This window comes from Neolamprologus multifasciatus, chromosome 7 (assembly GCF_963576455.1).
Source record: "Neolamprologus multifasciatus chromosome 7, fNeoMul1.2, whole genome shotgun sequence".
Lineage (NCBI taxonomy): Eukaryota > Metazoa > Chordata > Actinopteri > Cichliformes > Cichlidae > Neolamprologus > Neolamprologus multifasciatus.
This window is the reverse complement of record NC_140445.1, coordinates 46,184,827-46,451,852: the sequence shown is the minus strand read 5'-3', so window position 1 is coordinate 46,451,852 and position 267,026 is coordinate 46,184,827. Positions and strand designations below refer to the sequence as shown.

The window sequence follows — 267,026 nt, the reverse complement described above, 5'->3', positions numbered from 1 at the left end:
GGCACAAAGCAAGCTTTCAAAAGTCAAAGGTGCTCCTGCTAATTTCTGTGAAGCGGGGGGGAGGCTGATGCGTTTCCATCACCAAAGCAATCCACGTTGTGAAATCCTGACATGTCAAGGCTGCTGGTGGCCTAAAATGAAGAGCATATTGCAATATACAGTCAAAATGGTACAAGGACTGGACTGGAAATGAGTGAAAGTGTTCAAAGAAAAACTTCTCTAGATCTCTAGAAAACCTGGAGGACTGTTGGTCAAGAGAACCTTTAAAAAGTTACAGAGAATCTGGTCCATTGGATGCAAAATAAGGGGTGGCTCAAGACTTTTGCACAACACTGTTTTTACGTCAGAATATTTCTCTGCTTATGCAGTCAGTGCAAGCAGTTGTCAGACAAACTGCCATAGACCAGTGACTACGGAGCCTAAAATGGGGAAAAAAACTAACACACATTCATTGTCATGTGTCAGACATACAAAGACATGATTGTGCTCCTGCTCCTCACCTCTAAACACAATTAAAGGACACTTCTAGTTAAAGGAATTTAAAGTTGTCAGCAGCTGGCGGCATTTGTGTGCCACACTTGGCTTTAATCAAAATTGTAATTGTAGTTAATTATTGAGACATTTAATTAATAATTTAATGATGTATTTAATTAGTTGGTTTTGTCTCCTCATCCTCTAGTAAAAAACAGGAATGAGCATAAGAAATCCACCAGCGAGGTTTTAAAAATGTAAGATGACTAAATTTTGCCTAAATAAGTTTTATGACTAATAAATGTTTGATCAGCTGTGTTGAAACATCGTTTGCACGAAGATTTTGCATCATGGGATAGTTTCCAAAAAATAAAATCAAGTACCTCTCACTACCTTCATGAGGTATCATCATCTACCTGAGTTCTGGATTCCAGTGACACTGGCTACTCATAGATCTGGAGTTATATCCAGTAACCACTGTTTTTCTTTTAGAGAAGCAGAGTAATAAAGAGCAGCAGGAGGCTCAGTGGAGAGAATCAAAGCAGGCTGCTGCACTCTGTACACAGAGTAGGGATGTGTTTTAATATCACGCTGCTCCTGTGGCAAAGCCAACGCTCTAAACATGTTTGAACACTTTGTAGACAGGTGTGGTCTGTTGAGTTAAAATTAACAGGAACCGTTCACCTTTTTTGCATTTAGATTAAAGATTGTGTGTTTGCTTTGAATCATCACGAAGGTACCCCGAATATGAAGCACATAAATAGCTCATTAATATACACGAGCAGCATATGAAATGTCCTTGAACGATGCCACATTGCTGCTTTAGTTTGCAATTTTGAGTAGAAAGGAAACAAGGGAAGTAATATTAAGCTTCACAGGTTTCCTGTTGATAAAAGGAGAGGAAAGGAGTGGGAAAATGCTTGTGAACAAAAAACAGCTTCTGCTTCAAGAGCCATGCCCAGCACATCTTTCTTTCGATGTACAGTATTTGATGGTGTGCTTACAGTTTTCTTCTACAAGGAGTCCAAACACCCTGAAACATAGAGTAAAAATCTCTTTATGAAAAAGGGAAAGAAAGAAAGAAAGGATCCTAGAAACAATGTGTCTAACCAAATACTTGTTCTGAAACTCATTACTTTGGCTTCCTGTGAGGAACCTTGGAGTCAATTTTGACCTTCAATGCACATGTTAAACAAATATGCAGGATATCTTTCTTGCTTTCTTGTGTTGCACAATATGTCTAAAATTTTAAAAATCCTGTCAAGTGTGAGAAGTGCAGAAACTCACTCACTCATGTTATTATCAGGTTGTCCTAAAAACTCTGAAAAGCCTTCAGTTGATCTAAAACGCTGCAGCAAGAATAGTGACTAGGCTACAAAGAGAGAGCATATTTTTCCCATACTGCTTCTCTTCATCTGTTTCCTGTTAAACCTGGAAATTTAAAATCCTTCTCCTCGCAAACAAGGTTTGAATAATCAGGCCCTATTTTATTTTAAGGACCTTATAATACCATATCACCCAAAAACAGCTCTTTGTTCTCAGCCTGTGGGCCTACTTGTGGGTCCCAGAGTATGTGAAAGTAAATTGGAGCTCGAGCCTTCAGCTTCTGGGCGTCTCTTCTGTGGAACCAGCTCCCAGTTTAGTGAAAACTTTTATCATTTCAGCTTCAGCCATCTGAACAAAAACAATCTACAGGTACACACCCCGTACCTGCATACTGGAAAGACTAGGAAAGCAAAGCTGATTTTCAGATGTTGTTGATTGTGAAGTTGCATAATTACAGAGTGAGGAAAAGCTTTGATTGGAATATAATTAAGATTAAATCACTGTAATGTGAAGCTATAGTCCTCCAACTTGAGACTCCAAACAGCTTTCAGTGCTAAAATCTAGGCCTCCCTTAAGGGAAATGATTTTTAAATGGTTGTCAACAATCAGGCCAAAAGAAAATATTTTAGGAGACCAAAATAGCAGATCTGGGCCCTTGTTTTGCTCAAATTCACTCAGGCATTGTATGACTCATCAGAATCAAAATATGGAAAGAATCCCCCAGAGTTGGCACAACCGTGGTCTTGGTTAAACCCTCTGTTGTTCAGTTTGGCCTTGTTTGTGACGATTGGGATTTGTTCAGTGAAACTGTGTTATTCTTCACTTACTGGCGTTGCTGGAAAAGCCATGACGGGCCGGACATATCTGGCATAGCTTCCTGCAAGAGGCTTTGTCAAAGAGATTAAATGAACACTGGAGAGAATCACAACAAGAAGCATGGAAGCTTTCGGTCACACAGGAGCGCCGAACGTCCTCCTCCTGCCCTTTTGCCATCAACTCGTGTTTATCTACTCTCTGCCACAGTTTAACAGCAGGAAATACACAACAGGTCTACATGGGGTCATTTTATTTAAAGATGAACCAGATCTGAAAAGAAAGATCCTCTGTGATCCAGGCGTTTCTGAGTGCTGATCTAGGATCTAATGTTGTTCTAACTTTGACCAGTCCATTTATGAAAGAAACAGATAAAACACTGAGGTTACTAGTGCTTATTTATAGGGAGAGAATTGATAAGAATTTAATATTTCCACTTCCATTATCTATATCACATATCAATGAAATTCCTTATTGATTATCTTATTGATTCTCATTGGGTTCTCACTGACTCCACTTTGAGTGTCACCACCATCGCTAAGCAGCATATCAAAAACATTACATTCCTGCAAAATAATTGCCTGCTCTGTGGTTAAATGTTCAGTTTTGTGATCAGGATCATGCAGTAAATCATAAAGTAATTATTACATATAATAACACGTTTCCTAAATGTAATGCAGGGAAAAAATTATGCATTACACAACTTGACTTTCACGTTTCTCTGTAAAATAACCTGAAGCACACTGTCTTATAATTACCATTTAACAGTATAATCCTGAGGCTACAGGGCTGGGCTCGGCACTCACTGGGCTTCAACATCACTCTGGGTTCTTGGCTAGCTTAGCCTTAGCATGCTAGCTAAGTTGTGTTAGCCGCTTAATGCAGTTGTTTCTCTTACATTCGAGCTCCATCTGTTTGGGACTAAAAGTAAATGTCCTTATTCGCTCTGTAGACTGCACCACCCTTTTCCTCCTCTTAACTAAAATCTGCCAATTAGTGCAACTGAAAGTGGAACTGATAAGTGCAATCAATAGGTAACAAGTCCAAGATACTGAGCTACTGGGAACCAGTTTGCCACAGGAATTGGTTCTTGATTCCTATTCCTTCTTGTTTATGTTACATTAAATCGCAGATATTAAATTGCCTCAGTTTTCATATTGAAAGATAGATATATTCCATGATGTCAGGGCTGGCTATAGAAAAAAAAACGTTTTATGAGGCCCATCTGGAAACTCCACAATTTTCTTCTGTTTGGATTAGACCGATAGCTTTGTTTTTGTGGTGCAATCTGTCATATTTGCTCAACTTGGCATGAAAGTTGAACAAGGTTTTTAAAGTCTGCTTTACATAAATTTTATTTTAGTTAAGTAAGTTTTGGTTTGATTTTTTTACGTTGAGTTTTAGTAACCTATAACTTCATCAAGCAAATTTTATTTTCAATATGTCTGGTATCAACATTTTTCTGACAGCATTTCATCACTTCTTTGTTATCAGAAAACATAATCCAGGCAATATCGCCCGAAGTCATGTGTGCTTTATTTGCCTTTTGAAAAATATTCTGTTTATATTCTCAGTAAAAGGTTTGTGGATCAACAGACACAAGTGTGTGTGAATGGGTGGATGACTGGTTGTGTAAAGCGCTTTGGGATCCTTAGGTACTAGTAAAGCGCTATACAAATACAGGCCATTTACCATTTACAAGTCAAAGGTGTGTGTTTTACATTTTGCTGAATACAGATGAGTTTTTGTTGAAATAGGCCTCAGGTTTGTTCACTTTTAAAAAAAAAAAAAACATGTACAAACTGACATATTTTAAGCCCCTAACACTTGAGATGACACGCATCATGTCTTTACACAGGCCATGCCTCCTCAGGACGTAAAGAAAACTAGTACTTTATTTCTTTGTGTTTTGCATTGTTCTTGTCCAGGAATTTAAATTTCCTCTCCAGCCCGAGGTCACATGTCTTGGTTTCTGTGATCTGCTCTCTGTATAAAGCATTGAATAGACTGTAGTCATTACCTTTTGGCCAGGCAGAGCTGTTCTTGTTCAGTTTGGCTGGATATCAAACACAACTCGGTGGTTCTGTATTCATGACAGAGCTCATTGCACTCCTGGGGGCCTTGTCAGTGCTTTAGTATTTCATTATCGATGAACTGGGACATGATGATGGGTTTAATGATTAAAAGTTGGCCAGATGGTTTAAAACACATTAAATTGGTTTGATAGCAGCTTCTTGTTGGCTCAAAATGAGCTTCTAGGGGGTGAATACAGATATAAGAATGATTGGCCCATCTATTACTTTCTGCTTTACGCACACTTTAATATTTCCTTAACAAAAACCAAATGCTATCAGTGCCTTAGTACAATTGTATAGTTACCTCTGCCAAGGAGGTTACGTTTTTGGTATTGTGTGTGTGTGTGTGTCATTCTTCTTGTCTATAAGCACGATAGCTTGGAAAGTTTCAAATGACTTCTGAGAAAATGTGTAGGCAGTAGAGCGGGGTCATGTTAATAATCCATTAAAATTAGTTTTATATCCATCAAGGCCTTCAAGGTCAACTTAATGATTCATTGGTCATAAATTAACAAAAAGCCTTATAACTGAAAAACTATGATTCTTACAAGTGATGTGCATTATTAACATATAGAAAGCCCTAACCTGCACATAATGATTAAAATATGATGTCACATTTGACCTCTGACCTCTCCTTCAAGGTTTTAAAACCATGTTTCTTACAGCTATTGTTTGTGTTGGCAGCATACAGCCTTATAGAAAATAAAATATATATGGAGATGCTAAATATCATGTCATATTGACCATATTTGACCTCTGACCTCACTTTTACATTTCACATCTGCCTTTCTTTCATGTTGAAACCCAAATGCGTTACACCTTCAAAGAAAGTATTGTCAGTTGGAAGAGAATGAACCCAGTTTGAAATATACTGTAGTATCATATTGTACAAGAGCTCAAGTTATTTAACAGGGTGAATAACAAAACCTGCACTTCACACTTGTTTTTCATGCACTGCAAACTTCTTAAAGTATGTTTAAAAAGAACAAATAAAAAAAACGAATACACAGAAAATACAGAACGATTCCCTTAAATGTAAATATGTAAATACTGCCCTGAGACTGAGGGCCCTTGGCAGAGGTTTGCACTCTCAAAGTGTCTTCAACTGAGTTTAGTCCCTGTTAGCTTGTTTCAGTTTAGGCTTTATTGATTAGTTTTAGTTTAGTTTCTATGTTTGTTTGAATGTTTGTTTGCCTGACAAATACATTGATGGTATTTCTCAAACTGTAAGATTTAACAATACCATCTAACATCACTGCTATACAAACATATGATGCTGTCATGAGATGTGTTGTAAAGAGGACGCAAATGCAGAACAGAGAAATAAACAAAATGAAATGTGAGCCTTTAACTTGTTTTCTGCAAATAAAAAAAGTCTAGCTCAAAACTGGCGGTCCAAATTGAGCCGGAGCAGAAACAGACAATCACACAAAAACAAAGTCAAGACTCATCTTCACCGAGAAAACCTGCCACCCCATGTAAACTGGAATACATCCATATAAGGACGGGTGGGAAACATGATGACAAAGAGGGATGGAGGCACTAACGCAGATAAGACGGAGACACCAAGAAATACAAACATACTGAATACTAAAAACATACACGAATGAATCACAAAAGCAAAACAGGATCCAAAGACTCAACAAACACTGAACAAAGAACAAGGACAGACACAGTCACACAGACATCCCATAAACACATGAACCATATGCTCCTCAGACTGGTTGTGCTGACAAATTTGACGACACTGGTAAAATTTAAGATATTTCCTGTATGTTTTTTTTAATCCTAATATACGTAGACTCTGCTGTTTTAGTAACTATGTCAGATTTCCCTCAGTAATAAATAATATTTTGAACCTGTGTGTCTGATATCTACATTTTTCTGACAGAATTTCACCACGTCTTTGTTTCCTCATGTCGCTTGTGATCAGAAAACAGCAGCATTTGCTGTATTTTACTTTATTTTCAATAAATATTTGATTTTAAGGAAGATGGGTTTTTTCTTGCATTAGACCTTGACTGTTTTTAGTTTTTACAGATATTTTGAGCCTCTAAGGCTTTATGTGAAAGGGATCACATCCGAAGACGCTCTAGTGTCGTCTTTCTTTGTGTTTTGCATTGTTCTTGTCCAGGAATTTAAATTTCCTCTCCAGCCCGAGGTCACATGTCTTGGTTCCTGTGATCTGCTCTCTGTATAAAGCATTGAATAGACTGTAGTCATTACCTTTTGGCCAGGCAGAGCTGTTCTTGTTCAGTTTGGCTGGATGTCAAACACAACTCGTGGTTCTGTATTCATGACAGAGCTCATTGCACTCCTGGGGGCCTTGTCAGTGCTTTAGTATTTTTATCATTTTCATCATCATCATTTTTTCTGATTAGCATCAGTAAGAAAATAGGTTCTTGGAAGCGATATTATTCATTGCATTTTTTCATATTTTGTGTTTAAACTCTTCATAATTTTCTGATGCTATAGCTTATCAGTTGCTCAGCTGGCAGTAGGTCGGTCCATGTTTGTGATTGGTTATGTGCCGCCAATGTAACACACTAGTAGCTAGACCGGAAGATCCTGGATTGATGTATCGAGTTTATGAAGACCTTTATGTGACTGCTTAGCCATGTTAACCCTAAGATCAGCAGTCAGGCTAAGTGGTGAAGAAAGGATTCTGGGTATGCTGAACTTGCTTCATAGTTCAGCTCACAGCATTAGGCAAGAAGGTCTGATAAACCTGTTTGTAGCAGAATGCATATTATGAGTTTGCTGTCCAAAGATGGCTGGAAGCTAGTGGGAGTTTCTCTTCCAAGAAGCAGGGTTTACAAGTGAAAATGTTCTTTAAAAGGCCAAACTTTTCCTTGGGCACTGCTTGTTCTCTTCAACTGCGGGCCCAGCCACAAACATCATAGAAACCTCTGCGGCGGAGAGATGTAAATAAAGCTGAGATCAAGTTCAAAATAACAGCCGAAGCACGTTCACATAGATAAGGAAAGCCAAACATGCAGTGTACAACTCAGAGGGGAAGCAGTTTGACAACACAAGTATAAATATACAATACTAGCAGCGGCGTGGGAAAGGTCAGTGTGGGAACTGGGGCTTATTTTTTGTCAATGAGTTTTAGAAATCCTGGCTCTGATTCCGGGACAACAGACTTTTGGGTTCCCACCCAGACCTACATACGAGCAGCAGTGTCACATTAATTTCTTCATTGTTCTCCAGTTTCCCCTCCGGTTTCTCTTCCCCTGCTTTGCAGCCTGCAGAGTTTGTCAGAGTTTTCTTCGGGACGTGGCCCAGCCTGTGGTGACATGCTGGTTCCCACGATCTCCTGCCCTTCCTCCAGAGTCACTACTTGCTCACTGCTCCGGACAGGAAAACAGGGCAACAAGGCCACTGAGAGTGCGTGCTAATTTAAGCAACTCTGCTGGCTCTCCATTGTCTTACATGAGAATTACGTGAAAGACTGTGAGCTGGTGCCTTCTCTGTAACTAAGAGTACATATAAGTTATGAGCGTGTACTAAGCTCGTGTGACACAAATGTCCCTACAAGGACGGAAATATGGAAAAAATAGTGGGAATATTCCCAGAGGAGGTTAACTCAAGGTCTCATTTTTCCATAATCTCTAATATTTACAATGTAGTGACCAGCAGTGCTAATCCAATGGTGGGCTACTGCAACTGAAATATCTCAACAGATTTTCATGCTGCACATCTTTCTCTCTCATAGTTTCAAGGTCTGTAGGACTAAACCAGCTCAGTGTAGACGACACTAACTCAAAAGTCCACAAGACCAAGAGCTTGGTGGGTTTTTGAGCCGAGTGGGTGAGGGAGCATTACAAAACATGATGTGTACATGGATGGCAATTTGATATGTTTCTCAGTGACTGAAGCTGGAGTTGCTTTGTCAGAAGCTGGATATAAATATTTGATTCAAAATACAGAGCTATACTTGTAATTTTCATGTAAAATTGGTCTACCAATCTGTAGACAAATATTTCATATAATGGCACCAGTTCAGAAGTAAACCACTACATCAAGAAGACCACCAGCCTGATTCCTTGCTGATACCCCAACATCATCCCCAGATTTCCTACACATACCATGATACATCCATCCATTTGCCTGACTGCTGGTGACTGGATGCTATTGCAGCTGTCACAGACTGAGACAGGGGTTGAATGTTCTACAGGTCATAAATCTGTTGCAGAGCTACAGCAAATACATCAGAGTAGATATAACACAATTATTCAAAGATGCTTCTCCAACAGGGATCCCAGTAAATGAAATCTAGTTGGGGCAGTACAGTGATAATGTCTTCCATTGGACCCTTACATGGGCGTAATGATTCAACTTATGCTACACTAATGTTAAAATGTAAGAACAGAACAGAGACAAAATAACATAACATTTATCCTCTAAAATTGTTACATAGTTAAGTTAGTAAAATACATTGTATGTACATTCTATAACATGACATCATTGAACAAATTCAGCATAGGCTTTGTGGCAGTTGGCTTCAGCAAACCTAAAACCTCAGTCAGAGATAATGGGCAACATGACAGCGGGGTTTTTCCATCTCAACACAGATCTTCTGGTTGAGCGTCTCTCATTTGCTTAAAAGAGTGAACGTAAGTGTTTGTATACTAATGTAATATTTATTGGCCCACAAAACAGAAATGAGGACTAAAAGTCCTCAATGAGGACTAAAAGTCCTCAGGACTAAAAGTCCTCATTTCACTAAAAGTCTTCTGAGCCCTTTCAGGTTATGCTCTGTGGTGTACATACTTGTCTGTAGCACTGATGGCATTCATATTAGGGTTGGGTTAGCGAGTTAGAGGTTTAGAGTTAGCATCCTGTATGAGACTACCAAACATGCCATATAAACACAACAGCTTGGCCTCACAAGAAGAAGAATTTTATGTTAACAAATATATACTCTATCCCAATGTCCATATCCTCTTTCATTTTAATTACAAGAAAGGGTAGTACGAATTTCAAGCTTATCTTCAATAGCTTCTGAGATATTCATATTCAAACATTGAATTCATTTGGTCTGTCTGAAACCAGGGGCGATTTTAGCCCAGTTTTGGAAGTGCTTCAGCACCCCCAAAATGAATCAAAGCACCCTCAAAGATGTCTTACTTTTTTTGAAAATATTTGCTGTTTGTGGGACACACTACTAAAAGTATAAAAAGCATACAGTACTTAATTGAGATGGAATATTTTAACAACAAAAGTGTAGATAACCCCTTCCCCCTCCCAAAATGGTTTGTTCCAGCTCGGCTCTCTCCTACTCGCTCTAGCGCCGTTGCTCAGTGTTGCCAACTTAGCGACTTTGTCGCTATATTTAGCGAGTTTTCAGACCCCTTAGCGACTTTTTTTCTAAAAAAAAGTCGCTAAAAAAAGACGTGAAAGACATTACAAAAAACAATAATTGCTAAAAGAAATAAATTTGTAGTTCTAAATAAATTCTAAGTGCATTTAGGATGTTTTTTGCTCACTTTATGTCTCGTCCACGATGTTATTTCTCTCTCCAGCAGCGTAGGTTACAATTACATTAGCATGACCAATTATGCAAATTAGGTGATGACGTCATTTAGCGACTTTTAGGACAACCAATAGCGATTTTCCTTACTGAGGAGTTGGCAACACTGGCGTTGCTGCCAGAGCTATGGTGACTGAAACGCAGCGGAGCAGAGGTGGAAGTGCCTGGCTTAAAACAGGACATATTAGCTGCATTTAACTTTCAGTTACTCTTTATATAGTTAGGGAGGAGTCAGACCATGTTTCTTTTTAACTGAAAAACATTACACCAGGTAACCTGCTGTGTTGAAAATAGGGCTGCCACGATTAGTCGACTAGTCACGATTATGTCGACTATCAAAATCATCGACGACTGATTTAATAGTCGATGCGTCGTTTGAAGCTTTGTAAGATCATAAAAGACGCAGGAACAAGTAGTAGAATTTAAGAGTGTAATAACGGACTGAAACAGAAGATGGCAGCACTGCATGTACAAGGATGCCAGCTGCCGTTAAACCCCGAAGAAGAAGAAGGAACTGTGTCCCAGAATTCATAGTGCAGCCCAGCTCAGTTTCCAACAATGGCGGCAGCTAGTTAGTTTTAATATTACTCTTATTATTCTTTCTGGGTCACAAAATAAATGTTTAGCATATTTTCAGGCGAGAATGTAGCTGTGTAAACCTCAAATATCTGCTCAGTTTATCAAGACACCACATATTTTCAAAAGCGCTCCGACGTTTTCGGAGACGTCTGTTACCCACTAGCTTGATAGCTAGCCGGGGGCAAGGCTCACTAGAGCCCGTGAGACTCCTGGCAAATCGTTTTCAAACCCACTGCGGTCTTTTGCTACTCAGGTTAAACATATATAAGTCACTTAGATAACTTAAAAATGTTATTGTTTGGCTTTTTTTTTTAGTATTTTATTTGTTCCTGAGTAAATCGGTTAGGCTGAGATTAAAGTTTTAGTTTTTACACAGCTGAATAAACGTCAAGCAGACAACTGATTATCAGAAGTGTGAGATGCTCGAGAATATACTCCGGTGTCCCGTTATATTTTAGATAACAATGAGTTTATTAAACTTCACCAAAACAATCTGCAAATTTCATTCAAATTTAATAAACTATCATCTTGTCTTTATTTTTAGTTAGCACATACCTTAAACACTTAAAGCTGTAAGCTAATGATAGTTATACGAGAGCAGATGCATGCTGGTGCAATAAGCTGTACGCTGTACATCCAATGGATGCATGATCTGATTAGTCGACTAATTGCAAAAATAATCGGTGACTAGTCGACTATCAAAATAATCGTTTGTGGCAGCCCTAGTTGAAAACATGTTTTCCGACGATGTTTGCTCTGTAGTAAAATTAGCGATATTTGACTGCCCTGTTGATCTCATTGAAATGTATACAGCCTATTTAAAATCTAAAACTTAACATTGTCCGTAGCCTGCCACTGTCCTGTTTGAAATGTAATGAGAGAAACTGGTTATTTTGCCATATGTGCATGTGCCGATATTGAACCCAAGGTACTAACTAGCTAACTGACTGGATGCCCATTAACTTTATAACTCCTGTTGTGTGTGTGTGTGTGTGTGTACAGATTGTCAGTCCAAAGAGGGAGAGAGGAAAGAGGGGAACATGAGGACAAAGTACGAGATCAGGAAGTACCAGGTAAGAAAACAGACAGGGAGTACTAACAGGCAAAACAGTAACTATTAAACTGGCAAAGAAAAAGAAAGACAAACAACTAATACAAACAACTCATACAATCTGGAAGTTGTGTTCTCCCTATATTAAAGCTGCTATACAGAATCTGCAAAACAAACTGGGTTGTCAGCCCTGGCACTGCATTACCATATTGAGCTTCAGTCAGAGGAAGTCACGGTTGCCAAAGACTTTATAAAGCTCAAGAGTGAGGCTGGTGCCATTCCAGATATGTTAACATTGTACAATCTTCTGGATAATCAGATCTTCCCCAAACTGAAAACTGTTATTCAGGTTGCCCTAACAAACCCAGTTAGCAGCTGTAGCTGTGAAAGGTCTTTTAGTGTCTTGAGTCAGCTCCATACCTGGCTGAGAAGGACCATGGGTCAAAGCAGACTCCAGCACCTGGCTGTGATGTCAGTTGAGAAAGAGATGCGTGAGAGACTTGACCACCAAAATGTGATAGAAAGATTTACCAACCTCAAGGTGAGGCGACATAGGTTAAAAGAAAAGAAAAAAATCTGCAGAGCCATAGTAGTATCTGCAGTAAAGATCTTTTCATACATTGTATACATTGTACCGAAGGCCAAGTGTCTCCATTTTCTAATAATATTTTGTATATTTCAAGGACTCTTCTATTTTTGGAGTGTATTTTTTATGTATCTGTATTGTATTATACATACACTTTAGAAGTGAATCTCTGTCCAAAAAATGCACACAGTTTACTTTTTACTCACTATGAGCATCATTTATCATTTTTCCCCAGTAATTAAGGTTAGGATATGTATTTTTTTAAAATTCCAATCCATTCTTCTTTGGCAGCATTTTAATAACCTTGATCAGATTTGATGGTTTTGTTACAGACTTTTCAAAAAAGTGTTTTGCTATTCTTTCAAAAATGTGGGGATTAAATTGTGTTAAAATGTACAAAACAGTGATGTCATGTTTTGTGACGAGGACCCAGGCACAGAGAGACTTGATGAATTTAAGAAACTTATGATTTAATAAAGAAATTTGCAGACTTGCACAGAGAGGGTAAAATTATGATGACTGATAATGGAGATGAAGACAACAGATGATGAGGACAGGGAGGAACAGGGGTTTAAATGCACCAAGGAGGCAGTCAGAGAGAACTCGGGACAACTGGAGGCATTTAGGGATGCAGGGACTGACAGAGACGGGGAAGAAGTCTCATTGTGATGAGTAAAGTTTACCTTGCCTGGATGGGCAGCTCTCTGGGTGCTCAGCACCCCCAAAGCTCTGATCCTAGAATCGCCCCTGTCTGAAACTAGTTGGACAGATCATTTTCCAATATCTCTTGATGTGTTTCATATATGAAGCAAAAAATTTCACAGCAATCATGTGTGCAAACAATAAAATTTATGGCCAAATCAGAGATGGTTGAGCAGAAAATTGGCTGATTTGAGATCCACTGGTTATCACCTTCCCCTTAAGTATAAATGCCATAGATTTATGAAGAAAAGGTTAAAAAAATTATGATGACAAAAGCTAACACTGGTTTGCAGTATTTCAGTTTATCTGTATCTGCACAGATATTCACATCAGCATCAGCTGTGACTAACTTCTGCTTATAGAAGGAACAGGATAAAAACATGTTTTCACTTCCATTTTCTCTTGCCTGTTTGGCTGGAGCATGCCCAAAAGAAGAAGATATAAAATTTTGTTGGCAATCTGGATCACTGTATTTCTTTTCTGAAGTGGGGTGGACCAGTTAAAAAAACAAACAAAAAAACACAACTTCATAATAAACTTGCAGCAGGACCAGGCTCTGAGAGAGGCAAGTAAAACTCAACAGAGGTTATACAGCTACAAAAAGTAAAGTCAAACTTTTATCATTGTGCTGTTTTTAAAATTATTATTATTATTCTTTTAAAGCTCCTGGGGCCGTAAAACACATTTTTATATAATCTTCATCAGCTCCATCTCAGCCTCAGGATTAAAAAGTAAGTACAATCACAAAGGACGAAGTCTCCAACTTTTCTTAAATAGTGTTCTTAATGCTCTATATCCTCAGTCCAGCATGCTCAGCTAATTAAAGTTGCACCCCCACCTCCTGGCCTGAATTCTGACGACACGATAAAATGATAAAGCTGTGACGGGAAGGACGTCATCAAGTGTTCCTCCAGAAACAATAAAAGTTCTGCCGCATTCCTGCTCGTCTAATGGAGTTGGGTAATAGTAGTAGCACCGGGTTCATGGTGACAAGCTAACTGATGGAGTTATGTAAGCCTGTGAAATATTAATCAAACTGTAGTTCCGCAGGCAGTAGCTCTAGTGCCAGATTTTCACATCTGGTTTGAAATAAGAGCAAAACTGAAAGTAAGTGCTTGGATCTTAATGTAATATTTATAGGCTCACAAAACAGAAATAAGGACTAAAACTTGGTATCTTTGCACTAAAAGTCTTCTCAGCCCTTCCAGGTCATGCTCTGTGGTGTGGATACATGGGTGAGTGGAAATGGGGCAGCAGGACTTGCGTAATAAATCTCATAGCTGAGGGGCGAGATGGGCTTCTTTTAGAAAGAGCCGCTTGCTTGGCACTTCAGGCAACGGAATACACAGTCGATATGGAGCCCGCTGAGAGATTACCCACTTACACAGTTCCTGCAGACTGCGTCATCTGTCCCGAGAGGCCCGTGATCCTGTAGTCCAGATACTGCCTACATCATTTGAGGAACAAACAAATTAAAGGAAAAAATGAAGGTTGGTGATGTTCTGCTGGCCATTTTGATATTTAAAATTCATTTTGCGGCCTTATTTTATGTATTTAAAAAAGCATGTCAAACTAAAACTCATTTTAACTTGTTGGCCACATACCACAATTCATCTTCGGTATGCCAGACCACTAAAACTTTTGCCTCCTAATCTATAATAAATCACCTTTGAATAATTTCTGTCTTTTACATTTTAAAATGTTCAAATTTAAAATGCCATCCATTTATAAAATTGATGATTGATTGATGACCTCATATCTCCTTAGGAAGTGCAATTTCAACAATACGTTTCGTATTGTTGAAATGCAAAAATGCATAAAATGAAATTATCTTGTAATTACAAAAAAGTCTTTGTAATGTTTATGTCATTTACCTCCCTTTGGTGTGCCAGTTCTGGCACCCAGGCCTTATGTTTGACAACGCTGTATTAAATACTTTGATGTATTGCTATTGGATTAGCGTCTACATTATTTAGCCATGTGGTCCAATGTAAGGAGATCCGTAATTGGTAAGAGAGAAGAGAAACACCCTGGCAGCCACAGACTTGCACTGCTTAGGAGACCTTTTTAAAAACATCCTTGTGCTGCATAAGGATTCACTTTTTTAAGCTATGTGAAGACTATCAAGGGATACTGTATATTTTTCATATAAACGTGGTATACGTCCCCAGTGCTCTGACTGTGTACCTGTGGACTCATGTATGTAGCCCATGTTAGCTTGTGAAAATATTACATCCCAGCAGCACTAACTAGCTAACTAGCTACCGTGTCTTGCATGCTAATGGAAAACCTAAAGCAGGTCAAGCTGTTCGAACCAGCACCAAGTCCTGTTACCTTTATACGCTTGTATGATCTTCATGTGTTCTCATTACGTTTTGGCTTTTCTGCACCTCAGAAAGTGCTTGCATGTCATTTTAAGAAAGTAAATGTTACAAATGCTTTTTAACAAGGTCTCCTTAGCAGTACAAAGCAAACAGGTGCAAACAGCAAGCTGCCAGCCTGTGTCTCTCTAACCAATAAGAGATCTTCTTATATAGCACAACATGGCTAATTTGCATTGCTTTTTCTCCAAGGACCAAAAGATTCAGGGAAAGGTTAAATAGAGAAGATCTAGTTGCTAATCCAATAGTTAATCCAATAGCTAATCAAGGAAAAGGAAATGGCATTGAATCGGAGGAGTGGAATCATTATTTTAAATGATTGAAAAAAAGTCTGTATTCAGAATTTGATTTTTGAATCAATTTATTTATCTCTCTTTTTAATTCCAAATAAGATGATTTAGGAAATCTGGTTTTTAATTCTGGATTTTTTGAGAATTTAATGTTGTTGTTTTATTTCATGTAAATCCCTTTTCCATTTGAAGTTAAATAATAATAATGAATTACCATATAATACTCAAAGAAATAGAAAAGATTAAAATTAATTCACAGTTAAATTGATTAATCAATCATTTTTGCACGGTTAATTATTACTTTGTGAGATCCTTGGTGTAGCTGACTCTCCTGGTCCTCCATACTCAGTACAACACAGACTCCAACCATAGACTGGATATAGTGTTTTCCCAAGATGTCCTCACCAATTAAACTTCCCTAAAAGCAGCCATTGCTGCCACTGCCCAGGGAACAGAGGTGCATTTGGCAGGAGCTAGAATACTTTGGGAGTTCAAGTGGTAGAGCACGTACCAATCAGAAGGTCGTTAGATTAATTCCCACCTCTTGCAGTCCCACTGTCAAAGTATTCATAGGCAACGTGTTGATGCTGATTTCCTCTGTTTGAAGACACCTACTGTTTAGTTCTGCTGGAAACAATTAGCAAAATTTGTTTGACAAAATAATGCAATTAGTTTGATTCTGTCAGTAAGTTAGAGTCACTTTGAGTAACACAGGAACTTGTCCAATCTGCTTATAACTCTTACTATTAACGTTCAACCTGACTTATATTTTTTCCTTATTTGAAGACAAATAAATTCAAAAATATTATTTTAAATATCCTTTAAACAATTAGCAGAAATTGTTCCGCAAAATAATGGCATCAATTCTATTCTGTCAGTATGTTAGAGAAACAAAGACTAACAAAAGAACCTGTCCCATCTCCTTGTAACCGATTAGCGCTGTGGCGCACTAGCTGTCATTAATTGATGAGGTGAGATTACACGTGTCTGGAGATCAGATCAGCTGCAGGGCACACTGACAGCCCTAGCTGGAAACAGTGACACACTCGTGGAGGTCTGCATTACATGGAGACAATCAGCTTATAAAGGCTCTGAGTATGAATGCAAAGGAGGAAGAGTGAGGCTCTCAGATGTAAACACAAAGCACATAATGATCAGTTCTGTCACATAAAGGTAGCGTCCTGAGCAAAGCTGAGCAGTGGGATCAGTTCCTTTTGGCATTAATTTGATGACAGATTTGTCATAATTTGAAACTAGTAATCCATCCATTGTTTTCATCTTATTCAAAGTAGGGTTAAGGTGTGGGTGGACTGGTAGGAGTATTCTAGATTGGCCTCTGACTAACACTCTATCCCCTCCAGCTGGATCCAAAGGTCCTCCAATGAAGATGGAGAGATATAATCTCTCCATATAATGGGTTGGTTTTCCAGCATGACAATGGCCCCAAACATACCACAAATTCAATAAAGGAGTGACTAAAAAAGAAGCACATTAAGGTCCTGGGTTGGCCTAGCCCGTCTCCAGACCTCTGTCCTATAGAAAAACTGTGAAGGGAGACGAGGCTTGTAGTTGCCAAGTGGCAGCGAAGAAGCCTAAAGGATTCAGAAAGTTTCTGTAAAGAGGAGTCATTCAAAATCCCTCCTGAGATGTGTGCAAACCGGGTGAGCAACTACAAGAAACATCTCACTGCTGTGCTGGCCAAAAAGGATTTCTCCACCAAGTACTGAATCATGTTTTGATATTTTGTCTCTCTCCATTAAAATTAAGCTGTCATAAGATGGATTGATAAATTGAGAGCGCCACCATTTGGCTCACCCTTGCTTGATCACAACAGTATGGCACAACACCCACATTACTGCTAACATCACAAAAATCAACCATCAGATCCTCCTGAGATACTCTTCTTCCCTCACTTGGGGCATCCAATCCACTGGTTTCCTGAGTGGTGCCTTGCTACCTCTTTGGAAGTAATACATAACAACACCATTCATTTATGAGAAGTCATATGTGTTTGTCATAAAATCTCAATTTTCAGGTTGTTTCCTATAGAAAAAGCAATTTATTCATATTAATATTAGTTTAAATAATGCAGTGTTTAAAATGCAATAATTTCCCTTCATTTTGCCTTTATTCTCATGCTATGGTCATGTTTAACCTAAAGAAAATCTAAACAATATCCTGAGCATGAAGGAATCTTAATGACAGAAGTGTACTGCTTCACGTCAGCCAACATATAGCCTTGATTCAATGGCAATACAAGCCTTTAAGTGGATCTGTGTTAGCTAGATTTTTATTGTAATCTGCAACCATCATGTTTGGATTCAAGGCTTTTCACTTACTTTATATAAGCTGTACAGCCCTCCCACCCTTGGTCAAACACCATCAAAAATTTGTATATTTCATAACATGTTCTGGATGGCAGCTTCCAGCCCATGTGACTTTCTGAGAGAACATTCTGGAAACATCTTCTCACAAACAAAAGCGGACAAATACAGCTTCCTGCGGACGCCTACACGCTCCGCTCCATTGTTGACAAGGACCTCGCCCACAACAATCACTGTCATCACGATTTCCACGGAAGATTTGGCAAAGATCGGAGTTCTTATCCAAACTCCAAGAAATGCTGTCCCAAGATCCCAAAAAACACAGACGACGCATTGAGACAAAAGAAAGAAAAAATAGAAAATGAGGAAAGTTACATATTTGAACCTGAACTTCATAGAGTCGTTGTGTTTGTTGTGATACCCTACACAAGTAAATCTTCCGCCCATAAAGATGGGACGCTGCCAATGAGGAACAATGGAAACTTTAATTAGATCAAGACTTTATTCAGGGATTATCCGTGCACGCTTGCATTCCTGTGTGTCCAAGAACACAATCGCGTTAAGACATTAGCTGTATTCTTGTCTGTTTGGTAGGTTGTGATAACAAGTTTAAAGGCACTAACCCTGACAGGTACATAAATTCAATGTTCTGATTTTTTTTGCCTCCAAACAACGTACATATGGAAGTATAATCAGGATATTTTCTGTAATCTGATCTGACTTGGTCATTGATCCTTGTGCAGGCTGCAATGTGAGATCGTGAAATTACAAAGAATTTCAGTACAGTAACTCATGAGCAACTGACAGTAACATTTATAAACAGGTGGATTGTAGACATTCATTTCTGAAGTCTCGTTTTGAAGCCTTGAGATTGGTGCTTTCACTGTCATCATCTTGTTTAAGAAAAACCACAAAAAACCAACAAACAAAAAAAATCCTCTAATCAAACCAAAGATAACGATCCATTTTGAAACATAGTATGACCAATATTTACAAACTAGACTAAATTTTTTATTCCATATGACATAACATGAGTGACATGAGCCCATAACCTCAGTAGAAAAGTGTTTACAGACGTCAGGTCAGAACAGAAACTCGTGTTTTTATTACCATGAAATTTTTTTTATAGCTGATCTACTCCATCTGTGAATGTGTAAGTTCAACTGTTAGCATGCAACCTCTTTGTTTCCCACTTAGAGACACCTACAAAGGAACATGAGAAATTATTGTACAAAATCATGTTTTCTGATGCAGGCTAAGAAGCTGACTTTGATGGTTTCAGCTGTGTTTTGTTGGATTGCGGTCTGGAAATTGATTTAAAGTTATTTCAAGTAACTTTGAACATTTTGGCTGATTACTAAAAAAAGCGTTTACGTACATCTTCTATATACAGTGCTTAATCCCTATGTTGTTGCTTGTAGTGTCTTTTAAAGGGTTATATTAGTTTGTCTTTTGTTTAGTGTATTTCTTCATTTTTTGCAAATTTAGTCAAAATGCAAAATGCTAATAGTCAAGTAAATGTTATGTGAATCATAAACACCCTGAGCTAGTCAAACCACTTGTGATTGGTCCTGTTTTCATTCTGAAAGTTCAACATCTGGCAGCAGGAGGAGTCTCCTGTAGCTGCAGTACTCACTCCCCACTGAGCTGCTGCTGAATATTTCATCCTCAAAGCAGAGATAGAGTGTCCCGAGCTCTTCACAAGATCTCCCCCTTTATCTTTAGTGTGAGGAGTGAAACACCAGGTCAGCAGTGTCAGTCTCAAACAGCATCAGGACGACAGCTTGAAACATGAGACGTGCTTTGTTTTTCAGTCAGACTCTCATATGAAACTCTGTGATACTGCACTGGAGTTCATGAAGGTCAGTGGAGGGACATTTTGTCCTGCAAACTAAGATGTTTAAAGGTCATCTGAGATTGAGTCCAGGCTCAGATTCCTTTTCGCTGCTGTGCGAATGTTTTAGATCAAATAAAAGACAGAAACTTGAAAATTGTTTTTTGTATTTTAATATATTACTTTCTTTGGTTAGGTCATATAAGTCTCTCCTGTATTTCTTAAATCTTCCAGTAAGCTTCAATCTACCCCAAGCATGTCCTGTTTTCTTTCTATATTATGCAATGTAATATTTTTAAACACACGTTAAACAGTCCTAAAGTACCAGTCTGTCTGTCCACTGAATGAGGTTTCTTCATCCCCCAGGAACTGCCTGCATCTTGCCATATGAGGCCAGGCATTGTCGTTCACCAGGAGGAACCCAGGACCCAGTCTGACTGCAAGGTTTCATCCTGATAATGGCAGTCAGGGTGCCATTGCCTAGCCTGTAGAGATCTGTTAATCCCTCCATGGATATACATCCCCAGACCATCACTGACTCACCACCAAGCCTCTGGTTGTTCTTATCCTGTTCCTCCTTTTACAAAGAAGAAGATATCGGTGCTACTGATGAGTTAAGGACCTTCTAGGTCCTTCTCCTCGAGTGCTGCCTATCTCCTGGAATCTTGAAATTTTAGTGGGAGACACAACAAACCTTGTGGCAATGGCACCCCGTCTGCTAATAAACTGGCATGATTATCACTTCAGGACTTAAGAGGTTAGCTGAACTGATGCTACACTCTGATTAAAACCTGTCCCTTTAATTTTTTGAGTAGTGTATCAAATTGAAATTGCATTTAAGACTAACACAATCACGTTCTAGTGTCTTCAACCTGGCACACTAGAAATGCATGCCACAGTTCACAAGGGTGAAAAGAGTGAGTATAAAATAGGAGTCAGAATGAAGGCGGTTAAGCTAGTCAATGAAATTTTTCAACTGTAACATTAGCATCAACTTATTAAGTTATCCTTTAAAATACAAAACTTACTGGAAAAAAACTGTATATGTTCTCAAAACTCTTTATAATCTAATCAGGAATTTGAACATTTGACCAACTGATAAAACGAACTTAATCTGTCATTCTCACTATATTTAGTAAAATCTAGTATATTTGAGGTAATTTTCCAGCTAACATGCTAACATGCTAACATAGAGACTATACTCCGCCACCAGGGGGCGACTAGCATGTCATCGTTCATGCAGTCTGTGGTGAAACAGGAACAGTCCAGTCTAGTATGCTAATATGATCTTATATGTCAACCCTGTTCCCTCTGTCTTCACCTTCCTGTTAGTTATCTGTTTTTACCTGAAAAGACAGAACTTTTGTTTAGTTAAATTGAAGCTGCAAACACACGACGTGCAAGTGAGGCTGAACCACTAATCTGTGTGACTCTAAACTTTATTGTTCTGCCACATTCCCCATAAAGTCACACTGGTTCTTAGCTTGTCATGTGGAAACAGCTGCAGTCTACCAGTGTTTGAGTCAGAAAACAACATAAATAGGTCAGTAGGGGAAAAGTGTCCCAGCGCATTTCTTTGCATTACAAATAACGAGGCCAAGAATTTGAGCTCTGCCTGGGTGTTTGTTTGCCGTCTAAGCGTGAAAGAAATGAAAACGTCCGACTTCTGCCTGATACAAAAAATAGGCCATCAGTCTATGGGTCTCATTACAGTATGGATTTATTTATAAGCCTGATCGATATTGTAAAGCATGTTTGATATATATTATCTATGTTTTTATTACTCAAATGTTTATCTCTTAGGATGTAAGTGTGAATGCCACAGATGTGTGTGGTTTCTTTGCTTTTGCTTAAGATACTTTCATTAATGTTTTAAAAATGTACAGCAAGACCCAAATGCAGGACATAGGAGGCAGACTACGTGAACAAAATAATAGCAGGTTTGGTCGCCTGCTGGCTCACTGAGCTAAACCGGCACCTTATTTGGCTTTATTTTTAAAGTGCCTGATCCCAACAGTCACCTCAAGACCCCTTAAATTGTAAGGCAAAGAAACTACAATAATCACAGAAAAACAGGAACAAACCTCCAGCAGAACCAGGCTCAGGGAGTCAGGGGGTCACTGACTGTTCCCCAGGCCGGTGTGACTTTGGCCTTATGCACTTAGACTTACGTGACCATAGACTGCCACCACCAAAATGGTGGGCATGGTAATGTCACATAGTTAGCAGTCATGTGTATACAAAACCTGAATAAATGAAAGTTAAAAACATCACTTAATCACTGAGGTTGGGATTTTAAAGATAAAGAAACATATAGCCAATAAAAAGAAACAGAGATGATCCCGCATCAGTGCTTTCCTACTCCACTTATTCAAGCAGAACCAAAGGAAAAATTCATTCATGAGCCCACATATAAATGCTCCCAATACAAGAACAGACATTACTAATGAAAAGTGACCTACAGCGAAATGTAAACACACTCTGATCAGTTAATATTATACATGGGAAACAACATCAGCATCCATCCATTTACGCTGTTTGTGGCATCATACCCAGAACTGGTTTGACCAAGGAGACAATGTTATGCTATTTCAGCCATGTTTAGTGGGTTATAATTTTCTTTTTAAATCTCCATCACTCACAGAAGAGGAGCTAAAGACTAAGAGATAAATTTCACACTTGAGATTTTAACTCCACATTTTAAGCTGCCTTCACTTTAATGCCATTACAATTTATATAACATTCAGATTTAGTGTTCCTTGGAATTTTTATTGAGAAAAGCAATGAGCCGTGCCGTAAAATGCTCTGGATACTGTCATTTACACCACAGGGACTCCACAACAGGGTTTCGCACACTGTTACATCACGATAAAGCTGTTTCATGGTGGTTGGCGGGGGGCAATGACCCCCCGTGTCCTCTGCTCGTCCAGGCAGGCCGGACCTCCGACAGTAACGCTGTGATGTGCCAGGATCAAGTAGCCTGGCTGCAACTATCTTGTTACTAATCTGATAATCTGTTTGGCACAGGAGCTGTTTTCCATTCCTCCTTACATAACTGGGTCTATGTTGGGATTCGTACTGAGTCTGGGCCAAGATGACCACTGAGAGGGACAGACTATCACTTTTACAGGAAGAGCAAGGCTTTGCTGTCACTTTAAGGGGGTGTAAGTTAAATTTGTCTCTTTCTTCAGAAGGGGTCAGAGGTCAAAGTCATCTATAATGTACAGCTCCAGGGTGATTTGGAGCATCATGATCTGCACCAATGACAAGTGGATCTCCTTATACCCCACGTTACCACATGGCTTTATTGACTCTAGACCTAAAACTGTTGATGATACTGTATTTTCGGTCTCTGTGTGTGTGTGTGTGTGTGTGTGTGTGTGTGTGTGTGTGTGTGTGTGTGTATGTGTGTGTGTGTGTGTGTGTGTCACAGGCATCAAAGCACGACTACGATTGTAAGAATGAGGGTTCAATTGCCAGAGTGTGAACAGTGTTCACTGTTGTGATCTTATTTTTTCAAATTGATTCATCTTTGTAACTAATCTTAATCATTGTGGTTTTGCAATACACTGCAGTGCAGCAGATCAGGGAGGAGTATCATCCAAGAAGGCATTAGTTTAATTCTGGCAACACTGCACTTTGCCTGTGTGTAAAGTCGGTGACTTTCTTTTCTTAAAAAGAGCTTGTAAGCAGAAACTTTAGTCAGGGCCTGAATAAGGTAATCCTGAAAAGTATTGATTTAAAAAGAAGAAAAAGTAAAAGTTTTGGTCAGTCTCTTTTGGGAAAACAACTCGAGAAATACTAAATGTATATACAGATAATTGAAGGACATTTAAACTACATTTTAAACTATAATATTCCACAATATTATCAGGCAAATGTTTAAAATCTGCACTTAAGTAAATGTAGAGGCATCATAACTAGTTAAAAACAGATATGCTCTAGTCTAGTCTATAAATGTACATTAATTTCTTCAGACAGGATGCGCATTGGATGAGTGAAACCTGACCCTAATAAATTAACCTGAGTAACTCTAACCCCAGACTTTATTATAAGGCCAAATTTAAATCCGATGGAGTTTCAAAGTGTCACCGCACACCAGCTCATACTAGCACATGTTTCCAGAGGGACTTTGATGGTGAGATATGTCCTGATGTCTCAAACTCCCCCTCTGCTTACTGGTTAAGCAAACATATTTAACCTCCTAGGACCTGGCGTCCACATATGTGGACATCACATTTTGGGTTATTTCGACCAAAATACTCAATTTTGCTCTACAAGTGCCTGATATCCACTTACGAGGACATTATACTGCTACTGTTCTATCAAAATTTTAAACGAATATCCTCATATGTGGCTCTGATTTTTCATAAAAACAAAAATAAGGTAAAAAAAAATCTGGTAATTCTTTGTTTTTACATTCATTGGGCCCCAATCAGCACAAATATCAAAGAAAAATTAAAAATGCAGAGTTCGGGTCTTAGGAGGTTAATGCAAATATAGTCATTGGTTGGAAAAAATAGTGGTTACTTGTGTTAAACTGGAGAATTTTTCTTTGTGTGCTTCTTATGTAACTGGCTGGGCAAGGAGAGGAAAGAACATGCTGCAGTGTGCGTGCTTTACCTCTAACGTCAGTGTTATTTACATGTCAGTGTGCACCTTTGTGGTATAACTGGTTTAAGCAAGCTGTCGGAAAACATGAAAATAAGCTTCTTATCTGATGAGCACTTTTGTTTAAATCATTTTTACACGTACACTGGAGGGTGAGACTTCAGAGAAGACATTTTTAAATTTTCGTTTTTTATTCCTTTTGCTGTTTTTTTTTTTTTTTTTTTTTAAAAAAGGATAATTTCTTTCCTCTTGTCTTTCTTGTTTTCTCTTTCCCCTCATCCCCCGAAGAATTTGCAGCAGGTGGCCGCCTCTTCCTGAGCCTGTTGCTGCTGGAGGTGTCTTCCTGTTAAAAGGCAGTTTTTACTTCCCCACTGTTGCCAAGTGATGGCTCATAAGGGGGCTTGGTTGTTAAGAATTTCTCCAGAATACTGTAGGGTGTACCTTACAGTATAAAGCAACGTGAGGTGATTGTTGTTGCGATTTGGCACTGGCAATGTAAACTAATCTGCATTAAAGTGAATTGAATTGAACTGATCTTTGCAAACCTATGCCAGGTTACCTGTTGTTTTTAGAGAGAAGAGCCTTTAGTGGTCAACTTTTCCACGCAAGTCTTGTTCACTCATTGACTTTTTTTTTCCAATGTTACTGTCATGAGGCCTGCACAGGAAATCTGGTTGCATGCTTCGGCATGAGTTTTAAAAAATCCTGCAAAGCAAACACTTAGCTGCTGTTCTACCTATGCAGACCTACCTAACTATATATGACAAAGTGATTGCCCCTTATTAACCTAATAAGTAGCTGTGGCAACCTTGGCAGCTTGAGATAACTCTTTACTGTCATTGCACAGTCATTCGTTGTACTATTGTACTAGGTACGACTGTGCAATGATAATAAAGAGTTATCTCTAGCTGCCAACGTTGCCACAGCTACTTATTAGGTCAATAAGGGGCAATCACTTTGTTATATATAGCTAGGTAGGTCTGCATAGGTAGGTAGAGATTTTTCCTTAATAAATAAAATCATTATTTAGAAACTGCATTTTGTATTTACTCAGGTTATATTTGTTTAGAATTAAACATTTGTTTGATGATCTGAAACACGTAACTGAGCTTAATTTCCAACAGAAAAGAAAGAAGAAAATGGGGCGAATACTTTTTAGACAGATCTACAGGCGTGTAAGTATGGAATCAGAACGATGCCACCTTGAAACGAAACCGAAAAAAATATTGAAACCGAAAAAAAATATTGTCATTGAAATAAATGTACTCAAAAATCTTGTATTGAAACCGAAAAAAAAATTGATAGTGAAAAACAATTAATTGAAACTGTAATTCTTTTGTTTTCGCTTACAATTTTTTTTTTTCGGTTTCAATCCATTTTTCGGTTTCAATCCATTTTTTTTCGGTTTCAAACCATTTTTCAGTTTCAAACCATTTTTCGGTTTCAATCCATTTTTCGGTTTCAAACCATTTTTCAGTTTCAATATGCTGGCACTGTTTTGGCATCCGGGTGCGCGCAGGGAGGGGGGCGGGGATTCCGGCACGCATATATTTGCATACATTATAGAGGCCACTAGTGCTGACCAAGCTGCCATCTTTCTCTCTTCCCGTCTTTCAATGGCTGCTTCAATTTCAGCTGGACCGTCCAAACCGCAAGTAAGTAATCATTTTTTGTCATCTTTCCTTGCTGTCCCACTGGACTGGACATTAGTTTAGTTTTTTTTAGCTACATCTGGTGAAGTTGTGGTAAAGTGCTGGTATTAGCCTATTTGTCGTAGCAAGCTAGCCTGAAGCTAATATTTGCTAAATTTAGGTACACCCGTGTCTCTTTAGGAGTTGGAGGCCGGTGTTTTAGGAACGGCACAAGATCTCATCAACAGGCAGTGTTGGGCAGTAACGTAATACATGCACCGGCGTTACGTATTTAAAATACAAAATATGAGTAAATGTATCCGTTACTGTTCAATAGGTGATATTGAGAACACAGTTAGTTTGTTGAAATAAATGGATTACATGGCGGTATTTTCCTTTTTCATATGTTAGGCTATGGTCTCTCTATTTTTGGTAATTCCACGCGGGTGGAAACCCAAACAAAACACGCAATAAGAGCCTCTAAAAATTATTATACAAAAATGATTTAATATGAAGGCAATAGCAGAGTGTTACAGGCATCGCCCTAAACAATGTAGCCTCATGGGCAGTGTAGTCCGTGCTGCAGGGAGAATGGACTGCCATACCCGTTATGTGTCTGTGAGCGAGGGAGGGAGAAAAGGAAAAGTATGAGCTGTCACTGAGCAGAAACGGGAGCTGGAAGCATGTAAATATAATAATAACCACTGCAGCCAAAAAGAGTGCCTGATGAGCCCAGCTGTAAGAAAGCTGTTAAGACTGGACTGTACACCGTGTTCGTGTTTTCCTCCGAAACAATAAGCAGCCTTTCAACGCCTCTCTCTCTCTCGCTAGCAAAGTTGACCCAGACAACAAAGTAAAGCTAGTTTTCAGCTATGAGCCCGACATGATGTATTAGCCAGAGGTCCCTTTACTACGGTTCGGAGCCGCTGACCTGTTTTATATATGCGCTGAATAGTTTTCTACACGAGATCGCTGAAAAAAGTGCAGCCTTACCTAATGTCCACCTACTGTTACTCATTTATATTAAGATTTTAACATCTAGTTGGTATTGGTATGGCGAATAGCCTTCAGTAAGAGTAATAAATCACACAGCAATAGTACATTCATGTAGTTGTAAAGTATTCAGAATACATTACTTCTATAATCTTTGGTGGAATACATTTTAAAATTAACCTTCCCAACACTGTCAACAGGTTAGCACCTCATACCACAGTGCACCAAAAGCAGTCTCATGAGCGCTGGGAAGGACAAGCCCAGAGCCCAAAACAGACAGTGCAGGAGATGACAAGGTTAGTAATTGTATGGTGAAAATTATACTTCTAGTTATCTTGATTGGCAAAAGAAAAGTAAATACAAAATCTGTTTCTCACATATAGGGCATTTCCAAGATTTTTTTTTTCAAAACGAATTCAATTTCTTTCATTACAGCTGTCCTGTGCCAGATATTCTGTTGCCCCACAGTGAGAGGCATCATTTCACAAACACCAGGAAGACTGAAACTCATCGCCGGGATCAAGCAGGGCTCGTGATCTTCACCAGCAGCTCCCTCACAAGAAGGATAAACCCAGCATTTCATGAACACTGATGGAGACCTTTGCTTTGTGTAATGTTAGAAGTACTCAGATAATCCTCAGAAGGTCTGGACTTTTACATAATATAGCTTTAAGTCCTGTAGAAAGTTAAATATATGTTGTGCTCTCTGGTTACTCTGGTATGAATGACTCTTAACTACTTTATGATAAATAACACACTATTGTCAAAAAACAGTGAAAGAATTCCAGATCAAGTTTTTAGTTCAAATACAAGTAACAACCTTTGACTTTAATCAGGTTTTATTTAATTGTGTCAGAGAAAACATCATGTGCCCTTCATGTAGCTGAGTACATTCAGTGTTTAAAACAGAAGTTGTGCAGGTCTGAGATCAGCAGTTTTCTGAAACACCAAACTGAGGTACTGTTAATGCTGATGTATAGTGACACAGTTACATGAGTGATTAATCCTTTTGACTTTTTGTCTTTAAATTTATCAATAAAACAGCTGCAGCTTTCACTGACAGCACATGTGGTACTTTAACCTTTGTACTGTTTTCTTCAGTTAAATTTGGAGTTACTACAAAGATTGAAGATATAAGATGATCTGTCTGCTGTCACTGGGTGGTGCTGAGGTCTGAATCTGAGGACGGCTCCTGTAATCACAAACAGAACAGAATCATCACAAACTGAAATATAAAGATTATCTCTCAAATCTGAAATAGAGCTGATCCTTCTGTCCTCACACACTCGGGATCTGAAGTTGTCCAGTCCTACAGTTCTGCCGACAGCTGTTTATTTTTTATTTGTTTTAAAGGCCTTATATACTAACACATTTTCTAATATCATGTTTACCTTTGAGTTGTTGATGCTTTATAAATGGACATCTGCAAAGATGAGATGATGGAGCAGGTTTCAGTCAAGGTTCAGTCTGCTGCTGCATCCTGGTCACAACATACAGAGGTGTTATCAGCTCAGTATTGAACAAGAAATATTAATGTTTCAAATTATTTGTCCTAAAGGATGCAAGCTGTACAGAGTACTGCACATGTGACTTTGTGAACATAATTCATTAAAAATAATTAGGACAGTTTTTTAACCTGAATATTTGTAACAAGCTGAGTAAAAAAAAATGCTAAAAAAATAATCAGAGGAAAAATGTAACATTTTAACTTAAGCTGACAAGCGGAAGTAGTTGGTTTCAGTACATAAGTATCGGGCTTTGCTATTTAATTCGTAGCTATTGACTAATGAGGGGTTACTGAAGTTCCAGGTTTTTAAAAGTTGGCGTTAATGTCGTTCCACATGTGGAAAGCGACAGAAAACATGCTGCTGTTTGCACATATTTAATAATCAGCTCTGCACAGGAGCAGAAGCAGAGTCCAGCCTGTTGCTCTTACAGTATAATACTCATATAAAAGTACAGTAACCGTGGTTAGTCACTGAGCAGCCTGGTGCGTTTCTCTTGATTTCTTTAGTCAGGGTAAATTCATTCACCTGCACGGGTTAGCTAAACGAACTTTACAAAACAAGTTTCCCCAACAGCCAAGTGCTCATCTTAGCTAGCTAGGTAGCTAGCTAAGGACCTAAATTACGGATTAGTTTACAAACACATTTAATTTACCAAAAATAGTGCGATGGGGTCTCAGGTCCTCCTGTCTGGTAGTCCAATTTACTGAAGAAGAATTTACCTCAGGCTGTCACTTTGAAATAGTCGGTAATGTAAACGCTGGACCTCTCAGCATCTGCCATTCCCGAACAGACACGTGCAAGTTTGTCCGTGACCGCAGCCGCGTCGTCAGTGTTTTCTCCAGTCATTGGTCAGCATTATAATATATGCAAATATATGCGGGTCGGAATCCCCGCCCCCCCCCAGCGCGCCCCCGGACGCCAAAACAGTGCCAGCAGAGTGAAACTGAAAAATGGATTGAAACCGAAAAGTGGATTGAAACCGAAAAATGGTTTGAAACCGAAAAAAAATGGTTTGAAACCGAAAAATGGTTTGAAACCGAAAAAAAATGGATTGAAACCGAAAAATGGTTTGAAACCGAAAAAAAATGGATTGAAACTGAAAAAAAAAAATTGTAAGCGAAAACAAAAAAATTACAGTTTCAATTAATTGTTTTTCACTATCAAATTTTTTTTTCGGTTTCAATACAAGATTTTTCAGTACATTTATTTCAGTTACAATATTTTTTTTCGGTTTCAATATTTTTTCGGTTTCGTTTCAAGGTGGCATCGTTCTGATCCCATATGTAAGGACATTAAAATTCTTCTTTAAAACATCCATAAGTGAAGAACTTAAAATGTCTTAGGAAAGATAAATAACAACAAGTGAGAAAACTTGAGGAATATTGCTAAAATTGCTCCTCGGGTCTTTGGACTATGTCTTACAGAAAAGGTGAATTAAGGGAAGGAAGCAGAATAAAAACAAAGAAACAGAAATGACACATCACGACTCTCATTTAACTTCATCCGTGATTAGTTTTATTCGGTGCTTTAGTCTGTTTTTGTCGGTTTGTTCACTTTGTTTTTGTTGAACTGGGGGGAAAAAACCCGGCGAAGAATACCCATGATGCCTCGCGCGACTATAAAAGCGCCGTGTTTCGTTTGCGGGCTGTAGCAGTGTAGTTGTAGCGTCGGGTGGTGGTTTCATCTACAGAAAGTGGAACTACAGACTTAACAAACACCAAGTTTGCTCCGAGACCCCGAATGGTGAATACATCTGCGGAGTTTTTGTTGAACAGTGATTGCTTCGGTTGTCATAAAAGAAGTAAATATCCGCGTTTCCTCGAAGCCATCATGTTGAACACCGAGGAAAGGTATGAGGATGTTTGTTTTTCTTTACCGAGATACTGAAAGCAGAAATGTTGCGCTGCTGTCAGCTGCTCATATTAACGCTGTCTCTGTGTTAAAGGTGCTTAGTTTGTGAAAAACAAAAAAACAACCAACTAGTTAGCACGGAGCTCAGTTAGCAAGGCTGGAAACATCTAGAAATTATTCCCCTGACAGATGTCGAGCCACTGTAAACACACGGAGCTGAAGATTTTATGTTTATGATATTTACCGAGCAGGCTAATGGCGAATTTTATTAGTCTTTAAAAAATAAGCAGGACAAGTTCACCCAGACGTTTCTAACAGTGTTAAAGCTGCTTTATGCCACATTTACACGGTATTTTTTCCGCTGTATAAAGTAGGTAAGCATCCACTAACTGTGAGCTATACGTGAACTCAATTGTACGCTGTTTTATTGTTAGAGGTGGAGGTCTTTAAGGCCGTGAAAGCCCCCTTACACCACTTTTTAGCTTTCTTCCGGGAGCAAGCAAGTTGATTCTTGTTATTGAAAATATAGGAACTATAGGCCTGCATCTGCACCTTTTTTTTTTTTTATTTGTGTTTTGTGTTTAGCGTTTCTTCCTTAGTCGCTATAAGTTAATGAGCTCCAACTGTGAAATTTTCTTAAAAAAAACAAACAGCCAGACCCAGACTATTTTAGTTGGTTCACAGATTTCATATAGTTCATATTAATTTTTTAATCCAACTCCTTAAGTGATTACATTTCCGGATGTAATGCACTCCTCACCTTATTTCAGTAGAAAGTTAGTAGCCCTAACAGATTATTGAAGGCATTTTTCTAGCTATTTATTCATTTGGATATTTGCTGTTTCCAATACTGGAATAATTTAGATGACTTACTTTTCCTCCACTTCTAATAATATCACTGTTTTAATTGAATAATGGAAACATCACGTTTTATAAGCTGATATTGTCTTTATTGGGGGGACCTCATGACATTTTTCCCAATGGGGAGTTCACCCACTATTAAATAACTGAGCAGATTTGTAGGACGCAAGATGCCTTTTAGCTGGTAAATAATCAGTGCTCTCTGGTGGACAAACCATGTATTGGAGATACTACTGTTTTTTTTCTTGTTTTTCTTTCGTGAACTCTGATATTTTTCCTTATCAGCCAACACATGCACTGATTTATTCCTGTGTAGACTGCCAGGGTGCCAGCTAAGTCCCACTGAACTGTGGGAAGTCTGGATAGTTATTTTGACTTGATCAAAAATAAAAATAACAATTAGTGGCAGCCTGTGTGGTTTTGTTTGGGCCTGGTTTTCCCCACCTCTGTGTGCATAGTGATATGCAAGCGCTAAGAGCATTATATTATCTTCACTTTATCTGGAGTGTGTAGTACAGTGGCTGTTCAGTGAGTGTTTACACTGGTGGTGTTTTGCACCTTATGTTCCTGCTATTGCATCATCATAGTCCTACAGGGATTTGGTGTCTTGTCTTTTGTTATGCAGCACCCACCTGTTTAACCCTTGTTGGGAGTGATTACAATGTTAGACGTTAAATAACTATTTGACCTTTTGGTTAAATGAGCATTTGCAGCATTTAATTGTAGCTTGTGTGTTTTCTTTGTATGCCTCTGCCCTCAAACAAAAAGAGAGCAAAACAAGGCCTGTTTTTGTCCTGTGTGTTTATCATCTGACACGCAGAGCAGGGAGAAGGCAGAGGTCCATTGATGCTGTGAGCCAGAGCAGTGACTATATTAGCTCTCTGACTGCTATGGCCTTGTCAGCAGAAGGCATGCACTGGCCTACATTAGAGCAGTTGCATAACCCCATTCTCTCCCCTGGTTCACTTCCCAAGAATCAATGGAATCTGCATGTGGAAAGTGTCTAGGAGTGCATTCACTCAGAAATGGCTGGACTTTCTAACCTGTGCTACCTGAGTGCACTAAGTGCCTTTATAATTCAGTGGTTCTGGGCTCTGCGCTGTTTGCTGGTATATCCTGGATCAGTCATGTTAAATATTCTGTAACAGAGCCAAAACTGTGCCAAGCAGCATCAGCTGACATCTGGCTTTAACAGCCGCCGGTTTTATAGTTGTCCGCAGGGAGTTGGTTACATAAACAGGACGAATTCCTAACTGCCAGCATGAAACAGACATTGATAGTTTTGAAGCAGTTGGAGATGAAATGCTTAATCACATAGGTCATTTAGCAGTAATAAGTAGCAGTTATTATTCTTAATTTGTCACGCAAGATTTTTATTTTTTTGCTTTGCTTGTGCTCGCTTCTCAGATTTAAGCATGCAGTATTTTACCACAGTCAAAGTCAGCCTGTTACCCACAGGGTTTGAACTGTTAGCTGGACTAAGCATGAGATTGAAGATGGAGATTGTGATGAGAAAGGTTGCTTAATTTGTTTATTAATTACAGCTTAATTACACCCCCCAGCTAATGCGGGGGTGGGCAACTCCAGGCCTCGAGGGCCGGTGTCCTGCAGGTTTTGGATATTACCCTGGGTCAACACACCTGAATCACATGATTAGTTCGTTACCAAGCATCTGGAGAACTTCAGGACATGTTGAAGAGGTAATTTAGCCATTTGAATCAGCTGTGTTGGATCACACATCTAAAACCATCTAAAACCTGCAGGACACCGGCCCTCGAGGCCTGGAGTTGCCCACCCCTGTGCTAATGTCATTTTTGGGGGGTCACAGAACTGGTTTGTAAAAAAAAAAAAAAAAAAGCTGATTCATTAAATTTTGGGCATTTTAAATGTCAGAAAGTTGGATAATCCACAATATGCTCATCGGCTAGTGGCAGTCACTGGTTAGCTATTGCATTTTCTTGATTTATGGTGTCACTGGATATTATGCTCTTGCAGCTGCGGACACCTTTTTTCGTAGATTCACATTTCAAATATGCAAGTATGTCAGTGAGAGTGGCTCATTGGAAAATGCTCTGCCTTTACCTACACTAATAAATATATTATTATTGCAAGTGTCAATAAAATTATGTGTATGTAGTATTTATTTTTCTGTGTTCTCAGCCCCACCCCAAAGATCCACCCATGTCTCATCAGATATGATGGTGACGGGGGAAAAAACAGTTATTTTGAGGCTTCATATTAGGACCAATGGTTTGTTCAGGTTTGTTACCAGCCCCACTTGCATGGCTGGTATTGATTTCACCTTGTGCAGCTGTATATCGTTGAGAGAACTTGTGGTCCTGTAGATGCCTTTGACTGCTGGGACAATCTCAAATACTTTGGTGGGTGTTTGTGTTGGTCTGTTGGCTTGTAGGTCAACTGATTTTTGTGACTGTGACGGTATCATAAAACTTTACAGGTCTGTAGTTGAAATCAAAAGTAAAAGGTCTGATTATAGATATGGACTGATAAAGTGGCTGCTGGTGTTTTCCGTCATGAAAGGGGTCTCAAAGTCTCTCTGATTCAGCTGCAGTCTGTGCGCTCTCTGTCAGCCACAGAAATACTGTAGTAGCAGAAAGGCAGGCACTTAATGAGATACCCATCCAAAACACAAATGCCCTCACAAGTCTTTTGAAGCAGACACACCCTTTTTGCTGTTGGATAATTGAGTTGATGTTTTATGTCAAACTGCTTGCACAACAGGCATGAGCATGCATACTTTTCTCTTTAGTCATGCTTCAGTTTTGTATGTCATTCTGAACATTTAAGACCATTTGTCATGGATAAAGACAACACTACAAGTATGATAAATCAAGATAGAATTTAATAATGATTTGTATAAAGCATAAATGGGCCCACTGTCATCTTTCTGGTTAAAATAGCTCAGTTGCTTAAGGATTGAAGGTCAAGGAGCCAGGACATCTTCTTTCACACTGAACTGTAGGGCTGCTCCAAGGCCCGGTGTGAGATAAATAAGAATTATTTTTTAAACTCTGAATCATCCAAAGAAAATCATCAAAAATCATCCATCTAATCCAACAATAAAAAATGTGGAGCAGAAAATGAGCATATTGGGTCATCTTTAAGCAACTGCAATGCTTGAATTCAGTGTTGCAGAGCTGCTAGTGCAGATACAGGCTTTTACACTTGTATCTGAATGCATATCTCATCTCAAATGCACATCCTGTCATTTTTATCAGCAGATACATTCATTAATATATCTTTTATCTTGTTAATATAACAAGCTAAAATCTTCTGATTGATCGGATTGTGTCCTTCAGCTCTGTTTTGAACTGTGGTTAAATATTGACCTTATGTGTCGTGTTCCTGAGTAACAAAAACATTACATTTATGTCTCCACTGTACTTCACTGTTTGTCTGATGATTGTACTGTGAAGCATGTTCAACATACCCAGGATTTATTCACTTTTCTAGCTTTCCCACCCTAAAATCAGAACTGAAGGCAGCAGTCAGACAAAGGTGATCGATAAATGAACCCAGGATTTCCCAGTGTAGTTTCTATAAGAGGAGGTGGGACAGCATATGACCAGTCAGAACACAGAAGGGGCTGCTGCTAGCAGAGCAGCTAATTTTTAATTTTATTTTTACAAAGGAACATAACTGTAATGCACAAAGTGCTGTATGATATTCTGAGCTTTAAGCACTTTAGACAGTGAGATGGGAAAAGAGATAGTATACCCGTAACTCCAGCATATCTGAAGCCAGGAAGGAAATCTGGTAAAAATACTGTGCAAGATAAGACTTGTGGGTATCATAGCTCTACCTTTAAGACACAGGACAATCTGATAGATTACAGTAAATGACTGTTTAGATGTTCAGCCCAGATTGTTTTTAACAGTCTGAGAGCCAAAACAAATCAAGGTTCATTTTGTATTCAATAGTAACTTGAACAACAATTTGATGACTGCTAAGTTGCGCACGTAGGGAAGTAACATGTAAAACAAACACAAATAGAGAACTTAAGAACGCATTCTCAGAAAATCATCACAATTCAGGTTTGTTTTTCATGATGTTTGCAGAAAGGGTTATTGAGATTGGTCCAACTGTTACGGAGAAATGGGGTACAGATATCTATATAGATAATACATAATTTAAAATGAATCTTGGGTTAAATCTGAAGTTTCTAGTACCGCTTCAGCACATACAGTTTAGGTGCAGGGGTCAGTTCTATGTTTTGGCAGAGACGCCTCCGTTTACGCTGACGTTTCAGAGCACGTGTGCCTTTCCTGTTTCTCGATATTTCTCCGACATGCTGCTCTGACAGACGTACTGGGGTCGGCAAAAGTCTAAGGATTGTCCTCATTTTCCTACAGTAAATAGTTGTCCATGTGTAAGACCTAAAGCCCTTTCCCAAAGCTTTTCTGGAGCCAGGAAGCTTGTTTACGTTCAGTGTGGATTTGAGTTGAGTCGTTTTCCATGACTAATCTTGTAATTACAGCGTTAAAAGTTGGTTTGGTGTGTCTTGGGCTTCTTGGAGGACCTGTCAGAAAACTTCCTGTTTTGGTTGAGTTGTGTGTTTTTTGGCTTTTGGCCAAACTCTGGATCAGCTGCCTGTCCAACCCGGGGTATTCATCCCCGTGAAACAATTCACCTGAATCAGTTCTCATAACAACTTGCACCTCAGGAAGCGCAAACTGGCAGTGCAAGCGTTCATCCGCTTTAAAAATAAAATAATAAATTCTCTTGAATACAAACATACTCTCACCAGTCCTGCCAAAATGGGATGATGACGCATCTCTCTGCAATGCACAGATGATCCTCACTAGCAACTTAATGCAGCACAAGCTTGTGAACGTGCTCAGTCTTCACATTAATGGTCTACAAAGCATAAAGTCAACCTTCTGGAAAAATGTAAACTAAATGGTGTTTTTGTCACTTGTGATTTGTTGGGAGACGACTAAAGGCCACAGCCCTTCAACTTGAGTGGCATATTGGGACAGGAGGGTGTAGAGGAGGGTGTTTAGAGTGTAGCTGAAATGTCAGAGGACAAGAGCGTTGGCTTTCAAAACAAGCTGGCATTTCCATCAAGGGCAGACTGTCTGAAAGGGAAGATGGAAAAAGAAGCCTGCCTTGGCATCTTGCTCTCTCCCATCTGTGTCCTACCTGTTGACCCAAATACAGTCAGTATCAGTTTTGTTTCTGTGGAATCGACATGCTCTGTTGATGAAGAGTCTATGACCAATTTTTATAGATTACTTAAAGATTATTTAAAGAAACTGAGTAACCTCCAGGTAGAGGGTCCTAAAATGTTACCCACTATAATGCGGTGGCACATTTCCTGTGTGCAGCTAAGCACAAATAATGAGACGAGCAAACAGAGGGTGTGTGCAGCAGACATGAACAGGCATAATAAGCTTTGTTTTCCATTGCTCTGTAGCTCTGTACATCAGGTCGTGGGGGTAACCTGTTTGGTCTGCAGGGAAACTGTGGCACAGCTCCTCCCTCTCATGAAAGGCACATGCTTGTTTGACACATGTGACTGTTCTGTTGCACATGACTTGGATATGTGTGTATACTTGCAAACGGGTTAGTCCATCTGATGCATGTTTAAGAGAGAACGTGTCAGGTTTCACTGGCAATCGGGGACAGAATTGAGTCAGGCGCTGGTGCATAGCTGTCTACCTAAAATTTGACTCCATGAGGACCGGGAGCCCTCCCCGTGTCCCAGCCCGACTCTGGCAGCGCCGGCCGTCTGCCAACGTCTGGTGTGAGATGCACGACTGTAACTCAAAACGCAGACCATGCTTGTTCCCGAAAGCCATGAAGGCTATTTGCAGAGGTGTTTACAGATCATGCGCTTGTTTATGATACATTCCCTCCGCTGCATGTGGTGGCTCTTTGAAGCTGTAATAAATCATCGGCTTTCATTCTGTCAGTGACAGGCTCGCTGTAAACAAACAGCCTGTGGAGGAGAGCCCATGAACTCGAGCTCAATACGAGCAATTTAAGAGTTTGTAGCTGGTTTACATCACATGATTGATATTCAGACATTTGTGATTTTAATTTACTTTGAATTAGGGCTGGGCTTTATCATACCGTTCACGGTAATACCGGTGTAATCATGTTGGGCAATGATAAGAAAATGAAATATCACGATAGAATATGGATAAAACGCGCATGCGCAGTGCCTTTGTTTACATACGGACATGGCGGCGATGCGGAATGAGAAGAGCGTTGAATGAAACGGATGAACCAGAACTGGTTTGTAAAAATGCTGCAACTTCAGTGATGTGGAACTGGTTTAGCTTTCATCCATCAGATACACAACAAAGCACTATTTTTGGTAGCGCATGCCGTCGTTATTAACACATTTTTTGGAAAATACGGCACACTTAAAATCAATCCTTAGATTTTTCTGAAAATCGACAGTGCCCCTTATAATCCCGTGTGCGTTATGTATGAATTCTGGTTGTGTTTACTGACCTCGAAACGATTTTATGTACACGGCGCTCGAAAATCTGTCAAATGTTTTAGTACGACTTTGCTAAGCTACGAAGCCGCACCGCTTGATGGATTGTCGGAGCATTACGGCTATCGCAGGCAGAAGCCTCGCGGAGTGATACATACTGTGCTTCAACATAATATTACGGTATTATGTGTGTATAACCTCTTTTTAAGTTTTGTGAATATTATACATGGTTATGCTGAGGATATGTCGGCCAATTTCCACTGGAAATGCCTTTTGGTTAAACTGTCAGCAAGGAATTTGCATTTGCACTGTTAAATTTTTAAACTTTAAACTTTAATGCACTTAAAACATCTGCTTGTTTAAGTGAAAATACATTGATGGGGGTTTTTTGCACTAATAAAGTTGTGGAGTTGTAAAGTATTTTGTCTAGTGTCAATTATATCGTCAGTTATATCGTTATCGCAAATTTTCAAATGTATATCGTGATAAATATTTTTGGTCATATCGCCCTGCTCTACTTTGAATTGTGGTAACAGGTTTGAAGCAGTGAAGAACTTTCTATATATAACCACGCAGGCCACTGAGTCTCAGGTTAAAGGCCACAGTGTTGCAGTCAGGCTGTTTCTGCTTCTGAGTTTGATGCAAATATACAAAGAGGACTGTAGGAGATTCTCTTAAGCTATGTTTAATTATGTAATTTAAGTTTCTCTTTTTTCCAAACCTCAAAGAAATGTTAAAACTTACTTTATTTGGCCACATGCATGAGAACCTATATGGGGAAAACGGTATAAAGACAAAGTTCAGTTCTGGGTTTCTGGCGAAGCACCATCTTTACAACCAGTTGCACCCAGAAACTGCTAGCAACCTCCAGTAATCACCTGTCAGAATTCATTCTTCCATAGCAACCACTGGTTGCCAGGGTGTTGCAGACCAGACTCTGTGCCTGTGTGACTGAGGCCTTACTGAATGAAGTGAAACTAGCACAGCAAATATCAGATGGCCTTGGAGTAGCTCAGTATAAGAGTGTGAAGTACAGTAGAAGGACACTGGTGACACTTGTTGGGAAATGCTTGTTGTGCTTGCAGTAACATGACCTGTCACAAGCTGATTTAATTTATACCGACTGTGTGAGGAGCCTCAGGAAAAGACAAAAGCGTTGCTAATATTTGGTTGCTGTAAGTGAGACAAATGCAAATATTTTACCACATATCAGGCCTGTTCAACTTATTATTCTCCTATATTTTATTGTTTCTTTAGATTTTAATTTGTAATGTTAGTAAAGCAGTGTTTATGACAGCATCAGGCATAATTCTTCACAGTGAAGATTATAGCTGATGGATTTTTACACTGATATCTGATCAGAAGTTGGAATGAAGCGTCCTCATTTTTAATGAGCCTGACATCTCTGAGGTAGAATACGTTTTTTAAAAAGTTAATAAATGTCAGCAGTGTCAGGTTTTCCACATTCCAGAAATCAATGTAATACTGAAGTGAATGCTTCAGTATTACATTGATTTCTCAGGGAAGAGTTGCTCAGTAGGTTAGCACAGCGTCACCACCAGGAGCATGTGGGCCTTAATCTCTCCCAGTGAACTGGCCGTAAGAGAATGAATCAAACTGTTTGTACCACTGTGTTTCCTGCGTGCAGACTCTCGTGTTTTATTAGTATTATTATAGCAGTGTCAGGTTTTCCACATTCCAGTGTGTCTACTAAGCATGTTGAGTAATTAAATGCTGAATCACACTTCACAAGGCTTTCCAGTAACCACTTCTCGCCCCTGGGCAGCAGGTTTGACATCCCTGGCTTTAAATGGATCCAACAAACGAGCGGGCGGTATCGTGTTAAATCTCGTTCTGTGAGCTTGTTGCTACAGGTGCTTCATAGTTGCTAGTTATATGAACATGCTTAATGAAGTTAAAATAAGGTGTGTGTGAAGTAACAAGCTAAGAGGTTTACATCAGCAGTGGATCAGCCATTAGTCATGAGTGCCCAAGTTTCACTTCTGTCTGTCTGAGTTAGAGATGCCCTGCAGTGTTGTAAGTGCGTGAAAGCATTCCCATAAAACTTCATTTATCTAGCTGTGGTTTTGGTGATTAGTCACTCTGCAGATTTTAATAATGCACTCTGGTTTCTCCTCATTCGCTGATGGTTTCTGTTTTGCTCTGTCAGGTATAAGGGTAGATCGAAGAGCGCCAATCGTTTCCATCCAGTTTAGTTTGGCAGGTTTGCAGCTCTTCATTTAAGTTTCTGTGAAGTACAGTCACAGTAAACAAGAACTTTAAGGCAGGAAACATATGTCTCGAAAACATTTCCATCTCACTATTTTGTGGCAGTTGTATAAATTTATACAAAATTGTTTTTGTTTGGTTTTTTTTGTTTTTTTTAATTTACACGAGTATTGAAAAATGTTTCTCTATGCTTCTCTCTGCAGTTCCTGGTTAGGGGGGTCTCTGATGCCATGCTCCATCCCTCAGGCTCCGGGGCCTCTGTGGTGCTCCTGATGCCCCTCACCCACAGCTGAAGATCCCGGGTGGGCGAGGGACGGTCAGGGATCACTCTCTCGGCGTGCTACTGCACAAGGTGAAGGTCCTCAATATTGACCCTGTGCACAAGAAAATGCTAACTTCCTGGTTTGAGACCGGATGTGGGGTTGTACATTTCCGGTAGCTTTACTTTGCGGTCAATCGCTACTGCGAAGATATCCTCCAAAATCATGTCCAAAACTCGAAAACGGAAAGATCGAGTTAAGTTACAAAGAGCAGGAGGTGGGAACACTCACCACTGTTGTGTCATAAAAAATCTAATGATCAATTTTGACGTTTAAAGAGTTTAGATCGATCAGTAGTTTACATCACTCAACACAAGCAGAACTGCATCACTGCAGCAGAAGACACATCGTCCACATTCAGAAGCACATCTCTGTATAGTGACTGGTCTTATGATTTAAACAGGCAAATGTTCAGCATTCAAACTACAGGTTTGTAAATAGTAAAACCAGATGTTTCCCCGTTATGTCAATATCAGCTAGTCAAGTACACACCTACACAGCATGTTAACAAACTGTGAAAAAAAGCCACACAAAAAAATGAATGATTGCTGGTAAGGGTTTCTATACATTAGTATTCACGAAGGGTATGTTGTGACTTACCTTCAAAATTACAGTGGTCCCTCGCTATAACGCGGTTCACCTTTCACCTCGCTGTTTAGCAGATTTTTTTAGTGCAAGTTTGCATGCTTATTTTCACATTGTGTCCTGCGTCCTGATCGCTGCAGACGATCTCATCCGTGAAGTCTCTCCTGTACAGTACAGAATCGCTGCATCGATTGCTAGCAGTGTGACTCTGAAGTGCAGTGCTGTATGTCCACGATGTCCACGAAACGTTTTGCACCGTCAAAAAATAAAATTGGCTACTTGATTTCACCTATCGCTGATTATTTTTAGAACATAACACCCGCGATAAACGAGGGACAGCTGAGAAATATAACATCTGAATCCCTTTTCTCTTTTGCTCTGAGGCGTGGGGGAAAAATATCGACAAGTCGATGAATATCATTTACAGATATATTGGGTAAATGCCCAAGACATCTATAGAAATGTAAATCGCCGCTTGATTTATTCATTTGCTTAACTTGTTTTGGACCGTAAACAGGGCGCGAATAGGACACCGGAAACAAAGCTCCCCACGGGAGTTTCCGCACCGGAAGTAGCATATGCTAACGTGCACATAGTCAATTTCACACAGAGCTATAGTCCAATTTTGTAAATCATCTTCTCCACGTGTGGCCACTCTAACCAACACACATGCAAAGTGGTGCCATAATGCAGCGGTCCCCAACCCCCGGGCCTCGGACCGGTACCGGTCCGTGAGTCGTTTGGTAGCGGGCCGCGAGAGTTGAGGCTCAGGTGTGAAATGTATGTTTTTCAGGGTTTTTATCGGTTTTCAGCGTTATTTTGTTATCGTTTTTATCGTTAACTCGGTTTTCCTGGGTCTTTTCACGTGTGTTATGAATAAATCTTCTTTTTTTCAGTACCAGTACTAGTTTTATTTTGTTGTATTTATCCGCGACACCTTAAAGGCCGGTCCGTGAAAATATTGTCGGGCATAAACCGGTCCGTGGCGCAAAAAAGGTTGGGGACCGCGGCCATAATGCATGCATATATCAGCCTCTTAATGCTGCTGTGGTGAGAGTCCTACATTAGTCATCAGGGTCTTTATTTCAGATTAAATAGGGTTTAATAAAACTGAATGGGGTTTAGGGGGTAAACACTGGGGGAAAGCGTTGGCACGTGTTGCTCTAATTCACTATAAGCTTTTCTGTCATAACTGTTAAGTGCTTCACCGCTCAAGGTCATTTCTGACTCACTGAGCCACACACAGGAGTGCCTGACTAACGAGTTATACCCTCATTTCCCAAAGTTGTTTCATTTAAAGCTAAAAAAAATCCTTTAATCTGCTCGTCTGCACCTGCAGTGGATGTAACAAAATTCTTGTAGTCCTCTCTCCCCCGGACATGCTCAAATGGTATGTTTGCCATGCAGAACACAAAAAAGCACCCAAGTGAAAACGTATACTTTTATAGCTGTCTCATATTTATGAACTTCTTGGGTGGGGTTGCACACAAACTCACAAACAATAGAGCGGAAACAACAGTGTTTGTGTATGTCAGGTTGCTCCCAGACATGTGACTGACTCTCTCAGGAGGATTAGAGCTTTAGGATCAGGCAGGTCAGTCACAAACTGTCATTAACATCTTCATCTGTGCAGAGTGTGCAGCCCTTTCTAATATTACTGCTTCAGCAACAGCACAGAATGCTGAACGCGTTCACACTTTCACTTCTATTTCGGCACACGAGAGTCATGCATGACTATTTAGAGTGACGCTGCTGATCAAAGCTCCTGAAATGGACAGCATCCTGTGAAGGGCAGCTATTAAAAAACGAACCAAGACTTTACCTTTGCTGTTTGCCATGCTTTGGTTTAGTTTCAGTTTCATGAAGAGCTGTGCGCCACTAACTTGTTGGTAAAGACAAATGGTTTGCTAGTTCACAGAAGATCACACTTGTCTGCTGCTTCTTTAACCACTTCCTCTTTAACTGGTTTCATTTCAGCACAGTTCTCAGACAGAGAGAAGTTTTCTTCAGACTTTTGCCAAGCTTTCAGCCTCCTGGCATGTTTACACTTGCTGCTTCACCCTCACACCAAAAGTGACACGACAGCTGGAGGCGTGTGCTGCAGTTTGATGTTTCAGCTTTCGTTCACCCCTCAAACTTTCTAAGTTGGCGTGCACAGCCAGGATAAAGATGTGTACGCATGGATGTGATATTCCTGCTAGAACTCAGATTCCCAAAAAAACAGAGTAGGAGCTTGAAAATATGCCCCTTTATGGAGGAACCGGGTGGGGGTGGTGTTTGTGTTTATTGTCCTTAGAAAGTGTATCATATAGCATCTCACTCTGGTTTCACAAAGCTGGATTAGGATCTATTCTAAATCTCTTCTTCCTCCCTGTGCCTCCAGGATGAAAAGTTAACTGTGACTCAGGCCTCTTCAGTGAGTGGGAGCTCTACTCTGCTCCGCTTCCACTACCAGCTGAGCGCGCGCCGCTCGGCCTCCTGGGATACAGCTCTATCAGGAGACAGCCTCTTTCTGGAGATTCCTGCTGGGCCGTTGGTGGAGGGCAGCAAGGAGGGGTAAGTTCAAGAGGGATATTGTTAGAGAAGCACAAAATGCCAGACCTGACCAACACTGTTCTTTGACAATAAAATGTGACTTTAATAAAGGAGAACAGGGTTTATAAGACGATCTTTTAAGTTCCAACTTTCCTCATTTTATTGTGGTTTACTAAGAAGCCGCCCTACTTTTTATTTGCTGTTGTTAAAACTAAACGGTCTCATCAGGAAGAAATTTCTGAGTGCTTTTCAGCTTTGTCTCAGATGTGAAGAAGCATTTTAAGCATAATGCAAAACATTGTTTTTGCCTCTTCCTATTCCACTTTTAGTTTCAATGGAAGTTCAGGTTTAAGTTTAGAGGCTGAAGAGAGGAGAGTTTGGGTCCCTCACAGGACACATTTTTCTACATTTGTGATATTTTAACTGTTAATTATTGTTAGAAACTACAAGATTAGGTTCATTAACCTGTCATTGTTTGTGTTAGAGTACATTTTCTGGCATTTTCAAAACAATTTTTCTTGCTTACTGAATACAAAGTCGTGACATGACACTGTTAAGACAGAAATGGCTTCATAAAAGGCTGTGCTAATAAGTTTCTGCTTTTAGAGCCTGGCTTTGTTTGTCTGTAATCAATGCTGGGACAGAGTAACCTTGCCTGGTGCAGGCACCCTGCCAGTCCTAAAAACGGCCAGCTTTGCAGCTGCCACTGCATTATTATGTAAAGTTGCAGTGCTTATATAAAAGAGGGGGAAAAAAATACTCTGTGCGTCATCCCCGCTTGTCTCTTCCCTCGCTTAGCGGCTGACTCTGTATCTCTGTGTTCATGTCATCCACAGGCTCACCGTGCTGCTCGAGTTTGCAGAAGAGAAGCTCAAAGTTAACTACGTCTTCCTGTGGTTCCATAAAAACAGAGAGGATCGATGTAAGAGCTCCTGTTATTTTAAAATGCACTTCCCTTGTTCTTTCTGAAGCACGATTTGCCTTTGCCAACCATTGTATACTGATGCAGAGACCTTATCCAGGTGTACAGCCAATAGTAAGAGTGTATAAATACAGTGCTAGTATTCATACGCTATCAGTGCTACTAGTTTTTTGTGTATTTTTAACAGTTACACGTTTGGACAAAGATAACAAGAGTAAATACAAAATTTTTAAATGGTTTCATTTATTAAGGGGAAAAAAGCCCCCTATGCTTTGGTATGATCTTGAACACGCCACTCAGTGTGGTGGATCTGAAACAATTCTGCAAACATCAGTGGGCCAAAATTCCTCCACAATGCCATAAAAGACTCATTGCCAGTTATCACAAACGCTTGATTACAGTTTTTGTTGCCAAGGGTGGCACAGCCGGTTATTAGGATTAGGGGACAATTACTTTTTCACACAGGGCCAGGTGAGTCTAGATGACTTTTTGGCCTAAATAAATGAAATCATCATTTACTGAGAGGAGCTTATGCACAAAGACTGGACCACTTAGAGTCAAGATTAACACTCCAACTCAGATCATGTAATATTCCTACAAAAAGGAGCAGAATTTGCAGTTCCATTATATTTTCCTATATTAGAAAAGTATTAAAGAAGGAATTGGAGCTAGAATATGAGGCTGGTATGAGTCTCAGTGTAAATAAAAAGGAGACCTTATCATATGTTGGTTTGAGCAGTCTATCCCAGCTCCTTAAAAGATACAAAAACTACTTTTTTGAAGTTTTCTCCAGTGAATTATCAGAAAAATGGATAGAATATCCAGTGTTCCTGTGTCAGATCTTTAAATGGAGCAGTGTTGCTATTGAAATAAGATAGATAGATAAATAGATATAGACATAGAAAAAAAATGAGTTGTTTAGCTTCACATTCTGAGACGTGTAGTTGGCACAAAATTGATTTGGTTGCAGTTTTTAGGGCTTAAATGTTACTTCAACAAATACACTGAGCGCTCTCCCTCATTTCCTCTCCAGTGTCCATCATCAAGACGTTCCACTACATGGGCTTTGAGATGGTGAAGCCGGGTAACCCCATGGTACCTGCCCGGCCTGATTTGGCCTTCATGGTTTACTCTCTGGAGAACAGCAGCAGCTCTGACGAGGAGTGACTGTCACATTATCCCTGACGCCTCCCTTTCCCACCCTCCCACCCTCCCCCCTCCTTTCCACCGTTTTTATTTCCTCTTCAAACAATCGAACCTGCCTCAACTTTCCCTCTGACACACCTCTCCTCCCCCTCCTCTACGAGGTGTCACTTTTTTTTCTTCGTTTTTTTTCTTAGACTTATTTTAAGGAGGTGTTCAGGAGCGGCAGCGTGTCTGTGCGAGAGAGCACAGACACTGCTGCTTCACCCTCCTATCTCCCCTTCTCTGAAGATAACCGTATTGTGAAGAAGCAGCATAGCTTGAACTAAGTTGTCACATGCAACGTGGGGGTTTTTTTCTTTCCTTTTTTTTTTTTCCTGCTTCCTCTCTTGGCCACATTGTTTATGCTGCGGTTGACAGGACAACCAACTGCTGGACATCCAGGAGGATGTTAAAATTCAACATATCTCTCCTGACAGCTTGTAACGTTACAGAAAGGAGACTTTGTTTTTGTGTGCTGTTTATCTTAAAGCTGTGTTGATGGGGGAAGCCTGGGGTGTGGTATGGTTTTACTTTATAATATAGACGATGATCTGTTACATTTAGCATTAAACACATGTAAACGTTTCTTTAATCTTCCTCAAATGTGTCGAGGCATCATTCCAGCACATCACTCACACTTTTTTTTTTTTTCCTGCTCTAAACGATTTAGCTACAAATGTGGAAACGCTCTGTTAGCGTTTGCAGTAAGAAGCAGCGAGCCCGTTCAATGCCATCGCCTTCACCTCTCCCCCGCCCACTAATTATGTCAGTGAGTTGCTAAGAAGCTGGAGAAAGAGACGGCTTCACAGGAACAGAAACAGATCCTCACAATTTGCGATGACATTTAAGTCTGAGCGTCCTGGTTTTCATAGAACGTGACAGGCAGCCATAATTTGTGCGTTTATTTAAGACGTAATTGTCAAACAAGCTGAGCAGACTTGTGTCAGGCATTTCCGATCTGGAGATGTCACATTTTGAGAACAGAACAATCGGCTTTGTGACTCAAATATGATAAAGGTGCAATGAGAGGCCGGAAATGACGCTCGTTCAGTCCCGCAGATTCTTCAGCGCCGCCTAAAGTGTTGATCGAAACTGGGTTTTCAGTGCCTCAAGAGGAGAGTGCGAATGCTTCTTACACTCAAGTCTTATTGAAGGAATGTGTCCATTTTTCACCCCAGTTTCAGACGCATGTTGTGTGAGAGGAACGTTAGCTCGCCACCGGGGTACAAGCACAAACTCTTCAGGTGCTTATCATATATGCAAGAACGGTTAAAACGCAGGCGCTTTTTGTTTTTATTTCTTTTTTCCATTTCAGACTTTGGTTTTATGGTTTTAAGTACTCTGAATAAAACGCCAAAGAATTCAGTTTGTCTGCAGTCAGTTCAAATCCAGCTAATCTGAACCTAGCTTGTGTTTATGTAAAGCAATATTAACCTACATTCCCCACGTCAGCCATACTTCCTGTAACATGACCATCTGTCCAGTGTCTGGGTGAGATGGGGCAGGGCCTTGTTTTTGTTTTGTTTTTTCTTCTGTGTTCACATCATACCAGTCTTTATTGCTACTGATTGAGCCCTGACTATAAGCTGTTAGGAAATGTCTATATGAAGTTTTTCAGAGGTATATTTTTATGTATATTTCTCTATGGTGATAGTTTTAGGGTTTTACTTTTTGTTCTAACTAGTTGGCAACCATCCAATGACAATCCGCACTTGTATTTCAGGCAGGGGGAATCAATAAAGGTTGTTAACTGAAACATGCTTCCTGTTTTCTTTCCTTCAAAGAAACACACATTTTGCTTGCAGAGATGTAAAAATAGGCCATACAAAACATGGATGTTTGCTGAAGATGTGATAGAAATGATAGAAAAATCTATGGGGAAAAACACCAGTCACTAAAGTTATAGAGCGTAAAACCTGAATTTGACTCGATAAATTTAGCTCATTGTTGGTATGAGAAAGGTGGATTTTATCTTGAGGCAACTGTTGTTGTGATTTGGTGCTATATAAATAAAATTGGTTTGAATCTTTTGCACATCTTAGTTGTAACAAGTGGTTATTTGACTTAATGACGCCTTTCTGTCGTCTAGAAGCAGCCATTCTAATCTGAAGAAAAAACAGCCGCTCACTGGATGTTTCTCTGTAAAAACCAGAGATGATTGTGCTGGAAAGTCCCAGCAGAGATTAGCAGTTTCTGAAATATTTAGACCAGAGCCACAGTCGGTCACTTAAATTGCCTTTCTTCCTCATTCTGATGCAGTTTGACCCTCAGCGGGTTCCCTTGACTGTGTCCACATGCCTAAATGCACTGACCTGCTGTAATAGTATAAGCAAAGAAACGCTGCAGAGAGAACAGACAGGAGGCAAGAAGAGCTTTTTAATGTGTGAAACCTTAGTGAACACCGAGACAGTGCAGTGATGAGGCTGATCTGAGGAAGTGAAAGTTTGGTTTTGTTTGTTTTTTTAATCAGCTGTCAGTAGTTTCAGACAGCCACTGTCACATACACTTATATCCTACAGATCACTGTTGACTCCTCACCAAAAATCGCTACCAGCTCTCAGGTCAGTTGATCAAGAGGACTATTTTCAGCCGTGGTGAACCTGAGCTGCAAAATACATTTTCTTTCTTTCTTTTCTGTGATAGATTTTCACCATAAGCACAGTAATCTCTGTGAGCTAAACGCAGGCTGTTTCATACATCCAGTTTCAGTTATGTTTCTCACTTCTGTATCTGTATGATGTCAAAAACAGGAGATATCCCTAGCACAGATCTCAGCCACACGTCTTTAGGGGAAGAGCGGCCCATCACACCCGCCATCCCCACCTTCTGTTTGTGTTGGGCAGCCAATAGAGGGAAGCAAAAGGGCTCAATCAGAGGATGAGCTGATATTATACCCTATAACCAGCTGTAAGACTCCCAAATTAACCTCTACACTCCTGTATAGTCTACAAAGTTTTTTCTGTGTGTTCATGTTTAGCTGCTGCTTGATGCTCCATTTAAGTGCTCGTGCTCTTCCATGGCTGACAGCAGCTCGCATGTTAAAATAAAGCTGTGTCACTAATCCCCTGCACTAAAAGTCAAGAGGCAGGCTGTCCCCTCCTGGCCTTAATCTTATGTTGACTTTACGTAAAGTCACCTCAGATGGAGGCAAGTAAGTGGTTACAGCATCAGCTGCACTCACAGCACAGCACTTCTCAGAAGCTGCCCATGTAGCTGCGTCCTCCCATCTCGGTTTCCAGCACTGGGTAGCGAGTTAAAGTCAGACAGTGGACAGCTAATTCCTTCAGAAGGCATTTAAACTGATGCAGATCGGATGTTCTAAGAAAATGTACTTTTCTGTGCTTCTCTACTCTCACCACTGCAGACAAAAATACACTGTTTATCAGCTGTTCTGGCCCTTTCTGTCACATTAAGTGATCTCCTGGATCTTGTGTGGATTTGCATTAATGCGTGGCATTACTGAAGAACATCAAGATAATGACTTAAATGTCCGTTTTTGTGGTGGCAAAAAATGTCCAAATACTGTAGCTCCAGGATGCCGATGCAAAACTAAAACACTTTCAAGTTCCAAGGCCCCCTTTTCTAAAACTTTCCATGCAAATTCTGATATATCTTTTTTGGTAGGCCTGCAAATAAAATGGGACATACTTAACTTATTTTAGAGCCTGTTCTCCAAAACCGCTCTCTTGCTGCAACCCAAAGGCAGCCACAAGAGTAGCAACAGTGACTAAAAAGCTGTAAAGCTGCAGGATGACAGGTTAAAAGATACAAACATCACTATAAAGCTGACTCAAGCTGCAGACTCTGATAAATGTCTGGAGGTTTAACAATATTATATCTTCATTAGAGTGTGACTGCCACATATCGATCACAACAAGGAATGCCACAACCATCACGTCCTGATCGACCATCTCTTATCCAGACTAAACGTAGCATTTCCCCATTTAGCAAATATGAACATATCATTCATTGTGTAATTGCCATCTCCCATTTCATAACAGTTTAAAGTATCCATTACAACATTCATGCAGAATACATTATGTCCATCTGTGTTGGCCTAAGACAGAATTTGCTTTAATCCCATATTGATTTTAACTGTAAATCCACATAAATCCTAATAAATGAAAAAGCTAAAGAAGCTTTTAATGCATCTGAAAGACTAGCAAAAAGCACTTGGGTCTAAAAGGTGACAAACAATCCAGGCCATCATTATATAAAGTTAAGGACTTTATATAATACTGATAAATATTATTAAAAACAGGGTAAGTAGCGTTCATCACCTGATGTGTATTTTGCTTTGTAATCTGACACGTGCATCATTGACCCTGGGTTTTATGTCTGTACTTAATATTTGGTTCTGACATGTGTTTCGTTGTTCTTAGTTATTCTTTATTCCTGTTGATTCCCGTGTTTATGGCGTTAAACAGTAAATGGACTCGTTCTCCAACGGATGCATCAGAGAGTAACTTGGGGCATGCAGGCAGAGCCAGAGTTCAAACTACCAACCTTCTGATTAATAGCTGACCTGTGCTACCTCATGAGCTACAGCCACCCCTTGTTCCCTTTAAATTTAGTATTCTTTGTATGTAGTACAAAAAAAGCTTTAGTTATGATTGTATTCTAAGTTTCGTTTTAGTTATTGCTGCTTTATGAAATCTAGTTACTTGACTTGAGTTGCAGTTTATACTGAATTCCTCGTGTTTCAGTTTATTCTACTATGTTTACTATGTTTTGTCAAGTCTACTTGGTTGTTTTTTCCTGTTCAGTTACTTCCTATTTTATTTTGGTGAGTCCTCAATCTCTTGTGCTTTGCTATAAGTTTTAGTTTTTTTTGTCAGTGGCATTGGTTAGTTTCCACTGTGCCTTGTTACCCCTACAGTTCCATTTCCCCTGATTACCTCCTGTGTATATAAAGCCCCGGTAAACTTGTGTTGTCTGTTAACTTTAGCTCGTGTTTGTTTTGAGTTCTGTTGGTTGTTTCTTGGGTTCTGCTTTCTGCTGAATTTAATATAAACATACTGATGACAATAGTGGCTCCTAACGCTTGCATTACCACTGGGCTACTTTGGATTTCACCTCCCACATCTTGTCTAGTTGGTCCTTCAGTCCCTGGTACTTCTCAGTCTACTTTCCTTGTGATGCCAATGTCAGCTGGGATTCCTCATCTATCTTCTCCTCCATGTCAATCACCACTCCCATAAGACCTTTGCCCTGTTGTTGGATGTCAGAGGTTTTGCTGATGGGTTAAATCTACGGTCAGTAAAGGTCCACAGGCTTAAACTGCCTTTTACAACAAGGATATCCCATAATATAATCCAAAGGAACTTAATCATATCGATGTATGTTGCTGATGGTTATTTAATTATTTTAACTTTGCCTTGAGAACAAACTATTGCTGGATTTAAAATGTTACTCTATCACCAAGTCAACTATTCTGGAAACACATGTATAGAGAAAGTTGTATCTATAGCTTGTAATCGACTGCGAATCAACTTTCAGTAAATAAGCGAGACCTAACAGTTTTCACTACGCTGACTGGAGTTCAAAGTCGTGAAAACAGTTGTCTGTCCTATCTGCTGCCCATTATAATGGCTTAATCTTGGAAGGTGCACTGATGTAACACTTTAACCTCATCAAAGTTACTCAACCAACTGTTCAATGAACATTTAATCTGACTCTGTGCTACGATGTTTTTTTGGTCAGGGACATTGACCAAAATTAGCCTGACGCCTTATTTTTACCGGTGGCACGGTGGTTAGCACTGTTGCCCCACAGCAAGAAGATCCTGAGTTCAATTCCACCATCAGGCTGGGGTCTTTCTGTGTGGAGTTTGCATGTTCTCCCCGTGTTTGTGTGGGTTCCCTCCGGGTACTCCGGTTTCCTCCCACCATCCAAGGACATGCAGTTTGTGGGGATAGGTTAATTGGATAATCCAAATTGCCCATAGGTGTGAATGCGGGAGTCAATGTGAGCGCGAATGGTTGTCTGTCTCTGTGTGTTAGCCCTGAGACAGACTGGCGACCTGTCCCGGGTGTACCCCGCCTCTCACCCTATGACAGCTGGGATAGGCTCGAGAGCCCCCCGCGACCCTGAAAAGGATAAGCGGAAGCGGATGGATGGCCTTATTTTTGCAGTTTTACCACTAAATTGTTAAAATCTGAATAAAAATGATTTCTTAAACATTGCACCTCCCTACAGACAGCTTGCTGACATCGTGGTTTTATTGAGCACTTTCATGGTGAGAGTGAAGGCCAAGGAAAGGGTAATCTCTCCCTCCCTCTAGTCCTGCTTCAGCATTGACACAGCATCCTTGAATTGAGCAGAGTAGGTGAAGAGAAAGACAGTAAAAGCTCTTACTGTCACTGTTAGTTTAAATCCATCACCCTCCCTGTTATTGAAGCAGACTTCACAGACGTGTAGATGTGTGAAAACTGGACTTCAGTGACATGTAGAACTGAAGGTTTTCTTTGAAACAGTGTTCATCCTCTCATGTACACTTTCACTGTCTGCCGACTATCATACAAGCTGACTGTGTGTCAGGATCAGGTGTCTCTCCTCCTCGGACAAAACCTGCGCGCACTCATGTTACTGTATGGCTTCTTGGACACAATACACAGCAGAGGCTGTTACCCACAATCCTTTGTCTGCAGAGATCAGCAAAGCCAGCCAGAATTTAGAGTTGCACAATTAGCTGCCCCAAGAGTCAGCACTAAGTAGGCCACAGCATGTCTTCTTATTGTGAGCGTCCAGTCTTTGTCATTACCAGACACACTGAGCAGTGGCGCCTTCTAGTGTCACTATTTAGAAACGCATTTTATTTTTATTTCTCCAGGTTTCTGTTTAGCAGGGCTGCTTCTTTACTGCATGATTATTTTGGTTATTTAACAGCATTGCTCACTGACTGTAGCTAATAAATGCCTTTACTGAACTTTTTACAGTCTTAAACTGTGGATTTCATTTAATTTTTATCATAATATAAATACATTAATGCAAAAGAAAAAAGAGAAAAGAAACAGAACCATATTGGGGATATCATCTCTCTTTGACGTCCTGAAGATTTAAGAATAGAAAAGACTTCTATGAGTTCAGAACAGTTTTTGGCTTACAGAGATTGCTTACACTTTCATGGGCCTCATTATTTTTCCTTGGTTAGTGTTAAAATCTTGACCAAAAGTACACCTTCACGGTTTTTCTGTACCCAAAAATGATAAGCACTCGCCTGCACACGCTCAAATCAAATTGGTTGAAGATTAAAATTTCTGCAGTGGATCTAAAATTTTCTAGGAGACAATTAACCATATCATTTAGAGATGTGATTAATTGTCCTTGTGCATACGCTGACCTCACCACACTAAAACACACCACTGCTCATTAAAATGAGGTCTAACTGTGTCGGTATCGCTTTGATTTATTTCCTCTTGCTGTTTTTAATATTATTGTCTATTTTAAACTCTTTTATTGGCCTGTTTTTAATTGCTTGCAGTGCAGCACTCTTGCTAATGTCTATTGTGATTTAGGTCAAGACGACCTGCTGAAGTTCAAACTGAGCATCAGAAACTGACAGAAAGTAGTTTGAAGTGACCTTGAACATGGCACCGTTGTTGGGATCTGCTGGGATTTTCTCACATTTTCTCACATAATCATCTTTCTACGCACGGTGCGTAAAAGTCACCAACATAACCAAAGCTCTGCTGACTTGGTAACAAAGGCACCAGCACAGAAAATGAGAACCAGGAGCTTCATGGGATAGGTTTCCATAGCCAACCAGCTCCTGTAGGTGTAATGTATAGGTGGCCCGGTAAACATGAAGGGGTGTATAATGTTTAATTTGTGGAAGATGGAGAGAATAGTCAACATTATCTGTTAATTCATTGGTTTGAACAGTAGATGGCGGTGCTGCATAAAACAACAACCTGAGATTCACCCTGGCGCAGCTCATGTGCTCAGTAGCTTCTAAATCCTTTATAACACTTGAATAAGCTGAAGAGCAGTGGGTTTAGCTGGTATATGATAAGCACCAGTTTACCTTAAAAGCTGTAGCCCATCAGATTTTATGACTGCTGCATCAAAGCAAATGTGACTAAAACTATTTACAGTACATGCTGGTGCTGGTGGTGGCCAACACATTGTGTTGCTGCTGCTGTGGGATAAACTGAACCAGTGCTTCAACTCACTGTACTATAAGGCACTGAAGTGAAATTAAATCTCTGAAGTATAAACTGGTATTTCAAGGTATTAGTACATCATTCATTTGGTTTACTGTGAGTTTATTTTATTGGGACAGTGTACAAGTACACCAAATCCTTCTGTGATGAAAACCAGATGTTGCTTTGCACCCGATTATAATCATACATATGTTTCCACCTGGGGTCCCTAAGTGGCCTAACGTGTTAGATAATGCAGAAAAGCAGTCATGCCAGGAAACTACAAAAGGAAAGCAGAGTGAGACACAACATCCCTTGAAGTGACGAAGAGAGCAGCCATCGATGTCATCGGTGGAAAACCCATATTAGGTTTGACAGGTCAATCATTCAGATGTATATTAAAAGGAGGCAGGTAAAGGAAGGAAAAGCAGTCGCTTCTAGTGGACAAGGGGAAGCGGAGAAGATTTTCACAGAGAGCATAAAGAGGGAACATGCAGAAAATGGCTTTTTTTTAGCAGGTGTTTACTTTGTGTGAAAGTAAACACAGCAGCGTGTTAGAAAAAATGATGTCCTATTAGGTAAGATTAGCTCAGGAATCTTGTGACGGCATCATCTTTCCTCCTATGTGCTTGAAGCAACTTCAAGAAGCTGTGGCTCTTGAGAGGAGCCATAGCATTTGCTGAAACTAATGTTGTGGAGTGACAAACTAAAGTAATAGACCAGTAACAGAATTGCAGAATCCCCCCCCCCCCCCAACCCAAAAAAACAACAACAACAAAGAAACAAAAAAAACAAAAAACAGGACGTTGTGTAAAATGTAAATAAAAATAGAAATCATTGATTTGCAAATCTTGTGAACCCGGTTTATTCACAGCACACACATCAAATGCTGTTTAAACTGGCATTAATAAGAAATATAAGCTCATTTTAAACAACACATCTCAAAAAATCTGAGACAAAGGGGAGAAAAAGCTAGAAAAGTAAGTGGTATTTAAAAGAAACAGCTGAAGGAACATTTTGAAACCAGTTAGGTTAACTGACAACAGGTCAGGTCAGGTTTTCAGAAGAGGTTCCTCGGTCTTCAAAAAAATGTATCTACGAATTGTGCAACAGTTTCAGAAAAGTGCACCTCAGCATAAAAATGTCTAGACTTTGAATATCTCATCATCTACAGTAGATAATATCACAGTATTCTGAGATTCTGGAGCAATTTCTGTACACAAGGGACAAAAGTGAAAATCAGTGATGGATAGCCGTGCATGCCATCCTTGAAAACAGGCAGGATCCTGTCGTGGAAATCACTGCATGGGTTCAGGAACACGTCCAGAAATCCTTGTCTTTGAACACAGTTCACTGTGCCATCCACAATCCAGGTTAAAGGTCTGTGACGCCTTAAGTGAATGTGCATGTACTGCAGGAACAAGTGCAATCTATTCAAAAACTATTTTTGGCATTTTTCACACAACTGGACAGATAAAAATCAGCTTTAGTCATAAAAAATCCCCCCAAGCCTGCTACATTTATTGTCAGTGCAATGAGTCAGCTCACTGTATGTTATCAGTCAAATTTCCATTTTTAGAAAGTCCATGAAAGCTTGAAAGCCCTAAACAAATACTAAACACAACTAAAGTTTTGTTTTTCCAGGGGGGTGAATTCATTTACTTCTATAGATCTGATCAGTAAAAGCAGAGATTGTAGCTGATCGTGTACACAGCACCGTAGCGTGTTAGGAGAAACCTTTGTTCCTGTTTGAGGTTTTTCTCTCTATTGCACAGCCCAGCTTTGTGAACGTCTGCCAGGTTATCAGATATAATCACATCATCACATTGCACTCAGGGGATTGCCACAGGAAAGTAGAAAGTTACAACCACTCACAACATCTCAATAAACAAACAAATAATGGCACCATGTTTATTCATCTCAAAAGACCTTATTGCAATTGCTCTGTTTTTCAAATTTCTGACATCTGAGCTGAATCCAAAGCAACCACGCTGTGACTTTTTGGGAGGAGTCTCTCCTGACAATCTGTTTTGACATTGTTTTGACAAACCAGCTCTTGGCTGAGTGGCAGCTCTGAGCTATCAAGTTTCCTCTTTTTGCCTTTAATTGTACGGTATCACTAAAGGAGTCTGCTCCAAAGGGATTTTTATTGTCTCTTATAAAAATCAGTGTAGTGGCATTTTAGTTTCAGCACTCAGGTGAAATAGGAGACTGTGAAGAGGATCCACAGACCAGAAACCTCACATTAACACACACACAGCCATGCAGTCAGATTCAGCTAGCAAACGTATAGAACTGCAGCCAATTCCAGGTCATCATCCTTTAAAGCATCAACACCTGCTGTGCTGTGATATACACTACAATGTTGCTCAGATACACACTTTTAAAATTTGCTGTCCTTGTGAAACTACTACAAAATGTAGACAAAATCATAATAAACAGTATTAGTTAAAGGACTGAAAGAAATTCAATATTTGAAGTCTACAGTGTATCTGTGTTAGTTTCCTCAGTTTAAAAGTCTGTTTAAATGAGCCTTTTACGTTGCATTGTAAAAAATCTCAACAGTTTCATGTTAGAATATTTCATTATAATGTTCATTGTAAATTCCAGCATTTTAAAATCATGTTAAAGCGTCCAAACTTACATAACACCATCAGGACAATGAAGAAACAACCACTATGAAAACATCTGTGTACTGTGTTGAAGAAATATCAACCAAAGTTGAATATGGACCTGGCTGTAGTTTTGCGTAATACAGTTGTTGTTGTTGTTGTTGTTGTTGTTGTGGTCACATTTTTATTTACAATCAGCAGCCAAGAAAAGCCAATTGAAGCGATGGGTGTAGGAATGTAAAGGAAGTCTCATAAGTTAAAAGAACAACAGAACCCACTCAAGAAATCCTGACCCCTAGTGGTCGACGTTTTTATTTAACTTTGCAGAAGGTTATTGCAAAAAGTACTTTTAAACCAATTTGGTGTGACTCAAAAGGTATCAACCAAGAGGCAGAGTAAGTCATCTACCAGTCAGGGGGTTGGTGGTTCGGTTCCAGCCTGTGTGTATCCTTGGGTAAGATACTGAACCCCAAGTTGCTCTCCAATTCATCTATCAGAGAGTTAATGTTAGATACAAAGCGCTTAGGTAGAAAAAACATAGAAAAGAGCTTGTATGAATGGGCAAATGAGGCGTGTTATATAAAGTGCTTTGAGTGCTCGACTAGAAAAGTACCATATAAGAACCAGTCCATTTACAGCTCTGCATCTACCCTTAACTCATGCCAAGAGAAAAAAACCCAAACCATATGAATAGATTTTTATGTTCCCATTCTTTGACTTTGATGACATTCTTCTCATTATTATGGCCTACAAACTCATAGTTTTATGAGACACCTTAAAAAGCTAAGAAATACAGTGTGGGTTAATTTCATGGCCTAAAAGAATATCATTGTTCACAATTCAGCTCAGCAGTCCTGTGGTCAATAAACATTGATCAGGTATACTTTTTCTATAGCTTTTTTATGTGTGACACATTGTCAGTGAGTTTGGACATCCAAATAAAATACTTTATCCTGAACTGTGGTAATTAATCTTTTTAGTCTTTGTTGTATATTTAATTTTATGTATTATTTAGTTTATCCAGTAAAATTAAAATCATGCTGTCACAAACAGACAAACAAGCAAAAACATAATTTGCGTAAATAATGTTTTTCCTTTGGTCTTTTGTTATGCTTGTTTATGATCTCTTTTTGTTTTCAGCTCCCATGTTCTGTTTTGATATATATCTTTAATTTTAGCTCTTTTTGCCAACAAAGACTTGTTTTTGTCTGTTATCTCGACTGTCTCTGCATTTTGCAATTAGGTCCACTCCACTACTATCCAGCCCAATTCTACTTTTTCTGCATAATCCATCATACAAAATGTAATCAAATGGAAAAGTCTCTTTTTAAAACTTGTTTTATTAGTTTTAATCTTTTAACTTTATGCATCAAGCAAACATTTAATTATATGCAACATTCTCTGACTGGAAGAAATTTGTTTAACATTTAAACCTATTTTCTGCACATTCCAGCACTAAAAATATTTTTTTGTGTTTACACTCACTCTTTCAAATAGATGCAAGTGAAACACAGCAGAAAATAAATAAAGTCAAAGAGTAGCGGTCCTTTTGCTCTATTTTCACCTGTAAAGCAGGAGTGGGGTAGGCGGAGGTTTACCCTGGTGCAGGTGTGCCGCAGCGGTCAGTGGAAGAATTCGCGAGTTTCTCTGTGAATTTCCCATTATGTCGTAGCTACTCGGTGCTTGCTTGGAAGTTTAGGGGGTTTTTTCCGCTGTAAAAAGAAGTTTTCTTCCCACGCACAACAGATGCTAATGTTTTTGTCACTTTTTATGAAATCAAACTCAAAATAAGGTCAGTACTTCCACGCTTTAAACGCTGCATGCTCATACTCTCTCCGCACTCCATATATTATCCATTGTTGATCTGCACACAGCTGTTGTCACAAATGTAGCACTCGCTTACGTCACTGTCATGAGACATTCTCGCAAAAAAAAATCACAGTTTTAGTAATGCAGTAACGCAGCGTTCTTACGGGAAAGTAACGGTAATCTAATTACCGTTTTTGCAATAGTAATCCCCTACTTTGCTCGTTACTTGAAAAAAGTAATCGGATTACAGTAACGCGTTACAAGTAACCCGTTACAAGTAACGGGGCAGTAACGCGCCCATCTCTGCTACTATCACACCACATCTCTTAGTGTATTTGGTAACAGATTTTCTAGATCTTCCAAAATATCTGCATGTGGGTTATTCCTCACATTTCCCAGACGTCAGGAAACATGGTGGCCCACTGAATCTACCTTTCAGCTCTGTTCTATTTTTGTTCTTAATCTCGTGAGTCATGAAGCACTGATCATCAGACATAATCTGGAAACAGTCACACGGTGCAAAATTCGTAAGGGATTTTGAAATGGTGGGATGCCCAAGGAGTCAGAACTGAGGCAGGTGTGAGACAGGTGTATTTAAGATTGTGGGAATTTTTCATTCATTCCAGAAAAAGTTAAATAACAACAAAAACAAAATTAAAAGCTTATCAGACAAGTCATAAACATAAATCAATATATGTCTAAAAGAATTAGTAAAATAAGTTACAATGTGAGTGTAAAGAACTGGTAACAAAAATGTAAACTTTGTGTAAGTCATTTGGCACAAAGCAATACAGAGAACAGTGCAGCTAGCTTAAATAAAAACACAGGTAGCTAAAAGCTAGCCAGACATTTGTCATAAAACTCCATCAGTCAGTACTTATGAAGATCTTAACATAAGCTTAAAGCGAGTGCACTACAGCAGTAGAAAACAACATCAAGTACCACTCCTGTCAGGAAACAAGAAGAAACTGAGGCTACAATTGACACAGGATCATAAAATGGAACAACAGAAGACCAGAAAAACCTTGTCTGATCTGACAAGTCTCGATTTTGATTTCTGTTGCGACATTTAGATGGTAGAGCCAGAATTCGGATATTTGGATAAGATATGTGCATTACGGAGGTGCAGAGAGCAAACCTTCAGCATAGTTTATGCTATTGTGTGAACATGAACTCAAATCTCAGAGGAATGCTTTTCTACTGAATCTGTGCCGAAAAGAATTACGTCTCTCCTGAAGGTAAAATGTGTCCAACCTGGTACTAGTACAAGGTTTAACTAACAAAGTGGCTGGTGTATATGGTCTGTTGCAACTTAAATGCATTGTCGTATATCACTGTATTAAATCTTGCATCAGTAACTAGCTAAAACATTTTAGTGAGCAGGCTAATACTAACAAAAGTAGCTAGCAAACATTTTCTATATTTAGCACCCTAGTTATTAGAGAAGTCATGTACAGGTATATAAAATAAAATGTTTAAGTATGAATAAATAATATGATTAGTTTAATAAGTTAAAGATTGAAAAAAAAAACTGAAAACAGAAGTTAAAATTGTTTATTTTTATTTTAATAACCCATTTTCTGTTGTCAAAATTTTATCTTCATTTCAAAGATGCAAGAATTACTTTGAGAAGATTTCTGTGGAAACTTAACAGGCTAAGGCTATTGATTATTTTTATGATTGTTTTCGGTGTAGAAAAGTAAAAATTGATCATCTGGGTAAAGCATGGTGAACCATGTTGTTAAAGAAAGCTTGCAGTTTCTTTTTTTCTCTCTCCGTTGTGCTTCAGTACAACCAGGGATTATTTTGTGATTAACTTGATTCATCTCGTGTTTTTCATCCAGTTATGCTTCCATCCACAAATTTCCCAGAAAAGGTATGAGGCAAAGACCGGCAGTGTTTTTCTTTTTAGTTTCATGAGTCATAAAAGTCACATCATGAAATATAGATAACTGTGACACAAAGAAAAAATTAAGAGAAGATTATGAAAAGACGGGATGCCCAACTTATTTGCACGGCCGGGAAATGAGACAGGTATTAGACAGTGTGTCATATCAGGTGGGTGTGAGACTGGAAGATTTCTCCAGAACAAAACAATTGTTCACCAGACAGAATATTTATCAACATTTACATCATTCTTTGTGGCCAGCACAACTCAGCACTTTCAGTCTTATTTCAGTCAGATGTAAAAGTGCAAAAGAAATTAAAAAAAAAAAAAAATCATCAGGTTGGCTGTAAAAGCAGGACTTTAATGGAACCCAAACAGAGTGGATTCCCGTCTTTTATAAATTTTATATAAAAAACATTAGTTTGAACTAAAATATATATGTTATTTGCTTTGTGTGTGTGTTCATGCTGGTATACAGATGTTGCCACAGTGAGACGGGGCCACTTTTCACCCTGTTTTAAATAGAAAAATTTCCAAATGTCAAATAGCAAGAGGTGTCTTTGTTACTGTCTCCTCTGTTCCCAGGGATACCGATTTTTTCTTCATCCTATCTCAGGTTTCTCATGTCAGTAGAGCCCTGTCGGCCTCCTGGCTAAACTCCCCTCCATTTAAACGTTTCTAGTCGACTGTCTCCATCACCCCGGCCTCTTCTCTCAGCTCCTGATCCTCTAATTTAATGTCGAGCTACTGTCATTTTGGACGCTGACGCTAGCCTGAATGTGTGAGCTGAGGGCCCCACGACACGGAGTAGGATTCCAGCTTTCAGGGCCGAGGGGAGGATTTCCTTTTCAACATGTCTGGCTGGTAAATATGTCACCGGGCTGGAAACCGATCCTGTGAAAAACAGGTGGGATGTTTTCAAACCCGCTACAGAAGTACATGTAATCTGTCTTTCTTCCCTCACACACACACACACACACACACACACACACACACACACACACACACACACACACACACTTGAAAAGAGAGTTAGTTCCCTGCCAGCAAAGGTATTATCTGTCAAGGGTAAGCAGCCCTGGAGCAGTTTATCTGATATCGGCTGCTAAATCTTCTCTCATAAGATTCCTCAAAGATTTACTGTGTGTGGTGTGTCCGTACCTCAAAAGGAGTTACCTTTCACCGAACACCCCTGCGGTGGAAACGAAAATGAAACGACAGTGACCTTTCCAGTGACAAATCCATCGTGACACAAAGGTGTGTTGTGTGAAGCCAGTATTGACTCACAGCCAGCCCGCTGTCATCACACGCCTCAAAGAAGAAAAAAACCTGTGATTAATTCTTATAATAACGTAGCAGAAATGTTCCGATATACTCCGAGTTTTTTATAACTCTGACAATAATTTATTGTTTGATTCCAACGGCTGCGACCAGGGACCAATACTTGATCAGTTTGTTGTTATTAAAAGTTTCAACAAATGTACAAATCCTCCAAATTCACTGCAACTTTGGATCCATGTACTGAGGTTACCAGATACAGTTTAGCTTTTCAGCGTGCATTACAGAAGTTTAGTTTGGCAACATATGTAACTGATAACAGACACGTGCATTTCCTTTATCTGATGCCACTATGTTCAGAGTTTTAGGTGTTTTTTGAGTTATGGCTCTGTCCACATGTGCACAGGTGTTTTGGAAAGCACAGGTTTTTCTGTGTCCTGTGCTTTGAGGTTTAGTTTGAAAAGATTTATAAAGGCTTAGAAAATCAAAATGTTTATCAGGGAAAGAAAAGGAGATCAGATGATTATGATAAAGCATGGTGATCTGTGACTTTGATAAAAACCTGTAGTTTCTTTCTCTGTCTTTGCCATTGTGCTTAATTATTGTGACGTTTTTCACACATTAACTAAAAAAAAAAATGGAAATGGAAAAATGCCGTTGTTACCAGTGTCGCAGTTGCATCGCTTCTTTGCCCTTTCATCTATTCCAACCACTAACTTAATTATTTTCTTTATCATTTAGCAGTAAACACATTTTGTTTGTTTTTACATTTAAAAGAAAAGCATTTTACGAAATAATGTAGGTACAACCAAGTAACAGCCTAAAAACACAACAACAAAAACTAAGTCCCAAAAACTGCAGTTCCTCTAGTGGCCACTTGAGGTCAAGGCTGCTATGTTGAAATTTCCAGCTTTAGAGCATTCAAAAGCATGAGCACAACCTGCTACAAAAACAGTCCTGACCCACCATTAGATAACTTTCCCCTCTATACTAACTCAACGGAAGTTTCAGGTGAGTGAAATTCTAGTATTTAATCAGTGTGCTCCTTGGTATTGTGTCTGTGCAGTTTATGGCTGTATCTTGCTAACTAAACTTGCCAGTGAAGACCAGGGACGTCAAACTGATTCTACACTGTAGGCCACATACAGCCCACTTTGATCTTAAGCAGTGAAAATCTGTTTTCTGTCAGTGTAAAGAAATCGAATTACACTTTTACTCCCTGTTACATCTTAATATTTAATTAATTTCAGTTCAGTTTTATTTATATAGCATCAATTCACAACAACAGTCACCTCAAGGAGCTTTATATTAAAGTATATAATATAGCATAATATAAGAAATATGTTCAATTTTAATAAGTGTTGCTGTAGTAAATGAACGAAGCCGCTCATTGGGCTTAAGGAAATAAATGTGTTAAATTACAGTGAAACGTTCTGGTAGCTCATCGCCCAGACTGTCCTATTATAAAGCAAGTTTTTATTAATTCACAGAAAATATCCTCTTTTTGACCCACTGTAAAAAAACACACAAATAAAATAGCGGGGGGAAAGCAACTTTTCTATCAGTTGATTGTTTATCTATTACTTTATCAGTAGGAAAAGTTGTAAAACTTTTACAGTTAAAAGTCCAAAATGTATTGGATTCACTGCTGTGCTGATTCTGGCCCCAGGCCTTATGCTTGACTCCTGTGACTGATATCACTCTACTCTATTTTATGATCAATTTTGCCCCCCCCCCCCCCCGCCCCCCCCCCCAAAAAAAACCAAACAAACAAACAAACAAACAAACAAACAAACAAACAAAACAAAAACAAAAAAACACCCAAAACAATATAACAGCTTCCAGCCAGGGGTGCCTCTGGAATTTTTTCATAGCAGAAGTAGCTTAAGATTCACTTTCCCAGAATGGAGTAACTTAATGTCAGCAAATTTGGAGGGCAGTGCCCCCCCCCCCCCCCCCCCGGTGACGCCCCTGCTTTCAGCTTTCATTGTGAGTTGTAGTTCAAAATCAGTGTTTGATGCCTTGGTGTCCACACCCATATTTTAAACTGTCCCTGAGTACAACATATGTGCAGCCAATAAATATCATCATCAGGGAAAGTTTTTAAGACACTCAAATTTTAACCAAAAAGAAAAGCACACAGGGGTTTCTGCCCAAAAAAGTATTAGGGATCAACAAAGTCATTAGGCTTCATCCTCTGGGGATCATTAATGCGTGCGGCCAGCTATCAAACTGATGCCGAGATGTTTTGGCTTGGCCCAAAGTGGTAGGTTGACAGACATCGGAGACGTCGCTGAGACTCTCTAAACAGCCCAAAGACAACACTGGAAGTGCCTGAGATGTCACAGAACAGGTCGTGAGAGATGTGAATCCATCCTGGCATCACACAAGAATGTCTACACATAATTAGGTCTCTTGTTAACATGTCTCTGACAGCAAGTGGTAATTAAATCAATGATACACTCATGCTACACTATAAAAAGTCCCTGACAGCCATTGGGTTTGTTTGTTTTTTTCCACACTCAACATTTGGTTTATCCCACATAGAAGGATGTAAGATATCCACAACACATTCAGCAGCTAAAACAAATACAGCCTCGTTGTCTAATAGATCTTTGGTGGCATATTTTAATCATGCACAAAATAATAGAAACATGTCAGTAAAGTCAGTTCTACTAAGGACACACTGGGAAGCTGGAAGCACATCAAGGCCCAGACATAGACCTGCGTTCACTTGCTTGTATTGTGAGTCAGTTGTGTTTGCTTCTTTCTTCATTTTAATGGTTAATTCTCTGCTGCCCTTTTGGCCCAGTCAGTCTTGGAAAAACAAAAGATTTTTAATCTGACACGTCGATAAGGATTACATGATTGCATCTATAAAACAATAATAGAAAACAGACAGTAAAATTAAGCTTTCTGTGTCATTTCAGTGATCTGTATTAAATAAATAAGGTAAGCCTTGGCTTGGATTTCATCTTCAAAATAAGAACTTGATTCTGCAAGTAGTACTGATTTGTATATTGGTCATTTTATAACTGGCTTAATGCAAAACACCATACTGTAAAAACCTCCACTAAATTCAGTCGTAAATCTTCCAGAAGTACAAAGATATTTTACTCCAATTTATGCATCTTCCTGTGTGTGTGTTAGTATATTGTACATTGGGTGTGTCAGTATTGGCCACACCCCTCAGCACGTCATGATCTGAGTGACACTCTCAGAGCCAACACGTTAATTCTGCTCAGAAAAAAACAAACTAACAAAAACTACTTTTATTGCTCAGGTCTTGACTTGAAAACAATCGCTGTTGGTTCATAGCAGTCTCCCACCTCCACCCACCAGCATCACTGCTATAAAGCGCCCATCCTACGGTGTACGTGAACGCGCAAGCGCGAGTCCACGCGCGGTAACAGCACCGCGGCTCGAAGAGGAAAAAAAGGGAGAGAGAGCGAGAAGAGAGCACAGAGGAGCTGGAGGAGCTGCTGTGGGAGGAGGGCAGACGTGACGGGAGCACCCAAAACAGAAGCTGCCGGGAGTACGACACGGACAGAGGGACGGGAAAGCAAAGACTGGATCTTATCTGCGGCACATTTTGGAGATTTGAGCAGCCGGATACGCGCTCTGTTAACGACGGCGGCTTTTTCCCTGCGGTAAAAAAAAAGAAAAATCAGCACGGGTGTTTTTGGTGAGGAGGTCTGCTCTTCCTCTTCAGAAAAGACAGTCTGTGGCGGAGGGCTGTGCTCAGACTGAAGGCACGGTGGAGGAGGTAAGCCTTCATATTTCTCCTTTCTTCCAGCTCCGTGTTGTTCAGCTCCCGCTGTCAGTAAGAGCAGACACCGGGGTGAGGAATGCCAAACCTCCGTCCTGCGGAGCTGCTGGCTGCCCCGATCAGTCAGCTCATCGGCTGCAGCCTCCTGTCCACCCTCCACCCCGCCACCCCAGTTCAGATGTTTCACCAGGACACCTTAACCCATACCATCATTCAAAAATACCCTCCACTTTATGATGCCTACACACGCACACACACCTACACCTTTCTCACGTCACTCTCTTCCACCGTCGCCACCGCCTCGGATGAATGTCACCCTGTTTTCTTACATAATGCAGTAAATGTGCGGGTACGGTTACAGATGTTGGCTGGTGGATGCGAGGCTACACATCTGGCGGGGTGCAGCAGATAAACGTGACACACTGGTGTAAACGGACAAGACGGCGCTGACCCGGGCGGGCTCCGTGTCGCAGAGGACGGGCTGCTGGAGCTGCAGCTGCGGGGCTTTGTTTTTGTGTCATCTACCTCCCCGCTAACGCGCTCTGTGAGCTCGTGACGCTCGGTGGTGAAATTTTTTTTTCGTCAAGCGCGAGCCTCTCAGGTTGCTGACATCACGCTGCTGCTGCTGATGGGGCATGGCTGCTTTTTTTCTTTTACAGCAGGGCAGGATGATGTTCAGCTGCTGTGGACGAGGCTCAGTATAGATCCTGTATTATGTCCTGTTGATCAGCTTGCACTTAGAGCAGTGTTCTGCTTTACCTTCAGTCTAAACATACTTTGATTCCGGCCTGATCGTAGATTCCGAATGGTTTGATTTCGAAACGTAGGTAATTCAATTTTTTAATGCAATTTAGTGACTAAAGAATGCACTAATTTGACACACATCCATCAGATCAACAAGTCTGACACAACTCTTGTCGGCAAAAGTAGAGCTGTCAACACCAAAGAGGGATTTTAAGCTGTAAGCCTGTTACAGATTGGAATGAGAGAGCAGGTAGAGGAAATATTGGTGTGATGTAATACCAAAAAGTACAAGCCATTTTGTGATGTTAAGTTGGGCTGAGGATGAAAATAAAATAACGCTTGAGTGAGTGTCTGAGTCAAAATGAGGTGATTTCAAACCAGCTGACAAGTTAAAACATGCCTGCTTGGCCTCAGTCAGACCATCGGTGCCATCAAGGTCTCCATCCACTAGCTCCAAAAGCCCCAGTACTACTTCTACCCTCCTCCTCCCCTCCCTGTGGCAATCTGCATGAAATGCCACAGTGATGGCACTTTCAAGAAAACAGATAACAGCATTTTTGGTGGACGTCTTTGACAGGCAAGGAGAGACAAACACTTCTCACCACCTCCGGGTGCTCTTGAGCTCAACTGTCTGCTTTCACTCTCCCCGTTGCCGGTTCGGGATAAGGAACATGCTGCTTTTTTGCAGTGTCAACTTTGCTGACGTTAACATTTCATGCAAGTCATTATGTAAGTGGTGAGGCCCTTGAGAGCAGAACTGGAAACATTGCTTTGACAGCTCCAGCTGGCTGGCGAATGGGCTCGTGAGCGCGCCGAAGGAGCTCCAAAGCGGCCAAGAGATGTTTCGTTTTTAAATCTGTGGCAGATGAAGACATTTGTGAAAGCGGAAGAGCAGCCATTGTAGCTATTTTTCCTCACAAGTTAATATAAACACCACATAATAGCACTCAATGAACTAAAAGAGCAATACCAGTCATTTCAATAATTCATAAACAGTGGAAGTCTTTAATCTATTTTCTACAGCTGTTTTGAGGCTCTGGACCAATGTGTCTAGATTTGGCTTTTTCTTGGATAAATCATACACTCTTGTGGTTCATTGCTCTCACATCTGCAGTTTGTTTGGTTGATGTGAAACAGGAAAACAAATGGAAATGTGTGAAGGAAGGGTTAGAAAAGAGAGGCTTATACAGTAGTATGAATAGGGAATATTTACCAAGCCAAGTGTCTGAATTTTTAAAGAAGAAACGGGTCAAATCTGTGCAGCTGCAGTGTAAAATTGCTTATTGTTATTGTCATAAATAAGCACGTTAAAAGACAGTTGATCAGACAGTTTGACTGATAGCTTAAGCACAACGAGTTAATTCAGTTCTAATGGATTTAAGTCAGTGAACAACTAAATTCATGAAGAGAAATAGCTTCTGTGTGAACAATCTGGACCCTCTTTGTCTTTGCATGAGGTGCTGACTCATTCTTGAACCTGCTGCAGCAATGCTCAAGGCTTCATGTAAAACAATATCAGGATGAGGTTAAGGCCACATATAGCATGTCAGCAGCTATGTGCATCTCTGAGCATGTGTATTTATAGAGCCATTCACAATGGTGTGAATGGTGTGTGTGCATGCGTGTGTGTGAGGCATCTATCTTTGGATTCACGCTGACAAAAAGATTTTAAAAAGATACTGCAGTTAACTAGTCAGATTTCAGTTGTCACTAGTTTTATTTTATTTACCATGGCCATGGCTCGTTTATGCACTTTTTTTTTTTTTATGCTTTGCCCTCACATTTTCTAACCCTGAGCAGACAAATGTAAATGAAAATATGAAGGCCTTAAATTGATAACTATTCCATGTTTATTTATGTGTTAGTTGTATTTAGACCCCTCTATTGTCTGCTTCAACTATAGTATGAGATTTCTCACAGTTTTATTTTAGGTGTCACCCACATGGACTGTGGTGGTTGTGATGTGAGAGGAAACAAACCTTCACAGACATCGTTCAACAAACAGTCACTGCGATGCATTGTGCAGTACCGAGGCATGTCTGTGCACAGTTTGACGTTTTGCATTTACTCTTAAAATCTGATGAACATAAAAAGTAATGTTTTTTTAATCTGTCAGATATAAATTCATAATGTAAAAGATATAGCGCTATCCCAGAAAGAACCAAAGCTGTCTGTTTAAAGCAAGAAATACATGTTGTGGTTTTGCCCTAAGCCTCAACTGTTGTCCAGAAAATGTTAAAAAAGTTAGCCTGGTTAGATTGAAAGTATGTCAGTCTTCATAGACTCCCACGTTGAACTCTGAGGCATTTGCGTGCACCTGTAAACTCAAGTTATGAAAAATCATATCTATATTTTATCATCGGAGAACCAAAAAAGTAAAAACGCATAGAGAAAATAGACAACTTGACCACCAATTGAATAAAATCTTATCCTCTTCCTCCTCACCTCAAGCCTCATCTCCTGACCTGAAGTCGGGACTCTAACACATGCAAACATGCAGAAACATGCTTGTTTATTCCCCATCACTGTTGCAGTTGCGTATTGTCAGCAGATTGCACATCTGTATCTGAACCTGAAGCATTATCTCATTTTAAGTTCTCCAGTTATGTGCAGCCATCTACAACAAACCTAAGGCAGCAAGGGAAATCCTTGCCAACACTGCACAAATGTAGTAGAGACCAACATATTTGTTAATCTTCTTAAAAGGAGTTTATAAAGCGTCATTTCTTATCTATTTTCTAGAATAAAAGCTTTAGTGGTTGTGTTAACCTCCTCTTAAACTCCTACACTCGATCCATGTTTAGAAGAGACCTCCTCTTGGTGGTGCATCCACTGTTGCCACAATGTGTTGGTGGAACACCACTAGAATAGATCCAGTGCTTTTACGAAATCTGTTTCACTGCCTGATGAAGCTGGAAGACGCTGAAGTTTTCATTTTAGATTCGACATACTCATGCCACGAGATTAAAGGCATTTTAAAATGTTATATAAAAAAGAGTGTCTTGGCTTTCTTTAATGCCTTAGCTAATCTGCCTTATTCCCAAAACGATTTGAAGGAAGATACAATGTAGCACTGAGTATTGATTGTGTAAATCCCGTTATCAGTGGTGGTTTAGCTTGTAGTCTCGTGCATCTGATGTTGCTGTGTCCTTCAATTTGCTCCTAACAAACTCATTTTTACATACACCAGCACACGGGTGCATTAAAATAAACGCACATTTTCTCCTGCCGGCTGGATCACTCAGTCAAACACGATTGCTGTCACACTTCTGCTGTTAGTCGAGGTCGCCTTGTGACCTGCTGACCTCTGTCACACATGTGCACCGTGAAGACAGAAGCTGGCTTGTTAAGAGCGTGGATGCTGTCAGATACAGAGTCTTTAAGTGCTTCATTTCATTGATTGAAGTCCTTCTCACAAACTCCTGAATCCAACAAATAATCCCCACACAGACACGTTTATCCCTTTATTACGTCCGTCATCCACAGCTGGGGTTAATTCATGAGCGCATTTTGCTTGTTAGGTGTTATTTAGAGAAAAACATTCAAAGGAGCTGCGTCCAAACCAAAGAGACAGCCGGTGAGAATTCCTACCTCTCTTTTGTGCAGCTGTCTGATGAGATTAAAATACCTTTCACTTTTGTTTTCTCCAGAAGCTTCTTGAAAGGATTTACTGCAGTATAAGAAGTGTTAGTGGCGCAGATAGTTAGCATGATAGCAGAAGTCCTTTTGATTCCAACATGGCTTGTTTCTTGGTGGGGGCTCCGCTGTTTGTTATTCCTACAGCTGCTCAAAGCCCGGGTCTCCGTGGATTTCTGCATCCATTATCGCTTCTCACATCTCCTTTGTATTATTCATTAACCTCATGCTATGGCTGTCACTGCTTTAGGCACCATTTAACGAGTATTTGCCTTGTGGAAATAAACACGTCTTGGTTTTATTGGTGGGCTTATTTTGACATAGAGAATAGGCACACTTGATTGTGGTTCTTACAGTAGGTAGCAGCCGGTGAGGGCATGGATCAGTCCCCTGGCACTGCCCGGGGGCAAAGAGCAGCCAGCGGCACAGCACCTCTCCCCTCCATCCTGCCTAGCTGGTTACAGATGGAGAGGCAGCAAGAGAGACTTTGACAGGGAACGAGGATCATTAAGCGAGCGAGTTCAGGCGTTGATACATGTTGAAGGATTCCTTTTAAATCAGCCAGCAGTGAGACTCCCTCTGCAGATTAAGACTGTGTCTCTTACCCTTATATGTCTCTACTAGTTTCTGAAGGCAGTATATTTATGGTATTGGATTGGTATATAAAGAGGAATTTTTGGTGGAACTCGGACTTTAAAAGCTGTGTGTGGTCAGCGTGTTGTCAACTACTGCATGAGAGGGTAGACCTGGGGACAGCTAAGGCTGATTAATAGGATGCTAAATATGGCTTGTGTAGAAACAGGTTTAAAACAAAACCTGCGTATCAGAGAAACCAAGCAGCTCAGTGTTTTTATCTACTGTCACCCATCGATCACCAACAGTGGACTGCCCATAATAATTTACAATTTTAAGCTTTACCCAACAGTCACAGTGAGTGAAATTGGCTAAACAGGCCAAAACCATTTTTATACCAGGCTGTAAAAGTGTTTATTTCACCTCTAAAGCTTGGCATTTTAGCCTGGGAGTCAATGGGATTTATTCAGTTTTGGAAACAGCTTCAAGTAGCCATTGGAGAAACTTCAGGTTTTGGCAGTTCTGCCAAAACTAACCACAGAGAATGTGACTTGGCCCAAGAACCTGGAAACAGTGTCACTTACCACAAGAACTCAAGTCGATCCTCGCCAGCTACACGTTACGTTTAGCTAAACTGCTTTGTCCCTGGCTCCAGTAAAGACCTGTCCTAATAATGCAGCTGGCAGCCTCCAATGAATTATATCATGAGTTTTAGTTTACTCCCTGTGGACTGAACCACTACAAAGAACAATTTGGGACAGGAGATAAGATACTGCTGTCTGAGTTTGTGCTAAAGTCCTATATTAAAGACTGCTGCATATTCAAGTATATATGCATACATGTATCATTTTCTCTCTCTTAATTCTCCTAAAATCATTTACCAAGTGCAACAGTTTCAGCTGGCTGTTATTTCTGTGAATAGAACGATCAAAACACTGAATTTGTATGCCAGAAAACCAAAACGCTAACGGGCACTAAAATGTAAAAGTAAAGGACGTCTTTTACGTCACATACAGTTAAGAAAATAATTGTGGTATCTTTAAAGTTGCATTTCTACTGTACTTTATGGCTTTTGCTTAGCAGGGCAAAATACGCAAGTAGTCAAATGAGTCTGTGACATTGGCATTGCTATCCTAAATGGGCATTCGTAAAGTCAGCAAAGAGGCACAGAAAAGAAGATCAGACACCAGCGAGGGAGGATAAGAAGGACAGACGCAACAACATTGTCATCCCCTATGTAGCCGGTGTATCAGAGAAACTCAGGAGGGTTTTCTCCAAGCATGACATCCCGGTGTATTTCAGACCCAGCAACACACTCAGACAAAAACTGGTTCACCCAAAAGACAAAACGCCAAAACACAGACTTAACAATGTGGTGTATGCCGTACAGTGCAGCGAGGAATGCCCAGACCTCTACATTGGAGAGACCAAACAGCCACTTCACAAGCGCATGGCACAACACAGAAGAGCCACCTCCACAGGACAAGACTCAGCTGTCCATCTGCATCTTAAGGATAAAGGACACTCTTTCGAGGATGCCAATGTTCACATTTTGGACAGAGGACAGATGGTTTGAAAGAGGAGTGAAAGAAGCCATCTATGTCCACGGTGAGCGACCATCTTTGAACAGAGGCGGTGGTTTACGACACCAACTCTCTGCCATCTATAATCCAGTTTTGAGATCCCTTCCCAGACGCCTTAACGCCCACTCACATCCTGGGCCATCTGACCTCAGGAATTCGCATGATAAGGTGGGGCCAGGTTTCACAATGAACTCACCCGAAACTCTGGCTGATTGGGACCCACACCCAGTTCCACACCTTGGCTCAGGCGATTAGAGGATCATCAGGGGGTCCTTTTGTCCCTCTGTGGGGACACTCCCACTAGGTTTATATCTGGGACTCTCCACCATTTGACCTTAGAACTGAAGAAGCTTCTCGGATGAGAGGTGAAACGTCTTCAAGTAACTTAAAGAAGTCCAGACACTTTTCTTTGCAAGCTCCTTTGACTACGATGACCTGGATGACTGAGAACCTTCACAGACATATCTCTAAAACTGTTTGCATACTTTGTAAAGGCGCGTTGAGCCATTTAAAGATGAAATGGAAACATGTTCTCTGAAAAGATCCATCACAATTGACAGTTTGGGTACATAAAACCTATAAACAAATACTATAGGACTGTGTTAATATTGGTGCCGTTTACCCTCTTTAATGATTATCAACTGGGAGCGAGCAGAGTTATCACAACTGATATCAACTGATATAAAACCCAAATTGTATGAAAGTGGAATTTCCCTGTGAACGTTTCCAGTTTGTCTCCCTTTCCTTGTCCACTTCTGTGTGGCTTAGTGCTCACATGATCCACATGACCCCAGACCATACATTTAAGTGAACAGTGGTCTGTCAGTCATTAGTTCCATTAATTTCTTAAGATTGCAAGTTCACTGTGTCAGAGTTCAAACGGCTTTTGAGTAAATTAGTAGGGCGACTAAAGGCCATTTCCTTGGAGTCATCCATAAAATATCACATTGATCTTTTTTTGTTTGTTTGTTTTATTGAGTTTATGTGTTAAGTAGCTGAGGGGAGCCAGAATCCAAACCTCAGCTCTTGGAAACAATGGACACACCTCAGAGGAAGTCATCCAGAAATGCTGAAAAATCTCAAATTCCTTCAGTTATTATTATTATTATTCTCATATGAAGTTATAAGCAGCAACTGAAAATGGTTGAACTTGCACTTAAAGCCCTCGAGTGAGTTCAGGTGGCCAGTATTAGGCCCTGCTGTGTGTTTTAGCTCTGCTCATGATGCTGATGCTTGCACTGTTTGTCTCACTGTGTTAACACCAAATTGATGGAGTCGCTGCCCAGATTGACAGATCTAGCTCAGCCAGCCACTCTCCCCTAAAGTCTGCCAGACTCTGCCTGTGAAAATGCCTGTGAGGTTAAATCAGTAGTAAGAAAAACTCTTGCCTCCCTCTGCAATTAGCACCGTGTCATTTTGGGGTTCCGAGGCAGTCGATAATGTCACATCTCACTTGTGTGTCAGTGGTTCGCTTTTTAAACGTTTTTGACATGGTGCCTACAGACTGAAGGGGGGCTGCGTTATTCCACGCTTGTGTCACTTCCCTAAATGCTGAACTACCGTCTATAATAAGTGCTTGTTTCATATTCGTTCTGTCAGTTAGTTTGCAAGCTGCAGAGTCTGGCTTCAGTCACTGCGGCCTCGGCTGCGGGTTGGGAGTCGTAGCCAAATGACGCCCTGCTGAAGGGAGCTGGCAGCCGATACACATGCGAGAGGAATTTGAATACATGCACAGTACGACAAGCAGGCAGGACAAGCATGTGACCTGCTGTCTGCCACTGCTTTGTTGCAGTATGCTGTTGGCAGTGAGTGAGAGAGAGAAAGAGACAGTAGTGGCCAGAGCCAGAACAAAGCAGTCTGTGACCAGAGTTGGGTGTGGCGCTTTCAGTTTGATGAAGTCGGGATCCTTGCTGCTGGATTGCCGCTCTCTCAACACTCAACGCTTCTTCTGGTTACCAAACATTGCATGAATTTCCTACTGATTCCAAAAAACTGCAGCTACATGTAGACTGAATGACTGTGAAAAAACTAAGATAAGAAATCACACTTATTTATCTCAAGACATCTCAGGCTGTCCCTCATCTGTTTTATACATGAGCTATTCATTAAATGAGGAAAAAATAAAGAACGCTTAATGCTGTCATATTTTTCAGGGAGTGGAGCAACGGGTGTATTTCTCTTGGAATTATGGTTTTTGCTTCTTAAAATCTTGATTATGCCCCAGGTAAACATTTTAAGAAGATACTTTACAGAGCATGCTTGTCACAGCACTATAATGTCAAAATCAAAACCTGCACCCAGGGAAATACTTTGTACTCAATGCTATTTTTGATACCACAGAGTTAAAAAAAAAAAAAAAAGAAGAAGCAAAAATTAAGAGAAATCATTTTAAAAAAAGAAAATTACAGCAGTACTGGTTTATGTAAATTTAGCCACAGCCTTGTGACTGTATTTTTGTTGCTGATCAAATACCTGTTAAGGCAGGCTGGCACTGTTTCTGTGTAGTCGCTGGTAGACCTTCCTTAGCTTCAGTCTGGGAGATTTAGAGAAACATAGTACTCTTTAGACACAAATAATTGTGTTATTGTTTTAATTAATATTTTCTATTAACATAACAATTGTTGTCTAAACCCACAAATAATGTTATTATTCTATAATTAGCCATAGCTGCTGGCTGCTACCTTAATGACAAGTTAACATTAATATATTAATATACATATACATAATATATATTCATATTTATGATGCCTGCTTAATACTTCTATGTTGTTAAAACTATGGAAAGATTTAGTGACATCTTGAAATTTCTCATAAAGACCAGGGTATCAGTGTCAAGTTAACTGTTGATGTGTTCAGCTGCTAGTGAAGGGAGGGGCCATGTGACTTTCAGATGACTGCTCAGATGGAAGAGGTTAACACAGAGTTGTTTGTATCGATACCTGCAAATTAGTATCTAATCTGATAGTAAATTTCAAGATCAGTTAGTATCTGAGTGTCATTTTTTCTGAGAACATTAAGAAAAACCCCTACAATAAAAACAAGTAGATAGTAGATAGATTTGTGTTTTGAGCAGTTCAAAAGGTACTGTAAGTACTGGTCCTGGTCACATTCCTACTAGAGAAAAATGTCCTTTTAAAAATGCAAGTTATTGTGCAATGCTTTCACAGAATTGGCCCATTTAAAATTAAATCTGGCTCTGTGAGGCCCATGAACTGAAACGAGTTTAACACCCCTGACATTTTTAGTTTTAGTCAGAAATTCAGGTTTTCTGTGTTTCTGAAAGGAAAAAAAAGTCAAAGGTGTCTTGCTGAGATCAGTGTAAAAAATGTAAACTATTCCTGTCCTAGCAGTCTTTCTTTTTGCCCTCATTTTCTTCTTGGTCACATTTTCTTCCATGCCTCTTTTTTTGCGTCTCACTTTCCTTTGTGTGGCTATAAAAGCGTAGTCATTCTGCCAAGGTTGTCTGAAAGTTGCTCTGTCCTGCAGCCTGTCCTACTTTGGTGCACGACTTTAAACTGGGTCGGCACAATACGAATATAGCAGGTAGGATCCGGTGGTTCGGTGGCCTTAGCCACGGGATCTGTAGATGCAGTTTGTACGGCGTCTCTGTCTCAGTGTTCAGTCATCGTCCTGTACTGGAGTTTGCTGTAAATAGCCCAAAGTTACCAAATCCTGTGTTGCATGTGCAGGAAGTGACATTGTCTCACAGGTCCCATGTACATGTGATTTAGCTTTTTTATTTTACACACAAACAGCTTTAGAAGAATTTGGTCAAAGCTTTCCTAGAAATGTACCCACCATGCCTGCGGAGGTGCATGTCCGGCCATGGTGTAAAGTTTTAAAAGTGTTGGTGGTTATGACGCACCTGCGGTGTAGATTTACCACAGAAGCATAAATCCTACTTGATGTCTAAAAACTAGTCAGTGCATCTTCTTCTGCTACATAATGTACCACAACAACACCTATTCTGTTAGTCCTCTCTCGGGTTTACAGTTATGATAACTATTTAGTACTTCAATGTTGTTGAAACTAGAGCTTTACTGACCTCTGGAAATCCTTCGTAAAAGGACTTTGGGAGAATTTGGGGGTTTGGTCAAACAGAATGGGTTATTTTGAAGACTTTGAACAATTTTGAAGAGAATGTTGTGACATTTACGAGACTAAAATGATCATCTTAATGGTAACTGAACAGATAATTGTTAACACTTAAAAGGTTAACGGTTAAATGTGTATGCTGACCAGGTAATATTTATGATAGAGATTTAATACTTCAATGTTGCTGACATGAGAGCTTTACTGACCCCTTGAAATTCTTAAAGATGTGAAAATCAGTTACGTTAGTTGCGCTACTATTGATGTGTGTTCAGCTGCTAGTGAGGGGAGGGGCTATCTGAAGTTCCGTTTAAGCTGGAGGAGGTGAACACAGAAGTGTTGGTATCAATACTGTTGCAAAAAAGTATCTAATCTGATAGTAATTTGTACTAACAGTATCCAAGTATAATTTTTTCTGATAGATTTACTTGTCAATGTTGTTGAAACTAGAGCTGAACGGTTATTTTGAAGACTTTTGATGAAGATTTTGATGAGAATTTTGGACCTTTTTGTAACATTTGGAAAATAATCAACTGATTCTTTGATGACCACCTATAACTGATAAAGGCATACCAATGAAGCAGCTTAGTCCTCTCTATTAGGCTCTTCATTAGCTCGTGTCTGTCTTGTTTGGGCTTCTAAACACTGGCCGCAACAACAAAAGCCTGCAGCCGCTGTGTTTTCATGGCTGCCCGTGTTTCCCCTTTCCTTTGTCTTATTTTCATCTTTTTTATTTATATGTTAATAAAGCAATTAGTTAGTGTTTGGATGTGCAGGCGGTCAAAGCTCGGTCCTTCTTCTTCTTCTACTTTCTCCTCCTCCTCTCTCTGCTGCACGTTGTTCATTCATTCAGGCTTGTGGTCCTTGTGACAGCGTAACCTCTTCAACCTTCCCTGTCAGGCAGCAGTTGCTAGGAGCCAGACTCGCTCGCTCGCTTTCAAATAAGCAGCTAGTTGGTAACAATAACCCGACACTGCTGATGAGCTTCACAGAGGTGCATCAGGTAAGATGGATTTTCACCTAAATGTCTGTTATTGTGATGAAAAATGTTTTCACTGTGTTCAGGTGCTGCTTTTAGATCCACCTCCACATTGTCCTAAAGAAATCTCCAGTTGTGTCTGGGTTGGTTTTTTTTTCTTTCTCCATTAGTAAATGATGGCATCAGCAGATAGAAAGATATAAGACAGCAGCTTTAGATGTGGGTTATTTTCGTCTCTTTTTTCTGGACAATTAAAAATTGAAAATGGTTTTTATTCGCTCCACAGTGAATCCTTTTTGTTTTGAAAAACTGCCAAAATATTCACAGGTTTCAGCTTCTAAAATGTCAGTGCTTGCTAGTTGTCTTTGTCTTTAAGATACATGTGATTATGTTGAGTTGATAGATGAATCCTTAACAAATATAATGGTGTGCTGCTCTCCTAATGAGCAGTGGACACTTTCATGTAGTGGAACATTGTAAAGCATGATGAACACTGTAAATGATGGAAACCAGTGTAACGTAGCAAGGATGAGTGATAAACAGCTTGCACAGACGATGAAGAAGGAGCGACAGTTAATATTTTTTGTGAAACGTACAGTATGAATTCATCAGGGAGTCTGCCGTGTCTGCAGCTGTGGCGCTAATGAAAAGCTCTCAGTTTCCTCTCAGGCAGCAGATGCTCTTTGGTGCAAAGAGGAGAGCCGAGCAGCAGCAGAGCTACAATCTCATCTGGAACAATGATGAAAGCCGTTGGTATAAAACCATCCGTGGAGGGAGCGCTCTCATTGGGCGGCAAAGAACGAAGGGAGACTAGTGATTGGCTCGAGGGTTCGGAGTAGCTGCGTTGGGGTTGGCTGTTGTCACGGCGCTTAAAAGTCCACCAGAGAAAGAGAGTGTGTACAAATCAAGCTCAGGACAGATGCATGACTGTGTGTGTGTGTGTGTGTCTAGTTAGATCAAGGTGGAAACAGTGGGGTTTAATTTAGTTTGAGGAGGGTGTGAAAGCTGGCCCGCTGTGGCTACATGGGTGTGAATAAAGGGTCTTTGAGTCATAACACGCTCAGCAAACACACACACACACACACACACACACACACACACACACACACACTAATAACATATGTCCACAATCACGTGTCAGATGTCACCTTCCTGCATAGCTGCATTTTGAAAAATGACCATGTGAATCTGCATCTGCTGCAACACCATGTATCTTAACTATACAATATATATTTAATCTGTTGGATTGCATTTATCATTGATTATGTAGATGTAAAGAACAAACAAACAAATATAATGGATTGGATTTATATAGCGCTTTTCAAGGCACCCAAAGCGCTTTACAATGCCACTATTCATTCACTCTCGCATTCACACACTGGTGGAGGCAAGCTACGGTTGTAGCCACAGCTGCCCTGGGGCAGACTGACAGAAGCGAGGCTGCCATATCGCGCCATCGGCCCCTCTGGCCAACACCAGTAGGCAGTAGGGTAAAGTGTCTTGCCCAAGGACACAACAACCAGGACAGAGAGCCCAGGGATCAAACCGGCGACCTTCCGGTTACAGATACGCTTCCCAACCCCCTGAGCCACGGTCGCCCCGTCAAATAAAAGATGTTTGGTCAGTTTTACACAAACTTGATGAGATTTACCGGCTAGCACTGGTTAGCACATAATCACATGACAAAAGTCATGTGATTTGCATGTGCTACGCACTCAAGCTTATACAAACGTTTGACCTTGTTGCGTAAAATTGTGCTTAAGCATGTCTGTGTCAGTTGTGTATTTACTAAAGCAAAAAGTGTGCAAATAGGCGACGCACTTGGCACACTTTAAAGGGATGGGTTGTGTTCAGCTGGGTTTAGTTCAACAGAAAGTAAATAGTTCCTACTTGAAACTGCTCAGAGGTTTGTGGATTTTATTTTGAGAACCTGTTTCATAGTTTCTGGAAAAAGATGGTTGCTGAGTTTGTATTTTTTTTTCTTCATTTTTCCAAAAGAGGAGTGCAGTTTAGTTTCATTATATTAAAGAGATGACATATTTCTGTACACTGATGTCTCCAGAGCTGAACAGCTGATTCCAGAAAGTGGCTGGATGGCTAAAAACAGACCAGAGGAAGTTACCATGTAATATTTTGTCTGTAAATTAAATGTTTTAGATTAGTTTTTACAGTAAATCTTTAATATTTGTTTACTTATATCAGGTCATATTGTTATTGCACATTGCAGGCCTACTTGAGATATGCTTTTTATCAAAATAAGCATATTTATATTTAAGTAGCTTCTTTTTTTAATTATTTTTTTAAACAAATATATAAAATACCCCATGACGTATTGTTTCAGCGCTATAAAAGCAGGATTATAAAATGAACATTTGTGTTTGTGTGTCTGAACTGAATAAAAATGAGCACAGATACAGGTTAGATGTGGTTCATGCTCGTACAATCATCCTCATTAGTACATGCTACATTGGCACCTCCATTCAGGCTTTTTGAGTTTGTTTGTCTCCCTCACCACAAACCCTGGAAATTTCAAAAGCCAAACATCAAGTGCCAGGTTCCTCTGTGCTGTCTGTTTGTTTTTTTTGTTTTTTTTTATTCAAATAAAAAAAAGCTCTTCAGCATCATCGCTAAAGCCACTTTCTACTTCCTGTTTGTAGATTAGGTCTTCCACCTTTGTTACTCTCAGAAAAACACAGGATATCTAAGCAAACCCCAGCCCTAGTGAGCCTTGCTGATTGCTTTCCATGTCTCTGATATAATTTGTATAAATAAAAGACACGAAAATCTGATGGATCCTTGCTTTAAATTCATCTGTAGGCTGGGCTCTGAAGGATTAGAGACCTTGGATGTGTTCATTACTGAAGGAAATTTTAATCTCCGACCTCTTCAGTCGTTCTCCAGCTGACTGACAGTTGATTAGGTGACCGAGGCAGAGGAGGGAGGCAGAGCAGCTGCTGCCACAGAGAAAACAATCAGCGAGTCACACACTGGCCTCTAAGTGGATTTGGTGGCTGGATGGAGAAAGGGAGGAAAAAGGGAGGGGGAGGGGAGACGGCGTCTGCGCTATATGTCTAGATTGCCTTGTGGACTCTGTGTGTGTGTGTGTGTGTGTGTGTGTGTGTGTGTGTGTGATTAGATGTGCCTTTTGTTTTCATGATGTGTGAGTGTTAATCCTGTGCAGTGATTTTGTGTTGCCAGCAATGTGTTGGACATGCGTGTTTGTTCAAGATGAAATTTTCATGTGGGGAAACTGGGTCATTCCACCGACAAATCAATTGGATGCAATGAAATTATTGAGGTTTAACAGGAAGGTTACATTTAATAGCAAATGCATGTGTATTTAATGCAAACAAGCATTGAAATTTGATGTTAATATAACTGATAGAAAATCATAGTAATTTAAGAAAATGTGGTTTATTATCATCGTTTTTAGAAAGCTTTTGAAGTGTAAACCATCTTTGATCAGTAAAGCTTCTACAGACGCTTGCAGAGATGTGTTGTATTTGTGTATCTGGGCTATTACTTATGAAACTGACCTTGTGGGTAAAGCTAAAAGCCATATGTGTGCATGTTTAAGGGTTCAGGCTGTATTTGTATCTGCATCTGATATAACACTGTCTGTTATCTAAGAGATAACTGAGAGTGAGGGCAATTCTGTCAAATCAGTGGGCAGTGTATGTTCCTACCCTTATTTATGGCCACCGTGCCTGATTAGAGACAGAAGGAACATGATTGTTTATATATGTAGGAGAAATCAGCTTCTATTGAAGGTTGTCTGTGTTCAGCTTTAGACAGGTGAGAGGTTCAGTCATTCCCAAGGGACTAAACTTGGGAATGACTGAAGTAGGGAAGTAGAGCTAATTTGAGACAATCTAATCTGAAGTGGTTCAAGCATCTGTGATGTTCTTGGTCCCCTCCTAGGTCAGGTGTCTCTTTGGTAGTATAGGAATGACTCAGTATTCCTAAAGCTGGAGGTGGTTGCTGGGGTGAAATGCTCCACATTTCCTTATTCCAGCTTCTCAAAGTTTGTTTTTTGTCATGAATGATGGGGATATCCCACACTGAAAAAAGCCTAGCCTAGTTGTATCATTCCTTTCTTCATGAGGTTTGTCTGGAACTCAGAGTCCCACTGGAACTTAGCCCTGTTGTTTTCGACCCCCTTTGGTGGTCTCCCATAAGGAGTTGGGGACTTCTAGTCCATATGCACCACATATGTTCCTGTCTGGTTTCCTAACCACTTGGTTATGCTTCTCAGTGTATGTGTCTCACCTTGCATCTTACATTGTGCTGCTATGTTGTGGATGGTCTCTGGAGCACCATTGTACAGTCTGTAACTTGGGTCCTGTTGGTTTTGATAGAGTTCTGCCTCTTTGGATCTGCTGCTTAGGGTCTAATCTTGTGCCGCCACATCAGAGTCTCTGTGCTGTCCTTTAAGCTGTCCTTTATTAGGATTTCTTCATCTCGGGCCCTTCCTCTGTTGATTGTATATCCCACACAGGTGGTTCATCCATGAGAGTTCCTCCTTTTCCTCATCACAGTCTATCTCCAGTTGCTTCATCCTGATGTTATTTGTGGATACTCCAAGTCCCTGTATTTCTTGCTCTCCCTCTTTCAGTTGCTCATAGAGCCTCAGAGTGCTGGACCTCACGTGAAGACCTCTGTGCATTGTCAGTTTTCATATGTTGTCATCAGTGGTATCCATCTACTCCTGTGACCAGCTTATTCCAGTTGGGTATCTGGGTTCCTTTTGGCCTGTGGGATACCCAGGTACTTGTAGCTGCACTGTATCTCTGCTATTATATATTTCCAGTTGCTCCAACGCTGGTGGATGCTGGTGAGGTGGATCAGTGAGTCGATGTCTGGCTGATGGTCACTCCACTCCTGAATATCCATATCTACTCTTAGTGCTGGGCTGGTTTAGGTGATTGAGGCCAACAGATAACAGCAGGAACAGCATATTCACCTTGGTGTATTCTGCACTTGTTGGTAACTTGTGTGATTGGCTTCAAGTTGGTCACTAGTGTTGTCTTCATTGAGCATTGAGTTGTAGGCTTTCTTGTACTCAACCCAGGCAGTGCTCAGGTTGGTCTGTCTGGCCTTAGAGTCCTAGTACTGTTCTGATAACCACCTTTGACTCTCTGGTGATATTTTCGATGTGTTTCTGAGCTGTGTTCATTGGCTGAAATGCCCGAGAGGAGCTTCCATGTTGTGGAGAGGCAGGTAATTGGCCAGTAGTTCAATGGCATCTTACCCATGTAGGGATCCTTCATGATCAGGATTGTTCTGCCCTATGTTATTTCTGCCTTTATGAGTACCTGCTGTTAGGAGCCCCTTGTTTTGAGTCCTGTTTGGCTTTGTCAGCTATTAAGCATAGATCATATCAGGTCCTATTGCTGCACATCCTTCTTATAATAACTTCCATCTATGGGCTAACCCCAGCATAGTGGAGCCTACCCAATACCCGCCTGTAGGATATGTTGTAGTGGCAGCCATAATAGATCTTTATCATGCACTTATACAGCATAATCAGTTCAGGGTATGGTAAGAAATTGTTGTTATTTGTACCCTGATAGGAACACAGCTGCTTTAGGTGCAGGAGGATACTGAGGGTAAACTAAAATCTCAACATGGCTGTCTGTTGATGATTTGCATTTGTTTTCTGCAGCACATCTTGACGTAGTCTGTGGCTTTATTTACCTCGAGTGTGTCTGTGTCTGCTGAATGTGGTGAGAGTTTGGGGTTACACTTTAAGGGAAGTGTAGAGAGCTTTGTCTGTGTCTGTTTTTGTCTCGCTGCTCTTGGCTGGTACAGAAAATGAGTATACTCAGGTCACACTTGCAGACTGCTAAAGGCAGATGTTACTAGTTATTTCTCTTTTTTTTTTCTTGCTTTACGCTGTCTCTCAATTTGGGGGGAGAGAAAAAATAAGAGTCACGATGCAGTGAAACGTAAACTTAAAAAAGAAAATGTTATTATACCTTTAAATTGCACACTTCATCCCCCCTCCTGTGTAAGGAAACAGACTATCTGTTTCACCATCGCATCCATACGTGATTTATTGATGAGGATGTAATAGGTTTCTTTGTTCCCAGAGAGGATTCACACACGTCTTTTGTATTATTTATATTAAAGCGTGAAAATTCACAGAATGTGGCCACATGTTTAGATTTTTCAATGATGTGTTTCAGTCATGCCAATGATATTTTTGTAAGTGTTAAATTGTCTGTAGTCCCACCCTGTTTTCTAAAACGTGCCCTGGGGCCTTGTGGGAGATGCATTTTGGCCTGATGGCTGCATTCTTGGGACTAAATTGAGTGTACATAATCCCACGTCACTGATATTGCCACAAACGCGCACATGCACACACTCTTAACAGTGCTTGTGTCTGCCCTCAGGGGCTCTGCGTAGGAAGCAGACTGGTGGCTGATACTGCAGACGGACCCTCGGCCGTCCCTGCAAACCTCTGCTCTTTAAAATGTCATCATGAATGTGATCTGTCTAAATGCTAATAATCTAAAATAGCTGGCGGACATGAAGCCTTATTACAGTATTAAAAAATGTGTTTGAACATCTCTGACATCATCCTGCAGGATTTGGCAGACGCTGTAGAGTAATTTGATGCTGTTTTTCGTTTTTTTTCTGTTGTCTCCTCTTTGGCCTTAACTGCCTCTTTTCTTTTTTCCCCCTTGTAGCTGACATAAAACACATATGTGGGCTACAGGCAACGTGAGCATTTTCAAAACATCCTCTGAGGAGTTTTGGAGGACAGTCCGGAGTCACAGGAGCGAACAGAAAGCTGCGAGTTTGTCACATAGTTTCTGCTTCTGGGCTCTAATCCTCTGAGGATCCAGTTCCTCCGTTTGATGGTCATATCTAATCTGTACAGGATTGATCTCGGGAGGGCACACAGGGTGACTGAGACACAGCTGCTGCTATGGTAACCTCGTGGCCCAAGGATAGTCACTGGGCATTTGGTTTCAGGAAAAACTGAAGGAGATGTAATTGAAGCATTTCTGTATGTCAGTCAATGAGGACATGATTTTTGGGTTTGGTTGTTGTGATGTGGCGAGACAGTGACATAAGAATGAGTCCTAGAAGCTGGAAATAAGTTATCATTACTGTACTTCTGGTTCTCTCAACTCTTTAGTCATTTTTTCAGTGGGTTTGTGGTTGGATGTATAAAAGAAGGCAGACAGTTCACCCAACATTTGTTTTACGACATGAAATATGTCAATAAAACCTCACTTGTGCCCAAACGAGAAGATAGGGACATGCATTGTCATCATGGCAAGCATATAAGCTTAGTGGTGTTGACCCTGCAGTCATGTGACCTGGCTGTTGTTTGTTTATATCCTAACATTAGAGTTTAACCTCCTGTGATATCATTGAAAAATCATGAAAGTGGTGTTTATCAAGATTATCTTATTGAACAAAATCTGTGTTTTCTTTAATAATAATCCATAGGTTTTAGATTTTGTTGGAAAAATCTGGTTGTCTTTTCCTCAAAGAAACCAAAGAAGCATAAAAATGAGCCTCAAAGCCCTTTTGACATCAGAGGATCTGTTTATAGTTTTGGATATTGCATTTAAAAGATACTAATCGCATTTTTAGTCTTATTGAGAATTTTGTGTGCACCTGTTCTTCAGTATCAATCTGTCTTTGAAGGAGAGTTTAAGACTGTACTTCTCTGCTTGAGGATCTTTAGGATTTGATAACTACAGCATGTGCTGATCTCGTTGAGCTAAGACCTTGATTTATGACCCTATTTAGAGTTATCTTCGCCAAAGACCCTTTTGTGGTCCCACGTTAGCCTCCAGGGTCAGAACATACCGCTGACTCTCTTTTGACACGTCATCCGTTTTTCAATGATAGGACGCAGCGGAGCGTTCAGTGCCAGAGGTCTTCGCTTAATAATACAATTGCTCGGTCCACAAAGAGGAGCTCCACATTCAGTTGATGCTGTCACACCATTACTCTAGTTGTTAACTGTTATACAGTTAATTCTAACACTATTGGCTTCAGTGTGAGTGAAAAGGAGAAGGAAGACAGGTGAGAATGTCAGAAATATTTCTTTCTTTTCTAAAACCCCAAGAACTCTCCCTCTTCAGCATGTTGTTGCATGTCTTAAAAAGTCAAATGTCACTCATCCTGTCAATCCTTAACGCAGTAATTGTCGCTATAAAGGATAAACTATACAGCCATACCTTTTTAAAAATTGTAATTCATTCTCCCTATTGTGCCAAAAGAGAGAGAGTGAAAAAAATCAACATTATAAACATATCAGAATTGTTTTAAACTGTGTTGAAGGCCTGTATAGTACTGTTGGGGCAGAACTAAGCAATGGCCACTGTCATGGGTCGCAACAATGGGACCCAAAAGCTCTGAGACAGGATAACTAAAAGCAAGCCCTTTATTATGGCTGGTACAAAATCCACAGAGTACAAAAGTCCACAGGAAAAGGAAAGCAGGTTCCAAACAAAGTAGACAGGAACACACTGGGAGAAAAACGGACAAAAGGCAGGGTTTAAAATCTCACACGTGAGGTAATCAAGGTAAGTGGACACAGGAGGGTAATGGGACACAGCTGAAACGAATTAAAACAACGAGGCAAGGAAGTACTGCAAAAGTGAATACGAGGCACTTGAGACAGATGACTATCAAAATAAAACAGGAAGAAACTCAACGCTAACCTAAGAGGAAGATTTGACAAGACACAAAAGGATGTCGTGGAAGTTTTGAATAAACTAAAACATCAAGACTTAAATGTAACTGTAAACACCAACCACTGCATGGACTATCCGTCTATGCATTTCCGACAGACTTCCCTCACCCTGGCCACCTTTTCCAGCTCCTTCCCAAGCCGGCTGAGTGACATAATTTCTCCAGTGAGTAGAGATTATATTTATATTATGTGAATCTTAAATGACGAAGCTCCTCACTATCTCTAAGGGAGAGCCCAGCCACCCAAAAAGCTGAACAAACTAAGCAGTACTATTTTGTTGTTTGTCACATGTATCTTTTTTTTTTAATAGAAGTGACCCCAAGTGCTTTAGAGACAAGTCACATTTACCTGCCAGATCCAGAAAAACCCAGCTGAATGGTTCAAAGGGGTGTTTTTGTTTTGTTGTGTTCGTTAATTATTGTGGAAAGTAAAAATGACAGTGATTTAGTTGTCATGAAAATTAGTTCAGAATTGGCAAATTAATAATGAGTCATCTCATAAATCATAACACACTGCTCTCCCATACATAAGGTTAAAAAGAATCGGTATTGGTATGGGCAATACTGGCCCTGTATTTACTTGGTATCGCCAAAACTTGTGGTATCACATGCTGAGATCAGGGCTCCGCTGTAAGATTCCTCTCACTGTTGTGACAGATGAGAATCTAAAGATAGTTTTACTGACTTTTAGAGATTTGGAACCTTTTTATTTTTCGTTTTGTTTTTCACGTTCACATTATTTGTCTTTCCCCCGTCATCTCTGCAGAGTAGCTTTAGTCAACTGAGTTCTTTTAGATTCAGAGCCCTGTGTTGTAATGAAGTAACCCTTCATCCAAGTAACCCTTCGACCAGCCATGGAGCCTATGTTAGAGCCCCGTTATTATCTGTCATTACCCCACAGAAATCTGTCTCTTCTACTTGCTTTTGTCCACTCTCATGTCTGTGTGACCTGCTCCAAGGACCGCGGCATCAGAGATAGCGGTGCTGGTTTTCAAGGAAGCTTGATAAATTAGGCCATCCTGTAGCTCGAGACTTGAGCTTCCAGGGATTTACTATCCAGTGCTCATGCAGGCGAGAAACAGTGAAGTTTAAGAGGAGGATGTCCTAATCTTCTGTACATTTAAACAGATTGTCACAGGAAAATGATTCATGTGGAGGGAGGAGGCAGAGAACTCTGTGGCTGAAAAATCCCTGAAGCGGAAGTGAAAGTGACCACAGTGCAGTGTTTTCCCCTCAGCCTCTTATCGTGTCATGTTTCACCCGAACGAAAAGGGGACCTTGAAACATCTTCCGCTTTCTCTAATTGGATAGTCATTTCCTTTTGGATTTCAGGGTGAGAGGGAGGGGCGCGCTGATGTGGTTGAATGAAAACTGAGAGCCGAAGAGAAACCTCTACTACCGAGAACGAGCGAAAAACAGAGGCCCAGATGATGTGAGCAACCGAACGCGTACAGCAGCAAAGACCTCACACTGTTATTGTGTTGAGCCCTGGTTGAATTTGCTGAAACGCAAGGTCTGGCACACACAATAGAGGTGGGGCTGGAGCAAACAATGCAGGCTTTTCCTCAGAAAACAAATCAAAACGTCAAACAGACAGTTCTCGGAAACTGCAGCAACACTTAGCTGCGCACAGCGCTTGGTTTCCCCTTAATGAAACACCGTATTTTCTTGCAGCTCTGCTTAAAAAGCGGCCATTCAAAACACATTGTCACCTTTGCTTTCAGAGCTCCTGCAGGATGTCAGAGGTCGCTGCTGTGTTTGAGGGCCACCTCATCATTCGGGTGAAGCGTTTACAAGGTCATAAACAGAGTTTGTTCAAATTCAGACATCTGGTCGAGGTGCATTCTTCTTATTTTTGTCCTGTAAACTGGAATTTTTGGATGACCTCCTCTTCCCTTCCCTTTACAAACATGAACTCTGCCTCAGGTTGGATTAAGGCCCAGACAACAATAATGCTAAACATGGGGTTTAGAAATCTCCCATCTCCCTGAGAATGTGTTGCACCTGGTCCACTTTTATCCACTGTTCTTAACCTCAGGATCTTTAAAATATATCCAACTTCTTTCATAAAATGTTCTTTACATTTTAGCTGAAGTCCGAGGTTTTAAGTGGATTGACCTTGTACAGCTGATGCATCAGCCATCGCTCTTCCGCTGTCCCGTCCTTGCTGACTGTAGAGAACATGACCGTTCCTCTTCCCGTCAGAGGAATGACACTCTTCGAAACCCGATTGCCATAGTCAGTCTCCTGACTCATAGTGGCAGACGCCAAGTCCCCTGAAGCCTCCTGTCTTCTTCATCTGTTGCGTCCTATCAAGGTCATCTTTGTGCCTCTACGTGCTTCAGTATGTGTACTCCGTGTCCCTCTTTTTTTTTTTTTTTTTTTTTTTTTTAAAGAAACAAAAGAGGAGTTGATAATCCTTAATAGGGCTGGGCCATATCATACCGTTCACGGTAATACTGGTATAATGTTGGGCAACGATAAGAAAATAAAATATTGTGATAGAATATGGGTAAAACGCGCATGAGCAGTGCCTTTGTTTCCATACGCACATGGCGGAAAAAGCATGACGGCAACGGAGAATGAGAAGGGCGAAAGTGGATTGTTGAATGAAACGGATGAACCAGAATTGGTTTGTAAAAATGCTGCAAGTTCAGTGGTGTGGAACTGGTTTAGCTTTCGTCCGTCAGATACACAACAAAGCACTATTTTTGGTAGAGCATGCTAGCGGGCCGTCGTTATTACCGTGTTTTTTGGAAAATACGGCACACTTAAAATCAATCCTTTGATTTTTCTGAAAATCGACAGTGCCCCTTATAATCCAGTGTGCCTTATGTATGAATTCTGGTTGTGTTTACTGACCTCGAAACGATTTTATGTACACGGCGCTCGAAAATCTGTCAAATGTTTTAGTACGACTTTGCTAAGCTACGAAGCCGCACCACTTGATGGATTGTCGGAGCATTACGGCTATCGTAGGCAGGAGCCTCGCAGAGTGATACGTACTGTGCTTCAACATAATATTACGGTATTGTGTGTGTATAACCTCTTTTTAAGTTTTGTGGATATTATACATGGTTATGCTGAGGATATGTCGGCCAATTTCCACTGGAAACGCCTTTTGGTTAAACTGTCAGCAAGGAATTTGCATTTGCACTGTTAAATTAAATTTTTATATAACTTTAATGCAAAAAACCAGCTGCTTGCTTAAGTGAAAATACATTGGTGTTTTCTTTTGCACTAATAAAGTTGTGGAGTTGTAAAGTATTTTGTCTAGTGTCAATTATATCGTCAGTTATATCGTTATCGCAAATTTTCAAATGTATATCGTGATAAATATTTTTGGTCATATCGCCCTGCTCTAATCCTTAATCAGTCCAGTTCTGAGTGGTGTCTGAGTACTTGTAGGGAAATTGCTAGGTGGGGCTGTTTTGTTGCAATGCTGCCAGATGGGCAGATAGGTTGACTCACTGCAGCTTTATGCAACTCTATGAAATTGTAAATGTTCATAAATAAACATTTTTAACTACCATCACTTTTAGTTTGAATAGCAAAAAAATAGAAATGCTGCGTTCTGGAGTATTCCAGTTTTATAAGTGCCAAGCTGTGAAACTTGTATTCAATGTATTTAAGTGTTTCTAAGTTTTTAATCATTTTCAATCATTAATCCTTTAATTTAATCTTTCTTTTTAGTTTTTCCATCTATTTTCTTCTGCTTATGCAGTTTTGGGCTAACATTAAAAGACAAAACCACAGCCATGGAGAATTTAACCCAACCCTATTGACTGCATGTCTTTGGACTGGAATACCTGGAGAGAACCCACAAAGACATGGAGATAGATGGACATATGGACATAGAGCCAATGCTCCTCTGTACTTCAAGGAGCCCATTGAGGTGGTCCAGCCATTGGGAACATGGTTAGGATGTCTCCTGGGCACCACCCTGTGGAGATTATCCAGATACTACAAACTGGGAGGAGACCCCAGGGGAGTCCCAGAACTCAGTGGAGAGAATATTTATCTAATCTTGCCTGGGAATGCCTCGGAATCCCCAAGGAGGAGCTGGAAACTGTTGCCATGGAGAAGGACGTATGGAATAGCCTGCTGCCACCGCAGCACGACTGTAAAGGGTGGCTGATAATGGATGGATGAATGGATGGGTTCTTAAAGGTATTTGTCTCTCACAGTAAATGTAATCTGGCAGTGAAACCGCCAATCAGGAAGTGAGGCTTTGATCTATCAAAAGGAGACTTGGTGCATGGAATCGGGATTATTTCAAAGACGACTTAAAACATTGTGACATTTGTCCCACTGGTGGTGCTGTAATAAGTAATAAGAAAAAAAAAAGATTTTTCCCTAATTGTGCTTCCAGGCTTGCTTTTAAGACTACTACATTGACATTAACATGGTGACTGCACCCTGCCTGAACCGCTCCGGCCCTTTTCGTCACCGCTCGCAGCAACATTTCAGCGCTGGTTTATTTCCTTCTTGGATAATTAAAAGCTGAAGAATGCCAGCCTTATCCTTTTTTAAGGTTAAACCCCCGATCAAAGAGAACGCAGGCCTCAGAGAGACAGTTAGGGAAAACTAACATGTGTTCTAACAGGCGACATGTCATTTCAGATCGCAGAAGCTTGAGAGCCGCTGTCAGAGGCAACGTCCAAAATGTGGGCGCAAACATGCAATTCAACATCCCCTCTGCTGATTGTCAAATGCCGTCTCTGGTTTGAAAGACATGCCACTGGTAATGTTTGTGGCACCCTTGTTTTGCTGGGCTTTGCCTTTTTTTTCCTCCCTGGCTGTGTGGCGATCGGTGTCGTGTTTCAGCCCACTTTTATTGGAGTGCTGCGGACCTCTTCATCTCAGCGCTACCACATCCATGGCGACTGCATATACACATGCATGCACTCACGCTTGAGAATGCACAAAAAATACATGCATTAGCTGCTGACCTATTTTTGTCTGTCTGCGTTGAAGGTGTGGCGGGCTGTTGCCCTGAAGGCAAAGTGACAGAGCTGCACAGGAAGCAGGTGATTGTTTAGGCTGAACAATCACTTTACCTGTCCGGCTGCGCTGTGAGTTCATTCATCTGTTCAGCAGATCGGAACACAAAAGCTTATGACAGCTTTTGTATCCAAAAGTGTAGTTCCTTGTTCTCTGGCAAACAAACGCACACATCCTGCTGCCTGTGGCATCTTTGGTTCTTCCTGGTCCAGCGCTATAAGAGCCATTATTAGGGCCAGACTTGCTTTGCTTTGATCTCCCCAAAACGCCACGGCCTCACCATTTATTACTGTGCAGAAATTATGCATGAGGAATGGTCTGTCCACGAGCATTACTCAGCCCGAGTCCCCCCCCCCCCCCCCTTTTTTTTTTTTTTTTTTGTATGACTGGAAAGTAGCAGAAGGAGGACGGAAAAAAAGGCGGTTTTAAATTAAGAGTTAAAAGAGGCCAGCATCCTTTGAGGCCATTTAATTGACTGACATTTTACATCCCAGACCTTTTATGGACACTCCTAACCAGGCCAGCTCGAAGTGAGTAATGCAGGATGATGTTAGGCCTGCCGTACACTCTGAATATCTCTGGTCTTAATGCTTGCATTTAATTTAATGGAAACTTCTCACACTGATGTCCTAGCCTAACCCGTTCCATTCGTTTGACATTTAGGGCTCTGCAGCACAGATAAAACAAAACAACCTGAGTTCATCTGAGCATCGACTTTTTTAAAAAGAAAAAATGCGGACAACTAATGCACAAAACAGAGGGAGAGGATGGAGGATGGTATTGATTGTCGTCCTGCGGACACAAATCCCAGTACAGAACAGTAAACAGAGGTGGAAACTGGAGGATCAATGAGGTATGATGGAGCCATTAGTGACACGGTGACCCTGTGAGGGGAGATGGCGTTTTTGTAGCATTGTTTGAAAAGTGGGAATATTGATGATTGGTAATTGCACCATGGGCTGCAGCTGATGGTACCTCTGTGGTCAGCCTGTTGACATCTCAGACGCCCGTTTCCCCGGTTTTGTTGAAGCGAGCCCGTCTGCTGCTCCGGCTCACCTTATTAAGTTCTTCTCTTTCATTTTCCACAGCTCTGCGGCGTCCAGCAGTTACTCAGCATTAGCTCCTCTGAGTGGTGCTTGGCTGACCGCACCCTGAGAGCCAAAACTGTGGGCAGATTGTCTCGCGTTCTGATGAACAAGTCCAGGGCACAAGCAGCTTTAATGCAAATAGACTTGGACGGGGGGTGTTTTCTCTGGCCTCACTCAGGCTGTGGGAGAGAAATACACACCAATCTTACCCCCGTCTTCTCCTCAAAAGTGCTTTTATTCAGCACAGCAAGCTGATATTAAAGCTTGGACCTTGGACTAATTGGTTCAAATCTGTGTTATAACTCTTTTCCCACCCTGTTTATTTGACTTTTTATTTTTCTACATTTTTACAGATGTCTTACATTTGCTAATTTACTCACTTAATCACTTGAAATTTGGACTTAAATGAGCTAAAATGTTTTTGTACAGACATCTGTTATTTTTATTTATTCATTTATTTAGGGTATTCCCTGATTTATTTTGTTTTTGTCTTTTTTGTATACTGTAAAATTCAACATACATGACAGGTCTACACTCAGTTTGGAATAATGAGACTGGATTACTGGAGGAAGGAAAATGAGGGAAGATGTAAAGGAACAAGAAAGACAGGGAAGAAGATGGAAATAGGCAAAAAGAGATGAGGAGGGCAAGGAAAAATGGCAGGAAGGATGAAAGGAGGTGGACTCTGGAAAGGAAGAAAAGAAGGATGAAAACATGGAAAAAGCATGGAGTCAAAAAATAAAGCAAGGAAGAAGGGAGTAGGCAAAGGGAAGTGAATGAACAAAGAGGAGAAAGGAGTGAAGAATGGCGAAGAGAAGGGCTGAAAGGAGGGGACGAGTAAGAGGGTAGGGTGGAAAGCAAAAAGACAGAAGGAAGGGAGAAAGGAATGAAAGAAGGTGAAAGGAGGGGAGGAGTAAGAGGGAAGGAGGAAAGATGAAGATGGGAAGGGGAAAAAAGAAGATGTGGAGTTCAGGAGAAGAGTTAAGGAAGGATGAAAAGAGAGAGAGATGGGAAGGAGAGAGAGGGGAGGAAGGAAGGAGTGAAAACAAAAACATTTGTAAAAAGGATGGAGGCAAAAAGGAGGAGAAAGGAGTAGGCAGAGGGAAAAGGTAGGAAAAGGTGAGATTAGAGGGAATGAAGGAAAGAAGGGTGTGAATGTAGCAGCTATGAAATCACATGAGTTGTGTAACAGTTGTGCCCTGACTGTGGATGTATCGTCATTGGTTTTGACAGGTTTTTTTAAGGTGCTAACCAGTAACGTCCTGTGAACACATTTATCCACCCATGTTGATGTTTCAGGTCCCACATTAAATGACATAACGCACACAGACCCAAACCACTGACATCTGTCTGTCTCAGGCCAGTTCCTGTCAGTCATCTTTAGTGTAAACCTGAGGCAGTCGGCCTCCAGCACACTCCCCGATGGTGGAGGTCGACATTTTGTCTCTGCTCGCTGATCAATAGCGACTCGCTTGCTCATCACTTATGGAGTCATAGGCGTCTCCTGGGGGTTGGTTAGCTAGGAAGAAAGAGCGAAAGATGATACTGGCTCTGTGGCGAGCTTATGTAGCGGGTTGCAGAACACATTAAAATAAAAAATTTCCTCACATAGACTCACATTTATAATTTTGCTGGTGGACGTTTACAGCTCACTCTGCTGCCTTTTGAAATAAAAAAACAAAACAGTACTACTATTGCTGCTCTCACTGCTCTGTGTGCCAACATACACACCACACATGCACAAAAACATCACATTGGGAAAATCGTGACGCTCAGATGCTAATTGATTTCAATTACCATGTTACCATGGCAACAGAGAATCACAGTTAATGTTTGATTGCAGTAAGAAGCGGGGTCTTCAATCAATAGAGCTCCCCATTGCGGCTCCATTAAAGTGTGTGTGTGTGTGTGTCATGTTTTACTAATGTTGTGGGGACCTGCATTTATGCTCACACTATGGGGACATGTGTTCCTTATGGGGACAGAACACAAAAAATTAAAATAACTGAAAGTGAAGACATGTTACAAAGTGAGGGTATGGTTTGGGAAAAGAGCAGTAGCAAGAGTGCTGTGATGGGATTTTCACGATGTTTCAAAGAGGGTGATGTTTCTGTGCTAGTACGTATTGCTTACATTGTAGACAATGAATGTAAGTTAATGGAAGGTCCACTGAAGGCATGGATACATGACTGTGTGTGTGTGTGTGTTGTGTGCCAGGAGAAGGGCGGATGGGCTGAGATGATGTCATCCCCCAGTGGGAAATCTAAGAGTGGAGAGAGAATGGTGAAGTGCTCTTAAACATACATCACACAGTATTGAAGGATCTGGTGCTGTGTAGTGTGTGCTGTGTAAAAATATATTTCTATTTGACAAATGTGCATTTTGTGAAGTCACAAAATGCACATTTGTCAAATAGAAAAGCTAATTCTGCATTTTGAAAACATGCCACTGCTGACTGTGGCACCTTTATGTACAATATATGCAGTATTTCCAATAACTTTAGATCTGTCTCTGACTCTGCTGTCATAGTATTTTGGCACCACTCCTTTTTGCCAGTTTGAAGGGTTTGTAGTCTTTCACCTGCATTCCACTGGGGTTCAGGTCCAGATTTTAACTTGGTCTGCACTGAAGTTTAATTTAATCCCTTTTGAGGTGTTCAGAAGTGGCCAGATCGCCCTGGATAAATAAAGGATGATGACCTATTTGTGCTTGGGCTCATTCTCCTATTGCATTGCACTTGAGCTTTAACTCACAGAGTGTTGACCTGATCTTCTCCTTAACATGAGAAAGTCCTGTTTCTAGCTCAGTGCAGAAGTGGCGTCTTGCACCCCCCCTCCCCCCCCAACACACACACACACACACACACACACATACAGTCCACAAGCCTCAGAGTGCTTCGCTAACTGACTCGGCGCTCTGTGTGCATGGGTTTCTGGCAGATGTTTGTGTCTGTGTGGGCTCAGTTCCTGTGAGCTCTCCTGGCCCACTGGAATTCAGGAATTCACACACACACATAAGGGCGATTATTATTAAGCTTTTTTGCTTTTTTTATTTCAACCTTTAACTTTCTACGGAAAGTTGCCTTTTTTTGTTCTGCAGTAACCCTCTGCGTCACATTTGTGCTTAAAGTAAACACTAAACGGGAGGAACACGACACTCAGTGTGAGATGCCTTGTTAAAAAGTACGACACAGATCTGTGTCTAAAGGTGAAAGTTTTTCTATTTGTTCAGTTCTGCAACAGTTTAAAGTTGGGCAAAAAACCCTGGCGCCTTTCACAGAACGTTTGACGAGTCTTGCACAAATTTCAGCACATTGTAGACTTGATTAAGAAGTCAATTTCAACTGGATTTGGAACAATCTTTACTCAAATTTATCCGATCCTAACATGCATGTCTCCACACAGAAAGGCCCCGGACTGGATTATTGCTAGGAGCCCACAGTACAAAAGTGATTTCTTTTAAGTATAAGATTTTCATGCATGTGGTGTTTAGCAGTTATTTTTTTCCGCCTGCATATATACTGACACTCTTTAGCACCTCTGCGGATGCAGATTTGACGAGTTTCTGTCCAAATAAGCAGCTGTTGATACACACAGAGTGAAAAAGATGATCATCTTCCTCAGATGTTGCAGGAATTCAAAATAGCAGCTTTGCGGTAGCAGATATAAAATCCTGACCTTTAAAATGTCAGGATTTCAGGAACTGAGAACAAGAACTGTTTGAATCTCTGGCTTCAAACAGCAGGGTTTGAAAATGATTCGTGAGCCCCTGATTATTATTTTTTGAAAACTTGTGTAGGTTGAACTTTCGATATATTCTTTTACATTTTGTTGAGGACAATAATAAGGTGTGGTCCTCATCTGAGGTGATGCTTTGGGAGTGTGTGTGTGTGTGGGCTAAGCTTGCTATGATACTGTAGATCAAGAGTGAGCCTGCTGAGAGTAACACTGTGCCTGCAATCCTTAAATGATCTTCAGTGACGAGTGATCCTGGCTTGGAGAGTCTGTGTGTCTGTAAGGGGGCAGAAAAGACTTGATGTGCAGTCACAGTTCAAAGTATAATTAAACCCTGTAGTTCCCATTCTTCCACTTGAGTTTTATTAGCACAGCACTCAGTTTTGGGACGGGTAAGAGTACACCTTTTGTGTTGAAAGATTGTACGTTAAGTGTGTTTATGTGCGTTAACGGCGCAGGGGGACTACTGAGGTCTGATGTTTATTGCTGGTGTATTGGTGAGAACCGACTGTGGGAGAGGAGGGGGTGTTACTGTTTAGACCTGCAAGACTTGAGCTTCTCATCTGCATTTAATATCTTGGATGTGTGCCTGCCGTTCCTGGCAGGTTTCTCAAACTTTTCTGTGATCCTGAAGACTATCCGACTCCTGTAGTGCCTTCCTTGCAGCAGCACAGTAATTTATTTGCTACACTGCTGATGTAAAACAGTTCTTATTCCAGTTCCCACACATTTGGAATTTAGTTGCAGTGTTGGGAGGAGGCTGGGTGCGCACAGGCGCATGGGAGTGCAGATGTGAACAAGCAAATGTAGCTGCAGGTTCACAAACTTATATAAAAATTGTTTTATATTTGGCTGTATACAAGATGGAAGCTGTATCTGCAGGTGTAAAAATATGAAGCTAGTGCAAATGTGCTTTAAAACTGCAATCTCTCTAGCGTCCAGCAGGGGGAAGATCCTTTGGTTGCAAAAAGACATTAGATGTATGTAAATCTATGAGACAACAACTCTACTTATTACTTGAATTATGAACTTGGCAAACATTTTACTCATGATGTCGTGGTCTCAGTCATTTATTTCAACTCTTCCTAAACACAATGTGATGTTTATTTTGTTAAGTAGCATCCCATTTAGACAAGCTAACTGATTATAACACATGTAGCACAGTCATGAACTTTTCCAGACATCACCCGACAGAGGTGTGTGTAAGAACGCAAAGGAGCATTGAACATTAGTTGGTCTTTGGCCTGATGTTTGACTGTGCTGATATGTGAATAGTAGAGCTGGGAAACACCACAATATTTCTCTCAGGTTTGGCTAATATTGCGATTTTGAACATTTTGTTTTCTGTTGTTACTCTGGCTGTTACAGTAACATCTATTGCATCTTTTTTTTTTAACTGCAAATTATGTCCTCAAAGTTAAACTTTAACAGTATCTACTTTATCCAAAAGAAACGTATTTTTACTGAGCCCTGAGCGGAGTTTTTTGTCTCCAAACGTAGTGAATAATTCAGAAATGTGCTGGCTCCAAATGTGCTATTGCTGTGTGCTACACAGAAATTACTTGATGTGTAAAAAATGCTAATGGCAGTATGTAACAGTGTGAGTCAAGGGTGCATCTGCATTGTAAGAACATCTTGGTGTGCAGCGTTCTCTTTTCAGTGAGATCCGTCTCTAATTTGTCACATATTTTTCCAAAATTCAAGTTGGCTACTTTTCTACAGTACACAGTCTGTTTTAGCAACCAGCCAACACATGTCATATTACAGTAAAGTAGCAATCTAAAGTGTCCACTTAGCATCTAATAAGTGTTATTCTACCCTCTATCAGGTCAAATAACATCATATAAACTGTGGTGCACCATAATTGCTCTCAAACAAGGATGCACAGCATGTGTTATGATGGGTAACAATTTGAAAAAGAGATGAAGCTTCCAGCAGTTTTGAAATTTTGTTTTTATTTTGCCATCAGACAGACAAAGAAATATGTAGACTTTGCATTTATCAAATGGATTGCACAGGGTATAATTTAGCACACAACATTTGACTTAAGAAGACTTCTAATAATCTGCCTGAAGTCAATAAAGCCTGAGGCAAACGTTAATGTTGACCATATTTCAACTCAAAAACAAATAAATGGGTTTAATATGATTCTAATGCAACAGCTAATGGATATTTGCAGCCGCACTGCACACTTGTCAACATCATTGAAGAGATGGCGCTATGGTTTTATGGGAAGTCATAGTGGATAATAACTCGGCAAACAATGTTTGAGAGTACCCGAAGTCTTTTTTTAAGGGATGCAAACAACAAACCTAGAGTGTTATTCAGGCTCATGAAGTCAAGTTTATTTATTTATTTATTTAACAAATGCAATTCCATCAATATTTACAGCTAAATATCTTTAGAATTATATTTGCTTGTACACAACAACCCGGCACCATTAGCTTTCTCTTTCCTTTAGAGCTGAAACAAGTAGTCAGTTAGTTCATCTCTATAAACAGAAGCCTGCACAATCAATAAGAAAGGAATTAATTTTTGCTTTGTGAAAGTGCAAATACTGAACAGTCACAAGAAGACCTGAAGAGGAATTGCAGCTATAGTCTGAGCTTTGAGACTTTAGCTCAAATATATCTTTGAGCACTGTATGGAAACGGGGCGTGGAAATCATAGGGATTAAATGCAAGTAGAAAACGGGTTTAGATGTCCGGTGGCTTCACAGGAAGCCGGAAAATCCTGGCTGTTACCTCAGAGGCTGATTCTTCAGATAAGCTGATGGATTCCTATCCGATCCGTTAGTTAATCTGTAGGTATTTTATCAACAGTTATTTTAATAGCTGATTTTTAAATTGATTCAAAAACTGATTTTGAATATTGGATTTTTGGGCAGATTAATCAGTTTAGGAGCTTACAGGAAATCCTTCTCCTTTTTTTTTCACTACTTTCTGTCAGTCTCCTTCTCTTTAATTATCTATTTAGGAGCCCTGTTTTAAAACATCTGCAGTTTTCCTCCACATGCGTATCCGTGACCCTGGGCTGAACCTATCCGGCAAGTCAGATGACTTCCACGCTCTCATTAAGACATCTTCTACTCTTTCAGTTTCTCTACTTTTAAACTACAAGCTCATTTCTCCACCACGTCCTTATCTCAACACGCTGTCAGCACTTCAGATTCAACCATGTCAAAACAAGACGTAACAGATGTTCAGCCCCGTCCTGTGCTTCGCCTTCCTTCCACCACTTTTGCTTTCTATCATCTCATCTCCTCCCTTCTCTTCCACACCCGACTTGTATCAATTTCCAGCTTCATCCATCATCTTCCTTAATTCTGTCAGCAATAGTTGGAGTAGATGTTGAACATACAGTTAAGGTCATGTCCAGCTATATTATAAAGGCTTTTGTTTTCTAAAAGTCATCCAGTTCCTCCCCGAATGATCTCACCGCGTGCAGCTGTTCGAGGAAATGTCAGAAACAATTTTTTTCCATCTCCCCCCCAAAAATGTTGGCAGCGAGGTCGCAGCTCTACCATGTGTGATTTGTGACCTTGACTAGTTACTCTGACCTTTGACCTTTGCACCATCCACCAGTCTCTACCTCCTTCTGGCCAGGAGCGTCCAGTGTAACCTGCATGAACTCTCTGCAAGGCTAAATGCTGAAATGCAGGCGAACAGGTTAATTTTCTGCTCTGGAGACTTGCAGTCCGCTGACTCGGGCAAAGGTTTAAAGGGAAGCCAGTGGTATTAGCTTTCGAGGCAGCAAAGCAACACATATATATTTGTGGGGCGGGGACGTCATTACCCGAAGTAGGGATTTGGATTGCCCTTTAAACTCCTAATCCACAATATCCTTTTATTTTGGTGACATCTGCAGTGTTTTTCAAACTGTATTTCCCAGCGACCACATGTTGGGAGCTGAGTTGTAGTTTTGCTCTGTTTAGGTGGCGACGTTTTCTTCTGCTGATTCCAGACAAACTGATTTTCCTTCAGGAAGCCACCTGCCAGACATCAAAGGAGATCTGCACACTTTGTTGCTCTGAGCTAAGGGTTCACTGAAGATTTGATTTGATTTCAGTGTATTTAATTCCCTCTTCACTCTCTGCTATAGCGTTGTTTGATGTGTAAGAATGTATCGTGCAGTTTGCCAATATGGAGAAATGTGGAAACATTCTTCAGTCTCCCCCAGGCTCCTGCGTCTGCTTGTCATCCGTTCTCATTGGGAAATCTGCATGCTTTTTGCCCTCAGTGGCTCATTTTTGGGCTGTGACAGGAAGACATGCCGACAGCAGTCATAAGTTGCTGCTTTCCAGTTTAATGACTCTCTGAGTTGGACTGGCAGCTGAGCTCAGCAAGCTGCAGAGAGCTGATGAAGACGAAGCAACTGGAGAACTGAATGAAGGCCACAGCAGCTGGGCTCAGCAGCAGCTTTACAGCGATGTGCAAGACTGTGCTTCATCTCATTCTGAATCAAACCTCTTCGTTATGCTTATAGAGTAGGCACACACTCGTCTGCTGAGTGGTTATCCAGTAAATTAAGATTTCAGACTTCTTTTTTTAATGCTGTGAGCTGTGGAGATTAGAGAGAAAAGTGTGAAAGACACAGCTGAAGGTCCCTTGGAGTATATGGTTGCCTGCTTCACCTGGCGAGCTAAACTGGCACATCTGGATATGTTTTTAAATGGCACTTTATATGAAATTAAATCAGTCTGGACTCGGCATCAGTAAGGATGTGCAGCAGTAACGATTCTATAGTCTTTTGGGCCTCATGCTAAAATTCACCATTGAGCCCTTATAAGATATTTCTAAAAATTAAATGCTAATAACATTCAATTAAAAAGCTCTCATTTTACAGAAGTAGAATTCCTCAAAATCCGTTCCCTATTCAGTGTTTACTACTTCCTTTTTCACGTGTCATTACGTCACATTTATGTGTGGCTGCATGTGTCCCGCAGTGTCTGTCCAGAGGGGGGAACTAAGGTGGGATGAACAAGATGTAGCTTCTATTGTGTCTCCACATAAATGGAGGCATGCATCCACTTACTCAAAGGAAAAATAAATGTTACCATTTATGAGGTTATCCTTTGCAGAAACCGTAATAACCAACTAGTTTGTGATGAATAAATAACACATCAGACTAAAACAATCAGCTGCCCCTCCAAGTGAGAGTCTCAATCCACGGCTGTAAACTCAAACTCCAGCTCTTGTTTTATTACAACGCAGTGACACGTGTGCCAGTTCTCCACCTGCTCCAGGTTCATTTAGCTGACAGTGTATGTCCAACCACAGAGGAGGGAATCACTGGAGAGACATTGGAATTAAATTGACCTGAACAGTGAACTTGCTGGTAAGGAAACATGTCATGTGAAGAGCCAGGGCTACCTTCTGAACTGAGACGGAGCCTTTAAAGTGACAGCAAAGGGGTTGGTGTTGCTCTCTTGGAGGAAATAAAAATGCCAAAATGAGGTTCTAAATCTGGGTGGCCCATCCAAGTAAACTGTGTGTGTGTGGGCAGGAGGGGCTATAGTGAGGAACAGTGTAATTGCATCAACATCCATAAATCAAGCCTTTTATGGATGTTGCATTTTTGCCATTATTACTCACATCGTTGTGACCACAGTGTTAGGGAACTGTGGCATTGAAATACAAGCCTTTAGTGTTTGTTTGTATATTTGTGTAAAAACACCAGAAATTCCCAAAAGGAAACCAGCACAGCGTACACGCACCGTGATGAATACTGACTCTATTTGCATTTCTGCATAATAGACTTGAAACTTTGACCTTCTACCTATTTGAGCAGCTCATTAGTGTCCCAGCGAGTGATGGCGTCAGTTATCTTAAGTCCCAGGCTCTCTGTCATCTCTGTCTGTCTCTCAGCTCTGCCTCGTCTGCCTTTGCCCTGTCTTTCATCCCTCACAGCTCACTTCTTTGTGTCTTACAGACACTCGGCTGTCTGTTTCCTCCCTGTTTGTCTGTGGGCTGCTGCAGACTCCTGTAGGTGTTCAGGATTAATCCAGACAAGCAGGAGGAAGAGGAAGGCCTGTCTGGAGCGCTCAAATGGCAACTGGCTGGCTCATCCTCTCCTCTCCTGTCTTTATCTTTCTGTGTTTGTCGGCCACATACTGTACACATAGCTCAAAGGACAAGTAAAGGAAGCCGTGTTGCTAACAGCCGCCCTGACAGACGTTTGACTTTGGCTCTCTGGTGCGTATTTGTTGTATCGTAGAAAAAATGGAGAAGGCATGAGAGAGATGTAGCAGATTAGAAAATTCAACCAAAAACAGAAAGTGAAGAATGACGGAAAACATTGAGGTGAACTGGCTCCAGAAAAGAAAAGAATAGTTAGTTAAATTAACCTTGAAGTATTTCAGTGGCTCCATCAAACGGATGCAGTCTCAACACTGTCGAGATTTCTGGCACAACTTCACCTACTTCTCAAGCGATAAAGTCCAAACTAACGACACATGTAGTGTACAGAACAACTTCAGAGTTTGACAATAAAGCTGTTCTGTATATTATAAGTAATGCTGGAGCTTTAATTGCCCAAGGAAAAAGCAGTTACACGTTGAGGTAGAGAGGTAAATATAATCCGTTACCATCAGTTAAAAATCAGGTAAAAAATGCTGTATATAAAGAGTTATATTAATCTAGTACAGCATAGAAGTGCTATAGTCTGTTTCTGATCGTGTCCCAGACACAATATACAGTATTGTTGTTTGTGCAGTTGAATTTAAAAGTGGTTTGTCTCCCAAAATCATTAATCGATGGAAGAGCACTTTAAATTTTCAAGTGTGACATTTGAAGTTTGTGTGTGTGAAAGATTGAGAGGGAGAATGGAGTCCTGTGTCCACTATCAACAGGGAAGTGGTGAATTACACCATTGTGCTCTCATTACAGCCACTTTTGTGTGGAAGGTGGCAGCTGTTAATCTTGGCACACAGCTACAGTACTTGGATTATCTCTCTCTCTCTCTCACACACACACACACACACACACACACACACACACACACACACACACACACACACACACACACACACACAGAGTGTACGTGCCTCTGATAAGCTGTGGCCAGTAGCCTTTAAATTCATGCAGCAGCTACTGTTCCTCATTGTTTTGAATAACTATCAGCCCACTATCAGTTCTCGACTCTCCCTTAGCATCGGGCTCATGCTCTTCTTTTGCGGCGGCTCTCATAGTGGTTCCCTTTACGATACGGAACAGAAAGCCCATTGAGTCGGACTACTGTGTCGCCCTGACTCTGATGACCCCGTTGTGACTCAATGTACTTGGAAGTGTTTGACGCTGTGAGGGCATGAACTGATGTCTGAAACCAAAAATGTGTCCGTCTTAACCGCCTCCATCTTTCTCTTTCTCCCTCCTCTAGTTGGGATGTCCTGAGTCAGTCCCTTGGTCCCTGAGAGCAGCTTGCTGATGGGACCTGCTGCGCCGCCATGAGCCTACAAGATGGCGGCTGCAGCTACACCAGCAGCGCCAACATGGCCACCATTAGTGGCAGCATGCGGCGGCGCCTGGAGGACCAGGAGTTCAACCTGCGCGTCTATCCGGGCTCCCTGGCTGAGGGCACCATCTACTGCCCCGTCACCGCCCGCAAGAACACCACTGCTGCTGAAGCCATCGAGTGCCTCATCGAACGGTTACACCTGGACCGTACCAAATGCTACGTGTTGGCCGAGGTGAAGGAGTTCGGTGGGGAAGAGTGGATCCTCAATCCCGGCGACTGCCCGGTTCAGCGGATGATGCTGTGGCCAAGAACCGCTCTGGAAAACCGTAGTGGCTTGTGCAGTGGCGAGGATTACCGCTTCCTCCTGCGGGAGAAGAACCTGGATGGATCTATTCATTACGGGGGCAGCCTGCAAATGTGGCTGCGGGTGACTGAGGAACGAAGGCGCATGGTCGAACGGGGTTTCCTCCCCCAGCCTGCAGGGAGCGACCCACCTTGTGACCTGTGCGCTCTCCCGGAGCTAACGGAGCGTGCCCTTTTGGAGAGCCTCCGTGCACGCTTCCGCCAGGAGAAGATCTACACTTATGTTGGGAGTATTCTTATCGTGATTAACCCCTTCCAGTTCCTGCCAATCTATAATCCCAAATATGTCAAAATGTACGACAACCACACGCTGGGGAAGCTGGAGCCCCACATTTATGCTGTGGCAGATGTGGCGTATCATGCCATGTTGCAGCGGCGGAAGAACCAGTGCATAGTGATTTCTGGTGAAAGTGGATCTGGGAAGACCCAAAGCACCAACTTCCTCATCCATCACCTGACAGCTCTCAGCCAGAAGGGCTTTGCCAGCGGGGTGGAGCAGATCATCCTGGGAGCGGGGCCTGTGTTAGAGGTAAGGAACTAAATTAGAAACTAAACTGCGGTTAGCATTTTGCCTTGTGACCAATGGAGGACACATGGGTGTATTTTTAAAATGAACGGTGGCGTATTTGTGATACCTGACTGTTTGATTTCATTTAAAAGGCGCAAAACTTAGTCTAGCAGTCATCTTCCACTGCACTAACTTTACTAAAAAAAGGTAAACAGCATAAAAGATGGATGTAGCTAGCATGATGTCATACATAACTTAGTTAAGTCCTGTTTTGAAGCTTTGAGTTAACCAGTGAAACCACACTAGCTGAGGACTTGTCAATCAAAAGTCATTAGCCAATGAGCATACTATGGATAATTTCTCAAATTGGAACATGCAAACATGCATGCAAAATTAGCAAAATAGACTGTATTTTGAATATAGTATTTTGGGTCATACTGATTCTATTCAGTATGTCTCTAAAATAAGTGACTGATTCCACTCATCAGGTGGACTTTCAGCTGCCTCTGCAGCGAGTCCCTGCTTTTCCGACTTTACTGTTGGAATGCACTAACTGAGTGATGTCACTCTGAGTTCCAATATTGGACTTCTGAAATAACTGGAATGCCCCATAAGTCTAAGATGAGTATCTGACGACATGTAAAGTCTGATTTGAAGAGGATTGCTACTCTTTTTGATGACATTTGGTACCACAGCCCTTTGCAGCTCGGCAAATGTTGTGCTTGCTAATAACGTCTGTCCCATTACATGGTTGACTCTGATTGGTTGGTTTGTAGAGTTGTCTGAATCGTGTCGCAGGGTGTATTTTGGAACCAAGGCTGCAAATCACCCACTGATCCATAGATCTAGACATTCTCTCTGTCTAGATCCCATTTGGGATTAAGCTTTACTGCATTTATTACGTTTTTTGTCACTATTGTCAACTTTGTGTAAAGCTGTGCAGTTCATTTGGGCATCGAGACTAGAAAGGTTTGATAGTTAGAGCAAGACTCAGACCCAAAATGCTTCAGAAAACATAAATGTTCACCCCTGTGTTGGACTTCAGCTGTTGTTTGACTGAGTTTATTGAAGGAAAAAACCATCAAGCTGACTTGTTTTCAAGCTGAATATGGTTCATATGTTGTTCATTAAGACACCCTGTGTGTAGAAAGGAAGTGACCAAAATAAAAAGGCCAACGAAATCTGTAGAGAAGTCAGTGGGAATTTTTTTTCCCTCTGGTGATGGAATGTCAGCTCATGAGACCAGGCATGAAATGGATTATAGAAATGTCCCTCTGAAGCTGGAATCCCTTAACAGGCAGGAAACCTATATTTAGCATCAGCTTTAGCACATATGACTCCTTATACTTAATATTTATTGTGTGACCTAGATATGTTGTTTTTCTGCAGTGTCCAATCTCTGCATTGACAAGAGAACGGGGGGAAAATAATGGAATGCTGCCTAATCTGCTGTGGATTATAAATCAATAATGGATTATGGATTATGGAATTTCATTGGGAATTCCATGTTTGGTCTGTTCAAGGGCAGCATGTTCTCTTCAGCCTAAACATGACTCTGTGTGGGATATGTGCCCACCCGTAGTTTGTTGTTTGCTGGCAGCCATTTTTGTTCCTCAGCTCACAGCTTCCTGTCAGGATGTATGGGGATGTCATGTCAATATGCAGCTGTGCATGTTGACACCACATGCATCCCACGTGCAAGTCTGTACAGTAAAATAAATCTGCTGTACACTCAGTCAGAAATACGGTTTGTCAGCTGGAAATCATGAATCACCTTTAAAGACCCCCACGCTGCCTCTGGGGAAAGAAACCTGTTACTGCAGCTGGTTTGGGGAAAATAACGGTTTCTGGAATGTGTGAGACGCTCATTCTTGTTCCAAATTTCAGAAAAAAATCTTTGGAGAAACACAGTTTTCATGTGATGCCTGTATACAATACCTTACATGGCTAAGAGGTTTTTGTGCACCAACAGAATGAAGGTTATGTTACACGTGTTTTTTTTTTTAGCCACATAGCTGTGGTTCAACACACTACTGCTTTGATCTGCAGGCTGACTGAATACCTGTCAGAGCTCAGTTGCCGGGGGCGACATCACCACAAAAACTGACATGCTCTTTTTGTTTAATAATAACACAGATAGAGGAACATTACAGTACTCTCTGAGGAAGTAGAATCTATTTGGCTGCATATGTGCTTTATTATGGAGGCTGTGACTGTGTCCCATGTAATTACTTCCCTATCAATCACCTGTGTGACTGTGGTGTGTCAAAAAAGGTGCGCACTAGGAATGTTTAAAGATGAAAGATTTTACACTAATACACTTTTTTGGCTTAAATACTTCTAAATACTGTCAGTGCTTCTGTCTGAACAGCAAGGATTCTGCAGACTTGAGTTTTACTGTTGCTACATTATGTTGCTCATAACTCATCTGAGTAAAATATTAGGTTGAAACATGTATGAATAGATGCTAAATGTTCATTTTAAATTGTCCTCAGTCCAATCATTCCAACATTTTAAAGATCACATGATATAAAGTAAAATGCTAGCTACCAGAGCTGTCAGCATTTTCGTGTGAACCTACACCTTTACAGTAAAATGCTGTAACAACTTTTAACATTCATCCAAGTCAGAGGGTCTGAAACCTATCCTAGTTGTGATAGGCTGAGGTGTCAGTTACACCCTGGACACGTCGCCAGTCTTAAACATATTTAAATAAAGGACATTGGTAAAATCCCGGCATCTTTGATCACCAGTAATCAGTCATTTTTTTCTGGTGTCTTTTTCTTGTCGATGGATTTCAAATGGTAGAAAACAAAAACTCATCAACAGAGAGGCCAGCATCTAAAAACTGTTAAATACCAGCAGCTGTAGTTTGTTGTGTTACCAACAAGATGGTATAAAGATCGTTTTTCTGTCACTTTCAGAACACAAATTCATGTGGCTATCTAATTTCTTTAATCTGACAGACTCTTGTAAACTGGCGAAATGTCAGATTAAACCAGCCGGATTATGATTAGTGAGCATTTTAGAGATGCTAGTAGGTGGATTTTGTCAGCTAATTTGATGAGCTGCCACTCGTCATCCTCAATATGAGCTCGCAGCATTTACATTGGTAGAAGGCCAAATGACAAATTACAGTAACAGGAAAAATAAGAAGAAAAATGTTGAATTTCTCGAGGGGTCACTATAGCTAAACGATGAAAGAGAAGCATGCAGTGCCATTACATGTAAAAAAGAAACTATGCGATTCATGTAGTGTAAAAGATGAATCGGTAGCAGTTATGTGTGACATGGTATTAAACCAGCGTGCAAAGAATAGGTTTTAATGTGTTTAAAATGAGAAAGCAGGAAAACATCGAGTGTTTTCTCCTTTTAATGGGAAGATCAGCGCCTCCCCAATATAAGGAGAAGCAGATTTCTGGGGTAAAAAGTTTACCAGCAGGCAGGGCACAAGAGTGCTTTGGTTCCATTCTTTGGTTTCCACAAGTTGTAATGGCAATTACAGAACCATTTGCTTCGGTCAGATGCTGCTGCTGCTGCTGCACTGAGGCTTTGTGGTGGTTTGAATGTGCCCCTGAGGCAGAGTCAGGCTGAAAATATGAGGTCAGAGAAGCTTATTAGATTGATTTCAAATGCATGCCGGTCCAGATGAACTATTAAAATTCTAGCCACTCTGTTTGGTTCTCAGTAGTTTTATCTCCCTTTTGTTGAACGTCTTCCCTCTTCATGCCTGTAAATTGGATACTGTCTAATACAGTGCATAACTTTTCTAATAAATTACTGCCAGAGCTCAGTCAAAGCTGCCTGTTGTATAGACTGAAAAAATGCTTTGGGACCAATCTGTGACTTTAGGCCAAATAAATCAAATTAATGTGTATTTACCACCCAGCTTCCACATCTACGCATCACATGTTCTGACGGATATATTTACTGACCAGTTAAGTGTTATCCCCACATGCTGGCTGCTGAAGTGCTGACCTCACAATCAGAGGTTGACTAATGGGGGATTTTTAAAGGCTGATGTAATGATGATAACAGGAAGGACAAAAAAGTGATTAAGGCATTAAGCCAATCAGGCAATTTTATGATATCATTATGGAGGAAACAGAGCTGCATTCAAACAATTTTCAGCTTTTACAGATTTTTTTTTTTTTTTTTTGTCTAATGTGTTTGTAATATCAGCAATTTACAGATAAAACAAACTAATGTGTAAATCTGTTACTGTTTGTTAAATGTTTTCTTCCTGGATTAAAAGCAAAGCCCATGCAGATAATATGTCCATATTATCCATATTGTTGTCCACTCTTCCTCCGTTATATTTATTGCTCCCTCCATTTCCCATTTTGTTTTATTATATAGGGTTGAGTGTGATTTCATGTTTATTAACCCTTTATACGGGCCTGAGATAATGCCTCTATCTTTATTTGAGCTGTATGCCCTTTTAAATAACTGTAACAGCAGTTTGTTTAATTCAGCCTTAGATTTTATCTTTTTGCTGACAAAATGCCGCATCTGAAGGTATCTTTAAATATCCTGTGTTTCTAATGAATATTTTTCTTTAATCTTTTCAAAACGAAGAAGTCTACATTCCTCCATTAGCATACGTAAAGTCGCCAATCCTTTATTTGTCCAATCTTTGAATCTAGTATCCAATTTATTTGGAACAAAATGTGTATCATATGCAAACCACTTAGGAATTGCTATATCTTCTTCTAGTTTATGCTCTTTTATTATTATTTCCCAAACTAAAAGTCAGCTTGATCCATTTAAATAGTTTTTATTAAATCTTGCAGGCTACTGTCTGCTATAATAGCTTGTAAGGGAATGGAGGTCAGACCCTCCTCAATGCCTTTCCACTGAGCATCATATGAAGGATAACACCAGCATATCATAGGCCTTAATTGTGCTGCCCAATAATAATCCTTGAGAGAAGGAAGGCCCCACCCCCCTTTTCCTTTATCCAATTGTAAGGTTTTAAATCTAATTCAGAGTCTTTTACCTTGCCATGTAACTTGACAACATTTTGTCCCATTCATTAAATTGTTTCTGGCTTATTTCCATTGGCAATGTTTGAAATAAATATAATAATTTGGGTAGTATATTCATTTTAATCGAATCTATTCTCGAATATAAACGTATAAACTGCGAGATCCTCAGGTATTATAACTCCCAAATATTTTTAAAATACTCTGTTTGCCATGCTAAATGATACTTATTTTTAATTTCTTCTGATGGATTATAATTGTATTTAAGCATTTTACTCATCATAACTTTGTATCTCGATAATCGGCCAAAGTATTCAAATGATTGCATTAATTTAGGTAGAGAGTTTGCTGGTTGACACCAAAATATTAAAATTAGTGCTGTCAGCGTTAATCTTGGTAAAATGACGTTAACGCCATAACTGCATTAACCGCTTGTATGTTTGATTTGTTGTTTGTAATTGTAATTTTATTAAATCTCTTTCAATAAAAGACCTTGATTTAAAAAAAATCCAAATGAAGTAGGGTATGTCACATGGTGGGACTACCTTGGGTTGGTAATCTTTACTATCCAAAGAGATGTTTTTGAGGAAATGTACAACTTTTTTCTTTTTTGGAGTTGAAGTACACAGTTAGAGGAACCCAAGCCTAAACATTTAAGTGTATACATCCATGCTTACCACCAACACTAAGGTTCAGCAAAATTAAGAGGTAAAGCAGACAGAAGCTGTGATACTTTTTCAACTTTGTTTTTGTTTTTTTCTACCAAATTTGGTGTCTAGGTTGAGTTTTTAATTTCAATTTCCAAATTGTTGAATGTAGAATCAGTGGAAACATGCAAAAGAGCCATATGAAGCTAGAAGATCCTACCCCAACTGATTTTTTTGGACGGCACAAAAAACGGGACTTTGCTGACCAGAGGCTCACATCACTGTGGCTACATCTGACTTTTATAAGCAGTCTATAAAAGTGTGATGGTATTTGAATATAAACAACACTATTACCTTGACTTTGTGTGTCAAGACTGAATGCAACACCATTTGTTGTATTCCTGTAACACTGTTTAATAAGTCATGCTGACTGTTGGACTATGATGTGATTCTCCCAGACGTTGGGGATTTTCAAATGTATTAACCTCCTAAGACCCGAACTCTTTCATGGCATGCATTTTTAATTTTTCTTTGCTATTTGGGTTGATTGGGACCTAAAGAATGTAAAAACAAAGAATTACCAGATTTTTTTTTTTTTTACCTAATCCACATATGAGGACATTTGTTTCAAATTTTGATAGAACGGTGTATATAATGTCCTTGTGAGTGGATATCAGGCCCTTGTAGAGAAAAATTACGTATGTTGATCTGGACATCCCAAAATGTGATGTCCACATATGTGGACGCCAGGTCCTAGCAGGTTAAGATGAAAATAACAAAAAATGCATCGAATCAGTTTTTTTGGTATTCTTCTGATAAATTCCTTGAAGGCCTTTGATGAAATTTGATGCTTTTGTTTGTTTTAAATCTAAATTGCCCTGGCAAGACTAACAAAACGAGCCCGTTCTCACTCCCGAGGCGTAACATGCCGACATGTCACGTCCCGCGGCGTTCCTGAGGAACGCGAAAGGAGACCTTCGGCGTTCTTATGGTACGTGGCGGGTTATGGCTGAAATCCAGTGCAATGACGCTCCCGCGGTAATAGACGTTCCAGCCCTGTATTCCAGCCCTAAACCTAACCTTATCCCTAGCCCTAACCATAACCTTTTTCCTGACCTTAACCAGGACTTTAATGATGTTAAATAGCGTGTTTCTAAGCGATTTGAAGAAAAAGAGCGAACATGTGTAGATTGAGTCCACACGGTTCTCATATTTCCTCATTTTTCCGAGGTCGTCATTTAGGAACGTGATGGGTAGCCGAAAACGTAATGTGTTGACGATTTGTCACCTAGCGTAAAATGTTACGCTTTGGGAGTGAGAACGTGTTGAACAAAACACAGTTCTTTGGCATTTCTATCTGCCAGTTAGTATACTGTATTGTTGTCACCCATGCTAACTAGATGCATCTACTAAAAATCTCAGACAAGCATGAATCTTTTTCCTCAGATCAAAGTCAGAGGTCAAGTGTTTTTTGAAGATCTGGTGAATGTGATAATTTAGTAAAGCCTGACACAATAGATGTATCTATTAAAAGTCTCAGATGAGTTTGAATTTTGGTAACTGTGGCGGGGCGTGGCTTGCGGTGCCGTGCAGGGAAGGCGGACGCACCTGCACGGCATCCGCAGACCACGCCCCACCACAGTAACATTGGCCCACAAGTATGACCCACCAGGCAGGTGCTCTAGAAATTCTGCTTCTATGGTATTTGCGCTAACTAAGGATTCTGCTGCCAGGAGGCTGAGGGCTAGCACTGGTGCCTGCCAGTATCTTCTAAATTGCTTTCATAGTGTGGTGGTTTACACATTTGTCTAACAAGGAGAAGATCCCTGGTCTAATTCATGGAGGTGACACAAATCTGTCAGCAAGGGTTTAAAAATCCGCCAAATCAAACATGCAGAGCTACCTGCTGTGGCGACTGGAAGTTGGTTAGTTTACATCATAATGATTCATTCGATTTTTCTTATAGTTTGCCTGAGACGGAGCAATAACGAAAGCAGATGTCCAGATTTTTACATTAATGTCAGGAAGAGGTCTGGAAGAAGGAAAACACTCTGCAGGATGAGCTATCTCTCGCTGGCAGGAGATGCTGCGGTTGGGCCTTGATTTGACAACATTTGTATAAAAGCCTGTAGCCTTAGATAAATCATTCTTTTTGGATTGGTGTAAGAGGCTTACTGTCAACTGGATGAATGGAGGGAGAGGGGGGGCAACCTGCAGATGAGTGAAAAATTACTTTTTAAACCTTGTTCCTTATAAATATTTTAAATCAATTATATTAAATCTCAGGCCTTCCCGTGTACGTTTGATTGACAAAATTAAAATGAGATTTAAATGGAAACACCAGGTGGGCCGTGAAGGATCCAAACTGGGATTATTTCCTTCAGTTTTCAAGCTGTAACAGTGAAAGCTTCTTCCTGTGCTCAGGGAAATGAGACAAAGTGGGCTTTTAGTCAGCGTGAAGGTAAAAAAATTAAATAGCCATACTTGGTGCAGCCTGAGCTTGTGGCTTGCTCTTGGTACATGGAGGCTACTGTGAAATGCCAGGTTAACAACAGTGGAGACAAAAGCTATACGCGTGTTAGTCATTTGTTGAGTCAGTGTGGAGGACTGTACATTCGCACACCTCGGCAGATGTGTTCATGCACACAAGAGATTCCTGCAAAACAAGGGCACAGGAAAAATGGTAAGAAAAAAGCACCAAAATACTTGGCTCCCAACATACGAAAAGATTACAGCGGCCTGCTGGGGTAGCTTTGGAGTTTATTTGAACCTCGTTACGGGCTGTCGTGTAGCCGGCCTTTTGCGTAGTCAAATATCACAATATTTGCAGTCCTTACAGGCAGATAACGCCCAAATCTGTCCTCATTTCTTTTGGTTTGAAGTTCATATTCACTGCCGATGACACTGTCTGTCCAAAGACTTTCTATTGTTTCGAGTACTCTGTTTATACTATTCTGTTTACTCGTATTAAATCCGTGGATTAGTATGCCGTCTGCACTTCGTCTGAAAGTTGTCTGCGTCCCTGCATTGACATGCTCGGCTGCTTCTGGCTGCGTGAACACTTTTTTTTTCTCATTAAGCTAAGTAACTGCTGTTGTCGGGACTCAGTGCGACGCTGTGATGATTCCTGTTAGAACCTAAGTGAAGATTTTTATTTTTTGGCTGGAGATCTTTGGAAGTTTGGGCTGATCTAATAGTCAACCCTGTTGCACACATTTGTGCATTTTTCTGCATCACAGTGACCTGATTATTCACCTTTGCTCAAGGTAAAGCACGCTGCAGTGAGTGAAGAGGCTGTGCCTGACTTTACTCCCTTCTCAAGGACACTGTGTGTGTGTGTGTGTGTGTGTGGTTTTAAAGGCTTAAAGACTCACACAGCTTTATTTCTAGTGACTGATGACCACTCAGCTCTTCATCGGCTGCTGCATCAGCCGCTGCAGGGGTTCGGTCTTGTGACCTTTTTCTTTTTTTTTGGCTACAGTGCAGCCTCTGTAGCCTCTGTGTGATGCGTCTCAGAAATACAGCAGTGCAGACACATGACTAACAATGACTGTCTTCCTTGCATCACGCCAGCGGTCAAATCCAAGTATTCATGATATGCTGTCATCGTCCGCTGGAAACGTTTCTCGTCGCGTAAAAGCCTTTAATAATGCGCCGCAGATGTCCAATAACTGCCGTCGTGTGTAATTTGAGCGGCGTTCAGAGGCAGGCGACGGCAGAGATATGAGCGTACAGCGGGAGAGCACTGACGGGAAGACAGCTGGCAGGCTGATGGGAAGGACTTGGCTTCCAGTGTCCGTCTGTGTCTAGCAGTCCAGTTGTAGTTGTGCAGTCAGGTAATATCAGATGAGATGTTCTTTTTTTTGGTCCCCTGCAGCCTATTAAGTTTCAGAGAGCTGATACACAGGAGGTGAAATTTGACTATTATTTGACTGTGTTTGATTGTGAGATCAGATCAAACCCAGAGGCTTGCTGAAAATAAAGAGGCCACTGACATTATGTTGGATTATCAGTCATTTAGAGGCAGGAAGGGAAGCTGAGTGATGACGAAAAAAATCCTTCACTTTCACATAAGCTGCACAGACTTTTGTGCAGAGCCATAAATTTAAGCAAAAAGTAAATAAATAACTAAAAAGATTCAGTTTCCCAAAAGCTTTGTGTATGTGGAGCAGTCGTTATGTGTGGCACATTTGGAAAACATGCACATTCGGTAAATAATCTCGAGTCGTCATCTGACTGAAGGATGGGATTTCTGAAAGGCTGCTGGCTGTGTCCTCCACAACTAAGCAGGTAGAGAAAGTATTAAAATCTTAGTGTTTGAGTTACTGTCATGTGAATAGCGGAGGCAATCCACGAAAGTGAAGCAGTCTCTCGCATGACGAGCAGACGTCTGCATCTTAAATCCGTCCTGAAGGCCAAGTTAGGCTTTGAGACTGACCCCAGCTGTGTGCTGCTCTGTCTGGGGAGGCAGGCAGACAGAGCTCCCCCGCCACGGCCGCGGGGACCACATTACAGCCTGCCTTTGTTCTGGTGGTGTGGCCGGCAGACCTGCCTGCCTGCCTGCTGCAGGAGTAGCAGAACAAACTCCCCCTTCACCAGATGGTTCCCATCCAGATGCCCCCCCGCCCTGCTCTTAACCAGGCCCTCAGGGAAAGGCTCTGTCTCCTGTGGCTGATGGATGGCTCCAGGTAGTACCTCAGCACTCTGATATAAAACAAAACGTGGGTTCAAAGGAGCATGCGTCATTAAGTATGAGTGTGAAATGGCTTGAGGACCTGTCCGGTGCTCCTATCCAGCACCACCAAAACTGGGATTGGAGACAGCTACCTGGGTTAAAACGGCACGTACTCCCCGGGCATATGGACACATTTACAGTACGGCAATGGTGCCACAGCTGCTGGGGGTGAACCCACTGAACCTCACAGACCAGGTGAGAACTGCAAGGCCTGTTATAAGGCTGGCAGCTTGATAGAGGATGCATGGATTATAGCACCATCGCTCAAGATGCGTGCGTATTGCAGGAGGTGCTGTTTTTATTCTGCTTGAATGAGGCCACCGCTGCTCTGTGTGTGTGTGTGTACTATTCTGCATGGCGTGTGCAGCGCTAACCTCTGTGCACCGGAGAGGTGCCTGTCAGAACATGTTCTATTCTCCCAGGAGCTGGGGAATAGGAGATGTTCACTCATGACTGACTGTGTCCTTGGTCTTTAAATCACAATGAGACATCGGAAAGCTCTGTATTGCCAGGGCTGCTCTAGTGCAGAGGACAGGCTGGTTTTACTGCACAGTGCTCTCCTCTGTGCTGCTGTCCCACCCTCACTCACTGGTCACATTACCTCTCCTTCATCTTTAGCACATGCTAGAGTTTTAACTAAATGAGCTATTTCCTCTTGATTAAATGGTGAAGAAGTACAAAGCAAAGCTCCGTCCACTCTCGCATGTCTGGAGTCTTCTCTGTGTGACATCTGGAGTGTTTCTTTCGCCAGCGGCTACTTCTGTGAAATTCTCTCATTACGTGTGCTTTAACAACAGCGGCTACCTTTTACATCACAGGATCGCACTCTGGCTAGCCTTAGCAGGTGTGCGTTGGCTAATCGTGTAGCCCACCTTGGCTCCCAAGCGTTCCTGTTAGCGCTTCCATCCGCTTATAATCGGTATCCTCTGAGCAGCGAGCACTCTTCGATGTGCTCCCAAACATCTGTTCACTGGATTATCCTCATCTCCTTCTCATGTGCACTTTCTCTGGAGCATTCCTGCTTTCCTTTCGCAGGAAGCTCAGTACAGCATTTATCCCCTCAGACAGCTGTACACAGTGTACTCAAATGCTCTGTAGACACATAGTTGACCTGGACAAGGTTCAGCGTAATATCATCAGCCAAGTTTTTTTTTTTTTTTTTTTTCCTCTCGCTGCTCCTTTCTGCATCCTGAGAATTTTTTTTCTTTGTCATCTTTTATTAGCTTAAAGGATCCTGTTTTTATTCTGCTCATTTTTATCTTTGAACTCTGCTAGAGTAGCTTTGCATGATTCGCAGTTCAAAATAAGCCTTATTTACTTCATACTCGGCCTTAACCACTAGTTGTTTTAGCTCTTTTTCCTCTCCCTTAAAGTTAACTTGCTTCTGATTATCTGCCCCTCATTAACAGGTGATTTTAAACAGGTGGGCGGAGCTTCTGCAGTGACCATATAAGGATTCTTGTGCACATGCATGCGTCAAAGAATAATAAGTACCTATCATTTCATGCAGTAGAATCTGTATTGTTGTCTTTTGGACAGTAACACTGAATGGATGTGCCCATTTAAAAACAATGACTGACAAATATTTCACACAATGCAGTATGGCCAGGCGGTGATTTCCTCTTCCTCCTCCCTGCCAGCAGTGTCTTTTTTTTTCTCTTGATGACTGTCCGCGACTCCGCCCAATAGATTTAGCGAGAGGCTCACGACAGGAAATTGATAGTTAAAACGGGCCTGATTCAATCTGATTCTGCTTATGTGGTGTCACAGCAATCAGGCCCAGATGAGATTACTGACATTAGTGCAGCTTTAGTTGGACACAAGGCCATCTGGGCTTTATGGAGGCTATTGAGCAAACTAGATCTGCATTTGTAATCTTGTCTGTTTGAAACCGTTAACTAGACTTTCATCAATCAGACGGAAACTGAGCCCCCGAAAAAAAACGTTGTTTGTTTTAATTTGTCATACAGATATCTGTTTATCTCTTCAGTTTTTTCATCCGCGGATTCTCAGTGTCATTTCAAGACTGCTTCCACAATTGTTAAAATTAACATCTTCCCCATTCACTCTCTATCGTGCACGAGTCGGCTTGGTTTTCATTACCTTTTGTCCCAGCATCATGCGGTTGTGAAGCAGCCTTTGAAAAGTTATTTTAAGCCTGTAAAGACAACAAACTCTGCCTTTGTTTGCGAGTTTCTGGAGGAGGCTTGCCTCAGAATAATTGGTAGCCTTGGTGCATAACAGCAGCATATGGTGTTACACAGAGAACCAAACATAAGAAAGGAGAGATGTCAGAGAATAATGTGGGGGGTTTTCAGTTGGTGTGCATGGTATGTTTCTGCACAACAGTTGTTATTTTTATCTAAAGGTGGATATTCAACTAATAGCTGCAATAAACATTGAGGTAAAGTGCTTGTTTAAATGCAGAAGAGTGTACACATGATGGAGACTATACATGCCTCATCAGAGTTGAGAAAGTGCTATTTTTTTTTCTATAGGGTTCACACAAAAAAACATGTCACTTTGTAATCTGAATCAGGTTTTGGGTATTATCGGGTTTCTAGTGCAAAAAAAAAAAAAAAGTGCACGTGCATGTGAAAGAAAACGGCTATGGCTGCATTCCATTTTAAGTGGAGTTTTCAACTGTAACGCCACCGCAGAAGATCAGAGCAGCCGCACTGACTCCAACTTCGCAATCCAAGATGTCGCCTATCAAACCTACCTAATCCTACCTATCATACCTAATCAGGTCAGGCCAGATGATCACAAAGGAACAAAAACAGGAAGTTCAACCGCAACAGGACACATTAGAAAAGCTAACTATTTAAAAAAAAAGAAGAAGAAGGAAGTAACCAAAGGGCAATTAACATGCACTGAAACATAACTAAAAGCCAATGGGAAGCACAGGAAACATGACATGTACAAGTAGCTGGGATACCCTCAAAGAAATTAGCATCTAATTTTTTTGTTTGTTGCTATTCTCCTTTGGATGAAATTTAAAAAAAAAAAGTCACTAAACTCCTGGAAAACTTTTCTCCATAAAGATTTTTTTAAATTATTATTTTTATATATATACCCACAAAGATACCGTAACTTAGGCATTGCCTAACTACATGCTGCAGATACTGGCTTCTTGTGGCTGCTCCATTTGTTTTTTGGGGGTTTTGTGGTGAGACCCCATGCCGCTAAAATCTGGCTCATTTTTGCTCACGTCACTGCTGCAGTAATCACAACTTTAAATCTCCCCACAAACCCTCCTGCTTGCTTTTTCTTCTTTATAATTCTGTCATTCCTTACTGAGAAACATATCCGTGTCACAGACTGACTCGGTGAGTCTGAAAGCACTTTTTAGCAGGTGTTTGATTTCCTTTTTTTTTTTCTTGTAGCACGTATCATTGAATTTAAATAACTAAAGGAATGTGCGTGTTTATTTAAGGACTACTTCACTATTATTATTGAATTCTTTACCTTTCAAAGGACCTTAAACAAATAGATACTACATACAAAGAAGCAGAAACATCCTGTTGCACCCAGTTGTCCTAATGCTTTACATCAGCAACTTCAGTTTCTACTACCCAAAGTATCCCACAGAGTTTCTGCTAGCTAAAATTAACTAATAAACACATGTTCTTTAGCCTCACAGAGAATAACAGTTTGCCTCCATGATGTTTTAGCTACTTGATTTCTGTGTTTTTTAGGATTTTTGCTTTTACATTTTAGAAATGTGTTTCTATATCTTTCACTGAGCTTCTTGTATATTTGTTTAGTCCTTTTTCTAAAACCAGGCTGAGAGTCCATTTACATGTCAGCAGCTCTGTAGTTTTGCTCTGTGCTAAATGTTAACATAACAGTGCTAAAGTGTTATTTTTATGTATTATTTTCAGCATATTTAACCACTTTTTAGAGTGCTAGCTTGCTAATATTTGATAAGTACTGCTGAATCTAATCATCATCATCTGCTGGAAACTTCATGAAATTAGCTAGGATACCAAGTTTTGTAACATCCATACAGGGTTTACTACAAATAAAAAAAAATATTTCCATGTATTTGTTTGAAGAAACTGCATCATTAATTGCATCATTTGTACCATAATGTTTCTACATTTATATGCACATTACATATAACAGTCACCTGATGGTTCCATCGTGGTAGAGTTTGCAAAACCTGCCTTTAGGATGTCTTTCTGCTAGTGTTTGTAATGTTGCATGTCAAAAAAGCCCGTTTTGAATGCAGGTATACACAAACAATAAAATTCAGTCATTTAGGAGGTGTTTAAAGTAGAGCTGCTGTTCTTCCACATTGAAAGGAGGCAGATGATGTGATCCAGGCAGCAATCAGGATTCCTCTTGGCTTGGACTTTGGATATTATTGTTGTTTGTCTGTTGTTTTGGGCAATCCAGTTTCTGTATGACTGCAGTGAGAGCTTGGTTTGCATTGCCGGCAGTAAGTCAGCCCCATTCCTGTGGAAGTTGGACTCCACCAGGGTTGCTTTTTTCCCCACTAATTCTGTTTATTAGACTGAATTTCAGGCACAGTAAATTGTATAAACTCAGGACCTTGTCTCAGCTTTTTGCAAACGATGTGGTCCTGCTGACTTCATCAGGCCGTGACGTCCAGCTCGCACTGGTGTGAAGCGGTTAAGATGAGGATTAGCACCTCCAAGTCTGAGGCCATGGATCTCAGCCAGAAAATGGTGGCGTGTTTGTATCCAGTCTGGGTGCAGGGAGGAGCTGCTGGAGTTTTAAGTATTGTGTTGGAAAGAGCGACACTGGCATCGGTCTGCTTTCATTTTAACTCTCAATTTGATGGATTTTGGTTCAGCTGCTGTGCAAGCTGGGTAATAGTGGTGTTATCAGATCGGCATGAAGTCATCACTAATGGTCTGTGGAGAACACACACTGCCTTGTTTTTGTCTGTGTTTGTAAGTGTGGGTGATTGAGAAAGTTTCAGACAGTAGCAGTCCTAATCACTGTCTTTGTACGCTGTCACAAAACAGGGATTTACACAACAAGCACATGAACATGACGCTCACCTGTCAGGTTTCAACAGGTTTTGATGTTGAAATCCACTGAAACAAACCAGACACCCCAATACTTCAAGTGAAGTACAGTCATGCTTGGTCTAGCCATTCAAAGCCCAGTAGGCTGCTGTGGATAAATGAATGAATGAAGGGATGAATGGTACAGCTGTACCATTGAGAGTCCTTCTGTTGAGTGTGTGTGGACTGGGTGGGTGCGTGAAAAGACCAGGAGTGGCCGGTGGAGGTTTGAACTTGTTTTCAGACTGAGGCTGACAGGTGATGCTTTGGTTTGGTTTGTCGGTGCATGGTGCACATGCCTGCTTGCGTTTGTATTGTATCGTTTCAGTGCAGTATTTACTGCTTGGCATGAATGAGGCAGCACTGATGACATTTGGCAAACTACAGTATATTTGTGTCTACAATCCTTCCCTTTACACTTGTGCTGCACAACATAACATAGAGTTTAATCTAATGATTTTCTTTAACTTTATAATATCCAAAGAAGACGCAGCATTGTGAAAACAATCATAACATTCAGTTTCAGTTATAATAATGATATAAATCAAAGCTTATAATATTAAATCTAAACCTAATACGCCCTATTTCAAGCTTTTTCGGTTTTAATTCTTTGCTGTATTTGCTCAGTGGTGTCTGTCTGTTCTGCTCTGATCTATATCCTTTTCACGGCTGGTGCAATGACCTGATTTTCCCCACGGGCATCATTAAAGTTTCATTTATTTTTAATATTTAATTTAATCTAATAGACCATAGTTGACTGATGCTGCCGCTGCCATAACCTGTGATGATATAGTAGGGAGCCCAGTGCTAAATACACCTAAAAACTGCAGTTTTATTCAAGGAATCAGAGCTGCTTTATTTTCTGACAGTTTGCTCAGTTCAGTTTGTTCAGTTTGGTTTCTGCTAATTATATTTTATTCATAAATCTGTGTCAACTTTATTTTAAGATTCTCTTTATTCAAATAGAATAGAATAGAATAGAATAGGATAGCCTCTATACTCATACATGGACTTATTAACCAGTTATCTGTGATCTTCGTCCGTCAGATCTTATTATTATTGTTGTTCAGATGCAGCTTTTACATTTAGGTTGCTGTTTTTTTTGTTTTGTTTTGTTTTTTTACAGCAATAATTTCCAAGCAGGGACCACAAGCAGAATTAGATTAGACATTTATTGAAAGAGAAAGGTATATGGAATAAGTGTAGATGTAGGACTGAGAGTGGGATTTAGGGTAAGCCTCAGTGAAGACTGCTGGCAGGCCAGGCAGATCCCCAGGTATTAATGAGAGGTCTGAGAACTGAGAATGGGGGAGGCAGGGTGGGGTATGAAAATGAAAACAAACATCCTGTAGTGCAGGAAGGCATATATATACTGGAGGCATAGGATTTGAAGGGGAATGCATAAAGTGTGGCCCAACCCCTGAAATTCAGATAAATGATCTCCAGTTCCAACTATCACATCTATAAACGCAGATGTTTTGGCAGTTTGCTGATCTGAAACCTTCACTCGTGTAATCTTCCCAGGAGTGGATGTCCCAGTAAATTCACCCAAGGTCAAACCATGCAATGTTGAAAAAGCTGAAAAAATTAGCTGTCATGTCTGGCTCCACAGATCTCAGGTATATCAAATATTATCATCTTGGCATATCATTTTTCTGCTTCTGGCAAAAAAACAAGTAAAGCGTATCAGCACCTCATACCAACAGTCAAGCACGGTGGTGGAGGGATGATGATTTGGGTTTGTTTTGCACCAACAGGGCATAAATCAGCCATGTCAGCTTCTCTGTACACACCAAAGAGTCAGATGTGAGACTATTTGTCTAATAGCTGAAGTCTGCCAAAACAGAGTCGCACGACAGGACAGTGAGACAGCAGCACATCTACAACAGGATATATAAGAAAGAAAAGAATCAAGATTCTGCAATGGCCCAATCAAAGTCCCAGTCGAGGAAATGCTGTGGTGGGACCTTAAAAGAGCTGGACATTTTTGACTTTTTGTTTGATGTTGCCTGTGCAAAAGTGCGTTCAAACAACGCACACGGCATTTTTATGTAGTCCGAACTGCACGAGTTGTGCAATCAGCTCGGTGTTTGACTTTTCCTATACAATGTTTCCATGTGGCAGAATGGACGGGGCAGAGTCACGTGACAACACAAACTGTAGTGTGTTTTAAGGGGGACAGTATGTATTGGAAAAACATCTGCATGCTTGTGCTCTCACTCTCAGTATGATTAGCAGGAAACAGATTGGCTGAATGAATAGAAATAACTGCAGCATCTCCCTGGTTCATGTCATGTGACTCATATTATAGCTACTGAAATATGTAATATGTCTGCCTGTGAGTAACACGTTCCAGCAGTTACGATTAGGGGTGGGTTTTTATAATCGATTTATCGATTAAAATCGATTCTGGCTTGGATAACGTAAAATCGATTCATTAAAATCCTGAATCGATTTTTTAATATAAATTTATTTTGCCCGAAATGCCAGAATCTCTGGTGAAATTTCACAAAATTTCAACAACCACCAAACAGCTAAGACAGCAAATGAGAGCAGGACAAAGACTTAAACACACAGCGCAACCCGCGGATCAGAATCAGTTAGATGTCGCCTTTCTCCCGGTCGGGGCTGAAAGCCGACAGCTCGCTGATTCTGATCTGTCAGTGGGTCCGCGCTTTGTGTTCACGCCCTTTATGCGCTGATTCTAAAGCTGTTATTTTGATCTCTCTCCAAACAATATTGACCGAACCAGCAGCAAAAGAAGATCCAAACTACGCTTCACCTCTCTCGCGTGTGTCAGCTTCCTTTTTATAGATACAAAAATATGTAAATGTACTGATCTGAATTATAATATTTCTGACTGTCAAAATTTCCCAGATTCAAATCGAATCGTGGATCGAATCGATTCGGGACCTTGTGAATCGGAATTGAATCGATTCTAGAAATCAGTGACGATACCCAGCCCTAGTTACGATGACAGGTTAATAATGCATGTAGCGTACAGTTATGGTGCCCTGGCTCTGCTGTATCACTGCATCCACTTGGTGTGACTTCTCCCTGATGCAACAGCCCTGCAGAGAGTGGATGAAAGCACTCTGCTGCAGCACCCTGCCTCTCTGCCTTCATCTTCTCTCTATCCCACCCACTTTGCTACAGCACCACCGAAGGCACACGGTGGAACGACGGAGATAAAAAAGGAAAGGGGGAGGACAATAGAGAAAGAGGAGAGTCAAGGAAGAGAGGAGGAGGAGGAGGAGGAGGGAGATGAGAGGATCTTGCGCTTAAATAATGTAGAGCGAGAGGATCGTTTTCAAGTTAGCATGGCTCCCATTTGCCCCAGTTTTGAGGTTTAGTGAAATCGAGATGAGGCTGGTAATGCCAACAGATTTGACTCTTCCTAAAGGCCGTCTCCATGGTCCTCAGAGGCAAAGGCGTGCAGTGGAAGAGATTCCTCCGGGTGGCAAAACTCTTATCCCCTCAGCAGCAGCACCTTGTAAACAAACGGCGTGAAGAAATGTGTGATTGCCTTGTTCAAGTTCGCTTTCTCTCACAAATAATGTCCCCACACTAGTCACTGTTGTGGCTCTTCTGTGCCACCCATCTCATCACATTCATGTTTACTTACTATGTTCAATGAAACAAAGCTGCGACACTGCTCTCACTGCACCATCATGACACGTTTGATAGCGAGCATGGCGAGAGGGGCGTGAGCATCTGTGGGTTTACCCTCTGTCTTTATGTATGCTTGTGTGACTGTATAGCTCACTGTACGCATGTATTTTGGTTTTGGGTTTACATGCGGTGAGCGTTCCAGGGCTCCTGTTCACACTGGCACTAAATTTTTGCGGGATCGGTGTAAAAATAGCTCAGGTTTCTTCTGCTGCCGAGTGAAACACCGTCTGAAGCACTTGGGCTCAGAGAGAGCTTAGCTAGAGAGGGGAGGAGAAAGAGGAAGAAGGCAATGAAGCTTTCAGATGGGGGAGATGGAAGTAGAAGAAAAGGCTGAAAGGAAGAGAGAAAAAGAAAGACGTAGGGCTAATATTAGACTGTCATGTTAAACTAGAAGAGGTATAGTGTCTCAGTTTCTTAATTTCAGGAAGACAAAGAGGAAATAGTGCAGCCTCACAGGAAGGCAAGATTGTCTTAATTTAGGTGGCTTCATCTCCCTCCAATGTTTCCTTCCCCCCGACAGGCACAGATAAGACAGGAAATGCTGCACTCCTTTATTGAATTAGTTTGCCAAACCCACAGTTCATGTAGGGCACTAATTTAGCTTCTCGACTCTTTCTTTACCCCCGGCGCTCCGGTAACACAATACTCCATCCATGAGTGCACAAAGACCAAGTTACTATCGCTGAGTGATGAACAGTGAGGTAACTCTCAGTTACAGCTGACGTTATTTATTTGTGTTTTTGGAGAGTGTGGAAAGTGGACCTGTTCGCCAGAATACTGTACTTATAAATCTTTTTGTGTTTATGTCATAAATAAGGAGCTGTGTTTTTGAAGAGTGAGTTCATGTCCAGAAAGGTTTCACTTGAATATTTCAAGCTGCGCAGCTTCAAGTCCACAGGTCTGATGTTTGGAAAGAAAATGTTTTTCCACATTTCCAGAGCGGCCGTGTAAGAACAGATGCACAGATCTGTCTTTTTGTCTGCTGACACCTTTTCCACTGTCTCAGCTGATACTGATTACTACTTGAGCACCACTGCATTCTTTATTAGGAATTACAAACTGTATGAAAGCTACAGAAATACCAGAAAAGTTTACTCTTTACTTTCAAACGCTGAAAGTGATTTAAAACATGTATCTGCGCAAATCACCGTCCTAAGGAGATAACAAAGCTGTTTATTCTTAGTTGGCTGTTTACCATGAAGCTCACAGCGTAGTAGAAATGTACAATCCTGCAAGCATGTTCATGCTTATGTTACCTGGTGAAAATCAAGGTTTAGCTGCTGGGTCAATGTCAGCTTACACTCTGCGTGAATATCACTCTGGATCTGTAGGTGTATGAAAGAGGTTAGCATGTTGCTTCAGGTGCTTGTAGAGCTTTTAGGAAGTGTTCACAGCGGTGGATTGTTGTTGTTTCCAGATTAAGAATTGTCGTCTCTTTATAGTCAAGTTTTTCCCTGCAATAAATCTCAGTATAATGATCGTAGCATATGTTTGTATGTTCACTCATCTTTACAAGTAGCTGCAACACTACGTCTACGTGCACATAGTTAATATTACAAGTATGGTGCATGTATGTGTATTTTGTGTATAAATATATTTAAACTATTTTTAGTGGGGCAGCACGGTGGTTAGCACTGTTGCCACACAGCAAGAATTCCACCATCAGTCCGGAGGTTGCATCTTCTCTCCGTGTTTGCGTGGGTTCTCCCCTAGTACTCTGGCTTCCTCCCACAGTCCAAAGACATGCAGTTAGTAGGGATAGGTTAATTGATTAATCTAAATTGCCCATAGGTATGAATGTGGGAGTGAATATGAGAGAGAAAGGTTGTCTCTGTGTGTTAGCCCTGCAACAGACTGACCTGTCCAGGGTGTACCCCGCCTCTCGCCCTATGACGGCTGGGATAGGCTCCAGCGCCCCCCGCGACCCTGAAAAGGATAAGCGGAAGTGGATGGATGGATGGATGGAAAGTTTTGTCATGCATATCTGTAAATAAGCGTTCATCAGACAGTGATGCTAACAGTGCTTGTAACTGATAACTTTGAATATGTAACAATGAATATGTAGCTTGGAAAGAAAGAAGAATACATTTGTCTGATGTTTATGAAGAGCCGTTTTTGCCATCTTACTATATATAGTATTATAATGAACATAAATATACGTTAACGTTAACATGCTTTCTTACATGAATGAAGCGAGCAAGAACCTCTGGCTTGGCAAAAACTGCCTGCAGGGCGGGTTTTTGCTAGTTAGAAATGATGTGTATATGGTCACTCCTCAAAAGCAGATCACTCTGCCAACTTTTTTCTTCCTCCTGCTTGAATTAAAGTTATGCACCTGTTGCGCAACTGTACTCACATTTTCATCTGGCAGGTTATAAAAGAAGTCATGTAGCTCAAGTAACAGCATAACAGTTTGATTTATAGCTTTAATGTGAATACTGAATTTAGGGCTGGGCGATATGGCCTAAAATTCATATCATGATATAATTTGAAGCCTGTGCGGTAATGATATATATCATGATATATTATTTTCTTCTGTATAATGTATTTTCAACACTATAAAGCACACTTAAAATCCTTTAATTTTCTCAAAGATCGAGAGTGTGCCTTATGTATGAATTCTGGTTGTGCTTACTGACCTCGAACCGATTTTGGCGTGCAGAAATCTGTTAAAAAATGTTTTAGTACAACTTTGGTAAGCCACACTGCTTGATGGATTGTCAGAGCATTACGGCTGCCGTAGTGAGGAGCTTTGCGGAGTAATCTGGGTCCAAAACTCCATCACTTCAGGTCCCAAAGTCAAACAACACTAAAAAACGGTCTAAATTCTTTCATCTTTAATAAAATCATCAGCGTTGCTGCTTTATCGGGTGTAACAATTAAGTTTAACATCCAGGCATCCATGAAAACAGAATTTATTAAATTTAATGGAGTTACAAGTTAACAGGAAGTTAGCTCACTAGTTTACACCTAAACATTTCATACCATGTTCTGACTGAGAGATTTTTGAAACTAATTAAAACGTACAGCTCTGCTACCACTTCCAACATAAATGAAGACAGAAAACTAAACAGCAGTGGCGTTTACAGGGTTACTGAAGTTGGACTACCTGGTATATAATATTGTGCTACGTGATTGCTAGCGACACAGCTATGTTAGCATAACATTAGCACAGTGAAGCTGAAGGATGAACGCCAACTTTTTTTCCACTCGATAAAAGTTAACGTGAGGGATTCTGGTGGTCAGGGACAAATGCAATCGCATAGCAGGATGCTATACACGGGCCAAAACAACAACTGAAATTATTCATCCACATTACGAGGTTAGTTATTAATATACTGCAACAACATGGGAATAGAACAGCTGCGAGAGAATTCAACATTAATGAATCAATGTTACGGAAGTGGAGGAAGCGCAGTTTTTGGCTTCCCCCATATTTCAAAAGTGCTTCATCTCTTTGCTATGACTGTCGCCCGGCATAATTTGCAGATGATAATGGTTTTAGCCACTGCGATGCTTTCGACCAAAACAGGCGCGGCTTGATGACATCATCAACATGCGCTATCGCGATAGAGTGATATAGTCAAAATCTCTATCGTTGGCCAAATTTATATCGTTTCTATCGTATATCGTTTATATCGCCCACCCCTAACTGAATTTACCACAGTGTTTTTAGACAAATGTCATGTGATCAGAGTAAGGCTGTGTGTCCTTTGTCCTTTCTGTCTTTATTGTCAAAGAATACAGGGCGAAAATAGTAGCGTCAGAGATTAAAAATACTTGTTCGTCCTTTTTTTAAATATCATAATAATGTCTGATTTTGTGAGGTTTTTCCAAAAAGTTGCAGAGACGGAGGCTTCCACTTTCATAAGCGTGTGAATTACTATTAGACCATTAGAGGTTTAACCTTTTAAGTGTGGTTTTAGCCACTGAGCCAAACGCATGCTGAAATGCTGCTTCATAACTTAATAATAGGTATAACCGGTGTGATTCTGCGTTGTGTCTGATAAAAAAAGGTTAAAGAAAGAAAGGCCTCCAAGTAAATAATTTGCCCACTCCAGCTCCTCTCCCACAGGGGAATTGTAGAAAAGGCGCTGGCATTTATTTTTACATTAAACATAAAGTATGGATTTACACGTAACATATTTGACATAAGATAAAACAAAAACAACAACACAAAATCCGACATACCTGATAAAAAAGGTAAAAGAAAGAAAGGCCTCCAAGTAAATAATTTGCCCAAATTTGCCTACGACCAAATACAAACAGTGGGGAAGAGGGTTAGCTCAACCCACCACAACTTCCAAGCTAGCAAGAAGTATATATTCATGCTAGCATTTATGGCGCCTAAAACCCATTTATGATACATACATACTACACACTTGTAACATCTAACAAAAAACAGGCTTAATAATGACAATAATTGAACTAAAATCACAATTAGAAACATCCAGGTGGCTAAATATGCATTATATGAGCGTTTTACAGTGTTGGGAAAGAAATTATACCAACCTCTCCCACAGGGGAATTGTAGAAAAGGGGAGAGGCAAAAGGGGTACACTGTATTTATAGGGTTGCACCAAAGAAGAAGAAGAAAAGAATGAGGAGGGGCTCTAACTGATAATGAACATAACTACAGGCTTGGAGGTCCTAAAAGTCAGGTATAAAAGGAACGGTTTGGGGGTTTAGAACACATTTTGTGTAATTATAACAATGTGATTTATGACCCTGTGACATAGGCAGCAAATTGGTTGTTTATTTTCTTCAAAAACTGTTTATAAAGTTATCTGTGCGGTCGGTAGTAACTGTTATAGTAACCCATTTTCTTAGCAATATTACTGCAAACACTTAACAGAAGCAATATGTTGCTCTTTACACCATTCATGGGCTAGGTGGAAACTTTTTGTCTCACAAATGCATAAACAGACTGCATTGCAACATCCAAATATAAATGCACTTCAGGCTACACACACTCCTCCCAGTCAAATCCCCAAATTAATCATCTGTCACTGCAGCGCACACACACACACACACACTTGCACACTGCAGCATGGAGAGGTCCAGCTCTCGGGGGATTAACACTTCAACACGCTCAGTCGTGGGATTTTCCCAAACCACCTCGCATGCTGAGTTACATTTTATGTCATTCACACCGCGCTGCGTTACAGGATCGCCGCCAGCTCCGAGCGCACTCCCACATATTCACAGGGTTTGCCTGAGAAGCTGTGGTGTGTTAGAGCGCTGGATCGAACTGAAGGGGGTTTGGGGTTGATTGGGCACCTTCACATTTCTTAAAAGGTGTCTGTTTTTCTCTGCAGAAAAACAATAGTTATGCAGTACACACAAGCAAACACTGCTCAAGTCGGTTCTTCAGAACAGGTTTAGTAATAAATATTTCAGAAGGAGTTAAATACAGAACTGCATGCCTCTCTCTCCCTGTCTCTGCACGTTCACATACAGCAGTATTTATGCATTTTTTCTACTTTGTGAACAAGAAAAACTTAACGAATGATGATAAATAAAAACGAAAAAAAAATCAGAATGATTAAGCTTGGATGACGTGGACAAGTTTGATATTGAGAAGGTGCAGCTACGGTAATGGCTGCTGTTACAGATATGTGTTTCCTAAGTGATAACATATCAGCTTTTTTGTTTTTCCAAATGTTTACTGTGTTGACTTTTTTGTTTTGAGTATGTTGTTGAACAGACACAAGCCCTGAAATGCTGTTGAGTTATTATTCTTTCTAGAGATGGCACGATACCACTTTTTTATGTCCGATACCGATACCGATATCATAAATTTGGATATCTGCCGATACCGATATGAATCCGATATAGTGTGTTTTTTAATCAATAAAACGTTTTTTTTAATATCTTGCTGCATTTTGTATAAGTTTATACTCAAGTTTAAATAAATAACAACACTAAAGCTATTCTGTTATACCTGTATGTAAAAAATACACTGCGCCCAAAATATTTCATAGTTCAGTAACACTGATCAATCTAATAAACTTAAACCTACTCCATCCTCCCTATTCTGGTATTTTAAAGAGTACTTAGCAGAAATATTAAGCAACCTAACTAATAGGGTTGCAAACTCCCAGCAAAAAAAAAATAAAAATAGGGAACCACCCTCCACCTCATGATGCTTAATCGATGTAATCAAATTTAATTTGATGCAGGGGGAAAATGCACAAAAATAAATTATTTTTCAAGAATAATTAAATAGATTCAACATCTTTCTTCAACAGAATTGCAGACTGCACAGATGGTATCTTCCCAAAGGAAAAAGTACTAGCTTACTAGGGTATATTAGACTTAACGGTTACTATATACAGTAATGGACTTCTATATATTTTACATCAGATTAAAACTTTGGGTGTAAGAGTCAGATAATTATTTATTAAAAGCTAGACATTTTAAATGAGAATAAGAAAGAAAAGTATGTCTTTGTGCCCCCTTTTCCCTGTTCATGCCCTATTGGCCCCCCTGGCTAAACTTTGCTAGATCCGCCCCTGCACAGTTACCAGCCGTCAGCTACATAGAAAAGGATCCTGGTGTAGAAAGTAATAATAAATAAATTCTAACAACAGCTTATCAAGCTTAATAGTGCTGCTGTTGTTCAGCCGCTGGTTTCCTCTTTCTGGTGAGAAGTGGGCCAAAAACTAAGAAGAGAGACGGACTCGCGACAGAAAAGCCGATCAGCTGATCATTAAGCAGTTTCACGATTGAAGTAGCAGCAGGAGAGAGAGAGAGAGGCAGTCCCTCCATATATCTGTTGTTAAGCTTAACGTGGGAATGCTTTACAGACATTCAGAGATGAACTTACACACTTACTTTACTTCTCTCTGGGAAAACTTCCTCGGAGATGAAATACTGGTTTGCTAGCACACAGCTGCTCTATCACGTGATGCATACGGTTATGAGCCGAGTTTTGTGAGGTGCTTTTTTGATATTTAATGGATCGGATTACATTTTTTATTTCTCGCCGATATCCGATCCAGTAATTTGGGTCAGTATCGGACCGATACCGATACGTAATATCGGATCGGTCCATCTCTAATTCTTTCCCTCAAAGCTTTTTATCAGCACAATTCATAACTAACTTTTCAAATTATCGAAGGTCTTAATCACACGGGCCAGGAGACCAGTTGGCAACCTCCCCTTGCAAAGGATGCCCTCTGGTTGTTGATTGGTTGCTAGCTATCGTTGGGTGAAATCACATAAAAGAATTGCTGCAACAAAAACCTCCTTGTGCTTTGTTCACCAGCAGATTGCTGTGGCTGTAAACACTTACCAACTAACCATGGAGCAATAGTGTCATTTGAAAAATGTGACAGAAACTAGAATTGGCCTTCAAACTAAAAGTCGCGCCTTTTGAAACCTGCTGGTTTGAGCTGTGAGGTTGAGAACTTTTACTCTGAAGGTGAACAATCTACACAGTTTTTGTTATTTTAGTTCTATAATTAGACGACTACCCATCATAGCTTCCTGTTAAAAGGGAGTTTTTTCCTCCCACTGTTGCCAAGTGCTTGCTCATAGTGGGTTTCTGTTGGGATTTTCTCTCTATTATATAATTATTATTGTAGGACTTTTACTGTACTGTTTAAAGCACATTGATGCAAATGTGATTTGGCACATAAATTAGAAGTTGAATATATCCAATAAAACATGGTATTACTGTGATGAAAAGGTTAAAGTACTAAATCATAAAAATGGCAATGCAGTTTGAGCTGTTTTTTTCCCTGTCTTTATAATCACCCTTCTGCTACTTCTTCTACTTTTCCTGCTGCCTGTGTCTCTGTCCATTTTCTTTATTCCTGTCCTCCTCTTCCCCTTAGCCTCCCTCTTTTTCTGTCCCTCTCTCTGTCCTCCTCCTTGCCGACAGTGGTGGAGGGCCTGTTGACAGTCCTCTGCAGTGGAAGGAGGCTTTTATTGAGTGTTCAGCCCTTCCTGAGGCCAATAGGATCCAGATGTGTTGCCGGCACACTACGACAGCAGCCATTTATGGAGAGAGAGAATGTGTGTGTATGCATGTGAGACAACCTGTGACAAAGATGTGATTTTTCTTCTTCTCAGTGTGCTCTGGAGCTCTTTTTAACACGTGTTCACATGTGTTTGGCTGCGTGGGACGTGTATTTTTCTGCCCATGTGACAGCACCAGATGCACTCAGGCACTATTTTCTGAAGGATGGACACACATGAGACACGCACCAAAACATTTGAGACACATCTTCGCAGTTCCACATGCTATTAAAAAAAATCAGAAATCTTTGTGAACACACAAAAAATGTACAACAATCATGAAAGTGAACTTGTGGCTAATTGTTAGGCTTTGGTGCTGGTTTTGGCTGTTTTACAGCTGTACTGTATATAAGGCTGGAGAAACGTGCAGTCAGCCGAGGCTAAACAAGCCACTTTGATGAGTGTTGAAACGCTCAAACACTATGTCCAGATGATGAATCCAAAGTTCTGATATTTCTTTTTAGTTTGACAGTATTTTCTCAGCCTTGTCATGCTGCAATTACAGGTAGTCCAAGCTAACGGCCACCCCTTCACTCAGCCGTGTTGTGTTTTTAGGGGTTTCTTTTTGTAAAACCTGAACACCAAATATACATGATTTCAAAAATAAAGACATGATGAGCCCAAACGCTGTAATCGCATACACTGATTTTGCTTTGTGTTGAATGTCATTCATGTTATTTCAGTACATGCTGAGTCACTGACCATTGCAGCAGAGCCCTGTGCTGTTATAATTAAAAGGAAAGTCACTTAGCTAGCATTAGCTTTCTCCCTACCATCAGCCTTATTGTGATGATAGGAAAAGGTGAGGCCAGTTGTGTCAAACATGTGCCCCAAGGGCCAGATAGGAATTTCAAAGGATCCAGTTGATGGCTTTGTTAATTGTGGAAACTGCTGTGAAGTCAGTAATTACATCATAAAAATATATATATATATGTGTTGCCATTTCGTCTTTGTTATGTTAGTATTACCATGCAGGAATAGAAATAAACATAGATAATTGCTCCATCTCAAAAGGAAAGTGATTAAGTATACAAACCACTTCATATAGACTAAAAGTTTGATGCTCTCAGTTTTCTCTTCTTCCAGTATCAGGTTAAATTACCGAATGTTGACGGGTGAATTGTGAAAGCTTATCTGTGTGTGTAAATTAAATGTTTGATCTTTATTTTATTTATTATTATATTTAAAGGCTATCTATCACCAAGAAGTTCCAGTGTGCAGCTATCGCAGTAGAAGTAAACAGCAGCATCAAGAGCATAATGAACATGAATGTTAAACACTCATGAATTCACATGCCCATTTTCAGTCACATGACTGTCCTGTCTTATTTGCTGCACCAGAGTTCCTGGTCAAAACTTTATTTCTTGCGCTCTTTAGAGCTTTAACACTCATTCATGTGTGAATGATTGGAGTAGGCAGTGCTCAGTTGATCAATTTTCATCATTTCATCATCATTTTTATGTGAGCGCACACAGAGCCTGGAACAGGAAGCCTGGGTAACAAAGAAAGCTGATGGCCACCTTCATGATACTTGTTATCTCTGACTGTCAAACCAGCTAATGTAAAGAAAGCCTGGATATGCTGATATACTCTAAGGTGTTACTCATGTTGTTGTGCGAAAAGAAAATCACAATATGGGTAGAAAAACCAAGTTCTTATAGGTTAAATCATTAAACACAAGTGCCTGTTTTAAGGTTAGGCTAAGTGTTGAGTTAGTAGTAGTATAAGCCTCCAGGAAATGAATATGAGTCAGTGTACGGGCTTCATAAATACACAACTGTGTTTAAACGTGTACGTGTGAATGAAATAATGGGCTCCTTTTAACATGATGATCTTGGCACAGGCACAGAGCTGCAGATGACTAATGCAAGCGTGGAGTGTGCCAGATATGAGCAGAAACACTCTGCTGCATCTTTTGGATTAATGTTGTTGCGCACTTGTGGTGTTTCTTGTGTTAAATAATCTGTAGTGGAATCCACACAAGTGCAACTATATATATTGAGAATAAGCCTTTTATCTTTCACAGCTGTTATACATGTTTGTGAATCAGCAGGCCAATGTCAACTTGTTTCCCTGGTTTTAATTCTTCTTGTGGTCAAATTGGGCAATAGATTCTGGGCATTTTATCAACTGGAGGACGTTGTTATTCAGTAAGGTTTTTCATGTCAAGCACCAGCCATTAAGCCATGACGTTAACGGCTCATGCTCACCACATGAAAGAAACCATTTCAGAGTGTGTCACCTAATATCAGAGCATTATTAGCCCTTAAATACAGCCCCATGGAGGGTAGCGATGAAGCCGAATCTCCTGAAAGGTAAAACCAGAGCATGTGGTACAGTGGATCTGGCCTGACTGTTTGCATAGTAATCGGTGTCCAAATTTAAGAATGCAGAAAAAAACGAGCCTTGGGGTGATGTTTGCTTAGGAAGGTTCCTGACTGAGTAAATTAACCTGGAAAAACAAGTGTAGCAGCTTAGTGCTCACAGCATGTGACCTACATGAAACCAAACCGTAACCACACCTTACAGTAAAGTAAGGTGTGTGTGTTGGAGCCCAAACTTTGAACATTGTGGTTAAAACATGGCACGCACACGTGCTGTACTTCTCTTTTCCTAAGTCTTCTTCACACCTTTCCATAACCTAATCATGTTTTCCTTAAAGGTCAAGGAAAAGTGATTACTAGTGATTAGAAGAGGTAGGGGGTCATTTTTTGGCTTGTAGAGCTGATCCCCTGTTTGTATTCTGTGCAGGCAGATTTGTAACTCGCTCATATTTTCACAAATACTAGAGGGTTGATTTCAGAGAGAGGAAAAAACCCCCAAGACATAACATAGTGAAAGCTGTTTTTTTTTAACTATATTTCAAAAATTCACTATATACTGTAGGAAACACTAATGCTAATTCCACACAGTTGTTTTAGCAGCATTATATAATCTTGATTATATAATGGCTAGCTTAAAATAGCAAGCTCAAATTTTATTTCTAAGCGTTGGAGTAGAACTGACAAGAATTATTACACACGGGACGACTCGGGATGAACATTGCATTCTTCCTCGCTGCCTTTTTCACCAATGTAACCACCACCTCCATTTCTTTGGAGGTGGAGGAACATCACAGTAACTGCTTAAAGGAGCTTCTTCGACATCTTTAAGAGTTCTAAACAAATGTCTGTCCTCCTCCAGAAAATCTTATGTATGCAAACACGCGTTGCAACTTCTTATCTTGTGCACGTTTTTTATTTTGACAGCGAATACGCACCTGCGGACCACTTATGTGCAGCCCTGGTTATTTAGCTCGTCATATTGCAGCCACAGAAATTCTTTTGTCCATGAAACCATAAAGCTGCACTTTCTTTTTGCCTTATAGTCTGATTTGTCATAACGTTTCCGTTTTGTGGTAAGCTTTTCTTTGGCTGTCACTTCTTCACCCTGACCTGTCTTATTTGGCTCAGCAGAACTAAAATATATATCCTGCTGCTTTTACACACGCACTCACATAACGCTCAGTGATTCTCTGCGCGATCAACCTCTCACATGTTTAAGCTGCGGGACATTTCACTTGTCATGTTTGCATAGTAAGCTAACGATTGATAAGATGATGTCAGAGGAATTGGTGCGCAAATTATCATCACTCACCACTCAGTGCTGTCGCTCTCTATACACAGTTCGCGCGATTGCAAAGTGAAAGCAAAAAACAAGCGCAAATTCAAACACGATTTCAATATGTCACATATTGACAGTGGCTCACCGATGCCAATGACATAATTACCCAGCTACATTTCCGAAAGAATGCAAAAGCATTGACATATATTTTTCCTTCCTACGATAGGCCGACGGGCAGGGCAGGGCAGCCCGACTGGAAAAATCGCTAGCCCCGGGACGTCGGGCTAGCGATTTTGCGAGCCCTGTATCTGATTGAGGAATCACTCATCTTTGGAAAAGAGAGTTTATTACAGAGGAATGGCTCTTTCCAAAATAAAAGCTATAATATACGCTTCTTCTGGGCTATATTCTCAGCAGCATATTAAACATATCAGGTCCCCATAAGGAGAATCATGTGCTAACCGCTGACTCCGGTAAAGTTTGTAGCATGCCTGCTTGTTGTTTTTCTCTGCTTCCACTTGTCTTTGCACTAGGATGATGTCGGCGTAAATGTGCAGTCATATTCGTTGTGTTCCCACTAGTGCTGTCAGCGTTAATCTGAAATGAGGTTAACGCCACAACACGGCAAATCTCCGTTAACGAGCTACCGCGGATTGCCCCGTGTGTGGGGCTGGACAGCCAACACGTTAACGAGCTAACTGCGCTAACACACTAGTTCCCACCCATGTAATTGAGCATTGCGTGGCACATCCAACATACTGTTTTACTTTAGTCCATGACGCGCTTACCTTCAGGGTCATACATCACATGAAAACCAAAATAGTTCCAAACGCCAGATCTGAATGAGGGTGGGGGAGGTTCAATTTGCCATGTTGCAAGGAGAGCTTAACTTCTGTCTTGCTAGCTTGCCCTGCGCTCAGTGAATCTGTGTTCGACTACTCTGCCTAGGCTGCACTGTCAAGCGCAGATCCACTGAGCGCTCAACACAGACAGCACCGTCAGAAGGAAAGTTGATAAAATAAATTAAAAATTTTGTATTGTTCGATACATATGCGTACCGAAACGAAAGCACTGTATCGAACGGTTCAATATCGATACGAGTATCGTTGCACCCCTAATATATATATATATATATATATATATATATACACTAATTGTATTAATGGTTTGTCCGAGCTAGCTATCGGTTAGTAACTGTTGTCCTAGTTAGCTGATAGTAATATAACCAGCTAACATTATTTTGTGGTTCATTTTAGCAGTAAAAATTCTTATCTGGTTTTTATTAAGCTAGCACACTCACTCTTATTATATTCTAGAGACAAGAGGGTTGAGTGTCTGCATGTATGTCTATATATTTGCTAAGAGCCCATATTTTAATGCTTTTTCGCTTCACTTGTGTGTTAAAACACAAACATGTATCTGAAGTATTGTAAATCCGGTATATAGAATCATACTTTGTGACTGTCGTGTGTTTTCATGAGAAAGATATGTTGAAAAAGGAAATGTGCAAGCTCAAGAATTGGAAAATAGGAGTTCATAAAACCTAGAAGGGCAATGTGAACTCAATCCATGTACGATAAATGCGAGGACAGTTTGCAAACACATGGGAACGTACATGTCACCACATGTTTTGAGATCAGCTATTCCAGATAATGTATATAATTTGTAAACATATGAGTGTAATAAAATTAATTCCCTAAAGCTAAACAGATGTTGATAATCATCAACATCTGGTACCCTAGGCAGTTTCTTTAGTAACTTTCATCCAGATTGATCAAGGCATCTCAGAGGAGTTCGGGTACATACATGTGCTATGATCATTATAATAAGATTGGCTTCTCCTTTACCTAAACAACCTCATGTCCTTTCTCCTCATGCTTGCTGTTATGCGGTGGCCCCTTCTTTGCTGTGTGACCTTTGTGTGTAATCACACAAAGGCCTACCCTTGTGTGATTACATAACCGCAGTCCTCCTTCTTCTGTCCTCACCTCTTTTTCACTCCCAACCTCTCTTTTTCCCAGAAAAGGAGAGCTCATCCCATGTGTCTGGAGGAAAGGACAGAAAAAGAGTTGAGGAGTGCACAAGAATTGGGGGAGTGGATTCAGAGGTCAGAGGAAAGTTAAAAAGAGAAGATGAGATGCAGATGAAGCAAAGATCTTATTGCTTAACTTTATTATGTAATTTAGAGTCTTTGATGTTTTAGAGATAAACGGATTATTTACATTTTATCCAAGCAGTCTGGGTTAAATGTTGTCATCTTTTTCTTGAAGTGAATTTAGTGCATCTCTGTGTGTGTGTTTATACTAGATGTGGTTAAAGACTTAAGGAGGTTTTAAGAGCTGCCTGTGTTTATGTTTGCACATATTGAGCGTAACAACGACGCTGTAATTTTAAAAAATTAAACCATCTATGCTATTTTTTCTTGTATGAGGACAAACTGTCATACACCAAACATCACATCTATATATAACGCAACATACAAGCTTTTTTGCAATATACATGAAACTGTTTCACGTATCTCATTTTTCCCTCCTGTTTACAAGCAGTGCATTGATCAGCAGGAACAGCCAGAGGTATCAGAGATGAATAAAAACGCACATTTGCATACACATACACACACTTGCACAATGCTCTCATTTGACACTGCCGCAACCACCTGCTCGGCTGCATGTGCGTGCGTTACAACCTCGTCTGCACAGCTAGAATAAGGGTTGCATTGAAGCTATCCCCAACCACAGACACAAATCCTCACACACACACACACACACACTTGCACAGATATGCTGTTTTCCCCAGCCTGCCATGTAAAATCGAGCTGCACCTGCTTGCAGAGGAATGCAATGTGATGTCATCTCAGCTGTGAGTGAGGGGCACTCACCGCTGAGGGGGAAAAAAAAAAGAAACTCCTCTGGGCTTATGAGTAGCCTTCTGGAGGAATCCACACAGCATGAAGTCATCCTGAAAAACTGTTTTCGGGGTATTTCTGCTGCTCCAGATGTTGTTAAACCACACGTCATACAGAAAATCAACAGTGTAAGGATGGAGGGGGTGAGATGGACACAAAGTTAAATAGCGCTGGCATCATTTTATCTGTGCATCACTTTGTTTATAGTGAATTTTAACTCATTGCAACTCATGCTTAATTCATCAGTGTTCATTGTTTCAATTTAGTACAACAAAGCTAACAACCCACCAAAACAAACGGACTACGTCGCTTCGTCATGCTAATGTTATTAGCATTTTAACCTTTAGAGGGAACATATTTGGCACAAGAAAAAAAGCCTCCATGTTTATTGAATCAATATGAAGAAATGTCTTCTGTTCATCACAGATTTAAGATTAAAATATAGATTTAAATATAACTGGAACAAAGTTCACTCCTCAAATTGTTTTAATTACATTGTGGCCAAAGACATTATGCTGTATTTTAAAAGAACAAAGCAAAAATGATTGCAGTTTGATGTAGGAATACTGGCAGTTAGCATGAGAGCTTATTTATATTTTCTAAATAAGGCATCACTGAAAAAAAAATAAATAAATAAAATATATATATATATATATATATATATATATATATATATATATATATATATATATATATATATATATATACTGATCATCTCCCTTTATAATTAATACCTCGCTGACATGTGTTTGTAGGACAGAGAAACAGGAGCAGGCACTAGGTGGGATAAAATGAGCTACTTGAAGCCTTGAAGGTGGACCTGTTAATACACACAAAGAAAATCCCTCAAAAACTTTTTTTTAAGAAACATTAATTATTAATATCATGTATGATGAAGAATTTATAATATAGTATTACATCTCTAAAACTGTCTCGCAAAAGAATCCAAAGGGTTTCTGTTAAGATTTTTTACACACGATGTTTCTGTTTTACCAGTGAAGCTGTCAGAAAAATGATTTGATGTGTGTATGTATCTGATGAGTATTAGCAGTGTAACTCAGCAGTCTACTGCTGTCATGCTATAGTTGTTTAATGAAGCAGCAAATGGGGTTTAGTGTCTACCACTGAGCCTGTGATCTTGAGAGTACATAAGACATGACATTCACTGTATTTGCTACTAAAAGAAATGTGCTTGCAGCCTAAATGCCTGCAGGCTGAAACCAGAGAGGGTTTTTTTTAATTTTATAAAAATAAAATGGAGGAACAAGGCTGGAGATTTCTCTCTATCTGCTGGTTTCAAAGCCAACTTTACCCTAATCAGACACAATACTGTCTTTGCAGCTAATGAACATCATAGGCAAAGCAATTAAATCTAAATTGTCAAGGACCATGGGTAGCTATATAAGAATAAAAGAAAGGTAAACTGATCAAATGATTATTGATTATTGCCATTGATAAGTCACAGCGATGTCTTAGAGCGGCAGCGACTCTCCAATCTGTGAAAGACACACTACATCACTCATCAGCATGACGGTGTCCCTCACATTACTAAATGAGCACAGGAATACTTCCAGAAACCACTGTCCGTTAACAATCTGCTGTGGCATCTGCAGATCCCAGCTAAAGCTCTATCATGCAAAAAGGAAGCCATATTTGAAGATGATCCAGATGCGCCGTCTTGTCCTGTGGGCCAAGACTCCTTTGAAATAGACTGTTTCAAAGTGGGAAAGTGTTCTACGTCCACATGAGTCCAAGTTTGACATTCTTGTTCGTAATCAGGGCCACCGCGTCCTCCAAGCTAAAGAGGAGGCAGACCTTGCAGCGTGTTATCAGCGTTCAGTTCAAAGGCCCAGCATCTCTGATTGTATGGGGGGTGCATAAGGTCATGCGGTATCGGCAGCTTGCATGTTTTGGAAGGAACAATGAATGCTAAAAGATATAGAAAGGTTTTAGAGCAACATATGCTCCCTTCCAGCCGACATCCATTTCAGGGAAGACCTTGTGTATTTCAGCAGGACAATGCAAAACCACATACTGCAGCTATAAAAGAGTCTGGCTGCTGAAGTGGCCTGCCTGCAGTCCAGATCTTTTACCTATAGAGAACATTTGCTGCATCATTAAATGGAAAAATGTGTCAACAAGGACCACAAACTCTTTAGCAGCTGGAAACTTTTATCAGGCAAGAATGGGACCGAAATCCAAAACCATAACATCAATGCCCAAACTGTTTAGAAAAGAAGAGGCGTTGCTACACCATTGTAAACACACCCCTGTCTTAACTATTTTGAGATCTGTAGCGTCAAATTTGACACTGACAATAACTGTTAATTATTTTTCATAAAGAGAATGAGGGTAGAAGCTAAAATAAAAAAGGGTAAGGTAACAGAAGATAATATAAAACTATAAGAAGTGATGTGACATAATAAACTGATTTGAGTTAATAGTGACGTCGCTGGTTGGCCTAGAAAGTCGATAAAGAAGATCCAATTAAACAAAAAGTAATGATTGTTACTAATGACAAGGAAAACAGGGATTTCGTTCCATTTGTTCATTATTCATAATTGACTCATTCATGAAAACTTTTCTCTCTTAAAACTAAAAACTTGGGGAATTGAAACCATTTTCAGTCATTTGAAGCACTCAGCACTCCCTGAAACACAGAAAGCTATCTAATGGAAGCTAGCCCAGCAGTGGTTTTGGCACGTCTCCACTTGTTTTTCATAAACTAGGTCACCTAATGATTTTTGAAAGTGTACGAGGAAATACCGTGGCTCTGCTGGGAAACAAGGGAAAGAAAGTAACAGAGAGGGAGAAAGCATGTTATTAGAATTGGTATCCAAACCAATTTTAGCCATTGCTTTGAGGAAAGGCTTGACATGCTAATTACCATCCTAGCTCCCATCTCGCCCCCACTCCACTTCAACATATAAAATGCAAAATTTTATCCCAAAATAGCAGCACCACTGCTTGCTTCCTCAGTGCTTGTAGAGCACGGGCTTTCTGCAGGAGTGGAGAAAACAAGTGGCTCCTAACGTAATGTGACAGCATGGAAGGACCCGCCAGCACATATGCATTCATTAACATATTGTTAGAATGACGCTTGGACTTAAACCTACACACGCACACAGTGTTATAGCTGGATTAAGCCTTGGGCTCAGCACATTTGCTTCGGCATAAAATGTGACATATTGCCGGGTAAGCGCTGTATGTTTCATTTGTATAAGTGGACGCTGTGGTGAGCTGCTTTTAACACATTTAAGTTGTTTATTTCTGTACTCCATATGGTCCCGCAGGCTATGCACTGAAGGCTGGGGTTAATTCAGATTATGTTGAGTCACTTTGGATTTTCAATTAAAATTCAAATTTGAGGCCAGATTCACTAACATATTGCACCAGCACAAACCTTAAAAAAAGGTATTGTTGTTATTTACAGAGAGCACAGTGAAAGATTAGGTGTAAGATGTGGGAATGCTTTTGCAACTCATCCTGTTCCTGTGTATTTCTGGGAGTTCCTTCCTCAAGGTGCAAACTTTAGGGAGGCAAACAATAAAATCAAGCGTGCAAACTGATTTACGAATGTTTGTGACATGCAATTTACTGCTAAATGCACCAATAATGCCAAAGAAGCCTGTCTAATTTTTGGTGGTTAATATTGAAATGAACTGACTTATATATACAATCAAATAAATGCGTCTTGTATTTTGACAGCATCCGAAGAAAACAATGTGATAAAGTATGACTTAAGATATTTTAGGCCTCGCTTGTTCAACTGGTTGCATTAAACTAATTCCCCTCCTTTCACAGCATCTTTCCTTATCAGTCTTTGTTATCTGCCCGGCAACAACAGACAGATTTTTAACTGAAGTAGGTCATCAGTACATAATATAACCAGTCAATATTTCAAACACTTAGAGTAAATATTATCTTATCCCTCTAATAATCTAACAGCTTTATTCGTTTTTTTGTTTTGACATTTCATAGGTGACAGTGGAAGCCTTTTTTTCCTCATACCTGTGAAACTGTTGTTTAAATCCAGTTCGGAGTAAAACTAGGTCATAGCTTGCATTTATATAAACATGAAAATGAAGATTTTTCCTGTTTAGGTCCATCCATCCACCCCAGCCTCCTCCTTGGCAGGGATTGTCACCTTTCTTTTGCTATTGACTTAAAATGATTTTTAATTATTTATTTACTTTAAATTAAAATGTTCACAAATAGTTGCTGGTGCCTTATTTTACCTCAAATGCACAAGACTTAAATGTGCTTTATTTGAAGCAGACTAGTATCAAAATCAGGCCTCATATCTAGTTTCCTTGTTTATATTTATAGCACTGTAGCAGCACAGTATTAATCATTAATCTTTTTTTTCCCAATAGAAACCCTTAATTTCTTAATAGGGCTTTTATTTTATATCATATGACTACTGTTGTTTCCCCTCCCCCGTGTTTGTTCATGTTTACCAGACCCCCTTCCTGTCTGACTTCAAATTGACTACCGGTTGAGGAAATACGGTTTGTTTGGGGGCTTTGTCCGAAACAGTACAGTGAAGACAGGAAATTAGAAAATAAGATAGCGGGGCATGGCGTGGCAACAAAGACTGTCTCTGTTTTGTTTACTATTTATTAATAAATAGTCCAAATAAAGTTAAGGTTCTTCTTGATTAGCTTTGTTTTTTCCTTTTTTTCTGTCTGTTTTGCATCTGTTTTCTGGCTCCGTCTCCACGCGTTCATACATTGAGCACACACTGATGCAGACACGAACATATACACGCACACGCGCACAGACTAATCATAGCGTGTGTTTTCCTGTGCTGTGGTCGCAGCAGGCGTTGACCATGAAGCAGAGTTCAACACTAAATCATCCAGACTGTGCCGCCCTGCTCATTAATCTCTTTCAAACATAAACAGAAAGCACACGCACAAACTGTGCTGGGCTTAGCACATGCATGCAAACAGATGTGCGACGGGCAAGTCGCACAGTCCTTTTCACAGATATGTTACCAGTGCATTTATCGCTTCTTTTTGTTGATGATTGTGAGTGACAGTTTCTGTTAGGGCTGCTCACTTCAATCATTTCAGGAAGTGGATTTTCCCCCTTCAGACTTTAAACTGGAAGTATTTCCCACAGCAGAATGATTGAGGATGAAAGCTCTGTCATTATCATTCTGAATTGCAGTTTCGATTTACATTTTGGGAAATCAAAGGAGATCTCACTGCCAGTCCACTCTCCGCCTTTGCCTCCTTTTAGTTTTTTTTGGTAGTTACCATTGTGTGTCAACCACTGCAAGACTGGCACACATTAAAGACCAACAGGGGTCTACAAGATGGATGTGCAGGGGAAGCTGTTGCTTGGTATGAAAGTGAAAGGCCTGGAAAAAGAATGACATCAACCTTACTTAAACCTTGTTTTGTTGCTTCTTTCTTTGGGCTGCTTTGTCCCGGTTGGCTCGCTGAATGTGTGTCAAGTTCTGTTTTTAAATGAATCATCACAGAGATCAAAGCCTGATTCTGGAGCAGGGTTTTACTTTTTATTAACCGTGTTATTCCTGAGCTGTAGTATTCACCCAGAAGCCACAATCAATTATCCAACGCCCACACCGTTCTCCCCTGCTCCCCTTCTCCCCCACCCTTTTACTCTGCTGGCTTTTATATAGTATCATCGCTCCAAAATACTGATTGCATCAGCCGGAAAATATACCGTTGCTATCACTTTGTCCTCTCTTAAAAATCTCCTTATTTCCTGCCATATCTTTATCTGTGGGCTTTTCTTCTTTTTTTCACTTTTCACTTAGTTTTCCCCTTTTTTTCGCTTTTTATCACGTCCTCTCTCACAAATGATCATCCCTTCTTCTTCTTTGGTCTTTTTTGTTTTGTTTTATCTGTGAGCTCTGTCTTCTTTCTTGTCCCTCCCTTTCCTTTGTATCTCTGTGGTGTATTCCCTTTCCTTGTTGCCTCTCCTGTTGCCTCTCCTCTGCTCTGCCTAACTAACCAACCCAGCGAGGCCCATCAGACTGCTAATGAGAACCTGAATGAGTCCTCCAGGGGTCTCTAATGATAGTTTCTCTCTATGTGTGTGTGTGTTAGCAGAAATGCCCACAGACTCCCACAAGCAGTGACTGTGTCTGTTTTCAGTGTTGCAGTGTTTGCCTTCAGAGGAATTTGGCAGTTTAGTGCGTGACTGACGTGTCTGACTGTGAGTTTTAACTGCGTGTTTGTGTATTTGTGTGTGTGCCCCTTTTGCAGGCCCCTTCCTGTGCCTCATGGCCTCTGTTACAGTGCTGTGATTGGTAGCTTTCCCTTTATATATCAACATATTTCAACGTATTTTTTTTACTTTTCTTCAGAGTTTGCTGGCAGATGTAACGTCTACTGAAATCTGAATGCTAACCCTAACCTGTTGGTACTTGGTTTATCTTACAGGTGTAAACTGTTAATCACAGCTTGCCAGCACCTTGTACCTGTGTGTGCTGATATGTAATCCTCTCTGTTTTCTCTTCAGGCCTTTGGGAATGCTAAGACAGCCCATAACAACAACTCCAGCCGCTTTGGGAAGTTCATCCAGGTCAACTATCAGGAGAGTGGCACAGTCAGGGGGTGAGAGATGCATGCTGACATATAAAACACATCTATAGAAGCCATATCTAGAGCTGGACCGATATTATTTGCCAGTGTATCGGCATTTATGAGACAGAGGGCGCTCTGCAACTTAGCTGTTGGCAACATGTGCTTGGAACACCACAAACAAAACAACGAGCTGATCCGAGCAGAGTCGGGCAGTGCATCAAGCGATCCACGACTTGTGACAATAAAACAAGATTACATGTCCTCCCTGTTTAAAGGAAGCAGCCGAAAGTAGCTTATTGTCATATTGCGTTAATAAAGAGTCGTAAATTACTACATGCATGAAATGTTAGTTAAAAGCTGTTTATGTTTCGTGTGAAAACAAAACAAAAAAATATCGGCCCATTTATATGATTTTAGAATCATAGGCTGCTGGGGGATTCCCATGATGCATTGAGCATTTCTTCTTCAATCACCTTTCTCACTCACCATGTGTTAATGGACGTCTCTGCATCAAATCATTACTTGCTTTTAATCTCTGGCTCTCTTCCACAGCATGTTTTTTATCCTGTTTTCCTTCTCTCACCCAAACCGGTCACGGCAGGTGGCCCCGCCCCCTCCCTGAGCCTGAGGAGCAGGTTTCTTCCTGTTAAAAGGGAGTTTTTTTCTTCCGACTGTCGCCCAAGTGCTTGCTCATAGGGGGTCAAATGATTTTTGGCTTTTTTCTCTGTATGTATTATTGTAGGGTCTACCTTACAATATAAAGCTCCTTGAGGCAACTGTTGTTGTAATTTGGCACTGTATAAATAAAACTGAATTGAATTGAATAGAATCACCAAATATTGTCATCAGTCTTAAAAATCAATATATCGTTCCAGCTCTACTAGATACACGTTTCATGTTGTTTTACTCGTTTTTTGTTTTTTTTTTAAATCAAAAATTTGTTTTGTTTTGTTTTCTTATTTTTGTCTGTCACTTTTGGTCAACAGCTTTTGGTTTTAAAGGTGTTATAAAAATGAATCTGACTTGAGAAATAATTTAATAACAGATATAATAGCAGAATAATGCCTACAATTAATGTATATTATTATTACCTTTATATATCTCTTAATATTGTGCTATGATTTATAAACATAAACATGTAAGCTACAAAAAACAACATTCAGCCATTATTGACGTGTGATTCTGTAAATTCTCATTTGACAAACTATTAAAAACCACAATTCAGATAATTATACCTCTTACCTCTTCCTATTGTCTGCTAATCTGTTAAAACGCCCTGTTTATGATGAGTTTGGCAAGAAAAAGCACATTCAGTGTCCATGTGATATTGAAACATTGTTCATTTCTGATCATAATTACAGCAGCTTGTTCTTAAATTACTCTTGTGACTTAGTGCGGCTGCATTTATGTTTATTTCCAGCGCATACGTAGAGAAGTACCTGCTGGAGAAATCACGTCTGGTGTACCAGGAGCACAATGAGAGGTGAGTGCAGATCACATATTGTTTGTTTGTTTGTTTTTTCTTCTTCTTTTTTTGCTGGCTAAACCCATACAGACATCATTAGAAGATTTGTCATCTGCAGCACTTGGCTCACTTTCCACATTGTTTCATCAGTATGGATCGCTGTTTTATCACACCTAGAATGACTCAGCAGCAGCTCTCATGCTTTTGAATGTAAATAACATCTTGTTAATCAGAAAGGATCCAAGTCTTTTCTTTGTGTGGATTTAAAAAAAAAAATCTGTTTAACTTTGACTCCACCTTTAACGGAAATCCAATTTTTCCTGTGAACATTTCTAAAAGGTGAAAATAACAAACCTCAATAAGCGCAGCTCAAAGTGGTGCAGCCATAAATAATCTAAATATGATACTTGAAACACTGAGACACTTCCACTTGCCTGAAAGCTAAGATGTTAAATGCGTATCTTTTCGCTCACATGCTCTTTGTCTAAGAAATTCAATGCTGAAATAGTCTTCATTTCCCCTGCAAGGATATATCAGGTGGCCATCTGACTGAAACCTCTGCCCTTTGTTTAACTCTCAGGTTTTCCTCTGAGTTTAGGCATTTATTGACACAGAATGAGACAAATACTGTGATACAGATTTTGAGATATTACATAAGGAGTCATATTTCCTGTCCAGTATAACAGTGTAAAACTGTCTATTTTTACTTTTTATATGTATAAACACACTCATATGTGTATGAAGAACTCATCTACCTGACGTTGGGCATATGCACACACATGCATGTGTCTCCACCTGCACTCACATCCTATAAATAGCTTTACTTGTCTCAGGTAACACAGAGACACACCCTAACAGTTCATCATATCGCTCCCAGGTGACAGTAAAAAAAAGCTACTGATCCCACCAGCATAATAGCTTCATGCGTGGGGAGGAGGGGAACTGTCCAACAGTCATCTAATCGCTCTAACCCTGACTGGTCTGGGCTTTTTGTTTCATGCTGATGACAGGCTCTGGCGGCCATATTGATAGGATAGAAACTAAAGTCAGGACCTCCCAGACGGTTCATCCTTGAACCACAGAGGTGGGGGAGAAGGATGATAAACGGCAAACTATCTTAAATCTTAAAGTCGGTTCAGTGGCAGGTTGCCTTTGTACGATCCCACTGGAGAGGAAAAAGCACTAGGGAGTGAACTAGCTGAACTTTCCAGGGATACTGTTGGGGCTTAATGACTCTGCAGAAACTACAAGGGAGGGGGCTTTACTGTATTCAAGAGCCGTCACGCAAATCCCAAGTGTGGATACTGTTTTTGCTTGTTGTTATTTTTTAAGTTGCCCCTGTTTTATGTTGTCTAACGCATTGAGTGAGAGACCCCATTTTTCCATTTTTCCCATATTATTTTCTTCTTCCTGCCGGTTAAATGCAGAACTGAATTTAAAGTTCTTCTCCTCTCATACACGATCTTGAGTAATCAGGCCTTTCTTCTGTGGAACCAGAAGATGATTTGGGAGACATGCACGCTGGAATCTTTCGTGTGGAATCACAAATGAACTTAAACCAAAGATTTAATACTTAATACAGTGTTCAGCTGATAGACACCCATTTATGTTTCACTACGTCATTCAGGCATTCAAGTCATTCATTGGTGTATTTGAATGAGAGCCTGATAGATTGCATATGTTTTCTGGGCAAAGCCATGGTACCTTACCTACATGAACTCTGCTTTTCTGGTCTTACAAAAAAAGCCCAAAAAAGACTGAAAGCAGTCGATCACGAGGTTTGCTACTTGATGCTGTATTCTGGTCAGCGGTTAGTGTGAAGATGCGGAAAAACTCTGTTGCAAAAAAAAGGTTGTAACGCAGTTCTTTGTGGAAGGTCAGAAAGAATAATTTGGGGTTGAGTGCATTTGTTTCACTTTTGTGTTTACGGTTGCGTTCAGAGCAAATGACGAGTAACCTTTGCCCTGTAACAGCTGGATTCATTAAGCAACTTCATCTGGATTCATCTGGATAACTCATTACTGCCAAGTCCATGTATTATTTGCCAAACCTGTATATATGCAGTTCATGAAGCTCAGAGTAAAATATCGCAATATTTTGGAATCTGATGTAGAGATTATGTAATAGCATCTTTTATTTGAGAGGTGCGATGATAGAAAACGTGAGCTTACAGGTTGGGAGTCTTTAATATCCTCCGTGGGTTTTATAAGTCTCCACCACTCCATCAAACAGTAAGTGTCCCTCTGCAGAGAAGGGAAACTCGTTTCCAGCTGTAATAGAATTACCTCTCAGCGCACTGGCCAAAGCCCCAGCCTTTGTCACGGTTAATCACAACTCGTTACCTTGAGCCCACACACCACACTGCCGCTTTGTTTGTCTTGAAATGTGAGACCGCCGGGTCAGAGGGGTGACTTATCTGTTACATGTTGCAGGTTTGTTTTAAGAAATGTTCCGCAGATAACGCGAAAGGAGTCTCCTCCTCAGGGGCTGTTTCGGCACAGCGGGGAGATATGAAAGCTGCTGTCCTTAGTTCACCTCTGAGGAAATTTAAAAGAAATTAATACAAGAAAAATAAATCTTTTTCTTTTTTTTTTCCTTTTTCACCATCTAACTCAGGAGTATCAAACATAAGGCCCAGGGCCCTGAATCGGCCTGGCAAGAACTCCAATCCGGCCCACTGGATGCGTTTGGAAAATATAAAGGAGGGCATAAATTTTAGACTTTTAACTGTATTTTCACTGTAATCAAGTAATAGATAAACACTTAAAACAAAGAAAAATTCTTGCTTCTTTTCAGTATTTACTACAGACATTTCTATTTTTGTACAATGTGTCCACAGTTAAATAATAATTAACAAAATCTTGCTGTTTTAAAACTACAGGACAGTCAGGCTTTTTCTGTCATTTTACACATGTATTTCTTACAGTTTAAGCACATTTATATCAGCAGCAATTCTTTATCATGTACAAAAACTGACATATACTGTTGGAAAATCACTTCTTTTTCTCATACTGAAGGGATTAAACGTACAGTTAAACGTCTTTACACTGACAGAAATGGGATTTTCTCCAGTCTGGCCCACTTAAGATCAAAGTGAGCTGGATGTGACCTACGAAAAATATAAAGAAGTTTGACATCAGTGCTCTAATGTGTTTCTGTGTGTTTCTGTAGGAACTACCATGTGTTTTACTACCTGTTGGCTGGAGCCAGTGAAGAGGAGAGGAAGGCCTTCCACCTGCTCAAACCTGAGGAATATCACTACCTCAACCAGGTCCGCACACAAAAACACACACGCCCAAACATAGATACAAATAGCAAAGTGAGTGCTGCTTTCTAGAAAAGCTTCACGTTATTCTATTATATTTTATTATCTGGCAAGTCATTCAAATCCAGTTTCTGTCAGTTAAAATATGAATCGATTAAAGCTCCAGCAGCACTTGTAATGTGAAGAAACAGCTTTATTAATTTGCATGATAAGCTTTAGATAAAGGCCTTAATTTGGTTCATCAGCAAACAGGTTACAGTGAACATTTTAAACAGCTTACGTAAAACAACCAATCATATATGTCCAACTTAGACCGTCATCAGTGAGGCACGAATAAGGATGGAGTGAGCACGTGCTTGTGGTTTGATGCACATCATTGCCAATGGAATTGGTTTTAGAATATCTCATTGCCTGCTATATTCAGTTTACATGTAGTAAATAGTATGTACTAGTGTGATCAGTAAAATGTGTGATCTTATATTAAAATAATAATATAACTGATGGCATTTTGGGAAAAAATTAAAAGACTTTTTTTTTTTTTAAATTACACATAAACAGCCCATCAAAATGATACAACTATTAAATATAAATATCTAACATGACCATCAAGTAAGCTTCCTCACTTAAGGCAGGATTATCCACAAATCCTAATTTACCGTAGCCTAATGCAGTACTATAGCACTATAGACAGAAATATGTCTGTAGACTTTGTCAGGATGTATTTATTATCACATATAATCAGATATATCCGGACCTCTAATTTAAAACAACAAAAAATCATATATAAACAATTTCCAGATGAGATAATGAGTTACAAATGAAGACACAATCATTATAGCAGGGATGGAAAGCTTGAGTCTACAAAAAAATCAGAAGATTTTAAACTGATAACATGTTAACCGATGCACATCAAAGCCTTTTTTAAAAGATGTAGGGCAAAAAAATGCAACGGTGTTAACAGCACAGTAAATGCATTTTTGGCATGTGAAGAAAACTTTAATGCTAATTTTATGTAAATGATTCATAAAAAAAAGCAAATATTCATCCCAAATGAAAACCGGGTTAAGTTATTATTGATTAGTAAAGCTGAAAAATCTCTGCTGGATCTTATTTACTCACTTAACTCTGGGACACATACATATCTTTGACTGACAGAAATTCAACTCTTTTTCTCACATGTATGTGCGGCCGAGTGTGCATACATGCCTGGTCACATGCCAAAAGCCCACATACGTGTGTATCTTTTGCAGTACATCTGTGTGTTTTGGCAGCCGATGTGTGAGGAGTCATATTCCCTCATGCCATGAAGGTAGCACACTGGAAAGATGAAAAAAAGATTTTCTCTCCTAATCTGCCCAAAAAATAAAATTTTTCTCCCCCGTTCTCTTTAATCTCCCCAACAACAACAGCAACAACAACCCCCTCTTGTTAGCTGCCAGCTTACTTTGCAGCTCTGTTTCCATGGCAACTGCAAAACTCACGACTCAGTCTGGCGCTGACGAGGACTCACGCAGAGGCTGCCGGCAGTCGTGTAATGGTGCGCACTTACGCACACGCCGATGTCACAAAAGAGCAGAGCGATTGTCTGCACTTAGCTCTTTGTGTTACTCTGTGTTTCTCGGTGGATTTGACTGAAGTACATTTGCTCAAATACTTCAAAGCTGTGCCCCCTCTTTACTATACAGTGCACTTAACTTACTGTGATTTTGAGAGTGTAGATCTGCTGACTGAAGCCAGTGTGAAAGTGCCTTAAACATCAGTTCTTTCAGTAGCCAGAAAGGGATGTCTCCTCTGCTTGCAACAACACCACTGGTTTTCTTATAAGACGAGGAAACCTTTAGTGTGCAGAATTGCTACTTCCAGGTCATATTGAGCAGAACACAAAATTAATTTTGTGGATTTAATTGGTAAATTTTATGGTCATTGTCAGAATCAGAAAGCGATCCAGGATATTGTCATCAGCTAACAATCTGCTGCTAGCCAGTCTTGTTTGGTGAGTCTTGTTCATCAGCTCAAGGCTTCCTAACTAGACTTCATTTACCACTGAGTTACATCATGGTGGCTACGTCTGTTCTGTATGTCTTAGCACGTGTCAGTCAAAGCAGCAAGATTTCATAACTTTAAGACTTCACAAAATCTAAACTTTTGAGTTCCAGTGGTCTATCCGATATCCCTGTGTGGGTATTGTTCCTATATCATCATAACAATGCTGGTCCAGGATCAGCATTGCAACTGACCAATCACTTTATCTGAACAATTAGTTGGCATTAGCCAAGAAGTTAGCTGATGCTAACATGAGTAAATTTAGCTCATAGCAAACCTCACTCAGTAATATATTTGCTACACTGATAATTATTAAAGAAAACACTTGTTTACTTTTTGTTTTAGAAGAGAGTTTTATATAAACAGGCATTTTTCCCCCTTTTTTTCTGCCATGTTGTGATGTCAAGGCTAAGACATCACAGCGTAGTTTGTTCGTCCACGATGATCACTGCAAATGACAATGTTATGATGGTATGGGGAAAACGGCAACACAGGGATATCGGATACACTGTCCCAATGTTAGGAAGGGTGTTTTTGACACTTGCACACTGGATTAATTTCTGCTTATAGCTTTAGTCACTAATTCCTTTACTGATTGTGATTTACACATTAGAAGGTGTTGCAGTGTGGTACAGATTTAAGCTTAAAGTTAATGTTTAGGATAACTTATAAATAAATCACTAACTTAACCAGTCTGAATTTAAAAAACACAACTATAACAATAAGGAATCAACAGCATTTATCCAGTTGTGCTATGATAGTATTGTAGTAGTTTTAATTTAGATAGGAAAAGCTTTCAAAATTTTAATTAATTAATATTTGAAACTACTTTTACTTACATAAAATATCTAACTACTTTTTGCACCACAGATGGTGTGTTTTGTTCCAATGCCAAACCCTGATGAGGTCATCGGGGTTTCATTTTCGTGACTCTGTGGATGTGTGTCTGTTTTCGTGAGATTCTTTTTCTCCCCTCACGTCTGAACAGTATGCGTCATTGCTTCCTCAGTCTTTTTAAAGATTGCATTTTCATACTGTACGTATGTGTAACTCAAGCCTTCTTAACCCGCTCTGCCTTACTTCCAGATGACAAAGAAATCGCACAAACTCTACTGGGACAATTACTATGAGAGTGAGCTGGTCAGTATCGTGTGGATGACAAGCTGTTTGTGTACGTCTGTGTCCATGGGTGTGTCGTGGTACACTGGGTTTTTGGTGCCAGTCTTAGTCTTGTTCTTTCTTGGCTTTCCACACCCGCCAGCTTTCAGTGAAAAAGATGGAGGCGACCTGGGCTGACCTCCGCCGGTTGTGCTCTAAAATGTTTAAAGGGATTCCTTAGTGTAATCTTTTGACTGTATTTGGCTGTTCCGTCTCAAGACGTTTGCTGTTTGTACTTTGTCCAGTAACTCAAGGTTTTTGCCTGTTTTTCAAAGTAAATGAATCTCTTTCTCTCGTTTAAAAAAAAAAATGACGGGTGACGACATGCTGATTAACAGTATTCGGACAATAAGGCATCCCTTTAAACTTGTCCTTTGGCTTTTGCGTGCTTTGCTTTTGGGGAATAGGTGACAAATTCGACACTACCATCTTTAAAGGGAAGGTTCAGGATCTTAATGTGAGTATGACAGACGTTTTGCAGTTTTGGTTTGTTATCACAGAGACACAAAAACTGCTGATATTGATAGCATTGATTGCTTACTACAGTAAGGAGGGAAAGGAGTAAGAAGAACCTTCAAGCACTCAAAAGTGTCGCTGATCCAAATGATACTAGTAACCATGTTCAAAACAAGAAGCAGACTTGCAGCAGTGACACTTTTCATCAATGTTAAACAACCATTTGTGGTGAGGGCCTTCAAGTATGTTGACTAGGATGTAAATTTAACATAATTTCATGCTTCGCGGTAACATTAAAGATAGGGCAAGCGCTAACCTGAACAATTGGTAAAATACTCCTAAGTCTATTAGTCAGCTTGAGCAGTGGTCAATTAGCTTCACATCCTGAAACTTCCCTCTAGCTGTGTGGTCCGTTTTATGTGTGTTTGTGTGTGTTTTTGCCGTTTCATTGGTCTCTGAGCCTGCCCGCTGTCTTGCCAGCCTCCACCTGAAGTGAGTAATGTTTGGTCAGTGGGATTTGTTGTGTTTGTTTAAAGGCCCCTGTATCTCCTAATGGGAGATTATGTTACTTAGACTTTGCTGGCGAGCAAACACTTGACATGAGAGTTGGTCAGTATAAATACGACCTGTGGACTTACTGTATTTCACTCTTGACTTTGGCTTTTTCAACTCTTTGTTTTTTAGCTCTGAAACATTTCTTTTTGTTATGAATGAAAACGAATATTTTGAGTATTCTCTAAAAAGCTCTCATTGGCATTGTGAATCCCTATTAATTTTCCAAGCTAATGGACTTTTCTCATACCACACCTGCAGAATATCCTTTACTTCATATCTGGAGGCATTTAACAACATAAAGTACAGCGATAGCACACATATATACTCAATTTGTTTTTGTCTTTAAACGGCTTTAATCTGTTACTGCACGCCCATAACAAAGTCATGATAAAATAACGTGATGTTTACAATCCCCATATATTATTACCTGCATGCCTGTATGTTGTCAGTACAAACAATGGCAGTAAGAAACATTGTTGTAAATATAGCTCTAGGTAACATTATTATTACTTTGAACTTCAGATCAAACTGTTGACCTTGAAGGTTAGGTCAGAGGTAAAACGTGACATATTTTAAGTCTTACTGTACTTTGTACATGTTAGCAATACACACCACACTACGAATGATACTTTAGTTTTAAGGCTTTTTTGTCAACCATGAGCTCAAACACCAGAAACATACGCTCCTTGGCTGAGGTAGCATACTTAACAACTGCTTATAAGAAGAATCATTTAAGTCATGCTGAACATGTGGCTTTTGCTGCAGGAGTGGTTTGAGAAATTTCTGTTGAGGTTTTTAAGATACGATTTGTGTTCCTGTCTTCATTTGATTCATGCTGTGTCTCTGCATCATTTGCACCATTTACAGTAAATGTAAATGTTATGAAGCCACGTTAATTACTGTGCTGTGCTTCTGAGGCCATTGGATTTTCAAGAAATTGGTGCAAACACGAGATCCAACAAGGATCCAAGAAGCCAGGCGTGAAACTATGAAGTTGTTGCTGAACTGGACCAGTTAGCAATCTTCCATGAAATTGGTTTCACTTAAGTGTAGCTTTTTTAATCTTAGATTTAATAGACTGTTTTTAATTACATTTCTTTCTTTTATTATCTTTTTTGCAAGGAAAGCAAAAAGGCATACTGTTAGGCCCTAACCTCTGTACACCATCACCAATTTTAAATCAAACCATCAATACGTGATTGAAGTTTGGACTTAACTCAAGGGTTTAACCAAAGTTTTGTAGCAACTGTTTAGGAATTACAGCCATTTTCATTCATAGTCCCCCATTTTCAGAGGCAGAAATTGCAAAGGGAAAATTGACTGAAAAGCGGTTTCATGGCCTTTTCCCTCTTTATTTCATGAAGCAGATAAAAGATCTGTAGTTAATTCCAAGTGTTAATCTAGCGTTAGGTAGCTGTTCATTGGACCTTTGAATGTCAATGATGGCGTGAGGAAGGCCGTCATTAGCCAGGAAAAAAACAGAAAAAAAAAATCAGAAAAACATAACAAACTTTACGAAGAGTGACTGCACCGGCCAGCTCAGCAGTACCAGAAGTGCTGAAAGCCCACAAAGGACTAAAGTGCATGATCGCAGAATTCTTTGCATGGTAATGAAACCAAGAAAAGAATGTGGTGGTATACAGAGGTAATGTTACACAAAATGTGCCAAAGTCCAAATACTTAGAGAAGCTGACTGTCTTTTTCGTTATGATTCTTTACTTTGAAGCTTTGCTTTAGTAAATGGCTCCTTTCTGTTATTACTTTCTCGCACAATCTGCCCATCTCACTGTTTGCTGACACACTGTCTCTCCCAGAGGTCATTGAATGACCTCATGAGAGACCCCACCACCCAAGGAGATGATGTCAGTGTCTACACACACACACACACACACACACACACACACACACACACACACACACACACACACACACAGAAAGAGTGGCAGCTTTTGACAGCTGCCTGATGACCTGACCAACCCTCTGGGCCTGTTTGGCCTCTGACCCCTACCACTGGTCAATGTGTGCTGCAGTAAATAGAGACGCACTTTGAGCAGTGACAAGTGTATACAGATTCCAGATGCAGCGTCTGGGGCTAAAAATACCACTTAAACAATGAATGTGAATGAAAAATCTGAGTATTTAACTAAAGATCCTAAAGACCAAACATTTTCTGGATGTTTGCATTTGATGTGTGCAGTCTGGTGTTTGGTTCTGGGTCTCGGTGGCTGCTGGTTTGAATTTTTTTGCTTGTTTGGGTATCTCTGGTTTTTGGCTGTGTGGAATGTCTAGAGATGGGTTGGCATGCTGATGTTTTTTGCACGGCTGGTCCATGGCATAAATCTTGACTCAAGTCATGGTAAATAACAGGAAAGCCTTGACTGGACGCACGTTCGGTTTTAACAGAATCCTTGAGCGATCTGTTAAAAAGCTTCATGTGCACAGTCAGCAGGGTTCCCGGCTTGATTTAATGCACCAGAACTGTTGCAACTGGCCTGAAATTACAATTTCAAGCTCTGAAGTGAAAATAGACTCTTTGTTTAAAATAAGTAAGAACAGATTGTTTCTTAATCATCACTTTACTGCACTCAACAATCCCTTGTTCTTTTCTCGACTTTTGTCTGAGCTAAGGTTTTGGTTTTCAACCCAAGTATTCCATTGCAATTGCCAAAATTGATCTCTTTATTTTCTCAACTTCCTTCAACGTATCACATTGTGCTGTTTGGCGCCGATTTAAAACATACCCGGCAATTTGAAAACTGGCTTTTCCTGGGTCTCGATGTAGCTCGAGAAGCCTCAAAACCCCTTTGTTGCAATTGGAGAAGCTCACTGTAGAAATGCGCTGATTGTTGGCTCTGCAGTTCCTGACAAGTTTGAAGCCAAAGGAAAACAATGGAGAAGCAGATGAGCGTTGAATGGTAAAGGGTACAAGAGGCAGATCCAGAGTGTGGATTATGGGTTCCTGTGTCTTCTCTCGCCGGCCGGTCACTGTGGTATGTGCTAATTATGTGCCTGAGAGAGGCTTGCTGCTGGAGCAGAGACAAGCCGACTGACTGGAGGGCTCGAAGAGACAAACACACACGCTATGATTGTATACGTACACATCCTCACGCTGCTCATTCCTTTGCTTTACTCATTAATTGTTAAAACACTTTCAAACACTGTGCGATAGCTCATGATTACACAGGAATGTACTTGTGTTCACTTCGCAGGGTTTCCCCCTTCAACAGCTGAAATAAACCCTGTAAACTGTATTTTCTTTTACATTCATTACACAAAGGAATGTGCAGTTTCTATAAATAATTGCTGTTAGTTGCTTAGCTGAGTCTGATGACCATGATTATAAAACAGTTTAAAGTTCAGTTTCTATATTGTGGTCCAACCCAGTGAATGTGCTTTTCTCATAATTAACTGCCATGTGTCACAAACTCATGTTAGACTTGACTTATGAATCTAAAGATGCAAGATTAAACTTGAGGGAGGCTATAAAAGGCTGATGGGATATTGTCGTCACCCTGCTGGGCGGGCAGGCAGGAGGCCGGGCGAGATGGACACCCAAGTTTGCGAATGTGAGAACTCGAGAATGAAGAGACATAGGACTACTACTGAAAATCTCGGACGAGTTCAAATCTGAGTAACCTCGGCCTCAAGTTCAGGGGTCAGAGGTTACGTTTTCTGAAAATCTTATGAATCTGATAACTTGAGAATGAAGTGACGCAGGAGTTTCAAATTTATACCATAGGTGCATTTACTAGGAGGCTGAGGGTTAAACTGGCTGCTGACATTATTTTCTATTTCCTAGGGGTGGTCTTTTGCTGCTAAACCTCATCTGCTTCAATGCTCATGATGCTCTGTCTGGCCTTTTTTCTCTCATGGCTAGCATCAACATTTTGGCACAGAAAAATGCTGCTCAATGGATATTTTCTTTTCTGACCATTCTCTGTAACCCTAGAGATGATTCTGTGCTAAAATCCCAAAAGAGCAGCAGTTTTTTTTTATTATGCAGCAACAGTCATGCTGCTTTCGAAGGCACTTACATAAAAATTAAGTTTCTGTCGCATTTTGATTTATTGAATTGCTGCTTTGTTATTGGCTGTTTTTACAAGTAGTTGAACTGGTGTACCTAATGAAGTGTCCAATAAGTTTATAAATAGAGCACATTAGTAAGACACAAATATCTAATATTTTAATCTTTGACTTTTTGCACATACGTTAGAAAATTGCAATAATTCACAATTATTTTAATTGCATTTTCAGAAAAAGCACTTAAAATAAATCTCATCAGGAGAGCTGAGGTCTTGTTATTTTTGACTTGGGGTTCAGTGTTATTTTGCAACTTTCTTTGATAATTTGAGGAAATCGGGCACATTTTATATTAGAAGTTCTGTGCGGAAACCCTGCTTAGTGTCACAAAAAGACAGCGTGCTGTCTTTTAGCTTCTGGTACACACTTTAATAACAGATACAATATAAAGAATCTTGTTTTTGTTAAATTTATGTGCTTTGTAGTGATTATGTGTTCCTCTGTTTTTGTGTGTTTCCACTTGACACCAGCAGGACTGCTTCACAGTGGAAGGAGAAGATCTAAAGCACGACTTTGAGCGGCTGCAGCTGGCTATGGAGATGGTTGGCTTCCTGCCCATAACACGCAAACAGTAAGATTAGCTGCATGGCTACAACCATTAGCTTGTAACCTGTTCTTGTGTAAAACTGAGTAAGATTAAAGAACTACAAGCCAACAGTTAGAGTCTGAATGTTTTTAGAAACTTAACTCAGTACTTTTTTATTTTATTTTATTATTTTTTTGAAGAAACCTATGCACTGGGACAAAAAACAGGGAATTTTCTAGCTATGATAATGTTAGCAGACAAAACAAACTAGCGCTCCCTCAGTACCCATGCTCCTCACGTGATGTTTTCACCACAAAACATTTTTAGTCTCTCACAATGTGTTTCAGCTTGTCTCAGCAGCTCAGAGCATGTTGTGCTTCTTGTTTACTTTTTTACAGTCTTTCTAAGATTTAAATCGCTAACTGAACTAACTGTTAGCTAAAAAAAATTATTGCAAAGCCTAATTTTTTAGCTTTAGCTGAAAAAAGAAGCATGCATTCTTATTGTACTCTTGAAAAGAAAGCATATAAATTATATAATAAAATATATAAAAAATAAATACATTTTCCCAAATTTCCCAAAATTATTTCTATAGGGCTTCATATCAATACCTATGTTTTGTAAACCACAGTTCTTGGAAATTAATCGATAGGATTAATTACTTCAGTTTTTCAGTCCCTGCAATATGTATTTAAGTATAAATACGTTTTCATGATGCCCTAATATCCACTGTAAAGCCTGCTCAGTAAGAAGGTGGAATTTGTTGATGTGATAAAGAAAAGTACCTTTGTTCCTTGTCAGGATTTTCTCCCTGCTGTCAGCCATCCTCCACCTGGGAAACATCCGCTACAAGAAGAAGACCTACAGGGATGATTCCATCGATATCTGCAACCCAGAGGTCCTGCCCATTGTCTCAGAGCTGCTAGAGGTGAGCAGCATGGTGCAGATCGTGACATCTGTCCGCCAGCACTGAATCAGCAGCATTAAAGTTGATTTGGCAGACATGAGTTTATGCTTTGAATCAATAAATGTCACAGAGCTGTGTATATCCAACATTGCTCTGTGAAAATCAAATGGAAAAATTGCACATTAAGATATCTGAGGAATTTATGGTGCTGACTTTAGGCTGAAATGCAAAACTCTTGATACTTTGAAGGGTAATAAAAAAATGAAGAATTGGAGCAGAACTTTACCACAGGACTTGTTTGTTCTCCCGAAATTCCTTCTTTGCCGTTTTTTTGTTCACACAGACTTCATGAACTTTAAAAATAAGTAACATCCACTCGAGCAAATAGGCGTTTTTCTATGCTCTGTTTTTGTTGAAAGCTGTGAGAAAAATGTGATTCCTCCCACAATGTGGGTTTTACAAAAAGCCTTTTAGCGAGCTGAGGATATAGGTATACAAGCACAGCTTGTGGTGACAGCGGAAGTTAAGAGGTGCTTCAGGTCCCAAAGAGCCGTCCACCCATCCAGTACTTTCACAAAGTACTGTTTGTGTAGAGGTTATTTTCAGAGCTCTTATCCTGGTCTGTTGTTGCTCTCCCACCAGGAACAATGAGTCCCTGTTACTGTCCCAATTTTAACTGCAAAGTTTAATCATATTTAAGTTATTATAGGAGCATTTTAAATACAGATGAAAGCTTTGTTAAGGGTCATTGTGATTCATTTGTTTGTTAACAACTGTTGTTCCTTAATTCCACTCCCTTTTAAAAAACAAAAAATGGTTGTTTTTGGCTTGTTTTGTCATTTCTTCAGCATTACACTCGGGCCATTTGTTTTCATACTGGCACATTGAGCACATTGTCTCTGAAAATGAAGTTCAAGTAGAGTTCATCCAGCCTTTGATTTCAGCAATTATATTGCAGACTGTTGCAGTAAAACTCAGACTAATAATAGAATCAAGAATAACATTAGTTCACGCCAGGCAGAAGTCAAGCTCTGCAGCAGTCGCTGCAGTCCAGCTGATCTCAGTCCCAGCCAGTATCAGCTGGTGGCTGGGCTGGGGCAAATGTTATGTTAGGATCTACTGTCTAACCTGTATATAGTTGCTGTGCATGTGCAAGCCACTTTGCAAGCCACTTTCACCCAAGCTCTTCCTTCTGTTGGTAGCTCCACCCATCCTGTGTTTTCAACATATGCATGTGGAAGGGCGTTATAGAACAAAGGAAGTCATTCTTATTTTGACTGTAGTGGCTCTGACTAAACTACACTTTTGTGTTAAACAAAGCAGTTGAATGTTTGTTTGTTATTCCTCCTTTTTGTAATCTAATGACTGAGATATTTTATAACCATCTTTTTGTTTTGTTAACATTTAATAATGTAAAATTAACACATTTTAAAAGATGCTCTTGTGTACATACACAGACTGTATAAGAAAGATAGCACCCACTAATTTGCAGGTGTGCTTTTTAAAATCCCAACTTCAAAAGCAGAGCATCATGATCGTCACCATCTTGTTTCTTAGGAACCACATGTGACCATACAGTATGTTGTCAGCTAAGGCGAGCTAGCTTGGTTAGAAAGGTTCGTCCATAAACTACATTGCCCAGACGTAGATACCTACTAAACAGTGCTAACCTTTAGCAACATTTGAGTGTGGGTGAAGCCTGTTACTCTGCTGCGGGCTCTTTCACTCACCTGTTCAGTACTGCATGACTTTAAGCGTCTGTGGAATTTCAACTGCTGGTGACTCTTTAACTATCCTGGGGAAAATAGAGCAAAAACATTTACTGGCAGGGTTTATGTGCCACACAGTGTTTATAAGTTTATGAAGTTGAGCTGCACTTGGACTCATACTTGACGTTGAAATCAGTCATACATAGAAAGGACAGCTGAAATACCCACATGCTGCTTGGACGTGTCATTTCCCAGTCCCTGTTACAAACTGCAACAATTAGCCGGATGCGCTTGTTGAGTCGGTGACAAAACAATGTCCGAAGTGTGCCGGAGACTCCTGTCAACAGCACAGCGGGGATGTTATGACTGTGGAGTGTTCGCCTGTAACATCCAGGCTGGTCTCTTTGTTTCCCCCAGGGATCCAGAGTGGCAGTGCGGCGAGTTGAGCCACATGTAGGCCACATGCTCGGGGGTCAGTTTTTTAAGTTCAAGTTTATTTGGATGTCTGTTATTTGATGCAGACCCTCTGGCTGTCTGTCTCTTGGGTCTTATAAGATATTCTTAAAAAGCCATGAAGAAAGAGAAGGAAAGAAAGAGAGCACAGTGCTGACCTCAAAGAAGGGGTCATAATGAATCCCTGTTTTGAGTGGCTCTTAAGCATTAACATTTGTGGTGAGATGCAATCTTTTGGTTGGATGATGGGAAAATATTATCATTCATTATGTGACCATTGAATGAGGTAGGCAGAGAAGTTTAAAGACTGTGACAGATTAGGTGATCTAAGAGTTTACGTTTAAATACTACTTATAGTGTTATTTAATGTACACAGTCTAGAAAACTAGCAGGACCTGCTGGGAATCAAGATTGAGTTTGAATATTTACCCTTTGAAGCTTGGCAGTAGAACTACAAGCTCCTTGATGTGCCTATGATTTAGATATAGATATACTGAATTAGTATGACCTATGCAAATTGGTGATGTTGTTTCATCCTTGCAAACTTAGCTTTATGCTAAGAATCTGAATGAGTGTCTAGACTACAGACAGGCACCATCAAAACTCGTTAGCACTTATGTTTTATTGATGGTGCATGGTTTTACTTTAAGGCACTGTGTGAGAGAGTCTGTTAAATGGTTAAAGAGGTTGTTCGGGTCAGCTGAAGGGAGTCTCATGTTGAGTCATGTGAGGCTAGGACTGCTTGAAGGCAAACTCTGGCTCTAAATGAGTCCTAATTTGCATGAATGTCCAGCGTTTGATGTGTAAAATGGTTTCGGACAGGATGAGGTATGTTTACTGCTGCACTCACTGCTGCTGTGGCATATTAATGCAAAGCACCTTTCAAAGAGAACCGAGTGTGGATTGATACACAAATGGGAATAAAGCCAAGTGCCACTTCCTGTTTCCTGTGGGGTGAAACAGGAAGAGGAAGTAGAGCTTGTACAGGCTGATGTACAGTTGACAGACTGGATCCTCTGAGGTCTGGAGTTGAGTGATTTGACCTAACCAGAAACATTTCTGTGCAAACTGGAAACCAGCTTACAAAGAGAAGCTTTTTGTCTGAATAAATGCGCTGAAGCCTGAAACTGCTGATGGTAATTGAATGCTAAAAACAGTTTTTCTTTTGTCTATTTTTTTCTTTTTTCTTCTTTATTTTAGACATTTGCTATTTATTTTGCTTTTTAATTGCTGCATTTAGTTTTGAATATGAAAACCAGCTGTCTAACGTTTGCGTTCTGCCCTTACAATAACCAGATGCCACAGTTTATTCTTATATCTGATGTTAACTTACTAACAGCATCAGATATTAATCCACTCTGGACATTTACGATAAGAGGATAGATATCTTTTATTGACTCCAGTAGGGAAACTCATTCTCTGCATTTAACTCATCCTTCTGTAAGTACAAGGAGCAGTGGGATCAACTCCAGATGTAAGCTATTGTCTTGGTCGCAGTAACAGAAGACTCAACCTTGCATGTTTTTGCTGGCAGGCAAACCTGGGGCTCCTGGAGGAAACCCATCAGAAATACACCCCCCATCAGAAATTCAGTTTCAGGGTGAAATCACAATATAACTTTGTTGCTTTTATTTTGAAGACTACTGAAAGTTTTCTTTACACTCATGCATCTGCAGCCTCACTGTGGAAGCAATGGAACTGACGTTCATGAGAAGTGTGTTTTCTAGCCCCAACAGGCTTCAGCTGACACACAAAAAAAAGACAGATTGATGCCGCATGCAGAGTTTTTAACAACACATAAACCGCTAAGTATTTGTTTACTGAAGTCAGAGGTAAAGCCATCTGCTTGGTTTGTGGAGAGCAGATTACCGTGTTTAAGGATTACAATTTGAATTATCATTATGAGACTAAACATTCAGAGAAATACAAGAACTTGACCCATGCAGAGTGGCAACAGACATTTGAACCTTTACTAGCAAAGCTGCTATGGAGTATGGTGCTAGAGTATAGGACGCGAGAGCAGAGTTTGAGGGTTTTGGGAGAAGAATGGCAGATTTGAGAGAGAATAGAAGGCACACTTACCTTTGGCTCTACTACAGTAACAGGTGGATATGCCCACCACCTCACAGCTGAAACTTGTGTGAACCTCTACTGTGCAGATGCAATAACACTGGCTCATATTTTCCTATAGAGTTCTATTCAGGATTCTTTGTGTGCAATGTCTCTGGAAAACCGTCATGCTCAGATCAGGCGGCTCTGCTGTGTTTGCTTTTACTTTTTGTCCTCACTAGGATCTAAAGGTGCTCCAAAAAATGGCTGACTTCAGTTCAGAATCACTGGCCCCAAACTGGTCCTTACAAACTTCTGATTATTAGAGTATTAAGATCTGTGATCATGACAGGGCATCGCGCCTGTCACCAAGCAACCAATACATGGAAATGTACCAGTTAAAGACCAATCACTGAGCTGCAGAATAGGCTTTGCTCTTTGTGGAGGGATTACCAGGCAGTGTAAAATTAAGTCTGATTATGCCCCCCGCTCCCCACCAACCCACTCACTGCACAGATGACTTCTCCTGCCCCCCCCCCCTCCAAATTTATGTCAAAACATTTACAAAAGAGGCCACTGACAAAAATAGATCCATAATGGTATTAACTATAACATTGACACCCTTGCTCTTTAAACATGAAGACATCAGGCAGCCTTGCAATGGCTTGTTCTCACATGTACACACACACACACACACACACACACACACACACACACACACACACACACAGTCTCAGGAGCAGCTGTTCGGCCCACGCCCATAATCCCTGTAGATGGAGGAGATGTGTGCAGTGACATCTGCTTCTCCCAGTGTGGCCCTGTCATCGCTGGTTTGTCTGGGGCCATTTTTAGAGTGTGCAAAAACTCAAATGGAAAGTCATATAGTACTGTACTGAATATCATGTGTGCTGCTTTTGTGTCAGCTACGTTGGTTAAAAGCGGCAGAGATGTCAGAGTTAAGGTCAGCTAAATACATACAGACAATATGTGACGAACACTACAACTGAATCAAACAATCATCTGCGTATAGGTAATAGAACCAAATGGGATTGTCTGTTTTTGACTTTCTGACCTTTCATCAAATGAGTGAAAGAGTACCGATTGGGTAAACTTATGAATTAGCTGCATAGTGATGCAGTGGTTAGCTTTGTAACCTCACAGCAAGAAGGTCATCAGTTTGAACCTCCCAGCCAGCTGGAGCTGAGTGTGTATGTTCTCCCTGAGCCTGTGTGGGTTTCCTCTGGGTACTCCAGTTTCCTCCCACAGTCCAAAGACACCGCTGGTTCCAAACTGTCCGCGGTTGTATGAATGCTGTGTGAATGTATGGTATAATGTGGCTTTAAATGGCTGTAATAGATACCACAAGGGACATATTGGTAAAACATGCATAATGACTAAGTTTAAAAGGGCTTTATTCTGTGTACCTAGTGCAACCTCACTGTGGGAACTGTAGGATACATAGTTAGTCACCATATCTCTGCTCCCATATCTTTGCAATCTGTCTCCTATAAATCCCCCCAGCTTTGCTGAATGTCTTATTTCATTAGTCTCCTAATCAATGTTATCACCATCATTGCCTAAACTGTAAAATAAACAGTAAATCTCATTTCAGGCTACATTTTACTGATAGAGTAGAAGTGATCCTGTGTTATAGCTATTGTGGGTGATATCCCTTTGTCATCACTGATTATTTGTTAATAAGTCCAGGAGTGAGTGCCCTGATGTCTTCCTTGAAAATGACACTTTTATTCTTGCTTTTCTTTTGTGCACAGGTGAAGGAGGAGATGCTTCTTGAAGCACTGACAACCAGGAAGACGGTGACTGTTGGAGAAAGGCTCATAGTGCCCTACAAGCTTGCAGAGGTAACCGCACCAGAGTGAGACACGTGCCCCAAATACAGTGGCTTTGTCTCACCGTCTAAAGCTGCTAAATCTTCTATGAACCTCTAGTCCCTCGGTGCCACAGCACATTTAACAAAATGCAGCAAAAAAAAATTCGTCTGTTCTGCTTCTTGATGGCGCTGCTGTGTGGTGTCAGCAGGAGCGTGGCTTCATCACATTCCAGTGAGTCTCAGTAAAAGCACGTTGTTGCTGAACGTTTTGTTTTGAAGTGCATCATCTGTACTGGAGATTCTTTGTTTGTGTTTGCTTGCTTTAGAGTTTGTCTGGGGAGTTTGTTGTGGCATTCTCTTTTGATAGGGGTCTTCCTCTGCAACTTCCTGTTTCCTGTTAAGCCAAGCAGTGGCTGTTCGAGTTAACCATGTTCTTTAGACTCACAGTCTGAAGAATTTACCTCTTTGTTGCCTCTTTTGACCTAGATAAACTCCACTGACGGGCATCAGAGTGCTGCTGAATATTAATATTCAGTGAATTTTGCTTATCTCTCCCTCCAAGCTCAGCAAAGCACTGCATAGTCCTGCTCTGTGCTTGTGGCTTCAGGGCCTTTTGTCTGAGGAAGGAAATGCTACACATTGATTGCCTGTAACCCCGTTAAGCTCCACCTCTCCATCTGATCCACAGCCTAGTTTCACCCAACAATGGTTGTTCCCACTCTCCCACACCCCCGTTGCTTCAGTCATGTGTTCTTGTCTTAGGAATGTGCAACCTCCACTGGAATATACAGCACAGAGGCCAGAAACTCGATCCTGCCTCAGTCTGTTTGTCTGTCTCTTTCTCCTCCAGTCGCACATGTTTCAAAGCATAAATTCACTTATTTTTGGACTGGCTGTGTGAGACAGGCTCAGACGATGTGATCAGAACTCTATTCCTGGGTTAGAGCTGCATTTCTGATTAAATGATGTTCGAAGGCTTCTGGTGTTTTGCCACGAATCCCCCTCTGTCCTTTTTGAGGTGGTCGTATCTCGAGAAGAGCAAGAGATAAAAAGATTCACGGGTACCTGCAGAAACCTTCAGGTACTATGTCATCTGTGGAGGAAGTGGTAAAAAAAATAATAAAAAAATGAAAACAACAGCAGATTAGCATTATAGGAAATCCTCAACTATCCACTCAAAGAAAGAAAAACGTGTCATATATAACATGTTACTTTTAATTTGTGCCAAGATTTATGCAATCCATGGAGACAGGGCAGACTCGGTTTATTGCTCTAATTCAGATTGCATACAGAACATTGTTATCTATCAAGTAGCAGCACATAACAGATAATGATTACTACTTCGCACTATATATGTAGACCGCAAACATATTTTATTAAAAATATTTTTTAAAACAATATTAAAATGTTTCATAATGATGAAATTAACATTTAACATTAGATTAACATTTCAAGGATACATATATAAATAAGGCACAAGCTTGGGCAAACTGGTGGACTTCATGCTAGCTTTAACTCTTTCCCCCATAAAGACGAAGTCTAACACCTCAGTTTATGTCAATAAAGATGTGGCTCGACGACCATTAGAATAGTTTCTTGGTTTTTCCAGGGGTAGCTGCACAGGCAGAGACCCCCCTCACTAACCTCTGTTCTATAAGCAGGTCTAATACGACAGAAACCACTCAGTTCAGAAAAAGTGTTTCAAGGGTTACTCCTCGTAGCCTTTCAGGAGGTAAAGAGTTCAGTTTAGCTTTTAGCTAGCTTTACATGGATTTTGCTTCAAATGCACTGTGTCTTTCAGCCTGGCCTCTATAGGGGAATGACCATATTAGGGAGATCTACTCTTCTAGTATCGCGCAGGGCCAAGAGCAGAAAAAAACTGTCTGAAAAAATGCGTTTAGAGTCTGAAGCCTGAGGTTTTGGCTCATGGGGTTTGTTTGTCCTCATTATTTGAACGTTTGGCCACATTCAAGATGGGCATCCTCAGCTGTAAGAGTATATGTGTCACAGAGAATAAGGAAAAGTATAATGGATCCACCATAAGCATTATAACAGCAATCCTTAATTCAGCCTTTAAACTAAATCAAATACCAGAAGCCATGCCATTTCCCGCATGTCATCCTCCCACACTCTTTCCCCAGTTTCGTGTCCACTCATTGCGGCATCAGTAAAAGCATAATGCCAGAAAATCACACTCCACGTAAAATTAGAAGTGAAAACCTGCCCCGATCTGGCGGAGGGTCGTGGGAGCGAGTCGAGGCCACCTGTGGAATCCATAACACGCCTGTTTTTATACAAAGGAAATGTGGAAAAAAGAACCTGGCAAATGTTGCTGGTTCTTCTCAGAAATGATTTCTTCCTGCTTGGATAAGAAAGGTTGAGAAAATGTGCTAGGCAGCTGTCCCATCCACCCACAGTGGAGGTGGGGAAATTTGGATGAGGTGTTCAACCTGCTGAACCTCAGCGAGCTGCGGATTGGAAGATGTTGGTTTTCTAAGTTTATCGCAGACAATCCCGAACCTGAGTAGACGATCTCTGGTTGAATCATGTAGCTCTTGGGGTTTATCATGGAGGAATAATGAGAGTAAAAGTAAAACCCAGCTCAAGCAGGAAGATTGTGCTTGGCAGCTATTGTTCTGTCATTCAAGCTTCCTCAAGAAGTTACTTACTACTACTACTACGACTTACTACTCCTACTACTTAAGCTGGCTGTGCCACAAATAGAGAAATAGTGCAAGTACTGTTCGTCATGTCTAGACTAAATGTTAAAGTTTCACATTCAAAAATATGTTTTGGACATTGTTACTAAACATGCATATTCAGAGTTTGACAGATTGTTTTCAGATTCTTTTGCTGAAAGTAAAACATTTCTTTCAGCAGAAATCTGTTTTGAGCTGCAGATTTTTTTACTATCTTAGTTGTATGTAGTTTAAACATAGTTTAAAAGCCAGTCACACAAAAAGGTAACTCACACAAGTTTGATGTGGAAATTTGAAGCCTGCATTGAGCAGTATCTCAGTAACATTTCAACCATCTTTATATATACATTAGCTGTCAGACATAAGCTAATAGTGAAAGCAGGATATTTTTTATGTTTTTTAAGTTGTGAAACGTAAAGAAAAAAGAAGGGTTGTTGGTCAAGAATGTGATGTCATAAAGAGGGGGTACGGTCATCTCAGGCACACAGGCCATCTGCTGCTCAAAAACACTGTTTTGTAACAAAAGAAATAAAGAAAAAAGATTTTGTTTGACATCAAGGCTCCAACCCAATCATGACCCTCAGTTGTATGAGCGGAAAAAAATTTATGGATTGGCATCACTTTATTAAATAGCTGTTATTATAGATATCCTTTGTTATCCAAGCTGGATGCGCATAACTCTGACTGTGTGATTTAGTCTGGGTTTAGAAGCGAGTGTGTACATGTGTGAGATCTTGATTGCATGCATGTGTGTGTGTCTGTAAGCACACGCGGGTCCATGCTGGTCACAATAAGGCAAGCGGTTTGACAATTTTGATGTGGCTACAGATTATTTGACTCTACCATTTCCTTCTTCCTGTTTGAAAGACAGACATATGGAAAAGGAAGTGTATGTGCGGGGATCAGGCGTTGATGGTGGGGAATCATCAAACCCTCATTCAAATGGCTTCCATTCATATATGAAGCGTCACTATATGATGATGAGAAGTATAAAACCACTCCCCTATTGGTGATGGATTTTAAAATGCATCACAAACACCCAGTAAACATACATATATGGGCACTGACACAGATAACAAGTACATAAATGCAAATGAAAAACATATGCACACTGGCATATTGTGGTGAAATACCTAGATAAAACATCCTGCAGCAAGGAAGCTAGCAGGCCACGTGCAGTGTGAGCTCATGCTGGTGTTTCACGCCTCCTGTGGTTTTTCAAGGAGGAGGAACGAGAGAAAGAGATGGAGACAGAGAAAACAACAAGTTCCCCTTCCAAGGCTTTATAATTAGAAACACCAGCTAAGACCCAGCTTAACAGTCCGTATTGCTGCACTTTACAAAAGCCTCCGATAAAGTCCTGCTAATTATTTCATCTGTTGCTTAGGTGGGCATTGAGTGAAACATTTTCTACGCATTTGGTTCCAGCCATGTTCCCTTCTAGTTCCTAACTTGTCCCATTTTTATGAATAATTAAATGACATGGCAAAATACAGAGGCGACACGTGCTCAGTGGGCATGTCAAATGTTCACTTCAGATCTGCCAATCCCAAGTGATTCTTTTTGTATTATTCATATCAATCTTACATAAGTCTGTGGGCACAGAGACGTCACAGGCCTGCCTGCTAAAAATATATCACAAGCAATCAATAATGTAAAAGAGAGGAGGCAGCTTTTAAAAATGCACGTTTTTGCTTCATCATAGTGGTTTGCTGCAAGACTTTCAGTCCTTCGTTGGTGTGCTCGGCCTCTGCAGTTATTAAAATAGTTGTTAGAATAGGCCCAAAAACCTTTTAGTAGAAACTATCAGCTCTTATGGTTTCAGCTAGCCCACAGATATCAACAATAAGTATATGATCTGAGAGGAGAACACTAACATAGCAGCAAAGCAAAAAGACATACTCGGAGACCAACACCCTTACTGAGAAAAACATGGCCTCCTTTGGAAGAACACCTAACTAACCCTCTAAATGTTTTTGACACCTCCCTCATGGTATTCAGTAGTAACCTTTACTCTCATAGGAAGTCATTTCAACTGCTCCCCTCAAAGCTGAGAAAGGTTTAACTTGTGAGCCTGCACCAGCAGTTATTTTACTTTTTGCTGCTCGAAGGCAATGAATGCCATTGATATTCTGAAGACAGCGGATCGCCGTGCTCCTAATTGCTAGGTAGCAAACTGCTATAGTTAGCTAACAATACTGGTAGCTTTCTGATTTATCCACATTCTGCATATAACTGTTGTAGGACTAAAACTGCATGTGTAGGAATACTGAGTGTCCAGATCCTGCTGCCCTGCTGGTCTGTCTGCCAGAATCTAGTTTTTATCTCAATAAATGCTTAGCTAGCCTGGTATTAGTGCATCCCATAAAAAAAATGGTAAATGGCCTGCATTTGTATAGCGCTTTACATAGTCCCTAAGGACTCCAAAGCGCTTTACACGTTCAGTTATCCACCCATTCACACACACATTCACACACTAGTGATGGCAAGCTACATTGTAGCCACAGCCGCCCTGGGGCGCACTGACAACAATGTAGGTCGAAGGGATTTTTAACCCTTAGCTGTAAAAGACCGATGGGGTATTGTCATCACCTGGACACCCCAACAGAGTGGCTGTAGTTCAGGAGGTAGAGCAGATCATCTACTGATCGCAAGGTTGGTGGTTCGATCATTCCAATCTGCCTGCCAGGAATATTTGGGGTTACTATCTTGCCCATGGATATTTGGGCTGCTCTCCGATGCATCCACTGGAGCATGACTGTGTATGAATGTTACATAGAAAGCACTTAAACATGTTGTATCCATCACTTTATAAACGAGAGTAGAAAAGGACTGTGTAAGATATATAACTGGTTCTGCTGAAGGTTTCCTCCTGTTAAAAGGGAGTTTTTCCTTACCACTGTCACTAAGTGCCTGCTCATATGGGGTCTTCTGATTGTTGGGGTTTTCTCTTAATTAATGTAGGGTCTTTACCTTACAATATAAAGTACCTTGAGGCAACTTTTTTAGGCATTATATATATTGAATTGTGAAGTTGACTGACTTGAATTTGCCATAGGGCTTTTCAATAGTCACATGACATAAGGCTCTGTGAGGGATAAACCTACATCAAGATGAGAGAGTTATTTACAACAACACAACTGATTCTGTGATTCTTTTTGATTGTCCTTTAGATAAAATCCTCTCTGATTGGATCACACTTAGCAGCCTTTTCGGATTGGGGTGTTGCACAAATATTTTGGGGTTCCTGGCATAAAAATATTTGACCTAGCTGAAGCAGATTTCCTTTGTGTCATTACACTCCCTGTTCAATCATAACACTTATTCGTGACAGAGAACATGCTCTGGTGTCCAAGTCAGGTCTGCTTATGTTAGCTCTAAAGAGAAAGAATAGTTGCTGTTTTGCTCATTGAGGCACAGTGGGTTTGGTTTTTTTTAATGGATCACAAAGTGAACTATAAAAAATGTTGTGCAAATACTAATCTGTAGGTCTGGAGATACTTAAGGCTCTGGCTCATGACTGAAAACTCCAAAAGTATTACAGCACTGTGCACAGCGAGCTTACAAAACATAAGACCACTAACTCTGAGCAGACAGGCAACTTAAACAGGGGCTCTGTTTGCCCTTTAAATACAAAGTGGCTGTTGTTATACTGCTTAACAGTTTATTCATAACAGGAGCCTCGGGTACACTGCCTTAAGTTACAGTAGCACAGCACCTGATAGGCTGTTAACATTGATGGTAACTTACTCAAGCAAGTAGCTCGATTATTTTTCCTTAAGCAACTGCTGATTGTTGACTGCTGGCTCTTTTCAGCTGCCTGTTGCTGTAATTATACATCCTGATGTTTTGATGCCTAAAAATAAAATAAGCATGTTATACATTAATGGAACAAAGGTTATTAATTTAGGTTTGAAATAAGAGGATTGATCCTCACGTGTCTGTAACATTAAATCACTCAGTACTGTAAACTGTAAAATTACTACTCTGGTCATTTTAAACCACTTCAAGGTCACTTTAAATTATTCAACTGTAAATTGGAAACTAATACCCTAATTTTAAAGTGTATATTTATTCCTTTTACCTTTACCTCAGTCTTAAGTGTATATTTATTTCTTATTCTTCTTATATTTATTGTTGTTTTTTGCACTGAATGGAACTGGAGCCTTGTCGCACGTCTCTCTATATACTGTACTGTATATAGCAGAGATGACAATAAAGTTAACTTTGACTTTGATTATGCTTAGGATCAATGCTAGCAACTAGAGAAAAACTAGCAATGCATTGCAAAAACACAATGCCAGTCACCTCTTACCTCCCTGCTCATCTAAATTGTGATCATATACACTTAGTGTCCATTATATTTGGTAGTACCACGTTGGATCTCTGGTTACTGCAGATTTGTCGACTGCACATCCACGATTGAGTACACTTTGTTCATACGGCAACAGACATGGGCATCAAATATACTCAGGTAGGCTGTGATGTTTAAAGGATGCTCAGTTGGCAGTAATGGTCAAGAAAAATTCCCCAGACAATTACACTACCAGCACCAGCCTGACCTGATGATACAAGGCAGGATGGATCCATGCTTTCATGCTGTTCACACCAAATTCTGACACTACGGTCTGACTGTTGCAGCAGAAAATGTTTGTTGTTGCACCAACAACCATGCCACATTAAAAGTACTTAAATGACTTTTCTTCTAATGCTCAGTTTGAACTTCAGCACGTTGTCTTGATCGTGTCCACTGGCTGAATTGATATCTGTATTAACTAGCAGCTGAACAAGTTTACACCAAAAATGTCTTTGCGTGCATATTCAGTACTTTTGTGTGCATAGAGATTAAGCTAAGAAGACTATAACATTAGTCATTTAAATTTGGAGCTTCTGGTATGTAGATTATTCTTGCAGTCAGGCTAACGTCTTTCCTGTGCTTTGAGTCTTTAGGCAGATCAAAGTTAATGTTTGAATAAATGTTTGGCTGTTTTCAGAAAAATCTGGATGAGGTTTTTGTTGCAGCCATCGCCAAATTATGAGCAGTTTTTGTTTTAAAACACCATCCACTGATTCATTTTTCTCCATTGCTTTTCTGTCTGTTTAATCTCTTCCATCAAATGTTTCAGCTGCAGCAGGAGTTTATTAGAACGTTTTCTCTGCCCACTTTACACATTTAACATGACAATGATCCAGTCTCAGTAACAACAGAACAAGTGAAAAAAAAGCTAAAAAAGTTACTTGAGCAAGACTGTGAGTGAAAGCGGTAAACATCCACAGAGCTAGCTTCTGTTTCAGATTACAAAACCCATATGTTTTTGATCACGTTGTTTGTCTGTGTGTGTGTTTGTTTGTGTGTAGGCGGGCACAGTGAGGGACTCCATGGCCAAGTCACTGTACAGCGCGCTGTTTGACTGGATTGTGTTCAGGACCAACCATGCCCTGCTGAACAACAAGGACCTGGAGGACAGTTCAAAGGTAGGAATGAAAACACACTCCACAAACACAGAGTCAGACACCTTTAACAAGGTCTAATTTAAACTGGTTATCTCTGATTAGATCACCTTTCCTCCAGTTATTGCCATCTTGATTTCACCTGTGTGTGTGTGTGGGGGGGTGTTTGTGTCCAAGTGTCTAAATAAAATGATCTCCCTCAAAATTCATATTAGAAATATCCTTCAAATATTGTCATTAATAATATTAGTTAGGTTACACCACTGGCTCATACCGTTAAATGGAACAGAGCTGTTATGAACTGTAGTAATTAAACCTGATTTTAGTACATTTGTTAGATAAATATTATTATCATTATTATTATTAAACAATTATACCGTTACACTAAGTAAATATTGGCCATGTTGTTCTTTCTTCTATTTCTGTTGCCTTTTGTTTTATTCCTAGAGGCAGAGGGTGTGATATGTGTGTATACGTGTGCGTGCGTGTGTGTTGGCAGCTGGCACGCCAAACCCAGTGGGTGCATCGAAGGAATTGGAAAACAGATCGTTGTGTGTGTGTGTGTATGTGTGTGTGCTAGGAACATTTGGGCAGATGGCATCAAGTTCCCTTCAGCTCGGTTTACCCCCCATGGTCCTCTGATGTCCCAGCACTGTGCCTGTGCGTGCGTGGATGTGTGTACTTGTCTTATTCATATCGTGGGGACATAAATCTATTTACACAGTCACATTGTGGGAATTTGCCCCTTTCTGTGGGGAAAAACAGTCCACAGGATGTAAATCATTTGATTTTAGGCTGAGGACTTAGTTTAAGGTTCGAGTATTGATGAGCAGTGCTTTAGCCTGCAGGAAATGAATGTAAGTCAATGCAGCGTCCTCTGAAATGGTGAAAACAGGAGTGCGTGTGAGTGCCTCCCTTGGCACTGACATCATCTGTCTGTGTGTTTGTCAGGGGTCGATGAGGGTGCAATTTCCATCAAGGTCATTGTTCTTATGTTCAGATACCAGATTATATATATATATATATATATATATATATATATATGCCATGTGTTCTTGTATGTTTTTTATGCCAAACTATAAAAAAAAATGAGCCTTCAGAGGGAAATAAAACACTGCTGAATAACATTCAATTAAATGAGAAGCAGCTTTTACAGTCCATTACATAATTGAAGGCCTTCTCTGAGTGAATGCCTTCTTTAGATGGTGCATATTAATGATGCATGATGACATGAATCTTACTGACACCCGGAGGGCAAGTGAGAGGTTGGAGCAAGTGGGACGTAAAGGGAAACATCTCTAAATAAAGATGCTGTTGGTCAAAGCATCATGCATTTCTACTCATGTTTACAGTGTTTCAAGAGGAAGAGTCTTCCTTTAAAAAGAAATCACACTGATTAAAGAAATCTGAGGTATGCTGTCTGCCTGTTCCACCAGATCCTGTCTATAGGAGTGCTGGACATCTTTGGCTTTGAGGATTATGAGAACAACAGTTTTGAACAGTTCTGTATCAACTTCGCCAACGAACGACTTCAGCACTATTTCAACCAACACATCTTCAAACTGGAGCAGGTAGGGTAATGTTACTGTTTTTCCTTTCCTTTTCTTTCCTCCACACAATAATCATTGTGCAGCCGCTGATAACACATCATTGCATTTTGTGTGTAGCTGGAACTACGATGACGTTAAACACGTGCAAACATTCAAACAGGATCTGCTTCTCGACGTCTGCATATGCACGCACTCAAAGGGGTGAGGTGGAGGGACATTAGTAATTTTTTCTGATGTGTGACGCATGGCTTCCTCTTTAGTTGAACCTCTGAACGCAGTATGTTAAAGAGGTGCTAGAAGAAAAGTGCTTTGATGTGCAAAATCTGTGCAGGTTCCTTTTAAGTCAGATGTGTCAGTACATGTGTCAAAGTCTACTTCATTTACAGTCAAACAGCAAGTAAGTAAAGCTTTATTTATATAGCACTTTTCAAGATATAAAATCACAAAATGCTTTACAAGATCCAACAATGCATAAAAACAAAACAAAGCACATTTAAAAAGATATGTTTTTAACTGGTTTTCATAAGAGACCACAGAGTCCACCAGTGTCAAATCCAAAGGAACAGATTTCCAGAGTCTGGGGGCCACTGAAAAGAAGGCTCTGTCTCCTTTTGTTTTCAGCTTAGTGTGTGGGACCATCAGCAGGCCCTGGTCATAGGTCCTCAGGGACCTGCCAGGGACATATGGATGCAGTAGCCCTCTGATATAACCTGGTGCCTGTCTGTGAAAAGCTCTCCAAGTCAATAAAAGAATCTTAAATTCCACTCTGAAATAAACCAGAGCCCAGTGTAGCTGCATCAGGATTGGAGTCCCATTTGAGTCACATTGTGTTGTTTTTTGTCAGAAGCCTTGCAGCAGCACTAAGAGGTATAAGTGTCTCCTTTATCCCAGATGTGCATTTTTCTGGCACAAAGATAATTATTTCAGTTTTGTCTTGGTTTAGTTGAAGAAAACTGTCTGCCATCCACTGTTTAACAGTGTCTAGGCTCTTTCATAAACGGTGGAGTTTAAGCATTTCATTTGGGTGAAATTAGGCGTATAAGTGAATATCATCTGCATAGTAGTGATAGGAAATCCTTACAGGTTAACAGTCTGTGTCCTGGGGGAGTGAATACAATAAAAACAGCAGAGGCCCCAAAACAGAACCAAGGGGTACACTAAAATGAACTGGAGATCTGTACTTAAAACTAGCCACAAAAAAAGATCTATCAGATAGGGTATGAAGAGAACCACTCTGGCTGATCCTGATTACACCAAGGGCAACTGCATCAAAAGCTGAGATCTGAACAGATGCTAGGAAGCATCAGCTGCTAAGTAGTCATCTACAGAACATTCTGGACATGACAACTAAGGCTGGTTCATTGATTTTTATTGATAACTTGATCATTTTTATTGAAAACATGATCATGGGAAACTCTTTAGTTCTTCATGTGGTCTCCTCTCATATATCATCAGCCTTAACAGGGCTCGCAAAATTTCAAAATCCCTGGTAGCCCTTTGGGCAGGGACTCTTCAGTTTTTGATAGCCCAAAATAAATTTAAGTAGCCCGAATAAAAAAGAGAGCAATTTTTTGATTGATGTTTTGTTTCCTGTGTTGTTTCCTTTACAATATTATACATTAAAGTATAATATTGTAAAGGAAACAAAACAATCAAAAAATTGTTGAAACACAAATTACAACATTGTATAAAAATTACAATCATCAACTCAAATACTTGGTTCTAATTGAACAGAAATTTCTATGAACTTTTAAGAACTGTGTAGAACATGAATCAGTCTGTGTCAGATCCTGAATTTGAAATTTCCACTGAAGTCACAGGTAAGAGGCAAGTGGAACCAAGATCGAAACCATTTGCTTTTTGAAGTTTGCAAAGACTGCTAAATTGTGCCAGTGGTAGTTCACTCTTTGCAACATAGTACGCTGTTCTAAACAGATTTTTCAGGTTTATTTTTAGTATGTTATTTGCAATTGGTGTTTTTTCTGGGAAAGATATTGCAGACTGAGCAATAATGCATTTCTTGCATTTCTCATGGGTTCTAACGGGGGCCTTTCTTAAAATTACTGGTCCCAGTAACAAAGGCGCTTGTCGACTCAGAAATCGAGATTATGAGTCTCAAATCAGATGGACTGTGTCAGAGTAGCTGTCAGCTCTCCTCTCCCTCTTGCTGAACACTGATAGGCCGTGGCAATTTAACATGCTAGCTGATGGTGAAGCTAAGAGAGGAAGGGAGTGTGAAAAAAAAAGAATAAGGCCAGCAAACAAGTGCAGTAAACATCTCTTCAGTCTTAATGAAGATAACAAACCGGCAGTCAGCCAGTGCTAATGGCGCTGTTATCTGTTTCTCACTGTTAGCCCTCAGGCTACACACACATGCAGGATAACATTTTAACCCAGCTAGTATTTTTCTACAGTTCAGAGAGGAGACTGGCAGGACTGATCAGAACGGATTGCAACATAACTTCAAAAATAAGTCTTTATCTGTCTTTCTGCATCCAACATCTGATAAAGTGATTTGTATCTAAAAACTCAGGATGTGATGTTTTTTGCACATTTGACTACCAAATGTCCTCAAATTTATAGAGATCTGTGAAAAGAGTATTTCCCCCCTTTCTTGATTTCTTTGTTTTTTGCATATTTCTCACACTTACATGTTTAAGATCATCAAACACATTTTAATATTAAATAAAGATAACCCAAATAAATACAAAATCCTTTTTTAAATGGTGTTTTAATGTAAAAAAAAAACAAAACAAAAAAAACTAGCCAAACCTACCTGGCCCCGGGTTAAAAAATAACTATTCCCTAAATCTAATAACTGGTTGTGCCACATTTGGTAGCAAGAACTGCAATCAAGCATTTGTAATAACTAGCAATGTGTCTTTCACATTGCTGTGGAGAAATTTTGGACAACTCTTATTTGCAGAATTGTTTTAATTCAACCATATTGGAGATTTTTAAGTATCATGACTTGCTATCATTTTAAGTATCAGTATGTATATGTTTAAGGTCATGTCAAAACATATCAATTGGATTTTAAGGCCATACTTCAGCTAGGCCACTCAAAAACTGCCATTTTGGGTATTTTTTAGCCTGTCACATATGGATTTGCTGGTGTTTTTTGGATTAGTGTCCTGCTTGATAACCCAAGTGAGCTTGAGCTTCAGGTCACAAACTGATGGTCAGACGTTGTCCTTCAGGATAGTCTGGTAGAGAGCAGAATTCATGGTTCCATCAGTTACGACAGTTCGTTCAGGTCCTGAAGCATCACACTACCACCACCATGTTTGAGTGTTGTCTGATGGTCTTTTTATGAAATAGTTTTATTTTAGATGTAATGTGACTCAAAGCTTCCAAAAAGTTAAGCTTTTGTCTCATCGGTCCACAGAATATTTTCCCGAAGGTCTTGTAGATTGTCGAGAAGTTTTTTTTGGTAAATGTGAGAACAACCTTTGTGCTCTTTTTTGGTCAGCAGTGCTTTGCTCCTTCAACTCCCATAGACGCCATTATTTACCAGCCTCTTTGTTATTGTCGAATCATGAACTCTGACCTTACCTGGGGCAAGACAGGCTTGCAGTTCTTGAGATGTTGTCATTTATGTGTTCTTGGAGTAATTTTGGTAGCCTATCCAATCCTGGGGAAGTTCACGACTATTCCAAGTTTCCTCCATGTGGGCATATAGTGTCTCTCACTGTGCTTAGGCGGACTTCACAAATCCTTAGAAATGGCTTTGTAACCGTTATCAGACTCGTAGTTGTCAATGACTTTGTTTCTCACCTGTTCTTGGCTTTTTTTATATCCTGGAATGATCTTTTGCTTTTTGACACCTTTTAGCCTACTTCACTTGATCTATTTAAGTAATTATTTTGATTTAACTGCATTTTGTATTTTTTCAGGTTAGTTTTGCCAAATATAAAAAGTTGTTTGGTGATCTGAAACCTTAAAGTGTGACAAATATGCAAAAAACTAAGAAATTAGGAATAGAAAAAATGTGTTTTCATAGCATTGGAGGCCTTAACATATTTCCAGTTAAGACTCTTTGAAAGAAACTATGCATAATATATTCTGCAGTGCTGCAGTTGAGCTCTATGTACCATGCAAGAATAAAAGATTACCTTAATTACATAAGTCATCATCTTAATTGTTTTAAAAGTACAGTAAATTTTTTTATTTTTAGTTCGGTCTGTCACTGATGAATATCTCTGTTTTGTAAGGTACTTCCATTTAAAGGCGTGTTCCTCTGTTACATTGAGTTAATAAGAGTCAAAGTGCTCCTGAGATGGCCAGTCTTGCATCAAATATTGTTTCAGCAGAGTTCATGTTTATTATCCTTAATCACCGGTGTCCTCCGAAACTTTGGCTATTATTGAGTTTATTTAACAGAACAACAGCTGAGGTGGTGTTGGGCCCCTCTGAGGGAAGCTGGTAGAGCTTCAAAATAAAGAGCTGCCAGATCTCAACTGATTTGCGTTTGTTTGAATAAAATTGCGAGCCTTACTCTGATGTGATACGGAGAGAAAGCTCTTCACACCTACCTGTGGCTTTGTTTTGAGCCTTTGACTGCTGACCTCAGATCAGCTGGCACTCACCTTTAGAAGGTAACTAAACACTAATCATGACCCTGTAGGTGTTGTGGGGTGTTTGATGTCAAGTTTTATTTGTGGGGTTCAGATTACCTGGTTAATCCCAGAGGATTAACACTCTGCCTTTCTGAGAGTTTTCTAAGATTCCTGGCATTAATAGATTACTGTTGTGCAGTCTGAGCACTTCCATGGTCATGCTTTCCTCAGAGCTGCCGTTACAAACTATGAGAGCTTAATTTTGTTGGAGTAGTACTAACAATAGTATCAAGTGAAATGGAGATGCGATTGAAATAAAACAGATCATATTGTCTACTTCCAGCTAACTGCAGCTCTTTACTCTTTTCTTTTTCACTTTAATTTGCTAGTATTTTTGAAGATGTGATTTTTTTTTTTACTATTAAGGTTGAATTAATTTCTAATCAACCTTTAACTTTCAAAGACTGGAGCCATTTGTGGATTCCGTGCTTGGGTTGTAGCCCATTAATCGAGCTGTAATAAAGATCTACTGTTTATGCTCATTTTTAAGAAGGATCGTGTGTCCAGAAAAGATGTAACCTGTTTTCTGAATGCGAGCAAAATTCATGCTTTCTGTCAGCTCATACGCCTCATTTTTGAAAGGCGGTTTTAGCTCTCCATCACGGGGATTTTCCTCCTCTCTTCCCTCTGGGCTACAATCCGCTCTAGCCAACCAGCTGGTCTTATCAGTGCTGCGTGTTTATCTTTGAAACAGGAGCCAAAGCTAATAGTGCCGCACCAACCTTAGCCCTCAGCTGGATCGAGGAGGGTGTGAGTGTCTAGTGTTTACACTCTACATGCCAGTTGGTGCTTGATTTCTTGTCTGTACGAGGACCGTGTATCAAAGTGAGAAAACATATATGATGGCCACCGCCTAAGGCAAACACAGTATCGTGTTTACCTTGGGAGATATCACACTGACTCTGAACTGAAATAAAAAACATGTGGTGGTGGTTTATCGTCATCTGACAGAGAATTCTGCAGCTTACTTTTTCCTCAGACAAAGCAACGAGGTATTTCTCTGAATTAATAGGATCCTTAGGAACGTGCCAATTTTACCAAATCTATCTCTTTATTGTATTAACGGTCATACTCATGAATTCATTTTTATGGGGCGGCTGTGGCTCAGGAGATAGAGCAAAACGCTGGAGTCCAAATTATATGATAGTTAAAACAAATCTTTTGGACCACCTACAATGAAACCATAAAAACACACATAAAAACAATCGGGATGAATATTTATACTGATATGGACTGGGTAAGGAAAGGATGTCACAATGAAAAATATCAGCCTACAAAGGACTGAATCTAAACGCCGGGACATGCTCCTAACGAGACGGCTTTGGTGTCCATAGTGTCCCATCTCCTCCCAGATCTGGACCAGGGGATCAATGAGCTCCTGACAGTCTGAGGTGCAACCTGGCAGAAACATAATGTCACACAGGTGTTCAGTTGGATGTAGGTCAGGTGAGCATGAGGGCCAGTCGATGATATCAAGTGTTTCATCCTCCAGGAAAAAGCACAGGGTGCTTGTAGTGGATCTCCCAGGTCTGGTATTCAAAGGCAATTGGCTCCATGGTGCCGGGCAGCGAGCACAGCGACATTCATACCAGTGACCTGCTGTAGGTGATTTTGTAGGGCTTATCCTGGTCCTTCTTTCACAAAGGAGCAGATACCAGTCCTGATGGCTTAAAGACCTTCTACAGCCCTGTCCAGCTCTTCTGTAATAACTACCTGACTGGAATCTCCTCCATGCCCTTGAGACTGTGCTGGGAAACACAGCAAACGTTTTGCAAGCATATATTGATGTGCCATCCTGGAGCAGTTGGACTACCTGTGCAACCTTTGTAGTGTCCATTTATGGCTTCATGCTGCCAGTAATGACACTAACTGGAGCCAAATGCAAAACTTTAACTGAGCACCCACCAACCTTACAACATTAATGGATAAGTCTTTGAATTTTCTTTGACATTTCATGGTCTCTGGTCTCTGCTAGTTTTCTCCTTTCTGGATGCCCCTTTTTTCCCCAAAGCACACACTCCAGCCCGTCTTTTTTTTTTTTTTTTTTCATCTCTGCCAGTTTTGATGTCTTTTTCTCCTCACCCTTTTAAAACCACAAGAACTTGCTCCATCTCCAATTATTGCACCACTGTTCCTCCTGTCCGCTCAATAAAAACACTCTGCTGTCATAATAAGAGAGACAGGAGCTTAGTGAGTTAAAAATATAAAGACGGAGGGAGTGGAGAGATAGCAGGAGCAATCGAGAAACACACACACACCCTCCCTCACCTCTACACCGGGGCTTTCAGCCAAACACAATCCGGGTTGCTTGAATGCTGCACTGAGTTACGCAGGAGAGAACAGACACATGGTTGACTAATGGATGGAAGGATGACCACAAATCCTGACCAACCTCATCGACCGCAACAGAACTCCCGGCTCACTTTCGACTCAGCGGGAGGTTTGAGGGCTTTTATTGCTTGCAGATTGGATTTTAGGGGTCCAATATCAGTTACATCTCTCTCTGTTTACAGTGGTTTGGTTTTGCCAAATTTATTTCATCATGTTTTGTGGAGGATCTGAAGCCTCTATTGTACTGGGGAAATATTATCAGCCTTATATTTCAGAGACAAAGACAGAAAGATGGCCCTCAACAGATTCTGAGTTAAACTTGGTATGAGTTTAAATCGTAACTAAGCACCCATCCACAGAAAAGGTAGTAGAAGTACTTTTTTCAGTGCCCCAAAAATGATTAAAATTAAGTTAATTTTGATAATGTTTTTTAATAGCTGCCCAAATAACAGGCGTCACAAAGATAGCTGAGAGTTTTTGTGGAGAAACTCTGTGAACAAATCTGCACAGTCACAAAAAAAACAAGCAGGCATGTGACCTTGATCGTCTTCCCCCCATGTCAAAGGGAGAGCCCGGACACCCTTTGCAGGAAGTTTGTTTCCTCCACTTCTGTCCCCGATGTCAGTCTTTTGGTTACTACCAAGATTTTGTGAGCACAGGTAAGGTTAGGAGTAGTAGATGAGGGAGTAAATGAACATCTTCACGCTCAGGCCTCTCATCTCTCCTCCCGTGTTCCACACAATCTGCTCGTCTAAATCTTTTTTTCTCCCCTCACTTGTGAACAAGAACTCTGAGAAACTTGAAGTCCTCCTGTAGGGGCGGTGACTCCTTCTTGACCCAGTGTGGGCTCTCCATCCTTTTCCCCACTGAGAACTGTGGCCTCAGACTTGCTAATTCTCATCCCAGCTGCTTCACACTCAGCTGCAAATCCTGACACCAATGGTCCAGGCAAAGGAATCTTTCTTCTTTTAGCCATTTCTCTTCTTCCTCTGTTATATTTTCTCCAAGCAAACCCACCATCTGCTTCCTGTTTACACCGGCACCTGTGCCCACTGAATGGTCAGTGTAATATTTTTAAACAGACGTGTCAGTAAAGGTAGAAATCATTTTGGAAATGCTCCAATGAGCAGGGATCACTTCCACTTTAAAAACTACTTTAAAATAAAAACATATCAGTCTGGATATAGCTTTAGTCCGTCTCCTCTGTTAGCGTTTTTTCATCTGAGCTCTCCTTTCTGCCAGCTCAACTAGAACGAGACCTTGATTGGCATTTATTTGCTACTCTCAATTACTGTGTTAACAGGACTTCCATGAATAGGGTCTTGCATATAAAAATTAGAGGGTCGCTCTGCAGTGCATAAAAAGAATTCCTAAAGCAGCTGTTTCTAAGTTGTTGGATCTGGTTTGGTTGAATCATGACTGAAAGACCTTCTGTACATTCTTCACATACTGAGTCACCACTTTGTAGTCTGTCTGCTGGGTCGGGCTGTTTACGTTAATGTGCCTATGTAATAAAATGGCTGATTAGTGCTCGCGTGTGTGTGTGTGCTTATCTCATTATCAGAGTGTCTGTATCTAATTGCCCCTCTCTCTCTGACTGAGTGTGCATGTTCACAAACTCTCACAGACACAACAAATGTAGCCAGATGAACCGCGTCAGCCAGTGGTGCCGGCGCTCGTCCTTGATGAGATTTAAACAAAAAGAGATTTAAACTTCTTTACGCCTCTGTTTTCATTTTGCTTGATCCGGTGCGACCTCAGAATAAAAGAAAAACACGCCACATGTTCTAAATGCCTCATCAGTGATTCAGCAGTCTAAAACAAGGAGGGGGCAGACATGTCGCATATGTGAAACTATGTTGCAGCTCCGCTTTGAATTTTTGATCGCTGTTCAGTTTAACGAATGGCCAGCATATGTTCCACAATATTTTCCTCTTTCTTCATTATGCAAATTTGCTCTCTAATAAAGCCATATAAAGGATGCAAACATGTAAATGTAAGACTGAACTACACTATGACACCTAAAAATGCCAAGCACACATAAACCCTGAACTTGTTCCCACACAGTCACATTTACAAATGGGTTTATTTTAGGATTAGTCATTAATCATTATGCACATTCCTGTGTTACTGCTTGTTTTTGAATTGACTTATTGCCAGGGTACAAACACACCCAACTTTTTGCTGGGAGACAGAAGATGGAGTGTGGTGAGGAACTTTCACCTGTTGAGTACTTTTTAGGTTCAAGTAAACCCTTTTTGAGCATTAGCCATGGTAAGAAAGCTTTAGAAAGTCTTTGAATCCATCCATTTTCTTCCATGTATCTAGAGCTGGGCGATATGAGATTTTTTCATATCACGATATTTTTTTTCATTTCAGGCAATAACGATATATATCACGATATAAGCCAAACAACTATATTTGTAAGATTTAAATGTGCCGTTGCTCACAAGTAAAATGTGAAATAATCAGCAGCTTGTTTTGATTTAAATATTTATTTCCCATAATAAGTTCAACAGGGTAGATGTACTTAAGGAACATGAGACTTTTTCAGATAAATAAAGGCAAATATTGCAAACTACATAAAAGGCAGCCGCTAAAGCGTTTAAGTTTCAAAATAGAACAAACAAAACAGACTACTAAATTGTCAATTCCACTTAGAAATTATTAATTCTAAAAATAAATCTTAGTTTTTTTGCAGAAGAACAGACAAAATTGACTAACTTTTGTCAATATCGAATAAACTGAGAACTAAAAGGAAATTCTCAATCTCTCCTTGTTGTATAGCTTAGCTTTTCAAACAGTTTTAACAGTTACTTTAGTCGAATGACGAATTAGCGCTTCCAGTCAGATTGAGCATGCACCGCTTTATTGTATTTCCAGACTTGCTTTCGGCACAATTTACAGTGCGCGCTACTCTGTTTTTTGTCAGACTTGAAATAGCCGAAATACCTTCACACTACAGAACTTCTATGGCTCTTCCGTTCGACAATCTCTCCGGCATTGGAACCATCATCTGTTTTCTCTTCGGTAACCTTCGCTCACGCTCTCGGTTGATTTTTCTCTAGTCGGCACACTCATTTCCTCCATTACCCGGGCAGCACGGCGGCTGGCTGCTTCCCAAAACAAATACACATGTGCAGCTTGGCACTCGTGCTGTACGTAACAAGTCACGTGACGTGACGCTGCGGCGGTGATTGGATGGTGATTTGGATTGAATGTTCTTTTTTTCTTTCTTTTTTTAAGAGGACAAGAGCGGTAAGGCCTATCGCAATAGTTTAATTTTTCTATCGAGAAAAAGTTATTTCGCAATACATATCGTTATCGTTCAATCGCCCAGCTCAACATGTATCCAATTCCGGGTCGAGTCCAGCTGCCATGGGGATATCTGACCGAGTACATCATGGGCAGGTCGCCTGTCTGTCGTGCGACAGAAACGTTTCTCCCACTAAAAACGCTATGTCCAATCAACTTACCTATGGTTGGGGCCCAGTCTAGAATCTGTTCAAAGCAAAAGCTTCCACCACAAATTTGGTAGGCAAAAAGATGCGACTGCTCAGTGCTGTAAGAAAGCAGTTATTGGCTGATGTGATTGACTCCAACTTCTGCTAGCAACGAGGTGTAATAATATGTTCTCAAAAGGCAGCTAGGAAGAACTGGCTCAGCACCAGGACCCACACTGTGTCCGCGCAAAAGAGGTGTTAAGGGTAGCGATATAAGTGCTCATTTTACATGAGCTCACACACGCCCACTAGAGGTCGCTAAAAGTCGTATTAAGAGCTCATGCAAACAACCAATCCAGTCATTTTCAGTGATTAGCAGATTTCTGAGGACTTGTTTGCAGTGCAGCCCGTGTCGTCGAACACGAACGCTCTAATCGTAGCACAATTATCAATTCATTGTTCTTACTGTCTTTGTATATTGGCCGCTTGTTTAATGCTGTCCAGCTGATTAATCTGATACCCCCACCCTCTTTTCTTATGTTTTTTTTTCCAGCTAGGTTTCTGCTTTGGTGGTGCTTGCCATTAAACGTTTTGCTGAGTGTGCATCCTCTTTTCCAGCAGCCTAACTGAAAGACACTCTCTAACCTGCGAGGTTTTGGAGCAGGAACTGTTTACATGACTTTCTCAAATGTACCTCAACAGTAGTTTTCTTAGTAGAGCAGAACGTTAACCTCATCCCGCCCCAATCAACTTTTCATGCTTTCTGCCTCCAGCTGGCAGAGGCTCGCTGGTTTCTTACTCAGGGGTGTCAAGGGTACCAGGGTCATATCTTTCAGAGGCAGACAGATCTTGCCAAATGGCTTTTTCTGACAGTCTGCAAGCAGCCAGATGTTTTCCTAGTGGGGACTCAGGTTTTTCAGCGGAATGAAATCATCACTGAAGACTTCCTGATTGAGTTCTATGGAAAGCCAGCACAAGCATAAGCATACTCTTTGGCCTGTACGAACCACGCTTATCAAAGTCAAAATCTCATGCAAAACAGAACAGATGTTTGGTTGCAGCGCTGGTAAACAGCTCTGCTGCGTGTGTAAGATGCTTAACCTCTCGTGCTGTAGTGCAGCTAGAGACTGATTGATAGATATGCCTGTGGGAAAATATGAAAGCAATTCAGAAGAACAGCATATGCAAGAAATCCTGTCAGACTTTAGCTACATAGCGATCAAAGACATTAACACACGGGTTTGTTGTCTCTCCTGTCTGTTTGTTCTTGCTTGCAGGAAGAGTACAGGGCAGAGGGCATCACCTGGCACAACATCGACTACATCGACAACAGTGGCTGCATCAACCTAATCAGCAAGAAACCCACAGCTCTGTTCCACCTGCTGGACGAGGAGTGCAAGTACGGCACCTGTTGATTAGCATGGATCGTGTTTGTTTACTAGATAATCATTAAAACTGTCAGTCGAACCATTTTCTGCAAGATATTGCACAACTGCTGGTTTTCTCCATGTGTTATAAGGGAAACTGTGTATTTTATCAACTATGGGAGGGAGCCTTTATAAAATGGAATCAGAGGCTTGAAAACTGAGCATGGGTTTTCAGGGAGGCTTCAGGTAACCCTTCCTTAGTCCATGTCCACACTAATATGTTTTTGTTTGAAAACACATATTTTTCTCTCCATTTTGGCCTCCGGTCCACACGGAGACGGCGTTTTCGGTCAAGGAAAACGCAGCGTTTTGAAAAAGCTCTTCAAAGCGGATACATTTGAAAAGGCCGTTTTTCGCGTTGCAGTGTGGACAGCGAACTCCGAGACGTTTTGAAAACGATGACACATTTTAGTCATGTGATGCAGTCATGTGACCAATTAAACTAAGATAGTGGAGAGCATTATACAGCAGTTGTTTTGTTTGCGCTCAATTTTGACAGCCCTATTAAAGATTAATATCAGTCTGTACATGCTTCAGATAGCTTTTCTTCAAATTATTTAATTCTCACTTGCTTTTGCAACTTTGTTCCTTTGTGTTACTCGCAGCAACAACTCCACCTCATTGGTATTCCATTTAAAAAAACTTTTCCTCAACATTTTGCCGCAACGTTTCAAAGAGCCGGAAAGTAAATAAACGGCAGACAGAAACGAGGCAGGTTGAATCTTCTTGCATTTCATGCATGCGCAGTACTGGTACGTAAGTGTTTTCGTCTGTTTCAATGTGGACGCACAACTCTGTGAAAACGACTGAAAATGCTAGTGTAGACGCAGAGCGTTTTCAGAGAAAAAGTTTTCAAATTTATCCGGGCTAGTGTGGACCTAGCCTTAGTTATACTGCAATAGACCCTCGGCTGCTGGGGGCTTCCCATGAGTGTTTCTACTTTACTCACCTGCTTTTGCTCTCTTTGTGTTTATACACAACTCTGCTTTTGATCATTGGTTATCATTAATCTGTGTGTCTTATCCTGTCTCCCTCCCCTCACACTTAACCAGTTGCATTAGATAGTTTCTTCCTGTTTCTTTTCCTGTTAAAAGGGAGTTTTTCCTTCCCACTGTCGCCAAGTGCTTATTCAAATGGGTTGTCTGATTATTGGGATTTTCTCTATTCTTTGTTGACGCTTTACAATATAAGTAATTACGTTACAATAGGATTTGCTGTTGCATAAATAAAACTTGTGGCACTAAACATGAGGAGAGGATATAAACGTAGCTGATTATTGGTGAAACCAGTTGAAGAGCAGAGTATAGATAGGTCTTTTATTGCTTGCAGTTTGGTTCTTGCTTTTAAACTTTATCCCCTTGCAAAATGCTTCATCAATGATGGTCACGCTACACGGAAACTACTTTCGTGCATCTGTTAAACTGAAGAGACAGATTGCTCCCTCTGCAGGCTTTTCATTCATTAGCCTGATCGATACCAACACTGGGACTCGTACCAGGGTTTAACCAAAGATATACTGATTCCTCCCCCACTTTTACTGTAACAGGTTGTGCTTTTTCTCTGCCTTTCCTATGGTGAAACATTGTACTGCGGGTCAGCTCTCTGTCTCGGCATCTTTCTTCTTCATAAATCAAATCAAATGCTCCCCCAGCCCCCTCGCATAAAAAAACACACCAGGCGGTACATCTTTGGAACCATATTTATCTATGTTAGCTGTCATCTTACCTGCCACTTAGCGTAGCTGCTTCATCTGGATGTAATAACGTTGGGAGTGGACCCAATGCCATGTATGTATTTGTTCGTACAGCGTGTGTGCGTGTTGGGGTGTGGGGAAGCAATTTTAAAGAAATAGGGTCAAAGGGGGATCTCTGAAGAAAAAAATGAGGCAGACAGGATCTCTCCCAGGGTTTGTGCTGCCGCAGGAAGGAGCTTCATGCTAAATGACTATAGCAAAAGAAGGAAAGTCTCTTGGAGATCTCATCACTCACAGCTAGTGCAGCCTTCAGGGCCTCTGGAGAGATGGATTATGTTACTGCAGAATCAGACGAGTGTGGGGGCTCATTTTGACTTTAACAGCATCAAACTTCAGGACCTCCACCTGGGTAGGCAGTGCGGTCTGGAGGTGCAGGGAGGAGAGGTGATATGAAACATCTCCAGGAATGTTGATCCAGCCAGCAGAGGTTAGTAGTTAATGGCTTAAATGTCCATAAAGCAGAGGTGAAAATACCAAAGAAGAATGTGCAAGTGGAGGCCTCGTAAGCACCCCTGTGGTTAAATTTAAGTCATGGGATTAAATATGTGACAGGGAGTTTTAATCTCTTGGGGTTAGAGGAATGAGATGAGCGCTTGAGAAGTGCAGGAAAGCAGATGTGTGGGAAAAATGTGGCAGGTGGTGGTAATGTTTGTAACTTACTTTGCATTTTCCTGAAATAATCAGGAGATAAAAAGTCTCTAAAAACCAAAGTGGACACACTTTGGTCTTTAGAGACTTTGAATGCGAGCCTGATGAAATCAATGTCTTTGCAGTTTCCCTCAAGCTTCCAATCAGACCTTGCTGGACAAGTTCAAGCGTCAGCATGAAGGAAACAGCTACATCGAGTTCCCCGCTGTCATGGAGCCTGCCTTCATCATCAGACACTACGCTGGGAAAGTCAAGTACGGAGTCAAGGTAAGACGAGTCTCTGCTCTCATGCAAAAGATCTGATCTGCTTTTTACAGTAGCGCATCACCACCGATGATCATTGTAACCTCAGCGTTGTAGTTTCACCGTGTCCCCGACCCTGCACGTGTTGGTAGTTGCTTATAATCTCAGGGCAGCCAACTGTAACAGTAATCCAAAGGATTTATGTACCGTTTGCTCTGTTGCTGCCCTGGATTTACAGAACGGCCCCACCTGCTAATAGCTGCGAATGAACCCAAAATTAGGCATTAAACTGAGCACGCTGGCACAAACAGTTACGTGAAAAAAATATTTTTTTCCACTGATATCTGTTAATTTTGCTGTGGACTTCATGTTAAATAAAGTGTTAGGAAACATGTCTCCAGTGATAACATCAATTTACTGATGAAGCCAGGAACTACAGTTCGGAATCTGACATCCACTTTTCTACCTTTCGTTTGCATCAAATTGAGATTTTGATAGTCTGAGCTGTCTCACTTCACTTGAGTCTTTATGGATCCTGAAGCCCTGCCGCAGATCTGCTTGTTCTGTCGACCTATTTTTGCAGTTAGATCTAATTCTCTGCTCGTTTGCCAGCTGCGTTTTGATAAGAAGCACATGTGCTGGACTGGATCGAGCGTATTGTTGTTTGACTGTATAATATAAATCCATAACAGCTGTTTATCTCAGCTGTGGAAAAGTATCTTATATTTGCTCAGAGCCAGTGAGTCGTTTGGTGCGAACCGTGCAGCGAGAGCCGCAGACGTGAAATGTGCCTGACGTTGGCTCGGCAGCGAGCGCACAGCTGATTTGTTTCATATGGACAGAGAAGGGTTTATAGTTCAAGCTTTGTTATGATAGCACCACTTCAAGTTGGAATATTTCATTCCTTACAGACAGATGGGGCAGAGGGCGTGGGGCATGTGTTTCTCCACTCGTATGGATGTGTGAGAAGATTTTTCCTCACCTCGTGCTTAATGTGAAGCGAAAGGTGCATGACAACAAACGTGAATTAACTACATATTTACAGGCTGTAAAACTGCTTCATTTTAATTATGGCTTTGAAGATTAAAGCAATATTTTGACATTTTGTATACTAATATGTATTTGCATTGTTGCCAAGTCTTAGATGAAAATCGACGGCGCTATCATGCAAGCTATTTAACTCTATCCACACAACTGAGTAAAGAAAAGAGGTGAAACATTTGCCCATAAATAGTTGCAAACTCTGCTGCCAACTGGCTTTCCACAGCTTTACAAACAAGAAATAAAATCGCAGCCACAGCAATAACTAAGGTCCTTGTTTGTTGTAATACTTCAGCTTTGTGCTTTCATGCTTTAGTCCTACAAAGGTTGCCTAACGTTCTTCTTTAAATGAAAGAAGTTACTCAGTCTTGAAAACACGTCTTTCCTTCATCCAGGACTTCAGGGAGAAGAACACTGACCACATGCGTCCCGACATTGTGGCCTTGCTCAAGAGCAGCAAGAACGCCTTCATCTGTGGCCTGATGGGAATCGACCCCGTGGCGACCTTTCGCTGGGCCGTGCTCCGCGCTTACTTCAGAGCTCATGTGGCGTTCAGGGAGGCTGGACGCAGACACACCCACAAAAAAACAGGTGAAGAACACCCTGCAGGTTCAGTATATGCAGTAAACCGTTAAAGTTAAAGGCCAGGAAAAAAAAAGAAGTTGTTCTGTCATAATAGACTGTATATAAAAGATGACTGATGCAACCACAATGTAACACTTCTTTAGAAAAAACAAAACAAAAACTTTTTTATGCTAAATGTGACCACACATGGGTGAGAGAGTAGACTGTTAAAGCTGTTAGCTAACACTTATGGGTGCAGTGTACAGACATGGAAACCTTCCAAATAACATGAAAAAACTATTTCATAGTCCAAAACTGTTGGCTGGGCTGTGTGTACAAATAGCAGCACAGCAAGCCATGTTAGATGTCAGGTAATTATGTTATGAAGACTTGAAGTAAAAGCACTTTCTCCCCCTATAGTTGTTACAAAAGACTAACTTACCTGTAGGTGCTACAGATACTTTTATGGTGTTTTCTGTATTTTAACTAGCTAGCTTTACATTCATATATATTAAGTATACAGGTGTGTAGTATTGTTTACCATAAGCTGAACTGTGCATCGCAAATATTAACCAAGCTGACAGTAGGAGCTACAGAAAAATGATTGATTGTTAAGATGTGGGCCTTTTTAAATATTTGTACATGGTTAGTTGGTGTATTTACCTTATCATAATAAACTTTCTGTCTTCAGTCGGGACTCAAGTAGCCAGGCTATGTAAAAAGTGCAGGGGGGTGTGCTCATGGTAAAGTTGAACAGGAGCTTGGCTACAAACTTCCATAATTGAAAATTTTGCTTTGCCTTTTGTTCGCTGGAGGACGTTTAGCAAGGTTGTCCATCTTTTATAGATTCTGTGAGGACAGATTCGGTACCACTACAGTGGGCACCAGGGGAACTACGTCAAACCTTCAGTATTAAAAATCAAAAGTCGGCATTCATAAGCATTTGACTCATGGTTTTGAATGACAGTAGGTTGTTGTGATGAAGTTGGTTCATTATTCCCAGCTTATCTACTCTCTGTGTAGATCTAACCTCCAAACTCCAAAGAGCTTAGTGACTTAATCCACTCACAGTATAACCATTATTATGTTTAATATTCCTGATCGATGCTTGACTGGACTTTACTGTCATATTTTCTCTTCCTCTCTCTGGTTTAGGGAATGATGCAGCAGTTCCCTGTGCTGTTGTTAAAACCGTTGACAGCTTCAGTTTTCTTCACCACCCTGTTCACCAGCGGAGCCTCGAGATCCTTCAAAGATGCAAAGATGAGAAATACAGTAAGTAACCTGAGTTTCCTGCACACACTCACACTAATAGACGGTGGGAAGAAAGTTGGAGAGACTTGCGTGCAGCCTCAGTTCAGTCCCACACACAGTGATTTCACCATGGATGCGGTTTTGTGCTGCAAAGGGATTGTCATGGATTTTTGCAGTATTTTGTTCATACATGTTTCATGTTTTATGGATTATTAACCAAAAATTGAGACCCTTTAAAAAACTAACAAACTGATCTACAGCTAAAACAAAGAAAAGGGATGGAGGCAGCAGAGAAAGTGTCTGTATGTCTTTAATTTATTCAATATGCTTCTCTTGTAGAAAGCTTTTAAAATTGCTTTTACTTCAAAATAAAATAAAAATATTGATATACTGTTATTCTGAAATAACAGTATGTATTAGTTATTTGTGTTTTTCTCTATTCCTCACCTTAATTATGATTTTTGGTTTTGTAAAGGTGGAATATGTGAAACAGTTTAGCCTAGAAGTGTTTCGTAGTGTGGCTTTCTTTTGTTTCACTTGCCAATAATTGTTACATCATCAGTCAACAACCAACCTCTATGACTGACTTGAAAGGCAAACTAGGCTTGCTGCGGGTGTAAGCGATGCTAGGCTAAAAGTGTAGCCTACACACATTTTTGTAGCACTCTAGTCTAACTGACCACTCAAGGCACTTAAAACTACAAATCAACTATAATGAACCATATGTTCATACAGCAGGTCAGTCTATACACAGGGCTGCACATAAGTGGTCCGCAGGTGCGCATTCGCTGTCAAAATAAAAGACGTGCACCAGATAAGAAGTTGCAACGCGTGTTTGCGTACATAAGATTTTCTGGAGGAGGACAGACATTTGTTTAGAACTCTTAAAGATGTCGAAGAAGCTCCTTTAAGCAATTACTTTGGTGTTCCTCCACCTCCAAAGAAATATCAGGAGTCCGAACTGCAAAAGAAGCGCGTATTCTTGGAAAAGTGGTTGCAGGAGGTGAGCTGGCTTCAAACAAATGATGAACGCACAGAGAGGTGGTGCAGGATATGCCGTGAAAATCCCACTCTAGCGGACAAAATCAGTGCCTTTTATATGGACGCAAACGCACGTTGCAACTTTTTATCTGGTGCACATATTTTATTTTGACAGCGAATGCGCACATGCGGACCACTTATGTGCACCCCTGTCTATACACCTAAAGCACTTTATATTCTTCATACCTACAACTGATTTAGAATCGCCAACTAGCCTACCATGCTAATCTTTGGACGCTAGTTTTTTAAATAGCAGAAAGTATTTAGGCAAGTCGACTAGTCTAAGAGAAAGAAAATCTCCCAAAAACAAATTATGTATTGAATGTCACTAAAAAGTGTAGCACTTACAAACACATTAGTTTGAGAGTCTGGCTAGTCTTGAGTTTTGTCCATGCTATCACCTACATGCTGGGATTTACACCAGTACTTACTATTGTGTCATGCAAAAGTATAAAAGCTGGCAACAACATCAGCTGCCTGCATAGGCAACCTAGTAGGCTTTGCATGGATTCAACGCAATCCAAGGCAGGTCACACATTACTGCTGGTTCCCAGGATCTGCAGTCATCATGTGTTTGTTTCATTTATTGACTGCCTGCTTTGTATATAGACTGTATAAAAGTGAAAAACAATCTTCTTTTCGTGTTAGTTCGACAGACTGGACACTAGGATGAGTCAGTAGCTCCTCTTGAGCTATAAATTGGTATTACGGAAAGGTACAGCTGGTCCTAGCTGAATACTATCCCAACTTCAGTAGATATCACTACAGCTACACAACACAGATATCTTTGACACAAAGCTATATTTCTTGCATATATAATCTTGCATATTGCACCCTTCACGTTCGTATGATAAGTGTTATCCTTATAAATAATAAGGATGTGGGATTTTGCTTGTCCTCATATGTGGATTTGTTTTGTCAGATTTTAAAGATAGGTTTGCAGGGTCAATATTTCAATAAATTTGAAGCCAGAATAATAGGGACCCTCTGTAAAACTGAAAGGTCTGCACTTATTTGAGCGTGCAATATTTTTTGGTATTGATCATTTAAATTCAATTTGCTAAGAATATGAGAGGCATTCCTTTGAACATTGATATAATTCTTGAGGTTTAATGTGTTTTATCTTCACTTATGTATTAAATGGTACTATATTGGATTGTTATGATTCATATCTAAGTAGAGTTTGGAAGGTGATCCTTGTGAAAGAGGTTTTTAAATGGATTGATTCCTCGTGAGTTAAGAAGGCACGTAGCTCGGCCTAATGAAAGAAATGAATCCTGTGCTGTATAGATCATAATGGGTGGCTTGTGGTTTTGAGGCCCGGTAAACTGGTTCTGTTGCAGCCATTAATAAGAAATCAGGTATGTGGGTCACTCTGAGCTCTGGGCAGATTGACTCAGCCTAGGAGTAAAGCTCATAACCAAAAATTTTCCCACGCATGAGTGATTGGACAAATGAATCAGGTCTCTGTAGACCAGAAGGGTTTAATGACACCCACGGTTTTTCTGGCCGTCCTTTATCACTCCTTTCAGCACTGATAATCGCATTTGTGTGCCTGAGTGTGTTTTTGCATACTTCAAGTGTGTTTATTCATGTCATGTATCCTAATGTTGCAAAGCAGCACTTTGCAGAAGTGGGATTTAACAGCTTTCCAGCAATGCAACTCATTTCAAAGGAAATTCCCAAGAGAATTTCTCAAGTCTTTATTTTTTCCTGTAAAAGAGAAAGTCTGATGATTTTGCACCTCGACATCTGTGCACTAGTCATGGTTACTACAAGTAAGCCTGTGAAAACAGTCATATACTGTAATGTTTATATTTTGCTTTGAAAGAGCCTTGTTAAGATAATATCTGTAATGCCCACATTACGGGTAATCTGGGCAATTTTCTTTTGCACCTGCTGTTTAGGGCAGCCAATCAGAAGAAGGCTGACTTAGTCTGAAACAAGCTAAAATAGCTTGTTTCAGATAGCAAAGCCACTCTAATAGAGTCCAGGTGGAACAGAGATGCTGCCCCGGAGATAGTGGTTTGTCATGTATAAAGAAGAAGTGTGTTAGAGAAGTGAAAGCGAAGAACGGTAGAGAGTTGGAGTTAGGGGATTAGTGGAGACCCTTAAGTGCTGGATCTTAATGCTGTGGCTTCAAACACGGGGTGAGTGAGATGTAGGTGTTGATAAACCCTGTGACCTTTGACTCCTTTTTGTATTTCCTTTCCTTTTCCTCTCTTCACCACTTCCTATCCAGGTATAACCAGGAAGAATCCCCGCACCCCCTTGTCAGATCTTCAAGGCACCAACGCCCTCAATGAGAAGGCCAGCTGGTAAGTACGAGTGTGTATTATTAGTATTAAATAAAATGCCTCTGTGCTGATCTTCACTCTTCCTCCCTCCCTGTAGGGATGGCTACAGCGTTGGATGTAATGGTCGCACCTCCAGGTCGGGTCGCCTCTCTTCGATGGGAAGCCCCGCGCTGGAAGAAGATGGGATCTTCCTCAATTCGAACAACAGCAAGCTCCTAGAGAGAGCTCAGGGAATTCTAATGTGAGTGACATATCACAAAGTCACAGTAGTCTTTTTGTTTGTTTGTTTGTTTTTGATAATTCTCAATCCAGTATATCACGCTGAGCACTCGAAGCGCTTTTACCCTGCAAGCATGCATTCACCCATGCACACGCAATCATACAGTGCTTTGTTCTGTGCACTTCAAGCTCTTTTATCTATCACCCACACACTCACACAATACATGAGGAGCAATTTAAAACCATTGACCTTCCAATTAGTAGACAATCCACTCTACTTCCTGAGCTTCGCCCGCCTCTGTTGGTCTAATATTAGTAGTGATATGCTTTAAATGGAGCCTATTCTGCTCATTTCCTGCTAACTAATTTTATTCTTGGACTCTACTAAAGTAGCTTTGCGTCAGTCACAGTTTTAAAAACTCCTTGGATATCTTACACTCAGTGCTGTTCATACGCTGTCTGAATCTTCTGATTGTAAACGAATCCTCCAGTTGTAAACGGGAGGGTTAAACAGCAGATGTGTCAGGCTTCTGGTGCTGACAGCCAGATCTTCGTGCCCATTTGAGGGCTATCTGCAGTCATTAACATCATACAGAGCCAAGGAAGGAAATAGCTGTCTAAAAGCAGGCGTTTTGAGCAGACTATGACTCACAGGGATTATCCACACACACGGACCTCATGAATCAAAACTTTGGCATGTTTAATATAATGTCACTGTAAATGTATAGAGTATAGCCGGCAAAAAATAAAGACAAGCATAATAGGCTGTCTTTAAAGCAATGGTTTTTAAGGCGCTTTCCCCCAGCATACTGTAAGGCTGGATTGTAAGAAGGGATAAGAGAGCGTATCAGCACTAATACAGAGGAAATAAAAGATGTTAATAGCTTTTGATTCTGCTGATAATATCTGCTAATTATAATTTCTCATGTTCAGGAGAAACAAAAACTGCAAAACTAAACCAACCCTTCCCAAGGTAAGACCCTGACCTGACACTACGCAAAACTTAGTAGGTGTTCATTCACTTCAGTGATACACAGGTTTGTTAATGATCCGGGTTTTTGTGCGCAGCACTTGCTGGACATTAAGTCTCTGCGCTACCTGAGCAGCGTGACGCTCCACGACCGCATCACCAAGTCTCTGCTTCATCTGCACAAGAAGAAGAAGCCTCCCAGCATCAGCGCTCAGTTCCAGGTCAGTGCCGCTTTCTCCCTCTGCTGGAGCACTCAAAGAATTACAACAACACTGGTGACACAGCAGACGGCAGCACGAGCACGTGCAGCAGCATCAGTAACAACAAAGAGCAAAAGTGTGATCATTTCAGTTTGTGTGTGCAGGCGTCGCTCAATAAGCTGATGGAGACTCTGGATCAGTCGGAGCCGTACTTTGTCAAGTGCATTCGCTCCAACGCTGAGAAGGTGATCACTCCTGCAGAATAGCCTCCACTCCTCTTAGTGACCGACTGCTGGATTGTGTTTAAGCGCTCCTTTGTTTTCTGTCCCACTTAGCTGCCGCTGCGCTTCAACGACAGTCTGGTGCTCAGACAGCTGAGGTACACAGGTATGCTGGAAACCGTCCGGATCAGACAATCAGGATACAGCAGCAAGTACACCTTTCAGGTAATCCCCTCCTAACGCAACTGCGCTGCAGATCCACAGCCAAAGCCATGTTATCACTATGATGTTGCTTAAAATATGTTTTACTTTATTGGGAAAATAACATTTGTCATGATGTTTAGATTTCCTTGCTGTATTTAAACATAACCAGAACTCTGTCTTCATATAACAAAACACATTTTTAATGTTGTATTTTCATCATAAAATGAATCACCAGAAAATGAACATACAAAAATCCTTTTTTAGGACTTTGTGCATCACTTCCATGTGCTGCTGCCTCGGGGCACCAGCCCCACAAAGTCGGGTGTCAGGGAGTTCTTCAGACGGATCCACCTGCCCCCTGCTGGGTACCAAGTGGGCAGCACCATGGTACGAATTCTGGAAATTATAAATGGACTGTCCTTCTCTCTATATATTTTTTTAAAATGTCCCATGCAGTGGACTCCAGCAACTTCACTTTACCTAATGTTTCTGTATGATGCAGGTGTTCCTGCGCGAGGCCGAGCGCCAGCGTCTTCAGACCCTCCTGCACCAGGAGGTCCTGCGGAGAATCGTCATGCTGCAGCGCCGCTTCAGGGCAGTTCTGGAGAGGAAGCACTTTGTCAACATGAGACGAGCTGCGTGCACCATTCAGGTGAGACGCTGTGATGGGATGGGCCTAAGAAGTGGTCCAATTCTATAGCTTTGTTCTTCTGTTCTCCTTATTGCTCGAAGGGTATCACTAATCCCTCTCAGAGCACTTTAGGAGGAGCTTCCATTAAAGCTTCTCAGTCTGGGACTGTTTAAGCATTAGATGATTAATAGCTCTGCATTAACTCTTTATATTTAATGGTTCTTAAAAAATAGTCTCTCCTTTTGAGATTATAAGCACTTGTGTCCTCACAGGAGAGCTCTGACCTTCAATGATGCTGCGTTGGGATATAAAGTATGACATTTGTCTTCTTGGTCTTTAACTAGCAAAGTCTCTAACACAAAATCCATGTTAATGTGATTGCATCCATATACCAGATAATGCTCCAGTGGATGTCATGTGTCCTGAGTCAAGCAGCCTGAGTGTATTCAGCTTTCATTTGTCTTGTTATAAATCCAGAGCAGTGTGTTTTCATCAGTTGCCATTTATCTTACTTTGGTGAGCATGATCGATCTAGTGGAAGCAAAAGCCATGAAAGCTTTTGATAGGTTTTTGGTGATTTGGTGCTATATGAATAAAATTGAATGAAATTAAGTATAAAGCTACTGTATTAAAGGATGACTGAATATGTTACATTTTTAATGAGTTATAAGAAAGAAATAACACGTGTGCTACAGAGTAAATACTGTGGAAAAAACGATGCAGCACTAAGTGGTAGAGAGAGGATGAAAGACAACAAATTTGCTCTTTCTGTTTTTTCTGGAAGAGTTCTTGGAGAGAAGCTGTCCAACTCCTCATCAGACTAAAAGGAAACACACCAGGTCATTCCAGAGCAGGATCCATTCAGGCACAGATAACTTTTACGAGAGAATATCAGAGCATCGAAATATAAACTGTCACATGTGGGATTTTTATTCTGTGCTTGTTGGTTGCATTTCTGCGTGGGCCTTCCAATATTACAGTTCAAGTTTTGGAGTTGGGCTTAATCAAAATAACGTGAGGTGTGCTCTGCTTTTCTGAGTTTTCTGAATCAAACATTCCTGCGGTGTCAGTCATACTGCATCATATTGCTTTGACATACTGAATGAATAACAGGCGTCAAATTTCATACATCTCTTCCCTAATCTGTGTCAGTTTAGCCTCACAGAAATGCACATATTTTTAGGTGGTCCCAAAGGGGGATGAGCATCTTTTTCTTTTAAAAAAATATTCAAAGCTTAGCTCAACATATTCAAGGATCCCCAGCCTGACTTTTTTTCCTCACATCTATTTTGTCTCACCGTGCTTTTCTTTCTCTTTCAGCGATGGTGGCGCTTCTGCCTCTTCAGGCAGTCCACTATTGACCTGAGCGTTGAGGAGGGAGCGGCGTTGTGTCTGCAGGCGGCTTGGAGGGGTTACAGAGAGAGGAGAAAGTTCCTGCACTGGCGGGATTCAGCGATCGTCATACAGAGGAGCTGGAAAAACTGCTGCCATCGGAGGGCTCTGGCAGCTACTACAATTCAGACAGCCTGGAAGGGATCCAGGGAGAGGAGGCGTTACCACAGAACGCACGTAGCGGTGATACAGTTACAGGCGAGGAGCAGAGGATACCTCGCTCGACTCAGGTGGGTGAAGGAGCTGAGCTTGTAGGTAGTTTGAATCAACTGATTAGTGTCTTTTAAATACAGCGTGTTTATTTGTATAGTTGGACTGATGCACTGACGCATTAACATTGTTGCATTTAAACAAAATGCAGCCAATGAGATTTACACAGAACTTCTAACCAGGGCTAATTTGGAGACCTTATTGCTGGTTTAAAAAAAACCAAAACAGTGTTGAACTCGAACACACTTCAAACAATCCAAAGGGACACCTGCGCTATCTGTCTGTATGCACAGACTGTCTAGGATTCACAGTTGTATCTGCTGCCACCAAGTGGTGTTTTATGTGAAAATGTGTAGAAACCCAAAACACTGAGGCACAGTGTTAAGTTTTTGGCACAGGAAGTAAAATCATGGTGGTGCCTATGTGGATAATAGGCTTGTGTTTTCTCACTATTACTGTTTCCAGGTTTAGAGACTTCAAGGAGCAGCACGAGAGACTTGGTGAACAAACAAGTCTGTCAGCAGCGATGGAGGCAGGAAGAAGAGAGCCCGCCTCATCCGGACTGGAGAGTTATGGCCAGGACATCTCTGCAGAGCTCTCCGAAGACTCTAAGTCTGTTTCACTTTATGGAGCAGAGATGGAAAAAGAAGATGACTTGGAGCGAAGCAGGAGCACAGACGAGAGCAGCCATAAGAACCGGTCGAAACGAGAGAGCAGACGAATGAGAGAGCTGGAGCAGGCACAGTTCAGCCTGGAGCTTCTTAAAGTCCGAAGTACCAGCTTGGGGGGTTCGCTGCCAGAAGACCCGGTCCCAAACAGCAGCAGCAGCTCTCAACAGGATGAGCATCACAGACATTCACCCCAAGGGTCCCCGGCTAGTCATGGAAGTTTTGAAGTTCTCAGTGTGGAAGACATGGAATCTGAAGGCTCTGGAGGACATAGTTCTCAGCTCAGTGTACTTCAGGAACAACCCAAGACGCTGGATATTCAACTTCAGCAGGGGCTGAGAGATTCCAACTATAATGAAAAGCCTGTGACTGAGTTGCCAAACAAAGTGGAGGCCCCGAGGGCAACTTTTTATATTGCTTCTGACCAAAGTCCAGCTCATGAACCAAAATCTGAAAGCCCCAGCAGTTCTTACAGAGAAAGAAGGGAGTCCACGTCTCGAAGGCCTGTAGTGGTGTTGATCAGTATGCAGAAAGAGAGTCCTTTGGAAGAGGGAGAGCTGCTGGCAGCCCAAACTCTAGAAAGAGCTTCTCAAACAGGAGCACCCAATGCCCAAATGACCCCTATTGCAGGCCTTGAGATAGCATCAGACAGGGAGCAGCCTCACGGCGTTTCCACCCAAGCCAAGAGAGACATATTTGGGGTCGGTAAGTCTTCAAAGGCTCCCTTCACTCGTGGAGAGAGTCAGGAAGGTCCAGGGATTCGTTCCGCAGAGATGGACATCAAAAAAGCCCTGAAGCCCACATGCAGCGTTCCTGCCGTACTCCCCACTCTGCAGGAGAGGAAGATGACTAGGTCAGCAAAGGAGGCCCCCAGCCCGGTCCTGGACACCAAACCTCCAAAGGCCCAGAAGAAGAGCAACGCCCAGACTGTGATTGTGAACATGGTGGAGAAACCCTCTAGTACTGTGTTCTCCCCACCCAGGCGCAAGCTGCCGTTCTCCAAGTAAGTAAACTGTGCTTTTGTGTTTGTGTAGCAGGGCCGAGGTGTATATTTGCCTCTCCAGAGTACACTGAAGCTATTTAAATGGAACGCCATGAACACACCTGCAGTGCCTCTTCTGTTTCGATTTAATGGAAGAAAACTCCTCAGAGCAAGCTGTTTACCTCGTGGTCTATTCCATGGAGGGGGTGGAGGGGTCTTTATCTGCTGGAAGGGAGAATCTTTTTGAGGTAGCCAGGACAAGCAGGAGGCGTGTAGAGTGAATAGTCCCAGTGGATATTTGCACAGTTGTGTTAAACTAGGTCTTCATATGGTGTCAATAGAACAACCTGGGCCAGATAGGTGCACAGTTTCATGCCTTGGAGCTGGTGAACATAACCCTTAAATATTGTGACGGTCATGAAAATGGCCACTTTGGCCAAAAGAAGATGCTTAAGAAGAATTGCTTAAAGAAGATGCCAAAAAGTCAACTCACTTAATCCGAGTCATTTTATTTTGAAAGTGCAATATGAACAGCTGAAAGCCTGCAGTGCTGTTTAAAGGCTAATGATTCATTTCCCCAAATCTGTATCACCAGTTTTCCTTCATTACAAAAAAAGTCGACTTCATTAGCGCTTTTTAAAGAGACCAGGTAACTCAAAGTAGAACCCTTTAAACTGTGGTGATTTGATGCAGGTCCGATAAGGATTTGGTGAACCAGGAACGATCTCTCGCCATGTTCAGAGATGATTCCAAGTCTGCTGGATCCAGAAGCAGAGAGGTAGGAGCCCGCAGCTTCTACGCATCACTTTAATTTCATTTGCACGTCGTAATTATTGTTATGCTTACTCATTCAGTTCAGACTCAAGATTGAGATTTTTATTTACTTTGAGTCAAGTTTAAGACACAAAACAAGTAAATACAAGCACGCCAACAAACACACACATACACACACAGCTGATATATTCTTATGGTTGCCTGGAAGCAGGTGGGCCGCCCCGGCCCCAAAAAGAAAGCCCGAATGTCCCGGACGCGCTCCGACTTCCTGACTCGCTGTAACTCAGAGGGGGCGACCCAGTCGGATGACGATGATGAATACTACATCCCCGCCCACTCCTGCACGCTGCCCCCCTCTCTGTCTCCCCCACACTCCCACCCCGACGCTGACTGTCACAGTGACTCCGAGATGGTAAAATACCGGGTCTGCGGCGGTCACCTGACCTCCGTGCGAGTAACCTGTCCACTTCGGTCCCCCTCTCTACCTTCTTCTCATGTGCATCTGGCCACACGACAGGGGGACGAGCCTTTTAACACTGCTAACCCCACTTTCAGTTTTTCAACGCTGTCAGACCAAAAACATGTTTCTCTGCTAAGTATGGCAGCGCTGTTTGTGTTTTTCCTCGGTGCTGATAAAGGTCACTTGGTGCCGTGAATGGCCTTGCACACTGCTTTGGTGGCTGCTAGTTTGAAACTAAGTCCAAGCTTCTAGACCACACTACCTTTTTTCACTTCGCTCTATCAGCTAGATTAATTCAGTTAATGTGTGCTTTGCAAAAATGTCATCATCCTTAAATTATTCAGACAGGTTCTAAATGCAACAGGGTCACTTCGCTTGTATTGTTTCATTAGATACAAAATTTACAGATTTACAGAGTGAAGTGCAAAGTCATCAAGTTTTCAAAGCTCATAATTATTCATAACCAGAACATTAGTTACCTTGCCTTCTAAACTGATGAATTCATCGTGGCACAGATTCAGTACGGTGCTAGAAACACTTCCTGGAGATTTTGATCCATCTTGACATGATAGTGTCACGCATAAATGTGCTGCATATTCATGATGCTAATATGCCGTCGCACCACATTCCAGATGTGCTCTGTTGGATTGAGATCTGGTGACTCTGGAAGTCGTTTGAGTGCAGTGAACTCACTTTGATGTTAAAGAGAGAATTTCTGCTTTGTGACGTGACGGAAGCACACTGTGGTTTTAACAAGCAGCTATTTGAGTCGGTGTGTAGCTCCAGCCCTGAATATGTAATGAAACAATGAAGGAAGCTCATATTAAACATGTCCACAGATCAAGTAATCCCTGCAATCCTAAAGCCTGAGCTTCAGACTGCTCTAAACCCTCCATCTCAGACGTATTACAGAGCATAATATCATTTCTTATATGGTCATCTCAGCACAGAAGCCACACCCACCTGCCATTTAAACCTTTTGTCTGTGAGAGTCAGCCAATCAAAAGAAAGATGCGTAGGTCAAATACTAAACTAATGACCTACAGCAAGGGCAAGACTACAGAATGGAGCTTGGCTAGAGAAAACGGTATGTGTAACAGCGTGGAGCTAAAACTGAGCACAATAGGTTCACAATAATAGAAGATGTAAAAAAACAGATCAGTGGTATCTGTGAATGAAAATTCAACATGATAGGTGAAGCCTCAGCTTATCTACCTGTGGTTGTCCCCCTCACCATGTTAAATTACAAATCCTCTTAGACCAAACTGCTCACAGTTTTGCATCTGTCATGAAAATAAAATGCTAAAACTCAGAATGAGTTTATTTAGATATTCTTCTTTTACAGCACTGAACGCAGACTGTCCCAGGGCAAACTCGTTTGACTCGTGGGATGTGTTCAAAGACGTTGTTCTCTCATATTCTGAACTCCCAAACTTGACCCGCCTTGAAACAAAACATCTCGTATTGCACTGCACGGCACTGCTCCTGCATGCTGGAGTCAATAAAAGCTCGACCAGAGTAACTTCTCACTAACAATGAGATTTTCCTACACAGTCTAACACATATGACTTCTGTTTGCCTATCACACACTCTCATTATCAGGCCTGTGCATGTTTATGGTGCCGATTTTTTCAGTTTCTTCACATTAAGTTAATGTGATCCTTTATTTATTCGAAGAAGTAATTTAGTAGTTGTAGTTTTGCAAATAAACTCTGCTAAAACTATAAAAATCTGCAGAATTCTTAATCAAAACATGTCACAGTCGTGTCAGCTGACAGATTATAAATATGTTTTGTGGTCTTTCTCACTCACTGTATCTTTCTCTTCTCTCCAGTCGTCTCACAAAGACCAGAAGAAAATCCATAAGACCATGTCATCAGGGGACTTGGGCAAGATGGAGATCCTCAGGAAAGCCTCCAGTCAAGATGGAAGGTAGATCTTCCTCAACTTTCTCTTGTCACATCTTACTTTTTATGCTAGATATTGAATTTTTTTTATTTTGTTTTGTTTTGTTTTTTCAGCAGGATGAGAGGGAAGATGCGATTCTGGAGTAAAACGAAACACAGTGAGAAAAAACTCTCAAGAGAGAAGCAGGCCAGCATGAGTGAAGTTGGAGAAACACATGGTAAAAATAAAAGCTATTCAGCATGCCACATACAGCCTCTGAGTAGATTTATAAGCACGCAAACACTAGATGTGCTCACAATTATCTCTGAACTGTAAATAAAAATGAAATACGTCACCTGATTAGCTCTGGACAGCCTCAGCATTGCTGCTGTTTCTAGATCGCTTTCTGGATCTTCCTCTTGCTTTGTGATTTCTTCATGGACTTTGTGGATATGCAGAGAACAGCAGGTCTAATATGAAGGATCATTGCTGGTGATGAGAGAGCTGTGTCTCAGCAGTTCAAGAGTTTCAAAGCTTAAAGGCAGAGCAACCAGGAGCACACTCGTTTCTAGTCAGTTACAATCACATTAACAAAAGTCATCTCAAGGTGCTTTCTGTTGTAAGATAAAGACCCAACAATAATACAGAGAAAACCCCAACAATCAGATGGCGCTGTGAGCAAGCACTTGGCGACAGTGGGAAGGAAAAACTTCCTTTTAACAGGAAGAAACCTCTATCTGAACCAGGCTCGGGGAGGGGCGGCCATCTGCCATCTGATGAGAGAAGACTGCAGAGAGAGATGGGCCTCTGACACAGATCGCCAGGCACAAGTGCAAGTGAACAGGACCGATCTATAAATAGCAGCTGTGTTAAATGTTGAAAAAGACTTCCAAGAGGAGCTCTACTTCCAGAATATCCTGGTCACACCTGTGTGCGGTACACACAAATACAAGTGAATAAAAACAGGATCAGAGCTGCAAACATGAATTTGTTCTGGCAGTAAATTTGAGACATGGTGTAATAAATTTGTGAAGAGTGCACAGTATAGCATAAGGAATAGTCGTTTTTAATGGAAAACAAAACAAAAAAATCCTGTATTTCATTCCTAGATGAACTAAGCCTAAAGCTTTGGTGTCTTTCTGTAGCAGAAGGCCCGTCTCCTCCTCACAGTCCAGATTTGGAGGCGGCTTCATCTCGGGGGGTCAGAGACAGTAAGGAGAACAAGGAGCCGTCTCCCAAAATGAAGAGACGTCGCAGCGTGAAGATCAGCAGCATCACTCTGGAACCCACCCAGTGGCAGAATGACGCGCTGCACATCCTCACCTCGGCCCACGACTATCGCAGCATGAACGACTTCCTCATGAAGAAGGTGAGAGGGCAAGGGCCGCACACGCTTCACTGACTCACACAAAGAGCAGTGTTTGTGTGTTTTCGCTGTTCATAGAGTTGTAAGGGTTACCTCATGGTACATAATGTTTAAATTCTCATGCAGCGTGTCGTATGTGGTTGTCTGTGTAAATTAAACATCAAACAGAATTAAAGGAACAGTTCACCCCAAAATCTGATTCACATATTGATCCATATAGATTATTTTGGTGTGCTTCGCTCCCTCAGATTGCCGATCTTGATTCTGAAGATGGTAAAAAGGACACCATGGTGGATGTTGTTTTTAAGAAAGCGCTGAAGGAATTCAGGATCAACATCTTCAACTCGTACTCCACTGCCCTCGCTGTGAGTCTGACACCCTCTTTTTTTTCTGTCGTTGCTGTCACACAACCAGGAAGATTTTAAAAACAGAGATGCTGCCACTTAAACTAGATTTACGTTTTCTGCGTCCTTTCCTTTCTTTTTTCCTCGCCACCAGATGGATGATGGTAAAAGCATCCGTTACAAGGATCTGTACGCATTGTTTGAGCACATCCTGGAGAAGATGATGCGTATGGAGCAGAGAGACTGGAGCAAGTCACCCGTGAAGGTGTGGGTCAACACGTTCAAGGTGTTCCTGGATGAATTCATGACAGAGTATAAGCCCATGGAGGGAACCATCGGCAGGGTAAAACCAGTAACATCTGGATGAATTCATTAAATGATAACAGAGAAATTCTTTCATAGGATATAACATCATAAAATTGCTCATCTTAAGGCATTACTGGTAAGAAATACAGAGAAAACAAATTTTGTCATGTTTGCTTTTTTCAGGCTCCAAAACGAGAACGCAAGAAGTCAAGGAAGAAGGAAACTGATATTGTGAGTTTGGTAGTTTGAAAGAAAAAATAACTTTCATACCATCAATCATAAAAAGCAGATATTGCAACCAGTTCTGCAAAGATTTAAATCAGGGCTTCACAAACCTGAGTGGTAGATACAGACATCTTTTATATGCAGTCTCTGCTTCATATGTCAACTGAGCTGACTGGCAGGTCTACTGCCCCCTGCAGGTGGAGGAACACAACGGCCACATTTTCAAGTCCACTCAGTACAGCATCCCCACCTACTGCGAGTACTGCTCCTCCCTCATCTGGATGATGGATCGAGCCTGTGTCTGCAAACGTGAGCACTACACACAGAACACATCTGTCCAAAACACACATTTAGGAACTGAAGTCAAAGCTCCAGTTTACCCTGCCCAGGACAGGTCACCGGGATAGCACCCTGGAGACAGGCCTGGGGTAGGGACTCAAGAGCGAGCCTCTGTGGCTCAGCTAAGCTTAGTCAAAAAAAGCTCCTTGGGTCCGCCCTCATGTGGAGGGCACAGGAGGTGCTGTAGGATGTTTTGTTCCAGCTTCCAAAACTACTTTGTGGTTGTCATTGGGGAAAAAAGGTTAACTAACCAGACACCCTTCAGCATGGTGGGGGTACAGTGTTTTAGCTTCCAAAAAGAAAAATGAAGACCAGACTACGAACACAATACTGAACAAAATAACGAAGGAAGTGTTGCCATGTGTCAGTGCCAAATTATCCTTATTAGAGCCTTGTGTTTATTAGAGCAATGTCACAAAGTGTGGCTCACAAGACTGTTGAATTCTCAGTTTGTTAGGTGGCTTAGAGGAGATAAAACATCACATCTAAATTATCTACAGTCCATCCACCCATATACACATCCATCCACCTTTTTTGTGATGCTTATCTGGGTAAAGATTGCAGGGGCATCAGTCTAAGAAGAGGTACCCAGGCCTCCTTCCACCCATCCACCTTCTCCAGCTCTTTCAGGGAATGCTAAGACGTACTTGAGCTGGCCGAGAGACATAACCTCTCCAGCATGTCCTGTGTCTACCCTGATTGTTCTCCCAGTGCGCAGGAGTCATCCTTATCAGATACCCAAACACCTCAATGTGAAGGAGCAGCAGCTCCAGTAGAGAGCGGGGTACACCCTAGACTGGTCACCAGTTTATTGCAGGGCTAAAGCAGAGGCAGACAGCCATTCACACATATGGCATATTTAGCATCACCAGCTAACCTGACACGTGAGTCTTTGGACTCTTGAAGGAAATCCAGGGAGAGCTCATGCAGACTCATGGAGAAAGCAGGACATAGTGGATAGTGAGTGGGTAGATTTGAACACAGGACCTGCTTGCTTGGAGGCAACAGTGCTAACCACTGCACAATGTTTCTGGTCTTAAAGTGAAATATAAACAGGTGCAGCAGGCACTTTTGTCTTTAAAACTTCAGGGATAAGAGCTACGTGCATAACGTCTGTTATCTTAATGCAAAATCATAGTGAGGTGACACTTTTCAGTACTGTTGCTTTAGTTTTTCTGTCAGTAACTGTCAGCTGTCTGCTGGTCAGTTTAAAATCAAGCATTAAGCTGTCTGCCCAGGATGTCTCTCTCTCTCTCTCTCTCTCTCTCTCTCTCTCTCTCACACACACACACACACACACACACACACACACACACACACACACACACACTCTCTCTCTCTCACACTCACACACACACACACACACACACACACACACAAGCACCTATATAAAAATACACACCAGCAGCAGATCCTAATGTTCTCCTAACTCACTTACCACACCACTCACACTCAAAACTGTGTAGTTTTTCTTTCCACTCACATGGCAGTCCTTACACACACATACATACACATAAAACTAACACACTTTCCCTGCGTGCCTGAGTGTCTGCAGAATTCGATTAAGCCCCCCTCTCCTTTCATGAGTCCGTCTTCGATCTAGTTACAGAGCTCCATCTGCACTCTCTGAGAGCAGACATCCCATCCCGGCTCTCTGCCGCCTCCACACTTGCCCTAGCCTGTGAGGTGGTAAATGTCTGCAGCACCGACTGCCGCTGTCGTGACTGTGAGGAGTTTGTAGAAATGCCTCCCGTCTGATTGTCGTTTGTTTTGTCTACAGTGTGTCGCTACGCCTGCCACAGGAAGTGCTGTTCCAAAATGACCACGAAGTGCAGCAAGAAGGTAGGTGGAGTTCCTGTTTTTTATGTGACACTTATTTTAAGATGACACGGGTTCTCTCCGCCGTTCAAAATATGTAGCCAACAATAGAAATCACAGCGCAGTATAATCATTAGCTAAAATAATCACCTTTTGCCCTTTTGGTTTATTTTGTGGTTTGATGTCGTCTGAATGTGTTACAGTATGACTAAAGGAGTTTGTATCAGGTTTTTCTCCATTAATCCTGCAGAAAGAATTTTGGCCCTGAAAGAAAGGAATTCATAATAAATAAAAAGTCCCGTGTGTCATCACTACACACAGATGTTTACCAGCTTTAGGTAGATATTACTGTATAATGCAGATGGGAGTTTACGTTTACGTCATCCTTCATCATCGAGCTGTAACGGTCACTGGTCTGTGCAGCCTGCCAGTGGTTCAGTTTAATGTGCAGCATTATTTACATTTGCAAACAAGTACGACCCGGAGCTGTCGTCACGGCAGTTCGGCGTGGAGTTGTCGCGTCTGACCAGCGAGGAGCGCACCGTACCCCAGCTGGTGGAGAAGCTCATCAACTACATCGAGATGCACGGCCTCTACACAGAGGGCATCTACAGGAAGTCGGGCTCCACCAATAAGATCAAAGAACTCCGACAGGGGCTGGACACGGGTGAGGCTGACTCACAGATCAATGAAACACACATTCCAAATACATATTACAGGATTCCTGCCGGGGCGTTTAAAAGTGTGAAACAAGTCTGAAAGTAAAATTGAGAAAATAAAGATCCTAAAAAGTACGTGTCGCCATCCTAATGAGCTGGTTTCATGGGTGAAAATGTGTACTGTCATAAAAATGTGGTTTAGTTGGTGACTAATTATCACTAATTACAAAGTACAGCTGAGACAGATGGCACTGTTATGGAAAAAAATGAATTTTTAATGAGGACTAAAAGCTAAAATAAAACTTGAATCCTGCCAGTTTTCGTGGCCATTTATTAAATGATTTTTAAACCACATGTATGAACTATTGCATCATTTGGACCAAAGATCGAAGGGAAACCGTGTTAACTTGTCTGAAATCATGCTCTTTCAGATGTCAGCAGCGTGAATCTGGATGACTACAATATCCACGTCATTGCCAGTGTGCTCAAACAGTGGCTCCGTGACCTGCCAAGCCCTCTCATGACCTTTGAACTCTACGAGGAGTTCCTGAGAGCCATGGGTAAACTCATGCTTATGCCCTTTACCGTCTATTTGCTGGTTTTCAGCCCAGGACCGAGTTAGCTTGAAAAAATGCGTTTGCCTGAACTCTGTGGTGTTTTTCTGCCTTTTCAGGTCAGCCAGACAAGCGGGAGGTGATCCACGGAGTGTATTCGGTGATCGACCAGCTCAGCAGGACACACCTCAGCACACTGGAGCGCCTCATCTTCCATCTGGTCAGGTGAGTGATGATTTGAATCAATATGAGCAGGCAAACAGCTTGTGCCTAGAAAAAAGGGTTTTATAATAAGATCTGAATCGTGTTTTTGAGCATCAGGTCGAAGCTGCAGAGGTTTCAGGGCCTCTCTTATTATTTTCACTAGTTGTCAGACACACTGGATTAGAGCTGTGTTCAGTGGGAATTGCACATCAGGATTAAAAGTATTATGCTGTTACAGGATTGCCCTGCAGGAGGAGACAAACAGGATGTCAGCCAACGCCCTCGCCATCGTGTTTGCTCCCTGCATCCTTCGCTGCCCCGACAGCATTGACCCACTGCAGAGCGTCCAAGACATCAGCAAGACCACAGCGTATGTTCACAAATTGACCGTGCAGTTTTACAGTCAACATTATTCATTAAATGCCAGAAACCTGGTATACTGCTGTAATTACAGCTTAATAACATCTAAATGTAACTGCATCTTTGGGCTGATGTCAACAAAAAAAACTTCAGCCTCTTACATTTTGAAAAGGGGTTTTTCAAGAAAAACAAACATCTCCTTATCCAAATGTGTCCAAGTCTATCATAGGGTACCAGAGCGTCTCTGCTTTGTTTGCTTCCAATTTAAATGGCTCTCTGGTCTGCAGGTGTGTGGAGCTGATCATCAACGAGCAGATGAGCAAGTACAAGGCTCGTCTGAAGGACATCAGCAGTCTGGAGTTTGCAGAGAACAAAGCCAAGAGCAGGCTGACCCACATCAGAAGGTCCATGGTAAGATCAAAGTGCAGTAGGTGTTAACATAGAGGCTGAGGTTGTCATTGAGCGAAAGTTTTTTATTTTTTATTTACTCCTTCCTCTCACTTCTCATCAAAATGGATCCGTTTTCAGCTCCACGAGCAGCTGGCATGGTTGTCACCATGGCAGGAGTTCATTCCTGTGTGTTTCTTTACATGTGTCATCAACACTTTTTGCTGTGTTTTTCTTACACATGCAAAAAGGTGACCAAAAAAAGCATTTGAAGGGGACACTTGTTTGAATCATTCATTTGTGAATTATTCTGCTGTAATAATACCTCACAGGAGTTTAATTCTTCACGTCAAAGGTCTCTTTGGGACACATAAGATTATTTATACCAGGGAAACAATAACCTCAGAAGGAAAGTGTAAAGTTTTCAAAAGCACCCTAGTGGACTGACGTACATTCCAACTGCGGAGATAAGAGGTTCATTTAGGCAACAAAAGCTACAAAAGATTCAAAATTGGAGAAATTGAAGATTTCAGCAGGAAGCAGCTTATACCTAAATACAGTATGTAACATTATACAGTATACCTTCTATTACATGATTTCACCCAGGAATGAAATTATTGTACTCCCTAAGGAGCATCCTGCTGTGTAATCTGTCTCTCTGGAAAGCATTATTTGGGAAGATGAGCTAACTTGTGCTTCACAGGACAACGAAATTCCTCCAGCATCCACATGGATCCACACTTTCCAAATAAGAGTGTTTTTAATGATTTGCAGGTTTAGAGCTATCTCGCCTGGATTTTTTCTTATAGGTAGAGCATGTGTAAAGTGCACACGTCCATGGTTGTTGTTTTCTGGGCCAGATCTGTTCAGCCAGTCACAGCAGACCCTAGTTCCCAACTTCCCACAGCAGACCCTTGTTGGGCTTTTACATAGTTTTTGCTCTCATAAAACTGCAATGCACCAAGGACAAAAAACAAAAGAAAAGACACATTAACTGGTGAGAGAAACAGAAATGTCTGAGTTTCATCTTTGTTGAAAAGTGAAAGGTGAAAAGTTGTCTTTTGAGGCTGTTACAAAGACTTGAATTCAGCCTAGTATGAATCATGAATTCACGTTTGCCCACTTAGGAATTTCCTGTTAATTAACTTTTTAAACAAACCTCAGCATTGTTCAGTTGCCTATCAATTCCTCCCTCGGCGTGTTTTTACACTGGGTATTTTCTGGTTTCTTCAGATCTTTCACTTTCTAACCAACTGTAGCTCAGTTTAATCTGGAAACCTCTTTTGTAAAATAACCAGATCCATACTAAAATGATAACCTTCACCGCTCCTTAATCCTAACCTGTCCTTCCTCCTTTCCTCCCCCACACCCTCCTTCCAGAAACCCGTACTAATTGCCGTTAGGTTTATGAGCATTACCCGCACTACCACCCCGGTATGTATGCCCCTCCCACAACATGTACCCGCCCACCACCAGTCCTGTCCTATCCATCAGTCTCTTAATTCCGTCCACTCATGCTGTCTGTAACACCACTCATCTCATATACCTGTAAGCTACTTCTATGTCAGGTGTTTGTGTTGCTGTTTTGTTATCAGTGGGTTGGCTAACATGCAGCGCAGCAAATCATACAACACCAGAAGTCTTTCAGCTGGCATTGTTATATAGTTCATTATAGCAATGTGGCCTCTGGCAGCCAGGTCGGGTGTTTGTATTAAAGAATTAACATTGCTGGTAATCAGTTTCTCACAGTTTCAGTTGTAATTTGAAATAATATGTAATATAATGTATGTCTTCTGTTTAGCAACTGATTATTGATTATATTGATGATAATCAGAAGTATAGGAAGGTGGAGAGGGTCTGTAAGCACAACTGTACTCAAATAAAAACATTAGCTCGTTTATTTATTGTATTAATATGAAGTATTATTACGTTTAATATTAGCTTGATATAAGTTATTGCTTCAATTCTTTTTAAATATACTGGTTCGTCGTCATCATTAGCAGCATATCAAAAGAGGACGACTTCAACATCATCAAACTGTATAAAAGAGATGGATGTAGCCATTGATGAACTATTTTCAGCTCGTCTGGTTGCCATAAGAAATCAGACTGTAGAAGTCAATGGGGAAAAACGACCTTTTTGCTACAGTCATTTATGACCTCAGTAAACATTTTCTTCATACACTTCATAAAGCCTGGGGTTCATCTTAGACTACAAGAGATGGCAAAGCAGTTTGTGCTTTAGCTAATGGCTGCTTTATGTTCACAGCAGTTCACAGCTACATGAGCATACGGTGTCCTTAGTTTCTTGGTCTCTGGTTTCAAAAAGCCTCGACAACAGCAGACGAAATATTCAAATTGACGCTTTAAATCAATGGCTGCTGCAGTCAAGCAAAAGTTGAACAACTGACCTTTGAGTCAATGAAGCCACAGCATTTTAAACACAAAACAGTGTTTATGTGCAGTGTAGCCTCTCCAAGCATTGTTGTTTGTATAAACTGTATTTATACACTACATTGTTTCTCAGATAATGTACTGTAGCTTTGTTGTTTGTGTAGATTTAATTATTAATATAAACATTAATAGTGATGTTCTGTGAAGTCTGGAGGGAGGCAAAGTAAGCCATTATCTTGGCTAGTACATAGTAAGCATATATATATAATTGTAGCTACATCCAGATGTTCCGTAGGAGACATCTTCTCACATTAAAAGACTTTGTGCCGTGTTCACACTTAATGTTTAACATTTCCAAAAACAAACTGCACTGTAAATAAACCCTGAAAATAGAAAGCATATACTTTCTGCTACGAAAGCATTAAGGCTAACTTAATAACATCAACTATTTCAGGTTAGCAGAGCTGCGCCATAGGCAGTAGTGTGCATTTCTACAGCTTCCCGGCTGCCGTCACTGTTCTTTAATCACTGCTGAATGTTTATGCTTCTCTCAAAAAAGGCAGCTCACTAACTGTAGCCCCACTGATCGCTCTTTGCTTTCTGTTTCTGTTTTACAATGTACAGCCTAACACAGCTAAAGTTAAGGTAATGCCAACGTGTGTGTGTGTGTGTGTGTGTGTGTGTGTGTGTGTGTGTGTGTGTAACTGTTCGTAGTGATTATCACCTGACCTCATAGTCTTTCTTTTTAGCAGTGATGTGGTGAACTGTGGTCAGTCTATCTAGTCAGTATGTGGTCAGAGCATCCACCTACACCTGTAGCAGCTTAGCTTTGTGTGCTTCATCACTGTCTCTCCCTGAACATTCTGGTCACTTTGGACTTCCGCTAACACACTGTCTCTGTATATGTGTGTGTGTGTACTTGCAGAGCAAAAGCCGTGTTTGGCAAAGCAGCACCCACACGACCTCACCTCCTCTCAGCCCCAGAGCCTCCTCTGGGGTTGATGGAGAAACTGCCGTAGGAGGAGGAGGAGTAGAGGATGCAGCAGAGACCGTGCTCAATGACCAGCAGGAGCTGGCGATGCAGCAGGAGGAGCGAATCCTCGCAGAGCAGATTGAGAGTCTGCAGAAAGAAAAGTATGCAGTTTCTGTGGTCATACTGTTACATTTAAGTTGTGCATTCCTGTTACACATGTTACATATTTAAAGTCAGACAACAGTGCAGGCTTTAAAACCACCTAAAAACTAATGGTAACTAATGTCACCTGGAAACTCAGAGCAAACATAACATTTATTTTTGTTCTGTCTTGTAGCTGCTGTGTGCTTCTATGTGGATGGCTTTGGGTCAGTTGCATACAATAATAAATATCCCAAAATGTAAAATATGACCTTTAATGTGTCTGTCAACAGGGAGGAGCTGACCTATGAAATGTTGATCCTGGAGCTGCGAGCATCCGATGATGAAACTCCTGAATCTGAAGCCTCCATCGGCACAGCAGACAGCTCAGAGAATATCACCATGGATATGGAGGGAGCCACCTCTGACCCCTCTGGTGCGTGTCAGTGTTTGTGTTCATGTTTCATTCCCTGCTTACTGTGACTAACTGCAGGTAACGATGTAATCCAAAGATCCTATATAAATGCTGCCATCTCACACCTTCATCATCCTTATATTCGTTAAGGTAATGGCTTAATTGCTCCAGGTAAAGTCAGCTAATCATATTCTATTTATGTCTAATAAAGGATAACCATGTGAAATTGTCTACATGAAAGTAAATTTTCCTAATTTTGTAATTAAATTAGTTGCCTTTTGTGTAATAAATAATAATAATAACTCTCTCTTATCACTGCCATCTTTGTGTGTTCTTCGTCACAGATCGCGGCACAATCCGATCCAGAAAGTCAGAGGCGAAGAGCAGGCGAGCTCTGCGACGCCAGCCCGACTCCCAGGATTCAGCAGACTCCACTTCCACCGTCTCTTCCTATCACCCTTCCTCCTCTCTCTCCTCCAACGCGTCTGGTTCTCCTTCCCCTCACTACAGGTTCCGTTCCTCCTCCTCCGGGCCCTTACTCACCTCCTGCAGCCTGGGGACCCCTTTGGCCGAGGCAGATGGGGGCCAAAGTACCGGGAAAACGCGCCACAGGCTCAGGCTGAGCCGCAGCTCGCCACGTGAGCCCTCGGGAAGCCATCGGAGGGAGTCGGACTTCGGCTCGGGGCCGCAGCAGCTGGTTCTGTACGGCAACAACGAGTTCATGGTTTGACCCCGAAGCTGACCATTCGCGGGAGGCTGAGTGAGAACGGGAGGAAGACGAGTTTAGGGCAGAATGAGGCTGGTCATGGGGCAAGGTTTACGCCAAGAGTCGCCTGTTGCCCCTCCTTGGTGCCCAGCCTTACCTCCTCCCTTGGTCCAGTCAAAGCAGGAAGGAGATTCTGACAGAGATGGACAAAAACAGCAGCTGGTCACTGAAGGATGACTGACGACTAATGTGAAATCTGGAGAGAAGCAAAAAGACAAGTTGAACTGTGTTCGCTGATCCTCTGATCTGGACCGTTTGACCCCTGCTGGAGCCCCAGGGGTCAGTCAGAGGAGAGGGAGGGGTGGGGGAAGAGGAAGGGAAGGACGGGTGGCGAGACACAGGACACCACACCCACACCTGCAAAGCCAAACCTTTCAGAGCCTCGTCTTTATTTTTTAGCATGCGGGCAGATGGTGAAAGCCCCCCAAAAGAAATGTAGCCATACTGACCGAACTGGCGGACAACCAACTTGTCTGTAACCAGCACCAAGCTAAGTCTGCTTTTCTCGTTTACACAGGACACACCAGCCAAGAGGCTGCATGCTTCTCCATCACAATTTTTCTTCAGTTTGAAGAAACTGTCTCTTACAGCTGTATGTTAATTATTATTATTGTTGTTATTATTATATTAAAGAGGAGGAAAAAAGGTGTACATAAAGAGACAGTCCAGTGCTGCTGCTGGGTTGCTCATCGGTGATCAGTCTCTACGGCCTGTTTTGCAAATATAAGTATCTGAAATTCAGGTTCCACTTTTGTTTCTGTGTCGGTTCTCCCCTGTTTACTGCTGGCTTCTCTCTTTTTTAATATTACACAATGAACAGAGAGCACTTTGGTTGCACTCTTGAGTCGTAAAAGAATTTGAAAAAAAAAAGAAGAAAAAAAGCCACCAACCTGCGGTTGTAGCGCAGAGCGTCGGGTGTCACGCGAACTTGACCTGCAGTATCAGATGTCAGTCAGCCATGTGTGTTTTGTTCTGTCTTTCTTTGCCCGCAGCCTTTTATTACCCCCCACCCCCACATTTCAGAAACATCAGTGTTACTGCGTCAGAACTTGAATTTTTTTCTCTTTTAATATATATTATTGCTGTATTATAGTGTACATGTTGGTATTGCTGTCAATAGTTTTTGTTCAGATGAAAGCCATCGTTTTGTTTTTTCTTTCCGATCTTTATTATTTGTTGGAGTGAGTGAACGAGTGAATGATCCCTTCCATTTTTATCAGCTCCCACTTTGTGCATGTTTAGCCTCTCCTCCGTAAATATTCTTAATGGAAGGACTGAAAACAAAAAGAAGCTCTACATCTGTCGTGTGACACTAAAACTAACTGATGTGAGCTTACAAGGGTTAGTCTGAGCTTTACTGCACCTGTGGGGAAACACTTGCACTCATCATGCACTCAAACCGTCCGCGATGTCCTCTGAGCCATGCCTGTTCTTCTTCTTCTTCACCAGTACAGTAGCTCCTCTTCTCTCCCGGCTCTGGCTGTGATAAGTAGCATTTAATCTGCCTGTTAACCTGTCAACAAAAAAACAAGTAGCAACTAACTCAAACCGTCCGTGTATTTCTGCATATTCTTCCTCTCTTTCCTGTCTCTGTCCATAAAGTATCCAAACAGTATCCGTGTGATGTTGAGATTATTCTCAGTAGCTAAACAGCGATCACGTCTCCGTGATAAAGCTGCAATCTCTCTTTGCTTGCCGCGTCTCTGGAGGAACTTTAAAAGCTGGAAGTCTCAGTGATGATTTAGTGTGTGTTTTTTGGTTTTTTTAGTATCACTTTGAACCATTTAGACATTAAAAAAAAATGTTTTCGGAGTTGAGCTGAAAGGGCATGGCTGATTCTGGTCAAATGTCTTTTAGCTGATATTTGATGGGATGATGTTTGTTGTGTATGTCTAAGCTGTCCATGTGGAGAAAAAAGAAGAAAAAAAAAAGGAAAAAGTGAATGTACCTGTCACTGGAAGGCATGCTCTGCTTTCTTTGGTTGTTTTTTGGTTTTGTTCCTCTTTTATACACAGTGTATGTACTATTTATGATCATGCTTTTGGGATGTACATTGATTTAAAAAGAATCTGTTATAAAAAGGTGTTATAAAAGGATATATTATCCTGTGTACGGTTCATTATCTACTATTACTCATGCCGACATTTTAACAGGCCATACTCACTCATTTTTTGTGCTATAAAGCAAAAAAACAAAACAAAACAAAAAAAGCCTTGTGTCTGTCTGCGCCACTCTGGACACAGTTATCACAGTATGTATGTATAAGGTGCGATTTGTGTTACATTTCCTCTTTTTTTTAATGATATAAACATGTCTATGGTTGTAAGAAGAAAAAAAAAGACTTTATGAGGGAAAATCCATCTGCTTATTAAAAAAGCAAAATTGCAGCCAAGCACGAGTGAGTTGAGTCATCTTTTGAACCTGACTTCACGAACCAAAAGAAGCTCACACAATCATTCACTCGGTCAACACCAACAAAGGATCCAACCTGAAAGAAAATCACAAGAGACGTTTTCGCTTGTGCAGAGCCCACCTGCAGTACCACCACCCACCACTAGTGGGAGCTGTCCCACAGTTTGAGAACCTAAGACAGGGATCGGCAACCTGCGGCTCCGGAGCCGCATGCGGCTCTTTAGTCCTTTTAGTGCGGCTCTGGGTGGTTTGGGAAAATAAATTAGTTGTTTTTTTTAAGTATTTAGCTGAAGTGTATTTTATTTATGTTAGTTCTTTTTTAACTTGTAGTTCTAAATTGGAAGATTATTGTGATATTAAAATATAAATATAAAATTATATTCTATTATTTTTTCATTGCTCAAACTAAGCAGCACTTGCGGAAGCCGGTGTACCCGCAGAAACGCCTGCATTTATCGAGACTTTCAACCCCAGGTAGGCCAATTTCGGATCTTCGGATCCACATTATGTCAGCAGCTATTCTCCACCGTGAACTATGTTAAAACAAACACAGCTCACGCCCCACAGATGACAGCTTACAGTCCTGCGTAAAGATGAAAGTGACTTCACTGTGCGATTCGGGACCATAAGTCTTATTGTAAACGTATCACGGCAGACCCGACGATGTTTCCATGAACATGCTTTTCAGCATCTCTTTATTGACCACGTTTCACACACGGTTGCTGTACGCATACAGCCGGCTGTAGCTTTTCAGCTCACAGCCCGACACACACCAACACAACAACAGAGAGAGCACAGACTTTAAGGCAGCGAGGCGTGATTGCGGGTGCCGCTCAGGTGCGTCCGCCTCCGCTGCAGCGGCGCTGCAGACCACGCCCCGCCGCACACATTAACCAGGTAAGATACATATTTAGGCAGAATTTTGCAAATATCTATTTTTCATCTTTTAGCAGCATAGTGCTTTTTTTTCCAATAATTTTTTAAAAGTCAGGTCAAGGCTCCAAAAGCCCAAAGGCGATATAAGGGTGGCTCACAGCAGTTTTTGTTTGCTGGATCATTTTAGTTCAGCTGGGTGTCTTTCCTTTTGTTATATTTCTTTAAGAGTTCAAAATATGTTAATTACATAAATAAAATGTAATTTTCTCTGTAGCACTTCATGGATTTCATAAGCAACACACCTTAGTTGTTCACACAAAGCATAAAGGTAAAAACAATATATACAGTGTTATCTTCATTTTAGATGTCAAAAAGTATTTGCGGCTCCCAGTGTTTTCTTTTGCGTGGAAATCATGTCCAAATGGCTCTTTGGGTGTTAAAGGTTGCTGACCCCTGACCTAAGAGGAACGTACAAATCTTTAAAATAAACATTTGTTGTTAAGGAAGCATATTAATTCATTGAGCTAGAGGGCTTTCATCTACTCCAGATATTTATGAATTGTGTTGTTCTGTGACGTGTCATTAGGCTGTAGTGCAGTGTTTTCCCAACCACACATAGGTGTGCCGTGGAGGATTATCTGGTTTCACCTGATTAGTACTCTAAGCAATCGGCGTAATGGGCAGAACAGTTACATTATCTTCTACTAGAGGGCAGTACAACTACCTGCTCTAATTAAATTGGTTGCCAACTGCCAGTAAAACAGAAGAAGGAAGAAGAAATTACATAATAGTCATTCTGTCAGACAACGCAGTGCGTATAAGGAATAGATAAATATTTGAAAAGAAAAGGTAGTCAATCTGACCTGGGTGCTGGAGGTTATTCTGACCCCGATGAAGGCCCTAGCATGAGCAGTGGTCAGAAGAAAGCGAAAAGGGCATACTGGGGACAAACCGAGCCAATTCAAAACAAAAATTATCAATATGCTTTTGTGGCATTTTTGTTTGGTGTGATTTTTCTAATGTGAAATATGTGCTGTGGCTCCAAAACGTTGGGAAACACTGCTCTAGTGCCACTGTCAGTGCAGAGAAAGACATGGAGTGTGCGAGAGGGTAAACCTAATATTTAAAAAGTAGAATTTATTAACACAGAGTATTTCTTTTCTACAACAGTTATACAATAAGATTTGCTCCAGAGGAAACAGGGGAAACTGCAATCAGAAACAGTTACATAAGCTTTTTGTGTTGGCACCACACCTTCTCACCTCTGTGATCGTCTTCATGCTGATGTGTTTTGAGTGATGTCTGGTATGGTTTTTTTAAGCTCAGGTTCAGATAGAAGAGGTCTGAATACAATATATTGTTTTTTACGTTATAGCCTACTAGTGGAGGTATTTTTTTCTCCAAATTTTATCTAAAATAACATAATGTGTTTACCTGCCAGAAAGCCACGTACCGCTGAATTACTCATATAATTATCCGAGTACATAAAAAAGAAACAAAAACCAGCCTTATTTTAAGTGAATGCACGATACTTTCACAACCACAGTATGAAAAACTAAGTGCACCCTTTGCACTTCCATAGGAATCAAGAGAGTAAGTAGCAGCAAATGTCACCTCCTCTATAAAAGCAGAAGTTTTGTCAGTTTGCAGGTCTGGAGCACTCAGGTGTTTGTTAACACAATGTGAAGGAGGAAGGGCATCGACAGTGGTCTTAGAGAAGCAATGAGCTGCTGCACATCAACCTGCAAAGGTTATACATCTATGGTCCAGTGAGAAAGATTATTCACAGCTGAAAAATAGTCAACAGAATATCCCAGTAATTTCAACCCAAGGTCTGATTTCTAAAAAACAAAACAAAAACAAAACAAACAAAAAACATGACAGTACAGCCTGAGGAGGTTTTGGTCAGTCACTTCAAAGTCCCCAGCCCAAATCACCATCCCCCCCGCCACGGTGCCTGACAGTTGATAAGAAGTGTTTGTTATGCTGCATTTAATTTTCTCTAAATGTAGATCTGTGCATTTTGGCCAAACGTCTCCGCTTCGCTCTTGTATATCCAAAGGACATTGGTTCAACAACTCTTGTTGAACAATCTACAAGAGAATGTCTGAAAATGAATGGATCAAGGTGCTGCAATGATCCAGTCAAAGTCCGGATCTCAGCTTGACTGGAATGCTGTGTATATGGATGAAACACCATAAAGCTCAGTGAACCGAAACAGACTAACCGCTGTGAGAGCGGACCACAATTATAATTCCCTCGAAGCACAGGCAGACGCAAGTGGTTTTCTGTCACTGGTTTATTTGAAGACTTCTCTCCAAAGCCACCGTGAAAACTATACAGCATTAACAAAATAAAACTCAGCGTAAGACACAGCAGTAAAAACACTGTACAACAACACGATAAATAAATAAATACCTCGTTGGCTGCATGCTGCAAAAGGGGAATTAGCCGCCGTTCTTCTGAGGTTTCCTTAAGTCCACTTAACATGTCTTTCAATAAAAACCATCCTCTCTGCGCGCTTACAGGTGTTTTCTCCTTCTTTTTACTCAAAGAGGAAACTAGCGCAACTTGTAAGCAAACTTGACTTTCAAAATAAAAGCACCAAAACGTTGACTACAAAAAACAAAAAGTAATGTACAGCTTAAACAATTTACAATCATGACATGGATCTTGACAAGACAAAGAAATAATACAAATTATATACAATGCCATCATGCCAACAGCTACACTCCCACCAAATCACACAAATCTTTACGGGGGATTTCCCTAATGAAATAGTCTCTGCAAACAATCATTTCTACTTATCACCAAAGAATTCTCGTTATCAACCCTTTGTCAGGTAACTTCCAGCAAACAACCATTTAGTCTGCTTCTAAGAGAGTAACCACTCTTTGAACAGGTCTCTCAAGAACAACAGTTTTAGCTGTGTAGCTCCCTCCTTTGTCATGTGTATCACTGACGAGCAACTTTATTCTCCTCACTCAATTATCTGATCCTGGATAAACTTCTGTGACTCTAGCCATCTTCCACTCATTGCGTGGTGCCAGATCATCTTGTAGAAGGACAATGTCGTCAACCTTGATGTTCCTTCTGTTCTTCCGCCACTTTTGTCGCTCTTGTAAATTTAGAAGATATTCTTTCTTCCATCGAGTCCAAAACATATTAGCCAAACACTGCACTCGACGCCATCTTTTCCTAAGATAAACATCTTCTTTGACAAACTCTCCAGGCGGTGGCAGAATGATCTTGGACTTCATTGTTAAGATGTGGTTTGGAGTCAATGGTTCAGGGCCTGATGGATCATTCAAATGTTCAGTCGTGAGTGGTCTGCTGTTGATGATAGCCATGACCTCATACAGAAAGGTTCTTAAGGAGGTGCAGTCAAGCCTTTGTGATGACTGATCGAGAATAGCGGTAAGAACACTTCTTATAGTCCTTATTTGACGCTCCCAGACACCTCCCATATGGCTTGCTGTTGGAGGGTTCATGAGAAATTCACATCCTAGAGCCTTAGCCTTTTCTTGATCTATTCCCTTCATTAACTCCATGAACTCTCTCCTAGCACCAACAAAATTTGTTCCTTGGTCGGATCTTAGCTGTCGAACATTTCCTCTTATGGCAATGAATGCCCTTAAAGCATTGAGAAATGCATCAGTTGTCATGTCATCAACCACTTCTATATGTATGGCTCTTGAACATAGGTAAACAAAAGACCATATCTTTTGAGAGTCTTTCTTCCTTCCTTAACATAGATTGGACCAAAGCAGTCCATGCCAACGTAAGTAAAAGGCGGTGTTGTTTCTGTCCTATCTTGTGGCAAGTCGCCCATTTTTTGCTCTTCAGTGGATCTTCTGTACTTCCTGCAGGTCACACATTTAAAAATATGTGATGAAACTGCACCGCTGCATCCCAGGATCCACCAACCATTTGTTCTCAGTTCGTTCATTGTCATTCCACGTCCTTGATGATGGATTCTTTCGTGAAAATGCTTGATTAGTAAAGCTGCTACGTGGCTATTTCTTGGCAGAATTGCTGGGTGCTTCACATGAGGGTGCAACGTGGCTTGACTTAAACGTCCTCCCACTCTTAAGATCCCATCTTCATCCAAGAAAGGATTTAACTTGCACAGTGGACTGTTTTCAACTATTGTCTTTAGCTCCAAGCTCTTTATCTCATCTGAGAATGCTTCTTCCTGAACCAACTTGATAATAACAAGTTCTGCTTCTTTTCTCTCCTCTAGACTCGTACTATCACTTGTTCTTTGCTGAATACCTTTGTGCATTCTGATGTATTGTTTCAGTCTGGCAACTGCTCTCGATAACCTTGACCAATCAGAGAATTTCTTGAAGTTATCCAACAATGATCTGTCTTCCTTTGACTTTGTGTTACACACAATCAGCTTGTGGAGTTCAGGATCATCCTCCTTGATTTCTCCCACCTTGCATTGTCTGCCAGGAAGTTCTTTTTGCCAAAGAAATGTTGGGCCGGTAAACCAATTTGAGGTCCTAAGCCGCTCTGCAGTCAAATACCACACGTATTTTCCCTGGTTTCTGTGGATGATAAACCCCATGATGTGGAATATACCAAGCCAATTTCTCATCATTTTCTTCATCAGGGACCTTCTCTGCATCACCACATGAAATGATGTCATTCATGAAGCTTACGTAGTCTCTGTAGTACTGTTGGTCTTTCTTTAGTCTCCTTTCCAGGCACTTCAAGCGATGTATGGCACATATCTTGTTGTTGGGTAATTTAGGCCTGTCTTCTTTGAATGGCAGCGGCATTTCAAAGTGACCTGTATCATTTTGCACGATGTTTTTTCTCAACTTTGTCAGGAACTTGAGATCATCTTGAGACACAATATCATCTCCAGTTCTTTCTGAGAAGTCTGATTCCAAGACCCTTATGATGTCTGAAGGAGTTACTTCCTTTACTTTGGTTTGGCTCACATAATGCACTACCCTTTTGAGGTTGACAGAAGACTCAACATCTGGTGTCACTTGTCTCACTACTATGCGATGACTGATTCCGATTGCGTCCCCATAATCAACACAGGGGTTCCCATTACCAACAATACTCCATCCAAGGTCTGTACATTGTGCATAAGGCTCGTTCTCTTTGCCAGACACAACTTCTCTCGGAAGCAGAGCTTGTGAACAGTCATATCCGATAAGCAGACCCACTTCACAGTCCTGCAGAGGTGCAATTTCTGACTGTAAGTGTACTAGATGGGGCCACACCTCTGCAGTTTCATTGGTTGGGATGTGAGTTCTGTTAGCTGGGATGAAATCACGCGTGTACACTGGTGGTAAGGAGATTCTCTTGTTGGAGTAAAAGCCATGGACTTGTAGGTTACTTACTCTTTGAGAACTCACAACTGTAGTTCTTGACGTCATGGTAGAAAGCTTAAGCTTGACTTGCTCTCTATTTATCTGTAAGGTTTCTGCTGCTTCACTCAACACAAATGTTGTGTCACTCTGCGAATCCAATAAAGCATACACAAGGACTTCTTGTGCTGGTTGTGTTGTGCAGGAAAGCCACACTGGAACTATTGCAGCTGTTTGTATTTTAGCTCCATGAAGCATTACTGTATTTGAAGTCGCAGTTCTGGTCATTTCGTAATCCTGTGCTAGTTGTACTTCTTCATGAACCTCACTCAAAGTTTCATGATTCCGATTTTGCTTGGCCTGTGGTGGTTTTTGCTTCTCTTTGGTTCGTTCTTCGTGCAAACAAGTAGGATGACGCTTCTGGCACTTGTCACAAACACTCCTACTGATGCAACTCTTTGAGTGATGACCGTACTTCAGACAACCAAAGCACAACTTTTCCATTTGAATGAATTTAATTCTATCATTAACTGCTTTCTCCCTGAATTTCCTGCATTGGTGCAATGTATGCCCAGTCCTTTTGCAGAAAAGACATGTATCAGCATTTTTTTCACTGGAACTTGTGATCAGTGTTTTTGCTGCAAGGCTGAAATGTCTTGAGGATTTGGTTTTTTCAGCTTCATCTTGTTTCAGTGCCTGCAGCGATGTGAGAGGGTTGCAAGCAATTTTCACCTCTCTTGTCAAGAACTTCACAAATTGGCTGAAGGAGGGAAATTGATTAGTCGCTTCTCCTATTTCAATAACTTGTCTATTCCATCTTGCTGTTAGCCAATCTGGTAACTTTGACAAAATTTTTCTGTTTTCATTACAGTCATTCAAGATTTCCAGTGCCTTAATATGGACCATGGCGGCTTCACAACTACGGAGAAAGTCAGAAAACTCTCTGAGTTCAAAGCTGTCCTTGGAGCCTATCTTGGGCCATGTCTGAAGCTTGTCTCTATATGCCTTTGCAATCGTGAATGGGTTTCCATATCTTTCCTCCAAAATCTCAACTGCGGCAGCATAGGCTGATTCAGTTCCAAGAAGGAAATAGCCATCGATTGCTTTCTTAGCTTGTCCACTTACATACCGGCGAAGGTAGTAGATTTTCTCCTTGTCTTGAATGCTCTTCTGGTCAATCAGCGTTTCAAAGGAGATTTTCCAGTCACTGTATTTCAATGGATCCCCACTGAATACTGTAGGTTCAGGAATTGGAATTCGGTTGGCACTCAAAGCTCCTGCCAGCACTTTGACAAGTTCTGCAGTACTGTCATTTGAAGAAGTGGTCACAACTTGTGGCGCAGGAGGCATACACTGGGGCAAAGAGCCTGTGGGAGCACAAACTTTATTATCCACTACAATCTCAGGTTGCAGTACGTCCTTTTGCTCTTCTTCTTTGTCATTCTCTTGGTTGTACACCAGCATTCTCGCCCTTGCTGCACTGAGATCCTTCATTGCCTCCAGATGCTGTAATTTCCTCCGCTTTTCCTCCAGAGTCCTTTGTAGAGCTACGTGCTCTTCCTCTAGTTGAGCCTTAATTTTAGCTTCTTCTTCCTCTCTCTGCATTCTTCGTTTTACCTCTTCTGCCTCTCTTTCTAACCGACGTTTTACTGCTGCTGCCTCCTGCTCAGCTATCTTCTTCTTAGCTTCAGCTTCTAGACGCTCGATTTCTAACTGTTCCTTTTCTTGTTCTTGTAACACTTTAAGAACAGCCTGACTTGCAGCAACATCAGCAGCAGCATCTTGTCGTCTTGCAGAAGACCTGCTTGAAAGTACTGAGGTGCCTTTCAAAATGGAAGCAACAGAACCTGAATTGCAGGTGCTTGAATTAAAGAGAGAGCCTGCTTCTGGCCAGTCTTGCTCCTCCTTTTCTGGAGGCCTTCCATGCAACCTACTTGAGGCTCTGGCTGCAACAAATGTAGAAATCTCTACACACCGATCCACTCTACGATGCGTGACCTGGTCTGGAGCAGATATCTTTCGTAGCTCTTCATAGACACGCTGGACATCTGCAGAAAGACCTGTGACATCACTTATAATGTCATTAAGCAAGTCCTCAGATAAGGTCTCTGATGTCTGTGGTAAGGATTGTCTTGCAGATTTGACTTGTGTTTTCCATTTGTCATATATATAGTTAAACCTTTGCTGGAGTGCTTTAATTTTCTCATCTTGCATTTCTTTGCCTTTCTCCGTTAGAGTTCTGATTCTTTCACTTCGTCTTGGCTGCTGCGCTTCCTCTTGCTGAGCTTCAGCACCATGCACTTGACCTTCTTCAGACTGATCTTGAAAGTCTGCACTGTCACTAAACTGAACTGTAGGCTCGCTTGGTTCTGACATTTTACAGCACTTCTTAATCAACCCACTTAGTAATAAGAAATGTTTAACACTTACTCATATGTAAATGGCACAAAAATAACACAGTTCAAATGGAAGTGTTATCTTACAAAAATACACCTGATAATAAACAGTTCAAGAATTTACATCCAAAACCTTCACTTATTGCTTCCCAAATGCACTTTTACCTTAAAATCTTCAAAAGTTTTAGCTTACACACCAAAACAAGATGTACTACACACCACAGTAGTTATCAATCACTGTATTCTTCAGCAATGTTTGCAAAAGTCCCTTCTTAGGCCACTTAACTTAAACACCTTTCCTTAAAACACTGCCCTTTAATACTTGTGCATGTGTTATATCACCATATGCATATAGTACTTTCAGCTTATCTGCCAGTTCTTGTCAGCTCCGCTGCGCTGTAGACACGTAGTAACAAGCCCGCTGATGCTTTGAAGTTGCCGCATCGTCAATTAGTGGCCGCTTGCGTCGACGAACAGTCCGAGTTTTCACTATAATTCCCTCGAAGCACAGGCAGACGCAAGTGGTTTTCTGTCACTGGTTTATTTGAAGACTTCTCTCCAAAGCCACCGTGAAAACTATACAGCATTAACAAAATAAAACTCAGCGTAAGACACAGCAGTAAAAACACTGTACAACAACACGATAAATAAATAAATACCTCGTTGGCTGCATGCTGCAAAAGGGGAATTAGCCGCCGTTCTTCTGAGGTTTCCTTAAGTCCACTTAACATGTCTTTCAATAAAAACCATCCTCTCTGCGCGCTTACAGGTGTTTTCTCCTTCTTTTTACTCAAAGAGGAAACTAGCGCAACTTGTAAGCAAACTTGACTTTCAAAATAAAAGCACCAAAACGTTGACTACAAAAAACAAAAAGTAATGTACAGCTTAAACAATTTACAATCATGACATGGATCTTGACAAGACAAAGAAATAATACAAATTATATACAATGCCATCATGCCAACAGCTACAACAATTACCTCACTACTATGTGATAAAGTCACACAGTAAATAATTACTTCAAGTTACTGTTTCTGAAGGTGTCTCTACAAACTTTCACAGAACAGCAGAGGGGCTGTGAAAACGTTTATACTGGACTATAGAAAAATTATCAATCATGAGCATCCCTGGTTGGTAGAAGGTGGCAGCTAACGAGCGCAAGATAAAATAAAATATGAGTTGTGGTTCTTCGCAGAATATTTATAATACTGTAGAATATTGTAGTTTTTTACCGTGACTTTAACAGCTTTTTAAAAACGTTTTATTTCAAATGAATTCAAAATCATTACGGTCACACTCTACTTTTTTAAAGTTTCGCTTAATAATATAGCTTTTTAAAAATGTTAATTTCTTTATATTTGTATTACAGTCACTTTATTTTTCATCTATATAACATAGGCTATTCAAATCTACGGTTTGCCGTAGAACAAAAACTGTGTGTCATCAAGCGGCTCAAAAATGAAAGTGAACGAACAGCAGAGAAGTTTCCACGTTTACCGAGAAACGTGCGTGTGTGTGTGTGTGTGTTTCTACCGCTGGCACATTCACGGACGTTCAGAGCGGGCCGAACGAGCAGGAAGGAGACTGGTTAGAAGAAAAAAAAAAGAGTTTCTCTTCCACTAAAATGAAAGCAGGGCGCAGTTTTAAGTTGTGAAATGTCGTGGTGGGGATTCACCTGCTAGGCACTCCCTCAGGAGTCCACATAAGTACATTTATTCTCTCCAGCTGACTTCACATCTGTCACAAGGCTCAGCAGACTTACAGCAACCTGCAGGCTGCACGGTGAGTTCAATACACGCTCTCAGTGGCTGACTACAGCTGTGACTGAGGAGGCAAAATTAACTTTAAAAAGGTTCCGTTTAAACACTGACTGTTGTTGTTGTTGTTGTTTGTTGTTTAATTTTTCATCTGCAGATGGCTCAAGACAGAACTGTCGTTTTCTTTGACCTGGAAACCACTGGATTAGGTACTAATCTTTAATAATATAACGTTTCTTGTTGTATTTTGTTTTATTTTATGTTATTTTAGATAGAGCTTTTTTGGAGTAAATTAAACCTCAGCATCATTGGATGTGAATGAAATGAAAGCAGTAGTTACATGCAGTTGCAACTCTGTGCCTTTATTGCCTAATACTGCATTCACTAATTTACCAAAACAGAATTACAACACGCTTTAAGCACCAAAACATCACTTTATTTACTTGATAGACGGCCGCTGCTGCACTTAGTTTTTTTGTTTTTTTGTTTAAAAAAATAAAAAATATATATATTTTATGGAACAAACTTCCTAGATCAGTGATCCCCTACATTCCCTTGTGTTGTTCACACATGAAAAAAATGTACTGATATTATCCATCATGTCTTTGCAATCCAGTCTGAAGGCTTTACCTGCCAACACACACGCACATCACGTAGAGCCCTTACTCTACGCGATAAGGAGGGTGGTAGCTTCTGTTTTTACTGGTGTCTAATCTTACACTTGTCAGCCTTCCATTTCTTCAAGCTCTCTTTGAGGGATTATAAAAAGTGTCAGGCAGCTTTAAACAAAAACAAACAAACAAACAAAAAGCACAGAAACCACGGCTGTGCCCACGTGCTAGTATCATACATGTTCTGCAATATATGAACAGTACATTTAACATTAAATACACATTCGCGTTTCAGGACAGCATGACTCTGCAGTTAATTTGAGAAAGAGTTCAGCAGATTACTCAGTGGAAACCACAGCACTGTTCAGTTAGGAAGTCAGTCAAAATCATATTTCCTGTCATCGTTGGGACATGAGACACGCCATAGATGAAACCAGATGCTGATTTCGTTTCTGTGATTTGAGCTGGCGTGGGTGTGAGAATGGCCTCAGAGGCCAGGCATGTTGGTGTCACACGTGTTGGCAGGAGTCCGTTAAAGAGAAGCGTGTTACTGACGTCAGTATACGCGGGATCAGCAAACAGCCCCACCTGCCCAGGACAAAAAGAACAGCACGCAGAGTCTGAAGATTAACAACAGCAGCTGATGATATTTTCATTTTCACTGTAATCTACAAATGGGGAGTGATTATCTGTTATCACTTCCTGATAACAAACATTATGTGTTTATGTAATAGGGTGGAAGATATTAGGCCTCCATTTGCTGATAACTAACACCTGATTCTCATTTTGTATTTAAAGAATACAAGAGCCCCCCCCCCCCCCCCCCCCCCACACACACACACACCTCAAACCTGCTACTGCAACACCTTTAATACACTTTGACTTCCATGTCAAATGTTGTAAGAGGCAGTCACCGCTTAATACATCTACCGGCCATTTTTAATGTTGAGTAATTCTCCAGTCGACTTGCATCCCTCTCTATCTGAAAATACAATAAGCTGTTTTCCATCATCTTCTGATTCACACTCAGTCATTTCAATCTGGAAGCAGCCCTGAAATGTGAAGGAAAAACTGTTCAGTTCACAAAATAGAAAGTAGGGTTATCCCTATCAGGCGTAACATCCTGAAAGGTGACAGAAACTATCATCCAGCACAACAAAGAGAATGTTCAAGCCCCAACTCCTGCACAAGTGAACATCTAGGCACCGCTGCCATTTGTTTGAAAACTAATCACACAAAAACTTAGAAACCAGAGAGCATGCTCTGTAGCATCCTCAAGACTGTCTGTTTTCTAGTGCTGTGCGATACTGTAAATTTCGGTATCGATCCAATACCAAGTGGATTAAGAGCAGTATTGCAGATACTGATACCTTTAACTTATAAGGGGAGCTTATGCAGGTCAGAGCAGTGTGTCATGATTTATTAGCTGAATTATCATAAATTTGCCTATTCCTGAGTACATTTTAATGAACACCCACACAACAGTGTTGGGATTTTAACTACATACGATTGTGTTAGTATTGATTCAATACCAGTGTTGGTATCGATACTATCGATATTGCGATAGTATCGATACCACCAGTACTGTTTTCAGCATTTCTGTCAAGGTATCCATGTGAGTGACAGATGTTAAGAGTGGTGTAAGATTTCTCATCTAAGTCTTGACAAGGATAGAAATATTAACATTATAACCTGACAAACTATTGCTTTTAAATGGAAAGCTACCATCCTGTTCATGTTGCACTGCTTTCTGCAAAAATACTGTTCTATTATAACTTGTGGTTATCTGTTTTTCCTTTTGTCTCGTCTTCTATTTTCAGACACCACGGTGTGTGACATCATTCAGCTCGCCGCCATCTGTGAAGACAGGGTCTTTAATGTCTACATCCTACCCCGCCAGCCACTCACAGAGAGCGCAAAACGTGTCACGGGCTTCACTGTCAGCAACAACCGCCTCTTTCTCCGCGGGGTTCCCGTGGACACCATCCCTCTTGCCGAGGCTCTCACTAATTTCATCGCCTTCCTGCGCTCCTTCCACCGTCCAGTGCTGCTGGCGGCCCACAATGCAAAGCGCTTCGATGCACCTGTGCTCACCAGGTGGCTGCAGAATTGCTCCCTCCTGCAGCAGTTCCAACAGGTGGTGTCTGGGTTCCTGGACACCTTCTTGCTTAGCAAGGACCTGTTTCGTCTGAGCAGTTACTCCCAGGAGTTCATGGTCCAGCGCTTCCTGGGAAAAAGCTACAACGCTCATAATGCTGTGGAGGATGCCAGAATGCTGCAGGAGCTGTACAAGGCCTGGAGACCTACCACATTTAGCGTCTCCAATTGTACCTTCAGGGCAGTCCGGGTGTATTAACAAAATGCTGAAAGAAATACATGAGAAATTATCAGACAAAGCAAAAATATGTTAAAGCTGACCTTTTATTTGCTGTTATGTTCAGGTCATTGGACAAACAGGTACAAATGAAATGGAGTAATGTGTGGTCATAAGTTATCAAGATTTAACTTATTTACTGTTAAATGTAATGTAATGTGTCACATGCAGTGCAATCTTCCTTTTCTGTTTCCTTTTGATCTCATTGATGCCTTTTTGTAGCCTCTGTGGACCAAAATGCAATGGGTCTGCAAAATATTTTCTGTTGTTTAAAAAAAAGAGCATTACCCACATCTTTCTCAGCCTTAATAAAAGATCTGCTACTACAAAGTGTCTCTCTGTGGTTTCTAAGGTTCCACTGATTCTGTTTTATTCCAGATTTCTATAAGAGCAGGAAATGACACCTTTAAACTGCACCATATCCTGTCTCAGCTGACTCTTCATTTCTTGAAAACTGTAGACGCTAGACAGACAGACAAGCATATGGAACCAATTACACACGTCTTCTTCTCTAGAGGGCATAGTTGTGAACCTTGGGCTTGCTGGTTAACACCAATGATTATATCAAAGATTTATTTTATTTTATTTTTTCTACAGTCAGTGGTGGAGCCCAACATAGCTTGTAATTTGTATAGATGACTTGCTATCTTTTTGTCTCTTATAGATGGGAGCATTGTACTATTCAAAATTTTTGCATGACTCACGCAGAAAAAAATCAATATGTCAAACAAATATATCCTCCTTAGAACCAGCCTATTCATTTATGTCCTCTGTAATGCTACCCTACCAAGTCCTGATGTACAAAATAAGGACATCCTGGGGTTTCCATTGACATCTCATGTGTATGGGTGGCCTCTTTTAGCTCCAAAGAGGAAGAAATAACAAAAAAAAGTTAAATTGGAAGGTTCTTTATTTCTCGGTTTTCAGTAGCATATTATACCTAAGCGTGCGAGTTTTTTTAGTTGTGTTTTTCATGTATCTTCATTGTATTGTCCAATATGGTCCTTTTTGTCGAGGCTTTTGTTTTGAAACCTTCAAGCTTCCGGTCGGTCACTGCGCAGGTGCTTTAAAACATGGCGGGGAAAGCTTGACAGACTCGGTGTACAGTAGAACTGTGCCGACCAAATGTAATGTTTAAACACTTTAGGCCAATGATGATAGTCGGTACCTCTCCGTTGCTCTCACTAACGGAAGTTATTTATTCGTGATGCAAAAAACAGAGGAAGCTGAAGGCGCTCAACAGTCGCTGGTTTTCTTTGACCTGGAGACGACTGGACTGGGTACGGTCATACTCTAACTTTGTTTTACGTGAGTTATTATGACCGATAAAACTGTATCATGAAGATAATGTTTGTAAACTGCGGTTAAAAGTTGGAAAGACACACGGTTGACCCACTAAGCGCACCGTGCACACATATGTATGGAAGATAAATGGAGCCAAAATATTCAATAGCTCATTTGTTTGTTCTTTTTTTGGTCGTTTTTCTTTAAAAGAAAAAAAACTATTAAACTATTAAATAGAATCTCTTCGAATGTAAAATGCAGCCTTGCAATAAATATGCTGTTTATTTATTTTCAATAAATATGCTATTTTTCTGCATTTGCAGCTACATGACAAAGAGACAGTGATTTTTTTTTTTTTTTAATTATTATTAATGAGGTCATTTCCCCAGAAATTCTGAGAAGCTTTCAGCTACAGTCCAAAAAGTGGCAGATCTTGGCGGGAAAATGTGCAGAACAGCATCTCTGAATGCACAACATGTTGAACCTTGAAGGCTACAGCAGCAAAAGACCACTCCTGTGAGCTAAGAACAGAAAATTGAAGCTATAATATAGATTTGGACTGATATTTGATTATTTAAAAATCATATTCCAGTATAATGGCTGAGTTATTTATTCTTTCAAAGACAAAACACAAACAGATGTCCCTCAGGTTTATTATTTGTAGTTATTTTTTTACTCATTTATGCTAAGCCCATGTCTGCTGCAGGAAGCTGCACAGTGGAAGACAAACTGTGCAACATCAACAATTATTAACTTATTTGAGGGTGTTTTTTCTGTTTCTTCTTTATTTATTTTACTTTCATTTACTGGCTCTTAAAATTGCTCTTGTTTCTGCTAAAAAAACAAACAAACAAAATCTTCAGGTAGTCATTTAAATTTGAAGCACATGAAAGTGTTCATGTTTTATTCCTCTAGATCCAAATTGTGAGATCGTCCAGCTGGCTGCGGTGAGTGGAGGCCACTCGCTGAACCTCTACGTCGTCCCTCGCTGTCGAATGCAGCGTGGAGCTTCCAAGGTGACTGGCTTCAAGGTTCACAGGCAGAGGCTGTACCTGCACCGGCAGCCTGTTCTCACCAACTCCCTCAGAGAGGTGCTCGTCTCCTTTATAGCTTTCCTTCAGATGCTCGGCCGCCCTCTCGTCGTCGGCCACAACATTCGCCGCTTTGATTGTGTGCTTCTGGCTCGCGCGCTAGATGAATTTGGTCTCAGAGCAGAGTTTGAGTCTTTGGTCTCAGGTTACGTTGACACTCTGCCGCTGTCACGTGAGGTGCTGAAGGACTGTGGGCTGGAGAGTTTTCGACAGGAGAACTTGGTCAGGGAGCTGCTGGGCGTGAGCTACAAGGCCCATGATGCTCTGGAGGACGTGCGGGCTTTACAGGCACTGTATGATGTTCTTCGGCCCAAGCCGGAAGTGATCTGCAGGCACAGATTTACTCTGGACACCATGGACGACAAAACACCTGTCACAGCTGCCAAAGTGCACTGCAAACTACCAGGACAGCGCCCCCTGTGGGAGCACTTCAAACAGACCGTGACGGTTACGGAGGATCATAACAGAACCTGATACAATTTTAATTTATTATCTGAGACTTAAGAAATTAATATTAAAAGAAAATAAGTAAACATAATGAAAGCCTGTACACTGGATATAAGGAAATAAAGCTTTATTGCACTTTTCTAGAACACAAAGAGAATTCTCGTTCAGGAGGGTTTTTTTCTTAATATAAAAATGTCTGTTTGTGGAACTATAAGTGGTCGATCCTTAGGCAGTGTGGGGTAAATTTTAAAATGACTTACTCATCGTTGACCTAGCAGCTTTACTTTCCTTATTATATTCAGATATTTGCTTACAGTTTTATGACAAAAGAAATTTCATATACTTAATGTTTCAATGTGTTCTATAGAAAGCTATATTTGACATTAATAAATGTGTTGCATTTCTACTCTGTTTCAGATTGTATACTCTTACATGCTCTTTTCTGCTTACTAGCATGTAAAACATTCCAATCAGAGATGCCTACACCGCCCTTTCCTCTCGCTCCTCAGGGCTGACACTGAGGTGTTCATAAGCGTGTCCTGGGTCTGACCTGCTGCCCGTTCAAATATCCTCAAGAGCATAACAGACACACCCTTCTCTTAAGGCTTTGATCTTTCCAGGGAGGCTGTGCAGAACATCATCAGGTCACCCCAGTCTGCTACACATTTGCCACTCTGTGACATTGTGTTATAACAAACATTTCTATGATATGATGTAATAGAAATACTTGCTATAATACAGTACTGTCACACAGGGGGACTGTAAAAGTCTGTGTGTATGTTGTTCATGTTCATGCTCCAGAGGTAGGAAATAAAAAAACAAGTTCAGACCATACGGTTAACAGAACCTGGCTTTATTAAACCGTTTTTACATACATGTTCTCTGCAGTACCGTGCTACAGCATCACCACATTCAAAAATACTCAACCATGCTCTAACTACAGACATATTCTAGTAAATGTTCCCATAAAAGGTTAAAGAAAACAATGCAAACTGTATTTGAAAGTCATTAGTTTACAGTAAGGAAAAAAGAGCCACAAACTTCAGGTGTCCAGTATTCAAATGAAAACGTGACTTACAGCAAGATCGGCAACAAAAAGGTGCGTGATCATTAAATCAGAAGTTACATTAAATACAATACTCCACAAAACAAAGATAACATGAAAACATGGCAAACGAGATGATTCGTTAACAGTGTTTTGAGCTACAGAAGGATGATTTGAGGTAATCAAGAAAAGTGATCTAAAAATAACTTCACATCCTTCTTAATACTCTTCTTTTTTTAAAAAAACAAAACAAAAAAAACAACAGTAAACAAGTAAAGGTTTACCGCATCTGCACTGGGGACAATCAACCTACATCACAAGCGTGATAATAAAGCATTAACAGGGCTTCACTCACTCTGAAAAACGTGTTCAGTGGTAGGTTGGCAGGCTGATAGAGGACCTATCATTGAATATTTGAGTTGAGAGCCTATAAAAACTACTACAAGAAGAAAGTGCACATCATTATTGAGTGAATTCAGATTGACCCTGGTACTAGAACCGGAAAGTTACACAGAAGTTTGCACCATTACCGAAATAATCTACTATTACTACTGCACCAACATGTTGTAAAGTGGTGACCAAAAGAGATTATATTTTAGGAAAAGAAACCTGTTTAGCTATTATAATAAACATGTAAAACCATTTACTTCATATGTATCATCACGTGCTGATTAATCGTTACAAACAACAGTCAAAAAATCTGTCTCCAATACAATAAGGTATAAAATTCAATGCAGCATTTTGTTGTACAACTGTACAAAAAGACAAAAAAATCTTTTAAAGGTACTTTTTGTAATTAAACTGCAGCAAATGTTAACTAAAACCTTTATCACCAGGGGGCAGTATTTCACCAGTAAATGCCTTTGTACAAACAATGTTCTAATGGCTTGCCTGGTTAAACAAAGATTACGCTGATGCACCATCTTGTGGTACAAATTGGTATTACACAAAATTGCCATCCAGCCCTGGTTAAGGTTCTCTTTATATCTCTTCAACAAAAAATATATCAATGTTTTGGACGTAAAGTCATGCCGATCAATTATTTACATTCTGCTGAAAGCTTCATTTAACTTTAAAAGGTGTTAAAACACTTTTAAAACAGAGGAAATTACAATAAGTACCTTAAAGCAGGTTTAGTTAATTGTTAGTTGACAAACAAGATGTTTGACTCGGTATGCATTTATGATTCTCGAGGTGTAACAATTCTCCCAAACTACAAGGTTCATACCTTGTTTTGTTTTTTTGTTTTTTTTTTGCGTTCACACCAAAGACAAAGTGAAGTATTGCCGTGAGTTATTTGCGTGAATTCATGCACATTGGAAACTGTTGAATGAGGTATTTACAGCTGCTTTCTTTTTTTCCCCCAAGATGCTGCCACAGCGGATGGATCTGAGTTTTTGATTTGGCACAGTTTTATGCCAGATACCCTTCCTAATGCAACACTTCAAGTTACTATGCTACTAACAGCTAACAGGCCAATGATGAGTACAACCAATAGCTGGAAACATGTCAGAGTGATTTCAAAATTTGAAAATGGTGTAAAAATCCATTAGGTTTCATGAGTTCCCTCACTTTTTTTCCGCAAAGTGAAGTTTACCCGTTCAGCTCTATATACCCTCAGACAGTCTCAATACCCGTCCTGTCCGACAGCTTCAGCTGTTGTCCCAAAAACATTTCATTTCCCAGGAAGAAAATGTCCAGTGCAAAGGTTCTTTGATACATCCAGATTAGCACAACGCAAAACGTTCTTGATAATGAGGGCAACAATTCGCAGCAACATCCCCTGTTAGCCAGGACCAGACCAGTAGAGTATTGAAGACCCAAGACCGCACGACCCAGGGAAAACTGTGTGCTCAACCCCGTAGAAGGAAGAGTGAGGCCACAGATTTATCCCCCATCGCCAAAGGGACAAGACTCAGAGGACCAGATGCAACAGGGAGCTGACCTGGCCAGATGCCAGCCATCCCAGCACAAGCTGAGGACAGGACCCCAGGCCCCAAAATGCCCAAGAACGGCCTGGAATCACACAAAGAAGCAGGTAAGCAACCACAACAAATCATCGACCCGCACTCCCTGGACCATCAAGTACCCACATCCTACTGGAGGCAGCAATGACCAGTGGGTAGCGTCCCATCCTCCATGACAATGTCCCACAGGCCCCAGGCCCAGTCTCTCTCTCACACAAACACACACATGTATGCACAGACTGGCTCCCTCCAAGGTCATATGTGTACACTGACACGTTGTAAGCTGTAATGATGCCATCCAGTCTGACTGTAGTTTCATCAGGAGAGAATTGACAATTTTCCCCTGTCTCGTCAGATAGACTGCAGAGACGTACAAACACTTCACTTCATGTTTTGTGTGAAACATTAAAGGGAATGAATCATTGTCCATACAAATACTGTTCGCACAATGAGTAACCAAAAATCTGAAATCTGTTCTGCCTTTTTGTGTGGCCGAGTGTGGCTAGCGTTAGCATAAACACCAGAAGTACTTTTTCTTTTCAGGTTAACGCCCACATGCCTGCACAGTGCTCTGGTTGTTAGTTTTGTCAGATAAGCCCACATACAAAAGTCGAACATCACGCCCTGTCAGGGAGGGGTACTACCACCTGTTATGGGTGACTGAACAAACTCTTCAAATCAACAGTTAACTTGCATCTAATTAAAGCACTAATTAAAGTCTGCACTTCTAGTACTTCTGGACTTTATGTATAGTCGAGAAATAGCAGGCGTCTCCGCTTGTTACGTGAACAATCTTTATTATATCTTTCATAAAGTTAGCATGCTTTAACTGCTCTACGTGAATCCCAGAGTACCTACGTGAGCATGGTGGACGTTTGTATCATGGTTTTGGTCTCAGAATTGTTACACCCCTGCATGGTTGCCACATCGTCATGCTTCATGGGACAGAGATGGAAATGGCTCTTCATCCCCGCTTCTTATTTATTTTTATTCATTCATTTTTAATACTCATGAGTTTTCATCACTTTGATGGGATGTTTCCAGACTGTAAAACATGCGCTGGTAACACTCAGCAGGCTTAGCTTCATTGTGATTGGTTTGTAGCACTGATATAGTAATCACAGAAGGTGCTCTGGAGAGTGCTACTGCTCTAAAACATGCACAGGCATCTCAGTATCACACTTAGTACTTTTTACTGTTTTTCTTTTACTTTTTTTTGCCTAAAATTAAGTTTGAAAGGTGGATATTCTCCAGTTTGAGCTAAAGTTAAAATGACAACACTGATCCTGGGGGAACGCAGTAGCTGGCATATAAAACAGATGTGCTTTGTTGTCCTCAACAGGTTGGTTGTCTGGCTGTTCAAAGCACTGAGTGGTGATGAAGTGAACAAGAGTAAACATCAGCCCCACAATGCTGTTTAGTTCATTACAGCTAGTGTGTGTCACCTTCATGATTCAGGGTATAAGATAACATGCAGGAAGAAAATTGAGAAATTAACTGTACTTGATGTTTTTTTCCAGTTATCACCAACATTTTTTACATTCCGCCTTCAGCTAATTGAAAACTTTTAATCATATTGGATGTTCTTCACTTGTCCTGGGACAGCAGATGTTCAGATTTCTATTTTTGAGCAAACTAAGGACCTTAAACACCAAAACAGCAACTAAACAGACATATTTTACTTTTTATTCTGCCCTCTTTCCAGCACCTATAAAGAATTTTGGATGTGCAGATCTTCTGTGTTTTATGAGTACTTGCACACACGAAAAGGGTAAGAACCAATTAAATCCATCAGCATTGGATTAAAACTGGAGTTTAAAGCTAGAGAAGAGTGCTGGAGGTGGCGGAGAGGGCACATGTTACATTTTAGGGGTTAAAGGGGAGCAGCAGGTACCGATGAGCCTCAATAAACTGGGTCTAGAGGCTCCTTTAGCTTCTATACTACCTTGTAAAAAGTGCACGAACCATCGAGCTCAGTTAAAACACAAGGACAAACTTCGACACTTCAAATCACAAATACAAACAAACAGGTAGTATGAGCTTTAACGACCACAGACCCACACCTACAGAAGGCAGCAGGCTCGAAAAAGGGTCATCCCCGACTGTGAGGTGATGTGTAGAGAGATGCTCTCGTTGGCTGAGACAAACAGGACGCTGCCCCGCGTCAGTGTGAGGTCAGAGAGAGCGGCAGGCGAGGTTCCCGTGGCTTCACCTTCAATGACCAGGAGGATGCTGGCGCTGTCGACTGGAGCAATATTGTACTGCTTCACTGAGGCTGGGATCTGCAGGATGGAATAGTAACAATGAGTTGGTATTTAAAACAAACATTAAAAAACTAAAGAAAACATTCGAGACTTCCTGTTTAAAGGTGGTGCTTGCAATAGTCCAGTTTGGATGTCGATCAAAGAGTGTGTCGTCAATCCTTAATCAACCAATCAGCATGCGTTGGCGTTTTTTAATTGCTTTAGCCATTACACTCAATTCATTCCTCTCACTGAGGACCCTCTCATGAGCGCCACCTGCTGATTAATAAGATATAAATCCAGTTTTACCAGCAATTGTGGCCTCATGTGCAGATTTCTAAATTTGATTATGTGTACTTTGTGACTTCAGACATTTGTTATACTTCAGTTCAGGTCTAACTGTAGATGTGTATTTTTAACAGTATTAAAATCACAGGTGTTGTAATAACATCAATAATGGTTTATCATTAACTAAAGCTAGGTATGAAAACCATTTTGCTGAACTGGAATCAAATAAAATCTAGACACATGAACAAAGTAAAAGGACACTGTACACGACATATACACTCACCAGACAGTTAACTACACATGTTAAACTGCTTCTCATCTAATCAGTCACATGTCGGCACCTCATTGTACTTAGAGATGTAGATATGGTTAAGAAGACTGATCATCACCGGGGGGAAGAAAGGTGATTTAAGCGATTCCTTATTTTTACTTTACTGTCTGTAATTGGGAGCTAACTTCCTGAAATCAGTGAAGTTTAGAGTATTCAATGGTCTTTGTTAAACCTGTCATGCATGAATTATGACAACCTCAATCAGGATTTTTTTCCTTCATCTTTAGGCATGAAAAGATGAATAAAAATACTTAAGAAAAAATCCTGATTGAGGTTGTCATAATTCATGCATGACAGGGTTAAATAACAATGATTACAATGAAACACGTCATACATCTATAGTCACACTAAGCGACCAGTGGATGGCAGGGTATGGAGTGACACATCAGTGTCCAATGTATTTGTTTATGTGCAAGTATACCATCAACACTGACCCAAATACAAGAAAACAGCCTTTGCATAGCTGTCCACTGTAGTGACCACTATGCGTGAAAGGGTTAATTTGGTCAGATTGTTAGAGTCACATAACTGTGACTCAGCTACCTTCAAAAAGTGTTGTGTTTGTATTGCACGATCAATTTGTAACTCCTTAAAACAAACCCCTAAAACTAATACTGAAACTAGTAAAAACTAAAGTGAAACTAAGCAGTTTTACAAAAAAAAAAGCCACTTTGGAAAATACATGAAAATACATGAAACTCTAATTTCTTTCAAATTTGTTTTTGCACTCTATCAGTTCAACAAACTATGTGTCAAAGCGTCACAAAGGCAGACTGATGGAAGAAAAGGTTTCTATAATATCAACTCCGAGTGAACATGGGTTGAGAGTAAAAGTTTAACTTTTTAAAAACACAAAACACAATATGCCAAATATTACATTTTAAACTAAATTCTAAGAAAAATTAAAAACAAAAAAACAACTGGTTATCATATACACTGATCAGATATAACATTATGACCACCTGCCTAACTTCTGTGTTGGTCCCCATATTGCTGCCAAAACAGCCCGGACCCATCGAGGCATGAACTCCACTAGACCTCTGAAAATGTGCTGCTGTATCTGTACCAAGATGTTAGCAATATATCCTTTAAGTCCTGTAAGTTGCAAAGGGGGCCTTCATGGATTCTTTTGTCAAGCACATCCCACAGAACGACTGGATTTAGATCTGGGGAATTTGGAGGCCAAGTCAACACCTCAAACTTATTGCTGTGGTCCAACCATTTTTTGCTTTGTGGCAGGGAGCATCATGCTGCTGAAAGAGGCCACAGTCAGCAGAGAATGCTGTTTCTGTCAAAGGGTGTACACATCAAAGTAACATCCACATGGATGGCAGGACCCAAGGTTTCCCAGTAGAACATTCCCCAAAGCGTCACACTCCACCAGCTTGCCTTCTTCCCATAATGCATCCTGGTGCCAGGTGTTCCCCAGGTAAGCAACTCACACACACCTGACCATCCACGTGATGTAAAAGAAAATAAAACATGATTCATCAGACCAGACCACTGCTTCCATTGCTCCTTGGTCCACTTCTGATGCAGATCAGCATGGATAACCTGACTGGTCTGCTGTTATGCAGCAAACTGTGATGCTCCGTGTATTCTGATGTCTTTCTATGAGAACCAGCTTCAACTTTTTCAGCAGTTTGAGCTACAGTTACTCATCTGTTGGATCAGACCACACGGGCCAGCCTTCACTCCTCACATGCATCAATGAGCCTTAGTTGTCCATGACCCTGTCGCTTATTCAGCACTGTTCGTTCTTTGGGCCACTTTTGATAGATACTGACCACTGCAGATGGGGAACAGCCCACAGGAGCTGCAGAGATCCTCTGACCCAGTCATCTAGCCATCTCTCCTTGTCAAACTCACTCACATCGTTACATTTCTCAATTTTCCTACTTGAAACACATAAACCTTGAGGACAAAATGTTCACTATCTCCCTAATATATCAAACCCACTAACAGAAGCCATGATAAAGAGACAATCAGCGTTATTCACTTTAACTAGCAGCGGTCACAGTGTTATGTCTAATTTGTATATAATGTCGACATATCACATAAAGTTAGTTGTTTTTTTTCTCAAATGACAAGGTTTTATTTTAAAGATGAGATCAACTATACAATTTTCTAACCTGTATCCTCATGACAGTGAAGTCTGGCACGGGCGGGTTGTATATGGACACACAGGGGTCAGAGGGGTCCTGAAGACACGGGAAGATTTTCGAGGAGGCGGGGGCGGGGCTGTAGTTCAGCATCTCACACAGCGTGTTAACATCGATGTATTTGGGTGTCAGTCCGGCCCTCACAGTGTTGTCTGAGCAGGCCATGCACTCAATACAGTCTAGATGGGTGCATAAATAGAAAATCAAATATTAAAATCAATTCCCAGAAAATCCTGCAATGTTAAACAGATTTAGATGCTTTCATGTGGGCGAACAGCAGAACAGGGCAATTTTCCAGAGATAAAGATGAGCTGAACACATCATCAACACATCTCATAGCCGGATTGCATTTTATTCTGCTGAGACAGCTGCTAAAAAAGACACTGCGGTAAATCAGTGCTTCACAGACTGCTGAGTTCACAGAGAAGCTCTTGTGTATGCTTCATGTTTCAAAGAAGATGACACCAAAGCTCGACATTTCTGGTAAAAAAAAAAAAAAAAAGGCTGGCTGTCAGCATTTTGCAGTTTGCTCCCAGTGGATGAGGCAGTTTTACTAGCTTCCACGTCATTTGCTGAAAATAACTAAATCGATGTATTTAACATCAACTCATCTAAGGAATCAAATGATACACACAGAATTTACTGGAGTTGGCTACTTGGTTATGTTAGTGACACCCAAAACATTATTTATTCTGCCTACTATTTTTACTATGTCCTCCACCCAAGAGACAGACACCATTTACTGTTTACTGTCAGACAAACCCCACTTTTTGTGAAAGTTCATTAGTTGCTGGCAGACCACGTCCTGTCTTGTGTTTCCCTACCTGCAGATTGATTAGTTCACTCCTGTGGCAGTCTTTGATATAATTTAGCTTCCTCTCCAGAGTCTCTTGTCCAGCAGTTGGACAGATTCCAGTTTAAACATCTCTGACTGTACAACAACACGTATTCTGCTCTGTCACAAGCTTTTTAGTATACTTCAGGGTTCTTCAGTGTAAAATAATAAAAATGCACAATCCTCCTTTAAAAAACTCCCTATGTATTAATCTGCAGCTGAACGCAGTTCAATATTTGAGTAGCATTTTCTCAAAACTACAGAGGCCTGCAGTTTTGAGACTTTGTGATCTATACTTTAAGATTTGTGGTAGAGATACAGTGGACGTGACGTTGAGAGTAACAGAAGATGGATAAAAACATTGTTTATTTTTATGATTGGGATTAAAGACTCAGCGCTTCTATGACATAATAGCTCATCCAGTTTATTCACCTTCACAATTTACAGGTTATTGACTGTAAAATGACAAATGTGATCCATTAGGTGATGAGTGTGTTGTAAGCTTGACTAAAATTCTGACCAATACTGTAGAGAAGTGAGTCTTGTGGACAGACAAAAGCCAGTCTTGGCATAGTCAAATTGGTCGTCCAGGCAGAAAAGCCTAAGCTGCTAAATAATCCCATACTAGCTCTTAAAAGCCGTATCTGCTGCTCTGTTATGCAGAAGAACTGCAGCGACGCTGGAGAGTCAACAGTTTCAGTCACGCTCACTCTACTGAATCTGGAGCTCTATTGTACTAGAATCTTATAAATGTAAATGCTATCTACTGACCTCCATAAAGGTAAGCGTGAGGCTCATTGGCTCCCAGGAACATGGCCTGGCCTGGATTCAGGACCACATGATTGAGGAAGTAGATTGAGAAGCAGCCAATGTCTCCAGGGTACTGAGAGTGGAGACGGAGCAACAGGTCACCACTGATGCCTGACGTGTCCTTTCCAGCTGCAGCTGCAAGGATCACAAACATCCCGAGGTAGGACTGTGTTAGCAAAACATAAGATCAGACTGAGCTCTTATTTTTCTCTGTGTTTTAAAGTCATTTTTGTATAATTGCAGAATGGTCGACTTTGCTGCCAGATGCTAACACTGCTAGGTGTGAATGCACAGCACCGTTCCCCTGATGTGAACTCACAGCTGGACCCTACCCTTTCACTGTAGCTATTTATTCTAACACAAATACCCTCAAAACATTATTTATACTTCAGCAATTATGTTTTAGTAAATGCTTCAAGTTAGCGGATACCACACTTTTTCAGGTCTTACATACTTTTTCAATTCAGTTCAGTTTATGTAGTGCTAAATCAAACGCCTCAAATGCTTGCTCATAGGAGCAAGCATTTGGCAACAGTGGGAAAGAAAAACTCCCCTTTAACAGGAAGAAACCTCCACCAGAATCAGGCTCAGGGAGGGGCGGCCATCTGCCACGACTGCCTGAGGGTGTCAAGATTAAAAATATCATCACTAGCTAATGAGAAACCTTCCTATCCAATGCCAGAATCACACAAAGGTTTCTTAGCCTTTATAATTTTAGTAATTACTCCAATCTGACACACAGATTCGATCTTCAACATGTAGGTCCTGGTTAAAATGTGAGCAGAACTACATAGTCTAAGAAGCTTGGAAAGAAAAGCGTCTGGACTTCTTTAAGTTGCTTGAAGATGTTTCACCTCTCATCCGAGAAGCTTCTTCAGTTCTAAGGTCAAATGGTGGAGAGTGCCAGATTTAAACCCAGTGGGAGTATCCCCCCAAAGAGGGACAAAAGGACCCCCTGATGATCCTTTACCAAATCACATGAGCCAAAGTGTGAAAACGGGTGTGGGTCACAATCAGCCAGGGTTTCGGGCGAGCTCATTGTGAAACCTAGCCCCACCCTATGATGTGATTTCCTGAGGTCAGATGGCCCAGGGTCCCTTTTTCCCTCCTCCCGTGGGAGTATCCCCCCAGATACTCCCACGGGGTTTAAATCTGGGACTCTCCACCATTTTACCCTAGAACTGAAGAAGCTTCTCGGATGAGAGGTGAAACGTCTTCAAGCAACCTAAAGAAGTCCAGACGCTTTTCTTTCCAAGCTCCTTAGACTACGATGACATGGATGACTGAGAACCTTCACAGACCCAGAACTACAAACATAACAGTAGATAGCTGTAAGCTGTGTATACAAAAACATACATTTAAAATTGCGCATTAAGAAATTATTTTTAAAAATTATTTTTCAAAATATTTTTTTTTTGCCTTCAGTGGCCTTGATACAATTTTTGTGTAATTTACATTAAAAAAAATAGTTAAACGACACATATCTACACACACATCATGCAACCTGTTGACGATCATTTAAACGAATTCTCACCGTCTTCCGTGACCCTTTTCACCAGCTCATTGAGGTTCTCTACCACCACCTTCTTCTCCCAATCCATCATCCTGGTGAAGCACCTCTTCAGCGCCTGGCTCGTACGGTCTGCATCTCCCACGCTGGCCCGCAGCTCTTGTGCTGCCCCGTGACCCACCAGAGTGTGGAACTCTGGGACCTCTGACAAATAAACACACGCAGATTAATTTTGTTTTATGACTATTTGAAGCAGAGTACATGTTTTTTGGTTTGACACAAAAAATCCAAAACTCACTTTCAAGAAATTCCAGGATCTCTTCCACTGGTCTGAAGCCACAGAGGCCTTCGAAGCGGGTGAGAGCAATGGCCATCTCAGGTTTGTGGTTGGTGTCTGGGTAGTGCTCCGGAAACTGAGTGTGTAGTCGAGTGGCTAATTCCTGACCAAAACATTATAGAAAAAAAACATGCGTTTTCATACACATACAAAGGAAAAAAGTATGTCCTTGATCCTAAAAAACTTGAAAACACAATGAGTTTAGTATCACTACATGCTATACAAGTAGATTTGAGTAATGCTTTCTCCTGATAAATCATTTGATAAAGCAGCTGACATTTGCCTCCACCAATAAACTTCAGCCAGTTCACAATGATGAGCCAGCTTCAGCAGAACTTGAACTCTGAGCAGGTGTGTGAGTCCGTGTACTCACCTTGTTGGGGTGGGCCTGTATTGACAGAGCCGTGTTGACCGAGAGAACTTTGAACAGGAAAGGCAGCTGACCCTGGAAGGTGTCTTTCACCTTTGAGCCCAGACATGCAGGAAAGTGGGCGATCCACTGGCCCAGGGTGGTCTGTGCGATCCTGTTGTCCTTAATCTGGGCGTCACCTTTTGGGTGAGCGCCCATCCACAGCTGGAGAAAACAGCACAGCTTTCAGCTGAATAACAGCTCATTCTTTATTTACTTTATTTAGAAACATTCCTGTTGGTGTTGCAGCAAGAGGTTCCAAAAGTGGGCACACTTTACATTTCCTAAGTACTAAATCTTAAGTAAATATAATCGAATAAATAATAAAAAACACAGTTTTGTAGCTCTCCTTATTTTCTTTTTATCTGCCTTGAAACTTTCTAAAAGAACCTATGAGAGGCCCCAGATGTCTTGCTGACTGAGAGAAAAGCCTGCGATTATACATGGACCCAATTAATCCAATACTCCAAACCACGGTCATTTATAGTCAGTGAAAAGGAAGGAATCCAAACTATGAGAGTAATCTACGGGATCAGAGCGCTATTCCAGTTTGTAAATAAAGGCCAAGCTCTATCAAAGTCACGTGTCAGTGAGCAAACAGATGATCCAAAAACTAGACACCTACACTGTACTTCCTGATCTTATCAGATTTGACAGCACACTAAGGTTGAATAGTGTTTTTATATTTAATCAGGCTACTTCCAGAGTTTCCATTTGGAATCAATGACGTTTTTATGGAGTCTTTTATTCACAGCATGGTTGTTTAATAGATTGTCTGCTGGGGGAATTTGTTTTCTATTGATTGTTAAGCTGTGCCTAAAACCACTGAATGAAGCACAAACTGTGTGCTGTATGGAATATATCACAGAATCGGTGTGTAATGATTCAGAGATTGAGAAAATCAAATATAGTTGTATTTGATTGTAATTTGATTCTAAATCTTTTTTACACTGGTTCTAGAACACAAAACACACCGAGAATACCTGTTCAACCAGTACATATAATTTCACTTTGATCCGTGACTAACTGAATTGGTTTCCACATCTTGTTTATCAATCAAGTTTAAATGGACTCTAATGTGTAAATAACTGGAATTAAAATGATTATTTTTACTGCTAAAAATAATCATTGTAGAAAGTTATTAATCTGGTTATAGATTAATAACTTTCTACAGCATATCTTGCAATCTTGCATACTTATATAGTATATTTATATGTTCTTGGTTCTCAGTGAGAACCATTTGATAACATCTCTGCAGTAGGTGACTCAGATAGGGATCATTTTCTGTGAAAAAAAAAAGTCATACAACCTGTGAAATGCCCCCTTTAGATTGGTCAGGTGGTGCCAAGACCACCCCTTTTATGCAAACGGGCAGGGGAATGCCTGGGATAATTTAGCCAGTTAACTAGTTTTGCGTGAATGTTTATTCATATTAGAGGCCCAGGTCTGAAACGTAAAGCCTTAGGTACCTTAAATCTGCGTTATTTTTACTAGCCACCAGGGGGCAATGACTGTGACTATAACAGGAAGTCTGTGGGAAAAAAGCAACAGCTGTGGGAAGAGTTATGGTGACAAGTCCCTTAAAAAGAACAAAACAAAATAAAACACCAAAAGTCAGTTAAACAAAAAGACATGTCACATAATGTGTTGATCAAAGCCATTCTTCTGAAAATGTGTACAACCAAGGGATGTGGTCCACAGTACGTGAAAATATCAGCACTATCGTAACCTGAACTAATGACCTTTATGACAAACACTGCAAAGCTGTTGTGGCTAAATAAAGACAGACTTATTAAAGGCATGCACAGCACCGAGCCTGTGCCAAGACAGCCTAGGACACGACTGCATTTAAAACCAAAATGATTACCTTGTTTTTGCTCGGCTGAGGAGTTGCGTATCATTAACCGTAACATAAGACTACAGAGCTAAATTCAAATGTTAAAGATCCCTCATTGCTGACAGTAAGTGTAAACAAGCTCAAGCAACTCAAGCGTAGCTATCTCAAGAAATGGTAGTCCTACAATTCTATTCAAATCTATTCCAGAAAACCAGAGTAAAAACCAAGTTTCCAGCTCTGTTCCAGCATAGTGGTCTCATGTTTTCAGAAAACCTGAAAACATTAAGTTTCCTTAACTTTTAAGAATGAATCACATGCATGCTTGTACATTTTCAATACTGAGTGATAAATGTTCAGTACCCTCCCTCCAACAGGTACCCCAAATATCTCTGGGCCTTACCTCTGCATAAGGTTTATCAGCCTCTACGACAGCAAGTGCATCTCCGCCAATCACCAGCTTGGCCACCTCGCTGTCCAGTCCAACCTTGCCCCATGCATAATTTTGCACAGCACAGGTCAGGGGAAACACTGAGGAGGAAATATTTAATGTGCAATAAGTGTATAAATATTACAAAAAACAAAACAAAAACATACAGTGAGTTACAAAACTCTAGTATGAGCCTCTCTAATGTTCTACTGACAGGTGCATATGCACACAGCAGCCAGTTTATCAGCAGCAGAACTGAGACAATAACACATTAGGTTTCCATCTTCACACACAGTGAAACCCATGTCGAGCTTTTAATGGTGATAGCTGTACAGCTCTAAGATCATTCAAACAACAAGCCATCTTTAAATATCATCAGAAGCTCATGGTAATAATTGTTTTTTGTGCCCATGATCCAGTAATCCTTTATAATGCAATACCAATCATCAGAAAAAACCTGCGTTAAAGTCATCTATAAGAATATTAAAATGCATTAGATTTATGTAGGTACAGGAAAATCGTCTGATTTAAAAAATATATCATTACCTCTCTTTCTGTCTTATCACAGTTTGAACTATAATAAACAAGTTTCTGGATTCACTGGATTTCTAATAACTACCTGCTTCGCTAAACTAGTAAGACAAGCGGAACGGGTCGCTGGGGGTGCATTTTTAATCAGAACACCGGGCAGCTGACGGTGCAGCCTTCACAGGACAGAAACACACAGTAAGCAGCTTTACGTTTGGCAGGCTCTGTTTGCCGGTTTCAGACAAATGTATCTGAAAGTAAAGGTTTTATATGCGGTGGGGAAAAATACTAAAGTCCATCTTTGTGGCTGAGGTGCTAACAGCACAGTGAAAATGACAGTGAGCCACACGTAAAGCAATCAAAACGCCGGCTGAAACAATGAGGTGTTTTTTCTGGTAACGCCGAGCCTCCCGTCATATTACCGAGCAGCACCGGACATCACGCAGCGTAAACAAACATCTGCTGTTAGCTAGCTGAGTATGTATCTGTGAAAGAGATAATTTCAGACAGTTTAAAAGGAGTAAATTTCTCACCTCTCACTTCCTCCATGTCTGCGACGTCGACTGACGGCTGCTGGTGACGTCACGACGGACGTGGCAGATGTTTTTTTTTTTTATTATTTGAATAATTCAACTGAATAATTTCAGCTTTTTACCTACAGAGATAATTGCTTGGAAAAGAACAAAGCAAAAAATATTAAAACTAAACGCTACAGATTGTTTGTTTGTTTTAATATTTATTCGACCATAACAGGCGACATCCGACAGTTAGGACCAACCCAAAATGGAAAGAAAATAAAACAACAAGAACATTATATATATATATATATATATATATATATATATATATATATATATATATATATATATATATATATATATATATATATATAGAGAGAGAGAGAGAGAGAGAGAGAGAGAGAGACAGAGATAGATAGATAGATAGATAGATAGATAGATAGATAGATGGATAGATGTGTTTGTGTGTGAGTGTGTGTGTTCTTTTTATAATAAGTAAATTAAAGTTGAACTAAAAGAGGTATGGAGTTTTTTATGCATTAAAACATTTCATACATATGAGATTTTTACAGAAATCTTTTCTTATATATATATTTTTTTCTATAAATACATTACACATTTTTCAGAAAATTTAATGAGCCAGCTATGAAACGAACTACGAGTGGAAATGTGATTGGTCCAAATGACATACCTGTGGAGGTATGGAGATGCTGTCTTACTGACCAGATTGGTTGACACAATCTTGGAGAATGAGAGGATGTCTGAAGAAAGGAGGTGAAGTGCACTGATATGAATTTTCAAGAACAAGGGTGATGTGCAAACTGTAACTACAGAGGGATGCAAAAAAAAAAAGAGGAAGACCTCAGAGAAGATTCATGGATTTAGCAAAGGAAGAAATGCAGAGGCATCCACAGGATTCACAAATAGTTTATTAATACTTTATTATTATTATTATTATTATTGTTGTTGTTGTTGTTGTTATCATTATTATTATTAGTTTAGTAATCAGTTTGTTGGGTAAATAAGATTGTGGGAGGTTTTAATAACAAAAACTCAAATAACATCTACAATATAAGCCATGGACTCATATCAACATCATTATGCTCAATGCAATGCTCAGGATTTTCTCCAAGTCTGTTGTGGCCAGAGCTATCCTCTACACTGTTGCATGCTGGGGCAGCAGGCTGAGGGCTGCTGATGCCAACAGACTCAATACACCGATCTGCAAGGCCAGCAATGTTGTGGGGATGGAGCTGGACTCTCTTAAGGTGGTGACGGAGAGGCAAATGTTGTCCAAGATAAAGACAATGTTGGATAATTCCTCCCACCCACTCCATGACATGCTGGCTAGCCACAGGAGCACGTTCAGTGAGAGACTGAGATTACCAAAAAGCACCACTGAACGACACAGGAAATCATTCCTGCCTGTGGCCATCTCCCTGTACAACTCATCCACCTAACACACTGTATACTGCAATAGCTACACCCTTTTTGCACATGGTCTTCTTTCTTATTCAGATATTTAGTCGTAAGTGACTTATATGTATGTATATATTGTATATATTGTGCTATTTCTTACTTCTTGTTTTGTCTATTTTTGTTACTGTTTGTACTGGAGCACTGTAACCAACATAATTTCCCCTAGGGATCAATGAAGTATTCTGAATCTGGTTAACAATTGCACAATATAGTGAAGTAAGATAGAAACAAGGTTAACATGTAGGTAAAGAAAATAAATAATAATAATAAAAATGATAAGAAATAACAACTGGAATTTGCTTTTAATCTCAAACGGCGCCGAGAGGGGTTGCAGGTGGCGCGCTTTGATTACCTGCGCATCATTTGACGCACACGTCATCGTCCAACTGGCCCAGTGCGCATGCGCTTTAAACTTTATTCGAGGAAGTGGTAGGACAGGCACTAGAAGCGATAGGGAAGAGTTTGTTGTTAACTCCACCTTCAGAGAAGACAAAAAGAACACCTCGCAACATTTTCAAAATGTCGGAATTTGATAACAACCCGTTCGCAGATACTGCCAGCGAAAACCCTTTCAATGTAAGTACGAGGACTGAGATTATAAGGCGCAGTCGGTGACATATCAAACGGCGGCAGTTAAACGGTAGCCAGCACGCCAGGAAACTTGTTGGGTGGATGTCGGGGCGGGGACCTACGTCTTTGAGGATTGCAACCATTTGGCAGGAAGTGTGACTGACAGGTTTTTAACCAATCACGTGGCTTGTAAAACGGCTGGGTATCCTGTGAGTTTAGTTGCAGGAAGTTAAACTTGAAATGTGTGTCAAATATATTTTTTAAGCCACAGTACCTCTTTTCTGCTTCCATCGGAAGATAATGTACATTATTGTGTGTATTTCTAATGTCTTAGACGTGATTTGTGATAGTTCTGGTGGTTTGTAATGTGACGTTTATCGAAACTGCTGGTTTTCTCTCTACAAAGAGCTTCTAGCACACAGGATGTCTGGTAGTAGGCCAGTTGTTTGTGGAAATAGGAACGTCCTTCCTTCACTTTAAAATATTAAAATGGGCGAGCGCAAACTAAGGTCTTTCTTTATATGCACTGAAATAATATATAGTTATATGAACAGATTTATAGTAGGAAAGCCTACTGGGAATGTTCTTATCCTCATGTTCCCATACATTTTTCCCTGGATAAATGTTCAGAAATAGTGAGAGTAAGAGTGTTTAGTTGCTATGTCTTTACAGATTTTCTTTTGTTCCCTTGCACTAAAATTGGTTAATAACAGAAACAAGCCCAGAATTTCACATTTGGTCATTAATGTTTCTGTTGGCTTTTTCACAAAGACGTGTTGAAGCTTTGAGGGGTATACTGTGAAAGAAGTTAAACACAGCCAGGTTTCCTTAGTGTTAGCAGGCTTGACAAAACCTAAAACCCTAGTCTGAGGTAATGGGGATCACAGTAGTGGCTACTGCTCCGGACAAGGCTATGTGTGACACGTCTGAGAAAAGATATGAGACCCATTAATTGTACTTTGTAGTACACTCAGGAGCTAGAATTATTTGCCATTCATAAAGGAAGTGGTTTGACCCCTGGCTGTTTCAGTCTGCATGGAAAAGTGTCCTTAGGCAATTTTACCTCCATTATTGCCTAGTCCTCATCTGAAATTGAAAATGAATTGAATGAAAATGAATTAATAGAAAGAAGTCATAGAAAAAGACAAGTAGAATAAAGTACAATGTGAATATGTGTGTGAAAAGGAAGACGTGGCTTTTAGTCTTTAAGTGCTTTGAGTACTCAGTAAGGGTAGACAACCCCTTTAAATGCACCAGTCTGTGATTTAATATTATGCCAGCCAAGAAAAAGGATGAAAATGAAATAAATGGCTGACACAGAGGCAGCAGCAGTTAGGGAGACTCTGACATTGATTAATCCCTAATGTAAGTTACTCTTTAAAAACCTAGTTTTTGTCACTGTGTCTCATACTCCTTTAACACAGTTTTTTAACACACAGAAGTTTCAAACCCAACAATGGAAGAGCACCAATTTAAAAATATTAACCATCATCTTTTGCTTGTTGTTTTTTATCCATATGTATGTGTATATATAAGAATGAATGATTTATTGTACATGTGTATGTACATGCACGGAAACAGTCCTTTTATATCAGTCTTTCTCTTTCATGGAAACCTTTGAAGTCTGTCAGGAATTATCTCACACTCCATAAGTTTTCTTTTTTTTTCTCTAGGACATGAGCTAGATATGTTAGCCTAGTTTCTGCAGTAGTAAAGAACCTGTTTATGTTTTCCATCTTTCCTTCTTATTATGCAATATGAAATTCATAAAGTAAAAAAAAAAAATTAAAGGCTGAACCTGTCATAACTCTCTTTATTTAACAGTTTTGAAATGAAGTGTAACATTTTAGTAACAGTGGCCATTCTTGAAAATGTAGAATTAGATAAAATGCAACATAAAAGGTGAATAGAAACCTAGCAGATTAATCACAATGGCTTGATCATGATATCAGATTTGAATAACCGCATAGATAAGTGGGTGTTTGCATCTGTTAACACACACGTGCTGTTGTTAGGGTTTTTCAATTCTACCAAATGTTAAGAAATCTATCTTATTGCAGAGAGAGCAACAGTTTACAGGAGCATTCAGAGTCTAAGGTTCAACCAGGCCTCATATTTAATGTGACATATTTAACAGTGAATTGCTCTTATCACACTCCAAATCAAAACCAATGACCTGTGGGTACTATTCTGTGTAAGATTTAAGTGGCATTATGCTGTTACAGTATTGCAGAATGGAACTTTTGTTATCTCAAGTGTTCAATAGGTGTGACGTCAGTGGAGACTTCTGTTTGTTTGGTGGGTGGACTGGATAAATACCCTAGTAGCAGCTGGAGTATAATATGTACTCTGAAAAGCAGTTCTATTCATAAAAGCTCGCTGTCTGTGGTCACATTAAATATTTAACATGTTACCAACCTTTGAAAGACTTAAAGAATATTAAAAATGTTAAAATGTGCATGTTTGTGGACTGCAGACTGCACTATGCTGCTTTTTTTCCCCTGTAGGCCTTTCTGAGCATGTACTTCTATCATTTGTAGCACTGTGTGGCTGTGGTATCTAAATTATTATTTTTGGGCCTTTGCGGGACAGACGCAGTAAAGATGTTTACAGGTGGGAATGTTTACAGGTGTGTCACTTTCCTATGGTTAGGAAAGCAGGTAGAGAAAGGGGAATACATGCAGCAAAGGGCCGCGGGTTGGAGACGAACCCATGCCATACTGCTTTTGGTCACCTGTTCACCCAGTGAGCTAAACCGGCACCCCATGGCTGTGGTATCTAATGTAAAAAGTAGTAGTATCCAGCTGCTGTTTTGAAATGGCCACACCTAGGCAATCAGCAGTTATGAGAGCATGTCCGGTTTCCTTGTACACAGACGTTAAAGTCACGGTATTATTTTTATATTAAAATATGCCATGTTTACCTGTCATCTATATACAGTGCGCAGTTTTCCATATATCAGCATATATGGAAAACGGCATCTTTGTATGTCTGTCTATTGTTTTGAAGATGCTGTCCTCTTGTTTGAGGCTTGTCCCAGCTCGGTTTTCATTTCAGAGACTCTGTAAGTTTGCTGTCATCAGTTACTTTATTCACTGCTGTCGGTTTGTCTCTCTAAAGGATGTATAATAAGCCACTCCTCGCTGTTTACTAAGCATATGTTTTTTACCTGTGCAATTAGGTAAAGACGTTTTGCACGAGAGCCTTTGAATATCTTTGCAGGCAACAAGGAGTTGTTTCGTAAAATGTATCATGGGTCATTTAAGTTGGGTTTAGAGGTTAATTCCATTCACCCTTTTCCCTTTATATTGCTAGCTGTTGATCATCTCGCTCAGACGTCTCTATGTTGCCGTCTGGGAATGTTTACAGGTGTGTCACAAGCACATATTAACAAGCAGGCGAGCTCTTATCACACTGTTGGTGAGTGACATGTCACGTAGTCATGTGAAGTACTCGTTCCGTCTACCTTTTAAAGGAAGGACTGATTTGTCCCAGATTATTGAAGTGATTCTGGAAGTTGTTACTGTGTCATCGTTTTTGTTTTTGATCACCCACCGAGTTCACACAAACTTGCAGATGCAGCATTTCTCAGGACTGCATTGTACACCAGCCTTTCCAAATAAAAGCTTAGTTGTTACAATATGTTCTAGTGTAAATATTAGATATTGGTGTGTGTGTATATATATATATATATATATATATGTGTATTTAGATGTTTCTTTTTATGTGCCAGTCTGGGATTATCTCTGAGACCTTGTCAGAGTAATTTACAGCACAGTTTCAGGTTCTTCCAGAACATCACGGGCTGTTGAGTTACATTCAAACCTTTTATAAGGAATGTTTTAATGAGGACAAGGTATGAGTCTACATTTTACAACATAGTAGCAACCACCACACCCTATCAGTAAATTGTGTATTTCATATATGTATAGACAGTGGTTATAGCTACTGTTGCGTAACCCTCTGCTTTCTGAATTTTAAATATTGCCATTGTGGCTGCTGCCATGTTGGTATGTTGCTGAAATCGAGACCTGGAGTAGACAAAGGTCATTGGGAGGGTTGCAAACACAATATGTAATAATCTGTGCCAAATCAAATATGCATATCCTTCCACTGTAACTCACATTTTGAGTAAACCTCAAGTGGCCATTAGAAGAACTGCAGTTTTTAGAACTTGTTCAGCTGCTTCAATTTTTCAGCCCCAGAGGGCTTAACAAACTCAGCCTTAGGAAACCATTGTTTCCATTGTCAACTGTCTACTAATTCACTGCCGCTAGACTTCACGAAGAAAAGAACTGTCTAGGGCTCCAAATACAAAGAGTGTCTGACTCCATTGCCCAGCCCTCTGAAGAATCCAGATATCAAAGGGAGATTCATAAAAATCAAGGCTCAGATACTTTCCCTACTGAAAGATGTGAAGAGCAGGCCAGAGGTTGCACCACCATCAGAAACAAGCTGGTTCAGCCTATGTCGTGTGGTGTGTCTGCTCAAGACATGGCCATGGAGCAGACAGTATGGAGTTTCTGTTCATCCTCTGTAAAGAAACCATGAACAACCCGCTGAAGTACACAGGATATGGAAACACAGCAGGACTTCTTGCAGCTCGACTAGGACTCTTCTGACCAGGACACAGGAAAAGAATACAAACCTGCTAACTCAGTTTTGTGATAACCCCTTCACTGGTTATGTAGGTTATAGTTATTGAACGTTTTTTGGGGAAAAAAATCTCTCCAATCTACCTGAAGACATTTCTGATTCAGACTCTGACTACTGCTGCTGAACAACTAGGCCAAGTTTTCCAGACTGAGCCTACGGGGCCCACCCCCGACACATCTTGAGCTGTGTCCCATTTTAAGACCTGGATTTTTTTTCAAAGCTGGTATTTGTAGCTGGGCTGAATTTGAGCCTTTAATCTGAGCGAACTGCTGAGTGTAGAGGTGTGTCTAAAAACTTCAGGTACTGGATCAGAGAATCTCATCGTCGTCTGGAAATTGCTATAGATTGGAGAGGAGAAAAAAAAATCAGAAATAATTGTGTGAGGTGTAACCGGGACAAGTGGTAGCAATTAAGTTAAACAGAAGCTGAAGATGTGTCAGGAAGATGGAGAACAATAAAATATTTGTGTAAGTTTAATTGAGACTGTAATTTTGCTTTGCAGGGTTTCTTTGGTTTTCCTTACTGATATTGACTGACAACCACTTAAATACAAATACAAAAGGACAATTTGCAATTAAGCTGTTGGGACATCCTAGAAATCTTACCGTCTTCCTTTCAAATAGGACAGACCCTTGTTGAATTACATCACGACACATGCGTGTTATATCACAGGAGGCTCCAGAGACCCTGTCGGGCTGAAGTGGAGTCATGTATGGCAGGAATTCAGTTACTGTTGTAGTTTTGGTGTGAATAAAAATTTCCTGGTACCTTTTTCTCCCCCTCATATTTCTTTTTGCATGCCAATATAAAGTGCATCATTAAAATGTCTGGTCATGTGTTGGGATTTTTCAGACGTGCCTTCTCATATTATAGAGAGTGGTTAAATCAATAGTGAGCTCACTAGAGTCATTTAATGATTACCAGTGCTTATCCAGGGGTAATATCACCAGGAACCTCAGAGGTTATTGCTGGATGTTATTGTACTTTACTTTATGACTTTGGCAAAGCATGATACGAGATTTCATAATCTCAGCTTCCTTTTTTCTTTTTGAGGGTTGCTTTCAGTGTTTCAGGAAATGGTAAAGCTTATAACAAAGAGTTCTTCTGGAGAGAAAATGAACAGCACTAAACGAATTTCTTCTTTGTAGATTTTAAGTCAAGCAGCTCTAAATAAACTTGATATTCTTTATTTATTTATATTTATAAATATATATTTATTTTATTTTATATTTATTTATATTTATATTTTTGCAAAACGGTTCAGTTAAGCCATGTAAATGCACTTACCTCTAATAGCAGCTCACCAAACCTGGTACAAGAGGCGTCTTTTTCATTACTGTATAGCACCTACACTTATTTCTGCAGCTTTTGGCTCAAAGATAAGAAATACTTCCAAGCTGTCATCATAGACAGAAATTGGATCAAAATGTATTTGTAGATTTTCAGGTGACCCATTATTATTTGCTGCATGGAGAAAAGTTGATAAAGATGAGCACATGTTTTTATTATTATTTTTATTGTTTTTCCAGGATCCCGCTGTCACTCAGGTGACAAAATCCAACATCGAACCAGTTGACCAGTACAACCCTTTCTCTGCTCAACCCAATGTAAGCCATCTGGAAGCTACATTTTCTACTTATTTTGTTGGTTTTGAAACCATTTGATGGTGTCTTATCTGCACATTTCCTCATTATTTCGTTTTCCTGTCAAAATATTGTATCTTTTGTTTTTTCTCACCATCTTTCAGTTCACCATTTCAATTTTTTGGTCTTCTTGGCCTGCTTATGTTGCCATTCCCTTTATCTTCTTAGCCTTGTTTTCCTGGTATTCCTTCTCTTTTACTGGTTGCATTTGAATCTTTTGTTTGCTTATTGTTGTTTTTTAGGATGGACTAGCGGCTCACACCACATCTCCTGCTGTGCTACAGCCATCTACAGAGCCCAGTCCACAGGTGAGAATTTATACCAAACCCACCACTTATCGGATTAAAAAAATGGTTTCATGAAGGTGAATGAGCAGGTGTGGGTGAGATTTTATAACAATCTAACATTATTATTGCACAAATATGTGACCTTACTCTGTTTTTTCAGTTGATGGATGGTGAGAATTATGAGATTGAGATACATCGAAGCCCTGATTGACAACAAAGAGCAGAATAAGACTCAGTTGCAGTTTACTGAAGCCGTAAGACAGCCCCAGTCTGTCAGGAGAGGTTGGCTAATGCTAACATTGTGCAAAGCAAGCTAAAAATACATCTGGAAATAAAACATTTTTGAGAGCAACTCAAACCTACTGTAGAAGACCACTACATCCAAGCCAAGATGAGCAAGACCATTTATTGAAATTCAATAAATACATTTAAAAAATTCAGTTCTTATGCTAGGTCTAGATGTCACAGATGGGCTCTTAATCACATATTCCTACTGCAGCACATTTAGAAGAACTCATAACTATGATGACAATTGGATGTTATTTAGTGACAGTGTGAATGGAGGTGTGCATTTTGTCTTGCCCTCTGCTGTGCACTGAGTACTAAAAGTTTGGAAACCACTAAGAAAGAGTATTTTCTTAAGTTCCAATTCTACTTATCCTGCCTGTGTTTAATTAATAGTTATTTTTCACACAGATGGTGTAGCTGTTTCTTTTACTCAAAGCCGTTTAGTTGCTACATCAAACTAAATGTCCAAACCTTATTTTGCCAAAAAGATCACAAAACTGAGCTTTTAATGTAATTTCTCTACATGATAAAGTCAGACTTAAGGCATAATCCTACCTACTAACTATTCTAGTCTAGCAACATCTGATTCAAAGAATAAAATGTTTAGAAATTGCATTTTTTAGCAACACGTGGCTCATTTTAGAATTCTAAAATAACTGGATGTGTCTAAAGGGCCTTCAGACTCTTCAGACTCTCAGTATGGTCCTTACGTCAGGATGTGTGGTTGCTACACAAACATCTACTCACTTTACACATTATTATAATGAAGCTCTTTGTTCTGTCCCATAAATATTCATGAATAGCAAAACAGATCACCTGCATCCTACCTCTTCCTGGCAAGTCAGAGATCAGATATGATAACCATGAATATGTATTTCCTGTAATATGTCATTTAAAAGTCAAGTACACCCTTTTAGATGCCTGTGAAAACAGATGCAATTCAGAGTGTTTATTGAAGTGGCTCATAGCGACTCATTGCTGTCTTGGGTGTTAAAAACTGAAACTAGAAAGCTTATATGTGAAGTGAATCATTTCTGCACCGTTTCCTTGCTATTTGCATGAAATCTGAATCTCCTGACAGTGGCTTAGATCATTTTCTGTGCATCTAATGTGGTGGTTGAGTGAAGCGTTTCCTCCTTTTTCAGGCAACTGCTGCTGCAGCTCAGGTCAACCTGCTGAGGCAGCAGGAAGAGCTGGAGAGGAAAGCTGCCGAGCTGGAGCGCAGAGAGCATGAGCTACAGAGCAGAGGCCCGACAGGTCATTAAAAACAAAACTCCTCAGCAAAGCGCCCTGATAACAGACATTGATTTGCAACGTGTGCATTATGTACCAAAGACAAATATAAAACTACATCCTAGCACACACTGGCTTTTTTTTTGTTTTGTTTGTTTTTTGGCTCTGATATTCATATCAATAGGTCTGCAAAGAGCTATAACAATAATATGAAGATCATTATCTGTTAATTATCAACTTTGGTGAATGACTGAATGTCTGGTGAAATGTGTCTTCATGTGCTGCATCTGCTGATGTAAATTTGCGGTGATAAGTTTTTAGTTTAGTTTAAAAAGCAGATGCTTAGATAGGTTTATGTAAACAGTGCAGTTATGTTCCAGAGGCACAGCAGTGACATTATCCAGCCTGCTTAGGTAGGAATGCTGCTGTACATTGTCTCCCACACACTTGAGTAAATGACTCAGATGAATGTGTCAGTATTTTAAGAATAACCACCGATTGCTTGTTGTTAAACTCTATTCGTGCTCATGATATATCTGCTGTGTTGTATTTATAGTTTGCCATGCTGATGTTATCTCTTGACTCGACAGGTAAAGAGAACAACTGGCCTCCACTTCCAAAGTTCTTCCCCATCAAACCATGTTTTTACCAGGACTTCTCAGAGGAAATCCCCCCAGAATACCAGAGAGTCTGCAAGATGATGTACTACCTCTGGATGTGTAAGCACATTACATTTTTAGGGGGGCGGACATTGGAAGTCTGAGAAGTAAAAACCTTTCGGGAAGGTTTGAAGCTCTGAATCGGTGTCAAAATGTACCTTAAAATCACTTCTTAACAACACCGGTTGGTGTGATGGGAAAAACACCCCAGCCAGTACTGTTTAGTTTTTTTTGTTCTTTGCTGTATACATACATGATACTGAAATTCTGACTAGAATACAATCACTGACTCTCTCTACTGTTGTCCTCAGTCAACTGTGTGACTCTGTTCCTCAACCTGCTGGCATGTTTGGCTTTCTTCACCACGGCTTCAAGCAATGGTGTTGACTTTGGTCTCTCCATTCTCTGGCTCATCCTCTTTGCTCCCTGCTCCTTCCTCTGCTGGTACCGACCCGTCTACAAGGCCTTCAGGTGAGTCCCCCCATCATGAAAGGTACTGTATGCATCATTTGACCCCATGTGTGGACAGTGATGTGTTTTTAAGAACTCTGCTTAAAATGCATTTTTTCATCTGGATTTTACAGACGTGTACATTAATGCATTAGCTTTTGAAATGTTTGTTCCCAAATGTATTGTGTATAAATTTAACAAAAAACCCTGTGAGTTTATTTTTAACACTTTAAAACCGGTCGGAGCGGGCACGCTCTGTTTTGCGTAACTATTTTTAAATTCCGGTAGCACTGCAACCACGTAAGCTAGCGCAATAATTTTTTTTGCACATGAAACCGGAGGAGTTGTACTTACATCTTATGCCATCAGCTTGTCCTAAGTCACAGTTTCCTTCCACATATAGCTTTGCAAAAACTGCATAAAAAGCACTTGAAGCAACAAAAACATAATATTCCAGAAACATGCTTTGCCGATCAGATCAGCTGTTCGTAACACCATCAGCGCGAACTATCGCATGTCCGCCATGACCTGCCCGAAACCGGAAGTGACGTCATTTTGCGGAAATGTAGTTTTTTACCATCAGGCCCTTATGAGCCTATACTTGTGTTTTTAAAAGTTATGTTTGACTATATGACTTTCTGTGTCGTTTCTGGGATGCTTAGGACTCATATTGCACTGCTGGAAATAGTTTATTTTGATGCATATGCTGTTTTTTTTTTTTTTGCAAATTTGCATTATAATATTTATTTTTCGTTTTTCCTGCAGTATATAAAAATTGGTGTATTTCAAAAATAAAAATATGAAGACACTCAAAATATTTTGTATTTACAGTTTTGAGGGATAAGCCTCTTAAATTTCTCTAACTAGAAATATATGTTAAAAAAACAAAAACAATTTTCAATTTTTTTGTAGTTTATTGCACTTTTTTTGCAATTTATGTAATTACTATGCACTTAATGCATACATATCATTAAAATTTGGGCTATAATGGTTGTATTGATGTATATCAACTTGAAATTCTCCCAAAAATGGCACTACAACATGTAAAAATATAATATAAGCTCTGGCGGACTTGGTTCTATGGTAGGGTTAAGTTTCGATCAACTGCTGTGAACAAAAAGAAAAATGCCTGATAACTTTGATACTTTTTGTAACAACGATAATGCTTCTGCGCCAAATGTATTCGCTTTGCCTTGTAATTTTTGCGCTGTCACAGTGTGTATTTCACACATTACATTTATATTACAGCGTTGCCATGATAAAGACTTGCACTTGCACATGTCACTTAAATTCATATAACTGTACTCCTGATATAAATGTGTTTTCTAAGTCTGAAAGTTTAATGGATGGGTTTTTTCCCTCTTTTTCAGGACTGACAGCTCCTTCAGCTTCTTCTTCTTCTTCTTTGTGTTTTTTTGCCAAGTGGTAATCTTCATCATCCAGTCAATAGGCATACCCCACTGGGGCAACAGGTGAGTGTCATGTATGTCCTGTTTTTCAATAAAAACTTTAGTTTTCCAGATGGCTTCTTCAAAAGTAAATATGTGGGCATTACGTTTATGGTTTTTAAGCATATACTTGAAATAATATGTTAAGGATATAATCAATTTATGCTTGTTGGGTTAGCTTTTTTTTTTTTTTTATTACCCTCTGCAAATTTCAATTTTTTTTTTTTTTTTAACTCTAAGGCATCTGTATTTAATTACATATCTGGATAAATAAAGCTTATGTTAGTCCACCATGTTATGGTAGATATATGCATTGCATGAAAGTAAATCAGAGTCCTGTTTCAATTTCAGTTTGTGCATCTTCATCACAAACCACAGACATTTTGGATATAAAGTCGCAACAGTTATTTCATATTCTGTTGGCGGCTTTAGTGAAATTTAGAAGTTCAAAAAACTATTTTTAAACACCAGAAATTGCAATAAGTATATTTTAAGTTCAAGTTCGAACAAATGTTATAATTTAACATATAATTTTGACAGAATAATTATGTTTATATTATTATTAATTCATAGTATGTATGAATCTCATAAGAGCTCATGAATAGATAATAAAATAACTGGTTTCATGGGAGTATTCAAGTTGTGATCGTGTCCCTCTGACTGACAAAGTGTTTTGTGTGCTTGTGATTTGTTGCGTTAAATAATCAGAACTATTACCGGTCATTTGGCCTGTCAGCTGCCGTCCTCTCTCTTTCCTTCATTTTCTGCAATCTTTCATCTCTTATGACAGAAACTTTCCATTCTTCAGCCTCTAGCCTGCTGCCTCTCTGTCTGCTGGTAATTCTGTAAGTTTCTGCTGCTTGCAATCTGTTACCCCACCGTTTCTTTGTTCTCTTTTCCCAATCTAAGTGTGTTTCAGCTTAAACTGCATCAGAATACGGTGTCATAACCTCTGCTCTTTAACCAGTGATCCATTTTAAATACTAACCTGCTGTTTTTTACTTTGTGTTTGTTTGTTGTTGTTTTTTTTTCCTTTTTTCCTATTTTTTTAACTTCTTAATATTACGATCAAATTAATTATAAATGTATTAAAGTCAAACACAGTTTTAAAGGTAAAAAGAAGAATAAGAGCAACAGAAAATGAGGGCAGTGATGTTCCTTTATTTCACGTTAATTATTTAACCAGAAAGTGGTTGGCATTTGTTTTTGTTTTTGTCCGGCTGCTTCCAAAACACATTCTTCTCGTCTCCTCAAATCTAATATAGCAGCGTACATGTGTTGTACACTGTATGTTGTACACTGTATGTTGTATGTTTCCTTCTGTTGAATACAATTTTAAGTTTCACTGATGCTGTTCATAAGATCACCTAAAACTCTGCTGTTTGTTGCAGTGGTTGGCTCTCTGCATTCACTGTCATCAGTCAACACCGTGCAGTGGGAATCATCATGATCATAGTGGCCATCCTCTTCACTTTGTGCGCTGTGATGTCTGTCATTCTGCTCAAGATGGTAAGAGTTGCCTCACTTTTCTTTTTTTCTTAATTTTCTTCAGAACACAGTTTTTATCTCTGGTTATTTTACTTATTGACTCACTAATCAACAGTTGCTAGATGTCTGTGTAATGTTATGGTTGATTTTTTGGTTAACACCAGTGCAAATCCTTCAAGTGCACCAATCACAATGAAATGGAATTCCAGCCATTCATTCATTCATTCATTCATTCATTCATTCATTCATTCATAAATGTGTGTCCAGTTCAGGAGCCTATCCCAGCCCTATGCTTCTAATAGGGCAAGAAGCAAGGTAGATCCTGGACAGGTCACCATTGTGTCACAAGGCTAACACAGAGAGAAAGACCGTCATTCACACTCACATCTAAGGCATTTTTAGAAATACGACATGCTTATCTCTGGTCTGTGGGAAGAAACCAGTGTATCCAGAGAGAAACCCATCTGGCCAGCATGGCCACCCCTCTTGTTGTGCTGCCTGCTAATTTCAATTTAGAAAAAAATAAAAATTCCACTTCATTTTTGTAGCACCAGATCAAAACAGTCATTGCAAATTGCTTTATATTAGAGAGAAGACAAAATCAGTCGATCCCCTATGAGCCGTACTTGGTGATTTTTAGTAGGAAGAGACCTCATGCAGTACCAGGCCGAAGCGGGATTTATTTTCCAGCAGAGGTAGCTTGTTTGGTGTCTCCTCCCATACAGGGATGACCTACCTGTTTAAACAGCAATTTTCTCACAATTTCTTCCTCCTCAGGTCCACAGCATGTACCGACGTACTGGGGCCAGTTTCCAGAAGGCGCAGCAGGAGTTCTCTCAGGGCGTCTTCACCAGTAAAACCTTCCAAACTGCCGCTGCTGGAGCAGCTTCCTCTGCTGCCCAGGGAGCCTTCCAGGCAAACAACTAATGGTAGATTTAGCTAAACTGAGCTTGTTTAGCAGGTCAATGTCTGTACATTATCAGGTCTGGATAATTAATTAAACTAAAGTTGAACAAATGAGCCTGTTGAAGCCATCGGCCAGATTTCTGGAAATAAGAATTTGACCTCATAATGTACAGACCCTGAGCCAGGTTAAGCTCCTTCACCCTTCACCATCAGCATTTCTCTGTATCTCCTTTTGCTTGTCACTTTCAGTGTGTGCCATGCAGAGTTGCATTGTCTGAAGTGGGTGTTTTTAAAAAAACAAACAAAAAAGCAAGCAGTGGAGGGAAAGTGCAAACTGGAGTGTAAAGCATGAAGTTGACTCAGTGCTATTTCAGCATTTCTTGTACATAAAATATAAATATTTTATATTTCATGTGGGTGCAGTGAGCTTGCGGTCCTCCACACTGATGGAATATCCTGTAATATAAATAAAATGAAGTGTTTGTCATTGATTGACATGTATTTTGTCCTGGAAGCATATCTTTTAGCTTTTGTTTGCTGCACGTTTTCAGTCTAATGAGGAAGAAATGGATCTGATAGATCATGCTAATTGTAATCTGTGTGGCCTTAAGGTTTTGGATATTCCTTGGATGTTATTGCACAAAATGACTTAAACCTGGAGTAAGATGATCTTGGTAGTTAGCTCATGGTTTCTACATAACCAATCGCATCCACAGAGGAAACCACATCGCTCCACATCATTTCATGCTTGTACTCAGATTTTTTTAATCTAATTCGGCAGACTGAGGTTCTAATGTCCTTTTTTTTGTTTGTTTGTTTTTCTCCAGCCGAATATTCTTGCTGAACTGGTAATATTTACAAATGTTATCAGGATCACATTCATTTTTTTTCTTATTTTTTAGCAGCTTCAGCTATGTCTTGTCACTACCTTGTTTAAGAGCTGTTTCTAAGGAAACCAAATGAGTACTGAATATAAAAATGGAACATTTTTCTGATAAAATAAGTAGATCAGCATTTCTTATAGATTCTTTAATGGACTGAGTCCATCCAAGCTAGAGTATTTTTTTTTTTTAAATTTACTAACATTTAATGCAGGAGGAATGTTAGAAAATTTGCAATGATTTTCATTTTTTAAACGGTGTGAATATTTAACAACAATCAGAAAGTAAGTCGGGTATTCTGATTTCTGAGAAATCAGATATGTATCTGATTAGATGTATACCAAAGCAGTGTGAATATGATACATTTCATCCTCCTCAGAACAGATCCAGTTTCAGTAAACAGCTGCGGTATTTTCATTTCTTCTTGGAAATAGTGGAACATCCTCCTTGTATTCCTGTAACTTGTCCACTGAGCTCTAAATTATTTGTGTGCTGGTGTATATTTTCTACCTGATTTCATGTATTAAAAAGCATGCATATGTGTGTGTGTTTATTGATTGTACTGTTTCAAAGCATCAGCTTGGATGTAACATGTTCCTAAATGACAAGTGCAAATTTGAATGTTTTTTATGACGTTCCTGCACCGCATAACGGTCTGATTGGAGGTTTGAGCTTATTTACACTATGTATAGTAAATATGGTTTTAAATTCACACATTTCTGAATGCAGATCTGGATTTTGTATTTTAGCGTCTATTAAAATTTCTTTGCTTTAATTTACAACTGTTTTCCTTACTTTCCTTTTTTTAGTTTTACAGAACATTTACTCCTCCCCCCCCCCCCAAGTTTTAGATCTAATTTGAGTCAAGTTAATAGATACACTACACTGATGAGGCCTGCTGTGAGGAATGATTTCATGATGGTGGCACTGATTTTAAAAAAATCACAGGAGGCTGAGCTGGAGGTGGTAGAGTTGAAGATCTCAAGACGTGCACTGGGAGTGACCAGGTACAACAGGATTTGATCTGAGTATATAAGAGCGATTGAGTTATATGGAGACACAGTTGAGAAGGTTTGGACATGTACGGAGGGTGGATGGTGGATATAAACAAGAATTTCCTGCATCTGGACGCAATAAAGTACATGTTATCTAAAAAGTAACTGGTTCACATTAGCATTAGCCCAACATCTGACATGAGCAAAGGAAACATAATACCAGTGACGTGAAGACAATGATACTGCATCAATATGAGTTTGAATATTATTAAAAGCTTAAGTGTCACATACCTTTAAATTGGGTAGCAATTTGAACTAGTATGATAGAACAGAGATAATGTTTTGCTTAGTGCTGCAAATCAAAAATTTGGGGGAAGAAAGTTGTTGATATATTGATGCTTAGTTGCTACAATATGTAACAGATATTTATCTGTATTGTGGACACCAGTGCTACCCCTCAGCCTCCTAGTAGATGCACCTTTGATATGAAAACTCGTTCTCAATCTCATTCAGAAGATTTTCTGAAAGCTTGACCTCTGACCTTGACTTTGAGGTTGAGGTCACAGATTCAGACTTATCAGAGATGTTCGTGGCTAAACCTATGGCATCAATTTGAAACTCCTGCATTGTCTGATTCTCAAGTTCTCGCAGTCACAAACTTGGGTGTCCATGCCAATAACCCATGAGCCTTTTATGGCTGAGGGGTAATGAGTAAACTAGAGCTGCAGGGATATCACATCGGATGCTTTAATCAGAGTTCTGAGGTGTTACCGGCATCCATCCATTTCTCAAACTGTTTACTGAGTTGTCTAACAGCAGCTGAGATAAGGTGAGAGGCAGGGTACACCTTGGAGAGGTCACCAGTCAATCACAGGACCATCACATAGAGGCAAATGACCACTCATGTTCACATTCATGCCTCAGAGCATGGCTGGGTATTGTCACAGATTTCTACAACCAATTCAATTCTCTTTCACAATTTTATTCGATTCAATTCAATTTTAACTCAGCCAGAAATATTATAATTATGATCATTTATCTTGGAAATGTGCTGTAGAAAGAACCCTTTAAGGCTTGTAAATTAAATATATAATAATTTTTCAATTAAGAACAGATCCTAAAGCAGTTAAAATAATGCACTTTTCATTTAGGTTTTTATTTACTTCTGAGATTTGTGGTATTTCCACAGTGTTTCAGCTCCATTTTGCACGTCTTCCATATGCCTTTGCTTTTGTCCAGCTTTTCACTGGAGACAGTGAAGGCTTGGTGGCACCTTCAGTGGAGTAGCCATGATGGTTCATGTGCAGCCAGGTTACTTCACTCCTGGGTGGCTACCTCTTTCATACTCGGAAAAATACTTTTATATTTAAAAATTGATTTCAGGAATTAATGAATAGATATAAGATTATTTAAATTAAAATCGGTTTGAATTTAAAAAATCCTTAGCAAGCGCATTTAACTAAATGCAAC

General features: G+C 40.5%; 6 protein-coding genes and 2 long non-coding RNA genes across 22 annotated transcripts; 6 read left to right on the top strand and 2 right to left on the bottom strand.

Moving 5' to 3' along the window:
* The first annotated feature begins 10,132 nt into the window (after positions 1-10,132).
* LOC146515125 (uncharacterized) lies at positions 10,133-28,684 on the top strand. Its single transcript, XR_014875095.1, has 3 exons — positions 10,133-14,629; positions 20,335-27,499; positions 27,639-28,684. It is a non-coding gene; the product is annotated as an uncharacterized LOC146515125 (long non-coding RNA).
* Positions 26,707-29,351, bottom strand: LOC146515124 (uncharacterized). The gene is made up of 2 exons (XR_014875094.1): positions 28,595-29,351; positions 26,707-28,395 (listed from the first exon to the last, which is right to left on the bottom strand). It is a non-coding gene; the product is annotated as an uncharacterized LOC146515124 (long non-coding RNA).
* Positions 29,352-40,324: 10,973 nt separating this feature from the next.
* Positions 40,325-47,424, top strand: oaz2a (ornithine decarboxylase antizyme 2a). The gene is given in 5 exon segments (XM_085166439.1): positions 40,325-40,391; positions 40,393-40,473; positions 43,410-43,582; positions 44,398-44,483; positions 45,517-47,424. Coding segments are annotated over 5 exon segments (519 nt in total). The 5' UTR covers positions 40,325-40,346; the 3' UTR covers positions 45,651-47,424.
* Positions 47,425-64,620: 17,196 nt separating this feature from the next.
* Positions 64,621-215,796, top strand: LOC146515122 (unconventional myosin-IXAb-like). 15 transcript variants are annotated; one of them, XM_085169016.1, is made up of 45 exons: positions 64,621-65,165; positions 102,700-103,669; positions 143,758-143,852; positions 145,243-145,305; positions 148,459-148,558; positions 151,682-151,735; positions 157,318-157,415; positions 158,172-158,298; positions 164,261-164,350; positions 172,377-172,493; positions 173,906-174,040; positions 185,690-185,811; positions 188,366-188,507; positions 189,920-190,115; positions 191,244-191,363; positions 194,626-194,701; positions 194,778-194,921; positions 195,833-195,872; positions 195,968-196,090; positions 196,234-196,314; positions 196,405-196,515; positions 196,759-196,881; positions 196,997-197,146; positions 198,446-198,747; positions 199,193-200,398; positions 201,071-201,155; positions 201,360-201,563; positions 203,446-203,543; positions 203,633-203,736; positions 204,644-204,867; positions 205,113-205,229; positions 205,363-205,551; positions 205,698-205,745; positions 205,937-206,048; positions 207,859-207,920; positions 208,371-208,563; positions 208,987-209,115; positions 209,229-209,334; positions 209,552-209,683; positions 209,961-210,084; positions 211,441-211,494; positions 213,078-213,098; positions 213,379-213,587; positions 213,861-214,003; positions 214,327-215,796. In XM_085169016.1, exons 2-45 carry the CDS (start codon positions 102,767-102,769, stop codon positions 214,710-214,712), a joined length of 7,458 nt encoding a protein of 2,485 aa, XP_085025142.1. In that variant the 5' UTR covers positions 64,621-65,165; positions 102,700-102,766; the 3' UTR covers positions 214,713-215,796. The 15 variants fall into 15 exon arrangements, with proteins under 15 accessions (XP_085025142.1, XP_085025147.1, XP_085025143.1 ...); XM_085169021.1 differs by having other exon boundaries at positions 157,315-157,415; positions 201,363-201,563; positions 204,647-204,867; XM_085169017.1 differs by having other exon boundaries at positions 157,315-157,415; positions 201,363-201,563.
* Positions 215,797-227,214: 11,418 nt separating this feature from the next.
* Positions 227,215-231,017, top strand: LOC146515121 (uncharacterized). Its single transcript, XM_085169034.1, has 3 exons — positions 227,215-227,544; positions 227,677-227,728; positions 229,951-231,017. Exons 2-3 carry the CDS (start codon positions 227,677-227,679, stop codon positions 230,484-230,486), a joined length of 588 nt encoding a protein of 195 aa, XP_085025160.1. The 5' UTR covers positions 227,215-227,544; the 3' UTR covers positions 230,487-231,017.
* Positions 231,018-231,534: 517 nt separating this feature from the next.
* On the top strand, positions 231,535-234,288 carry LOC146515120 (maternal protein exuperantia-1-like). The gene is made up of 2 exons (XM_085169032.1): positions 231,535-231,784; positions 232,704-234,288. The coding sequence occupies exons 1-2, from the start codon at positions 231,712-231,714 to the stop codon at positions 233,351-233,353; spliced, it is 723 nt and encodes a 240-aa protein (XP_085025158.1). The 5' UTR covers positions 231,535-231,711; the 3' UTR covers positions 233,354-234,288.
* Positions 234,289-234,622: 334 nt separating this feature from the next.
* mpi (mannose phosphate isomerase) lies at positions 234,623-248,667 on the bottom strand. The gene is made up of 8 exons (XM_085169031.1): positions 248,589-248,667; positions 247,501-247,628; positions 245,228-245,428; positions 244,816-244,957; positions 244,542-244,721; positions 242,969-243,142; positions 241,333-241,541; positions 234,623-238,620 (listed from the first exon to the last, which is right to left on the bottom strand). The coding sequence occupies exons 1-8, from the start codon at positions 248,602-248,604 to the stop codon at positions 238,402-238,404; spliced, it is 1,269 nt and encodes a 422-aa protein (XP_085025157.1). The 5' UTR covers positions 248,605-248,667; the 3' UTR covers positions 234,623-238,401.
* A 1,790-nt stretch (positions 248,668-250,457) lies between these two features.
* Positions 250,458-265,343, top strand: scamp2 (secretory carrier membrane protein 2). Its single transcript, XM_085168188.1, has 9 exons — positions 250,458-250,628; positions 256,808-256,885; positions 257,164-257,229; positions 258,642-258,753; positions 259,320-259,448; positions 259,700-259,859; positions 261,209-261,310; positions 262,678-262,795; positions 263,552-265,343. The coding sequence occupies exons 1-9, from the start codon at positions 250,572-250,574 to the stop codon at positions 263,699-263,701; spliced, it is 972 nt and encodes a 323-aa protein (XP_085024314.1). The 5' UTR covers positions 250,458-250,571; the 3' UTR covers positions 263,702-265,343.
* The last annotated feature ends 1,683 nt before the right edge of the window (positions 265,344-267,026 follow it).

Excerpts from the sequence above, each read along its gene's own strand:
- scamp2 (XM_085168188.1), top strand. The coding sequence starts at position 250,572 with ATGTCGGAATTTGATAACAACCCGTTCGCAGATACTGCCAGCGAAAAC. Across the intron at positions 256,886-257,163 it reads CTTTCTCTGCTCAACCCAAT|GATGGACTAGCGGCTCACAC; the intron begins GTAAGCCATCTG and ends GTTGTTTTTTAG. Across the intron at positions 259,449-259,699 it reads GATGTACTACCTCTGGATGT|TCAACTGTGTGACTCTGTTC; the intron begins GTAAGCACATTA and ends TGTTGTCCTCAG.
- LOC146515122 (XM_085169015.1), top strand. The coding sequence starts at position 102,767 with ATGAGCCTACAAGATGGCGGCTGCAGCTACACCAGCAGCGCCAACATG. Across the intron at positions 205,552-205,697 it reads TGGAGGGAACCATCGGCAGG|GCTCCAAAACGAGAACGCAA; the intron begins GTAAAACCAGTA and ends TGCTTTTTTCAG. Across the intron at positions 213,588-213,860 it reads GAGAGTCTGCAGAAAGAAAA|GGAGGAGCTGACCTATGAAA; the intron begins GTATGCAGTTTC and ends GTCTGTCAACAG.
- LOC146515120 (XM_085169032.1), top strand. The coding sequence starts at position 231,712 with ATGCAAAAAACAGAGGAAGCTGAAGGCGCTCAACAGTCGCTGGTTTTC. Across the intron at positions 231,785-232,703 it reads CCTGGAGACGACTGGACTGG|ATCCAAATTGTGAGATCGTC; the intron begins GTACGGTCATAC and ends TTATTCCTCTAG.
- LOC146515121 (XM_085169034.1), top strand. The coding sequence starts at position 227,677 with ATGGCTCAAGACAGAACTGTCGTTTTCTTTGACCTGGAAACCACTGGA. Across the intron at positions 227,729-229,950 it reads CCTGGAAACCACTGGATTAG|ACACCACGGTGTGTGACATC; the intron begins GTACTAATCTTT and ends TTCTATTTTCAG.
- mpi (XM_085169031.1), bottom strand. Across the intron at positions 244,722-244,815 it reads GATCCTGGAATTTCTTGAAA|AGGTCCCAGAGTTCCACACT; the intron begins GTGAGTTTTGGA and ends TTTATTTGTCAG. Across the intron at positions 243,143-244,541 it reads GAAAAGGGTCACGGAAGACG|CTGCAGCTGGAAAGGACACG; the intron begins GTGAGAATTCGT and ends TGATCCTTGCAG.